At 35.6% G+C, this 288,358-nt stretch overlaps 1 protein-coding gene across 1 annotated transcript; it reads left to right on the top strand.

Annotated features, from left to right (window-relative positions):
- The first annotated feature begins 85,458 nt into the window (after positions 1 to 85,458).
- Positions 85,459 to 224,511, top strand: LOC149568812 (zinc finger CCCH domain protein). Its single transcript, XM_089821695.1, has 12 exons — positions 85,459 to 85,617; positions 87,582 to 89,086; positions 139,628 to 139,635; positions 139,889 to 140,067; positions 140,365 to 140,425; positions 140,749 to 140,847; positions 153,900 to 153,994; positions 154,159 to 154,272; positions 172,342 to 172,409; positions 187,702 to 187,812; positions 223,722 to 224,046; positions 224,307 to 224,511. The coding sequence occupies exons 2-12, from the start codon at positions 87,690 to 87,692 to the stop codon at positions 224,415 to 224,417; spliced, it is 2,568 nt and encodes an 855-aa protein (XP_089677821.1). The 5' UTR covers positions 85,459 to 85,617; positions 87,582 to 87,689; the 3' UTR covers positions 224,418 to 224,511.
- The last annotated feature ends 63,847 nt before the right edge of the window (positions 224,512 to 288,358 follow it).

The raw sequence follows: 288,358 nt of genomic DNA, 5'->3' as shown, positions 1-288,358 counted from the left end.
ACCTATGATGTCTGTCAAGTAGTCATCCAACCAAACTGAGTCTAGAAAATGAGGAATATCTTGCTATACTAAATCACTTGAATCCATGTGTGTGTAATGAAAACATCATTAGGAGCAACATTAGATGAAATATCAATAGGAGGAGGAGAAATGTATGGCTCAAGAACTTGATCACATGTGAGAATGCCCAAGTTTAAGTAACAAAAGTTTTCCTCAATGTCTGAATCGACACTGGAAATGTGGTCAAAATCAGTTGAAGAAACAATTTAATTATCATGAGAAAAATCTAAGTAGTATAGCTAAGATGTATGATCAATCACCCATATAGAAAGACCTCTATAGTCTCCAAGTCTCTGATAAAAATTGAATCAAGTGTGAATTCCATAGTCCTCCTTGTATCCGTATGAGTGAAATGATAGATGGAATAAATATTATGACTTAGGTGAGGTATGGAAAACACCATTTTTAAGTATCACTCCCCCTTATCAATATTTACTTCCCCAATCACATTCATGTAAGTGTGATTGCTCGTCAAAATAGGTGGAGTATGGCAAGGATCAAATCATGAAAATATTTACTATGAAGATGCCATATGATGAGAAGCCCCTTAATCTAGGATCCATCTACTTGATTCATGACTTAAAGTAGTGTTATTCCTTGCATACATATCCCTACTTTTTGTGAGCACAAAGTTGGGTCCCCTATTTTTGCTTTTTGATCTTGCCTTGCTTGGGGTAAGTCCCTTTAGTTTGTTTTGATTTTTCAATCTTTGGGTTTCCACATTTCTTGTCTAGGATATAGATCCCTTTGGTGAGGTAAAATGAAGTAAGGTTCTTGGCCCCAAGGAAGGATCTTGATCTTCTCCAAAGGTTACTCTCAAATCAAGTGGGAATTTTTTCTCACGTGTCTTTGATGGCAGGAGGAAATTTCTATGGTCTTAAGGTTGGACATGTGATAATTCTCATTAATGAAAGGTACACACAACTAATGCACCCTTTAAAGTACCATGATCAAGATGCTATTAAAGGTACCTAAAGGAGTTAATTGTCATATTGCTCGATAATTACAATTGTGCTCTTCAAGTCAAATTGTCATCTTTGTCATCACCCTGCCTAGAAGTGGTTTTGGTTGTGCAAGTTTTGTGAAGTTGTCTTCAATTCTAAAGTTAGTTGTAGTTCATGTGCAAGTTAGGACAAAATTTGGCACCACAATGTTCTTCATTTTAATCCCTAGGTTGGTATTCCCATTCGGCCCTTGTCACATCTCTTTCTTGTTTTGCAAGTTGTGTTCACCTGGTTGCATTTCTTTTGTACGATCTTCTTTCCAATTTCCTCATTCCCTTATGTTTTGTTGTTTTTGGTCTTTTTGGGCATGTGATCTTTACTTTTTGTCTTCTCACACTTGTGCTTTCTCTTTCTTTGATTGTTTTTTGTATGAACGGAGTCACTTTAGCTCCACCCCATGTGTGCCGTCAAACTAATTTTGTAGCCCATTAGTGCAATTAACTTAACAGTAGGAAATTTTAGTTCCCATAAAAGGAAACTAGGTTTCATGGTGGAAATTTAATCTCCCTGGGGAGAGGCATAAATAGTCTCTTGTTTAGTGTCTTTGGTATGATGGTGTGAGTTCCTTGCTCCTAGTTTTCTAAGTGCTTGCTCTACCGAAGGATGGTCTTTTTCATCTAGGTACTCTCTAGTATCCTATTTTGATCTTGGCTTTGGTGTAAGGTAGGATCACACTGGTCGAGTCTTTTCTTGTTTGGCCAAGGAAGTTATAGGTATGCCTACATGGGTGTTTGGGTGGTAGGTTTTACGGATATGAAAGATAAAATGTAGAGATAAAATATCACTATTACAAGCACACTTATGACCTCAACCATGGTAGAATGAGTAGTGATGTGCTTGGTATTGTGCCAACGACTCTACAATATTTTGGGTGGTGGTGAATAGTGGTTTTCCACTCCTTTCTCTAGCTTGGGTGCAACATTCTTCCTTGGGTCAAGTGCCTTATGTCATTTACAATGTATTTGATAGTATTTCAAAATTAAATGATTGTCACATCAAAATTACTTAACATGAAATAATCTCATATGTTGTGCGAGTGGATGTTGAATAGTGCCCTTGTCAATTGTGTAAGGATAAATCAATGTCATGAGCCACGTCACCAAAATTTTGGTCCAGGTAATGTGCTTCTTAGGTTTCTAGTGTAAGATAAAAATAAGATAACTTTGGGGCCCTCAAAATTGTCCATGTATTTGACATTCATGAAATTGCAAGTTCTTAAGATTTGGGGATTCTCTGCCTCATTACTATTGAGATATAATTTTTTATGTTCCCAAGATATGGCTTCTAGTTACCTTTGTTTTTCTCTTTTTATCAATTGAAATACTTGTTCAAGATTTTGGGTTTCACTTCTCCTCCCTAGGTAGCATGTTTGTCTTTTTCAAGGATGGGAAGGAAGAGAACCCCAAAAATTCCAAAAATCTTAAAGCTTGATAAATGATAGCTTGTTTAAAAAGAAGGATCATAATACTAATAAATGTCTAGTCTCCATAGGTAATAATGGGTAGTGGCTTTAGAGGATCGACAAAATTGTTCAAGTATCATGGCTAGAAAAAGATTGGTGCATATTTTAGAAAAAGGAGACCATCAAATAAAAAGGGTATCTTCAGACGAAGAAGGGAAGGAGATTTCCCAATGGATCTAGGTTAGTTGTATCTCAAGATCTAAACCATGGAAGAATCATTTGTCAATACAAGAGGCAAATTTTCCCAATGGATCTAGGTTAGTTGTATCTCAAGATCTGAACCATGGAAGAATCATTTGTCAATACAAGAGGCAAATTTTCCCAACAATGAAAGCTCTGGAAGCAAAGAGGTAGCAAAGGAAGATGCACTTGCATGATTGACAATCTATGAAGGCAGGCCTGAGATGCCTATCTTCCTAGCTCGATGAGGCCTCCCCTTCTATTTTTGACTCCTTTGGTGTCATGAGATGGGAGAGTGTGCAATGAGGACTCTCCCAAAAGCAAGATTTTCATCCTACAAAATTCCTTTTGGCCATCTTCAATACCTGCTTAGTGGAAGTTTCACTTGCTTTCCAAGGCACCATAACTCTACAAAATGAAAGATCAAGTATGAGGATTTCTTTTCCCCATGACTTGGTCAAGAGATCTTACATTATGTTGTGGTTAGTATTTAGTGTTCCATGCTCAATGGTTTTGGAACTTCAATTCTTCTAAGGCATGAATGAATGTGCAAAAATTGCTCCCAGATCTAGCCTTCTATTGCCAACATCTCTGACATACCTCTTAATGATGTGGCAGGCATTTAATGATGGTAGATATAGAATACCCTTTTGAATAGGGATAAATATGTGTGGGTATGATATATGATGTAAGAGGGGGAATATAGGACCTATCTTTAACCCACATTCACAAAAGGAAAGATTCAAATTGATTAATCACAAAGAAGTTATCAATGCACAATAGAATCAAATGATTAAAAATATGAAGAAAGGAGGAAATCCTATAATCTACTATAGAAAGTATGTACTTGAAATCTTGAATGAATAGAAAACAAATACTAACCTCAACATAGGGTAAATCTAGAAAATACTAATTTCTAGTGTCAATGTACAATTTTGGAGAATTTTGTAACCTGCTTTGGACTAGAAATGTCAAGACCGAGAAAACCCAAAAAACTTGTCTTTCTGAGGTCAAGTTGGCTTTGATCGAGATAGTGAGGCACAATATTATCCCTTTATTTTTGAACTTGACCTACATTACTTTGACAAAAATTTTGTTCGTGGATCTTGGAATTTCACATAAAGGGTATCCAAATCTGAACTCCAATTCGTTGTCTTGTACCTGTACCTGCAAGAAAAATGGTTTTTTTTGGATGGGGAAATCTTCAACAAGAAGGCTCCATAGAGATTGAATTCTTCAATCACTAATAATGGATCTCCTTGATGAATTGGATCTTGAATGCTTGAATGCTTTCTTTCTCCTTCTTGCTGCACAAGCTTGATTATAGAAATAATGGAATGTCCAATATCTTCTTGATCGTGAGATAATGGATTGTCTGATATCTTATTAATTGAGAAAATGAGAGGAGGAGGCTTCCTTTTATAGTGATCTAGGGTACAAACTTCTAGAGAGGCTGACATTAGAGAATTAAATTCCAAATAACCTTAACCCCTAGAAATGGACCTAGATTAAATGTAATTATAGAATTTACCATTCTAAAATTTGTAACGACCAACTTGAAAGCAGGAAAATGAAATTTTTTGAAGCCTGATATCTTGAAACCTCTGAAACTTGAAATTTGGACCTAGGGTCACGGTTGAGGTTGACCCTAACACATCAAGTTGTCATTGCCCTAGAAAGTCAAAGTCTTTAATTTCTCAGAGAAATGTAACGCCCTGCTCGGGAACCCAAGAGAAATAAACCTAACATGTTACAATGTTTACTGAACTATTTTTTTTTGAAGTTTAAACAACATCAAGATAACATTAATGCGGAAGCAATATGAACATACACAACAAATACACATTTGCAATTACAGATATAGTTTCAATTCCTCAAAGGTTCCTTTATGTTGAGTCACAGTTAATAATTTTAAATTAATTAGTTTAAGTTTCAAGTACAATGTCACATGATCATAAAGAAATAACAGATACATAAATCGCATAAGCAAATGCATAAGTATAAACAATACAATGAAAGTACATCCAATCAATAACATCCACTGCACATGTCGCAGGGTATGTGAAAATAGATATTGTACAACAAAATACATGATAACATATATACATCATCTGAAAAGAAGTTTGTAAGATAAGAAATAAGAATGATAAAGGTACATCTTCTGCAACGAACATCCAACAGCTAGCAATGTGGAGGGGAAACCCAAATGGTAAGAAGGCACTACCTCCCGACCGCGTGGTTACCTAGTCAAGCTTCCACTCCCACTGTGTAGGGAAGATAATGAACGATCCACATACGACTATCGAACATAAAACATTCCTAGGCAAGGTACCCCTAATAGCCAAAACTACCTCATAGGAAACACATACTACTCAAGAAGATAAAATAATCCAAAAGTAAGAACACTCAATCCAATATCGACACCATATAACCAAACATCATACATGAACCAAGTATAAACCAAATACCAAGGTCCTAAGACAAAGTCAACAAAAGATAATCACCTTAAGTCAAAAGCCACACGTCAAAAGTACAACATCATGAATCACCAATCATCATCAATGGAAGTAAATAACTATAATAAACACATCTGACAATAGATACACCACCAACAATAAGTACACCACATCCAACAATAAGTACACCACCAGAGATACACAAATCTACAGAGGAGACTCAGGCTACATACTAGGGAGTGTCATCACATGGCTGCTTGAGTTACCCTGGACTGATCTCTTAATAGACCCCGGACCCTCAAGCGTTGAGTTACCCAGGACTGGTTACTCTGAACCCCGGACCCTCAACATCACACATATGGAAACTAGAAAGCCCTCTCAAGAAGATGAGGCACTCATCTCATTCCCATCCTTAGTCTATACAAGCACTAAAGGCATGGGTAGATCAAATATCTCTAACTTATCTTTTTAGTGTGTTTTCCCCCCCCCATAAATTTTACTTACTAGATTATCACTTATTACATAACTTGCATTAGGTTACCCTGGTACTTACCACTTTGGGTCCCGGACCCCTATGCAAGCCACTCCCAAGTCACGTACCTAGACAACCTCTCCTAAGCACATAAAAACACAGTTGTGTCCCATACCACAACACCCATAAAGATCAAACTCAGTTCCTTAACAGGCAACCTAATAACAAGATGGATCAAACTAAATCCAAATACACATAAATGCTCACAAAACAAATCTCATAAGTATAAACTCCAATTTGAATCACAAGGATCATCATAACATCTAGCCACATAATAGTATCCAAGAAATCTCACAAAACCTCTGGTGTACATCCTAGACTGGTCGACATCTAATCAACACCAAAATCCACAAGTAAAGACAATACATAGAAAACAGTACAATTTCACAGTTTGGGTTTGATTCGAAAACATATAGTTGAGTTGAAGTAAGGTTTTATTTTCCAGTGTTTGTGTTCAAGTATTAAGTTTTCGCAATTAACCCTTGCAATTGACCCATTTTATATTCGAACAAAAAGTACAACTACCCTACTTTGATTTTAAGCCAAATAAATCAATATAACCGTAAAGGGTAATTATTTATTTAATTTTCAAAATAATACCTAATGATCTTTAAATAAAATAATTCCCTCTTTATTTAAACCCATAATAATACAATAACTGATAAACTTTATTATTACACTTAATTGAACTAATTTTAATTACAAACAATTAAAATTATAAAATTATCTATGAAGTATTCATCCCAATTCTAAATTCATTACTTTATTAATAATTTAATTAAGACTTAAATTAAACATTATCATAATTTAAATCAATTAATTATATTAATAATAATAATTTATTACAACATAATTTAAATGATTGATAATAAAAAAAATCATTAACATTTTTATAAATGAAAAACTAATTAATAGTTATCACAAAATAAATAACATTTAAAATTTAATAAAAACGTATACTAATACTAATTAACAAAAATATATATTATAAAACTACAATTAAAACTTTATTTAAAACTTTATAAACGCCCATCACCCTGCAAGCGATTTTAAATCGCAGTAGGGCTTATTAAAGCCATCGGCCAAGATGTCGTGCGGCCCCTTTTACTGCCCCCCCCCCCACCCCCCCCCCCTTTGATCGTAGTACCATGCGACTTCACAGTGCAGGTAACGTGAATGCCACCGGCCAAATAGGTAAGTGGGGGTACGTTTGTTTAATTTACTTTTTTTTTTAAAAAAAAAATTATATTTTATTTCATTTAAAATTTAATACGAATTTTATTAAAACAAATTTAAAATTATTAAATATAAAGATAACAATTGTTTTATAATATTATAATTTTTTTTATTAGTTAAAATTCATTATATTCATTTCAACAAATTCCACAATTTATATATATATAATCCTTACATTATTAACCTGATATGGAAACTAAGTTTAATCATGCAAATTTTCTAATTCCAAAACCTTCTTTTTAAATCTCAAATCCTCCCCAGATTAAATTTCTAGCTTCCAATTTTAATTCAAACCCAAATCTCGATTTAATACTAATTTCTTTCAATCGAAGAAACAAAGTTTTATAAATAGTTGTTTCAATCCGCAATTCACAGATGAAATCGAAAAGCAAAAGATGTAGAACGAAGGGTGGCAAGATTCATACAACGAAAGTTGAGAAATCAATTTTCAACAAGCACGAAGAAGACAGAGATCCAAAAGTATTTCTACAATGGTTCACAAACCCTACCTTGATCTGATGCTAACAATCTGGTGATCCCTTGCTAAACCAAACCCTTCAAAACTTCCAAAGATTTCTTTGTTCCTCTTCCAAAAGTGTGTTCCCTGAAACCTGTGTCTGAAAACTTGTCTCCAAAAATCCCCCTTGAAAAATGAACCCTCCAATTTTTATAAGGAGTTCTCTTCCTACAATTGGGGTACTAATTGTGCGTTTACCCGAGAGGTCTCTTGATCCCCCTCGTTAACTCTAAAATCAACCTTTATTTATTTTATCTTTCATATTTTCATGCACGTTAAATGGATTATTAAATCTCTTTATTTAATTTCCACTCAACTTCTATTTTAATCAATTTATAACTTATAAATCTCATGCGCACTTAATGCTATTAAATATCTTTATTAATTTCACATGTTTAATCTTTTCAATTAATTTCTTTTATTTTCAACTCATGCATAAATCATGCGAACTATAATCTTTATGATAATTAAATATCTTTTCACTTTTAATTTCATTTTTAGAAACTTAATTGATAAAATATTTATTAACTTAAATAACAATAATATTTAGCATTTATTTAAAAATGCACTCTAAATATATTATTATTAAATTAAATAAATATAATCACTTTCTAAATTTAAACTTTAACTTTTATCTCCAATATTTAATTCTCTCTTATTTAATTAATTCATTCATGCACAATTAATTTCCTTTTTAAATTAAAATATTCTTTTATTATTCCTTCACGAACTTTAAGTGAATTATTAAATTACTTTATTTAACTTTCCACTTTACTTTACTTTAAATTAATTTAATAACCTTTTAAAATCTCATGCACACTTTCTTAGAATATCTTTATTAAGTTCACATGTTTTTTATCTTTTAAATTAATCTCTTATATTTAAAACTCATTCATGCGAACTTAAATCTTTTCCATAAATTAATATCTTTTCCTTTTGAATATATTTTGAACGTTTAATTTGATAAATATTTATTAACTTAAATAACAATAATATTTAGCATTTATTTAAAAATGAACTCTAAATATATATTATTATTAAATTAAATTAATATTATCATGTTCTAAATTTAATCTTAAAACTTTTATCTTCCAATTCAATTCTTTATATTTAATTAATTTCTCAATTAATTAAATATAATTAAATATTCATAATATCATAATAATTCTCTATTAAATTAAACTATTAATTTAATCTATTAATTATACTTAATTAATAGAAAATACATCAAAGACTCACAAAACAACATACGCATAAAATACTCACGGGTTTAAAAAGGGTAGACAGTTTGTTACGAGTCCTCCTTGCAGAACAAGTATTATAGGCTTATGGCTAGGATTGGACCTGATCATTATCTTCCCATTCTCACCATTTGAGTATTTGTAATAGGGCACGCTCATCCTGGCAATTCAGGGAAGTCGATGCCCGGTACCTGCATCCTGCATAAAAGACGAGCATGTACATGTATATAATATATCTAAACTAAACAGACAATGGCGGGGAGTGGTTCATCGTGTAGATCCCGACTAGCAGGTGACTACGACTCCCTCCCTTAACCACATCAAACACGTCAAACAGAAAGATAAAATAAATACGCGCATCATACACATGCAAGTATGGGGTAAGTATCATCAAATGCGTACATATAATAATGCATCTCTATCAATACAACATAATCATCATTAAAGACATCATGTTAACATTTTTATAAAAGAAACCACATTTACTAACTAGGATCATCAAAATATCATTAACAACACATGAATGAAATCAACTAAGCAACAATTATAACTGATATATTTGTAATTCAAGACATGAAATAATATCATAATATTGTAAATCCAGTATCTCTAAAACTAATCAATGCATAAAATCAGCCTAAGGAATTTGACAATGATAATAGAAATGCGAACTAGGGGCAGGCACTACAAGAAAGTTGTCAAAAAGAGGCTGGAAATAGGAGGAGAAAAGTAGAACAAGGGGGAAACAACTAGATCCATAAGACCTATTCAAGGTGCTTGAAATGACCCCATACCACTTACTTAGAGTTTTAAACATTCTTATCATGGAAGTGCTTCTATTTTAAGATGATACATTAAGCCCTTGCTTTGGCAAGAGTATGGACTCGATGCAAACTCTTGGTAAAGGAAATCATAATGAAAAGATAATCTTATTAAAATCAAAGGGACAAAGGAATCCTCAAGCCCCCAGAGACTCAAGTCTTCATCAACTTTAAGATCATAATAAGAGAGGCATCTCTAAAAAAAGAGAAAGAGAGAAAGAGTGTGATTATCTCGCCCAATGAGAACTTATGTCCCATTGTGAACTACACAAGGAAACAATGCAACTAGAAAGAAGGAATTGAACCACATAGTGAATGTGGCTACTCACTAGTCAACCCATCAAGGATTCACCCTTAAGAATATTTTATTCCACAAGAGTAAAACCAAAAACAAAAGAGATCTAATCTTAAGGACACCTTCGACCTTAAGGGATCAAAACATTTGAAATTGGACGGATCAAGAGATCCTAAAATATAAATCCATGCTTTAAGGATTAGTCATTAATCCAAAAGGGAGATAAGGTATTTTAAAAAATAATATATGTGTAAAACGTGTGTGTGTGTGTGTGTGTGTGTGTGTGTGTGTGTACACGCGCAATAGGTGAGTAGAGTGTATGCACCCACTTTAAATTCATTGCTAACACTTTCACAGGATCAATTGCTTTAATAGAAACATAAACAACTTTGTTGATTACGTTTTCACTATGAGATGCCCTCAAAAAAAGACAAGTCAAGGGAAATACCACATAAACGTACAAAGAACACATAAGGGATTTTCCTGTCGTGGGGTCAGTATGATCATAAGATTATATATATATATATATATATATATATATATATATATATATGAATGATATTATTGCAAATGAATTGACATCATTCCCCAAAGAAAGTAGAACTGCAATCACAAAGGAGGAAAGATCACATAAGAGATACAAAGAAGAATCTTTTTGGACCATGCCCTGGAGTCCAAAAAGAATCAGTGCTACCAAGTTGCAAATCCAAGAAAATTACACAAGGAAGCATTTACAAACAATAGCACAAGTACAACATAACTTGAAACAATATATGGAAGAATAGAGATACATATAGAGGAATGGTACAAAAGGTTTAATTCCTTTATCACCTTGCACTAATAGAGCCAGAAGGGTCATATAAAATAATCTAACAACATTTAGCAAACACATCACAGGAGAAGCATAGTACAATAGGCAAACACACAACAAACCTACCATAAAGGACAAGCCAATCAAGCATGTTGCCTACTCTCCCCATCTCATTCTATATCATTTAGGGAAGATGGGTAACTCGCAAGAGGGACTATATCCAATATAGTAGGAATAATAGCCAATTCGAAACAAGGATCCTCTTGAGAATCATAATGTTCAATATTAGGTGCAAGTGTCAATTGTGATGAAAACATATTAGGTGAATCAATATCAATGTCAATAGTCTCATATTCATCATTAACATCATCAAGAGTATCTTTTTTCATCCAGATTAATCAAAATAGGATTAAAGATACAAATGGAATCATTATAATCATGCATCTTAACATCATTATTAGGAACAACTTCTTCTAACACATCGTGTATAGGTTTATCCGAAGAAGGTAGAGATTTTTGAAGAACAAAATTATGAGCTTTAGCTTGAGCATGACACTTCTTATGACGTTCATTAGTGGATTGATTATGTTTTGTCTTGTTTGAAATGTGTCAAAAACTAAAAGAGAAATTGTTGGGTCCTCCACAGGTTCCATAGGAGGATTAATAGGATTATTAAAAGATAGAAAAGCAATAGTAGGAGCTTGATTAATAGATGTAGAAGCCATAGATAAAGGAGATCTGGAAGGTGTATGCAAAAGACGACGATTAAGATCCATAGTAGGTAAGATTAACTCAAGAATATTATGATGCTTATAGGCTTGATATAGGCAAAAAATATTATCAGGTTGAGAACGACATGAATTAGGTAATGAAGGCCAAAAGAAGTCAAGGGTAGCACAATCTTTGGGCCTAGAAGGTTGATATAAACTATGATTAACCATATTCACTTCTTCATCATGAAAAAATTTAAGACATTTATGCCTATGGCTAGGTGAAGCAACAATATACATAGTGTTTAACCATGAAAAACCATGTTTAACATGAAATTGATCAGAAGTAGGAACAACAACAAAGTTAGTGTTTACAATTTTACCACAAAGTTCAACCGGTAAATTAATAGATTTAAATGATGGATAAAGAAAACCATTACAAGTTTGAATCCACACATCATATGTATCATAAGAATTGTGTTGCAAGTTTTTCATAAAAATATTTTCTTTAGTAATAACATTGAATAAGGATGTAGGATCAACAAGACAACCACAAGTAGGTATGTGAGAAATCCTAGCATAAATATAAAGGGGACCATCAGGAGCATTAATAGTCTCAAAGTCATCAAAGGTAATCAAAAGTTCCTAAGGTCTTTTATTCTTAGGTCGTTGCCGATGTTTAGGTTGAGTCTTCAATTCATGCTTAGGTTTTGGTTGAGGTTGAGATGGAACTAGAGATTGAAGTTGAGGTTGAGGCTGAGGTGGAGATACAGATTGAACAACATGTTCCACTTGATTAACAATGTGATTAAGATCATCCATCTTTGAATCATACACAATATCCATAGAATATGGCTAAGAAATGGTATTAGTATCATGTGGAGGTAAAGGATTCATATAGATTTGAAGATTTTGATTAGGAGGAGAAACAAATTTGTTCCCACTACCATCAAGATTATCAACAAATAAGGCATTAGAGTCGATTAAGTTTTGAACCATATGTTTTAAAGAAAAACATTTCTCAGTATCATGACCATTCTGACGATGATATTTACAAAAAGCTTTAGGATCAAAGGATTTAGATGCAATCATAAAAGGTAAAAGAGGTTGAATAGGAGGTAAAGTAATCATATTAGCAATTAACAACCTATTCATAATGGAATGTAGAGATTCAAAAAGAGGAGTAAATGTACGATTTAATCAAAAAGTAGCGGATGCAAAAGTGGCATTGTGAGATGCAACAACAACTTGATCAACAACTACATACGCTTGTTTATTTATCTTGACATAGTTGTTGAATTTTATTTATTTTTGATTAGGAACAACATCACTTTTATCAATGAGAACAAGAGCCATTGGAGTGTTTCTATAAAATTGACTCACTTGTAATTGATAACGATGAAGTGTTATACAAAGTTATTGAAAAGAGGTAAATTCAATAAGCAGAATCTTATCCCTAATATCCTTTTGCAAATTTGAAATAAACATACGTTGAATATTAATATTAGGAACATGATAGGAAATCTAAGCATGTAAATGCTTAAATCTACCAATAAATTCAATTAATTTTTCCTTAGCAATTTGTTTATAATGCATCAAATCAGTCAAAGACACTTGCGGGCCACTGTTGTTTTGAAATTATTGAATAAAAGCATTGACAAGTTGTGGAAATGAATCAATAGAATAAGGAGGCAAGGAACAAAATCATTGTGAGGCCTTTTTGTGAAAGGTTCTAGCAAATAACTTGGCAAAAATCCTATGGTCATGAGCATAATCACTACAAAGTATTTGAAATGTTTTAACATGATGAGCAAGGTCTCCCTTACCATTATAATTCTCAAGATGAGGCATATCATCTTGTTGAGGAACAAGAGTATGATAAATATTGTGGGACAAAGGACTTCTCATGTTACATGTAGGAATACTAAACTTGTTTTGAGTCAAGGATGTAGGTTGTTGTAAAGATGACATGGTTTGAGCCAAACTTATAATTGTTGAATCATTAGAGGAAATAGAAGAAATAGTAACATTAGAAACAGTAGGTAAAGTGTATATAGTTGTGGGAATGGAAGACACAAGTGGAGGAACACTTGGAACTATAGTTGGCAGAGGATTAGAATAAATAAAAGGAACATTATGATAAGGTTGTGATGTAGGAAGGGACACAAGAGGAACACTCATAGGAATAGAGGGAACCATCACAGTCACCAAAGAAGTATAGGTAGGAATACTAGGTAAAGGAATAGAAGAAGGTTCTACACTAGTGACAGGAGGAATCAACCCTAAATCTCGAGCTTCTTGAGCTAAAGGTTTGACATTTGAATGCACAAGGTGAGTAATACCACGCAAGAGATCAACACCTTGATCACTATCATGAAGAAATTTCTTAAGAGCCTCTATAGGTTTAATAGAATCTTGATTATGGTTTTTCTTGAATGAGCCAATTACCCATTTTCTCAAGTTCAGTTGAAAGTTTTTGGACTTGTTCAGGAGGAACTCTTAAAGCATCATCCTCATCATGAGATGAGTGAGAAGAATTTTTCTCCATAATAGGATTTGAATGATAATAATCAAACTGTCATCTGGGACCCTAAGGAAAGGAGAGGAAGACTCAGGATCAAAGGCACCCATAATTCTACAACTTCGTCTAACAGAAAAACTAGAAGTAGTAAAGCTCATAAACCAATGCAATACAAATAAACTAAACTAAGAAAACATAAAGCATAAATATTTTGTATTTTTAGAATATAGATGCAAGAAATCTAATTAGCATGCAAGATTTAACATAAAAGACAAATCTAACAAGAACAAGATAATATAAAAGGAAATCTAACACCACAAAACACAATAGGGCATCTAATTCCATAAAAGAAAAGAGGGTAAGGGTGTCAAGTTCACAAAAATGAATGGGGATAAATGTGTGTGGGTATGATATATGATGTAATAGGGGGAATATAGGATCTATCCTTAACCCAAATTCCCAAAAGGAAAAATCCAAATTGATCAATCACAAAGAAGTGATCAATGCACAAATGAATCAAATGATAGAGAATATCAAGAAAGGAGGAAATCCTATAATCTACTATAGAAAGTATGTACTTGAAATCTTGAATGAATAGAAAAAAAATACTAACCTCAAAGTAGGGTAAATATGGAAAATATTGATTTCTAATGTCTTTATACAGTTTCAAGGAATTTTACAACCTACTCTGTAGTAGAAATGCTGAGACCAAGAAAACCCAGAAAACTTTTGTCTTTCTGAGGTTTGGTTGACTTTGATCTAGATAATGGGGCACAATCTTACCCCTTTATTTCCAACTTTGACCTGCATTGCTAAGACAAAAATTCTATTCGTAGATCTCAAAAATTTGTCAAAAAGGGTATCCAAATCTAAACTTCAATTTATTGTCTTGTACCTATACTTGCAAGAAAAATGGTTTTCTATTTGGATGGGGAAATCTTCAACAAGAGGGCTCCATATAGATTGAATCCTTCAATGGCTAACAATGGATCTCCTTGATGAATTAGATATTGAATCCTTGAATGCTTTCTTTCTCCTTCTTGCCTGCGCTAGCTTGATTATGGAAATAATGGATTGTCCAATATCTTGTTGATCATGAGATAATGGATCATCTAATATCTTATTAATTTAGAAAATGAGAGGAGGAGGCTTCCTTATATAGTGATCTAGGGCACAAACTTCTAAAGAGGTTGACATTGGAGAATTAAATCCAAAATAACCTTAACCCCTCGAAATGGACCTAGATTAAATGCAATTTAAGATTTTACCATTCTAAAATTTGAAATGACTGACCCAAAAGAGGGAAATGAAACTTTCTGAAGCCCGATATCTCGAAACCTCCAAAACTTGAAATTTAGACCTAGGGTTAGGGTCGAGGTTGACTCTCCCCTAGGTCAAAGTCAAAGTTGACCTTGACCCATTAGGTCATCATTGACCTAAAAATTCAAAGTCTTTAGTTTCTTAGAGAAAGTTGTCAGAAAGAGGCTGGAAACAAGGGGAGAAAAGAAGAACAGGGGGAAACAGTCAGATCCATGTAAAGACCTATTCAAGGCACTTGACATGACCCTAGACCCCATACTCAAAGGGCTAAACACTCTTATCATGTAAGTGCTTCCATTTTAAGATGATAGAACTTTTTATCAACTACACATTTCCCCACACACTTGAAGCATTTAAAGTTGTTAGAGAAGTGCTCTTATCAATCTGCAAACACCCCAAGGAGATTATTGACAGAGATGTGATAGAAAGAGTATGTAAAGATCGATGCTCATGGACCATATTTTCTGTGGGAAATTCCTTTCCTTATTCCTTGCTACTTTATGTCCTCCTTTCATGGATTTTTAAATGTAAATTGCCTCTTCCACAAGTTTTCATTGCATGAAGATGGTAGGATATTTAGTAAATCTCAAAAATAAAGGTAGTACGTAAATTAGTTAGGGAATAAAGTTTGTTTCCCACCAAAGGTTGTAGGAAGTAATTTATAAATAAGATGATTATCAACTAGTCTAGAGTTGATAAAATTGATGATTTTATCTTCCATTTCATTTTAACACCATTATTATTAATGAAGTATTATCACCCTTTTCTTTTACAGTTTGGCTTCCTTTGAGCTTTGTTCAGCCTAGTGCTTGCTAGTATTTTAAGTTGTTATTAGAGTAGGTGGATCTTGGAGTGATTTCTATGGGATCTTTGAAAGTAGTAATATTTTTCTATTTTTTCACTATTATCTTCCTTGGCTTGGATAAAACTAAATGATCATGTTTACTTCAATACTATTTCAATTGTAGCACTTGATAATGTTAAATTGATTGATCGAACATGTATTTAAGTTATCCTACCATCCAAGCATGTATTATTGATCATAATGGTGCAAAAATAGACTATAGGTAGACTAAATCTCTAACTTTGTAGGCTCTTTTCTTTCTATTACCCCCTTCCCCCCTTGATTTCATCCTTTGATACCTACCCAACTTATTTCACAAGACTCTATGTTGAAATCCTATGCACACAAAGATTGATCGGATATCATGCCTATGATATTTATATATAGTCACCACCCTCATCCAACCTTGTTTGTTCCTTGTATAGTCAAGAGTTGACTTACATGAGCTTGGGAGCAAGGTGTCTCTCTCTCTATTCTTCCAGGCAATATTGGTCAAACACACCAATCCTGTGACAATTGTTACTCTGTTGCCAGTGCATGAAATAAAGTTCTATCAACAAGTAGGAATGAATTCTAGACCTTTTTTCCTTATACTTTTTTTTATCATGTTTTTTTATTGACTATGAATATTAGGATGAATTAGTTATTCTTGAAGGTGGACTAATTTGATTCTCCTTAAGAAGATGCTTTAGTTTACCCATTTGCTTCTTGTGGCAATGGTGTTCTTCATGTCCACTCTTCTTGCAATATACACAAGTGAGGAAATCCCTCTTGGATGATTTCCCCTCATTATTTTCTTGGGATGAGGAGGTGGATTTATCTTTCTCATGTTGTGTCTTGTGTTTCCACTTATTTTTCCTCTTTTTACTTTGATTCCCTTGATTAACTACCAATGCCTTAGAATTTGGAGACTCGAGGATTCCCATAATCATCAATTTTGATTGTTCCAACATCAAAATCTCCCCAAATGACTCAAATGAAGGTGTAGTGAATGTACTTCGCATGGTCAACTTGTGAGTGTTATGTTAGAATAAAACCACGAACAAAAATAACAATTACATACAAATATAAACAATAAAAGAAAATACTAGATCGCACAAAAGAGAACACAAGACACCAAGATTTTGTAATGTCCCCATCTTTTTAGCATCTCAGTGGAGTTCTTAGCCTTTACATTCTCTGAAGGCTAAGTGGAAAAATAAGGAGAAATTGATTAAATTGATTTCTTATAAAGTCATTAAATAAATTAAAATTAAAAGATGACTTTATATTTAATTAATTTAATTTTCTAGAAGCACACTTAATTATTGTATTGCAAGGGAGAAGCTTCTAGAGAGTGCATTTTCTAGAAATATAACTAATTATTGTATTGGAAAGGGGAAAGCTTCTAGAGAATGCAATTGTTGGTGTAAACAAGTATTTACTTATTACACTTACTTAAGTTTACTTAGGTTAATGCATTATTTAATTATTTTGCATTATTTTATTATTTATTTAGGTGAGACACTTACGAGTTTGTGTACTCTCATAAGTTACACAACTCTAATTATGCACATGGTGTCTACAACATTGGAGTTTGCATCATTCACTGAGTTGTCATGTTGACAACACAATTATTCACACTCCTAATTTAACACATGTTGTCTACACCACTGATTTGCGTGCTACATCATTGTAGGCTTATCTTCACATCATCACACTTAATTCCATGCTTAATGGAGGATAACCCATATCTAGTGGACATGTACCTGGTTGTATGACTTATTATGTGCTGACTTCTATGCATTCTAGACGCTCTCCTTAGGCCTTTATATATAAGCACTCCTAGTGTACTCTCAATGTGGCATATTGAATGAATATCATCATTCTAATCATACTCTCTCTATTTTGGTCTACTGTGTGCTAGAGTTTGAGTTCCTTGGTCTTGGGTGAATTTTGGCCTAAGCCAAATTCTTACATGGTATCAGAGTTGAGGGAAAATCTCTACACATAGTCGTTCGAGACTATTCATGCTTCAACACCTGAACCCGAATCTAGACGATCCGCACAAATTAGGAGCATCTAGAGCCAGATATGACCTCATCATTGTGTCTAGAGCATCGATTTGATGAAGATTGACTATAAATTTGCCTATGCTAGTTGAAAGTTGATTGTAAGGCAAAAAAAAATTGCAAATTAGAACTCGAAGGCACCGATTTGCAATTCAGTTATCATCATTTAATTGATCTAATTATTTAATTTTTAGATCTGATTAATTTTCTTCTTTGCATTTTATTCCCAAATTGCTATTTTCAAATTTATTAGTTGCACAAACAAAGAATTTTTTTTAGCCAAATCGAGTAGTGACACCCCGACTCAGCTCTATAATTTTGGTGGAATATTCAGATTTATTTTTTCGCAGGGTTTTATTATAATCTATAGGTTATCATTTTAAATTTAGGCACATACCCCCTACACATTTATTGATGATCATCAACAAAGCCTGGTGGCCAAGCCTCACCCACCAACAACAAGTTACACACAACCGGGGCTATTTACGTTAACATTGTGGAGGCTTCTTTTTAAAATAGTGCAAAGCACTTTCACTTGGTGAATGTGGGATATATAACATATCCCAACCACTGCATTATTCGAAACCTAGTGACCCTTTCACATTTTTCAGCATGAAGACATAACTCTTGGCATCCACTTTTTAGCTTTCAAGGCTGATAACAGAATTCGACGACAGTATACGATGATTTTTATACTTTCTAGTGACCTCCAGTAAATTAAGAAAAGGTTTTTCCCACCCACTGTTTCCACACATCTGTCACGTGGGGTGACTTAACTTTGCCACACAAAAGGTTGTAGACCCGTCCGAAGCAATACCCTCCTAACAAATGGCAGATAATCACTACTTGCACTCCCACGACAATTGCATCATCAACACCCTGCATGTCCCTGTTAGCATTGACTGTACATGCCAACTGTCGCCCATGTCATCATTTTGTATAGCACAGTCAACGATTATGTAGCCATCCACATCATTTTTTTGCCTCCACTATCTGTAAATTCCATACAGTATAGATGTACATATCTGTATAGCTGATGCAACAATTTGTACATGCTGACATCATCAGAGGGTAGAAGGTTGTTGATGTCATCTAGTTCACGAGCCTAAATTTGAAAGCCATTTGACTGTCATTCTAGGCCAAAATTGAACTATTGTGATGGTTGTATGACCATCAAATTTAACCCCGTCATTTGCTGATGCAACCCCTCTCTAGATTGATTTTGGTTTTTGTAGTCTGACTTTGGGAGGGCATAACTTGGACATCCAAACTGCAAATTAGGTGTGATTTTTTAAAAAATTGGGTAGGATTTTCTAAACTTTTTAGTAGAGCGACTCTTTTCTAGTTTTGGTGCATGGATTTGTCAAAATTTTCATTTTTTGGCAATTGTACCTACATAATCCTACATTTTGCAACTTCAAACGCTCCGTACAGGCACATCTAAAGTTAAAAAAGGTTCCATTCTTTTTGAAAGTGCATTATTTTTTTTCTACTTTCTAGATCCTTAGTCAGATTGCAGGGTTGTATGGACAAAAGGGTCACTCTCAGCAATAGGGCCTTTCTTTGCTTTGCAATGCTTCAGAATTGTAGCACATTGTAAAGTTCCAGATTTGTAATCAATTAAGAGGTTGTAACAAGCAAAATTAGAAGTCTAAAAAGGCCAAAATTACCAAGTGGCCCATTGTAATTGCACAACTGGTAAAGTACCCAAAGCATTTCTTTTGGGGGGGTTTCTTGATTTAGTGAAAAAGAGGGGTCTTCGTGGTGTTGTGTTCTCTCTTTTCTGCGCTTTTCTTTCATATTTTGCATTATGGGAAACTTTAAGTTTCCTAAATTAACTCCTCATAACTATGCTACATGGTCCATCAAAATGTGGTATCACTTAATGCATAATGGAGTTTCACAATATGTAGATGGTACTCTTCCTAAACCAGCAGGTGATAAAGTTTCAGAAAGTGATATTTCAACTTGGGTAGCAATGGATAGGAAAGCCCTAGTTGATATATGTTTGGGGGTTGATGATAAGATCATGTATCAAATCAAGAAGTGTTCTACATCCAAGGAAGCTTGGGATAACCTCGAAAACCTTTATGGTAAAGTCTATGAAGAGGATGTGTTCAAAATTGAAGATAAGTTTGTCTCCTTAGATGCTAAATCATATGATTCAATATAGGATTTCATCATCAAGGTGAATGAATTAAGGACAAAGTTTATTGATTGTGGGAGTTCTATCAAAGATGACAGACTGATTTGTCTCATCCCTAACAAGTTGTCATCAGAGTATTCCACTTTTGTATCTTCTTTTAACACCTCAAAGACTACCTTAGGGTTTGCCTACAATAAAGTCACTTTTGATGAATGTGCTAAACTATTGGATGATGAAGAAAAGAAGTTGAAATTAATGGGGATTCTCAAATCACCTCAGTCTAAAGCATTGGTGGCCAACAATGAGGGTTCTCAAAATTCAGCTGGACAGTCTTCAAATAAAGGAAAGGGTAAGAAGAAATGGAAGAGCAAATCTAAGGATGCAGAAAAGACAACAACACAATCCAATTGACAAGGCAAGTCCTCAAATTCCAACAAGAAGGGGGACAACAATAAGGAGAAGTAGAAGTGCGCTTATTGCAAGAAATTAGGTCATGAAGAGCATAAGTGTTATCTTAAGAAGATTGATTAGTTAACCAACATCATGAGGAAACATAATGTTCCATTGCCTAATGCTTACAAGGATAAATGGTCTTCTTCAGATTCAAAGGGCAAAGGGCAAGAACTCATGGCTAATTCAAATTCTTCAAAGGAATGGATATTTGACTTAGTTTCCTCTTATTAGATGGGTTCTTCGAAGGAGGATTTTTCTTCAATGAAGCATTCAAAGGTACCACACATCGCCATGGGAGATGATAGCAAAATGGAAGTTGAAGGGAAAGGAAACAAGGGGATGGAAAATGGAGAGTTTCAAAATTTTCTCTATGTTCCAAACCTAAGCTCAAATCTCCTATCAATCTACCAAATCACTCACCTCGGAGATGGACATAGAGTTGAGTTCCTTCAAGACTCAGTAAAGGTGCATAGTCTTAAAGATGATTCCTTGGTTGCAGTGGGGAAAGTGAAACATAAAAAAAGGTTATACTCTTTCTCCCATTTTGTGCCCAAGTCTCCTTCAAAGGCCTTGTTATCTCAATCAAATTCAAACATGCAATTATGGCATCAGTGGTATGGTCATCTTGACTTCTACTATCTTCAGCAACTTGCCATAGATAGAATGGTCAAAGGTCTACCTCAAATCAATTTTTATAAGGGTGAATGTTCAATAGATTTAGTGGATATGCATCCAAAGGGGAAGTCTTCAAGAGCACTAGGTGTTCTACAGATGGTTCACATGGTATTAGCAGGACCTTTTGCATTTAGACAGGGTCACTACATACTTACCTTCATTGATGACTTTTCAAGGTTCACTTGGGTCTAGTGTCTTCATAATAAGAATGAAGTGTTGGACAAGTTTCTAGACTTCAAGACCCATGTCGAACAAAAATCCAGAAAGGTCATCAAAGTACTCTGAATATGTGAACAGAAGACTAAAAGACTTTTGTAGACTCAAGGGCATTGATCTTCAGACTCTGCCAACACTCAATCCACATAAGATAGATGTTGTAGCATTGAGGATCCAAACTCTTAAGTCTATGGCGAGTTGCATGATACAAGCCAAGTCTCTAGATCCATCATTAGAAATTGAAGCAATCTCTAGTACCACTCACATTCTTAATCGATCTCCTCATCTAGCCTTAGATGGCAAAACTCCTTTTGAGGCATGGTGCAGCAGAAAACCTATTGTGACACACTTTAGAGTCTTTGGTTGTCCTGCATGGGCAAAGATATCTTCCAGGGGATGCAAGGCACAATCATCTTGGCCTTGGACCTTCATTGGTTATGAAGATGATGTGAAGGCATACAGACTTCTAGATCCTGAGACACATCATTTTTTTATGGAGAAGGATGTATACTTTGAGGAAAGTTCACCCAGCTTGTCCTCTTATCCTCAACACACATCATATAGTGTGGAAACTGATAGTGACACCAGCGATAGCAATTCAATAGATTCAGACACATGGGGTTCTATTGACCATTGCAGTGAGAAGTCACTCCATCAGTTTAGTCCACATGCATACATAGTCATAGTGATAGGTCCAGAACAGAAGGGTACATCCATTCTTCCAAATACAAGTTCAGTGAAAGATTTGGGGGACAATATTGATGATTTGCCTCTTCTTCTTGATGCAAAACCAACTTCTTCAGTTGTCACGAGGACTCCATCTGACTCTCTTGTTCATTCTCTACATGATCAATCGTCATAGGTTGAAGTGATTGTGGATACTTATGATCAGCAGTTGCAGTAGAATTCTTTATCAGTTGTAGAGATAGATAATTCTTTGAGATAGGTTCTTCAGCCAGTTGAGTAGGTTTCAAAGACGTCACTTACCTATGGGATTCTTTCCATGCACAATGGAAGTGTCTCATTTGTACCTTTGGCATTGTTTCTTCCTAAGGGGAGGAACACCATTCTGCAATCTTGGATCAGCTTCTTTATCAAAGCAATCATTGTTTGGCATTCTTCTCTAATAGGGGGGGAGCCTATCCTGTCTCTCTTCCTCTTCTCATCATTCTCTTATTTATATACTGGATGTATGTCATAATGGGGGTGTCTTGATTACTCCATCTATCCATGCATCCTTATTCATCTCTCTTTTTGGGGGAGGGTTTTTCCCATGAGGTTTTCCCTCTTTCTCCACTTTATGAGAGATTGCATATCATTATGTACATGGGTACCTAGCATGGCCTGGTAGCTGGGACACATTTTGCATTACATCCTAGATTTCGTAAGCTTAAGGGCATTCCCCTAAGTTTCACTTAAGGGGGGGTGTTGGTGTAAATAAGTATTTACTTATTACACTTACTTGAGTTTACTTAGGTTAATGCATTATTTAATTATTTTGCATTATTTTATTATTTATTTAGGTGAGACACTTAGGAGTTTGTGTACTCTCATGAGTTACACAACTCTAATTATGCACATGGTGTCTACAACACTAGAGTTGGCATCATTCACTAAGTTTCCATGTTGACAACATAGTTATTCGCACTCCTAATTTAGTAAATTTTGTCTACACCATTGATTTGTGTGCTACACCATTGTAGGCTTATCCTCACATCATCACACTTAATTATGTGCTTAGTGGAGGATAACCCATATCTGGTAGATATGTGCTTGATTGTACGACTTATCATGTTACTGACTTTTATGCATTCTAGAAGCTCTCCTAAGGCCTTTGTATACAAGCACTCCTAGTGTACTCTCAATGTGGCATATTGAATGAACATCGTCATTCTGATCATACTCCCTCTATTTTGGTCTACTGTGTGCTTGTGTTTGAGTTCCTTGGCCTTGGGTGAGTTCTAGACTAAGCCAAATTCTTACAGCAACTAAATAATATTTTATTTCCTTGCTTTATTGTTAATCATTCGACTATTGTGAATTGCATTCGATAAGAACTTGGGAGAAGAAACTAAGGTTTATGATTTTAGTCAACAACCATTGGAGAACGTCAAATCTTTAGTGTTGCAACCATTTGAGGTGGTGAAATATCCACTGAATTTGGTATTCAAGAGAGCTTCAATTTAGGAGTTCTATTTGTGCTTAAATTGGAGAAAACATTTTTGGCTGCTACAGTACACATGCACGATACCGCACTACAGTATTTATGTTTGATTCATCTCCATTCTTGGGCATTGCTATTATCAAGTTCCTCTTGCAACTATTAGTAGTTAGCATTGTAATTTTTAGGCATATGATTTTGCTGTGATAATTTAGAATTAGATTATGGCATTACTATAGTGATTATTGTAAGCCCATTTGTCTTGGAAAATTCATAACAACATTGTACATGATAAATGAATTCAATAAAGGAGATACATGTTCCATACCATTTTTTCGACAAAATGTCCATCTAATAGCATATATGATTGGCATGATAGTTGTATGTCAATTGTTTGTCAAAATGTCAGTTGGCTATAGGTATGCATTCCATATCTAGTTTCCATGTATGTGCATTGAAAGTACCAAAAGAACTACACTTGCATATTAGTTCATTGTAAGAGGCATTGTAATATCATTTGTGAACATTCTAAATTTCTTAGCATTGAAAGGCAGCATAAAAGTGTTTGACAATATTCCTTGAGCTAAAATCAGTCAGTTTGGGCAAGGGATATTACATCAATATTAGAGCTAAATCCCATCGTCGTGAGGGTTTAGAAATCACAAGCCACCTGGGGTTGGGTCTCATATTTTTTTCACTATCAGGCGAGCTTTGTTTGACAGGGAACAAGATTTTATTAGGCGACCAAACACCATGGGTGACAAGCAAGAGCATAACCCACCAAGAGACAATAGGAACAAGAACCAATAAACAAAAGAATTTTTTAGAGCAATGGTCATAGGACAAGAGCGATTGGCTCAGGCTTTGTAGGTACTCACCACCATGGTTGAGTGCATGAACCCACAGGATAGATAGAATTTGGAACAAGGGGTAATAGGAGTGCAGTGGGATCACCTAGAACTCATAGAACTCTTTCTAGAATAGTAGACAAGCTCACACATCCTACTTTTGTTAAAGACAACCTAGTACAGGAACCAACAGAGGAAGTTGAGGATGAGACATTTATAGATATCCTTATGGCTGAAAATGATGAATGGGAATTATTGGCATCACTGGTTCGAAAAAGGATGACCTTTGAACACTTTGTAAATTAGAGGAGAGAACATTACAGGTTACTCAAACAAGATAGGAGACCTAGGGGTCAAAATAGTGAGCTGAAGAGGGGTACGAAAAAGCTTACTATGCCTACATTTGATGGGAGTGGTAAGATGATAGCTCAAGCTTGGATTCATAAGCTTAACACATTCTTGTCACTAAAGCCAATTAAAAAGAGATTGAAGCTATCAAATATGCCACTTTTCATTTAGAGGGAGTAGCACATGATTAGTGGTACCATGGTATGGTAACACTTCAGCATAATTAGGTGACAAAGTACCAGGACTTCATGGATAGGTTGGTTGAAAGATTTGACAAGAAAGATCTCGAGGTTTACTTATGCGAATTAGCACAGCTAAAACAAGTAGGCAACTAAGAGTATTTTATTGGTGAATTTCAACAGTTGGCAATCATGGTGCCAAACATTTGATAACATAGATTGATAGCTCTTTTCATTGAGGGCATATCAAAACCACTAAGAGGTTGGATAAAGGAATTTGATCCCATTTCTTTATAGGAAGCTATGAAAAAGGCAAGAAGTATGGAACATGCAATCCCAACAAACAAATTTCAGTCCAAAGGAGCATCTTCTAGTAAGGATAACAAACCATTTTATAAAAAACTAGAAAGAACTAATTTTTAAAATGATTCTAAAGATAAAACTCTAGAACCTTTTGATAGGGAAACATTAAATGATTTGAGGAAGAAAAAATTATCTTTCTACTTTAAGGGGCCCTATGATGCAAACCACGATTGTCCTCTTAGACCAAAGGGAAAAGCTAATAGAAGTTATGTGGGTATACTATGAGGAATCAAAATTAGATAATTCAGACCAATAGTCTAATATAGAGGAAATAAATGGTGAAAAAAAGGAAGACAAGGTTGAAAACTTGTCTAAAATGGAGTCCACAAATGGGGAAGGAGATGAGCAACTTAGGGAAGCTCGTCTCACTAGTATTAAGTAGGAAGGATCATTTCAAATGAGAGAAGTACTTGTTGGACAACAAGTTATAACTTTGGTCAATACCAATGTCACTCATAATTTCATTGATGCTAGGTTGGTGGAGAAGTGTGGCATACAAATAGAGGATTTTTGGGGAATTAGAGTGAGGGTAGTTGATGGCTATGTCCTCAATTGGGATCATAAGATCACTGGAATCCCTTTGGAAGTTAATAATTATGCCTTTAAGGTAGATTTCTATGGTGTGCCCATGGGAGATACAGATATAGTCCTTGGGATGAATTGGTTGCATGATATTGGTGAATTCACTCTTAATCTCAAGGAGATGGAGATGAGGTTTAAAGTGAATGGGAAGACACAGATTCTTAAGGAAATCAGGGACAATGATTTTAGAATGGTCTCTTTTCGAAGGATGGCTAGATTGATTCGATATGATAAGGTAGAGTGGGCAGCAAAGTGCATGTTAATGCCACCACAAGAGGGATAATAGAAGATTGAATATCCTCCTAATATTCAGAAGTTTAGAGTTAAACACTCTAAGGTGTTCAGTGACATTCCACTAGGTAGACCACTAGATAGGGGTATTGAGCACATCATTGAGTTAGAAGAGGGGGCTAAGCCCGTCATGATTACATCTTACGGGCATCCAAAGAGGTTGAAGGATGAAATTGAAAAAAACTATAAAGGAGTTACTTGCTATGGGCCACATTAAACCAAGTAAGTCTCCTTTCACTTCTTCAGTGGTTTTGGTGAAGAAGAAGGATGGGACATTGAGGATGTGCATTGATTACAAGGTGCTTAATAGGAAGACAATTAAAAATAGGTAACCCATTCCCAGGATCGATGAGTTGATAGATAAGCTTCATGGAGCTTGCTTCTTCTCAAAAATAGATTTGAGATCAGGTTATCACCAGATCAAAGTTAGAGAGTAGGACACTGAGAAAACAACCTTTAGATGTCATTGTGGTCATTTTGAGTTTGTAGTTATGCCATTTGGGCTAACTAATGCACCTGTGTCATGAGCCCAAATTTAAGGATATATGAATATTCGATTAACATATTATACAATGATAATAACTAAGAATAATAATATTATAATCCATTATAATAGTGATATATTAGACAATGTAAACAATATATAAGATTATAGCATAATTTTGATGTAAAATATTGTATTAAATAACAAATAAGTAGTTTGATTATAAATGATATCAAACACTAATAATAATTTTATAACACACCTACATTGGATAATATTATAATATAATTGAGAATTACATATTATTATAAATAATATACAAAGAAATATACTACGTAATAGTATTATGAATAATGATATTATTAATATAATATATATATGTTATATGTTATAATTACTTTATAAATCTATAACTGATAGTATATCTAAACTATTATCACATGGGTAATGAATTGATTAACTAATTTAATATAACAATGTACTATATTATGATCTAATAATATAGTTAATATAATCAGTTAATATTAATGCAAGAATGATTGTGAATCTATCACATCATTAGTAGATTATTCATCGACCTCCATTCTAGTATTGAATGAGTTGATATTTGAAATCAAAATAAATCGACATTTCATTGATTAGAATGACTCTTCAATATTATGAAATTATATTAAATGTATTAATATCATGCCATTGTATATACGTATCTTAATACGTCCATATTACCCTATTCTTATATCATACTTTAAGAGGGAATCCTATAATTGGATAAAATATAATAATAGTTCATATGCTATTATCAATTGTTCACAAAAGAAATAATATTGATACACTATATGAATAAATATTAGTTATTATTCATAATAATAGTAAATATAAATATTATTAATAATATACGTTAATGAATAAATGAATTATGCAATATATATCTAAACAATAGTAATTGTATTACATATATATAAATAAATATTATAATATATTTCATTTATGTAATGTTAATAACTAATAATGATAAATTGATTAATTAATCAATATAATAAGGATACAGGATTTGATATATATATATATATATATATATATATATATATATATATATATATATATATATATATATATATATATATATATATATATATATATATATATATATATATAATAAAGGATGGTAATATTGGTGATAACATTATTATGTTACATAGATGGCTTATATTATCCATAAGCCCAAGGATACACTACGAATATGGAAGTTTGAATAATTAATAAAAGTTATACATATATATAATATATGTTAATGTATATTATTAAATATATGTTAATAATCCTTATTAAACCCTAACCATAACAACCAGTTAATTATTGAAGGGTTGCAACCATATATGACCTTTCACTTGTAATAACATATATAAGAGAGTAAATGATAGGCTAAAGGGATATCATATTCATATCATTATTAAAAACTTATCAAATATGGAATAAGTAAGGAAATGTCCAAAATGGGACATTACAACCTACTACTTTTCAAGAAACAATGAATAGGGTTCTCCATCCTCAGTTGAGGAAATTTTTACTTGTCTTCTTCAATGATATCTCAGTGTACAATAGATCTTGGGAGGAGCACTTGGTTCACCTTGACATGGTATTGGATATATTGGGTAGAGAGTCCTTGTATGCAAAGGAGTCAATATGTGATTTGGGTATGATAGAGTTGTTGTATTTGGGTCACATCATTAGTGCAGAAGGTGTACACATGGATCTTGAAAAGATTTGTGCCATTGTGGAGTGGCCTTCACCGGTGAACCTTACACAATTAAGGGGCTTGAATCTAGGATTATGTGGTTTCTACAGGAGATTTGTGGATGGATATTCCAAGAATGTAGCACCCTTGATAGATTTGATGAAAAAGGGAGCTTTCTTGTGGAATCTTGATGAGAAAGGGAGCTTTCTTGTGGACTCTTGAGGCACAAGAGTGTTTTGAGAAATTTAAGGAGTTGATGACTTGCTATCCAATGTTAGCGTTATCAAATTTTAGCAAACCTCTTGAACTACATTGTGATGCTTTCGGAGAGGGCATTGGAGCAGTGCTTATGTAGGAGAAGCACCCTGTTGCTTATGAGAGCAGAAAATTAAGAGGGCCAGAGTAAAGCTTTAGCATATATGATAAGGAGATGTTAGCCATTATGCATGCTTTGGCTAAATTCAGGCAATATATGGTAGGTAGCAAATCTTGTATCAAAACCAACCATAATAGTCTAAAACACTTTTTGAAGCAGCAAGATCTCAATGATAGGTAGCAGAAGTGGGTGAGCAAGTTGCAGTCCTATGACTTTGATATTACATATTTTAAGGGGACACAAAATGTAGTTTTTGATGCTTTATCACGTAGGCCCCATTTGAGCTTATTGACAGATATATCATCGGATTGGAGACACTTGATCCTGGCAGAGTATGCAAAGGATGCATGGAAAACCAAATTCATAGATGAAACTATTCATGACAAATATATACCCTTATGAATGAGCTCATCATTTAAAAAGGGAAAATATTTTTTGTTCCAGGCTCAATAGTGAGGAGGATGGTTCTGAAATCTTTTCATGATTCACCTATTGTAGGACATCCTAGTTTCTACAAGGCATACCGACAAATTAGAAAGCACTTCACATGGAAAGGGCTCAAAATAGAAGTACTTCAGTATGTTAGGGAGTGTCCCACCTGCTAGTAGAATAAACAGGAACACTCCTATCCAATCAGTTTACTTCAGCCACTTCCGATTCCTGATAGGAACTGGGAGTGTTTATCTATAGACTTCATCATAGAACTGCCTAAAGCCAAGGACAAGGACTACATATATGTGGTTTTGGATAGCCTTACGAAGTTTGCACACTTTTTTCCCATCACTACTACATACATTGATACATAGGTGGTAGAGTTGTTCTTCAAGGAGATATTCAGATTACATGGCTTACCTTGGAGTATTGTGAGTGACAGAGACAATAGGTTTATGAGTCACTTTTGGCAGGAGCTATTCAGGTTTTGTGTAACAGAGCTCACTCTGAATACTAGCTACCACCCTTAGAAAGATGGTCAGACAGAGATAGTGAATAAATGGGTGGAGAGATATCTCAAAAATTATATAGCAGGGCAACATAAGGCATGGGTAAAGTGGATTTATCTCTGTGAGTATTGCTGCAATACCACTTATCACATGTCTATTCAGATGTCACCCTTTATGGCCTTGTATGAGTATGAGGCACCCAATTTTATGGATCTACTTTTGAGTGACAATAGAGTGCCCAGTGCAGGTGATTTGTTACAGGAGAGTCAAGACATTGTTAAGACTCTCAAGGATAATATAACCAAGGCAAATAATCAACAGAAGTAGTATGCAAACTAGAAGAGGACTGAATGGACTTTTGAGGTTGGAGATATGGTGTATCTTATGTTACAACCTTATCGTCTATCCGATCTCAAGAAGAGTGGTGCCGAGAAACTTAAGCCATGATACTATGGTCCATTTAGGATTACCAGGAAAGTGGGAAAGGTGGCTTATGAGTTAGATTTTCTGGCAGAGAGCAAGGTGCACAATATTTTTCATGTGTCACACCTGAAGAAGGTGCTAGGACATCATATTGTCCCTTCTACAATTCTTCCACCCTTGGATGATGAGGGAAAATTGGAATTAGTGCTAGAGGCTATCATTGATTTCAGGGAAAGAAACTTGAGGTAGTGTACTATAAGGGAGTATTTGGTGAAATAGAAGGACCTACTAGTAGAGTATGTGACATGGGAGAATGAGGAGATTTTGCAGCATCCAGACTTGAAGTTGCTTGAGGACAAGCAATTTCAGGGAGGGTGGACTATAATGTCCCCATCTTTTTAGCATCTCAATGGAGTTCTTAGCCTTTATATTCTCTAAAGTGTAAGTGGAAAAATAAGGAGAAATTGATTAAATTAATTTTTTATAAAGTTATTAAATAAATTAAAATTAAAAGGTGACTTTATATTTAATTAATTTAATTTTCTAGAATCATAATTAATTATTGTATTGCAAGGGAGAAGCTTCTATAGAGTGCATTTTCTAGAAATACAACTAATTATTGTATTGGAAAGGGGGAAGCTTCTAGAGAATGCAATTATATAATATTTTATTTCCTTCTAGAAGGGTGAAGGAAAAGAATAAATAGAGGTGAGAGCTTCGTTGTTAATCATCTGAATATTGTGAATTGCATTTGATAAGAACTTGGGAGAAGAAACTAAGGTTTTTGATTTTAGTCAGCCATTGGAGAATGTCAACTCTATAGTGTTGCAACCATTTGAGGTGGTGAAATATCCATTGGATTTGGTATTTAGGAGAGCTTCAATTTAGGAGTTCTATTTGTGCTTAAATTGGAGAATACATTTTTGGCTACTACAATATGCATGTACGATGCTGCACTACAATATTTATGTTTGATTCATCTCCATTCTTGGGCATCACTATTATTAAGTTCCTCTTGCAACTATTAGTAGTTAGCATTGTAATTTTTAGGCATATGATTTTGCTGTGATAATTTAGAATCATATTTTGGCATTATTGTAGTCATTATTTTTAAGCCCATTTGTCTTGGCAAACTCGTAGCAACTTTGTACATGATAAATGAATTCAATAAAGGAGATACATGTTGTATACCATTTGTTTGACGAAATGTCCATCTAATAGCATATATGATCAACATAGTAGTTATATGTTGATTGTTTATCAAAATGTCAATTCACTGTAGATATGCATTCCATTTCTAGTTTCCATATATATGCATTGAAAGTGCCAAAAGAACTGCACTTGCATATTAGTTCATTGTAAGAGGCATTATAATATCATTTACGAACATTCTAAATTTTTGAACATTGAAAGGCAACATATAAGTGTATGACAATATTCCTTGAGCTAAAATCAGTCAATTTGGGCAACAAATATTATAGATTTAATGTGGTTCACCCAATCCCTAGGCTATGTCCGCCAAACAACAAGTCTAATATTATTACAATCCGTAATCTCTTACAATTTAATACTGCCACAAGAAGCAATTTTCACATCACCCACAATGAAACAATTCCTAACCCTAAGCCCTTTTATACAATTATTTTTGGCACTTTAGGGTTAAAGCTAGTTACAACATGTTAGAGGAACTATGGAGTATGTACAATACTTCCCTAATCAGTCACCACAATCTAACATGTTGTAGTTGAAACAAACATTGCATATTTTGAAGGAAGATTGTCCATCATATGATGAATTAATTGGAAATATTTAATGGTAATACCACAATCCTTAAGTCATCTCTCAACTCATTAGCTTTGTTGATGAAATTTTCTATTGTGTCAAAGTTCTTAGGGTCTAGTTTGAGAAGCTTTGCTTGAATTATGAATACCTTATCTTCATCCACTTTACCATATAAAATTTCAAGTTTTTCCCAAGCTTCCTTGGCGGTGTCCATGGATGTAATATGAAAAAAAGATCTTATGAGATCGCTTCTCTAATGATTCCAAAACCTTAGAGCCTAAATTTCTCAAATCATTTAGTTCCTTAGTACCTATATCGAGACTAGAGAGAATTGGAATTGTTCCATTCACAAAGAGAATCAAGCCCCTTTTCATTAACCTTGCCCATACATTTTCTTTATATATGGCATAGTTATGTGGAGTTAATTTTGGAAATGAAGAAGAAATCATGATGCAAAATTGAAATAATGCAAGAATAATCATAAAAGACATGCCCTCCCCCCAAATTCACTTAATCAATGAACCCCCCAAAATAGATATTTTGGCACTTTATACTTAATGCACGTACGATTTCCACTTGCCAAAATGAACCAAAGTGGACTTCCAATTTTGATGGTTAAAATAGAAAATATGAAGCAATAATAGACTAAAAATAAGACACAAGATCTCTCAAGGATCTAATCAATTACGAGCGCAAAAATGGTCAAAATTGACAAAGTGCTAAAAGTACAATGTTTACTTACAGTTTCTCTAAACTAATATCAAATCTAGAAATTAGACAAAAAATTGTGCACTTGAAAAAAAATGGCACCTAAAATGCGTCTATATGAGCCCAAACAAAGCCTCTAAAGTTGCCAAAACTATGACTAGACAGGTATAGTCACTAAAATCTGCACATTCTAAAAAATGTTTCCACCAAAACTAGAAATAATACCACCACTAAATAATTTAGGAAATGTGAGCCAAAATCAAATTAGAAATTACTCAATTTGGAGATTGAATGTCCAAGTTATTATATCACAAAGATGAACTATCAAACTGAAACTGAATATGGTGAGGGGGGTCCAATTTGTAAGCACTGGTAATGTCAGTAAACTATCTTAATGGTGTCAGATGTTATCATAAAATGTCTGCAAAAGAGCAAATTTTTAAAATGAAAATTACCAATCTAGCTTGGTAGTCCACACTACTACACTGATTTTTCCACCTTTCTAAGCTGACAACCATTTTCACAAGGAAGTCGATGTGGTGAAAGATCTCTATTAGAAAATTTGATGGGACCCAATGTCATATCAATAGTATTTGATTGTTGAAACAGATCTTCACAGGCTGGTCTTTGACTTGGCTAGTGAGTTGAATCAGAGGTGCCCTCATGGCTTGGAGGGAATCACCAATAACAAATGATAAGTTATATCGATATGAATAGATTCTCAATTTCTTACCAAAATTTCTTTGTTATTTTGAGAGGATGTCATGATAGTCAATGTATGATTTGATTGCCAAAACAATTATAGATCGAAGAGAATGTATTCAAATCACCAATTGTTGATTATGTCAGATTGTTGAGATCGGACCAACTTCAATGTAGTAGGTCACTTGTGTCTCTTGACAACTCTGTGTAGAAACTTGTCACTACAAGAGTGAGGCTAGATAAGTGGGGTTGGGGAATCATATATTCTTGGAGATTGGAGCCTTGGACTAGATCTCAATATGAACATTATTGGATAGAGTGGATGCCTAATGAATAGTGATGAATTCTTATGTAGTATTTAGACACTCTAGTTGGTTAAAAGTCTCTCAATCTAGTGATGTCTAATCTAATATGATGATAATGAATTTGACTCGCATGTAGGATGCCTTGTTGGATCTGCTAGTAGGGCAAGGTGTTTTGTGCAATGTCAAATAGATCACCAATTTACATTGATCTACTCGTAGTCAAGATGTAGCTCTAGTCTAACCAATATGTGTCACTTGCATTGATGCCCGATATGGATGTTCTCACAATGGTAGATCTAAGTTGGGAGGGCTCATGTAGTGAACTACTTTGAGTAGAGGGTGGGTCACGCTTGGGGAACGTTCTTTGTGCCTATGATTCTCAAATGACACAAACAAATGTAGGGGCCAATATGGTCAAGACACTGCTCCAAAATTTTATGAAAAAAAATAGATCCAAAAAATGACAAAAAATAAATCTAAAAACTCATACCAAATTGCAACTTGGGCTTCCAAGTCTAGTTTATGAAAAACAATTGCCTCGATTTTGAATTTCACAAAATATAAGCAAATTTATAGTCAAAATTCATGGAAATGACCTCCTCAACACAATGACAAGATTAGATCTTTATCTAGACACTCCTAATAACTGTTGATATTTTGAATCTAAATTATGGCCCTCCAAAATGTGAGACAAAGATGTTCTCCAATGACTTACCAATGAACACTCCTTTAGCTCTAATACCATGTACGAATTTGCCTAAGGAAAATAATAAAAATGTGAAGATCTAGAAGCTCAATTGATAGCACAATAGAGACAAAATGATGTGATCCTTAAATGACTTGATTCATATATGATCAATAACAAATAATTAGATAATGAGATAATGAGATATCCAAATACAATACATTTAGATGTGCCTTAATATATAGGCAATACAGTATAACTAGGAGTCATGCAAGTGATAAGCATAAAAACTAAGCATATGTCCACCAAAGATAGATTATCCTCCATTGTGCATCAAAGTATGTGCAACAATAAGAGGATAAGAACACAAAGGCATATCTCACAAAGAGAGGTAGTAGACAACATGTGCTCAAATAGAGTGCTAACTCCTAGGTGTCTACATGACAACTAATATGAAAATCCATTATCTTAAGTAAAGTTAAGTAAAGTATAATTAGTAACATTTAATTACACCAACAGAGACAACATCTTTCTTGTGCTTGTCCTTTTTATTTTGCCTTCCTTAAAGAAAATAACCTTTCCTTAAGGATTAATTCATCATTTTGATCCCTAAGGAAATAATGCATGTGTTTATATGTGTGTGTGTGTATATATGTATGTATGTATGTATGTATACACACACACACACACACACACACACACACACACACACACACACACACACACACACACACATATACATATATATGCATGTATTTATATATAAATGTACATGTATATGTGTGTGTGTGTGTGTGTGTGTGTGTGTGTGTGTGTGTGGGTGGGTGTGTGTGTGTGTGTGTGTGTGTGGGTGTGTGGGTGTGTGTGTGTGAGTGTGTGTGTGTGTGTGTGTGTGTGTGTGTGTGTGTGTGTGTGTGTGTGTGTGCGTGCGTGCGTGTGTGTGTATGTATGTGTATCATCTTAAAATGGAAGCACTTCCATGTTAAGACTATTTAGCCCTTCGAGTAAGTGGTATGGGGTCATGACAATTGCCTTGAATGAGTCATGGATATGGTTGTTTTCCCCCTATTCTACTTCTCTCTCTCTCTCTCTATTTCCAACCCATTTCTGACAACTTTTTCTGTGAAACTGAGGACTTTGACTTTTTGGGTCAAGGTAGACCTTGACCCTGACCTAGGTCAAGGATGACCTTGACCCTAACCTAGGGTAGGGTCGACATATCCCTAACCCCAGGTCCATTTTTCAATTTCTAGGAGTTTCAGGACATCAAGCTTCAAAAAGTTTATTTTTCCCACTTTCGGGTCGGTTGTTTCAGGTTTCAAAATGGTAGACTATTAAATTACATTTAATCTAGGTCCATTTATAGGGGCTAAGGTTAATTGGGATTTAATGCTCCCATGCCAGCCTTTTCTAGGAGTTTGTGCCCTAGATCTCTATATAAGGAAGCCTTCTTTCCTCATTTTGACATCTACTTTTTCATAAGACACATTATAACATCAGAAAAGTTATTACCTTTCTACATCCATTATTCTATGAAGTGAAGATCTACTAAGAATTCAAGCATTCAACCATTCAAGATCCAATTCATCAAGGAGAACCATTGTTAGCTATTGAAGGATTCAATCTCTATGGAGCCCTCTTATTGAAGATTTCTCCATCCATATTCATCCAAGCTTTTTTCTATTCAAATATTCATTCAAGATTGGTGTTGAACATCTAATTCTATTTATTTGAGACATCCTACATACATTTCTACATTCATTTGGAGCTTTCATACTTGTGGATTCAAGGATTTGAATCCTCCACAAGGATTTCAATATAAGCAAGGTGAATAGTTCCATTTACTTTGTTTATTTATATTGCAATTTTAATTACATTTCAAGGTTGATTCCAAACTAGGGTTTGACCAAGGTAAACCCCCCATTGAAACAAACAAACCATGTTTCTTGTAGATACAAGTGTGAACAGTGAATAAAAGAATAGATTTGGATACCCTTTTCGCCAAACTTGCGAGATCCATGAATAAAAAAATTGTTAGAGCAGTGCAAGTCAAGGTCAACTTTTTGGGGTACAATTGTGCCTCAGGGTAAGATTTTTCCCCTCTATCTAGGTCAAGGTTGACCTCCCTTCAAAAGGACAAAAGTTTTATGGGTTTTCTCCATCTCGACATTTCCAATCTGGAACACGTTGCAGAGATCCCTGAAACTATACACAAACACCAAAAATTAGCATTTTCTAGATTTATCCTACTTCAAGGTAAGTATTTTTCTTTTATATATTCAAGATTTAAGCACAAACTTTTCAAATAGCAAGACCATAGGATCTCCTTTCTCCTTGTTCTCCATTGTGCGATCCATTTGTGCATTGATCACTTTCTTGTGCTTAATCAATTTGGATCATTCCTTTTGGGAATTTGGGTTGGGGATAAGTACTATTTTCTTCCTATTCATTTTGGTGAACTCGGCATGCTTACCCTCTTTTCTTTAGTGGAATTAGATGCCCTATTGTGTTTTGCGGTGTTAAATTTCATTTATATATTTGTTAGGTCTTTTCTTGCATTGAGATTAGATTTCATTTATGCTCTTGCATTTTAATTCAAAAATCCAATTTTATTTTATTTTTTGCAAAATCTCTTTCAAAATAAAAAATATATTTATGCTTTATGTTTTATTAGTTTAGTTCAATTGCATTGTATTGGTTTATGAGTTTTATTACTTCTAGTCCTACTTCTAATCTTAAGGTTAGACGCAGTCATAGACTTATGGGTATCTTTGAGCCTGAGTCTTCTTCTCCCCTCCTTAGGATTCCAAATGAGAATTTGATTCATCCTGATTCTTATCCTCTTATGGAGAAAAACTCTTCTCACTCATCTCATGATGAGGATGATGCTTTAAGGTTTCCTCCTGCACAAGTCCATAAACTTTCATTTGAATTTGATAAAATGGGTAATTGGTTTATTCAAGAAAACCATAATCAAGATTCTATTCAAGCTATAGAGGCTCTTAAGAAAGTTCTTCATGATAGTGACCAAGGTGTTAATCTCTTGTGTGGTATTACTCACCTTGTGAATTGTAATGAAACCTTTAGCTCAAGAAGCTCAAGATTTAGGGTTGTTTCCTCTTGTCACTAGTGTAGAACCTTCTTATATTCCTTTCCCTAGTGTTCCTACTTATACTCCTTCTTTGGTGACTGTGATGGTTCCCTCTATCCCTACGAGTGTTCCTCCTGTGTCCCTTTCTATATCACAACCTTCTTATCATAATGTTCCTTTTACCTATTCTACTCCTCTGACAATTGTAGTTCCTAGTGTTCCTCCAATTGTGTCTTCCATTTCTACAAGTTCTTACACTTTACCTAGTGTTTCTAATGTTACTATTCCTCCTATTTCCTCTCATGATTTCGCACTTATCGGTTTGGCTTAAACTGTTTCATCTTTACAACAACAACTTGTATCCTTGACTCGAAATAAGTTTAGTCTTTCTTCTTGTGACATGGGAAGTCCTTTGTCTCAAGATATCATTCATACTCCCATTCCTTAGCAAGTCGATATGCCTCATCTTGAGAATTATAATGGTAAGGAAGACCCTATTCATCATATTAAAACATTTCAAATCCTTTGTAGTGATTATGCTCATAATCATAAGATTTTAGCTAAGTTGTTTGCTCGAACTTTTCATGACAAGGCTTTACAATGGTTTTTTTCCTTGACTCCTTATTCTATTACTTCATTTCCTCAACTTGCTAATTCTTTCATTCAACAATTTCAAGACAACATTGGCCCACAAGTGTCTCTGACTGATTTGATGCATTGTAAACAAAATTCTAAGGAAAATTTGACTGAATTTATTGGTAGATTTGAGCATTTGCATGCTCAAATTTCCTTTCATGTTCATGATATTGATATTTAATGTATGTTTATTTTAAATTTGTAAAAGGATTTTAGAGATAAGATTCTGCTTACAGAATTTACTTCTTTTCAACAACTTTGTGCAATGCTTCATCATTATCAATTACAAGTGAGTCAATTTGAGAGCACCACTCCAATGGCTCATGTTCCTATTGATAAAAGTTATGTTGCTCCTAATCTAAATAAAGTTCAAAAATTCAACAACTATGTGAAGACTTTAAAAAAAACTAGAAAATGCAATTGTTGATCAAGATGTTGATGCATCTCACATGCCACATCTGCATTCATTGATTTTCAATTGAATCATACGTTTACTCCTCTTTCTAAATCTTTACATTCTATTATGAATAGGTTGTTAACTACTAATATTATTATTTTACCTCCTATTTGACCTCTTTTACCTGCTCTAATGGCATCTAAATCTTTTGATCCAAAAGCTTTCTATCAATATCATCATTAGAACGGTCATGATACTAAAAAATGTTATTTTTAAAACATAAGCTTTAGGACTTAATTGATTCTAATTCTTTATCTGTTGATAATTTTGACGGTAGTGGGAATAAATCTATTTCTCCTCCTAATCAAAATCTACAAATCTATATGAATCCTTTACCTACACATGATACTAATACTATTGCTCAATGGTCTTCTATGGATATTGTTTATGATTCAAAGATGGATGATCTTAATCATGTTGTTAATCAAGTGGAGCATTTGGTTCAATCTATATCGCCACCTTAGTCTCAACCTCCACTTCAATCTGAAGTTTCAACTTTACCTCAACTAAAACCTAAGCCTAAATTGAAGCCTCAACCTAAACCTTGATAATAACCTAAGAAAAAATGACCTCGAGAACTTTTGATTACCTTTGATGATTATGAGACTATTAAAGCTCTTGATGGTCCCCTTTATATTTATGCTAATATTGTTGATCCTACCTCCTTAGTTAATGTGATTAAAGAAGAAAATCTTTTTATGAAAGGTTTGCAATGTGATTTTTATGATACATCAGATTTGTGCATTCAAACTTGTAATGGTTTTCTTTATCCATCATTTGGTTCTATTGATTTACTAGTTGAACTTTGTGGAAAATTTGTAAATGCTGCCTTTGTTGTTGTTCTTGCTTCTGATCAGTTTCAAGTTAAGCTTAGTTTACCATGGTTAAATGTCATGCATTTTGTTTCTTCCCCTATTCATAAATGTCTTAAATTTTTTTATGATAAAGAATTGAAGATGGTTAATCATAGTTTATATCCTACTTCTAGGCCAAGGGATTATGCTACCATTGGCTTCTTTTGGCCTTCATTACCTAATTCATGTCCTTTTCAACCTGATCATCTTTTTCGCTCATATCAAGCCTATAAGCATTGTAAAATTCTTGAGTTAAGTTTACCTCCTATGGATCTTGACTTTGGTCTTTTTCCTTCACCTTCCATACCTCCTTTATTTGTGGCTTCTAGATCTATTAATCAAGCTCCTTCTATTGCTTGTCAGTCTCCTGATAATCCTATTAATTCTCCTATAGAACTTGCGAAGGATCTAGTAATTATTCCTCCTAGTTCTCAATAAATTTCAAGCAAGACAAAATGTAATCGATCTACTAATGAACACCATAAAAAGCATCATGCTCAAGCTAAAGCTCATAAATTTTTACCTTCTTTGGATACAACTATGCATGATGTGTTAGAAGAAGTTGTTGCTAATAATGATGTTAAGATGCATGATTCTGGTGATTCCATTCGTATCTTAGATCCTATTTTGATTAATCTAGATGAAGAAGATACTCTTAATGATGTTTATTATGTTAATGATGAATATGAAACTATTGAAATTGACATTGATTTACCTAATATGATTTCCTCACAATTGACACTTACACCTAGTATTGAACATTGTGATTCTCAAGAGGATCCTTGTTTGGAACTGGCTATCATTCCTACTATGTTGGATATAGTCCCTCTTGTGAGTTACCCACCTTCCCTAAATGATATACAATGAGATGGGTAGAGTAGGTGGCACACTTGATTGGCTAGTCTTTCATGGTTGCCTTTTGTGTGTTTGTCTGTTGTATTGTGTTTCTCCCATGATGTATTTGCTAAATGTTGTTAGATTCTTTTATATGATTTGTGTTGCTTTATTAGTACAAGTTGATAAAAGAATCAAACTTCTTGTATTATTCCTCTATATGTATCTCTATTATTATATATGTTGTTTCATGTTATGTTGTACTTGTGTTGTTGTTTGTATATGTTTGCTTATGTAAATTTGCCTGGATTCACAACTTGGTAGCACTAATTATTTTTGGTCTCTAGGTCATGGTTTGAAAAGATTCTTCTTTGTATTTCTTATGTTATCTTTCCTCCTTTGTGATTGTAGTTCTACTTTATTTGGGGAATGATGTAGATCCATTTTGTGTTCCCTATATGTTTATGTACCATTTCCCTTGATTTTTCTTTTTCTGGGGGCATCGTGTAGTGGAAACATAACCAGTGGAGTTGCTTGTGTTTCCATTAAAGCCATTGCTCTTGTCAAAGTGTTAGCAATGACTTTAACGTGGGGGCATACACTCTGCTCACTTATATCACACACACACTTTTTAAAACATATATTATTTTCCAAGATACCTTTTCTCCCTTTTTGGATTAATTACTAATTAAAGCATGCATTTATATTTTAGGATCTCTTGATCCCTCTAGTTTCAAATATATTTTGATCCCTTAAGGTCAAAGGTGTCCTTAAGATTGGATCTCTTTTGGTTTTTGATTTACTCTTATAGAATAGAATACTCTTGAGGGTAAATCCTTGATGGGTTGACTAATGAGTAACCATATTCACTAAGCGGTTCAATTCCATCTTTCCAATTGTACAGTTTTCTTGTGTGGTTCACAATGAGACATAAGTTTTCATTAGGCAAGATAATCACACTTTTTTTCTTTTCTCTTTTTTTCTAGAGATATCTATCTTATTGTGATATTAAAATTAACGAAGACTTGAATCTCTGGGGGCTTGAGGATCTCTTTGTCCCTTTGATTTTAATAAAATTATATTTTCATTACGATCTACTTTACCAAGAGTTTGCATCGAGTCCATACTCTTTCTAAAGTGGGGGCTAAATGTATCATCTTAAAATGGAAGCACTTCCATGTTAAGAGTGTTTAGCCCTCTGAGTAAGTGGTCTAGGGTCATGCTAAGTGCCCTGAATGGGTCTTTTTATGGATATGGTTGTTTTCCCCATTTTATGCTTCTCTTTCTCTATTTCTAGCTTATTTTCGATAACTTTATAAAACTAAGGACTTTGACTTTCTGGGTCAAGCATGACCTTCTAGGTCAAGGTCAACTTTGACCCTAACCCAAGTTAAGGTTTACCTCGGCCCTAACCTAGGTCAAGGATGACCTCGAACCTTACCTGGAGTGGAGTCAACCTTGTCCCTGCCCCAAGTCCATTTTTTGATTTCCAGGAGTTTTGGGACATTAGGCTTCAAAATGTTTCTTTTTCTTAGTTTCGGGTCAATTGTTTTGGGTTTCAAAATGTTAGACTTTGAAATTACATTTAATCTAGGTCCTTTTCTAGGGGTTAAGGTTAATTGGGATTTAATGCTCCCATGTGAGCTTTTTCTAAGAGTTTGTGCCCTAGATCTCTATATAAGGAAGCCTTCTTCCCTCATTTTGACATCTACTTTTTCATAAGATGCACTATGGCATCGGATGAGCTATTGCCTTTCTACATCCATTATTCTATGAAGTGAAGATCTACTAAGCATTCAAGTATTCAAGCATTCAAGATCCAATTCATCAAGTAGGACCATTGTTAGCTATTGAAGGATTCAATCTCTATGTAGCCCTCTTGTTGAAGATTTATCCATCCATATTCATCCAAGCCTTTTTCTATGCAAAGATCCATTCAAGATTGTTTTTGAAGATCTAATGTCATTGATTTGAGACATCCTACATGCATTTCTACATTCATTTGGAGCTTTCATACATGTGGATTCAAGGATTCAAATCCTCCATAAGGATTTCAATATAAGCAAGGTGAATAGTTCTGTTTACTTTTTTTTTTATATTGCAATTTCAAATACATTTCAAGGTTGATTCCAAATTGGGATTTGACCAAGGCAAACCCCCCATCCAAACAAACAAGTCATTTTTCTTGCAGATACAGGTTTGGAAGAATGAATTAAAGAGTACATTTGGATACCTTTTTTGTCAAACTTGTAGGATCCATGAACATAAATTTCATCAGAGAAATGCAGGTCAAGGTTGACTTTTTGGGGTTCAATTGTGCCCCAGGGTAAGATTGTGCCCTCTATTTGGGTCAAGGTCGAACTCCCTTCAAAAAGATAAAAATTTTCTAGGTTTTCTTCATCTCAACATTTCCTATCTGGAACAGGTTGCAAAGATCCCCAAAACTACACACACACACACACACACACCAAAAATTAACATTTTCTAGATTTATCCTACTTCAAGGTAAGTATTTTTCTTTTATCTATTCAAAATTTAAGCACATACTTTTCAAATAGCAAGACCGTAGGATCTCCTTTCTCCCTATTCTCCATTATATGATCTATTTGTACATTGATCACTTTCTTGTGCTTAATCAATTTGGATCATTCTTTTTGGGAATTCGAATTGAGGATAAGTCATATTTTCTTTCTATTAATTATGTATATGTACATACATACATACATGCATACATATACATACATACATACATACATATATACATATATATATATATATATGTATATATGTATGTATGCATGTATGTATGTATGTATGTACATACATGAATATAATATGTACATGTATATATATGAATAAAAATATACACATACATACATACACGCGCGCGCGTGCGCGCGCGCGCACGCACGCATGCACGCAAGCACACACACACATATATGTGTATACATGTATGCATATTCATTCCCCTATCCTCTCTCCATACAACTCACTCTCTCTCTCTCTCTCTCTCTCTCTCTCACACACACACACACACACACACACACACAGATGTGTTTTATTATATCGCATACCTCTACTAAAGGAACTCAAAATCCTAAATTGTCTAGATCTCACATTGGCACATATTATTTTCTAGTTGTGCTAGTTGGATTCATTTTTCAGTGGTTTTTCATTCCAATGTATGTGGGATTGGTAGTTAGTAGCTTCTATGTTGCAAAATTATGTTCCCTATTATACAATGCAACATTGATAAGGTAGATGAACTTTCTTTTGTAATAGAGGTTTAAAAGAATAGTACTATTTATGACTTTTATGATCTCTCTAATCTCATTAAACATACTACATACTTATAATCACTTTAGCATTCTCTGACTTTGACCAAATCACTGATAGGATTCCTCTCATCCATCCCTAACTTATAGATTGAGACTAATAAGGGTCACCTAACTTAGACACTTTCCAAAATGATGAAGCCATCTTTTATTATCTTGGGATAAGAATAACTATTAACTATTTTTCTATTCTTAGAGATGGTGTGAATCTTTTTAATCACAAAAAATAATCTTACACCTTATGAACTTGGTTTGATGGAAATATTTGATGGTAAAACCTTCTCAAGGTACCTAAGAATGGAATTCTTGACACTCTTCCCCACTCAATATATCACGAGAGATCATTGGAACTTGTGGAAAAATTGATTGAATTAAATCTAGAATTATTCACTTGGCAATGTAGTTAACATTATAAGAGAACGTGAATTTCCTAAGTTCTTTACCAAGTAAGAATCTATTTTTCCTTGGTTATACACCTTAATCATATCTTGAACTTTTTGTGCAACACATGGCTAAACACCAAGCTTAAACTAATCAAATATAACTACAAAAGATGTATCCACATATTATAGCGTTGAGTTGAACCTCAAAAGAAGATAGGATGTTGGATTCATTAGACCTAGTTAATATGAAAGGGGAGTTTTCAACCTTATATTTATTACCAAACCTATCAAGAAATTCAAATATGTACATATATTCTAGAATAAATTTTTTCCTAAGGATGACTTTACTAAAAATGATATTAATTTTGACCTTGTAGATTGTCGTGAAATGTTATATCTTATTAGTAAATTTTATAACTATGATCGAATACAAATCACACCTAACAAAAAATATAAGACAACTTTCACATGTCCTTGGGGTACTTACTTTTGGGATACCATGTCATTTTTCCTTAAAAATGTAAGAGGTATATATCATAGATCTATTACCAATATATTTCATGACACAATACATACAATAATTGAGGACTGTATCACTAAGATTTTATGAAAATCAATCTAAGAGAATATCCCTCATATGTTCTAAACATGATATTCACAAAACCTAGAAAATATAAAGTGAGACTAAATTAAAAGAAACGGTTTCTTTGGAGTGAGTTCATATGAACTCCTAAGATACATTGTCTCTCATAATAGTAAAGAGGTAGATCCAATATAAGTTAAATATATAGTTAAGATGCCCCCACTTAGGAATACTAATTAGCTACAATATCTACAAGGGAAACAACAATCCACACAATACTTATAGCATAGCTAGCTAACAAGTGTCATCTATTGAATTGTATGTTACGTAAAAATGTTTCTTTTAGATGGATGAAAAATACCAACAAGCCTTTTAGAAACTCAAGGACTACCTAATATCCCATCCTATTATAATGTCACCCATTAATTAAAATAATGTTTTTCCTAATGGAAACGGGCCATTGGACATTAGGAGATTCAATTATAAACTAGACAAGTTGAGTATAAATTTATTTAACGTCATGAATTAATTCAATGGAGAATGGTAGGGATCGCCAGTGTACCACTTACACACATTTTACAACTTTGTGAACTAGACTAGGTAAATGAGGAATGTAGTTTGATGATACCTTTTGCTAAGACCTTAAAGAGAGATGCAAGAAGAAGATATGGAGCTTTACCCTCATGAAGTATTTCATCATGGATATAGTTTGAAAGATTGTTTCCACGCGTCTTTCAAAAAAATGGGAAGGAAGAAGGGTATGGTAAGAAAAGGTATGACTGCACAACTTTATGAGGTAAGAAACACATACATATCCTCAAGAAAAACACCACAAATATGAAGAGAAGAAGAAAATAATATATTTCCCATGAACCCATGAAAATTGCACAAGTTTGGCTAGAGAAATTCTTGAATATAAAAACCATAGCCAAAGGATATCAAAAAAAAATTCATGATCCATAAATTGGTAATGATTTTTCACTTAAGTTGGTTGAAAAGATAAGTAACATTAAAGGAAGATGCAAGCATGAACACCAAAAGGAAGCATGAACTCAACCAAAGTAGGATGGGATCAAATGAACTAAGGAATGAGGAGAACTACTCTCTTAGTAAAGATTAAATTTTAGAATTATTAGAAATTGAGTATCAAAAAAGTATTTAAAATAAAGTTAAATTTTTTTTTTCCAAATTCATATATTAAGAATGCACCAATATATGGAAGAATGATATTTGATGAAGATAGAAAATGGGCTCTAAACCCTGAGATACTTGTTGAGCAGTCATTTTACATTGCGACAATAATAGAAATCCTTATGAATTTCTCTATTGAAAAGATTATTAGATTAAAAAACTCCAAGGTTCCATATGGTTGTTTTTCAACCTAGGAGGTAGCTCAATTGAAGATAAATGTGAATATTCACAAGAAGGACTTTGTTTCTATCTATAAATCCTACAAAACTTTGAAGAAATGCTACCACAAACCAATGTATTTTTTGTGATTTCTATTTTTTTTTATGATGAATTCAAGTTCTAAAAATGCAACCATAAAAAATCCTATTCTAACCACATGTTCAAAACCAAATAACAGAGTTAGGGTAACAAGAAATTAATGGAAATTGTTGAAAATGAAATTCCTAATAGACATAAGTCAAAGCAACAATGCATTTGCAAACTAAATTTTCAAAAGAGATCCAGAATAAACCAATGAAATTAGGAGCAATGCATCTTTAACTCCACTAATGCAATGGTCAAATGAAACAATGAAAATCATAAGATGTTTCACAATTCATCAAATTGTATAGCCACGAAGAGTGCATACACACGAGACAAATTGCTATGCAAGAACTTGGAGGTGATCCTTTCTCCAATTTGTCACAACAAAGGAATTTTTTAGCAAATGAAAAATGCTAAAACTAAAAGCTCACACAAGAATCAAAACATAATAATTTTTTTAGCTCCATCACTATTCATGAACATAAATTTATAAAGGAAACACACACTCCAGCAAGAAACACTACACACAGAATGAGAGCACAAATAGCATACTTATTGCATCAAAATGTCAACCTTGAATACATATTACATATTTTTATTAATAGGAAACCCCGTCCTTAATGCATTTTTTGTTCCTTACAAAAAACATGCTAAAATCACCAATTTTAAGCAAATTATGTACAGAGAGACTCCTAACAAGGTGCTAAGTAGGTAGGCATGCACTCTTTATTTTATTAATTACATAGTGCATGGATCTTTACATGACTCAAAAAAACCAAAACAAAAAGAATATAAGAAGAGAGGAGACTTGGGATGATCCGGGAGTCTATAGCACTTTTGTATATGTGAGTTTGACCTTCATTGTAAGTCTCTACCAGTTAGACTACCACCAAAATGCATTTTTGGTGCATGAAGCGCTTAAAAAATGGAATTGGTAGTTAATTATTGATGCTAGCACAACTTATCCAAAATGGTTGGTGCACTTGCACACCTTTGCAATGAGCACACCTATGCACCTTCAGAGGTGACAAGACCAAAATTGACAAAAAATTCTAAGTCCCAAAATTTTAGTTTTCAGCATCTGGGTATTTGCCCCTTCTACCAAAATGATGTTTGGATATGTCGCTTTGAATTTTTGAATAATGTCAATAATATCTTGAGTATCTAGTAAGTCTAGAGACTCATATTTAGTCCTTACTTCCCAGCTGTACTCACTAACCTCTTGTCTAATTCCACTAAATTATTCTAGCTTGAAGTCCAACTCTCTTAGTGCCTCCTTAGTCTTGAAGATGCCCTTAACATCATCTTCAAAATGAAAATGCTTCAAATTATGCTTGAAACTATTGTACAATTGTTTCAACTAAACATAATTATGACCTAGAGTTGTCTCCAAAAATCTCCAAGCTAACAACACTATAATATTTGTTTGCCTTCAAAATTTGATCTAGAGTCCTCTTCTTCATATCCTCAATATCTTCGTATACCCCAATCATGACCCTATTACCAAATGTTATCTTCTTAATCGAGTCATCTATTTTATCAAATTCCTTCATTGAACATATGTCTAACAACATCCAATATCTTTGACCCTTAATGGTCTGCAATGCTTCCAAGTTATTGGTCCAGGTGGCCACTTCGTCCATCAATCAAAAATCTTGGTCAACCACTGTAACCAACCTATCAACATTCATCTGAATATTGTGTAGCAAGTTCATGTTTGCCTCAATTATTTGCACACCCCTACCCTTAAAATTGTGATACCATCTCTTACATGCATCAAAAAACTAATTATTTTGTAGTGGGGCCAGAGCTCATTTGTCAAGGGAAGCTACTAAGGTGATCTCAAAATAATTGAGGTCTAGAGGACCTACTATCTCGTTTACATATTCCCACAACAAATTATTTTGTTTTCTCAATTCCAAAATCTTTGCCTCATCCTTGTCTAAGTGTCAAAACACTTTATTGAGGTCCATGATAGTCAAAACTTTAGTCATGTTTGCAGTGGCCTTCCCTAATGCTACTTCCTTCACTTAATAGTCCTTTGGAGTGATATCTTCTATATTTGTATAGGGAGGAGGAATGGTGATACGTGCAATCAAGTCATCATTCTAGTTCTTCATGACGAAGGCCAGTCACTTAGAATCTCCTTGGATGGGCAATGGTTCTCTTACTACCTTTGTTAGTGCTTTTAATCCCTCTTCCTTGGTATACTCCACATACCTACTTTGATAATTCAAACTTCTTGCTTCAACCATGCCAGAGTAGTACTCATATGAAACATATATTTCCTAGATGATGATTTTGTCTCAAAAGATGGTCATTTTCTCTTATTGCTCCTCTTTGGGGTCTTTTCTACTCATAGAGGTTCTACTACTGGGGTGGTCACTGCGGTTCTTAAAGGTAAGGGCCCTAATTCTATCGTCGATGGTCTCTATTCTCTTGTCTTGGTAATATGCCCCTCTTCTAAAACCTCATTTGCATGCACTTGCATAAAATCATCCACTTCTGATGTTTGGCTCTTAGGCTCAGTGATTAGGGGAGGAAACCAAGTGCAATCATGTTCTTATGGAGGAGGAGGTGCCAATGGTGGAGTCGCTGGAGGTGGGGGAGGTATGCCCAATGACCCTTCTGGGAGTGGAGGTAATTGATTCCAATAATTTACTAGTGATTCCCTATGTGGTGTGTCCTTTATTACACCTCCCTCCAAATGATTCCATGTGGGCATGAAGTCAAATTATGAAAGATCAAACATGTTCGACCAATCCCCCTCTATGTATTTAGTCCATCCTTCCTTCTCTTGATCAATGGATTCATGTTCTTTGATCTAAATAGGTTATTCTTGGATGGTTGGGGGCATACATTTTGAACTCCTTTCTTCTTAAGTGACCCTTGTCGATTGGGTCCTCTTGTTTAATGAGAGATATTCAATCTCTTCTTCTTGATCTTCATCCTTCGGGTATATTTTCTAGAATCTAAGGAGAAGGAGTGCCTTTCTTATTTTATTTCTTCTTCTTCACTCTGACCACCACCATTTTGGTTCTTGGCTTCTTTGACACCCACGGGGATGCCTCTTTTTGTGTTGTAGCCTCTTTGGACTATGTGTCCTCTAATTTAGTAGACTTTCTTTTCTTCTTCCCCTATTACTGCAAAAGTATGCCACTTCACATTCATGCTTATATATGGTCTCTAGCCTGACCAAGGACTTCTCCTGATATGTGAGTATGGTGACCTTGGTCCTTTTCCTTTCTTGGGCCTTGTAGGTACTTGTAGGGTTGGTGCATTAGGTACTAGCTCCAAAGAGAAAGGCTTCCTAACATAGTCCTTGGTGAGTTGGATGATATGCCTTGCGTGATGTTGGATGTCATCATTCTCCTCTCTACTAATCTTCACATTCATTATTGGGCGCTCAAATATTTTGTTCCTATTGTAAAGAGGTTCCAGTACATCAAAGTTATCATTGTTCCATACCTTTAAGGTATACTCAAGCTGAGTGCCCTTTTTGCTAGAGTCAGACTCATCCTATAATAGTTATTGATTTGAATATCATATTCATCTATGTAGTTCTCTTTGATGACTACATTAATTATGAACTCCTTTTCCACTAGATGTTGGATCATCCCAATTTTTTCAAATTAGGGGCAGGGCACCCGATAATCATCTAAGGGGTATTGGTCTTATTCAACTTCGTAGGTGGATATATCTTGCTTTTGCTTCACCTCGAAAGCCCCAATTGTGATCGACTATATTTGTGTCTTCTTATGCATCTTCCATACTTTGTCATAGGCTGAAGCCAATTTTCTGGCAATCTCCAACAATATCAACCTATCTAATGGATAACATGGAAGCATCTTAGGGTACAAGAGGGTCAAAAACTACCTGGATGTACGTGAATGTATTGAATTGGATGAAGTATGCACCCATACAGATTATTCTAGAGGCTACCTTTGTAATCATCCAAAAATGGTCATCTAGACTATTAACCCCCTTTCTATCAATTTTGCATAATTTATCTATTCCTTATTTTTTATCAAATCATCAAAAAACTATTTATTTGATTATAACCTATTGTTTGACCACCTTATCTTAAGTCTTTTATTTAATTGAAAGAACATTCTCTCTTTTAATAAATAAAATCCCTACTTCCCACTTATCCCAAGTGTGCACACATAAAGCATTATTCCTATTTTAAAATTTTTTAAAAAGACATATTTGTCTACACATGAATGTACGACTTTCTATGTGAGAGGAATCTTCTATTTTTTAAATAACTTTAATTCTCCTCCACACATTTCTTTCCCTCTCAAAAGTCAATGTTGATTGTGAATGGTGGAGATGCTTGTACACATGGATCACTCAAGATGCATTATCCTCCCTTGATTATGCCTTTTCTTACTCTTAATCCCTACCATCCATTTATCTTTAAAAGGAGGGATCTCTCCTCATTCTCTATTCATAAACTCTCATGCTAACATTATGTTACAAGTTTTCTTCGTGACTTTTGGATATTTGAAGAACTTGGAGTACTCTTGCATCTGCATCTCATATTTTCTTTCTTGTTCTTGTACCATGGCATCCTTATTTTAGCTTTTCTTTTATGCTTTAGATTAGCTCACCTAGTCTAAATAGTGGTTTTGTAACTCTTCATTTTGTTATCTTGCATCTTGAATTTCATCTCAATTTACTTTGCACTTGCATTGCATGCCCATTTGAGGATTCTTAAATATTGGCACTCATTGCCTCTACTCTTCGAATCTCTCATTTTATGGTGCACCTTGCAAGGATTGCATAGCTTCATTCATTTGAGAGCCACAATTTCACTACTTGCACCTTTGCACATCAGATAGAGATTTATAAGCCACCTCTTTAGATGCTCTCTTTCATGGGTATTCTTGAGTATAATGGTTTATAGAGTGTGACACATATTATGCACGCATTTTTGGCGCCCACCTTGGGGCAAAACAACCTTGTTTTACCTTCATTCTTGATTTTTCATCATTTTTTTGGTTTTCTATTTCTATTTTTATTTTTTGTAGACAAAAATATCGTGTGATACTTTTCTTATGCATCTTCCTTCCTCATCCATAGATCAAAGCCAATTTTCTGGCAATCTCAAGTAGTGTCAACCTATCTAATGCATAATGTGGAAGCTTCTTAGGGCATAAGAGGGTCACAACTACCTGGATGTATGTGAACATATTGAATTGGATGAAGTATGCATCCATATGCATTATTTTGGAGGCTACCTCCAGATATATCCTCTTCGCATAATCTCCTTCTAGGAATTAGATTATGGCAAAAATAAAAGCATTATTTTACTATTCTATATTCTGGACTTCTATTTGGGAACTTCTTTTGTACCAGCCTGGGGTACACTACATAAGGTCATGCATTTGGATCCTGCATACTTCTCCTCTTCACCAATCTAGAATAGTTGGTTGGTCAGGCTACCAACAAGTAGACCACATAGGAAATCATATAAAATCATGGATCCTACTTTACCGAGATGAGTTTCTCATCTAGAGAGTTGCTTATAATGGTGCCCTATACAATCTTTAGGCCTCTCTTCTTGATGGTTTCTATAAAGTGAACCATCCTTGTCATCAAATGACCTACCATGGGGAGCCCCATGAATCTTCTTAGAAGGACTATGTAGTAGCCAGTGTCATCTATCATATATCCCTGGGTCATGTCCACTTTCCAAGCTCTTTTGTTAGGAGGGGGTTCATCGAGAAGGTATTTCATCAAGTCTTTGGCCTCTCGTTCATTCTCCCTATATCATCGGTCTTCTATATCATAAATTATTTTCTAATATTGGTCTATGGTTGGGAGGTGGAAAAACTTTTCAATGTTATCTAGGCAAATGTCTAGGATGATTTCTCCAATAATGTTTTTTACTACCTTCTCCTAGGGCACATAGTGGTGAGCTAACACCATAATCAATTTGGAGGATTGTTAAAACACAAGGTGTGAGGTTGTATTTACCAACCCACTGTTAATCAATGATGAGATCATCTTCAACCTCTTCCTCAACTTGTTTCATAGGAGCAACAATGCATTCCAGACTATGTGTCCCAATTATAAGTCACAAAACTTTGAGTACTTGTCAATGAATCAAGACTTCTTTGGTTTACCTTGAAACTTGAATGTCATTGGCTTGGGTGTGATCTTTGCTACCATGGATGATGAAAAAGATGTCAATTCAACCTACACAAAAGACAAATGTTAGTGTACCTTTGTCGAAAGATCAAAAAGACACTTGATGACTAGACTAGACTAGTGGAAAAACTGTCGAGACAAGGAGAAACTTGACAGAAATTAGTAGAAACTTAATTTGGTACACTAACGCACCTAGCACAGGTGTGCTCAATGCATTTCCCAGCACCATAATGATGTTTTACACAGTTACGCACCTATGCACACGTGTCAGGTGTGCAACATGCATAGGTTTTCTTGCAGAAGAGAGTGGACTTTGTGCATATGCGCAAGAGGCACACATGCTACACAATGTGCACCGCTGAGTGTGCACAAGGTGCACTAAAAACTGACCTTAGTGTTTGGATTTGGAGTTAGCATAGTTTTTCAAGTTGCAAGGGTGAGACATTTAGAAGATGAGGAATGAAAATGAGTGCAATAGGGGGGGAATCATATTTATAGGTGTGCAAGACTAGAAGGGTGCACCTGGCATACCCTGTGGGGGTGCATATGTATTCCTAGTGTGCCTATATGCCCATGTGCTAGAAGGGGAGATAGTTATGTCCATGCACTTATTGCACCTTTCAAGGATGCACATGTGCCCACTTTTGGCCTTTTGTATAAACTTTGACTTCCTAGCTTCTTGATCTCAAACAATGTTGATCGACTAGACTCCTAACCTAGAACTACATGAGATTTGTTCTTCTAGGTGTCTACAAAGATGCCCAATTCTAGAGTGTGGGATCCCTTTTCCTAATTGCACAACGAGTTTCACATATGGTCCCAATTATTATGCAATCCATAATCATGAACAAATAAGCAAAAAACATCCCACAAGGAATTATGCAGAAAGTAGTCTTGAGAAAGAAAAAAACTTTCAACATGCATTATCATATGAGGAAGAGTGTCCAAATTGTGACAATCCAAAGATAAAAGTCCTCACAGAGTATGTGGTACAAAATCTAATAGATATGGTAGAGCCTAGTGTAAATGATCAACAAAGGAGCATGAATGACACTATAAGCCAAAGTGATATAGTTGTCAAAAGAAATAAACCATGAATAAGTCAACTAAGAATACATTTTACAATAGATATGTGAAAGGAAGTATGGGAATCTGTCTCCTATTACATATGAAAAAAAATGAGGACTACAATATCAGAAGTTATCCACGACATCTAGAATACATAGCCTATTTAAAACATCTTTGTGACAAGCAGAATGTTGTTACGAGTGCTTTGTTGGATACTAATAAAAAGAAAGAAAAGGGAAGGATTAACTTGTGTTGGAATCCCAAACATCATTATCTAATTCTAAACCTATTAGTGTTTGTAAAAGATAACTATGAAGAACATTTCCTGAATATAGGAGGCAAAGATGATATTTCTAGAATGGGGATGTTTTTGCATGAACAACACAAAGTTTTTGATAGAGGGCATATATATTGATGCATTTCGTGTTGGTATACTCCTCTAGAGATAATTGAGATCTCATTATGCTTAAAATAAGCATATGTCCCCAGAAAGAGCCACTGGTAGACCCTAAAATTTGTTTGCTTAAATTTACAACTAATTTCAAATTTCTCAACCAAAATTGGAAAAATTGTGTTGTTCTCCATATTAAAGAAGTGGTGGAAAGGTACTTGTGAAATATTGAAACTTTTTTATTTTAGGGAGAGCGAAATTAGTACCATGTGAAAAAGTTATTCTTCGCTATTTCAAAGGTGATGAAGTATAGATTATGCAAAGTAGTGATTTTTTGTTAAAGCATAGACAATATTTCCCAACAGTTATGAGGTTGTGAAAGTTTAGAGTTTCAGAAGGAGCATCAGAGAAAGCTCGAAAAAATGTGAGAGTGATTTTTTAGCATTCTAAAAGAGCTAAATCAATAAAGGACATCAATTTAGATCACTCAAAGTATGATATATTAATTCAGAGGAATGTTTGAGTTGATAGTTTAAGGGAAATTGTGAAGTAGACACATGTGTGAAAAGTGTGAGCTCATGAATGTGAAATTAATGAGAAACAAGCATGACTAACTATTAAAGAAGATCAATTATTTCATGCAAAGTAATGTCTAAAGCTGAAAATTTTTAGAGAGAAAGAAAGCTAGTGTGAAGAGATTTCTACAACCTAGGAAAGCAATAAGTTTAATTCTCTACCCTAATTCAAATTTCCTTTTTCTGAAAATCAAAATGCTAGTTAAAAGGGAAGTTAGTGCTAGAAAGAAAATGTGGAGAAAGTTATTCAGAAAATGCTTTTATATATATTTCCTATTTCTTCTTCCACTGACACTATAGGGGTTTTCATTGATTAATTGAGAGGATGTAGACCTGCTAGTCTCCCAATTTATAGTAGGTCTCTATTTTGGTAGTTCTATGTTAACAAGGATGATAATGAGCCTAGAAATAATCCATGGAGGTTAGACTTAGGTTAAATCATTGTGTCAAATGTATTTATAGACATTGAGCTTATGAACATCCTAGTACAACAATATGAACCAATAACTAGAATAATAAGAAAAGAAGATAGGATGCCCTTGCTAGTTATTACCAAGTAATGAATCAATGAATGTTTTGACTTAAGCACCCAAGATCTCACTAAGATTAATAAAGAGTAATTCAAGATAGATTATTAGAGGATAATTAAATTCGTTAGATATAGGAAAATTGCACACTTCATGTCTAGAGGCCAAAATAATAGGCCAATGTCAGTTGAACACATGGGCCCTCATCATGTCAAATCCTTCATGGGTTTATTAAAAAACACGTACTATTCTTGGTCCCAATTGAGTCAAAGAAATGAGTTGATAGTGCTACTACAAAAAACCATGACCAAGTTTAATGGAGAAAATGGTTTTCAATTGGATGCATTTCATTAATTATTGTCCACAAGATGATTACCATGGAAAATAAATTCATCTACTATAAAATGGATGTGAGAGTTGCCTGAGGGAAGAAATGGTTGGACTTGTAGACATTCATCCTAGAAGTATCCCAATTCACATGGCCAACACATGTTCAAATTGAAAAATGGGTGAATTATTACATGGCTATCCTTGAGGTGGCACCAACAGACACAACAACTAATGAAGAAAAGGATGTGGATTAGGTTGAATAATCATCAAATATTTAAGATGTTTTTAGTTTATAATTTTTATGAAGATATGATTACTAATGTAATTAGTTAAGATAGTTATCTTTTGAGAGGTTTGTATCTTTGTTGCACCCCTTCACTTTTATGAGAAGGGGTACCGAGACCATTCTCTCTCTCTCTCTCTCTCTCTCTCTCTCTCTCTCTCTCTCTCTCTCTCTCTCTCTCTCTCTCTCTCTCTCTCTCTCTCTCTCTCTCTCTGTATGTATGTATATATATATATACATATATATATATATATATACATATATATATATATATACATATATATATATACATATATATATATATATACATATATATATATACATATATATATATATATACATGTATATATATATATACATATATGTATATATATATATACATATATGTATATATATATATACATATATGTATATATATATATGTATATATATATATGTATATATATATATACATATATGTATATATATATATGTATATATATATATGTATATATATATATATATATATGTATATATATATATAGGTTGATAGATATAGAAGAAACATATTATTATAAAGAAAGAAACTAAAAATTTCATGCAAAGTAATGTCTAAAGCTGAAAATTTTTAGAGAGAAAGAAAGCTAGTGTGAGGAGATTTCTACAACCTGGGAAAGCAATAAGTTTAATTCTCTACCCTAATTCAAGTTTCCTTTTTCTAAAAATCAAAATGCTACTTAAAAGGGAAGTTAGTGCTAGAAAGACAATGTGGAGAAAGTCATTCAGAAAATGCTTTTATATATATTTCCTATTTCTTCTTCCACTGACGCTATAGGGGTTTTCACTGATTAATTGAGAGGATTTAGACCTGCTAGTCTCCCAATTTATAGTAGGTCCCTATTTTGGTAGTTTTATGTTAACAAGGATGACAATGAGTCTATAAATGATCCATGGAGGTTAGACTTAAGTTAAATCATTGTGTCAAATGTATTTATAGACATTGAGCTCACGAACATCCTAGTACAACAATATGAACCAACAACCAGAATAATAAGAAAAGAAGATAGGATGCCCTTGCTAGTTATTACCAAGTAATGAATCAGAGAATGTTTTGACTTAAGCACCCAAGATCTCACTAAGATTAATAAAGAGTAGTTCAAGATAGATTATTAGAGGATAATTAAATTTTCTAGATATAGGGAAATTGCACACTTCATGCCTAGTGGCCAAAATAATAGGCCAATGTCAGTTGAGCACATGGGCCCTCATCATGTCAAATTCTTCATGGGATTATTAAAAAATGCATACTATTCTTGGTCCCAATCGAGTCAGAGAAATGAGTTGATAGTGCTGGTACAAAAAACCATGACCAAGTTTAAAGGAGAAAATGGTTTTCAACTGGATGCATTTCATTAATTATTGTCCACAAGATGATTACTGTGGAAAATAAATTCACCAAGTTCTAAATGGATGTGAGAGTTTCCCAAGGGAAGAAATGGTTGGACTTGTAGACATTCATCCCAGAATTATTCCAATTCACATGGCCAACACATGTTCAAATTGAAAAATGGGTGAATGATTACATGACTATCCCTAAGGTGGCACCAATAGACACAACAACTAATGAAGAAGAGGACGTGGATCAGGTTGAATAACCATCAAATATTTAAGATGTTTTTAGTTTATAATTTTTATGAAGATATGATTACTAATGTAATTAGTTAAGATAGTTATCTTTTGAGAGGTATGTATCTTTGTTGCACCCCTTCACTTTTATGAGAGGGGTACCGAGACCATTCTCTCTCTCTCTCTCTCTCTCTCTCTCTCTCTCTCTCTCTCTCTCTCTCTCTCTCTCTCTCTCTCTCTCTCTCTCTCTCTCTCTCTATATATATATATATATATATATATATATATATATATATATATATATATATATATATATATATATATATATATATATATATATATATATATATATATATATATATATATATATATATATATATATATATATAGATTTATTTTTTTTTAAATTATTAGACTGCAGGAATCGGGTGCAACACGACCCCCCCTATAAACTGCAGTGCGCTTAGTAAACTTTTTAACGTGACTAGTAGCGCTGGCGTGACACGCCCACCAGTACCACGGGGACGGGGGAGACTAGAACCCGTGACCAACCCCCTACAATAGGGAAGATTTAGTCAACCAAGCTAGGGCCCCTGCCTTATATATATATATAGGTTGATAGATATAGAAGAAACATATTATTATAGATGAAATAGACTATATTGAATCTTATGAAATTTCCTTGCTAGTATATGCAACTAATATTGTTCTATTGTATTTCCTTATATTGAAATCAATACAAAGATACTTTCTTTATTCTCAATCTAGGTATTTGGTTTTCCAAATTACTTGAATTCTTCATTGTCCTCTTGGATTCAAACTACTATTTGATGGAATGAAATTAGTACATGATCTTGATTATCAGATATTTCATGTAATGCAATATCTGTCTAAATGGTCTCCTTTAGTTGGGGTTAAAGTCATTTAGACTAGGATTTTTATTTCAAGTTCTTTGTCTAGTAGTTGATGGTGTGCATGTTGTCTCTACAGGGTTTGATAATAAGACTATGTGAGGATTGACTCCATTTTCCCAATGTTGTATTAAGGACTGGTCTTGCATATTTCTCTTAAGTTGATCTATAGTTATAGTTGGTGAAGTTCTTTGCCCAATTTTTGTGCATGGACATACCCATTTATATTCTTCAAATCACATAAAAGTACTCCATAAACATTTATTTCATAATGGTGATTTATCCTTGAAAGATTTCTTTCCATTTTCAAAAGTATCATTTGAAAGCATTCATTCAAAAGCATTGAATCATTTTGAAAGATCATATTGAAGGTACACCCAGTTAGCTTTTGTAGGGCCTAAAGAGAAGGGGTATTTGATTCTCAAAGAATCAAACCCATTCATTGGCCAAATTATGTTGAATATCCTAGAATTGAGTAACAACCTCATACGATTGCAACCAACAATTTGAGGAACCAACACACTAGTTTCAAGATTTCTAGATGATATAGGCCTCTCAATACCACCCATACAACCATAAAAACTATATTTTGATGGGTTTTTTTCAACATATGGATAAGTGCGGTATCCTCTCTATTACACCACAAAGATATTGCAATCCTATGAAACTCCAATTAAGATAACTTTGTACCGACAATATTAAAAAATATGAGACACTCATTAATGCTCTTAGCATGTTAGTACAATGGAGGATCCCAGAGATACATTTTTATGTTGATTCTCAGTTCTCCATCAAATAAGTGGATCATGTAATCTTATTCTCTATAAATGAATGGTTACTTATTTCAAATCACACTTTTCCATAATCTTTTTGAGAAAATCCCCAAGTGAAAATAACAAGACTTTTCAATGCCGTGACAATAATTGCATATGTCTTGATATGCTACAAAACTCAATAAACTCTGACCTCTTGGTGGAACATTGTTTGATCCCCTTCTATAATGTCCCTCAATCCTAACTCATTTATCACATAGCTAGTAGTTATTCCCATTAGTATTATTACATTTACACCTACCTTTACAACAACACATTTCCTTCGATCTCCTCTAATAATAATAACATAACCTTCATTTCCCAAGCCCCCTATACAACAATATTACTAATACCTCATATTATTGAGGTCATGATGGTACTCTCCCTAGATTTTTAAGCTTGATGAAGCCCAAACAACCTTGAAAAAGGTACATGAAGGTATATGTAGGCTTACTCTAGTGGTATACTTGTCGCTAAGAATAATTATATCTAGTTACTATTGGTCGATTATGAAGAATGATGCATACTAGTTTTTGAATAAATGAAAATAATATCATATGTATAAAGACTTAATATATGTAGCCATATAATAGTTATGACATATTTGTACAACTCAACCCTTTTACAAACATGGACTCAACCTTGTGGGTATGATCCACCCCTTCCTCTAATGACCACAAATTCCTTATTTCTACCACTTAGTACTTCATAAAGTTGAACAGAGTAATCCCCTAAGCACAAGTTAAAAATAAGTAAATAGCTATATTTATCCTTAAATATACAATTTGTGGGTATGTTGTTCTCCTTTCCATTGTCATAGATAATGTGTGTGCTTTAAAAAAAAAGGATATTAATGAATATTTTGATAAATTCCATACCCAATTTCACTTTTCCACAACTTCTCTACCATTAGGTCAATAATCAAGTTGAGTCCTCTAGTAAAACTATTCTCCAAGTCCTTAAGAATTTTTCTAGTGAAGTTTCTTTTGATTGGTATATTTGTCTAAATATTGCTTTGTGGTCTTATTAGACTAGCATTCACAATATTACAAGCACCAGACCATATTCCCTTGTCTATGAATATGATTCCATTTTACCCATTGAGGTTAAGCTATCTTCTCTATAAGTTCCCTTATGCAATCTCATTGATGAAAAATAATATAGAGTATCCTACCTTCAAAACCTAGAGTTGCTGGATAAATATGTGTTAAATTGTTCTTAGTCATCTCCAAGATTACTAGCAAAATATATGTTATAATTATAATCACAAATACAAATCACATATATTTGAAAAAGGCAAGCTTGTAATGTGGACAATAAGATCAAGAGAAAAGGGCAATTTTTATCTTGACTGACTAGATCCTTACATCATCATTACAACTAATGAATTTAGAACATATCAGTTGGCCACTTCAAAAGGTAAACCATGTAAAGATCCTATCAATAGCACACACATTCACAAGTTTTGTATCTATCCCTTAAGACTATCCCACTTCATCTTTAAAAAATGTCAAAAATATGAAATAAATAGGATAAAGGAGAAAATAAGTAACAAAAAAAAAAACAAACATCCTTTGGTGAAAACCACTTCGATGGTGCCTTAAGTAAGTAACATGGGGAAATAATATGAAATAACACCATGTGAACCAACTCTTTCTCTTCTCAATCCTCTTGATTATAGTTGAACGCCTTTTTATTTTCTCCATAGTAAACCTCTTTCATCCTATTTCATAATAAGTCTTCTACCCTATCATAGCTTGTAATTTCTTTACTACTTTACCTAGTTTCACCATTATTTATCACTTTCTTTCGGGTCTCATCCTTTATTAAGGGCTTTTCTCGTCAATCTAGTGTTGGAATTGGATTTTTGGTACCACATGTTAAAAGAACCTTGATTTTTTTACATGATCTTCAAGAAACAAACACAACATCACTTTAGGAAAAAATTAACCTTCAACCAAATCTATTAGACCACAAAATCTATGAGAGGGCACAAACATTTATTTTTTATATTTTATACTCATGAATTATTCTTCTAGTAATTTAATGACTCATCTAAAGCTATGTGTAATACCCCTCCTTTGCTATCATTGTATACTTCATTGTTAAAGTTCTATATGACTTTTCTATAGATGTGTTAGCCCTTAATTGATATTTGAAATGCAGTACTTTGATATGTTGAGTAATTGAATATGTCAAGTTGTAACAATTTCCTACGTGCAATGGTGATGCTTTAATTGCTCTTAGTTAGTTAATGAAATTACTTTCATGATGATTTCATATGGCGTGTCTTAGAAAAATGTTTATTATGTCCTCAGGATGATGAGATGTTCATGTTAGAATGTGATGTTATTTATATTTAGGATTTACTATTATACTTACCTCATACTTGTGTGTATGGTGTGTGTGTTTGTTTTATATTTATGTTTGACATGTTTGATATGGTTAAGGGAGGGAGTCATAGTCACCTGCTAGTCGAGATCTACACAATATACCACTCCCCGTCATTGTCTGATTAGCTTAGATATATATGCACATGTACATGCTCATCTTTTATATAGTTTTGCAGGTATCAGGCATTGACTTCCCTGAATTGCTAGGATAAGCATGCCCTACCGCAATAACTCAACAGTAAGAATGGGAAGATAATGTTCAAGTCCAATCCCAACCATAGTTTTAATTACTTGTCCTAAGAAGGAGGACATGTATGTGACTTTCCAACCTTTTTAAACTTATGAGTTTATATTTGCCTGTGTTGTTTAATTTTGAGTTTGACTAGTTTTGGTAATGTTGATTTTATGTGGATTTAGCTATGTGATTTATTTGGTAAATGATTTAATTATAATATTTGGGTTAATCATATAATATTCAAAATTATTAAATATTATTTGATTAAGAGAAAATATTAAAATATAAGAATATCTAATTAATTGAAAACTATTTAAATATGTGCTTTAATTTAAAAGACTTGATTCAGAAGTCTAATTCAGAAATTTGTTTAAAAAGAAATTAAAATATGATAATATTTAATTAATTAAATGTGTTCTTCAGTTTAAAAAAATTAATTTAATAGAATTTAAGAAGTTGGATAAAAAGATAATTAAAATATTAAAAGATTAAAGATTTAATATTATTTTATTGTAAGTAGTTAATTAATAATAATTAAATTAAAGTTGCAATTAAATAATAAATTTTAATTATTATTAATAATTTAAATAGTAAACTCTGCTTTAAATAGTGCTTTCACTAATTAATAAAGTGGAGGAAAATAAAATAGAAATGTGTGTGTGTGTGTGTGTGTGTGTGTAGAAGTTAAGTGTGCATGAAAGGATTAAACAATTAAAATATTAATAATTTTAATAAATTTAGTGTCTTTGAATATTGGAGAACAGAAACCTTAGTTAGGGTTATGGTTCTTTATTAGAGGGTTTGTAGTTCATTTGAGAGACACATAGGTTTTGGGGAGCAAAATTTAGAATCGAAGCAAAAAAAATGTTGAAAGTTTTAGAGGGGTTGAATTTGGATATATTCATAGACTATCTCAAATTTTAGTTGTTGTTTTGAAGTAGGATTTGAAAACCCATTGTAGAATCTTATTAAAAGATTTATCTACTTCATGTCTTCTTGGGTGCTTGCATAATGTTTATTAATTTATTGTATTATTTTTGGATAAAAAATTATGTTGTAGATTTTGAAAAGGAGAACTTATTGATCAAGAAAACTTGATTGAGGAAAATTTTAGAAATATCTAGAAAATTATTATGATTGTACTCTTTTAAAACCCTTTCTAATATAAGAAAAATTTGATTATAGAAAATTGGAAGAAAATGACAAATTGAACAACCAGGGTTTCAAATTTAAATTTGTCATTATATGATGAATTTTCTAAATAAAGATAAATATTATTCTTATATCTATTAAAATAATTTAGATGAGAAATTTATTGGAAAAATAAAGGATTAATTGAGAAGAAAGCATGTTGTAACTAAACTTATACATGCAAGAAACGATGAAGGAATTGTGGAAAAAGCTAGATGTGGTGGGAAACAAAGTGGAGAGTACTGAGAATGCAATAAAGAAACTTGTTGACTAGTGTTACTCCATTCCAAAGGCTGTTGCTTAGAATATCAAGAATCTATTGGATAAGTTGGATCAGGGGAGAACTTAGGGCTCCAAGGATATGAAAGAGGATTAGGGTCCAAGCAGACGCACAAGGGCCAACTCTAAAATGACTGAGGTTATGGATGGCAAAGAAATTGATGAGCTGAGAGCCTCTGTCGTGAACATGAATATCCGTGCTAATCATGCTATAGATTTATTAAAGACCTTATAACTGTCCTAGTGTTGTCTTTTTGTTGTCCTTTTTTCCTACTTTGTTGCACAGTTTCATGAAGGCTTTCTTTTCCTTGTTGTTGGGTACTTTGTAAAAGATTTTGAGTCCTTTAAAACCTATTTTTACTTAATCAAAACTAAACTTATACATGCATGTAAAAATGAATATATTAAAGATAGAAAACTAAGAATATTATGGATGCATGATCTGAGAGATCAAAGGTATGCAAAAATATTAATTGCATGTTTATTTTTATTTTATAAAAATATAATATAATTCTTTAATTGATTATATTAAAAAAATTTGTTTTTATGATTAATTATTAATTTCAAAGATTTATTGTCCTCTACAATTATCAATTTAGGGATCACTTCAAACAAGTTATCTTGAGCTTCTCTGTTTGACCCTTCATAATTATTTAAAGTTTTTTGAAAATGATTCACAAAAATAATAGGTCTTACCAACTTTTATGAATCATTCGATCATTGTATTCATTTGTATATCAATCCTCTCCTTGTAATTATAGAAATTGAGGTAATTTAACTAGAGTATGCCCATTTTAAGATGTAATAATATAGGATTGAGGTCCCAGGCTAGACTGGAGGTTTTCTTCTTCGTTCTTTCCTACTAGTGCTCATTTGAACAGAGATACTCTATTGTAATTTATTTATTTTATTCAATATAATCAAGGCCTTGGCTGTTTATCGATATTAAAAAAATTGAAGATTAATTTATTTTTAAAAAATTATTCATTTATTTTAAAAATTAAATAAATAAATACTACTTATTTTCTTATAAGTATATTTTTTTATATTAACTCTTTTAAAACTTTTAGTGGGTTATAACTTGTTATATATTTATTAATACAGGTGGAGTTATAAATTAATAAATATATAATTGTGATTTAGTTCACGATATAATAATCTAATTATAAATATTTAATATTATGAGAGAAATTGTAGATAACTTTATTAAAATTATAATTTCAAGTTTGAGTTATCTAGTTGCATTATGAATTAAAAGAAAAGTAAATATTAATATTGGACTTAAATAGAAGTCAAATTAATATTTTAGAAATGAAATTGATATTAATATTTAATCTAATAATATACACTTATGTTATTAATTAAATCATTTAAGATTTAAGATTATTTATATTAATAACATGATATTTTATATGTACAAAGAGATTTGACATTTAAATACTTATTGATTTAAATAAGTATACTAGCACAACAATTTGATATTCTATTTATAGTCTTGTGATATTTATTTTCGTGATGGTTTTCTTTGTGGTTTGTTACATGCCCAAGTTAGGATGTGCACCACAGGCATTTTTGAGATTTCTTTTATGATTATTTAACTTGATGGCATGATGTACTTTATGCTTTGAATTGAGATTTATGTTTTATGAGCTTTATGTTATTGAGCATTTATGAGAACTTGGGTTTTGAGAACTAATGTTATTTTTGGGTTGTCTATTAAGAAACCAAATTTGATCAGTATTATTTTTGTGGTACGGGACACAATTGTGGTTTGTGAGTTTTGGGAAGGTAGTCTAGTGCATGTTTATGTGAGTGACTTGCAATGGGGGTGGGGCCCAAAGTGGTTGCTAGGGTAACTCATTGTAAGTTGTGTAATAAGTTATAACATAGTAATTAAAATATTTATAAAATATTAAAAAGATAAGTTAAAGATTTTTCCTTGTCCATGCCTTGAGCGCTTGTATAGGCTAAGGATGAGAATGCGATGATACCTAGTGAGAGGTATGATTGGTATGCTTCATTTTCATGAGAGAGTATTTTGATTCTGCATGTGTCATGTCAATGGTCTAGGGTCCAAAGTGACTAGTCCAAGGTAACTCAATGCTTGAGGGTTCGGGGTCTAATGAGAGACTAGTCTAGGGTAACTCGAGAAGTTTGACCATGTGATGACACTCTCTAGTATGTAGCCTAAGTCTCCTCTATAGATTTTGTATTTATTTTTTGTTGTGTTTTATGGTTAGATGTATTTATTGTTGGTGATTTACTTTCATTGATGACAAATGGTGATATGTTGGTTGTTGTACTTTTGACATGCAGCTTTTGACTTGAAATGGGCATCTTTCATTGATGTTATCTCTTGATTTATACTTGGTATTTGCATTTTGACTTGGTATGTGGTGATGGTATTAGATTGAGTGTCTTTTCAATTTGGATTATCTTTACTTCTTTGGTAATTAATTACCCTTGAGATAGATTCAACTTCTAGGATTTCTTGCCTAGGATTATTTTATGGTTTGATATCCATTTGTGGATCATTAATTATCTTCCCTACACAATGAGAATGGGAGCCTGACAAGGTGACCACGCAGTCGGGAGTTAGTGTCTTCTTACCATTTAGGCCACCCTTAGATTTGTGGATGTTGGATGCTTGTTGGTGCAGTTGTACCCTTATCATTATTATTCATATCTTGGAGACTTTTATTTAGTTGATGTATATATGTTAACATGTATATTGTATTTGGATGTACTTGTATCTATTCTTGCATACCTTGTAACATGTGCAGTGGATGTTATTCATTAGATGTATTGTGTCAAATGTATTTATGATTTTGCTTATGAGATGATGTATCTATTTTTTCCTTGTGATCATGACATTGTACTTGAGACTTAAACTAATTATTATAAACTTCTCAAATGTGACTCAACATGAAGGAACCCTTGAGGAATGGAAAACTATATATATAATTGCTTATGTGTACTTGATGTGTATGTGCATATTGCTTCCACATTGTTATCCATGTTGTTTAAACTTAAAAAAAGAAGTTCAGCAAACATTGAATCATGTTAGGTTATTTCTCTTGGGTTCCCAAGCGGGATGTTACACTATGAATATCAATGATCACCAAGGACCTATAATTGTAGCATGGATGAGAATATTGCTTCTTGATTGAATGTGTCTTTATCCTTGTAAATGACAATGTGAGTCATCTCAATTTTCTTCATATCTTGATACTTGCATTCACTTCTCATGATAAGCTACATTATTTCATAAAAATGTTAAAAATATCAAGTATTCATCATATTTATCCTCTATATGTGTCCATATCTCTCATATTTCTTAGTTCTCTCCATGACCACTTTTATTGGTGTTGATTCTCCATCACCCTCTCTAACCTTTCATCCTCTTTAAGTAGCCCTGTGCTAAGTGATTGGGTGTCACAATGCAAAATTAAATAAATAATACATCCATTGCATTTCACCAATGTACAACACTACATATTAACCCATAATATCATAGATATCACCATCTAAAATCTCATATTTTATACATACAAGCTAGTTCATCATTATATATATATATATATATATATATATATATATATATATATATATATATATATATATATATATATATATATATATATATATATATATATATATATATCCTCATATGATATAGAGTCAAGCACGACACATCACACACCCCATATAAATAAGAACATTACCAAATCTTTTACTAATTCAAAAACATGCATCTTCATAGATAATCACATTATAATACAACCAATCATGCAAGAAAACCATATATGCATATACCTAGCATCATAGATCATGTAGAATCCATCACATGGATAACTATGGCATATACATCCATACATAGCATAATATAAACATGTACATCATATATAACACCCAAAAATGTTATAATACACACATGTTAAAATCAATTAGTTTTATAATACAATGACATTCAAATACATAAGATGACTACTACAAGCCTCCAAAACAATCATGTCTATACACTCCTATATTTTGAGTCTATGTAAAAATGGTACATAAGGACCTAAAGGGGCTATGATGAAGTACCTTCCTTTGACCCATCTTATGTCACAGACCATTGATCCTATTATTATTTTTCTCCCCTTAATATTGATGGTGGCAAATGTAGTCTCATCGTTCCTTTACTCCCAACATGAACCCTTTTAGACCTACCCTATGACCGACCTTGTGCAAAGCTCAAATATATAATTAGGAGCCACATCCAACTCATAAAAAATAAAATAGAAAACTCTCTCATCCATCCATATCACCTTCTACATAGTGTCTATTGAAGGTTATTGTGTTGCTTATGTTGGGATAATGATGGCAAGTGATGATAAGTAAATGAGTTTTTGGTTGTCATTGATGGAAATGTGGTCACAACACATGGTTGGATCAACCGATAAGGACATTACTTGATCGATAAGCATAAAACAACCAAGTATAATAACCAATGTACAAGAAGAATTACTAGAAATGGATATTTTGGTAGTAGTTATGATCAAGTTAGAATTAAGGGGAGCGGTCTTAAACACAATATTTATCTGATCATAACACTCTATTATTATAATCACAATTCATGATGATGACCCATGTGCAAACATTACACTTACGAGAGGAGTTGCATGTCACAAAGCTTGTGTTCTTGAGTTACCAGTAGTAGATCTTGGATCATTGGTCGAGATGGATAATGTGGTGATTTCAATTATTGTAGTGACACATCTTAGTCAATAAAGGTGCGTTGAATGTCAATTATATAGTAGAGGTCAACATGAAGAGAATATTTCATAAGAGATTTGAGGTGGTCAAACACATTTTAATTGTTTGGGAGAATCATACGTAAATACTATTGTGGGTCAAGGTGGTGAAAGAAAATATATTACAACATCGAGATATGTATATTAACATGTGGTATTTGAGTGTAAAGATTGAAAGTTGGATTTGGGTGAAGGTAAAAGTGGCATAAGTTATGTATTTATATGGGACTACTCTTAATGAGAAGGTTGTTGGTGTTAGATGATTTTGTGAAGTGTGATTCGTGTTTGTTAGTGTCACAATCAAGGTTTTGAGTAGAGGTAGATCAAGAGCAATGTCAAAGAGAAAATAACATATTCGATTTGATAGATAAGGAGTGCTACTTCAAAATAAATCATCTTATTGTCCCTCAACAATTACAGAAAGGAAAATCCCATAACTGGGTGGACTTAAAAAAAATATTTAGTTGTAAATCCTTTAACATGATGTCCCACAAAAAGATTTGTAAATCCCTTCAGCAAGGTAGATTTTACCAAATCTCTCTGTACTCCAAACAATGCACTAATCACTCCTACCAAGGAAAACTCTCAAAAAGGCTATTTGTAGCTCCTAATGGGGCAAACCTTTTTAATATATTGAAGGGCTTGTGAGTGTCATCCCCATTGTGGTTTTCTCCCTCTAACTAAGGGTTGTGTTATGTGTGATGCATGTATGAATGTCCGATGTTGTTTACTTGTTTTTTATTTTTTTAGATATATATTATGTGTTTTGGAAGTTGATTTTAAAGTCAATCAAATGAGCGGTTGAATTAGTGGGTAACTTGTTTGCACTGATTCACCCCCCGCACCGCCCCCCCCCCCCCCCCACCCCCCCCTTAGTGCTTCTAAGTACTAACAACTTCCTATACCCATTTTAGTGTTGACTCAACCCACCCATACCTAGCTACTACTATGCGCGTCCCTCTCTAGTGACAAAGTGGCAATCTATTATTGTAATGGCTATGAAAGCCACTCCGTTGCTCTTATATCCCTACCACCTACACCTATAGTGTTATTGTATCTATAATTTATGTCTGACACAAGGTCATACTTGTGGTATAACCTATAGTTAAATAAATAATACCTATACCTATTAGATTATTGTATCTTACGAGGCTCGTCATCCATGCTTCTCATCTTGTCTATCATCCCCTCATCCCTCTACTCCTTGTGTACCATTATTTGTTCTCCTACTAATCCATCTTTAGGGTGACTCCTTGTCACTGTCTAACTTCAATATCAACTCCCTTGGACCTGTTAAACATCATACCTTGTGTGTTGTGAATTATGCATCAATATCAAGTGTTATGCTTGTATCTCCCAGATATTGTCTCAAATCCCATAGCTATGGTGACAAGGCCTTGACATTTACAATACAAATAAAGTCCAAGCTCACTACATATTATTCTTCCTCCTTTTTAATTTGTGTAAGCATTGCCATCCCTTGAATCCAACTAAACCATCTTAGGACCCAACCTAGCAGGTGTCTCTTAATAATATATGGGCTTTGACAATTAAATGTTGTCTGAAAACACATAAAGACATTCATCTTTGTCATCCTCATAATCCTTGTAATAGAGGTATGACCTCCAAATAATTGTATCTAGATTATACAACACTCAATGCCAATTCTCTAACTTTCATAGCTTGACCCAAGACATGATACTTGGATACATTTGGAGAAAAGGTTGTTATGCACCTTTAAACCTCATAAACACTAATTGTGTGATCATGTTGTGCTTCCACACATAGATATACAGTAGAGTTGCTCCCATTGGTAGATTCATATGACCAAAAAAGATATATTTATGTATATTAATGTACAATGCTCTAGTAACGTGGACCTTAGTTGAGTTGTATCCCATTCATGATGAATAACTCAATTGTTCTCTCCCAACCCACTAATGGTTCCCTAAATGCCCTTTCCAAATGGTAGTTATTTATAGAGAGATACCATTACAACTCAACTAACCTTCCTATTTTAAGCATCAGTGTCCTCATCCCAAATGTGTATCTTAGAGCCTTATCGTATTTGTGGGTGTCATACATGATCAATTATCCATAGATGGGGATAAATAAGATCTTCCACACATCCTTTAGAGTTACAATAATTTCGCATGTGATTGAGTAAAAGGAGTTATGTTTGTTGTGCCATCTCTTTGATAAAGTAGTCGTTATGCCAATTGTTGAAGTTGATGAAAGATCAACCCCTGAACTCCCAAGAATCACCTACATGCAAACACCTGTTACAGAAAGAGAGAAGCAAAATCCATCGAGGTTGGAATTCCTAGATCCATAGATGAGACATTCTTGATGAGCAAAAAGAGAAATTTCTATAATAAAAAATGAATGAATGAATATAAAGTGAGATCGTCTTTATAAAAGGAGATCAAAACCCGAACAGGTAGCTAGCCTAGGTTGCATGATAATAATTAATAAAAGAATTAATTACTATATGCCCAGAGTTTAGCTTAAGTAAACTAGAGATAATAAGTGACTTAATAATTAAATCAACATGATTTAATTAATAAGAAAATATTTTATTACTCTAACACCCCCCTTAAGATAAACTTGGGGAGTAGCTAAAAACCTAGAAACTACTATTGAAATTAAATTTGGGTCTCGACAACAAAGCTTGATGAGGTACCCAAGCATGGCCAAATTTTTGAAAAGAGGAGAAATAGAGTAAACTAGATGGGAAAAACCTTGCTCCAAAAAGAGATGGGAAGAATGTTGAAAGAACTAGTGAAGGACTGAAGAAACCTCCAAACTAGGGAATGTCGCAGAAGATAGGAACAAAAGACGATCACAAAGAACACCATTAAAGGATGAAGCTGCAAACATTGCCAAATTGCCAATTTGCCAATTTGAAGAACCTCCACTATATAGAACATGAATAGGTAGGCAAGAATAAGTTTGAAGAGTTGATCAATCACCAATGGAAGGTATCTTCATGGCCTCCAAAAACAAGAAGGAAAGAATGTCCATATGGTAAATAATCCATCTCATTGAAATGCATAAGTATCCAACCACTACAATTGCCTAATACATAGGATCAAATATTGAATACATAGCTCACTCAATTGAACCAAGAAAGCAATAGAACCAACATAACTCCCCTATAATGCTGAGAGGTAAGACATTAACACTAAAGCTGAATGCAATATCTCTTGCAAAAAGAAGAATTAGAAACATTGAGAGTGCAAAAGAAGTACAAACACCTATAATGACACATGTTTTCGACACATCATGAGGCTCATGTCATGGAAGGAATGCTCACTTGACAAAGGAAGATGGTGAAAATGGCCAACATGAAACCCTTCCAAGGCACTTTATAATGTAGTGCAAGCACAAGAAAGCACAAAGATGTGCAAGATCTTGAAATACAATAGACTGACACTTTATCTCAATGCATTTGCAAAAATACTACAAAAGGATGTCAACAAAGATACAAAGAGGCATAAGGCTGATACAAGAGATAGAAAAACCCATGAAAAATCATCTAAATCAACAAAATCAATATGTGGACCTGAAACAACCAAGATATCCATCATAATGCAAAAAACCAAAAAATCGAATGGGATGTGCTTGGAGCGGAATCTGGAAAATAGAATGTCTCAAGATATGTCTCCCATAGTGCAAAATGGAACCTCTAACTTTGATTGCATAAAATGGAAACCAAATAGAATAAAAATTCCAAATAAACTACACCATCACAATGGGCTCAAAATCAACTTTTCGACGATATATCGTTTGCGACAAATGGAGTCTGGATGAGCAAGTTACAACAAAGAAACCATAGGTAGGTCAAAAAAGAGTCAGAAGGGAATTTTATTTTTTTTTGCCTCAGGATCCATGCCAAAATACCTTGGGAAGCATGTCTACTAGTATTAGGAGTTATCTAGGGAAGTGTGCTAGTTTGTACCAAAAACTGTCTCAGGAAGTGTACATTTTCCACAGCAAAACTCCTCGGGAAGTGTGTTAGTCTATACCAAAGTTTCCTCAAGAAGCATGTTAGTTATGTACTAGAAATTGTCTCTATTTTTGTTCCTAAAAATCTTAAGTTTTGTAATAGAAATCCTTAATTTATGTACCAAAAACCTTGATTTTTGTGACAAAAACCATAAAATAATTTTCTCGAGAAACATGTCTAATCTGGGAGCAATTTCTTTGCCTTAGATTCTAACTGTGTCCAAATTGGACAAATTTCATAATATAATAGGGGTTTTTGGGTGCTCTAAGCTCAATGTTGATGTCCATTTGGGCTTAAAGTGACCCAAAAAATTAGTGATCCCTAGATCCAAAAAAATGTTTTGAAGAATAAAAACCCTCTGAAAAAAAAAACATACACACATCTGAAAGTTAAGCCAAACTTCTCATAAACATAATAAAGGCATGAAGATATGGAGCTTTGATACCATGCTAAAGTTGATGAAAGATCAAACCCATAGCTCCCAAGAATCATTTGCATGCAAACACTTGTGACAGAAAGAGAGAAGCAAAAGCTATGGAAGCTGGATTTCCTAGATCCATAGATGAGACATTCTTGATGAGCAAAAAGAGAAATTACTATAATCAAAAGTGAATGAATGAATATAAAGAGAGATTGTCCTTATAAAAGGAGATCAAAACCCTAACAATAACTAACTTAGGTTGCTTGACAATAATTAATAAATGAATTAATTATTATATGCCCAAAGTTTTTCTTAAGTAAACTAGAAATAATAAGTGACTTGATAATTAAATCAATATGATTTAATTAATAAAAAATAATTTATTCCTCTAACATCAATATTAGCTCAAACCTCATATATAAATGTAGCATGCTAAAATATTATAGATAAATGTACCTCCTATATCATCTTTATTAAGTGGCTACATTATTTGTGTTGGATTTGTCTCTCTTGAAACACATAATATTTAGGTCCTCCTATAATCAAGTCAATCAATTTATCTATAGACAAATACCCTACAACCTTTGTCAAATTAAGCTATTGGATACCTAAGCTGGTCAAATTTCTCATTTTATCATTTGTGTGAATTCTCTTACCATATGTCTAGTTTAATCAATTTCTCTAGCATATCCTACTAGTTGCACAATTTTTATGAATCAAATGATTTGATTTCATTAGTTGTAAATAATCTTGCTCCATTTTCACAACTTTATCAATTATGCAATGACTTTTATCTAATGCACAAAGATTGATTAAATGTGCCATTTCCAGTAGTATAGTATCGATTAACTTGCAAAAATATAGAGAAAAAACACATTAATATGCTTCAATTACATAGAATTAGAGCAAATACATCAATTCTTATGTCAATTATTTAGAAACTATACCAATGTGTACTTTGTTTTACCTACTTTTCTAGGCTATTCATAACTCATCAATGACCTATGGAACTAAGGGTTCGATACATATGATCTCACCATACTTCTCTAGTTACTAGTATTGATAATCCCTCTCAAATTTATGATATGTTATTGAAAGAATTGACATATTCACTCATGGATCTCCTTTGGCTCCATGACTATGTCTTCTCTAAAATGAAGGATGCAAATTAACCTAAAATTACCCTAACCTTCCTACATATAGGCCCTCTAGCCCTAATCCCTTTATGATGAGTTGAGATGATCTCCTTTGCCTTTGCTTTGCATGTTTTGGCCCTCTTTTATTCCCATTTAAATTTGTTTCTTCATCGAACTTACTAACATTTCTCCTTCAGAGCGAGAGATTGCCCATTCTTTTTTTTTTTTTTTGTAATTTCGCATCCAATCTCTCAAGGTTACGTAATGCCTTCCTAATATGTTTACACATGTATCATCTTGGCTTTCTTCTTTAAATTAATGAAAATAGCTACTTTATCTTAAAGAAGGAAAAAATGTACACAATAAAAAAGACCCTTAATAATTGAATATTTTTTTATTTTTTTTAATGTTTTGCAACTTTTTTTTTTTGATGGAAACATCTTTGCACAAATATCAACATCCTAACCTTTATATAACATATTACAACATAATAAGGTATCATACATATGAACTAGAAGCTTCCTTCATCTAAACAACCATGTGTAGGGGGATACCATTTGTCAAATTCACCCAGGTATCGAACCTAGCCCAAATACGTGTTCGACAATTTGAACCTTGGTGGATAAGATTTTTTCCTCTTACCATCATCCTCATGAATTGTGCTTAATCGATTTAGCTACAACCCTTTGGCTATTTTGCAACTTATTTTGTTGCTTTAAGTAAATAGATATTTTAATTTATTTAATCAATTCTCTACAAATTTCTTTATTGATTCAAAAAAATGATTTATTTGTTTAATTAACTTATTACCCTTTTTTATTGTATAACAAATAAATAATAATAATATATTTAATTATTTTAACCTCGCCATTTTATGTTACTAAATCTATAAATGCATTTATTTATTCACTTAGTTTATTATCCCGTCAAATCTCACCCCCCCACCTTGTCCAAACATAGATCATAATCCAAAAATTGTACTTATGTGTCTTATTCCTCTTTATTCACCTTTTCTCTCTCCATTTCACACAATTAAGTTCACTGAACTTTATGATGTGTTACCAACAAATTCATCTCTTCATTGAACCTCTTAATTATATCCACACTACTTTCACCTCTTAATCTTAGCCATTAATCTTATAACCTCTTAATCTAGATCCTTCACTAGTTTAGAGACATATAAAAAGATAAATTTCCTCTTATTTGATCTAATAACCGAACAACCATTTAAGTAGTTTTTTCTACATACTATCATAGTGCTCTTATTTTACCATCATTTTGCTACTTTGATTACATCATCAATATCTTATAACTACCCAACGTGCTATTATTTGGGAGAAACCTCCCAATCATATGTAATGTCTCATTTTCAATTTTTTTTGGTGGTTACCAAAAGGAAGAACGGGCAAAGGATATTAATTTTGGTCCAAGTATTTCACACTAACAACCACATCAACTTTCAAAACTCTTTTACCGTTCTGCAAGATTTTTTATATCGCATTTCCTTGGCCTCCTCTTACAGTAAAATTTCTCATGCAATTGCCATAGTAATTTAACTTAATCATTTTCCACCACTTATTTCATATTTTAGATTAGAGAAAGTGATTGGTTTTATTCTTTTCCTTTAGTGATATCATCCTATTTATTTCATTGTGAATTGTATAATACACTTGATGTCATTTAGTTGAAAATTATTTATCATCTACCAAAACTGAGGAGAGCCCGTTGATTTAGGTTTATTAATTTTATTAAGTAGAGATTTTATGATTTGGGCTAGTTCATATGGTTGCTAAATGAAATATTTTGATTTTACCAATGTGGTAAATCCTCGGTGGTGAATATATTGTTGAAAATAGTAGTTTTTAATGTTTGAAGAACATAATTTTTTAATTAATGTCATGAGTTTTATCTATATTGCATGCTCCATAATTTGGGCCGAAGCTATAGAAAAGATTAGTTATTTGATATTTTGTAGTCATTGATTAATCATATTTGTGACTATTAGTTAATACATACTCTTGAATTATTATTGAGAGGGCATAAATGAAGAAAGCAATAGAAATTAATAGATTAAACTAGCACATTTTATTATTATTAAGAGGATAAGAAAGAATAAAGCAATTGATTCTATGTGTCAGGTAGTCTTATTGGTACTGAGCGTCACCCATTGTAAGAAACACACAACTCAAATATTATCAAATAAGACAACTTTAAAATTAAAGTTCACAATTTGAAAATAGCTTGGTGTGTCAAGTGAGTCCTTCCTTTGTTAACTCAAAAGCTTTTGCCAACAAAAATTCTCATTTAAGTCTGAATCATGTGCTAGAATATAGATTATAATTTATATAGAAAGGCAACTTCAGATGATATGAGTTGTGATACTCACACATGATGAGGCCCATTTTTTATATTTCTAAAACTTTGATTTGTTTACAGATATGGTCTCAACAAAATTTGAATTAACATAGTTGTTAATCCTATAAGAGTTACTGGTCTTCATGCTACCAATGCCTATCCATTACTAGATAATTTATGCACAACTAAAATTAGACTTTTTGTCATCTTGATTTATGTGGACTATGAATCAATCTCCAAGCCTCGATAATTCAAAATCATATGCCTTACTAGATAAAGGTGTATTATATGATTTACCGTGTGGCTTTTATACTTAAAGAACAATATAATGAGAATGCTTGATGACTCTTGTTAGATATGTCTACAAAGTGTGGAAGCACAAATAAGGCCATTGAAGTATTTGACAAAATGCACAGAATACTCACAAAATGGATTTGTTGAAAATGCTTCATAAACCATCAAACAAATTCAATTGGCATTTATAAAATATAACTTGACAATATTTTAGCACGTCCTTTCTTCCTCCACCCAAATGGGAGATTAGGAACAATGTATTAGCATCCAAAGCAGAATGGAAAGGGTTTATAAAATAAAGATATTGTAGTTGGAAGTGCTTTGATAGACATTTTCCAAAACATGGAAGCAAATTAAAGGACGTAAGATACATTTTAATCAACAAAATCAGCTTGACGAGGTAAAAGTTTCTGTTAAAAATAGATAGATGATTAAGGCAGGTGTTTCCTCATTGTCAGTACATGTACTTTGGAGGAGCCTCGATAAACCTTGTTGGTGAGCTTGCACAATTACCACCTACGATGGATAAGCCCATGCACACACCAAAGTCAACTGGTAGAACTGTAATATCCTCCCCTGATTTGAACTTTGACTTGTAGAAATTTAACTTAAGGAATATTGTCAAAAACTTTGTATGCAAACTCATAAAGCTGATTTCCTCAATAAATTGCTTTCTAATGAGTAGATTTACGAACAACTATGAAGTGACATTAAAATGCATAATACACATCATAACATTTTCACAAACACTTGGCACACATTCAACAGTATATGAAAAATCTGGAAACTCTTTCAATCTGCTGATAAAGGGTGATTTTTAAATGTAGATGTGCACTTACAGCTGCCTTAAAGGCTGCAACAACTATTCAGACTTGTATTCAACAATTATTATGCGAAGTATCAAAATTTGACAGAAGAAACGAGGAATTAGTTGCCGTAGTATTTTGCAGATGTAGTCGACAGCCCTCCAAACTTCTAATCAGCCAAAAAAACAAGTAAACTTGATACCAACACTATTCACGCCGTACTGTAGCAAAATATTGTTCATGCCGACTGTAGCAAAATATTGTTCATGCGGCACTATAGCAATAACTAACTTCAGATCTGCATCTCAAACCCTTGTAAATTTCTTTATGCGAACGCCCCAAATGAATCCCAGTGTATTTCCTGAAGTGAAAACACCCTTGATCCTCCTGACTATGTCTTCCAACAGCGAAGAGAATGCTAGCAAAGAGGGATTCCATCCTCCAAGCCCGATAATCAGATATCCAGCAACATAACATTAATCTTCATCCAAGCATACAAAAAAAAAGCTCTTCCATTTCTTTTATAGTGTTCTCACAAGAGCTCAACCCTTCGTTTTCTCAATGTGGGATAAAACATAACTCCCTTTATGTACCTTATGTCTCCAATGTGTTATAAAAATAAAGGGAACTCTTTTAATTTAAATATTTCCCACAAACTATAGTCTATGCATTAATAAAGTTAAATATTTAAATTTAACTTTATAAAATGGCTTTATCAATGCATAACAAATCTTATCAATGATAAATAAGTTTTCCTGTCGATTTTAAACAATTACCATCGACATACCACTGTGACTGAATGTCCGGCCATGTCCAAGATGACTTACTATAAATAGTAAGTATGCCCAAAGTTGCCCCAGAACCCCTCAGAAAGACCTGCAACTGAAACTGTCTAGGCCAAATGGCCTCTAAGCCCCTTTAATGTCCTAGTTAGCCTATAGGATGGTGGGGAAATAGGCTAATGACAACATCATGCTATGAATGCTAGAAAGGGGACATTACAGTCCGCCCTTCCCAAAATTGCTTGTCCTCAAGCAATTTCAGCTCTGGATGCTACAATATCTGCTCATTTTCCCAAGTAGCATCCTCGACAGGTAGGTTCCTCCACTTCACTAGATACTCCCTGATAGTCCTCCTGCAAAGCACCCTCTCCCTGGAGTCAAGTATGGCCTCGGGAACCAAGATAAGCTTTCCCTCATCATCAAGAGGTGGCAATACTACTGAAGGCACCACATTGTGACCCAATGCCTTCTTAAGGCGTGACACATGGAACACATTATGCACTTTACTGTCTGCAGGCAACTCCAACTCATAAGCTACTTCGCCCACTCTCCTGATTACTTTGAACGACCCATAGTAGCGTGGTTTCAATTTCTCTGCTCCACTCTTCTTGGGAGAGGACTGTCTATACGGCTGTAATATGAGGTACACCATATCTCCCACCTTAAAAGACCTCTCAACCCTGTGCTGATCAACATATTGCTTCTGCTGATTTTGTGCTTTTTGCAAATTTTCCTTCAAGGATCGCATAATGTCCTGGCACTCCTGCAAAGTATCCTTGGCCTTAGGCACCCTGCTGTCCCCAAATAACAAATCCAAAAAATTAGGAGCATCATACCTGTACAGTGCCATAAAAGGGGATATTTGAATAGACATATGGAAAGAGGTATTATAGTAGTACTCCCCTAGATGTAGCCACTTCACCCAAGCCTTCTGCTCTCCTGCAATGTAGTTTCGAAGGTACCCCTCAACCCATTTGTTCACTATCTCTGTCTGCCCATCAGTTTGGGGGTGGTAGCTGGTACTCGGAGTGAGCTCTGTTCCACATAACCTGAACAACTCCTGCCAAAAGTGGCTCATAAATCTGCTGTCTCTGTCACTGACTATGCTCCGTGGTATCCCATGTAGTCTGAATACCTCTCAAAAAAATAGTTCTGCTGTTTGTGCTGCTGAATATTTAGACGAAATTGCAAAGAAATGTGCAAATTTCGTCAATCTGTCTACCACGACAAAGATACAATCTCGACCCTGTGCCTTGGGGAGGCCTGTGATAAAATCCATGGAAATGCTATCCCACTTCTTCTCTGGTATGGGTAGGGGCTATAGTAAACCACCTAGAAAAGAATGTTTCTATTTGTTCTGCTGACACACAGGGCATTCCCTCACAAACTGAAGCACCTCTGATTTGAGTCCTTTCCAAGTGAAGCGCTCTCTCACCTCTCGATATGTCTTAAAGAATTTGGGATGTCCAACCATTGGTGAATCATGAAATGCCCTCAAAATCTTCTGCTTCATAGCAGACCTAGGTACTAAATAAATCCTTTCCTTGTAGATGATCAGATCATTTACGACAGTGTATCGACTATCTTGAATAGCTCCCTCAATAATGCTAGATGCCCAACTATCCTTAGCATATTCTGCCAAGATCATCTCTCTCCAATCATCCATGACTATCCTAATAGCAAGCAAATGAGGCCTTCTAGATAAAGCATCTGCAACAATATTTTTCTTCCCTTTGACATAGGCTATGTCGAAATCATAGGCCTGTAATTTACTCACCCATTTCTGTTGCCTGTCATTAAGGTCCTTCTGTCCAAGGAAATGTTTCAAGCTATTATGATCTGTTTTTACTGTGAACCAGCTTCCCACTAAGTACTTGCCTGAACTTAGCTAGCGCGTGCATGATTGCTAGCATCTCTTTGTCATAGATGTTGTAGGTTCTCTCCACACCTCCTAATTTTCTACTCTCATATGCAATGGGATGTTTGTCTTGCATGAGAACAGCTCCTATGCCCTCTCCCGAGGCATCACACTGCAGCTCAAAGGGCCTGGTGAAATCTGGAATGGCTAAAACAGGACATGTACTCATCAGCTCCTTAAACCTGTCAAAACAATCCTGAGCCCTCTCTGACCACTTGAAACTATCTTTCTGTGTCAAATCTGTAAGTGGTGCTGCTATCTGTGAAAATCCCTTCACAAATCTACAGTAGAACCCACAAAGCTCGAGAAATCCCTTGAGTTGTGAAGTGTTCCTCGGTGGTGGCCAATCCATAATGGCCCTGATCTTGTCTGGGTCAACCCGAACACTTCCTACACTAATAATATGCCCTAGATAGAGCAACTCTGTCATCCCAAACTCACATTTACTCATCTTGGCATATAATGACTCCCTCTCTAGAATACTGAGCACTGTATCAATATGCTTCAAATGTTCCTCCCAAGTACGGCTGTATATCAGTATATCATCAAAAAATATCAACACAAACTTCCTCAACTGATCTCTGAACACTCTATTCATACAGGACTGGAAAGTGGCAGAGGCATTTGTCAACCCAAAGGGCATGACTAAGAACTCAAAATGTCCATAGTGGCATCTAAAAGTTGTCTTCTCCACATCCACCTCTCTAACTCGTATCTGATGGTAGCCGAATCTCAAATCAATCTTGGAGAAGTAGCATGCACCATGCAATTCATCAATAAGCTCATCGATGCGTGGGATAGGGTATCGGTTCTTGATTGTCTTCTTGTTTAGCTCCCTATAATCAATGCACATCCTCATTGTACCATCCTTCTTCTTCACCAATACTACTGAAGAAGCAAAAGGACTTTTGCTTGGCCATATGTGCCCCATGTCAATCAACTCCTTAATTTCCTTTTCTATTTCATCCTTACATCTCTTTGGATGGCGGTAAGGTGTGATGATAACTGGCTTAGCCCCTTCCTCTAATTCAATAACATGCTCGATTCCCCTATTCGGGGGTCTCCCTGGAGGTATCTCACCAAACACCTTAGTATGTTTGGTTATTATTTTTTGTACATCAGGTGGATACTCTTGTTTATGCTGCTTTGTCATCTCAGGCATTACTCTAAACTCTGCTGCCCACTGCACCTGATCATGTCTAAAGAAACTCTGCATCCGCTTGAGTGACACCACTTGAAGTCTCCCATCTGACAAACCTCTGAGCACTATCTTCTTACCATTTGCCTCAAACCTCATTTCCATTTTCTCAAGGTTAAATGTAAACTCTGCCAAAGACTTCATCCAGTTCATCCCAAGCACCATATCTTGATCACCAATGTTGACCACAAAGAAATCTCCTGTCATGTCATAATCTCCCAAACGAAGCTGCAAGTTGGAGATTTTATTGGTACATTCAATTTTGAAGCCATCGGCAACCATCACCTTAAATCCCCTATGCTCCTCTGTATGTAGCCCTCTGCGTGTCACAAACTTCTCATCAATGAAGTTATGTGTCGCCCCTGTATCAATGAGTGCCACAACTCTCTGTCCATCCAAGGTTCCCCTAACCCTGAAAGTGACGGCCTCCTGTATACTTGACAACTGAGCTATCGTGCTATCACCGCGTACTTCCTCCTGTGAAGAACTATCATCATCTCCATCTGATTCGGATGACTGCTCTGAATCTCCATCTACTGACTCTTTGGCTGAAAAGTACTCCATCTGCTTAGATTTTGCTTTCAATGAACACTTATGTGACAAATCCCAAGGCTCCCTGCAATGAAAACAAAGCTTCTTCTTCCTGAGATCATTAAGTGTCTCATTGTCCAACCTCTTACTTTCCTCCTTAGCTGGCTGAACCTCTTTATGAAAAGGATTCCTGTCCTTATCTTTCCTTGAAGGGAAACTCTATGCCTGGAATTTATTTTTTGAAGATGAAGAGGAATCCATGTCACGAGCTTTCTTAATGGCTTCTTGGCAAAGTGGGAGGGTTGAGAGCTTTAATCCACCCTCTCAACGGATCAGCAAACCCATCCATAAATAGAACTAGTATCCTCCGTTCAGATACATCTGTTACTAACACTGCAAGTTTCTGAAACTCTGAAATGTATGTTTCCAATGATCCCCACTGTTTAAGCTAAGCTAACTCCTTGAAATGGAGTTTTGGATCCTTCCTATCAAAACGTTCAATCAGCCTCTCTGTAAACTCCACATATGAGGTAATGTGTGCATGTCCCATAGTGACCATACCATGATGCCACCACTCGTGTGCTAACCCATCCAGATGAATTGCTGCGTACTTAATAGCTTCTTCCTCGGGCATAGGGTTCAATTGAAAGTATGTGTCAAGCTTTTGAACCCAAGCTCTTGCTGTAGACTTTCCTGAGCCATCATAATATGGTAACTCAAGTTTCCCTACTTTCTTCCGTAGCTCATAGCTCTGGTTCCTGTCATGTCCACGTGGCATATGTTTCATTCGCACATCCATATACTCCCTAAAGGTAATTGCAGCAGTAAAATTTGGCCCTCCGGCTTCCCAATCTCTCCTCAACTGGTCCTGTATATCAGTAATCTGGGGCTTTGGTACGAGCTGCTCTGGAGCTCTAGGAGGAAATGTAGGAATCATGGGCCTTGAACTCACTGTCCTAGCTCGCTGGGGTGCATGACCGAAATTGTTCCCAACTTGTTCATCTCCATTATGTGTCCCATCCTGATCATTTCCATTCTGATTGTTACCATTCTGATTATTTCCTCCACCCATGTTAGCATTCAACCCCATTTGACGAGCCATCATCTGCATCATAAGATCCAATCTTTGATTCTGTTCCTGTGCCCTTTGTTCTGCTACTTGCTGACCCTTTACCAAGGTCTCTAATAATTGTAAGAATCTTTCCTCTCCAGGCTCTGGACCAACATTCCCGCCTCCACCTAATCTTGTATTCCTGTCATCTCGGTCACCCATATTGCTGTCTTGATCAAAGAATACCTCTGCTGTGTTTGTATGATTGGATTCTATACCCCCCTGTACGGATGAACTAGACTGTTTGCTTTGTAGGTCTGAACTCCTACTTTGTCTTGCTCTGGTATTGCAAAAATTATAAGGCCCCTGTCGCATGCTCAAACATAAATGCTCTGATTTTAGTGTTTTGACATTTCATCAAACACTTTTCCCCTCTATCCGCCAGTTCCAAATCTCCTATAAGACCTCCATAGGATGACAGGACTTATAGCTCTGATACCACTGTAATATCCTCCCCTGATTTGAACTTTGACTTGTAGAAATTTAACTTAAGGAATATTGTCAAACACTTTGTATGCAAACTCATAAAGCTGATTTCCTCAATAAATTGCTTTCCAATGAGTAGATTTACGAACAACTATGAAGTGACATTAAAATGCATAATACACATCATAACATTTTCACAAACACTTGGCACACATTCAACAGTATATGAAAAATCTAGAAACTCTTTCAATCTGCTGATAAAGGGTGATTTTTAAATGTAGATGTGCACTTACAGCTGCCTTAAAGGCTGCAACAACTATTCAGACTTGTATTCAACAATTATTATGCAAAGTATCAAAATTTGACAGAAGAAACCTGAAATTAGTTGCCGTAGTATTTTGCAAATGTAGTCGGCAGCCTTCCAAACTTCTAATCAGCCGAAAAAACAAGTAAACTTGATACCAACACTGTCCACGCCGTACAGTAGCAAAATACTATTCATGCCGACTGTAGCAAAATACTGTTCATGCGGCACTATAGCAATAACTAACTTCATATCTGCACCTTAAACCCTTGTAAATTTCTTTATGCGAATGCCCCAAATGAAACCCAGCGTGTTTCCTGAAGTGAAAACACCCTTGATCCTCCTGACTACGTCTTCCAACAGCGAAGAGAATGCTAGCAAAGAGGGATTCCGTCCTCCAAGCCCGATAATTAGATATCCAGCAACATAACATTAATCTTCATCCAAGCATACAAAAAAAAAGCTCTTCCATTTCTTTTATAGTGTTCTCACAAGAGCTCAATCCTTCGTTTTCTCAATGTGGGATAAAACATAACTCCCTTTATGTACCTTATGTCTCCAATGTGTTATAAAAATAAAGGGAACTCTTTTAATTTAAATATTTCCCACAAACTATAGTCTATGCATTAATAAAGTTAAATATTTAAATTTAACTTTATAAAATGGCTTTATCAATGCATACCAAATCTTATCAATGATAAATAAGTTTTCCTGTCGATTTTAAACAATTACCATCGACATACCACTGTGACTGAATGTCCGGCCATGTCCAAGATGACTTACTATAAATAATAAGTATGCCCAAAGTTGCCCCAGAACCCCTCAGAAAGACCTGCAACTGAAACTGTCTAGGCCAAATGGCCTCTAAGCCCCTTTAATGTCCTAGTTAGCCTACGGGACGGTGGGGAAATAGGCTAACGAAAACATCATGCTATGAATGCTAGAAAGGGGACATTACAAGAACATTGTGGGAACAATTCACAACAATGGTCACCCTAAAGATAGTGTTTCAACAAGAAGGCAAAATTACAATACATATACAATTGGATCATATATTAGAGAACAAATGGGAAGCAAAGCCAAAACAAGATGACTGAAAAATCTTGATGACACACACAAATAAATAAATGATATTAATGAAAAATGAAGAATGACAACTCAATGCACCTATTTTCTACTAATGATGCAACAAAGCTACACAATGGAATGATGTTAAAACTACTAAATTGTCTAGTAGCAATAAGCACTGTGACAAGTACAAGGAGCACACCATGGAATGAAACGAGTGAAGAAAAACTTGAGAAGTAGATCTTCCTTTGTAAAGATTAACACACAATGCTAACAACAAACTATAGGAGAGATGCATGCCTCATAAATGAGGCTCTTGGTTAGATAACTCAAATATATATAGTGATAGTTATATACATCTTGATGTTCCAATGTATCTTTAGCGAGAATTGAAAATTATTGTAGGTCCCCATGGGACAAAAATGGTCCCCTAATTATACTAATAGTTCCTGTGTCATTAGGCAACTGCTGACAAACACCAATCACAATAGTGTGGGCTATAACAATACACAAACCCCAAGGCCTGATACTACAGAAGACAATAATCAACTTTGGTAAGGTCGAGTTGCAAGGTCTAGCATTTATAACCATGCCAAGAGTCAAGTGACTAAGCAACCTTGACACTCAACCAATGTTTTCCTTTGAGAAGTGCACAAGGATGCAAAGTAACATGTATATAATGCTAATAAAAGAAGAAGAAGCTCGTTTTCATAAACTTTCAGTGTGAATGAAGTGAAGACTACGAAATCAGAGCAGTCTTTCCTTCCATGTACTTCTTAATATGAATTCAACATTTGTTGTCTATACTTAATAATGTTTCATGAATTTATAAGTTAATGTCATTTATATATATGTCCATTGGTGTAACTATTGCACCTCCTTTTGGTGCAAATGCTAGAAATATTGTTATCTTCAAGCATTTGAATGATGCACTCAATCTTATCATATGCATGCACTTGACTTAGATTTTTATTAGTGTAGTTGATTTGTTGGTATATTCTAGATTTGTAGGTAAGTTGTTTTTAAAAAATACATTAGAATTACAAATAGATATTCATAGTTAATTATTGTAATCAATTAGAATTCTGATAAATATAACAATATTACTTAACAATATAATAATAATAACAAAATATTTACCAAAGACTCTAAAATTACTTAAAAATAATAAAATAAAAAATAATGAAATAGTGGTTAAACTTAATTATAATCCTTAGTTTGCTACACCATTTTATAATATAATTATTATTTTAGTTATTATGACTGTTTAATTAATGTGCTTCACTACTTCAATTTGTGTTATTGGGACTCTACGAGAAGGCTTGCTAGAAAGCGAAAACGAGAATACCTAAACAGTTTTTGGAAACTGGGGGCCCGATGCAACAGCATAAAAAGATTCCCTACGACATTTTAATTAATTTTCTGTGTCTTGAAAACTTAAGATCTCTGCTAGACATTTCTAAACTCAGTGAAGCAAAATTTACGTTGAATTTCATTGTTTACCATAGTTTGCGGTCGCCTGCTCCGAAAAAGTTGGTTTTACCTGCAACATCTTCACCGAATTTTTGTTTTCAGGTCTGTACAATTTTTTTCGGCAAATTAATTTACGGTGTTGTTATGACTCAAAATTGAAAATACAGCGGGGCTTCTATTTACGGCATGTTTCAGATTTGGCTACTCTATTCAGTCTTCGCTCGCATTTTTCTGTGTAGGATGTTGAATTTATAACTGTGTCTTGTCCCCTTTGTTCATTGCAAAATGCTAAGTTATTATTGGTTTAGGTTTTTTTTTTTTGTACAAATTACTGCTTAATGATATGGCCATGATTTAACGTAAAATGGCACAAACCTCACTTGTGATATAGACCGGAGGCAACTAAATAAGCTTAACTTAATGGGCAAGTGGATTTTCTTTTTCTTTTCTTGTTTTTGTTTAGTATGAACACGGTTAATGGTTCAGTCTTTGTCTGGGGTGAGGGAAAGGGGGATGCTATTGCTATTTTGCTGGAATATTTTGAACGAATTTCGGAGCTCTTAATTTTTTTTGCTTCACTCGGGGGCAGCTTTGATATATTCTCAGAATTCAAAGATGTGATGTTTCTGTTGCATTACTACTTTTAATTTTTGTAAAATTCTTATGGATAAAATTGTGTATCGTTTGCAATGGCATACCACTTTGTATTTTGCAACAGGTGGCCCTAAGTCCTAGCGCTTTGTCAGATATTTTTGGGGTTTAAATTGCAGTGCTGAGAGCTGATTTATTTATTGTTCTACACTTTAATCTCATTTCCTATTTTTTGGGGTTTTTTCAAATAATAAGTAGCTGCTTTAAATTTTGAGGTAAAGAAGACATAGAATTGGGGCTATCTGGAGAGAGGCACAGGATGGCCCTCAAGATGACAAAAGCATTCTCCATTCATGGGGTCATCATGCTAGCATCATATTTAGGGTTATCCCATGTTGCCGATCTACTTCATCCTCTAGGTGAGTGTCATTCTTACACATAGTTTTATGGGTAGATCCAGATCAGTTGCCAGTGTGGACTAATTTGGAGGAGGGGTAAGTGACACTTTTCAAGTGGTGAGCTTACGGAGCTGCAATAGAAAATTGGCTATTTGAGTGCATTTGCATACTATATGGGTTGAGGTAGATTTTTTTGTACGTGTTTAATTTGGAGTACAACTCTAATGTTTATTATCCTTGAAATCACCAGGGCAACAATATTCAGTGATGTTAATCTGTCCCAATATCCGTGTCTCCTTGTAGATCCCTTCTGTGTCTCCTTGTAGATCCCTGATATCACGTTTCAAGCTGACTTCCTTATTCTCACCAACCATGTGTCATGCTGTCTAGGGCTGTACAGGACACATTTAGAGTTTCTGTCCGGTAGGATTCTATGGTTGGGAAGCATAATTAAATCCATTGCCAGGTTTTAATATTTGGTAGGTAAACAGTAGTCTTCATTAGGTGTTTTAGTGATGAAGTTCAGAAACCAGTGAAATAAAAAATATATAAGATTTTACATCTTCTAGAACAATTAATAATGAAGTGATGCAAAGGAGGATGTTAACAAAGAGCATTGTAAGCAGACAACTTTTCATTGATTATAACCTGTGTTGCTAGTTTTGATTTCAATGTCTTGGAAAATTTACAGCTCCTGCAGTTTAAAATTTTGCAAAATAAAAACTACCATTTTGTTTGAGCTGAGCAATCATCGTTGGCATAAAAATCCTCAAAGCCCTAAAGTTTAAACTATGCTGCATTGTTCTCTCTTTTTTCAGTTTCCCAGGAAATATTGATTCTCTACTAGGTTGACTAATTTGGAGTTCTGGATTTGAGCTCAAATAAGAACTTAGTCGATATCTTTACCAATTTTTGTGAATATGGTGGCTTAAGTATACAATGAATAATTATTATGGACTGTCATCCCCTATTTTTTCTGTTTAATTAATGCTTGCTCTTGCCTTTTAATCAATGAGCTTTATTATTGATATCTAGAACATGAGTTTGCCAACTAAATGTAAACATCATTGAATGCAGGAGTGGATCAGTAAAATTGTGTGCAAATGACAGCTTGTTTGTGGTGGAATAGAAATTTTGGGCAAAAGTTAATTGTGCTCAAGCAGTCTTAACCAGAGAGTGAAAGATATGAGTGGCCTTTCTAAAAGATGGCATGAGGAGGGTACCCATCAATCAGGCGCTTCAATGTCAAAACGACAGCATGAGGAGACTTTGGGCTTCTCAAGTTCTCTAGGGAAGGCCAATCCGTCTGGTTCTGATTATTACAACAGTTTAGGTGAAGCTGGGCAGGATGGAAGGCTGTCAAAAATTCAACGTACAGAGCCTCGTGATAATGACAGAAGAGCAAGTAGTTTGAACCCTGCATATCGGTATCTACCTGTTGATGATCCTTATTCAGAAATTTCAGTTGCTACTGAAAACCGTGGAGAAGCAAGGGACAACAGGGAAACCAGAGATGTAAAAATTGAACCCAGAGATATCAAAATTGAACCCAGGGAGTACAAAGGAGATGTTCGTGATGCGAGAAATGATACTAGTGTGGATTCTCGAGATATAAAAGGGGAGAGAGAAATGCAACCAGATGCTAGAGGTGATTTTAGAGATTTAAAAATTGAACGGGACTATCATCTAGATGCAAAAGGTGACAGTAAGACTGAAAGAGATCGTCGTGAAAGAGGAGAACCACGGGAAAGCTGGAAAGATCTCAAAGATCACTATTATGGAGGAGGAGATCATGAAGGCTCCTTTCAGCACGCATGGTACCCTGGCGATCTTGGTTGGTGTAGTTATAGTGGAAAAGAAGCAGGAAAGGAAATTTCAATGGAAGAAGATGGGGAATTTTGTGAACCTAAAGAAGCTGTTGGGGAAAATAAGGTTGAATGGAAACGTGAAGAGAAAGAAAAGGAAAGGGAGAAGAAAAGAAAAGAAGACAAACAAAGGGATTGGGGTGACAGAGAAAGAGAGAGGGAGGATTGGCGAATCAGTTTTCAGCTGAACAATAATTTGCACGAGCGCAAAGAAAATGTTAGAGATGACAAAGAAGCAGATAGATGGGACAGAGATAGAGAGAGAAAAGATAGAGGAAAAGACAAGGAAAGACAGAGAGATAAGGAAAGGGATCATGCAAAGAAGGAAAGATCTGAAAGAGATGATAAGGAGAACACGCTACTTACTGAAAAAGAAGAATTGGAAGCATCTCGAAAGATTCCGGAGCAGGAAAACCAAGAACAGGAACAAAAGGCAATCAAAGAGCCTGATGGCTGGAAGAACCTAGACAGAGATGATAAGGATAGAAAGAAAGAACGGGACAAAGACATGGAAGTTGATAAACATGAGAAGAGAATTCGATACCATGAGAAGGATGCAGATGAAGCAAGTATCGAGGGCGAAGGAGTTATTGAGAGGGAAAGGGAGGTGTTTAGCTATAGTGTTCAACAACGGAAAAGGATGCTACGACCTAGAGGTCATTCACAGGTCACCACACGAGAACCTCGGTCACGGTTTCGTCCAAAGGATATTGACGGGTATGTATGCTTTCATCATTGAAGATGATATTTTCAAAAAAATTCTTGGAATTTGAAATGAATAATGAAAAGCAATCCTGCTATACTTTTTATGTTGGTCATAAATGATAGTATTAAGTGCTTTGCTGCTTGTGATTTTCTGTTCAAGTTACATCCCTGTCCATAGAAATCTGAACTAGTTACACCATTTATTTTATTTTAATTTTTCATTTGTCAGCTATTAGCTGATTACATTATGTCTTAAAAACCTTCCGTTATATTGAAAAAGTAGTTTTTAGTTCAAGTGCATATTGTCATACACTTCATTATAGTTGAGCATTTTATTAATGAGAATCGTCCAATCAATATATAGAAGATTATGTGCAAAACCATAATTTTCTGCCTATTAAAATTATAATGGATCATACATCAGATTTATCGAAGGCATCCTTCAAATGAAATTTTTCTGCCACCTGGGAGCATGTAGCACTAACAATTCAGAAAAGAATGGTACCTCTCAACTGCAGAGTGGTACCAATAAAAACTTGATAAAAAAATCATCTTTGTATTAGTGAATTTTTTTGCCTTCTTTATCAATGTAAAATATCCATTCAGCTGGAGTGAACAGTTATTTCCTGTCCAAACAACTTTATTATTTTATTGTAACTGAAGTCTTGAATACAGTAATCTTTAGTTAATAAAGGAATTATGATAAGTTGGCTGATGTCTCATAGATATTATTGTTGATCAAATCTTTAGATGAGATAAAAAATGGTTCTGTTAATTTAGACCTGCTTGGTTAAGGAGGAGAGTATATGAGTCAGCTTAATGAACAAGTGAAAAATTATTTTTTACAATAATGTCAGGAATTAAGCTGCATCCGGTGGAATGTGCTGGAATGGAGCTAATTTCGCAAAACAAAATATCATCACTGCAAAGGAAGATCCCTAACGAGGACTTTATTAAACATATTTAGACATCTGTTTGATGTTGCTGGTCTGTCTGTTGTCCCGCTGTTAGCTGTGGTTGATCCAAGTAGTTTAGACATTTTCGATTTTGGTGCATTGTACTCTGATGGCCATTACTCTTTTCTTTTGTAATGTCACCATTATCCACCTGATTTCTTGTGCTATAATGATGATACGTGTCTCAGCGATGGATGTCGCTATTGCTATCATTTTCACCTGTGGTCTTTAATATTTTTGCTGAATTGCTTAAGCAAATGGATGTGAACTTTGATTTTATAGAGGGTGGAGGCTATTTTTTATCAGGAATTTGTGCTTTCCATTTTGCTCGAAGAGAAACATAAAAGAAAGGTGCTCCCAATTTTAAACTTGACGAATTGCCACATTGAATATATCTTTGATTTATGTCATAAGTTGTGTGTTTGTGTTCAATATGAATAGAGAACAAAATTGAAACAATTTTATAAACAGATGGAATTGTGAAAATTATTGTGATTAAATCCAAAAAATCTAACTATGCATATTGAAAATAATCCAAATATTTAATGACTAATTAAAAAATTAGAACCTTTTTCTAAAATACAAAAGCCAAGTTAAAAAAACTAAAATTGATGCCTTATAATTAATTAAAATATGATAAATTTTTTCTACATAAGGAACATCTAAGTTTGTGGTAATTATATCGATGAAAAGAAAATTACATTACAGAGTAGGTAAAAAGGCCATCCCAAGAACCAAGACCATTGTCAATTCTGTAGATGGCAACTAAAGACTAGTCATAGTTAGACATGAGCCAAAACAATCCCCCTAGATCACAACTCCGGAAAAGAAGTTGGTAGAAGATAGACATGTAGGCCCGAGATAGAACAAAATGGCTAGATTAAGCTAACTAGACTCCTCAACTGTCCTCAACAACATCCTTGAATTGACCTTGTCCTTGACCCAAAAGAAACCGATGTGAGCTGACTTAGAGGGCAACAAAAGGCCCAAAATGACAAAGGGCCTTACCTTAAGCATATCAATTCCTATCATATATGTCTGTCACATGAACTTCGCAAACTATTCCATCTAGGCAAAATCCGCTAGACAGACCAACAACATCAAACATATGTCAAAATAAGATTCCTATCATATTTGTTGTCCATCATTAATTACTACAATCTCCAGTTAGCTATCATAATAATTTAGGATAAGATCAACCTCTTCCTAATCTTAGATCTCAAGTAAGACTTAGTCACTTTCATCTGTGCTAACCCACATAGTTACTTTCATTTGTGTTAACCCACATAGTCCTTATAAGAGTTAGGGTAAGAGACCAAACATTTAGATAATCTCTCCTATTCAATCTGTATATGGATTCCAAGTGATAAACTCAACTTTAACTTATCACTTTCAACCATATCCAACTTAGAAAATAACATACAAGACTTAGTAAATCAAATGGATTCACTACCCTACTTAACTTGTATTGATCTTATTCTATTCGTACATTATTTTGATTTAAGCCCTTTTATTTTCACATGCTTTCTAACCACAGTCCATTAATTAATTACTTCTATTCTACCATTCATTTGATAAGATCTTATTAGCCTTTAGTAAAGGACAAGGCTTTTTTACACATCATTTCATGTTATTATAACTATCATTTAATCATAAACGTAAAAAAGTATACATGCCATAGCATATCATCATTACTTCATTGAACTTTTGAAACAATACATGTTCACTTTTCCTTTTTTCTCCTAGAGATACTCTCTCCCCTTTACACATCTTATAATTTCTTGGTACATAAATATATGATCTTGCAACTTTTTTAAGAGTTCACGGTACAACATTACATAGATTTCTTCCAAAGGAAATGCAACATGAAGACTCCAAGACTCAAGAAATAGTCTTTGACAATTACTTAACAAGGATCCATATAGAGCTATCCATCAAACATAAGCAATTCCTTGAAAACATTTTACCACCCAACCACATGGAACCTTAGATGGCCCACTCCCCTGAGTTAAGAGATAAGACTATGATCCACATAGGTTCTAAGGTAATCTAAGGCTAGGGGTCACCCTTCCCAAACATCATAATAAACATAATAAACATGAGAAAACCACATAGCAGACATGAGTACACATCTCAACAAACATGGGAAGACATGAAAACACAACTTAAGGACAACTGGAGGTGAAGAAAGAGTAAGGGCTTAGACTACGACTACATGAGTGTCAACCATCTTGGTGCACTCATGCCTTCTACAAAATGTCCTTACTTGAGTACTCCAACAGGACAGGTACAACCTTAATATCCAATTATTTTGATTAACGTGAAAACCAAAACTCCATCACCTATTTATTTTATTAATGTTTCCACTTGATTACCAAACTCATATGTAGAGCTAGCCTATGCAAGGCCCTAATTTCTAACACATAGGATCCTCTAGTGATCGCTTCTGAGTCCCAACACTTATGGTGAGCCACTCACTCAGGGGTATCTAAGCCTACTCACAAAATCACAAGTACATACATAAATTCAGGGAATTTTACTAGGGTCTTATACCCTTAGGCTAACCCTAAAACCCTAACTTATCCTAAGAGCATCACAATGCACAAAAACACATAAGCCATCATTAAGCACAAAGGTTATAAGCATATCTCTTTACAAGCATTTTGGATGTTAAATACACATGTTATATATCACATAACAATTTGACATGCCTTTGGCGCCATAAAACAACAATTTGGAACATGAAAACCTAAGTAGGAGGCCAAATTGGTAAAAAACTCCTAAATCAAGCATATATAATTCCAAAGCATGTAATTAAAACATGCAACATGTACATGACAGCATGGAAAAAAAATACTTGGAAGATATCATAATACAATATTACATGCCTTTGGTTACCTACAACCCTCTAACAAAAAATAACATACCTCCAAAAACTGGTGGCTAAATACCTTAGGAAAATGCATTGCAATTTCACAAAAAGGAACTCAAAACTTTTGGATTTGAAATTAAATATATAATACATTACGAGAACATATAAATAGATCTATATTTTATCTGATAAATAATGCAATCAACAAATTCAATCCATACCTCGAGTCCAATGAAGATCAATGAAAGCAAGAGGAAGGAGACAAAAAGAGGAAAATAAATCCAACTTGAGATGCATCATTCAAACCCTCTCCACTTTTAGAATTATCCATTGAAAAAGAAGAGATTATTCTACAACAACAAATCCATCTCTCAACCCTTGAAACTCTCATACATGATTCTCTCCCCAAAAGAAAAGAAACTTACAAATTCTTAGAGAATTACACTCATAAACCCTCCCTCAGATATCATAAGTTTTTCTCTAAAAAAATATTCATGAAAAGTACAACCAATCTTTCCTCTACATTTCAACCACCCCCCCCTTCATATTTACATTTTACACCACATATACATGTAGTTTTCATACCCCTTTAGGTGAAAAGACACCACCCTTTTAAATAAAAAATAATTCGAAATTTCAAAATTGCCTTAGTTTATGTAATTAACTACCCTTTTAAATAAAAAATAATTTGAAATTTCGAAATTGCCTTAGGTTATGTAGTTAACTACTATTTTACAAATTGTTTAGGCATATTAGAGGTATGTTAGGCAATTTTAGGGTTATATAATGGATAAATGGTCCATGAATGATGTAAATACCCTCTATGGTGCTTCATAGTCCGTGTTTTTATGCTTGTCATTTAATATTTGCTAAGTTACCAAGGTTCGCCCCTTGATTCCCTCAGAGCAGCCCAAGTTCGAACTAGTCCATGTTTTAGGATCGGTTCGCAGGGTGGTTTGGGTAGGGTTCAGTTTCTTGGAACCCAGTTTGAACTTGGAGGACCATGATGAAAACAACAGACCAAGGTCGAACCCAGTTGATTGGTAGGCCCCACGAACAACAAAAATATGTTTTCTTTGCAAAGTACAATAAGTTTTTAGCGTCCACAGCCCTAAAAGATTGTTATGAAATGCATTTGGTGGCCTCTCATTGTCATTTTTTGTTTCCAAGCAAGTTATTTTGTCTTAAGCAAGAGCATATAATTGGTTGAGCAAGAGTTCCGTTGTGCAAGGAGTTTGAAGATTGATTTGTGGGTGTTCTTCAAGTGTTTGTGCTTCATTCCTGCACATTTGCAAGCTTACAATGGCTAGAAAAGGTAAGTTCTTGTTCCATTTGCTTTTTTTTTTGTTCTAGTTTTTTCAGTTTTTCTATTTCTCTTTTATTTTTCATATGATCTTTTCATTTTTTTCAGAAATTTTCATTTTCTTGCACACAAATTATAAAATGAACATGTATACAATTTGTTGCCATAGGAAAAGGAACCACAATGGCATCTACCTCTTCATTAGTAGGCAATAGCGAGCAAAGATTATAACCCCACTCTGATTCTCCTCTATGGAAGTAAATAGATATTATAAAACTCGTTCCAAGAGGTGGTGCATTTCGTTGGAGGGGTAGGGGTTGTGGTGTAGAAAGAAATAGTTCTTATTATTGTGTGGTAGGTCATTTGTGTGGATACACTGGAAGAGGAGTCAATTAATGCCCTGGTAAAAAAGGTGCCCCTATACCAAATGAAACTGTGTTAAAATATATTGAAGAGCATGAGGCAACAGAAGAGAGCAAAGGACGTAGGGCAACCAAATTTAGTAGCAATAAAAGTAAGAAAAGAGTAAAGGGAATGTAACCCCCCCATATGTTATGGTACAAGACCACCCCTTTTTTAGTATCGCAGCAGACGTTGAGACTGAAACTGTACTCCTTACACACAAAAGAAAGGGACCACTAGAAACTGCTTTTCAAAATAAGAATTGGGTTCTTGCTGATATTAAGGTGGGAAGATGCCTGTATGCAAATAGGCTGTCCTTTAATGTTGTTTGTTCTCCATTTTGGAAGGACATGTTCAGGGTTGCTAATGAAACTCCAAGAGGGTATTGTGGCAGCGCGTTTGAGAAAGTACGCACCACCTTGTTGGATCAAGAGGTCTAGCTAATTGAAGATCAATTGAAGTCCATTAAGGACTCATGGGTTGAGATAGGGGTGACAATTGTTTCAGATGGGTGGAAAGATTCTAGGAAGCATCCCTTGATTAATGTCCTTGTGGTGTCCCCTAAAGGGGCAATGTTTCTGAAAGTAGTGGATTGTGAGGGGCAAGTAAAATATGGGCCATTTATTGCTAATATCCTAATTGGGGCCATTGATCAAGTGGGTGCTAGAAACATGTCCAAGTCATAACGGACAACGCAAAGAATTGCAGATCTGCTGGTTTGGTTGTTGAAGTGCGACATCATCATATCTTTTGGACACCTTGTGCTGTCCATTCACTCAATCTTTGGCTACAAAAGTTTGGGAACCAAATTGAGTGGATAAAAGCAGTGTATAAAGAGGCTAAGGACATCTAGATGTTTGTCACAAACCACCACACGACTCAATTCCTTTTTAGAACCTGCTAAAAAATGGAGCTACCGAAGGTAAATGAACTTGAACTCAAGTTAGTATTTTAATTTTTAACATTTGACAATTTCTGACTTTTCACATTTTGCTTGTACAATGTTTATGCTCTTCTAAAATATGTACCTAATAGTTGTTTTTTCGCACTAATTTATGTCACAAGTTGCTAAGACCCGTTTTGTATTAAATATAATTGCCTTGAGACAACTTGTGCAAGTGAAAGAGACACTGCAAGGTATGGTAATCAGCCACAATTGGGGTGTCTAGAAGCAAAGGAACACTGATAGGGCAAACAAAATAAAGCAAAGGGTATTAGATGACTCATTGTGGGAACGTTTGGAAATCTTCAAGTTCACCGAGCCCATTATGAGCATGCTTAGGTACACTGGCATGGATAGGCCTTGCCTTGGAGAGATTTATGATGGCATAGACTCAATGCTTGAGAAGACCAAGCAAATAAAAAATGACAAGGAGGAAGATCCGCAAGAGACCATCTTCAAACAATTGCAAGCAATTTTTGTTGAAAGATGATACAAAATGACCACTCCTAAGTTTGCTTCCATATGCCTTGATGCCCAAATACTATATCTCTTAATATTGTGATCTACCAGGAAGGTTGCCGCCCTAGAGAGATATAGAAGTGTTTGGTAGGTACCAGGCAACATTTAGAACACTCTTTCCTGATGATGATACGAGAGATGCAATCATGGATGAGTTCATAGAGTTTGTGAATGTTAGAGGTCTAAGTAACGATGCTCTTCACCATCGATTTAGGAAGGATGCTCATAGTTGGTGGTACCTCCATGGCCAAAGATTCCAAACATTGCAACCCCTTGTAATCAAAGTTATATCTCAAGTAAGTTTTAGTTTAAAAAGTTCAGCTCACTTTATCTTCAAAAGAATCATGATAGAAAGTAATTTCAAATTTTTTATAAGATTGAATAAATTATTTTTTAATTGTTTACTGTGTGTTGTCTTCATAGGTTGGAAGTTCTTTTGCATGAGAAAGAATTTGGAGCACCTATTCTTTCATCCACTCGGTGAACCGCAATAGGTTGCAATAAAAAAATGTAGAGAACCTGGTATTTGTGCATTACAACTTGCACCTTCTTTCACACAAGAGTAAGGAATACAAAGAAGAGGAGACAAAGAAGTGGGATGTAGGTGCAGAGGTTGTGGACTTGGGTGCTTTTACTGTTCGACTTACATGAGATGATTTTGAAGAATTTGATGCCAATACCATTCTTGCTGATCACATTGGCCTTAGCTCAATTACCAAGTCAACTAATGCTGCCAGAGAAGAAGATGAATATTGAAGAACTTAGATTATTAATAGATTTTTATTCCATTACTTGAAAAATGAATGTGAACAATGATACTTTAACTTAATGCTATGATTTATTTTTAATGCTTTGAATCTTTGATGTTGAACTTGTTACTTGAACTATATGATGGTATGATCACCATGATTACAAGCTTATGGTGTTTTTGTTGTTTAAATGCGTTTATGCTACTATGCTACATTCTAATTTTAACCCATGCTTCATGTACTATGCTATATTCTAATTGTAAGAATATGAAGATACTAACTGATCGTTTGTCTCACTAATATTTATTTCCCTAGTCCTTAATCAAACACTTTCAAAAGATTGCTAATTAGAGAAGTATCAATCTTTGTGTTAAAAATGTTTGAAGGTCCTAAACTACGACATATAATAAATCTTATGGTGTCACATTCTCTTTCCTTTTTTTTAATACAAATTACTAACAAGCTAAATCAAGGAACATAGCAATTAGAAATAATAGTTAGAGGAAAACCTAGTAAGTGTCCTAATTACGACTCAAGCATCACTAATAATTTGTTATGGTCAAAGGGGCATTACAAGTGAACTAGTGACTTTGATTCCTTCAATCCAACCACTTTCTTGAAAATTTTTGAAAGTAATTTTTAATGCCTTAATGAAGGTACGCTCTGATACCACTGACAAAGGGCCACACCCCACCCTTACCAACTCACAACCAAGAATGCAACAATAAGGAAACAAAGAGATGACAAAATACTTCCCAAGCAATTTTATTATACTTGACAATCCAATGGCAATTACAATAACATTTCTACAAGATCTCTCAAGATCCAATCCAAACCCAAGCTAGTCCAGATCCACACTCTGGTAGAAACCTCCGAGATCTCAACTTGTGCTCGCAAGCCACCAAGCAACCTCCTTGTTTCTAAACCACAGCCACTAGCTCTTCTCCAACTTTATCCAAGATCCAAGCGTAAACTGCCTCACATTCGGCGCTCTGTCCACAGACTTAGGAAAACTCACTCTTCACTTCCTCCTTCTCTTTCACACCTTGAAGCCTTCCAAGCTTTCCAGGCTTCATCTTCCACAACTTTCACCTTTCCAAGCTTTCCTTCCAAAGCTTCTACTTCTCGAGCTTCTCCTTCTCGAGCTTCCACTTCTCAAGCTTCTACTCCTCGAGCTTCTCCTTCTCAAGCTTCCACTTCTCAAGCTTGATTAGAAATGCTCATATGCCTTGCTTAAATAGGCACTTACCACCCAATACATGACTTATCCACAACCTTCTAGAATTCCTCCACAACCTTCTACAACTTCCATAACCTTCTACAATATCCACAACTTTCTACAATATTCATAACTTTGTAGAATTCTACCCACACACCTCGATAAATGGAATGACAACCATTTATTTTTTTATTTTTTCTATTATGCCACTTATGCACTTTGAAAATAAAAATCCCCTTTTCCTTTCTTTTCTCCTTTTTATTTTTTTATTATTTCTCCTCTAATTTTCGTCACTTTCTCTCTCCTCTAGATTTTTTTTTTTTCAATTTTTTTTTTCAATAATTTTCCCATGCAAGATGCTCCTGCATCAGACTCCCCTGGTAGATAGAAAAGTGTGTCCCACACTTTGACACCAAAAAAGAAAGATCTACCACCATCTTCATCTTCACCAAAGGTTTCCACCTCAACGGGGACAAGAAAACCACCATGCAAATCTTCCAAATCTGCATTACTCTATCAAACACCAGAATCTCAACCATCCAATTAGCATGCTCACTCCCAGGAACAAACTGAACATAATTCTTCATCAACAAACCCTCATTCACATCAGCAAGTAGTGAATCCACACTAGTAGCAACAAACCCCGCATCAGCAACAACAAACTCTATATCAGCACCAACATGTAGATCTCCATCAATACATGCCAAACTAGCAATATCATTGCTCACAACAAGATGCTCTGCAATACATAACTCACCTCCAACAACAACTGGATCATCCACGACCAAGTGCTTTGCAACATACAAGTCACCACCAACATCAACTAGATCATCCATGACCAAATGCTCTGTAGTCTCCATGTCAGACTCAACCAACTGATCATGAAAACCAATCTCCATCCCAACATTAGCAAGGTTAGGAATATCCTTGGCAACAACCTTTATTTGCTCTACAGGTTCTGCATCAGGCTCCACAAACTGATCAGCAAAACCATCCTCTTCCACCTTGACCTTCTTAGCTTGATTAGCCAATCTAGCATCCAACCGAGAAATCATCTTAGAAAAATTCCTCTCCACTATATCATGGATTTTCGCAATCATCTTAGGGTCCAATCCTCTTGGAGCTATCTCCCAAGATCTTCGTAAACCCTCTGCAACAAATCCTTCTCACGCTCCTTGTGACAACCTCGAATTGTTTGCAAGTCAGATCGCAACTTGCCACCTTGTATGAACAATCAGGAACCACATCACAAGTCTAGGACAACAGATTTGCAATCCATCAGCTCTCCACAATCATGCCTCAACAAGTTCAGTCTTCCATCTCTGCATCAATCGATCAATTTGCATGTCCTCCTGAGGTCCTAGGGCAAACTGCCTCAGCTTCGGCGATCTGTTTACACGCTCAAGAACCCCCACTCTGATAAACTTCACCCAACCAAGGTCCTGGTACAAACTGCCTCACACTTCGGCGATCTGCTTGTACACTTAGGAACTCCTGCTCTGATACCACTAATGAAGGTACGCTCTGATACCACTAACGAAGGGCCACACCACCCTTACCAACTCACAACCAAGAATGCAACAATAAGGAAACAAAGAGATGACAAAATACTTCCCAAGCAATTTTATTATACTTGACAATCCAATGGCAATTACAATAACTTTTCTACAAGATCTCTCAAGATCCAATCCAAACCCAAGCTAGTCCAGATCCACACTCTGGTAGAAACCTCCGAGATCTCAACTTGTGCTCGCAAGCCACCAAGCAACCTCCTTGTTTTTAAACCACAGCCACTAGCTCTTCTCCAACTTTATCCAAGATCCAAGCGTAAACTGCCTCACATTTGGCGCTCTGTCTACACTCACAACTCCACCATAATCTTGCTGTAAACTGCCTCACATTCGGCGCTCTGTCCACAGACTCAAGAAAACTCACTCTTCACTTCCTCCTTCTCTTTCACACCTTGAAGCCTTCCAAGCTTTCCAAGCTTCACCTTTCACAACTTTCACCTTTCCAAGCTTTCCTTCCAGAGCTTCTACTTCTCGAGCTTTTCCTTCTCGAGCTTCTCCTTCTCGAGCTTCCACTTCTCAAGCTTCTACTCCTCAAGCCTGATTAGAAATGCTGCTTAAATAGGCACTTACCACCCAATACATGACTTATCCACAACCTTTTAGAATTCCTCCACAACCTTCTACAACTTCCATAACGTTCTACAATATCCACAACTTTTTACAATATTCATAACTTTCTAAAATTCTACCCACACACCTCGATAAATGGAATGACAACCATTTATTTTTTAATTTTTTCTATTATGCCCATTGCCACTTATGCACCTCGAAAATAAAAATCCCCTTTTCCTTTCTTTTCTCTTTTTTATTTTTTTATTATTTCTCTTCTAATTTTCGTCACTTTCTCTCTCTAGATTTTTTTTTTTTTTTCCAATTTTTTTTTTTTCAAATTTTTTTTAAAAATAATTTTCCCATGCAAGATTCCTTCGTCATGCCTCCACCATAATGACAAATAGAAATGGAGACAAAGGATCCTCTCACCTCAATCCCCTCAAGTATCCGAAGAAACCTTCATGAGAGATACTGACTAACAACAAGAATTTAGGGCTAGATATGTAGTAAAAGATACAACCTACTCATTGTTTGCCATATTTGAAGGACTTGAGGATTTTGTAGAGAAAATGCCAATCCACCTTGTCATAAGATTTTTTGATGTCTAGTTTGATAAGCATACTTGAAGCTCCATTGTTTTGAATTGAATGAATAACCTCTTGAACGGTGATAACACCTTCTAGGATTTGAAACCAATTTGCTCTTGTGAAGAGATATCTAGTAAGATCCTTTTGAGTGTGTTTGCCATGACTTTTGCCAACTATTTTTAGATTGTGTTGCAAATAGAGATTAGATGGAAATCATTCAAAGATGAGGCCACCTTCTTGTTGCTATGGTTAGTCTTTTTTAAGCCGACATTGATAACATAAAGGTTGTGATAATATAATAGGCAATTATTATATTATATATTATATTAAATTAACAATATAATAATTATAATTATGTTATATTATATTAATTACTGATAATATATATATATATATATATATATATATATATATATATATATATATATATATATATACCTTAATATGATTATTTTGAATTGTGGTGCCCCTTGGTGACGTGGCACCACCCACATACATGAAAGAAGAATGTCTTCCTCGATGACAACAATAAGAAGGGAAAGATAATCAAAAAATCTGAAAATCTAACATGGCATACACACACACACACATATATAATATAATCATACCTTAATGTGATTATTTTGAATTGTGGTGTCCATTGGTGATGGGCCACCACCCACATACATGAAAGAAGAATGTCTTCCTCTAACGGCAACAATAAGAAGGGAAAGATAGTCAAAAAATCTGAAAATCTAACATGGCATCAGAGCAGGTTCCGTACCAACCTGTGAGGTTTCAATGATGAAAAAAATTGAAGAACCCAAGATTATTTTGTGCTCCCTTGATCTTTCCCACTGCCTATGCAATTAGGCTTCATTGGTCAGCGTTGACCATCTTCTTGGGTGAATCCGCTAACGCAATCAAAGTATATAATCGATGTGCATATAAAATGTCATAGCGCAAACGAGGCATTTTAAATGTTTGCAAAATACCTCAGAGCAATGTGATTTCATGGGAATTTGAATTTCAAAATCTGCATACAATGAATTGGAATCAGTTGTTGCAAAGTCTGATTCCACCTCTTTGCCAACATTTTATGACTGCGTTAGATTGGAAGATTTGTAATAGTTGATTGATATCCCTTACTGCATTCAAGGAGGATTTTCATCAGATATTGCATTCAAGGAGGAATTTCATTAGATCTTGCATTCGTAATTACTCTGGTTAATATGCTTGTAGAGTATTTTCAAAATGGATATGATGATGAGGTTTTAGAAACATTCAAGCTAACACAATTATGCAGGTGTAAAGACAATTTCACTGCCAATGTCAATGTGCTCCCTCACTGTGCCAAAGTAAGAGCTTTAAAACGCGTATGACTTTCTGAATAACAAAACTGCAAAATTGCCACAAATACTTGGTAGAAATGGACAAAATGTGAAAGCAAGACATGGTAAGAGATTTGTTTGAACATGCCCGCAAACTGTGGAAGGCTGTTAAAACTATAACTTCGATTCTCGTACTGGTCTGACTGTGCAGATCGCACAGACCTCATCTTTGATATAATACCGTTTTAAAGGCTATTTATACATTGCTCCTCAGTTAGGCATGATCGGCGATCCTTGATGGTGACTATATGATTAGCATTAATATCAACTAAGTTAGTTATGTTTATTGTTAAACTACATCTCCTTGAGGTGCCGATTATGAGAAGCTATTGTGGGCCGACCTAGGTAGGGTCATGTCCCTTTAAGGGGCATGCCCTTTGGTTATGGTATATAAGGATGGTGTGATTGTAGTTAAAAGACACACAGCAATATATCAAGTCTGCTCCTTTAAGCAACTCTGCCACAAATCAAATACTTGGTGAGATAAATAATTATTTCAGATTAACAATTAATATTGTCATCTCATTTCAAAGGTCAAGAATTAATGAAGATCAGAACAGCAAGTCATAAAGGTATTATCTCAGATCTGATTAGTATGGAATTTGCAGTAACTTTAGATGCTATTAGAGCTCTGGTAGTCGAACCTAGGCTCTGCAAATTAAATAATCAGACTTGATATATATCTAGCATCATTCTCCTATCTTCAATGGCATACACAATCAGAGCCGAAGACAAGTTTGATGGGAAAAAACACTTTGATGCTTGGAATTCAGAATCATGATGATTCTTGAAGAAAATGATGTAAAACAATTTGTTGATTCAGCATCCAGACAACTTGCTGCTGAACCTCAAAAAACTATTTGGAGTAAAGGAAACAAGAAAGCCATATGGATCATATTAGATGGAGTGAAAAATGAAATAGTACCCATGCTAACGAAACATCAAACAACATTTGATATTGTGAATGCATTATTAAATGCACATGAGGTTAACAATGTAATTAGAGTTCTCGCACTAAAAAAGAATCGATGAATTCTTACTTCTTGAGGGTTGCTAGTCTAAGAGATGAACTTGCAAGTATAGGAACCATCATTAATGACATGAAACTAAGACTGATATGAGGTTAACAATGTAACTAGAGTTCTCACAATAAAAAAGAATCAATGAATTCTTACTTCCTGAGGGTTGCTAGTCTAAGAGATGAACTTGCAAGTATAGGAACCATCATTAATGACACGAAACTAAGATGGATGGCTATAGATGGATTACCAGATTCATGGGAAACATTCGCACAAGGAGTAAGTGTTAGAGACAATCTTCCTGACTTCAATAGACTTAAGGGAGATTGTCTTCAAGAAGAATCCATAAAACTTAAAAAAGGGGGAAAGTTCAAAACTGAAGATGATTAACACAAATTCCTATAAAGGCAAGAAGAAGCACTTCAAGAAGAAAAAGGGTAATCAAAAGAATGACAAACTTAAGAAAGATCTATCCAAAATAAAATGCTTCAGATGCGAAAAGTTTGGACACTACAAATCTAATTGCCCTGAGAATTCTAAACAACAAGTGAACTGTACAAACATTACAAGGGAAGAAGATAACTATGATATTCGGCAATATCAAATGAAGTCTCAAGTAAGGCATGGGTGATTGATAGTGGATCATCTTGACATATTATAGGATATAGGAAAGCACTAGACTCTATATCAGAAAAAATTAATGGCAAAGTCACCATTGGTGATTATTCAGCACATTCCGTCAAAGGAATTGGAAATTGCACCTTGAAACTAAAGTCGGGTAGTTCTCTTCTTCTCAAAAGAGTACTCTATGTACTAGGAATAAAAAAAATCTAATCTCAGTTACAGCACTTGAAGATGATGGACATAATGTTGCATTCAGGGACGGTAAAGTAATAACCTGGGCTAAGAATTCCTCATTTAAGAAAGCAAAATTGATTGGTCAAAGAAAGGGGTACTTGTATGAATTAAATTCAGAACCGAGTCGATCCATTCAAGTCTTAATTCATGAAGTTGCTGATATAAATGAAATATGACACAGATGATTAGGACATCTAAATTTCAAAACTTTATCTACTATGGAGAAGATGGTTATTGGTTTACCTAAGTTACATAAAATATCATTCAAACATATGCAAAGAATGCGTTCTGGGTAAGAACACCAAAAGTCCATTTCATGATAGCACTATAAAAACTAACAATGTTTTGGAATTAATCCACTCACATTTATGTGGACCTATGTCTTTTCCTTCTCTTGGAGGATTCTAGTACTATATGCTTTTTATAGATGAATTCTCTAGGAAAACTTGGATTTAATTCTTAATATGTAAAGAATCAAAAGAAATCCTTAAGAGATTTAAAGAATTTAATCCTTAACTGAAAACTTATCAGGACATAAAATTAAAACTCTTAGGATTGATAATGGCAGGGAATATACCTCAAATTTGTTTAAAGAGTTTTGTATAGAAATAGGAATTAAGAGGGAGTATACTGTTCCTTATAACCCACAACAAAATAGGGTGGTAGAAAGGAAGAATAGGACAATTATAGAAGTTGCAAGCGCTATGATATTTGATCAAACTCTAGAATATTATCTTTGGGTAGAAGTCTCTTGTACTGCTGTCTATATACAAAATAGAAGTCCTCACTCCTACCTTAGAGATAAAACTCCTGAAGAAGTCTTTATTAAGGTTAAACCTAATATAAGTCATCTTAGGAGTTTTGGGTGTCCAATATATATACATGTTCCAAAAGAAAAAAGAACTAAGTTAGAACTCTCGAGGAGGAAGGTATTTTTGTTGGGTATAGTGTGTTGGGACTCAAAGTCGCCTTCTTGATTTGAGTACCATTCCAAGCGTTTGAGCCTTATGAGCACATTTAATGAATGTGTACCCAGTTGTTTGTTTGAGGCCTAAGAGGCGTTTAATGTTTCTAACACCTTGCATTCAACATATCCATGCGTTCCATGAAGATAAATTGCTATTCCGAGTCATTCTGTGAAGTTATGTTTTGAGCAATGTTCAAATCTGCATTTTTGCCTAAATGTCAAACAGTGATAGGAAGCCTAGTTTGCATTTGAATATCTCCCACCAAATAATGTTTTATGACCCGCCGCTTTGGGAGTGTTTAGTATGCATATCAGAGAACCTATGTTTCAGATTTCAAGTCGTTTGAACATGTTTTGACTAGGTTTTGAATCCCTCAAAGTTGGTTGTTTACTGTTGTCATGCTGATGTAAATTGTTCAAAATTCTAGGAGGCCTTGTTTGACTAGTCATAACTTTGACCCAATTGACCGAAATGAGAAATTTCCTTTTGCATCACATTCTAGAGGTCAAATACTTATTATGTTTCAGATTTGAGCTTATGACGAATCCGTCTGATCAATTTTCAAACGCAATTCCAAATGCAATTTATGATATTTTATTGGTGTAAAGAAATGCAGATTGATTTGTACCCCTGTTTGGGATGTCATAACTCTGAATTCGTGATAGGTGAGACCAAATGGATTGTACCGTTGTGTTCTACTCTGAAAACTCTTTGAGTGTGCCAATTTGCAATTCTTGACGAATCCGTTTGCACACTTTCCCAGGTCTATTCCATTTGAGAAAATTGCTTTTTTGCCAGTGTTCCCAGTTCTGCAAATCCAAGTAGTCCACTTTGACCGCTCGCCAAATTCGCCTAGTTATTCATCATGAGCCCAAATCACAGATTTGTATTCTCCTCGTGATAGTGAACAAGTGCCCCAGTTTTCATGCCCCCAAGTGTCAATTAGATCTGTTTCCAAAGCCAAAACTAAATGTGATTTATGGTTTTTTGACATGTTTGCTTGTAGGTAGTTCTGAAAAGGCAACCTTGATGTTCTATATCTTTTGATTGAGTGACCATCATGACACGAGATTTGATAGGATAAGAGAACGTGGAATAGAGAATCAGTATGTTAGATCTCAAGGCTCAACTAGGTGATTTAGTTTGTTTTTAAGGCCAATCAGATGACCCTCGGCACAAAATTGACTGTTTGCAGATAAGTGGCAAAATGAGTTTCAAATAAGCAAATAGTGAACGATTCTGATCTAGGTCAAATCCAATCAGTTCAATAGGGCGAATCAGTGGATTCCAGAAGTCGGGCATTTTAGTTCGAATTTTTTTTTTCGGACCTGCCTGAGGGCCTCGACTTACTCTAGGAAATGTTTTAATTATGGGGATTCAAGATGTTATAGAATCTACATTGGGAAAATTGTTGCATTTTGACCATTGAAGTATGAGGAGGGTGTTTCAAAAGAGGGATTATAATGGTACCAATCACTCTAGTGTTATAGTACGCATATATCATCCTTTTTCTTTTTCAGATAGATGAAGAGGGTTGGATGACAAAATGTACACTTGCTGAAGACAGTGAAGAAAATAATCAATGTAGGAGAACAAGGAAACTTCCTTAAGTCTTAGTTCTAACACCCATAAGAGTATTGGCAAAACACGTAGAGAAAGAATTCAAGGATTCCACACTTTTCGTCTCGATCATTTGAATATGGTGGTATTTCATTGTATTGCTTAATAAAATGCATGTTCCTGTGGCGTCGATTAACTTGGTAGAAGACAGTGATTAGTAATTGGCTTTCTCTATGAAGCTTTGGTTGTGCATAACTAAATTTGTCGAAATAACTACACATGCCATTTTGACATAAGAGGAGTAGAGTAGCTCGTGGCGGCAAGAACTTTCAAAGCCGGGGTCAGTGTAAATGCAGAGTGTCCTCATGGCATTGATGTCGATTTCGAAAGCCATAGCTCATTTTGGTGAAATCTGTGAGGCTTGCCATCAAGCAGGGAGATACCGGTGTTAGTTTTGTTGATGAAGTGTATCCGTAGAACTCTTGTCAATTATACAGTTCACCGCTGATTGGAAAAATTAATATCCTATGTTCTGATACTGTTTGATATGTCGATGGGTCACTACTCAATTATGACATCAGTAAGGTCTTGTAGATATGATCTCACAAGATACAAATCAAATTGCGAAAACATAATAAGTTAGTAGCAACGACCTCGACCAAAGCAAGCATGATTTGGTTGTGTTGTGAAGCAAGAGTATGAACTCTTTCTTCTATTTAGAAGCCGTAGGATACAAGGAATGAGCCTAGGATTGGCTAAGGAAAGAGGGAATGAATGACACTGTTGGCATTGATCATTTTACCTTTTTTTTATAGATTGGATTACTGGATTAACAGAGCCTTCATTCGTAACAATGGGTGTAGATTTTGATATGGAGGACCATAGGTTATGCTTTCCGATCTCTTCCATGTGTAGGTCTGTCCATAGATCTATGTGCATTTTTAAATTAATACCTAACTAAATGCTTTGTTGCCCCACCCCTCGCTTGATCAACTGAGGATTAATCCAAGGATTTACTAAAAAAGCCCCTACGGTAACACTGCTCCATGTTGGAAAGGTATGAGGTAGTCAAGATAGTTTTGATACGCCTCCATAGCCTAAAGAAAAGTAAGGTAGCACGGACAGAGAGGAAGATGGTTGCAGAAATGGTCAAGCAATTATCCCACATTGGGGACAAATATGTCCTTTTAGTGTTTTAAATCCTAAACTACTCCTATTTTATAATGTCTTGAAGATGTGGGCCTTTCAAAAGGCAATGCAAAGCTCATGCTTGGTGGGGCCTGGTAGTGGGCGGGTAAAGTGAAATTTTGAACGCCCACACACAGTGACGTGGGATGATGACTTGGATCCACTGGACGAATCGCAAATGGACATGTGGCAGCTAGAAGGACAAGTTGTAGAGTGACACGTGGTAGAGGTTTCTAAGCTTGGCACACTTCTCGAGGTGCTGAAATGGGAAGTAGGAAAGCGCCTAATTGACACATGGCGGTCGGTGGTGACATGGCAGGCCCAAAATTGTTGTTCTTCAGATTGTGCCGCGTGTCCAATCTGACAGTAGGGGCTTCCCTGCATTATGAAGATGTGCGGGAAGCGCCTAGCTAACACGTGGCAGTGGGCCTCGGTTGATGATGACGTGGTAGGGGCAGAGATCAAGCCAATAGCAGGATGGCACGTGGCAATGACATGGCAAGGGGCCAACAGGCGATGACATGGCACAACTGACCATGTAAGGAGACCAGGAAGTAGACTGCCACGTGGTTGACCAATGGACCAATCAGAGGGTGCCACGTGGCCCCCGATGACAGGTGACAGAGTAGATGGTGAACCAATGGCATGCTGCCACGTGTCGAATGGTCAAACTTGGGTTGACTTGAATTCAAAAATAAGGGGAAAATTCAAAAGGTGCAAAAAAATGTTTTAAAAGTTTTTTTTAAAAATGCACGTGCATAGGGATTTTAAATCAAACAAGGGTTATATTATATAGTTTTAACTTTAGGTTTGATTAAATTTTGCATAAAGTTTTAAAAGCAAGTGCAGACCTGTAAACTAGTCCAGGAGCCTAGTTTTCAAATTGATCCCCTAGGCATTCCTGATAAGCAAATATAGCACTATTATATATCGTTGGAACCGAGAAGCAAATTTTCCGTTTTTGTGGTTTGTTTCTACACAAGAAGCTGTTGGTTCGAGTTATACATGGTTTTGTCTTAGGTATTCAATTTTCAACCGCATTTAGGTATAGCAGTTCAGATTTGATTTTTGATGAAATGGGGAATTGGGTGAATGCTAGAGGTGGTAAGAATGCAGTTGGGAATGGGTTTGCTCACCTCCAAGTCCGTTAAATGAAGATATTATCAGCATTTCAGATGCCTATCTGATATTTTGGTAGAACAAGGGTTTCTCATCAGTTAGAGGAGATATTTTCAGTTTGTTATAGAACAATGATGAGAATCATATCAGATTTCGGTTATAGAAAGTTGAGAGATGCTTTGCAATAGCAAGGAATGGAAATTCAAGTGGACACATGTCACTTCCAGATCAGATCTGGGATTTCATTCCTTTTTTATATCTTTCTCTTTCTCATTCATTGTAAGGGTTCTAGTTTTTATTGTGAGACCAGTTGGTTCTAGTTTTTGGAGAAAGTTTTTCATTACTGTGATATCATGTTGTTTGCAGTTAGTCTGTGATGCCACAAGGTTGGATCCAGGACTGTATTTCCACCATTTCCTTTAGCATTTCTCTCATGTAGTGAACAACAAGCTAATACAGATAGCTCTGATCTATTTAGTGGTTTTATGAGTTGTTTACATGCATTTTGAATGTATAGTTTCAAAGAAATGAATACAATGAGCAAGAATCTCCTTAGTTTCATTTTGATTCTCGTCTCCTATCTCTGTAATCTGCAATGTTGTGTGGTTTAAGGACATAGAACTTAGACCCGTTTGCATCCCCTTAAGGTTGTATGTTTGGTATGTTTTCCTGGTGGAACAAAGAGCCAAGTAAATGCTTATGTATTTGATAGGGTTGCTAGTTATTTGAGAAGGATATTTTATGAGAAAGAGGTCTTTATGAACATCAATGTATGATACAATAGATCTGATATCTTGATGTATGGAATATGTCATTGGTATCATAGATGTATGTGTGTGATTTGTGGAACTGCCCAATAGATAAGGCATAGGATCAACTTGTTCTTACCATTGCATGTTTGAGGATTTACTGAAATCAAAATTATAATCATCTATTTCCCTTTCCGTTTAAGAGTTGAAAGGATGCCCTCACTTAGCTTATCAATTTCTTAGGTCATGCTATTAGCTATTTCATGTTTATGATCTTTGCATAAGTACAAAAGATATAAGGGTTCTATCTGCTTTGTTTTAGATTCAGTGCATGCTTTGAATACTGGTACCATATGAAGAATCTATAGGTATACCCGCCTAGGTTTTGTAGAGCCTGAAGTACCAGAAGGTTCTAGCCTTATAGTTGGCCTGGGGTCTGAAAGGATATGTTGCAGATGGGAAGTAGCTGCCCCTAGATGTATTATGTTTTCATTGGGGTAATTTGAAACCGTGACATTTCAAAACACCAACATAGTGAAACATCTAAAGCATATAGGATTTTCATACATAGTGAGAAAAATATTGCACTTAGTAGGGATGTAATTTTTGAAGAAGATTTACCATTCAAAAGAGCTCTAAGTTTTGAAGAAGCCTCTCCATTACCTAGTTTTGAAGGAAATACTGAATCTGAGTCTTAGAGGGAGAACATTGAAGAAATTGAACATGAAATTCAAAACCTCAATCTTGAAGAAACCAAAAATTCTAAGAAAAGACCACTTTGGGCCATTAAGGCAGTAGAGGAAGCACAAGACTTCGCTGCACCATCTGGAACATTTAGAGAAAGCAAAAAACCCAAAAGATTTTTTAGTTATGCAACAAACATGAATGATTTATCTAAATTAGAACCAACCAATGTTTCAGATGCTATTAAACATATAGCGTGGAATGATGCCATGACAAAAGAATACCAATGTTTGGGAAATTGTTCCAAGACCTGAAGGAAAATCTGTTGTTTCTTCCAAGTGGATATTTAAAATCAAGCATGCTACTGACGATAGCATTGAAAAATATAAAGCCAGATTCGTAGCCAGGGGATTCTTTCAGAAAGAGGGGATTGATTATGAAGAAACCTTTGCTTCTATTGCCAGATACACCTCTGCAAGAGCAGTCCTAGCTATTGTAGCATCGAAGGGATGGAAAGTACATTAGATGGATGTAAAAACAACATTTTTGAATGGAAAGATTATAGAAGAGGTATATTTGGAGCAACCTGAAGGATTTGAAACTCATAATAACTCTAAAATTTTTGTTTGCAGGCTCAAAAAAGCTCTCTATGGGCTTAAACAGGCTCCAAGGGCATGGTATGAACGAATTGATAAGTATCTCATCGGCTTAGGATTCTCTAAGAATGAAGCTGATCCAAATCTATATTATAAAAGGGATAAAGATGATATGGTAATTTTGATACTGTATGCTGATGATTTACTAATAATAGGTGATGATCATCTCATAGATCAATGCAAGAAAGATCTAATTAGAGAAATTGAGGTGAAAGATTTAAGACTCTTTCATTACTTCCTAGGACTAGAAGTATAGCTGAATTCTGATAGAATCATATTGAATCAAGGAAAGTATACATTAGACATCTTGAAGAGATTTGTAATGTAGAACTGTAGGCCTATGTCTTCTCCCATGGAGACTAATTTATATAAACTTAAGGAAGCCGTAGCAGAATCACCTTCTATAGATTCTACTCTCTACAGACAGATGATTGGGTCCCTTATGTACTTGTTAAATACAAGACCTGACATTTTCTATGCTGTTAATGCATTAAGTCAATTTATGTGTGAGCCAAAGGAGATTCACCTTGTTGCAGTCAAACACATCATGAGATACTTACAAGGCACTCTTAACCTTGGGCTAAAGTATGAGAAAGTTGAATTAGACCTATATGGATACACAAACTCAGAGTGGGTTGGAAGTATTATTGACAGGAAAAACACTTTAGGATGTTTTAGTTTAGGCTCAACAATGATATCATGGATATGTAGAAAGCAGTTTTCAGTACCACAAAGTTCCACAAAAGCCGAATACATTGTAGCAGTGATGGCCTCTCGGGAAGCAATTTGGCGTAGAATGATACTTGTGGGATTATTTGGTTAGGCCATGAATCCTACGATTATTCATTGTGATAATCAAAGTTCAAGCAAGCTTGCTGTGAGTCTAGATTTCCATGACATGTCCAAACATATTGAAATTCTTTACCATTATGTAAGAGACATGGTAGATAAGAATACTGTAAAATTATAATACATTTGCATTGCAAATCAGACAACATATATTCTCACCAAACCTCTTTCTCGAGTGAAGACAGACCACTTCAGAAAAAAACTTGGTATGGTTGAATTGTAATTCATTTTGTATTCTATAAATTATTAATAAAACAATTTTATTGTCAGGCTATTGACTGTTATGGGCTCTACCATTTGTATTCATTATTTTAGAGCTGACGATCTCTGAGATAATGAACACTTGTATGAAAGACATTATGAGAGATGATGATCTCTTAGATAACGAGCTAAACAAAAGAGATCTATTGTTAGATTTAGATGAGTTCAATATCACATTGTGATGTAGATATTGTTATGTCTATGAGTCACAATTTGGATAAAGGAAGAATTTTGTTATTCTTTGGAGTTTATCCTATGTTATGGTAGATCTTAACTCAAGATCATGTTGTGATAGGGGAATGCCAGTACCTATGAGTCATAACTTAGAGAAATGAAGAATTTAATTATTTTCTGGATGTTATCTTATATATTGTATTCATTGCAATACTGTTATCACTAGTATACGTGATATGCCATCTCACAGATTTAGTAATATGAAATAGTATCATGTGTTCAATAATACCACATGCTAAGAGGAAGATTCAGATAGATATAGAGTATCATTCGTTGCTTATTCATCGTAATTGATGATGCTAGATATGTTATCTCTCAGTATGATTATCAAGTTAAGAGGTAGTGTTAAAACTATAACTTCGACCCTCATATTGGTTTGATTGTGCAGATTGCACAAACCTCATCTTTGATATAATACTGTTTTAAAGGCTATTTATACATTACTCCTCAGTTAGGCATGATCGATGATCCTTGATGATGACTATATGATTAGCATTAATAGCAACTAAGCTAGTTATGCTCATTGTTAAACTACATCTCCGTGAGGTGCCGATTATGAGAAGGTATTGTGGGCTGACCTAGGTAGGGTCATGTCCCTTTAAGGGACATGCCTTTTGGTTATGGTATATAAGGATGGTGTGAATGTAGTTAAAGAACACAACAATATATCATATCTACTCCTTTAAGCAACTCTAACACAAATCGAATACTTGCCGAGATAAATAATTATTTCAAAATAACAATTAATATTGTCATCTCATTTCAAAGGTCAGGAATTAAGGAAGATCAGAACAACAAGTTATAAAGGTATTATCTTAGATCTAATTAGTATAGAATTTGTAGAAACTTTACAAAGGCGGATAAAAGGATACTCCCAAAACAAATACATTAACAATGTTAATCCTCCAACAAATATTGTAGTAGATCTAGAAGCTAAATCCACAGCCCTTCATAGTGTCCTACTTGTGTATACCAAATTGAGAGCAATAGAACAAGACATGGCCAACAATCGAAGATTGTGTTGGCTATTTTGAATTTGTATTAAATGATGATAATAATTAGTTGCATATGTCAAATGGTTCACACATGGGAATTGGTGATTCATAATTAAAGCTAACAATATACCTAATTGGAAATTGGTGTAATTAGTCTTCCACCGATAGGTATCTGGGTTGTGAGTCACATATACTGTGATATGTAATGAGCCTCCAATGGAAATGCTATGATTTCAATTTGTGCTCCTGCTAGTGCTTCGAGTTTAATGGGTATATTTTTTTCATGGAGTATATGGATTGTTTTGACTCTTGAGTATTGCTGAAGCAAGAAGACTTTGCTTCAATCATAGAATTTGATTCATGATTGGAGATTGTTGTGGAGATATTTACTATAGGGTTGAGTGAACCGTTCTTCACAATATTGATAAGCAACCTCAATCATTTTACTTAATAGGAGCTCTTGGTGCCTTGTGTTCAAATCACACATGCACCATAAGAAGGGTCGTGCGTGACTTCAGAGTTTGGATTATGGCAATGTAAGGAATCCAACTAGGTAGAATAGGGATGAATAATAATAACCTCATATACCCTAGTGGAAGAGAAGAATGACAACTTGTAATATATATCGGGTGGAAGACTATGCTCGATGAATAATATTTTTTTGAATAATTCATAATGTTGGCATATAATAAGAAAATGTTTATAGAGAATGCCATTAGTAATTAGAGATTGCAAGCGATATTGTCCATATTCTTCGTTACTGACTTCATTGCAAGAAGTGGATAGACCGTTGCAGAAAAGACAATGGAGACTAAGGTGAGTGGAAGAAATTGTCAGAGGGCTACAACATAATCAATAAAGAGATAAAGAGATAAGTATTTCGTAACATTCATTAATTTCATATGTAGTCATTAATTCATGCAATCACATTAATTAGTGAGTTATGTATGCTTCTAGCATTGGTATTTTGCTTTTGGATAGGTTGATTCTACGAATTATGAGTAATATTTCTAAAATGCTTTCAAGATGAACCAAGAAGCATAAGAGATTGCATCCAAGGGAGAATAACTTGATGTTTTTAGTCATGGGATTGAGTTGAAGGCTGAAAATGTTTCTTTGAAGAGGAGGAAATAACATTCAAAGGTGTCTGACTATCCATCACAAGAAACCTTAGATGAGGAGGTCAAAAGGATGAAATTGGGAGTCTGAAATTTCATCAAAGACAACCTTGGGTGAGGAGGTCAGAAGGTTGGTATCAAATTTAGACATAGTTTGATAATTCATTAGAGAAAAAGGAGGTCAAAAGTTTGATATCTTGTTAATGAGTCCTGCTCTATGAAGGAGAAGTTTGAGGTACAATCCGTTGTAATGCATTCTTTTTAATGAGAGAATTTTTAGGGGTAAGTCCTTATTACTGTCCTTTGTTATGGTTCATGGTGGATATCATAACAACACCACGTTAGAGAGTCCATGGTGATTTTCTTGTACTTGTGCAGTAAATGTCTTTGTGAGGTGACAATCTCACAATGATAAGAAACTTGTAGAATGCTACTTTCATTGTAAGACCATCTCACAATGATGGTTGGTATCTCATGAAGTAATGAATATTCATTACATAATGATAGATATCTTGAAATCCATTATGGTGGGTAACTCATGTAGTGGTACTGGAGAACATGCCATAATGGTAGGTATCTTAAATTCTTTATGGTGGATAAGAGATAACGCATGAGGTGGTATCCAATGACATGCCATAAAACTAATCTTTTAAATCCATTATGGTGGATAACACTTGTGGTGATACATGATGACATGTGTTGATGTCAGTTTTGTACCACTACATAACATATAGCAATTGAATACTTGATATGGAATATCAAACACTTAACCCTCTCTTGAAAAGTAAATACTCATGAAGAACATGAGGAAATCCAAGGTTCCTTACACTTGTGGATACTAACTCAGTTATATTAATGTGATTTGTTGGTTAATTGCGTAGGTAGGCTTACATTATTCATTCGAAGATAACTTGGTGGTACTTCGCTTTGCTTGACTTGTTCTTTTCTCCTTGATCACTTTCACTTTCAACCACTCCTACCACTAATTGCTTACTACTCTATACTATTCCTTTGAATGAAGAAATTAGCGAATGGATGGGGATCCAACCAAATGAAAGCTTGCCAGCGACACTACCTCCATTGGTGCAATGATTCTAAGGGATACTCTTAGGATTTTCACACTAACACCTATTTTCCAACCCGACTTGAAGTATAAGTGGAAAGATGAAATACAAGTAGAACTTGAGAGTGATCGGACTAGATTACCGCATAAGGCTTCCTAACAAGACGTTAGGATGCTAGTGGCCTATTATATAGATCCCTATCAAACATTCACTAATATCATCATACAACTAGCTATCTACTTCCCACTCCAACAACATGAAATTAAATCCTACTTTAATTTGAGAGATGAGAAGAAACAAGCAAATACACCAAAATGATCATGTATATCCACCATGCAAGCTACTATAATGAATAAAGAACAATTTTGATAGTATTTTGGCAACAATTCTCCAACATAACTCTCCTTTACGAATGCGAACAAAATGGCCTTATATAGAGTTTCAAAATTACGAGTGGCCAAGATTAAGAGGCAAAATCAAGGGCCAAGATTAAACCTTACAAACCCTAATTAGGGTTACCATCATTCAACCAATTACATGAGGGCACCAACTTCGTGGGCCAATGAGAAAATTACAATAATTTGTTAGCCAATGAGAACATAGGATACCATGATTTGATTACATGCACAAGAAATAGTGACCTCATCAACCTTATCTTATAAATTTATTTAATCTTTGAGATGAGGTGAAGCCTTGGATGCTTGAGCTCATCCTTAGAAACTTTCCGATCATCACTTGAACTTGCTTGTACCTGATGTCCTGACCTTGAAAGGGTGAGGTCTCCATGCACTTGGGGTAATCTTACCTTGGCTTCAGTGGCTTGCCCAGACGTGAACTTCCTTGCAATTTGAGAGTCTTGCTTTCCTCTTTCATTGTGCTTGCCTTCTTGGTCTTTTCTAACCTTCCTATTCGAATTTGGTTTGCATGAATAGCCAAGCCTTGCCCAGCCTTAAATATTTTTAAAGCACTTCCTCCAAATTTGCTCTTCCTTGAAATTCACTCTTCCATGAGATTCATTTTTCAATTTTCACCACCTCTAAATCAAATAAAAGAGGTAGGACCCCATATAGAATTGCTTTTGATTTTTGCACTGTCCTAAGTTGCAACTCTAAATTTTCACTTATAATTCTAGCCCAATCAAATTTTCTCTTTCCATTTTCAATTCATCAATAAAATAGTACATCTCGTTCTCGAATTGCATACCTTGAGCCATGCCCATGATCCGGCTAAGAAGCACAATAAGGTCGCCATACTTCGACTTGAAATCTGACCGGGTGAACTTTGATGGCCTGGTAACTCCCTTCTTGCCTTTGTGTAACCGTTTTTTTTCTCTTTTTCTATTTTCTATTTTTTATAATTTTCTTTCTATTTTCGTCACTTTCTCTCTCTGTCACAATTTTATTTTTAAAAATTTTCTCATGCAAGATTTTGGTGTTTGACATATGGATGCAGATGTGGAAGATTTGCATGTTGGTTTTCTTGTCCCTATTGAGGTGGAAACCTTTGGTGAAGATGAAGATGGTTGTAGATCTTTCTATTGGCGTCAAAGTGTGGGACACACTTCTCTAGCTACTGGGGGAGTCTGATTCAGGAGCATTTTGCATGGGAAAATTTTTAAAAAAAAAAGTAATAAAAAAAAATTGTGGAGGAGAGAGAAAGTGACGAAAATAAAAAGAAAATAATAAAAAATAGAAAATAGAAAAAGAGAAAAAAAGGAATTTCTATTTTCGAGGTCCATAGGTGGCATAAATAAAAATAAAATAAAATGGTTGTCATTCCAATTATCGAGGTGTGTAGGTGGAATTCTAGAAGGTTGTGGATAAATCATGCATTTAACATTTGTTGGGCAGTAAGTGCCTATTTGAGCAAGGCATATGAGCATTTCTAATCAAGCTTTGGAAGGTCAAGCTTCAAGGTGGAAAGCTAGAAGGTGTGAAAGATTCAATGTGTGAAAGCTTCAAGGTGTGATCTCTTCTTAGTAGAAGCTTGGAGAGAAGGAGGAAGTGAGGAGTGAGTTTTCCTGAGTCTATGGATAGAGTGCCGAATGTGAGGCAGTTTATAGCAGGATTGTGGTGGAGTTGTGAGTGTGTGGACAGAGCGTCGAATGTGAGGCAGTTTACACTTGGATCTTGGATAAAGTTGGAGAAGAGCTAGTGGGTTGCGGTTTAGAAACAAGGAGGTTGCTTGGTGGTAGTTGGGAAATTCTTCTTGGTGAAGCTTTTGGTGTGAAGACTCTTCTTGTGGAAATTCTTATTTGTGAGTTCTCTTATGTTGAAGAATTTGTAAACTTCTTTTTGAAGAAGTCATATCTATGATATCATCTTGTGGATGTTGTAAGGATTTTCAAGTATAATAAAATTGCTTGTGAAGCATTTTCATTTCTCTTGGTTTGCATATTGTTGCATTCTTGGTTATGAGTTGGTAGGGTGGTGTGGCCCTTCATCACTACCTTAGATGAATGATGTAAGCATCCTGATTATCCTGAAAGAACTTGGCCGCTTGATTCATCATTACCACTATCATGCCTTTCAATTGTACATGTTCACTGTGCCCATTGTTGGTGTCACTTACTCGCCTCACTTTCGAGAAGAAGGTGGTCTTTGGCATCATGTTTTCCTTGTCTTTTTTTGGTATTCGTTCCTTTTGGGTTCTTGCTTGCACTAACATCCACCATCCTAAACACTTATTTCTGCCGCTTCACTCTAAATGATATGGACTACACTTATCATTCTCCAAACTTCTTTCTACAGATGGATTCTAGCTTATTTCTGCCTTTCCAAATCCTATCTTTACACTTATCAATATCCAAACTTCAATCGTAGGGGTGGGACTACCACTTATTTCTACCTCTTTGTTACCTTAGGATGGATTACACTTATATCTCCCAATTTCAATCCTAGGGTGGTCAAGCTTATTTTTGCCTCTCCAAGTGTCTCATCATGAAATCTACCCTTATATCTCCCATTTTCAGCCTATCAATGGAGATGATGAAGTGGTGGATGAATAGTGCAAGAAGAAGATAAGGGAAACGAACCAAGTAAGAATAAGGAATAAAATCAGCTTTTAAAACCAATCTTCACCTCTAAAAATGAATGAGAATCTTACCTTAAATCTACCTTCTACCAACAATCGGGCTTCTTCAATTTTAGATTTGATCTCAGAAAATTAGGTCCTCCTTGCAAATAATGAATCTTTAGCAAAAATCAGAATTCGCCAACCTTGTCTCTCTTGGAAATTCTCCAATATGCAAAATCAAATCTTATGCAAATTTTGTCCCCCTGTGAAATTCACCTAGCTCTACAAAAATTAGACTTTCCAAGACAACCTTACTCCCCCTCCAAACAAATTCGTTGCTCTACAGAATGGAAGAAGTTGGAATGCGAAATGAAGAGGAGGAGCCTCTTCTTATACCAAACTTTTGCCTCCTTGAATAGGGCCTACCTGCATTGGAGGGAAATAAAATTAAATAAGGGGTTTAAATTAGCCAAATCCAAAATCACCATAAGCCCTAAAATTGAAATTTAAGAAAAGTCATGTAGGCCTCTAATATAGCTTTAAACCTTCCCCATTGTAGACCCAATAATATACCTTGAATTTCACACCTCTTAGGCATTAAAATACATTGAATTTAACATACAAAATGGGCCAAATTAAATTTCCAAATTACAAACACTCAGCGCAAAAATATGATTTTAATTTCAATTTCACTTCCTTATAAAATCTCGAAATCCCCCTCTAGATTATTTAATATCAACTTGATCAAATTTTGCATTTCAATCCAATTTCAATTTTTTGCCATGCGATTGCAATTAAAATAAATCCTTATTTGGCAATTCAATTTCATTCAAAATTCAATTCCACCATAAATTTTTTTTTTTTCACTATCAAAATTTTCTTAGATTTTGAAAACAACGAAGTCCACAAATTCATTTTGAAAATGCTCAAGCTTATACCATTATATCAAATTTTCAAAAATCTATCTAAGTCCAAAATTTGTAAATTTGTCTTGCCAGATATTATTTTAACCATCGAAATAATGTTTTTGTTGAATTCAATTTGGCCTAAGGACAAAATTACATGTTTCAGAAAATCAAGTTTAACACTAGGTGAAAATAAACCGAATCCCTCCTAGAGACCAAGACGTCCAAGGTGTAAAATTACCAATTCGAGACCTTTGGACAACTCCAAAAATTCACTAAGGCAAACAAAGACTTGCAACACCCGTGAAAATTGCCAAGGCCTACCCAAAAAAGGAGGGTCCCTAAAGTTTTGGGGCGATGGTGTGAAAACCTCAGAACAACATGCCATAATAGTAGAAATCCTAAATCCATTATGGTGGGTAATGCATGTAGTGGAACCGAATGACATGGTATAATGGTAGGTATATTAAATCCTTTATGGTGGATAGAACATATGGTGATGTCCAAGGACAAACCATACATGTAATTTTTAAATCCACGATATTGCATAAGTTGATATCTAATAACATGTCTCCATCTAATATGAATGCCTCTCTAGCTAAAGAGAGAGTCTTGAAGTTAGTTTGAAGAGGCACAATGATATCTCAAGTAATACGAAGTATAATCTAAGACATTAATTAATTAATTAGTTAGTTTGAATTAATTATTCAGTATGTCTCATCCATATATTTCTCTCTCATACTATATATCTCTCATAAATGGATCACAATGTTAAGATAGTTAGACAAACTAGAGTTATCAAGAAGGATTCCTCCCTAGCTAAGAGGGATTGAGGATGCTAATGTAGCTATGGTCGGTCTCCCTTCAAGCCGACATTGATAACTTAAAGGTTGTGCTAACATAATTGATAAAATGATTATTGTATATATATATGTATGTATGTATGTATGTATGTATATATATAAAAGCTTAAATTGAAAATATATTTAACTATATTAATAATAATTATATTATATTATATTAATTATCGATATTATAATATTAATAATAATTATATTATATTAAATTATATAATCATACCTTTATATGATTATTTTGAATAGTGGTGTCCCTATTAGAATATTATAAAGTTTTTTTAATAGTCATCTTAGTTAGTCTTTAGTTTATTAGGTAGTTTCTATTTTTGTCTTTAGTTCACGATTGTTTCTTCTAGAAACATCGTCTTTGTAAATCAATATAAGAGCTTTTGTCTCCTTTGTTTAATATAACAACAACATTGATTTACCATAACATGGTATTAGAGCTATTTTTTTAAAAAAATAATAATTTCATTATTGAAATTTTCTGAGTTATTTTTTGAAATAGGTTTTGAAAATCTTTAATATCTTCATGAAATTTTAGACTCAAAGTTTTCAATAATGTTTCTTTAATGGTCATCTTTGTTAGTCATTAGTTTATTAGGTAGTTTTTATTTTCGTCTTTATTTGTTTAATACCACTACAACAACATTGATTTACCATAACAGTCCCTTGGTGATGGGCACCACCCACATATATGAGGGAAGAATGTCTTCCTATGATGGTAACAATAAGGAGGGGAAGATAAACAACAAATCTAACACTTTGTGTATGAGAGCAAAGAATGCGTTGTTGATCTCTCTTAAAAATCTTCTGGAGTTCCTGGCAGTCTCCAAGACTTAAGTGAACTTCAAGCCACATATATCCCAACATCTTTGAAAGAAGTAAGCTGGGAAACCATTTGGCCCAGGTTTTTGTAATGTCCCCACTTGGAATTGACTTTTAATTAGTCCCAAAATAAAGATTTCAACTTCAGGTGAGAACTGTAATATTTATATAAAATATAAACTAACCAATCTGAAGATATTTCATTATATAATTAAATTTAAAATCTCAAAAATAATTTGAAAGTAACAACTTATCTTGATTTACTACAACACTTCTCTTCTCCTGTTTTACGCATTTCCTTGTTCCATGATGAGCCTCAATGAATAAACCTAATCCTTAGGGAGAGTTTGTAATCAAGTTCTAAGCTTTTTGGGGAGGACCTCTTGGGATTCTAGTTGCCTTATGACCATTCTAGAATGTTCCTCAAGCTATGTAACCATATCATTTACAACTTTCTCCTCCTAAGGCCTTACGGATATCTGTGACTTGGTATATCCATGCTTATAATCCTTGGGAAAGACTTTATCTCTTCTGAGGCCTTATGGATACTCACACTAGGCATATGCATCCTCACACATGCATATATACTTATCAGTATACACTGACCTTCAAAGATGTATATTCTCTGCCTTAATTACGTACTAGGAATCACCACATCCAAATTATAATGTCCTTGATCTAATCCTTATTTGCTAGCTGATGTAAACACTTAATATCAATGAGGATTCCTATCATTAGTTGGTATGAAAAAAGTTCTGATATTGCTATTAGATTCTGAGAATGACTGCTGCTCTTTTTGCTGTTGGATCGATTCTAATTATCTCAATTGATGATTTATTCTGGCCATTTGGATTAGAGAACTATTTACTTCCTCCTTGATGTTCAAGTCTTGTTTTGCCGATTTCATTTCCATAATCATAAATATATAAAAACTTAAGTATAACTTTGGTTTTTTTTATATGTATGTGTCACTGTGTGTGCATATATAACTATAATTCTGATTTCACTGCTATTATCATATATACATGTATGTATGTATGGTCTGTGTGCACAAACATATAACTCTAATTCTGATATCACTTATGCTATCATATATGTTATTAATGCCGATAGGCATTCTACAATGGCAGAAAGGGTGGATTATGATGGTGTGAGCGTGTTAACGCTAACAATTACTTTTGAGCTAAAATTTGACAACCATTTGCACGTCAAAATTTCAATATTTGTTGTAGACATAATATATTTTACAAAATAATTTAATAAATGCCACATAAAAAATAAAAAATAAAAAAATGATTTGCTAAAATTATAAGAGCAAATATTAAGTATTTTATAATTGATATCTATCAGCATTTTTTAGAGAGATTTATTCAAGATATCTATACTGGTATATATATAACCATAATTCTGATTTCACTTATATTATCATAGAAGTATATATGTATAATCCGTGTTTATCATAGAAGTATATATGTATAATCTGTGTTTGTGTGTGTGTGTAAAACTAATTTCTGATTTCACTTATTATCATAGAAGTATATAGGTAACTATAATTCTTATTTCACTTCTTTATGCTGCGAGTTCCTTTTGTAGACCTTGTTTAGTTATAGAGATGTCCTTGAAATGAATCTTGTTTCAAGCAATAGTTTTTACTTAATCCATTTTAGCTTCAATACAAAATAGAAAAAGTTGGAGCCAAAAATTTGTTTCTTAGATCACTGTAGTTTGATTATCTCTAAAAAGGATGCATCTTTTATTCACAGGTTCTTGAATTTGAAATATAAGCATGAGCTTAATTGGATCTGATCTAGACCAGGGGGAAATGGAATACTCCAACCCAAAAGGGAGGGTGGCCAGATTCCCAGAGAGGAAGACTATCTAGTTTCTTAGCGATATTGCTAAAACCTAGTCTCCAGTTGTTCCTAGTAAATGATCTATTCCCCAGCTGTACTGCAAGAAAATTGTTCTTGACCTCCCAAACACAGTGTTCTGCAGGGACATGTCCCCCGCAAAAAAACCCTCACCTCCTCACTTCCTCCGCCTGTGCCATTTCTGGCAGGGTTGCCACTGGGTTGCTTGCTTAATGACACATGCCATTACATGCTGATTGCAACCTTTAATTGCATGCAAACTTGTTGGCCTCTCACGGGTCATTCATAGAGATGTTATATTGCATATTTTGCCTTGAAGTTAGTAATTCACCTCTATTTATTATACTGGCACCACGCTCCTACCACTGCTCTATTGCCGTCCTCTTACTCTTACCAAATTCAGGTCCTTGGTCCCCCGGTCCTCAAATCTCATTCCCTCGTCCCTTGGTTCCCCTGTCAGGAAATTCTGTGTAACAATCCCCAAACCCCAAATTCCTTTTGGGATTGGTTGGATTTTTGGACACCTCCTCTCTTGTCCTTTAATGTGTAAATGCACATTAATATCCTCACCGATAATGTCACGGGGGAAGGATTTAGTTAATAGAAAATCATCTAGTTCCATCCGTAGTTCCTCTTTCTTTAAATGCCCTGGGCCCACATATATTGATCAAAAGGAATTTCATATTCGAAGAAAAGTATTGCACAAATCTGACAGACCAGTTCTTTCGATCTGCAACTTTCTCAATAGATCCTATAAAAGGATTCCATAAGACTGCTAAGCCACCAGAGGCATCCTTTTTCAATTTCTAACTTTTTTTCATAATAACTCAACTTCTAACTTGGTCAATTTAGTTTCTTGGATTAGTAGGAGGTTTGTCTTTGCTAACTTTAACTTGTGCCTCACCATGGACTTCTTGTTAGGGGTGTTTAAGCTCCTAAGATTCCAAGGTAGGTGGTTTATGGCCTATGGGGAAGGGGGACTTCCTTCCCTAACATGACTAGCATAGAGATTTTGACCTGATCTTTTGTTTCGCCATTTTTTATGAGCTCTTGCAATGTTTTCCTTTCTTTTCCTTTACCCATTGGTTTCCCACAATCTGGCCTTGTTTTTGAAGTTGTGGTTTGCAAAATGGCTAGTGTGTCCTGATCAATTGGCAGCCATTCCGTCTGCTCTGCCCTGCAAAACAAATTGTACTGTACCACTTTCTCCATTGCTCCTCCTCTAATAGCTCTTGGAGAAGATCCTGTTTCATGGAATAGTGCCTATTGTTTGAAGCTAGATCCACTTCAACCACCATCGCTTGCTTGCTAGAAATCTCAAGAAAGTTGCATCAACTTACTTGGAAGCATATCATATTCTTGTGCCATATTCTCCTACTATGGGCCCTCACCCCCCTTTTTATCCAACCTCCGATGTAACATCTCGCTCTTCAGGGTCTAAAATAACATCTAACATACTCAAGAATACAGTTATTACTTCGTTTCATAGAAAGACATTTATATCATTTCATGTTCATGTGAATAAGATTTACTGTTAAAAACAGTAGACGAAATTTCTTAACTTAAAAACTTGAAGTACCATCAAATGAAATCACTATGGAAGTTGAAAACCACATACCTTGGAAAACTGAGACTGAAATCAAACTAGTGATGCTTCTGCAACTACTCGAGTTAGTCCACAAATACACTATAACAATTTCATATGATGACTAACATCTAAAAGCTGCTATCTCAAAATCAAATGATAATTTCAACTAAATACCACTATATTTAAATTAGGGCATCACTTACCACTGTATTAATTAGGGCATTATTTACCATTGGTTTATTTAGGGCCTCTAATACCGCTATATCACTTAGGGCTCTTGCTACCACGGATTCAATTTAGGGCATCCGCGACCACGGATTCAGTTTAGGGCTTCCGCGACCACAGAGTCAATTTAGGGCTTCCACGACGAAAGAATTCAATTTAGGGCTTCCACGACCATGGATTCAATTTAGGGCTTCCACGACGACAAAATTCAATTTAGGGCTTCAGATTCCTTTCCTTCCGATTGCTTAACCGTGGTAGTAATTCAAGGTTAGAAATATACTTATATTTGATATGAAAAACAATCCATGATTCTATAACGGTAACAATAAATTAACTCAATTTAATCTTACCTCCACATAACTAAAAGTGATAATACTTGTTTTCGCAAATCTGACATCTTGAGAGAGGTGAAACATTGTCAGGGGCTTAACCACCCAACCTCGGACCACAACATATCCCCACACGATCTCTAATGAGAAAGGCCCTTCCTACTCGGAATAGACAGGGGTCATCTTGCCATCCATTGGCTTCCTGATAATTATCTCACCACATGGCTTGGCAGCAAGAGATCACATTAATAGGGAAGTGCATGAGCTATTAATTAATTCATATTAAATGATAAATATTGAAATATCATAATTGATACTGGTTCATAATATTGATGATTCCTTTCTCACACCTCGTCACCTATCTTCTTGGCTACACAGCCGACTGTGTCCCAGGTATTCATAATTCTTAGAGCAGACGACTCAATCAATAATTCAAGAAGATTGCATACAATGATCATTTCACATTCTATGGTTATGTTCTTTAAAGATCTCAAAATAGACAACATTCTTCCCGAGTGAAACTTGCATAAGCTATAGAAATGTTTTATGTATTAATTTTATGAATATTGATGTCAACCTTATTTTGCCGGTTCTCTTCACCTCCTCACCCTATTCAGGCCTCCAAGTTGGTGATTCCTAGGTGTTTCCAAATTAAAGATCACAATGATATTTTGCAACTTCTTCACCACATACTGGTATCTTCGCTTGGTGAATTCCTTGGTGTTCTGGTTTCAATACCTCATTGTCAGTTAAATATATTTCAGGATGTATCTAATTCTAAACTAGGTTGATATACTTTCTTATCATGAATCCAAAGATAATTTCAAAGTAGCTCTACATATTTAGACATATATATAAGAAAGAATAAGAACAGACTTTATAATATCAATGTCATATCAAATTTGGAAGTATTTGGGTTTAAACACCTTTATCTGAGTATACAGCATGGTTCTTGTTTCATCCCAATTCCAAGTTATCAGAGTTGACAGATTTTCAAGAAAAATTGAGAAAGTTGCATATTCGGATATCATATAAAAGAAAATATCAGACTTGATCAGGAAATATTGCTATGGCAGCCGACTGATCTTAAGGAGGTCATATTGAATATGAAAAGATTTTAGTCAACTACAATCATTGTCTTGCATTACGATTAATTTAGAGGCAGGTTAAAAAGTAATATGAGGGGCTTCAATCTCAGATCGTAGTCACTACATACAATAATGACACCCTTGTATTGTAAGTTGAAGAACATGTACGTCTGCTACAGGAACGATTACTTATGTATTAACAATTATGATGGAATGGAAATCATTTTTAATGCAATATAAATCCTTAGGTGACACAGCTTGGTTACTAAGTTGCGTGGGTGTTTGGGAAAACCTCCAATCCACGGCAAGTTTATTCAGCCATATGCAAGATTATACCCGCTGTTGCCTCTGCAAATAAATTGATTGCTAGCAGGGGGAATTCAGATGAAATGGCTTGAAAACCTAGAGCAATAATGGATGCCAAAGCTAGGAATAAGAGTGCCGAGTTACGCTTGAAGGTTTCATATTAAAGATATGAGCTAGGCTACCATCAGTTACAAGAAAACCATCCAAATTTCACTCAAATCGATTTTAAAAATAAAGTTGAAAATAATTATATAGTTCAATTTGTCAAAAATTAAATCGATCTCCTTGCCAAATGTTATTGTTAAAAAGCAAGGAATATTAAATTGGAAAGAATAAAGTTGGAAAGTTATAATTCGAGAATTATAATAATTGAAATGTTATTATAATTCGAACGTTGTTAAAATCTTATATGAACAAGCAACATTACTTTATTAATTATTAAATTATAATGGTGCCAAATCATTTTGTATAATATGCATGTTTATAAATATTAATTAAAATAATATGATGAAAGATATATTAAAATCCTTTGAGATATGTTTTATATTTTAACTCAATTATTTTAATTAAATTAATTATTAACAACTCATGTGGTTCCAGAGCTGTGTCTTGTTTCAAATCGCTAGGTCCTCTACCTGTTTGCCCAGTGATGGTGATGCATTGCCTAGTTCTTTTCTGACAATGCTTCCACCTCTTCGACATGCTCCCTGCAAGGAATTTCTTTGTAATTATAAAATCATAAATAATCATAACAGTTAACCTTTCATCTTAATTCCATGAATTTGTGATTAATAATCAACTAACATGTCATCTGCACTTGAAATCATAACGATCGATTATCTTACCATTTCGCTAGATTATATCAAATTTAACTGCCAATTGACTTCATGCGAACCTCAACGGCTATATTTCAAGCTAGGTCAAAAATTGGGATGTAACATCCGATCCTCAGTCTCCTTTGTTTTCCCCTAGTTTTCTTCCACATTCAAGACTCCAATGGATTAGCGACCAGTGCTGGAGCTGCTTTTGTGAGGGTTAAAAGTATGCTTTTCTCTGCAACAGGGTTTTTGTTTTCTAAGACCCATGAACACAAGAGTTTGCTCTTTGTAAAGATTCCTTTCTGTAGAGCTACCATCAGAGCTTTCCCTTTCTCTTGTCCTTGATCTCCCCACCTTTCTCCTGTTGTTTGTGGTGGCTCAACTATTAGATCTGTAATACTTAGCCATAGACAAGGGGCCTTTGGGCTACTTTTTCTTTCTAGGGCACGCTTGGCCTTGATTCTTAGAGAAGAGCTTCTTGCTTCCATATGGTTTTCCATATAAGACGACGACTAGGAATCTGATCCTCCACCTTAACCAACGTTTGGATTGATTTTCCAAACTTAGAAATGATCTGCAGTTCCTCATAAAGTCTACAGTGTACATCAGTTTTCATATATTTTATAGCTTTAACCCCTAGTTTCCCATAGAGGAAGTCTTCATCGACTCCGAAAAAGATGCCTAAAGCACCCGCAATCTTGATTAGGGCATCAGTGTTCCAGAATTCCTTGGGAAGCCCCCTAAGGGCAATCCAAATGGGGAATTTCTTGGTTTCGTATTTTATTAGATCAAAGTTCGGGGACCAATCTGTATGGTGAAAGCGTGGACCCTCATAAAACAATGTTTTCCCTTGGAGGTTTTCTTTCTTCATGGAGGAATTTATGCATTCTACGAGAAGAAGGAACTTAGAAGCAGCTAAGTGCTAACCTTAACAGGAAGGAGCTTTTCCACCATTCCATGATGTTGTTGCACGGGCATCCCTCCTTGCACCATTTCGTTAATAGGGCTCAATCTTAAACTGATTAGCTGTCAGGCTGATGATTTATAAAGGCATTGCTATTGATTTATTGTTATGAAGCCTTTTTTTTAGAACCATCATCCCCTTCTTTCTGACCACCTACTGGTCTATAGCTTTGCCTCCCATTTCGGCAGATGTCCCTTCTTACATCCTTTTGTGGGAAAACATGTGGAGGTATTTTGCGCTTCACTTCCTGTCCCTTCCTATAACTGCCAAGTGGGATTGCGTTAGCCCCCATCCCAAGAAAACGGAATATCTGAGGGCACATTTCCCTGCGTATCTGCATTCTTCCATCTCCTTGACAGGGATCTCTGAATTGGGTCTCCATTTGCTCCTTTGGGATCCTTTCGCCACCATCCACTACCTTGAAGTTTGAAATCTTGTTTGGAAATATTGTAACCTTTATTATTGATAATACAATTTTTAAAAGTAAATGCAACGTTAGTGATTTTTTTTAACATGGATATAAACATCACTACTAGTTTTATCAACATTATTAGTCTCTATTGATGGGTTGTAATAATGTTTGCTGAGATTTATTGTAGTGCAAATTGTTGATCTTAGTAAAATATGATATTGTAATATTACAGTTTTAATTTTTTAAGTAAATGCACTATATAGATAAATTCTAAAAAGCTAAAATTCATATTGTAGCTTGTTTACGAATATCCTGCTCTTAGTGCAACCACACTAAACCAATATACGCTCTTGCGAGCACAAATTAGAGACTAATACAATCTCCTTACAAGCACACACAGTAGAAATCACTTTTGGAAGACCAAGAATCACTGTTCAGGAGTTCACTTATCTACAAACCACAGCCTGTAATATGCCCTTCTTGATTATTACTAAACTTGAGAACTTCTCATGCTAAGATTTTCTCAAGTGGTTGGCATATGCTGTAAGTTGCCACAGGTTGATGTATTTCAGATTTCATTATTGTGCATAGCATACATAAGCTTCATTCAACTGAAGCTAAATTCATGTTTCAGATTTTCATTTGTAAGACAACAGAAGGAGTTCTTGTTAGATACTTTCAGGTCTGTAATACTTTCATAAATGTGAAACTTCTCATCATAAATTTTAGAAATAGTGAAACTAGCTATATGTATATGAGCAGTCATCATCCTACTTTTCTAGAATTTCAATATAATCAAATAAAAGTTTGCTACCCTACATAATCAGATCATTGTGACCTTAAAAATGGTTTTGCATAGGCATTGTTTAATGTCCCCATTTATAGTAGGTTCCTATAGTTGGCTTGGTTAGTTCAGCATAGTGACTCTCATGAGTTAACAATGGGATTTGAGAGTCTTTGTAACATTCAGATTGTCTTTGTCTAAATTAACATCTAACATATGCATAGAATACGGTTATAACTTAGATTTCATAAGAAGGCAGTTACATCATTCATGTTCATGTGAAGAAGATTTACCGTTAAAGTCAGTTAACAAAAATTTCTTAACTAAATACTTGAAATACCTTTAAATGAAATTACTTCAGAAATTGAAATCACATACCTCGGAACACTAAGACTGAAAATCAACTAAGGATGCTTCTGCAACCACTCGGATTAGTCCACAATACACTAAACAATTTCATATGACAACTACCATCTAAAAACCGCTATCTTAGAATCAAATTAAATACTTCTATTATTTTAAAATTAGGGCTTCTGATACCGATATCTCACTTAGGGCTTTCAATACCACGGATTCACTTTAGGGCTTCCGCGACCACAGATTCAATTTAAGGCTTCCGCGACCACAGATTCAGCTAGGACTTCCAATACCATTGTATCATTTAAGGTTCAAGCTGTCACCCAAATCAATTAGGGCTTCGGATTTCTTTTACTTCAGATTACTTATCTGTGACAGTTTCTCAAGGTTAGATAAATACTTATATTCAATATTCATATAAATGAAAAACAATTTCACAAATCAATCCAGGTGTAAAATAATGATAACAATGAATTTAAATCAATTCAATCTTACCTCCTTATAAATAAAAATGATAATACCTGTTTTTGATAAACAATTGAATGCATAGCTTATCTCTGTCTGACGCATATCCGACATCTTGAGAGAGGTGAAGCATTGTCAGGGGCTTTACCACCCAACCGTGGACCACAACTTATCCCCACACGATCTCTAACAAGAAAGGCCCTTCCTACCCGAAATTGGTAGGGATCTTCTTGCCATCTACTGGGCTTCCTGATATATAACTTCACCATATGGCTTGGCAACAGGAGATCACAATAACAGGAATATGCATGAGCTATTAATTAACTCATATTAAAAATGATAAACGTCGTTCTGTCATTTCGATACTGATTCATATATTATTGATGATTCCTTTCTCTCACCTCATCACTCATCTTCTTGGCTACACAGCCGGGTGAGTCCTAGGTATTCGGAATTCTCAAAGCAGACGGTTCTGTTAAGAAGATTTACGTACATCCAACATTTCACACTTTGTGATTACTTAATTATGTTCTTTAACGATTTTCAAAATTGAATGCTCAATTAATTAAATTAATCATAATTGATTTCTCTGTAACTCCACCTCCTCACCATTTCATGGCATATTCGTCGATGAGTCCTAGGTGTTACAAAAAATCTACAGAGTTCTGATCTTGTTCGGAAAATTCAGACAAACATGAGCATTGATGTGCATTTACGTATTCAATCAAGTATAATACAACTGATATCTTTTCAAGGATTCTCGGTGAATGATCTCATAAACATTTAAAAAAAAAATGCAAATGGTTAACATTATAAATTGTTCTCTAATATCCAGCTATGGTTGGATACTCAATCAGAGACAAAATGATTTGAAAAAAAAATAAAAATTTAAATCTATCCTCAGCTCTATCAATATGTAGCCGATAGCAAAAAGAAAGAACTATGAAATACAACTGCAAATAATGCATTCAGATAGATTTATTAAATCATGGTTATCATTGTATTTCTATCCTATATCTACATGGGTGATACACGATTATAATTTAAGAACATCAGTGATAAAATAAAGAGAGACTTTGTGAACTAAAAATTTATTTTAAGTCTACCTGATTCGGTCTGTATTAGAGTGGCATCAGTATTGATTCTCATGCAATCAAGACTTCTTAAATCTTAACAACAGTGTGTAATGGCATTAGTAGTGTTGGAGTGCGTTCTTCTAAAGGCCATGGTTGGCAAGTGAAGACTACATGATGCATGAATTCCACATTTAAATAGTCTCCCGCATTACCTCCTGGAATGACTTTAGATGACAATGAGCCCCCAAGCACTAACTTGCAAAAGGGCGGTGGGCAATGTTCCACAATGAACCTACGTTCTCTGCATATCCTGGTATTTGAACCGAGCTCAGCATACGTTTCTCCCCAAAATGATTGTTTTAGATGACGTTAAATTGTCTCTCCTAATTCTTCGTAACCAACCTCTCTCTCCTCACAACTTCTGCCGGTTTAACCATGTACAACAAACTAATTATCGGATATTGATTAGGTATGAATCCGCCAAAATGCAAGGAATGTTTCTAAAGAAAATCGAATATGAGAGTTCTTGTTTTTCCCTAACCCGACTCACAGGGTAATTAAAAGATGAAAAATTGGAAAGAAAGAGAAAAACGTAGTCAAGAAAATAATAATCGGGTGAATGAAAATATATCCCATGACTTCCATATAAGGGATCAATCGTGGCTATCCGGCTCCCCATCAGTTACAAGAATCTTTTCGACTGCCCAAACAAATATAAGGAAAAAAAGAAGAAGTTGAAAAGAATAATTGGAACATTACAATTTGAAAATAATAATTCAATTATTATAATTCCAACATTACTATTATAATGTACAACTAAACATCATTCTATTAAATTATTTAGGTATAATGATGCCAAATCATTATAATATTTAAATGCACAAATTTAAATATTTACAATAATAATTATGATGAAAGATAAATTAAAATCCTTTAAAATAATTTAATTATTTTAATTTAATTATTTATTAAATAACTCAATTATTTTAATTAAACCATTTATTAAAATAACTCATGTGATTCCATAGATGTATTCTGTTCCAAGTCGCTAGGTCCTCTATCTGTCTGCTCAGTGATGGTGATGCCCTGCCTAATTCTTTCAGTGATGGTGACGCCCTGCCTAATTCTTTTTTGATAATGCTTCCACCCCTTCGACATGCTTCCTGCAAGGAATTTCTCAGTAATTAAATTATTTATTCATAAATAACTATAACAGTTAACCTTTCATCTTAATTCCATGAATTTGCGATTAACGATCAACTAACATGTCATCTTCACTTGAAAATCATAACGACCAACTATGTTACCAATTCACCAGATTATATCAAATTGAACTACCAACTGACTTCATGTGAACCTCAACGGCTATATTTCAAGCTAGGTCAAAAATTGGGATGTAACAGCCTTAGTTGTGGAGTTATTAGACTTTCCAATGGCCTATAGTGAGTCTTGGCTCCATTTTGAGGGACTTACTATTTTTGGTAAGTCAATAGTTGGTTTTTGAGAAGTTGAGTTAGAGGAGTTGAGTGAAGCTCTCAGTTTTTGTTTCTGTCTTTTGGTTTGGGCTCCTAGAGTCTTGGATGGAGCATTTATTTTTAGTAAGTCACCCTGCCAGGTTCATTCATCATTTTTCTTCATTGGGATCACTCCTATGGTGTCAGATTTCGATTATGATGTTTTTTCAATCATTTTCGCAAGACAGGTGAATTATTATTATTATTCAATTAAATATGCCGAGGTTGCTATTTTTGTTCGTATACCACTTCAGTGTCATAGCTCGTTGGAACCGAGTTGAAAAGTTTTAAATCTTGGGAACAAGAAACAATTGTTAATGTTTTGACTCAGAAATATAGATAAACAACAATAACAGAGTATAATCAATACACAAAGGACACAAAATATTTATCTTAGGAAAACCCTTCCACTTGAAGGGAATAACAAAGTATAAACAATACACAAAGGACACAAAGTATTTATCCTAGGAAAACCCTTCCGCTTGAAGGGAAAAACCAAGCCACACTAGCAAAATATCTCTTTTATTGATCAAGAAATGTTCAATAGTACAAGGCTTTTACTTTTTCTATTGATTTACAATTTACCAAGCAATCATATAAATAGATTGCGTGAGACTTTATTTTTCACATGAAGGTCTCTTTGAGTCCCAAAAAATAAGACCCTTCAAATTTCCACATATTCAACACTTCACATTTCCGTACGCATGGCTCTTCACACGACATATGAACCATGTCCTTTTGCATAATATTAACAGAAACATTTCTTTCAGCTGAAAATGACCATAACAGTCATAACAAATGCTTGCATAGGGTAGAACAAAAACTTTTATCTCAAAATGTCTCCTAGAGGAGGATAGATTTCCACCATGCCTACTCGTAGAGGGTGGTTCACCGTACCTACTCGTAGAGGGTGGAACGAGGGATTTCACCCTAGACTTCTCCAAAAGAAGAATGCATTTCCACCATGCCTATTTACAGAGGGTGCTCCACCGTACCAACTTGCAGAGGTCAGAACGAGATTTTTCACCTCAGACTTCTCCTAGAGAGTAATGCATTAATAATTGAGATTTTCTTTTAACAGAGACTCCCTTTGAGATTTTTCTCTCAACAGAAACTCTCTCTCAGTAGGGACAACTTTTATAACAGAGTCTCCCTCTCAGCAAGGACAACTTTAATGACAAAGTCTCCCTCTCAACAAGGACAACTTTAATAACGGAGTCATCCTCTCCACAGGGACAACTGTAATAACAGAGTCTTCCTTTCTGTAGGGACACTTTAATAACAAAGTTTCCCTCTCAGCAAGGACAACTTTAAGGACCATAGTAAGATGGCTGACTATTGCGTAAACTTGCAAAGGGTTAGACATCTCTCTCTATCATATAACCTCCCTTTGAAGCTGAATAATTTCTCTCTAAATATGATCTTCCCCTTCTAATAATGTGCCATCAATTTAGTATAAAGACTGCAAATAATGTTGCATAATCTCTCACCATCCCATTGCATCTTACAACCACGAGAATATTTAGTACTCATGGTTATTAAATAGTACTCTACACTACTTTTAGTATTCAAAATACTTATCTCTCAGCTCAGTAGAAAACAACCATAAGAGAATAGAGAACACATAGGAAATGTGCAACATATCATAGATTGAACTACTTATGTTCTTCACCATATAAAACTTCTAGAAATCTCCGTGCCTTGACACAAATGGCTCCATCCCATAGATTTGTACAGAATCTGCTTTCAATAAAGATTCATGAATGAAGTAATAGGCAAACATTGAGAGTCAACATTGCGACTCTTCAAGAAGATAGAAAACACTAATAAAAAGAACACAACCAACGAATAAGGACAGCTCCGCCAAGAATAGTGGCTAGTGCAATTCCCATCACAACTGTAATCACAATGTTTGCGGAGTTAGCACTCTTGTTATACATGATATTCTTGATGCCAGAGTCCTGTTATATGATTAAAGTGAATCCTTGACACCTTGAATTCATTCTCGCTGAAGCTGTAAATTCGTTAGATGGAGCATCACAACAATTATGAATGGAAATTCAAGAGAGGTACAAATGCATTAGCCATAATAAAGATGACACTTACACAAAAGTTTAGGGCATTCGTCCTCTTGACTAATCTTGACATTCGAAGATGCATTGAAAAGAAGCTTCACCCCGACCTCTGTGCGAATGCAAAGATCAGTGCCCTCTTCGTCCAAGAAGCACTTGGAGTCCATCATGACATATCCCATTGACGACAAGAGTAGTAAGGAGGAACCCAGAACTCACGATACACAATTACCAAAGTAGAAGACTAAAGTAGCATAAATTGTAGATGAAGCCCCAAACATAAACATATACTAACGTTAATATCCGCAGCAATTGCGATACTTAGAAGTTCACTGAGGATATTAAAAAAATGCTGAATATAAGAAGACTCTTCCAAACCAACCAAGCGACACTCAATCACTAGATGACTTCTGTTGGATGAAGTGGCATAGAGAAAAGGGAGAGGGGGAAGCAAACATCTTGTTTAGGAGATGGGCATGACAACAAGTGATATTTTGTGTAGGCGATTTCGCTCCTCGATGCTCAAATCCCAATCATTCTCCCCTTCCTCGAATTTACAAGACGATTGAGCTCAATAGAGTCATGTATCACGGTTCATACTTGGTCTCTTCACACTCTAAAAATTAACAATACCATATCCAAGGAATTTGAAGGAGTCCGTCATGCATCCTGTTGATAGACATACAACCTGAATAACACTTTTCAACAAGATTTTGTTGCTTTATATATACTTTCAATGCAGATCTCCACAATACAACTTAAGAGAAAAGACACCAAAAAATTGAAAATCATTTCCGACAATAGTCATGCTGACAATCTTGTTTCTTGAAAGATAAACGACCCTCTTTAAGATAATGATCGGATGACACTTGATGATATTACACCTAGTCTTTAATGAGATCATGACTCATCATAATAGAGGACCGACTTCTTCTGGGCGATGCATTGTCATTAGTGAATATAATAGTTGTCATATAAAACAATAGGAAATCCATCGCAAGAGAGCACAAAGGCAACGTAGTTTTTCATATGTCAACTCATGAAAATTTAAGGAGCTTCGTTTCCTTGCAATTCAAAATTCACAAGTCAAAGATTGCATTAAAGAAAAGCCTTTGGATCGAACAAAGAAAAAAAAGAAAATCTCAACCCTTGCATAAATAGTGAAAGAAGAGGTAAAACTTATCTGAGAATCACATCTAGTCACCTGTATTTGATTCTCGAAGAAAAGGAGCCAAAAATTGTCAAACAACAAGTATAAAATATTTGCTGATACTGGCAACAGAGGAACATGTGAAAGACAAGCCTCAATCTCGATTCGTTTCATTATTGTGCATGATACTTCATCTTTCTCTTAGTGAAGACAATGCAAGAGTCACTCGAGTATATGTTGAACTTCAGTCCGAGCAAAATCTTGAGGGAGGTCGGGTCATCATTAAAGAAAATTTCTGGCCCCTTCATTTTAATGTCATATCTCTAATACTTTCCACTGCAACACATTGACAGTTACCAAGAACTCTTGACATCATGACTGTGAAGGTGGTGACATCCATAATGAGCTTGGAAATGTCTGAAAGCACCCCTCCATAATTTGCTGTTATTTGAACCTGGCTCTGATACCATGTTAATACACAAAGGACAAAAAACATTTATCCTAGGAAAACCCTTCCACTTGAAGGGAAAAACCCAGCCACACCAGCAAAATATCTCTTTTATTGATCAAGAAATGTTCATAATACAAGGCTTTCACTTTTTTATTGATTTACAATGTACCAAGCAATCATATAAATAGATTGCATAAGACTTTTAATCTTTCACACAAAGGTCTCTTTGTGTCCCAACAAAAAAACCCTTCAAATTTCCACATATTCAACACTTCACATTTCCATACACATGCCTCTTCACATGACATATGACACGCCTTTTTGCATAATATTAACACAAATATCCTTTCAGCTGAAGATGACCATAACTGTCATAGTAGACATATCTCTATCTCATAAAATCAGAGATAAAGATCTCTATTGCAGCTACTAACTTCAACAACAAGGACCTCGTATGTCAGAATATGATGATATGGTTGAAAAGGTTGTTATTGGAAGCCAAAAGAAAATTAATAAATTATATTAGGTGCCCCAGTATAAAGCAAAAAGGCTTTTAAGTGAAAGGTGTGTAGTTGAAGCTAAGTTGCACAATGGAGATTATAAATATGGCTCCCATTAGGAGAATTGATCATCCAGTTGTCTATTTACTTTTTATTGTGTCTTGTGAGGGTTTGAGTTTGGCGAAATCAATGCCATTTCGGAGGTATAAATGGTTTTAATCTGAGGGTTTGAAGATTGAAGTTGTGCAATCAATCTACTGCTGAAGTATAGTGAGATTGATCTTGTTTGTTTATCTGTACTAAGGAGTTTTCTTCTACTGTATTGACTGTGCCTGAGAGGACAAATCTATCTCAGAGAGTTTGGTAATTCATATCTTTGATTACTGGTAGTCTGTAATTCTGCTTTTGAATTCACAAATCTGGACTTTGGATTATGCTGGAGATATATATTTCACATGCAAGTGCAAATTGGGGTTTCCTTACCATTAAATTTCTATCCTCAATATTGGCACTGCTGTTGTTGTTGAGTGTTAGCTGGGAGTATTCAGTTCCTTGAGGTGTATGAATCTGTGCGTTTAAGAGTCTCAATTACATGCAAATTGTGTGTTTTCCCTCTGCATATAAGGCTGTTTAAGGAGAGAAGTTTCCAAGTTCACACGTCTGTAAATTGGTATCTCATTTTGAAGGGATTTCTTGTGGCATTTAGGTCTGTTTCAATGCCACTTCTTAGGCTTTCTCCTTGCTGCTATCAAACCACAATTCTGGTGTTAACACTGGCTGCTGCGGCTGCAATCATTGGGCTGCCATTTCCTTGAAGGGAGCTGGGCATTCATCTGTGCAACGAACTTAACCATTTCAGGTTCTCACACCAAAATGCTTATCTTATATGCTGTTGTAATTTTGGCTGTTACAAGTAATTTATATTGCAGCCCTCCATGTCCTACATCTGGTTGTTATTCATTACATTTCAGTCTCTCAGTATTTCAGCTTTATATATATATATAGTTAAAAAAAACAAAAGGAAACTAGAAAACACAATTTTAAAAAAAAAATGTGTTCTTATCAACCGGCATTGTCAGCTAGAGCCAACTTGGGCTCAGTACACATCGACATTCTTAATGATCATGAAGATTGCCTCTCCAGTTATAAAAATTGCTCCAAAACTTCTACAAACACGTTCAGGTCCTTTAAAGATATTCTGTGACTTTTTGTTGTTCACAGCTACAAAGGTTTTGTAGATTGCAGCAGTAAGATACGTTCGCTGAGATAAAGAAAGCTGTCCAAATAAAGAGACCATGATAATGTTAGCAACCAAATCCAATGATCATCTATAGGAATGGAGTGTGGCCTTCACTAGATGTTCCAGTATGATAACAAACGGTAGATAGGCTGGAACCATAAATCATGATGCCTCAGACCCAGTATTTATCATGATGCCTAACTCAGTGTTCTGCAGAAATGGAAGTGGATCTGCAGCAGCTGAGGCTCTGCAGCAGTTGTGAATGGCTCCATAGCAACTATGAATGGTTTCACAAGTATTTTGATTGCAAATGATATATATACAAGCAGTTGTTTATGGAAACATGTAGCAAGCAACTGTGAATTAATTTTTACCAACAATCCCCCAAAATCAAACTAGTGTTGCATAATATTTATGAGGTAAAAATGGATTAATGTGGTGTAAGGAGACAAAACAGAGCAGGAAAATGCACTAATAAATGCTATAAATAATGTATCCATTTGAGGACTCGTCATCACTAAGTAAATTTTTTAATTATGATTCCGAGGACTTAATTATTTGATGACAATGCTCCTGTACTTGTCAAAATGAGTGATCATTTTAATAATCTCAAATAATTGATGTCACCGGTGGCTTGTTTGCAGGACCTATCTTGATTTGAGGCTTTGAGCTATGTGGATATGTACTAGAAGAAAGTTCATATGATCTAATAGGACAACAGTTTAACAGGAATTTCTTAGAATATCCTTACTTTGAAATGTTATATGGTTAGGAAAACTGAAATGGAGATCCTAGTCTTGCCAACAACTTTCAAAGGGGATTGCTGATCACTTGGACCTTGTTTTATGTAGCCCAGAACAACTGTGCTCCTAATTTATAGTGGTATTTAGATTGTTTTTATTTTGAAGACTCAGTTTGGTTTTTTAATAGAATAAAGTAGTATTTTTTGAATGGCGTAGTTCCTCTAAGGCTTAAGTAGGGCATTCGGCAAGAGCGTACAACACAATGGTAAGTTGTGAGCCTCTCATCTAGGAGGTCTTGGGTTCAAGTCTGCTCTAACTTAACACATAATAATAATTAATCTCAACAAATAATAATTAATCTAGGCTTCGGCACATTACCTATAAAAAAGAAGAAGCTTAAGTAGGGCATTTTTTTTCCCGTTGGTTTTTTAAGGTTAAAGCTTTATGTTAGATCAAGATGCAGATGTAGTATAAGATTTGTATCCCTTTTTCAATAATGGCATGTTGTATTTCTTTCATTGTACCCAATATATTGTATATGTTATGATGGTTGCAAGAGGGATTTTATTATGCAGTTAAATATATATTTTTATTCTACATATGTTCACTTTTTGCTTGTTCCCTTTGCAGATCTCAAGGTCAGCTCAGATTCTTCCTTATGCTGCATAAGAGCTAATTATATTTGTCGAGAGAGAAGATGCAGCTTTTGAGTATAAGTTGGGATGTGTAGTGTCATAAAAATTAGGCATTCAATAAAAAAAGTAGACTTTTAATTATTGACAATCAAAACTGCTGGGCATCTTATAATTTGTATAGAAGCAAAATTATAGAGTTTACACAAGTCTCAGGTGACATAACAGTGTAATCCTTTGGTGTATTCTATTTATGCAGGGCGGTCTGAGGCATCAGCAGTTGTTTATAGAGTTGGTGAATGCATGCAGGAGATAATAAAGTTATGGAAGGAATTTGAAGCATCTAAGGGTACCAATACTGGAGAGAGCTCCTCGGTAGCTGGTCCAACGTTAGAGATAAGGATACCAGCTGAACATGTTACGACCACCAATCGTCAGGTATTACCATATTTCAAAATTGCAGTGTCAAAAGATGTGCTTATTTTCAATTTGACATCATTTGGGGTTGTATGTACAAACAAGCATTAATATTTATATCCATGGATTTTACATAAACTATTCAACGAACCTGTTAGGTCTGTGTGTGATCTAATTTCAAGCGTTCTTATAGTTTTGGCTTTAATGTAGACTATTTGTTATTGCTTCCTGATATTTGTTGTGATTTTTATTCTGTACTGTTTGGAGTCTAAGTCCTTCCAAGTCGCATGGCCTCTAAAATTTGAGATTACTTTACAGGTCAAAGGAAGCCAATTGTGGGGGACAGATATTTACACCGATGACTCAGATCTCGTTGCAGGTAATCATTGCTTCTTATTCTTTCAACTTGATTTCTTAGCAAATATGAAGTTAAGTATTTGTTTGTGGTGTGTGCTTTTGGATGTTATTTTATATGTTGATGTAGCCATAAAGTTGGAACTAAGTTCTGACGCAGCAAGGAGCTCACATGATATTCTTGCATATGGTTGTAGCAGTAATGAAATTTTCAGAACTCTTACAATAGCTAGTATTACTTCTACTCAAACTTTAAGCATATCATTTTCTTTTTTGCTTCTAGCAGGCTGAAGATTAGTCGCAATATTTTTATTTTTTAATTTTTTGACTTTTCTTTGAACTGTGAAGTCCTCATGCATACGGGATACTACCGACCAACTGGCACACCACCTCCTCCAGCCATCAATGAGCTTCGTGCAACAATTCGTGTCCTTCCCCCTCAGGATAGTAAGTTGAATTTTATTATTTTGCTTGCTTGAAGGATTTTGTCTGCAATTTTCATTTCATCTAGGAAAATTTAATGTCTCTAGATACTAGATAGATTATATATTGGCTAAAATTGTAGATCAAATAGGTTAATAATATATTAATTTAAAGATTAGGTAATATTACAAATACATTTCAGGCAAATTTTTAATCCATTGTGTGTTAGAATAAATACATCATTACTGTCACATTATTGTTATTATGTAATAATTATTAACAGTAACATAGACAGTTTTGTAGTTGGTTGGGTATGTCTAGCCTGTTTAATTAATGGTTTAATTGGCTTCTTCTTATATATGTTGACATCTTCCTTCAATAATAAACTGCTTATTGCTTTCCCAATTCTAGTATTGTATCGGAGCAAGTTTATTTCCTGTCCCTTTGAAGCTATTCTAAGCAGTTATTTCTGTGGCTGTAAGTAAACAGTAGACAATGTATGGTGGAGCAGGAGCATTGGGAAGAAGCATTGTTCATGAGAGGAAAGAATGCACTAATAAATTGAGAAGATTTCTGGGGTTCTGTAGCTGGACAAATCAATAGACTAGCATAAATTAGAAACGAGCAGAAAGTCAAATTGATCATTCCGTTTGGTATTTTAGATGAGGTTCAACCTCACATCAGATCAATGTTTGCTAAAGAGGCTTGGATCAACTCAAAACAGGCTATGAATGAAAACATCAGAATTAGATCCTCAATTCGTGTGAGAAATTTTGCTTTAGAATGGTAAATAATGAAAAGTTGGAGTGTTTTGAAAGATTTGTTGCTTCTATTAATTTGATGCATTAAATGATAGGGGACCCAAAGGACAGCCTTCTCTTTTTAGAACACACATAAAACAACTAATAATGTATCACGCATCTTGTCATTTTGATAGACACTCCAGCAACAGGGGACTTAAAATCTCTGACAATTCCCTCCCTCAACCAATTAGGATGAACACCTCTTCAATATTTAGCCAAGGAGGCAAATATCACTGTGCTTTTGCTATCATTCCTCACTTTCTACATGAGTTTTTGTAACCCATATAATAACAAAGGATAACTCCACATTCTGAAAACCTCCAATCAAATGCCTCCCATTCATTTCCAAATGGAGCCACCTAAGAATAATTATCTATTGCATGAGCCTATCTCTAAGTTTGCAGGTTTCAAGACTTTAAACTTTGATTAGCTATCACAGCTCAATTCAGGTTTCATACGAAAATCTCATGCCATGGAGGATAATAATTAGACAAATGAAGTTAACTTTGTGGGCCCGACTAGGAATATCCAATAGTAATTGATCAGCAAAGATATTGTAGCAGCCATGGAAAATATGTGGCTTTCCAGTTTTGTTTGTTCTTACACCTACCACGCTAAAGAATCATTCTCAACTTTTTCTTGCAGGTCCCTCCCAAGGAACAGTCAATAGATGTGTCTACCTCCACGCGATTCCCAGTGATAGATGTGGCTAGTAGAGATTTAGCATCACCAAGATAATGGCAAAATAGATAAAGATAAGGTTTGTAGATCTCATCAATTTTAGTGCTTTCAAGAATAAAAATTGCAATACATCTTAAGGGCAGCCCCCAGGAATTATATGGCAGATCAAATCCAATTGAGTTAAATAGGGGCCGCCACAGAATTGTTTTTGGGGGGGGGGGGCAGTGCATGTTACGTATAAAATTTGGGCAGTCCCCTTAACCCCTTATAAATACTAGGGTTGAAACTGGCACATTCCACACTGTTAACTACCAGGCAAATAATAGCATATGGTTCCTAGAATTGCCAATGTATGGGTAGGAATGCCACATGGTGCAAGGATCAAACACCTGTTTTATAAGAAGCAAAATAATTGATTAAATTGCTTAGGAAATAATGATTGCAAAGTGAGTTAGACATCACCAAATTTGAGTTACTTCTAATTTCTTGAAGCCATATTCTTGAAAAGACACAGTGACGAGGAATAACTTGAAAACACAAGAAAATTAGAGAGAAAACTAGAATTGACGTGTCATTGTTTTTGGGTGGCATAGGATCACTTGTGGACCTTGACGCTTTTATATTAGAAGATACCCATAAAAAACGCTATAATTTTCTTTAACAAGAAGAGGGCATTCATGTGAGGATTGTGTTGGTTCCCAAAACTGAAGATTGGAAATCCAAGAGCTTGCCACCTCTCCGACAAGATTCCACTATCAGTTATGGCCAACAAATGAGAATCACTTTGATTCCCGTGCACTTTAGGCTTCATTACACCTAGGCGGGTAGACCTTGACCTCAAACGCTGACTACTTGGTTCAAAGCTTTTATATAATGAATTTAAGCTTTGCGAGTTCTCCGGTTAGCAAGGTCCTTGAACTCAATTAATATTGAGTAATGTGATAGTTTGAAATGAATGTTTTGTATAAGGTTTTAACAATGGATTTGAGGTTTGTAGGAAGGAAGTTATAGAATTTCTGACTTTAAATTTAAGTCCAATACTTCAATGATAAAAAGACCAGTGCTTTAGCTTATTCGGGCAACATAGTCAACTAAATGAAGATTATAACATACAACTTTATAATGTTCTATGCACATAAACTATAAACAGTTTAATAATCAAGACATGACGGATCAAATATACATACCATATGCAAGTCTAAACTAGTCCACATTGCATTTTACCTCCTAAGGTTGGGGAGACATACTAGACATAGATTCAAAAACAATTAAATATTTCACAATATCTATGATGATCAGGTTTAAAATGCCATAAATGAACTTGTCCACTTATCTGAGATAAATTGCTTACAGAATTTTAAAAAATGATTATAAAGGACCAATCAACTGCAATTTAAATCTCCATGAGCAACGAAGGCTTTTATTAATCATTAAAAGATAATTTTAGAATATATTACAGAGTCATATTCTGCTCCGTATTTCTCGAGACAAATAAATGAATGTGGAATGTAAAATATCAAATATTTCTTGTTATTGTTTCTTCACTTATTACTTATATCTTCTTATTTCAAAGTTACGACTTTTCAGTTGAATGTTACGTCTCTTACTAACAAATAGCCTTCCGGATTTTAATCGCACTTCTCTTAGGATTATCAGGCTTCTCATATTTAACAACTGCTTATGGTGTGATTTGAATAACATAACTCCCAATTAATTTTTGTAATGTTAAAGTTTGCTTAAAGCATATAATGATTTTCTGGGCAATGATTGAAACTCATCTCACAAACGAAATCCCTTATGTTGCGTTTGCATTTAATATGAATTGTGCCACACCAGTATTCATCTTGCAAGGACGTCTTCAGTTTCTACAAACTCCTATGCTTGCTCCTGGCATCGTTTCTGGTTTTTGCACCTGTTCTTCACTATTGTGGATGTATGACCCTACACCTCTTTGAGATAATACCTACATCGCTTTTCTACATTTATCTCTGATTATTGTGGAACAATATTGTATCATTAGCCTTTCAAAACCATGTCTTGAATATGCTTATGTTGCCGCACGATATATGTATTATATCAATCCTGTCTTAAAATATAACTGCATCTTTTCAATCTATTATTCTAGTCGAAATATGAAGTTATTGCCATCTATATCATTGACTGTGGATACACTTCGTCTTTAAATGGCATGCAGAAGATTTTTCGCAGTTCCACCTGTTCTTAGCACAAATGCCACTACGTATCATGTGTCACTGCAGACGACTGGTCGTCATTTGCGATGAATGTAGTCCATTACTGATGTGGAGTTTGTTGGGCTCTATATACATAAAAAATATCTCCTGTTGGCATGCCTTTCAAATTCGAATATATGTCACTGCAATGTATTTATACATTTGCATCTGTCTTGACTTTCTCATGCCATAAATTTCCATGTTGGAGATCTTTTAACCAACATGTCACAGCATATTGTTGAATATCTTTTACTGTGCTTTTTATCATTGTAAAAATATTTGGAGTTTAAGGAAAGCGATCTAGCTGTAGCCACCATCAGAAGCAACATGCTGACACCTGGAATTAAATCGCAATACTCAAAATAGAACTCCTGATGATGTATTCCACAAAATCTATAGATCACACATCAAGTTAAACACTTCTTCATTCATTAAGCATATCAAAAACCTGCCATGTTTACTGTCATTGTAATATTTTATGCCTCTTGTTGACTAAGGATTGGAATCACTCAATACAATCTGTCTGGGTTCATCCAGATAAGAGTACAAGTCATAAGCATCAATAGTTCCAAATCCCAATGCAATTGCTATCCCTTATCAAACATATAGTGTTTAGTCCGTCAGCACACACATACTTCAGATTTATCATGTCACTTCTAATATATTGACACAACCATGTCTTTATAAATATGCTAGTATCTCTGGTTATCATCTTTCACTGTGTAATCAAATTATACCAAATGGTTGATGATAGATTTAGCGTTTTGTAATGAATGGAGTATTTCTTAATGTTTCTTCGTGTTAATTATTTCCCTCAGCGTAATACTCCTTCAATTTATCTGTCCATAATGTTTTGATGCTCATGTGATGTACGGAACTATTGCTTGAGTGAATTTATGACTTTGTATGTATCTGCTGGTGAAATGAATGATGGAGGCCCAGATTTTGCAAAAAGTTTAGAATCCATCAAGGTGTACATTGCCACTCTCATCTTTAGCAGTAATGCCAGGACATATTTCAAGTTTTTAGTTCATTTTGAAAACACTCCTCTGCATATCTCTACCAGCAACACCACTTTTATTTCATCAACTTCAGCACCAGGTTTATTTACATCAAATGATCTGATTATAATCATGTCATGTGGGCCAACAAAATTACGTTCAGGAATAAGAATCTTCTCTCTTATGTATTCACATACAACGTCAATGTTGTACTTCAGTTGTGCAGATATTGATAATAGATATAACTGGAGCTCCATCAGCAAAGGTATCATGAATAAATTTTTGATTCGCTTCGTGCTGGTTGTTCGCTGCACTTTCCTGAATCAGATCAAATTTTGTTTTGTTGAATAATATGCTGAAGACACTTGATTTGTACAGCAGCACAACTCTCACTATTTGCAATCAAAAGTAATGTACTGTTTATAATAGCAGAGCCATCTAACTCAGTAGCCATAGATTAGATAAGTTAATGATATTAATGTCCAATAACAGACCAACAAAGGGTCCAAGGGACAGGAAGATTACAACAGTGGGGAAAAAACCCAGCAGGAGCACCAAATGATGTCCGGGAAAGAGGGAACAAGAAAGCAAAGAAGGAAAACAATAGACAAGAGAAGGACAACTATCCTTTCTTAGTAAGAAGTGATCTAGCACCGAAGGATACGCCCCCAGACGACCAAGAGTTTGGGACCGTCTCTAAGTAATGCTAGAGGTAGGTGCCGCTGTTTGGGGAATCCTCGACGAGGTCTAACAAATCTAGTGTGCTTGGAGACAGGTGTAGTGAGTGGCCGTTCGTGTCCTTGGAGGGAGATGCGGGCGAGAAAAAGGTAGTGATGAGCTGATCCAAGGCCTGGCTATGGGGAAACATGAGCTGCAGGGTGTGGTCACTGAGCTGAGAAGCCTCCCGGAGGTAGAGCGCTAAGCACCGCTGGTCTGAATAGGTGAACAAGGCCAAAAGAAAATCATGACCCAATAATCAATAAACGAACCATGTCTTAAAAGCTTCATGCGTGCATCTTCAAATCCAGGGACATCATACAAAGGATTGGTTTCCTTTCCACTACCATATGTCTATGGTGAATATATTTTTATAACAAGAAATACCACCAGCATTGGTACCATATGAGTGTTTAACAACAAGATGTGCTAGTTTCATGATGTGTCATTTTGTACGATTCCATAGTTTTGCTTGAGACAAATAATCTTTAAGATGATCAGAAGTTAAGAGATGAATTTTAAACATTACCTCACAATTGGAGGCCCTAAATTTTGCAAAAAATAGGGCTTCATCAGACTGCAAGCTCCCAAGATAATCAAACATTCACACCTCAAAAAAGAGGGAGGAGACCTAAAGATTATAGTGGGTATTGTAGGTGCATTAGAACCCAAACTAGATGATGAGATTGTAAGTTCCCAAGATAACTAGGTCCTCACATCTCAATAGAGACGAAAGAAACCTAAATATTATTACAATTCATTCAGTTCATCTTAATCCAAATTAGACAACTCCTTTGGACAAAATAATAAGTGCTTTGTGGGAAGAAGAGGCGAAGTTTTTAGGAATCTTTGTATAATTCATTTGCCTCTGGGGGATCAAGCTAACAAAAGATGCTTGTGATTGATCAAGGGCACAAGATAAATCCACGTTGATGAAGCAACAAAGGAATGTTGCTTTCTTAGGTGATTTGATGAACATTTTCTAATCAATACTTGCAATAATATACTACTAGCTAACATATCTAGCAAACAATTACAAGGATCATATCCTCAACACACATTACATGGCACTCACTATGTGTGTGTGTATGCTATAGTTGGGCTTCCCCAACATATTCACCGTATTTTATCAAATCGAGATCTATTTATAACATATACCCTATCAAAACTTTTCTTTGCTCCTCAGATGCTCTTTCACAACTTTGTTTGTCTAATGAAAACTACCTCTTCCACAAATGCTCATAAATTCAAGAGCCTTCAATTATATGTTCATTTTGTTAATATGCAAAGTAATTGGTAAAAAAATTGATGTATTAGCAAATGATCGGTGAGAGCATTATAAGGAGTTTACAAATGTACAAAATAGAAAGTTTTGAATAAGAAACTTAAGAAGATTGTTAAGATGATCTTATCTACAAATAATTAAATATAATACATAATTGACCATTGAAGTAATAAAATAATAATATTCTAATACCCTCCTTTAATTGCCAACCGGTACACCCCTAAATTGAACAAACTCATCTGGACCAAGACGTTTGGTGAAAATGTTTGTAGTCTGATTCGCTGTTGGAATGTACTGCAAGAGAATAGTCTTGTCTTCAACCAATTGCCAAATGTGATGACAATGAAAGCCCACATGTTTGGCTCTTTCATGGAGGACCGGGGTTTTGGCAAGTTTGAGCACTCCTTGATTATTAGAGAGCAAGGGAGTCAGGCCTACTTGAGATAAATGCATATCTGCAAGTATTCGACGAAACCAAACTACCTCACAAGCTGCCTTCATAACTACTCAATATTTGCTTTTGTGGAGGAGAGTGAGATTGTATGTTGCTTCTTACTAGTTTTGGTGACTGCACAAGTTCCCAAGCTAAACACCTACCTAGAAGTTGATGTCTTATCATCTCCCAAACTTGCCCAATTTGAATTTGTGAATCCACTAAGTCTGGAATCATGACTCCTAGTGTAAAGAAGTCCATAGTTGGAGGTTCCCTTCACATAATGCTACACACGTTTTGTTGCTACCCAATGATTAGCCTTGGGGGCTGTCATGAAGCATGAAATGTAACTCACATCAAATTTGAGATTATGTGTACTGGTAGCGAGGTAGATGAGACTACCTACTAGTTGCTTGTAAGTGGTTTCATCAATAGGAGGAGAATCAGACTTGGCTGACAACTTCAGTCCTTTCACCTTAGGTGTGGAAGAAGGTTTACAATCCTGCATACGAAACATGCAAACAAATTCCTGACATACTAAGATTGAGAGATAAAGATGCTATAACCAGTTGTACCAAACCTCAACAACTAAACAATAATGGAGAAGCCCCAAATATGTCATATCGAAATCCTTACATAGATCTTGTTCGATTTCTGCAATTAAATGTGTTCAATTGCCAATTATGATTAAGTCATCCACATAGATAATAAGAAAGAGAATATCATCACCATAGTGTTTGATATACAAATTACTATCACAAGGGCAATGCTGAAAAAGATGAGCAACCAAGTACTAATCAATTTTGATGTACCACACTCGAGGGGCTTGTTTGAATTTGCATACTTGGTGCTCTTTGCTGGCAACCTTGAAACCAGTAGTTGCGACATCTAGACTTCTTGCAACTCACCACTGAGGAAGGGACTCTTAACATCTATCTGATGGACTTTTCATCCAAATTAAGGTACAATGGCGAGAAGAAGATGAATTATACTCATCTTGGTAGTAGGAGCAAAAGTCTCCCCAATGCCTACGATTGTATGAATCCTCGAGCAACTAATTTGGCCTTGTATTTATATAAGCTACCATCTGTATGATACTTGAGCTTATAAACCCATTTGTAGCTATTTCTTCCTTGGAGGAAGATCAGGGAGAATTTGGGTGCTATTCTTCAGAACACTGTGGTATTCTACATCCATACTTTGTTCTTACTCTAGAATCCCTGTTGCCTCTTTGAATGTTTGAGGCTCATAAATACTATTAAGGGTGCCCATGAGAGAAAAGTTAACTGCATCTAGTTGCTTGCCCTTATTTTTGAAAGATCTACCCTTAATGAGCTCATTAGGATGAAGATCATTGATAGTCGTAGCCCATCATTTAGGTCAGAGAGTAGATGTGCCAACATCTGGAGGAGGAAAAATTGGAGTTGGAACATCTGCAACAAGTCGAAGATTAGCATCATTCGAATGAAAGTCAAAGTACATCATCAAATTTTGATTTTGCATCATCTCTCCATCAGGTGGACCTAATGGAAGATGGACACCCAAATTAGAGGCCCTCAAAGGTTAATCCTTTGAATTTTGTTCAAATGAGGAAGAGAGAAATGGTCCTCGTTCTTCGTCAAAGGCAATATCGTGATTGAAGATAAGATGATCAATGCCTACATCAATCAATCGAGATGTGTTATGGTTGTCACTATATCATGTAAACATAAGTTGCTAACTCATGGAATCCAACTTGGAGTGCTGGGCATTTGGAATTCCAACATATGCTAAAAACCCAAGAACATTCAAATGACTGATCCTAGGTTTGTGACTAGTCCATGCTTCCTTAGTAGTCTTCTCCTCAACATGTGTAGGAGACCTATTAAAGATATAGACCATAGTAAACACTACCTCTTCCCAATATTTCTTAGGAACATTTATGTGTTCCATCATAGATCTAGCCATTTTGTAATGGTTCGATTGCAATGCTCTATGGCGTTTTACGCCATGCGTATCACAAAAAGTGGAGAAATTAGTAGAAGAAAACTCCTCTCCCCATTAGCAGACCTAAGAGATATACCAGACTCTTTTTCTACTAAGGGCTTAAATTTTTGAAAAACAATAAACACCTTTGGTATTTGTTTAAGGAAGTACACCCACATTTTTCTACTAAAATCATCAACAAGAAGTAAGAATTGCCTGCACCGAGTAACATAATGACTATTCGTTGGACCATATACATCAACATGGACCAAATGTAGTACCTTAGAGGCTTGCAGCGAGTCACCATCCTTGAACAACATTGTGTGCTGCTTTCCAGCTTGACAAGCTCCACAAACTTGCTGATTCTAGGTTTGAATTCATGTAGACCAAGTACTATATCATCCTAAACAAGCTGAGCAAGGTTGTGAATTCTCAAGTGACCATATTATTGATGCTAGAGATTGCTTTATAGAATATGATTTTGCTGCAAAGGTATGCTCAAGAGTATCACTACTATCCACAAGTTTGTATAGACCATGATCCTCAATACTAACAACAATAGTGCGTGTCACATGATCAACAATCAAGCACCTGTGTGAACTAAATATCACATCAAGCTGAGGATGCTGCTGCATAATTTGACTCATTGCTTGTAGGTATAGTTCCATGCCAGGAACATGGTATACACTGAGGAAAATGAGATTTTGTATCTGTATGTTCCCCTTGCCAACAACAATATACTCTTCATCTCCAAATATAACTGAATCAATAAAGGGAGAAAAATTTGTAAACCAATCATGCCTGTGAGTGAAATGATGAGAAGCACCAGAATCTCTATACAAAGAAAAAGATTTAACATGGTCTACAGGTCTTCTAGCCATGAAGGCTTAAAGGCAAACTCTCTCTGCTTTGTGTTTGCAACAACATTGGCTTTATCTGGAGATCCTTCTTGCTTTCGTTGTTCAGAAGCAATCCGATTTCTACAATCCTTAATCAAATAGCTGTATTTAAGACAATAGTTACACTGCACATTTTTCTCCTTTGAAGCATCCTGAGACTGATTAGAGTCCTTTTGTTGAGATGGATGAGAGTGTTGAGGTTTATCTTTATCCTTATGGAAGGATTTGGCTGAAAAGTTTTGTTTTGAGGAGGATGAGGTGGTACTACTACCATACTATTGTTTTCAATGATCTTGCTGCAGAAGTTTTGTGCATCGCTGTGATGTCCCTTGAATCTTTCAAATCTCCTAGCTTATGAACCTGCAACCATGTTATATATATATATAGAAGACCAATTTACTAAGACTAATGTGAAAGAACAATTTCTTGGCTAGTTCCTTCCTTAAAAAGAGGTTGTGATCAGGTGTTTAGCTCCTGGGGAAGTGCTTCTTGGGATCCATCATGCATGACTTAGAACAACATGTCCACTAAACACCATCTTCTCACATTTTTTCCTCCCGTTAAGGCCTTATGGATAATCACATTGATATATCAATCCTTCTTAAGATATATTCTACTCGTCCCTAATCCTTATGAATAAGTGCATAGGTATTCATCCTTACATATGCATATGTTACAGCCTTTCATTATACTTGCCTTCGGAGATTACTAACCTCTACCTTGCTTCGATTCATGCACTCTATATAGAGATGCTGTTATTGAAGCCCTTTAGAGACCCAAGGACCTCTGCCTTAATTCTCAAGGAATAAAAGAAGTTCTTTCTTATTATTTTCTAATGAGTCTTTTCCAATCTTTGAGAAATATCTAGTCTATCCTTGTTATGCTTGGAGTTGATATTTCTTCTTATATTGAATACTTTCTGTACTTACTTAATGTTTTCTAAATGCTAGTCCCCATTGAGTTTGATGATGTATCTCGGATCTGTAAATTACTATATGCTCAATGTTATCGGAATTACTTCAATTAGAGTTTACAACTATGATTGGCTATAGTACAATAGAACTTGTTTGTAGTATAAAATGGAAGAGAGAGACGTCTGATGTAACTTCCCCTCTTGAACTTGATCATATGACATTTCCTTGCTCTGAATTTGGTTCTATGTTGGAAGATGTTTGTGTGTTCAAAGAAGTTGGTATTCAATTGGTCGGTATGACCCAAGGGTCCCGTTTGTTCATCAAGTGGAAAAACAATATGTTGGGTTCCCTTCTGCTGCATTTGATGTGTATGTGGGTGATCAGTATGCAACTACAAAGACTTCCGCAGATATATACCCTTCCTACAAGACACGTCCGATATGAGAGAGACTTGATTGATTTGCAGAAGTACGATAGCAAGGATCGATAGTTTGTTATAGATATTCAATCTTGTCTACAACAAGCACTATTTGGCTTCCTTCAATGATGGATGATTCTTTTCCGACTCACTCTCTTCCCATTATCGCTCAAATCTCGTTCTGTTGCTCGGATGACTTTAGACTCAACTTCCTTCCCAATTCAATTCGGTCTTCATTCCGCTTCAATCTGATGATCCCTATTGAGTTTTTGTCATGGTATATGTATTTGCGGCTCTAGAATGGAGGGTTGCGACCATAATTGGTTGTGCCTTTCTCGCATTTGATTATTGATTGAATATAGTGATTACAAGTGTTTGGAATGATTAAATCGTTTGAGATTAGTAATTAATTTATTAATTATTTAACTATTATTATTTGTAAGTATTAAGTGATTAATTATGACTATTCAGTTGTTTAATCAATTAACTATTTATTATTTTTGATGGAGGTAATGGTTAGTAAAGAGTCAGCATGAATAATAATAAAGATTCATAGACTGCTTAATAATTTATTATATTTGATTGATAAATAAATAATAATCATTATATGATTGTCAAGACAAGTGTTTACTTTGATTCACAAGGGTTATTACAACAACTCTGAAAATTTCAGACCAACATTAGTAGAACTGTAGAAGTAATGTTAAGAGTCTCTATAAAGTGCTCATAAGATTTTGGTAGACTCTTCAAGGTGATGACCACCATATCTTCTTCCTTCATTTTCCAACCAATGGCTTTGAGCTGATCCGGAATGTCCTTCATCTTCTTGAGATGCTTTTGTAAGGACATCTGTTCATCCATCATAATGGAGAACAATTAGTTATTCAGAAAGGATGTGCTCGGCTTTTGTCTGATGTCTCATGCAACTCCTTTAGATGCTTCCAAACGTCGGCTGCAGACTGGCCAGAAGGAATTTTAGGCAATTGATCATCTGTGACAGAGAGCTTAGAAGCATGATAACTTATTGATTCTGATCATCGGACTTTTCTATATGGTGCTTGTACTGTGGTAGGAAGAGTCTTTGTGCCCAAAAACAACAGTCTCAAGGTGATGATATTCGAAGATTTTCAACATGCGCTGCTTCTCGGTGTTATAATTCTTGTTGTTGAGTCTCTGATTGCCCTTAAACATTAAGTTAGTCAATGTTTCCACCTTGCATGTTTCCCAATGCATGGAAAACAAGAAACTATAGAAGAGGCGATAACATAATTAAATAACATGAATTCCAATGCAGAAAACAGAGGCAAATTCAAGCACAGACTTCAGAAAAATGATGAAGTACTGCTGGCATGGATTTCAAAAAGAAATTCCAGCTGACCTAGAAAAATTTGACGAAGACCCAGATGAGATCTCAAAAGAATCTGAGATCAAAATAAAATTTCGATGACATGGAATTTGTGGCGCAAGAAACGAAGCATCCATGTCTATCCTACTATATTCTGCACCAACATTTTTATGGATCATGTTTTATTCACATGAAAGCTGATAGAAAGGAAATTGATTGATATGCAGTTTTGAGCAATGGGTCTGTGGTATAAATGGCCAAAACAAATCATACAGCAAATGCTTCTTTTGATGCAGGTGTCTGATAGCAGTTTTAAAATGTGCTCTGTAATATATTAAGATTGGGTTTTTGTCCTAAGCAGAAGCACTTTTGCTGCTTATGTAGGTTATACATCAACTTTGAGAAACAGTGTTCGATCTCGTGCTTGGGGAGCTGCAAGTGGTTGCAGCTATCAGGTCGAGCGATGCCGCATTATGAAGGTAAGTTTTAATTCAGTATATTATACCTATTTTTAACATCCTTCAGTATTTGCTGCTGAAGATGCAATGGGATTGAGAAATAAACATTTCATATATTATTTCATTCTAGATAGCACGATGTTTATTCTAGTGCAAAGGATTATGTTCTTTACTCCTGTTTGCAGAAAGGAGGAGGAAGTATTGAGCTTGAACCTTGCTTGATGCGGTTCTCTGCCGTTGCACCCACTCTTGCACCAGCTGCAATGGAGCGGTCAATGACAACAAGAGCTGCAGCTTCGGTATTTTCTTAAATACCATAGTTTATGAAAGTTCACAGTGCAGTACTTATTGACAAAACCTGTTTTTTGTTGCATCTTCTAGAGTTAAGGGTGTTGCTTGCCTTAACTAATATTCATTTATTTCCCAGTCGTTTCTTTTTGAGTATAAAATTGGAAATCCATGTAAGCTCTATCGGATATCGTATATGTTTCTCTTTCTTTGTTTTTGATGTGTTATATGTTTTCTTCTTTGGCTTTACCTATTCTTCTTTGTTAGCAGCCATGGATTATTTGGAAGAAATTGCCATAATGGAATGCTGTTTGCGTATTTTGTTTTCATAGTTTGATTTTATGTTTCCTGACTTATTTCAACAATTTGTCTCTTCGGTTCTCAATATTATTTCACATTTCCTTTGTTCTATTTATTTTCTCCTAATCTATCTATCTATCTATCTTGAGATTCAGAATGTTGAATGCCAATTGATAAACTAGTAGGCACACCAGTTGTAACAAGACCAAAATTGAGAAAAGTAGATAATATGCCAATGTAGATCTGACATTGTACAAATGACTAGTTGGAAGTATATTTATACAGCTACAACAGTTGATATAGCATATAATTTATACAGTGAGTTTAATCTCCAGGATCATGGAAAATCCAAGGATACAGATCCACAAGCACCAAAAATCATCTTAAAAAAGGCCAATGGAAACGGAAATCATGACATTTGATATAGTGCATCTAAACACTTTAATTTGATTGTTTACAGAACACTTCCAGATGTATTCTTCATTCTGGGTCTGGAGCAGTTTCTTGGGCATCAAAGAAGCAGATTATTGTGATAATGTCAACAGTGGAAGCAAAATATGTTGCAGCAATTTAGGCAGCATTCTGAGTGATCTGGATGAGAAGAGAATCATCAAACTTAAATCAAGAACAAAATGGAGTAACAGATATATTTTGTAATAATAATTCAGTCAATAGCTTTGAGCCTTGCCAATGAATTTTGTTTTTCATGGATAAGTAAACATAATGGTATCGAATTTTTATTTTATTAGAGAGATAATTGGCAACAGAGAAATCAATATGAAACTTTGCAGGTCAATCATACAACTCACTGATATATTGACAAAGGCTTTATCAAAAGTCTAAAGATCAATTTGATAGATTGAATGTAAACCTTAATGTACCCAACTTGAGTTCAAATGCATACCAATGTTTGAATCAAAATTAAGGGATGCTGCTAGAAACATGATCTTACACATCAAGTTTTGTTTTTCAGTAGCATTAATAATGGTTGATAGTCTATAGTTTGAAATAGCTTTTCTGTAGAGTCATGTCAATAGTTGAAACTTGGAGCCCAGTTCAAGTTTAGGAAAGTAAAACTTGCTGTTCAAGTCATTTATCTTGCATACATTTTGTTTACATATTTTTGCAATTCAATAGAGGAGAGAGATGATATATATGCAACAACACTGAAATGCATAAATAGATTAATAAAAATACTAGCAGTTTTCACCATTTTCCTGTGTGTATATATGCTTGAATTAAGTTTTGTTTGTATGCATTTTTTGCATTCTAAAGCAGTAGTTCTATTTGTGAAAAAAAACTAGTTTTTAATGAAAAAATAAAGTAAAAACAGGACAGATGTTTTCCATCAGTTTTCTGTTTTGCAAATTAATTTGTTTGCATAACCGTATTCTCTTTGTTGTCTAATTGTTTGCTAATAGAAATGTTCTATGGTGAAAACTGAAAAGTGAAACTGCTTGATAGCTTGTACTCTTCTCAGAACTATCTATAGAAAATTATTATTTTCATCTTAATTTGATGCGTATAATTCCTATATGTTTTATCCTTGACAAAGCTCCCTCATAAGCAGTTATAATCATCTAGGCATACCTTTTTTGAAACTTCGATTTGAGATGTAACTTTCAAGGTGAACATAAAATCCTCCCATTTCTGTGGGATATGTACTCAGTAGATGATGTTACAAGATAAATGTTTCCTTATAACTAGTGATAGAGTTTGCATATAAATGCATGGTCAGCACTCTGCAAGTTGCAATTCTTGAAGGACCATGGCGGCATTGAGTATGATGACCTGTTGCTAAATAAGATTTAGTAATAAATATTATTGATAACATTTGATGTTACTAGTAAATAATCAAATAGTATTAGTAATGAATAATAATATTAAATAATCAAGAACAGTAAACATTATTTATTGTCAATCAAATGACAATATGTCATTATTATAAAGAAATAATAATAACAAAAATGAAATGTAAAATAAATGAATAATATAATACAATGGTCCATACAGAGTTAGTAATAGTAATCCAGTCAACAATATTCATGTGCAATCATCAATTAGGGCCTGTTTGTTGGCTGGCATAGGAATTGAAAATTAGAATAGGAACGGGAATAGAAAAGGGCAATTCCAATGTATTTGGTTCACTTGGAATTCGATGGGAATATGTTAATCCATTGTTTGGTTGTACAAAAATGGAATAGGAATAAGGTTAAATTTTGTATTTTTAAAAATATTTCCCTTAAATTTTTTGTTTTAATTTATTATTTTTTGGTTAATTTCTCCAATAATGGTAAAACGGTTAATTATTTTCATTTTTATTTTATTCATTGAACTTAATGAGAAATATAATTTTTAAACAAATAGATATAATAAAAAAATGTTAAAAAAAAAATAAAAATGTTAGAAAAAAATTACAAAAAAAAATTTAAAAAAGTTAAAAAAAGAATTAACAATTAAAAAAAAAAAAAATCAGATTGGGAATAGGAATGGTCCATTCCAATAACAACAATTTTTTGAAATGGACATATGCTCATTTTAGGGGCAAAATTGGAATACGTTTGCCTATTCCCTTTTTCAATTTGGGGTACCAAACAGAGAATACATTTTCTATTCCAATTTTCCTATTCCTATTCCTATTCCAGCAAACAAATGGGCCCATAGAGAACTTGCACAAATTGGTAAGTCAATATGTTATATGCTTGGGGGAGCAAGAATAGGAATTATTGATAAAATTAGAAATCCATTTTGTTATAGGCGAGTGCATTCTAAACTTAATATAGAAATGTTAAATAGTATTCCTCACTAATACCCGGGGTTGCGATATAACATAATAATGAGATTCTAGGATACACAACATACATTGACAAACACGGGAATATCAAGAAGCATTGGAATGATTGATACTAGCGCTATTTCATATATATAGAAAATATGAAAGGCAACAATGACAGAAAATAATGATGCTTGAAAGATACCGATCGTAGGCCCAATATAGATATTTAGGGAGAGTATCAGTGGTTCGAATGAAGCTGCGTGGAACTAAATAGATCATGGAGTGATAAATAAATGATGTGCACAATATGGCGGCTAACCAAATTAATAATAATAAAACACTGGCAATAACCTAAGCTGGATCGACAGCCATGATATCCCTATTGATGGAATAGAAGGTTTACAGCAGCACTTAACTATTGGATTTTATAGTCAGAGATGATTATCATTAAGGCTCTAATACTTAACACCACTACAATTAAGTCTAGCCAATATTGGTAAAAATAGATAAGTACTGAAGTGACACGTCTTTTAAACGCCAAAGGGTGCAACTGGTCTGTAATATCCCTAATGGATATTTTTGCCCAATTTATCTCTCCAATAAAATTTCAGAATGCAAGTAGATAGGTCATACATTAAACTTTAGCTCACGCATTCAACTTTCAGATTAAAACAACAAATGCTCTATAGAAGACTTCCAAAATTACGACTGCATTATGATTTTTAGCAATACAGTATCATAACCAACAATTTCATACAAATTCCTTAGAAATATGTTATTGCATTATACATCAGCAATACAATAACAAACATCAAGTCTAATCTTAAACACAAAACACAATCAGATTGGAAATGAACAATAAAATGCACATGTAGTCTGAAATGTGAATTCTGATGCAAATCCACTACGAATGATGAATCGGGGCTACGTCCAATCTGCCTAAAAAATGGCTTGAAGGTTTGCGTCCTCAAGTCTGAAATGGAAGATGGAGTCTTTTGCAATGTTTCTCCAAGAGAAACTCAACTTCTCCAAACAAACAATAATCGAAGCATGCCCAAATGAATGAAGCTTTCTTCTTTTATGCTCATAACAATGACTCTTCAATTTTTTTCTCGTCCTTCATCTTTTTCTTCTTTGTCACCTTTAACCCACTTTATAATATTAATTTGACCCATTTTATAAATTTGTATTAAGCTCACTTATGCAAAAATTAATATTTATAAATAGGACTTTAGAATTTCTAATGTCCCAAAAAGGGGGCATTACACGTCCTTCCTCCTCGAGATTTCTTGTCCTCAAGCAATCGGTACCAGGATCCCATATAAATCTGCAAGTAGCTCTGTAGCCAATCCTGAAATTATATCCTGTAACATGGTGAAACAAGGTGTGCAACTGCAACTCTTTAACCAACAAAATTCCTAGATCCCAAGTCAATCTCTGATACTCTGCCATGTCTGCAGGTTGTGCAACTCTGATCATAAACTTTAAAGTGTGTAGTATCACAACATGCTTCCCCAATGCAAAGCACACCTTGTGCTGAACACTAGATACAAAACCAACCTGTCACCACGATCCTGGGTGTATAAATAGATGATCGGTAAATCATGAACCTCCTGAATCAGCCATATGAACAAATGGATGTCAAACACACTGCCCATATGCAAGGAAACCAACTCATCCTATCTCAAGATGTTGTTGCCATAACTCGGGTCAGTATCAATAATGTCAACAAGGTCACGACTATGTTGCTGAACTAGGAAGATAAACATCTCATATGGAATATATCGCAACATGTGTGGCTCCCACTCATCTACAAGCAAGTCACCAACTCCTATAGGCCAAGCAAAATCTGAAAATCTACCGACAATCCAAGCAGGACAGCGGTTGATAGCTGATGTAAGCAGAGAGATAAAATCACCAATTATTAAGTAGGAAGCTGCCATATCACAAGAACTTGGTGGTAAATCTCTAGGTAAAGTGTAAAATGTGTTAGGACACATTAAGGACAACTCTGAATTATATGCTTCACCATAAGTGTTATCACTCAAATCAGCATCTCCATCCATGAAATGATTACCTTCACAGATAGTTTTCGAAGTAAAGTCACATGATTCATTTTCTACCTCATGATATGGTGAGATCATGTTACTGCTGTTGTAAAAATCATAAGTTATGTATTTGACTTCTTGCTGGTTCTTATGATCTTCATTTGTGAAATGTGCCTCACTAGGATGGGGAATGGAGAAAATATTGTTCTGGTATTCATGCCCACAAATGGTATTGATTCCATCAACAATTTGTGCCATCTCCATAGTTCTATTTTTTTTGTTTATCTTCCTTGTGAATTGCTGCAATAGGATTCTGATTTTTAGCCTGATATAAGGAGTAATGTGTCATACTTAGTTGGAGACATAACTCAATCTATCTGCTTCTATATTTCTATCTTTAAGCAACTTCAAGTAGTCATATTTCACTCTTTCTAATGCCCTCTTAAGAGTATGGAGGTATACACTATTGATTTCATTCGTAATTCCTTTCTCCTCGTTAACATTATTAACTTCCCATAAGATTTCTTCAATGTTTTTATGGGTGTTATCAAAATGCACTAAGGCTGCAATAACCATATCATTTGATACTATCAACCTATCCTCCAAATTATATGCCCCAAAATCATCATTCTGAAATGAAATTTCTGATTGGTCCTTCAAATCAGCCCTATAGTAACATCATCTTGCTCTAGATTTTGATACAGATAAAAGTAGTGCCTAATTGTTTCAGCTTATAGAATTCTGACAAATTGTTGTTATATAGTCGAATTTCCTGAGTTCTGTCTTGAACTTGTGCAGATGTTGGTTGCCTTGAAATATAGTTTGCAAGTTTGGTAATTCTATCACCAGTCTCACCCAATTGATGTTGTTAAAATTTATTCAAGCACTTAGTTGCATTTAAGATCAGAATTTTGTTAACAAGCCCCTGCTATAATTTTGTCAAACATTTGCGTTTTACCTGAAGGACTCTGTTTTAATTTGTAGTTTATGGTTGACTGTTTCTAGAATGAAGGTGGAAATACTAGCATATATATATCCTTTACATTCGAAGCTTGGAGCTTAACCCTCTATGCATGTTGTGGTGTGTCACACAAATGCAGCTCTAAAGTCAACCGCAACAATACTAGTTGTTTTCGGGACTCACGTGACTGACATAGAAGTTGAACGACAGATTTTTAGCCACAACACTTTGTATGCTTCCTTTTGTTTACAAGTAAATCCCTGTACTATTGTTGAATTCTTGCAGTTCACTTGACTGAGTATGTTGAATTTTTCTTTAAACAAACATTCATTAAGTCGAGATCCCCGTGCTCTTACTGGCATCTAAGCAACCCTTGAAACTGATATCTGGGAACCTTGGAATATAAACGATGAGTTCAAATGCCAAACATGAAAATTTCGGTCCCTATATTATATTCCTCCATCTTTATTTGCTCAGGCCTGAAGATAATCTGGAAAGTTTACAAAGTTTGTAGAAACCGCTTGAGACTGTTGGTGTTCAGGGTAACAATTAATTCATATTGTCATCAATAATTTTTTCCCTGCAACTATGACTGTCAATGCTGAAAGAAACTCCCAAAACCTTTATCCACAGGTCATTATTTGAATGGAATGTTTCAGTTTATTGCGACACCTTTTGAAACTAGAAAACAATAGAATGAAAGCATTGAATCCAACTTCTGTAATGTCAGCCTACAGGTAATGAATTAATAATAACACCCTTCCGTGAAAGAGATTTACATAATGCCTCTGACTACCTATATTCCCTTTCTAGGTATTGTGCGGTTTAAGAAACAAATTCTTCTACGCAGAATCGATTAAAAATGAGCAGTCGTTCGGCCAATAAGGGAGTCTGGTTTCAAATATTTCCTCTCCAATATAGTTCGGTGTCAACATTTGTGGATGTACACAGGCCGCCAAATTTATATATTCTTTGACACTTTCTACAAAGTTTGAATAATCTTCATGGTGAATATTATAGCCACAAAACTTTACATTTGCAAATCAGATTAATAGTTTTGTCTCTGCTGGCATTTCCAGTCAAGCATCACCCAACCACGACAAAAACAAAACTAATAACTGCCCAAATCAAATTCCAAAACTCTTGAAATATTCATGGCTCTCAAACATTGTGATCACCCATCTCAAGGATTGTCATCCGTTTAAGAACTTAATGCCATAATTGCTTATTAGTCTCTTTTTCCCTGATCATGAACTGAAGAATATGGTATCCCGCTGGCAACGCTAAATTTGTCATCACATGTATCGCCCAAATCAATCTGCTCTGCTCTTCAGAGTTTTCACTGTAATTCTCCTTTCAATTTCTTCGGTTAATTTTTTACCATCGCCTTAATATAGCCTCCGCAATATCTTGGTCTAATTTTTTTCCACAATGTTAATTTATTGATTCCCACACATATTAAGCTTCAACTTACGACCAAAAGATTATCTGAACTCTCAAGCATCTATTTCCCACTCCCTCTATGAGTATAGACAAATCTCCAAGCTTGCAATCGATGCAAATGTGGAACAATACGTAGTTGCACACCACATCTATCCCAAACGAGCCAATCTGCTAAGGTTTTTCTCAATGTGTCTGTGTCAAGTGTACAACTCCAGTAACTTTTCAAACCAGCTTCCACGATGTTTGCACAGTGTGGTGACTCCATTTCCTTTCACAAATGAGTCCTGACTATGCTGAACTGAGCTCCTGCATAATTCTCTCCACATTCGACAAGTAGATGACTGGAATCAACACTCTTTGTGTTGTATAGTACTCGGAACTTCCCCAGACTTGATTCAATTCTGAAGTCCCACGATAAGATTAGAACTATGCGACTCTATCAAATCCCCTGACTATAATCAGACGCCACAAGTCAGCGAATGGAGCCCACCAATCGATATTTATCAGGTGAGCGGAAAGATACGCTTACTATATATTACGTTAAAAAGAATGGTATGACTGAATAATTTAAACTATCAATCAAACTCTCAAACAGAATCTATACATCAGTCCTGGTTTGGCAAAACATTCGAAGCGTTCAAAATATTGTTCCACCAATCCTTATTTCATGAAAAAGGAAATCAACATGCACCGTCTACCGTTTGACTTGGTTCTCTAATGTTAACCCTTTGGGCCCATAAAAACACCAGAAAAATAATTCCTTTTCTCAATTTAATAATCTCTTTTCTAAACTTAATACTCCATCTTTACGACACCAAATGTTTAATTATCTCCAATTTGCTCAAAGAGATGAGAAATACTTGCATTGCCAAACCAAAATATATTGACTGTATTTCCTGAAAATTTCTCTCTAAAAAATTCCTTATGATAAAACTTCTATAAAAATTTCTCTGAATAAACTCCACAGGATGGCAAGATTTTTAGCTCTAATACCATTGTAATATCCCTAGTGGATATTTTTGCTCAATTTATCTCTCCAATAAAATTTCAGAATGCAAGCAGATAGCTCATACATTAAACTTTTGCTCATGCATTAAACTTTCAGATTAAAACAACAAACGCTCATATAGAAGGCTTCCAAAATTACTACTGGATTATGATTTTTAGCAATACAATATCCTAACCAGCAATTTCATACAAATTCCTCAGAAATATGTTATTGCATTATACATCAGCAATAGAATAACAAACATCAAGTCCAATCTTAAATACAAAAACACAGTCAGATTGGAAATGAACAATAAAATGTACCTATAGTCTCAAATGTGAATTCTGATGTGAATCCACCACGAATGAATCGGGGCTATGTCCAATCCACTTAGAAATTGGCCTGAAGGTTTGTGTTGTCAGGTCTGAAAAGGAAGAAGGAAGATGAGATCTCTCCCAATGTTTCTCCAATTAAAACTCAAGTTCTCCAAACAAACAATAATCCAAGCATGCCCAAATGAATGAAGTTTTCATCTTTTATGCCCATAATGGCGACCCTTTAATTTCCTTCCCATCCTTCTTCTTTTTCTTCTTTGTCACCTTTAACCCACTTTATAATATTGATTTGACCCATTTTATAAATTTGCTTTAAGCTCTCTATATAGGACTTCAGGATTTCTAATATCTCAAAAAGGGGACATTACACAATCAATTCCTTAGGATATATATTAGTGACCAGTCCTGATGAAAATATTGTCATTGATGTCAAAGGGCTCGATAGTCGAGGACAAGATTGTAAGCATAAACATTATCAATGTCAAAGGTATGAATATGAAATTACAAAGGATGAGCATGCAGATGTCAAATTTCCTATGTGTGAACAAGTTTCAGTTCTGAAGGGCACCCAATAGTTTATAAAGAATACTAAAGAAAGTGATATTCGCAAAGAAAAATGAGTTACTGAATTATTATCAAAGAAACATATGCAAAATTCATTGATAAGAATACAAAAGCATGATGATAAGCAGAACGGTAAAAACTATATGTTGACTCAATATATAGGACGTTGCAAGACCATTTTCATGGATGGACAATTAAACAGTGATCATAGAAAAGGTTCATACTGAAACAAAGTAATAGTTTTGAATATGGGAATTAGTGTAGCAGTCAAACAGTGGATGCATATGTACAATGGTATGTATGCATAATTGTGAAACAGAACTCATTTGAGGCAGAACGTCAAAGACAGGAAATGTAATGAATTTGCAAAGAAAAAAGAATTGATAAGTGGGAGAAGTACGTGATCACACCCACATACTGTATGTGTGCAGAAACCGTACACGAATACATCACCATCTTACAGTAAGACAAAAGATTTTGAAAAGATTTCATCACTGGCAGTCAAAGGAGTCCACAATAATGTTGTAGGAGCCCATGATAATGCTGTTTCACAATAAGGAGTCGGGTGATAAAATGGATGGGTAAAATGCTGAACTGCCAGTCTAAATCTCCTCATCATCTACGTTGAAACAGACCATGTGCTGGAATGCAACCTGTCAGAGTTTAGAAGCGGTGATAATAATGGTCAAGTCTGGGAGTGCTGCGATTATATTTATTAATTGGTGGAACTCAATGAAAGATTGACATTAAATTTTTTTTCCAAGTCAGCATATAAGAAGTCGAAGTCCAATAAATTGGAGAAGCCTGATAGAAAGATGGTAAAACACAACAGGTCAAAGTATCATCAGTTTTGAAGAGCAGTCCACCTGCATGCATGAGAAGGATGTCAGGATCCATACGATGACCTTATTATAGAAGCAGAAAAGAAAGGAGCCCAATAAAGATGGGTATAATCTATTTGGAGCATACGTAAACTAAAAACTAAATGTTTGATACTGATATAAAGAATAACTACATGCTCCGATCTAAGTCAGAATGAGCAGAAGTCAATTTATATCATAGCAGCAATTACTAAAAGAAATGTGGAAGATGATACGGAAAGAAAGTATGTGGCTTATGGTAAATGAATCCATTGAACCTAATATCGATGAAGGTTAGTTTTAGAAGGCAAGTTAGCAATCGTATTAGTCAAAATGATTGATGAAATTAATTAACAATAAAAAGCAAAGAGTGTGCACCTTCGTTCTGGAAAGATTATTCGCGAGCATTGGGTAACAACAAGGATATGTTGCAACTGACTGTGATTTAATACTGTTTTACAAAAGGATATCTGAGAATCTTAGTATTGATAAGGAACCCTTAGAGGATTATATATATATATATATATATATAAGAATAAGAGTATTATTAGAATCATAAATATCAGTTATGTTCTATACTTAAGACCCATTACTATTTGTCTTAAGTAGGGAAGGTTCTAATGTTTCCAAGAAGGGGCTTGTATAAGTTCGAGCGATGGATCTTTGTCCCAAGATAGGGTAAGGGTCATTGTTCGGGAAGCCTTGAGGGCAAGACCCAAGATGGGATACAGACTTGGATTTGTAAACTTTGAGGGAATATATATATATATATATATATATATATATATATATATATATATATATATATATATATATAAGAGTATTATTAGAATCATGAATATCAGTTATGTTCTATACTTAAGACCCATTTACTATTTGTCTTAAGTAGGGAAGGTTCTAATGTTTCCAAGAAGGGGCTTGTATAAGTTCAAGCGATGGATCTTTGTCCCAAGATAGGGTAAGGGTCATTGTTTAGGACGCCTCAAGGGCAAGACCCAAGATGGGATACAGACTTGGATCTATAAACTTTGAGGGAATCCATTGCAAGTTGGTATCTAGGCAACTTGGATAACACCTCCTTTTATCTTTGAACTGGAATAGTAATAAGGTTGGATATAACTGCTAATGAATATACACATATTGTATGCAGTTAAAATGTTTGCAGCAAATAGAAAACACCAAAACATCAAACAAAATCTCATTAGATGTTAGCTATTTCTAATATGCAGCAAAATAAGTAATTACTGCTACAACCTCCAATGAGCTAAAACAAGGTCACCGAATAACCTTGTTAGATTTACTCTTCAAGATTATTGTGGGTATGCATTCTTGACACAATGATATGTAATTTAACGTGCAAACTAAAAAAAATGCAAATGTGAGGGTTTTGAGAACAAGTATGAAGAACTTGTCCCAAATCTTACTAGATGATGAATGCAAGTGCGAGCTATGAAGAAGATAGTGCACAAGCAAGATGATGCAAGATATTTTTGGATTTCTAAATTAGAAATGCAATGTAAACTAAGTAAGAATGAAGTTGCAAGATTCAAGCCAAGCTAAGAAATGAAATCTAGCTACCATGCAAGAAAAAAAATCTAACTAAAAATGATAATGCAACAACTATGCTATGAAATTGAAATGTCAAGATGCTAATGCTTGAATGTTATTATGCTAAGTGCCCAATTGCTCAAGTGCTCTAGTATGGCAAATGCCAAATGCCAATTGCTCATTACTAATTAGCCAACAAATGAAGGAGAGGTCTCCTTTTATAGAAAATGGAAAGAAATGAGTGGTTGAGATCAGAGTAACGAGAATCGCGCTGAAATCGCGTGAATCGCCGATTCAGCGATCAGATTCATGCACCCCGATTTTTTTGGAGTCGGAAATCGTGATCGGCGATTTCATCGGGTGAATTGCCTGAATCGCATGTATCGGCGATTCACTCAAAAAATCGCTTGAATCGCCATTAGAAATCGCCAAAAATCGGCTGGCAACAGCATGCATGTTTAGTTGGAAATAATAAAAAAATCACTTATGTTTTTTGCTTTCTTTTTTACCTTTCCTCTTTGTTATAACCCTAAAGGGCCTTCTAATTGTTAAGCATGACTAGAAGAGAGGAGAAGAGAAAAGAAGAACCATAGGTTATAATTAAAAAAAAAAAAAAAAAAACGACGACAAATAAAAAATGTTTAGAATGCATAACGGATGATGCCCAAGGGAAGGGAAAGACATAATCAGGTAGTAAAACATCAGCGGTTCCCAGAAAGAGTGTGGGATCAGAAGAAAATCACAAAAACACTATGTTCCATATAGTTTTGTGTGGGTTTCAGAGTGCAAATTTGGTTTTGGCGACGGGGGCGCTGCCCCTCGACCCCGCCCTGGCGCGCCTGGGGCACTGACCTAGGACCCCGCGAGGGTGCTGCCCCTCGACCCTGCTGGGGGCGTTGCCCCCTAGACCCCCAGTCGCTGCGGTTATCAGTCGTGGGAAGTCTCACCAGTTGATGAGACCTGAAGCTGTTACAGGCATGGAGTGTCTGTGGTGGAGAGAACAATAGAGCAAGCCTTTCGAGAGGGGTGATATGCTTTGAAGCACTTGGAGTAGGTGTTGGATGTGAAGCTGTCTTATAAAAACTCTTTATCCCATGTGGTAAACACAAACTTCCATGTTTATATATGTTAAGTTTCAACTTCTATTTGATGATGTTATAGTGTGTTTAAGTTATATTCAATAAAGGGTGCATGAAATAAGTCTTAAATTGTTAAAATCTCTACATTTAAAGGGTTTTTTCAAATTTGCCGATTCATCGGCGATTCACCCCCGATTCACGATTCGATTCGGCCGTGCCGATTCCGATATGATTCCGATTCTCGTTACTTTGGTTGAGATTAAGAGACAAAAGAATGGAGCGCTAAGATGAAGAGGCGAAAAGAATGAGTGACTAGGATTAAGGGGCAAGACTATGCAAAAGTCAAAGATGCCACCTTTATGGGGGAAATAGAAGAATTTGAAATGATTGAAGGAGAAAAAAGACGGAGAGGTGGTCACCTTGGAAAAGGTGACCGTGCACATTATTAGAAGTAATCCACCTTTTAATCACAATCAAAAGAATAATTAGCAAGAAGACATGATTAGGAAAAATGGCAAAAGATTAAATCAAAATAAATTTAATTTAATCATAGTTTAGAAGAACTTTAGGCTAGTGGAGGAAATAAATAAAATAAATAAAATTTATTTAAAAGGGAAATGGAGGGATTATATATTTTATTTAATTTAATAGATTAAAGATAGTATTTAAATGGAATTAAATACAAACAGAAAATGAATTTATTTAATTAATTAATAGAAGAATATAACACTATTGTCAATTAATAAAATCAACTATAATGCTAAGGGCAAATATTAATAAAAATTAACATTAGAGTGCAAAAGGACAATTTTAGGTGTGTCCATAGATAACTTAATCTGATTAAACAAAATAATAGTTTTTTTTAACTTCAAATGTTTTATATCCCTTAGCTTGGGACATAAAGATCCAAGTTGTGCTAATTTGGTAATAACCGAGACTTACATTAAGTAACAAAGGGTGCTTGTTCTCCATGATATTGTAACCATAGATGGAACACTCGGCGAGTACTCGACGATTTTTTCCCGGTTTGACTCACAGGGAAAAAATAACTTGCCAAACATGCAAAAAATCGCCGATTAATTGGCGAGTTTTTGATTAAAACTCGGGGTTCATGAAATCTGCGTGGTGTGACGACATAATAGGGCGAAAAGACTCATTTTTTTGCAAGTGTCTGTTGCATTTGTGCATTCTAAAGCCTTGAGGTGTGGAGAGAAGAAGGTTTGGAGTCATTCTTAGCTGATTGCATGTGATTCAAGGCGGATTTGAGTGGATTTGTAGAGGATTCTAACTGGTTTTAGAGGAAAAATCTCTTTCCAGGTAGACCCCCTCGCTTTCTTGCTAGTAGTAGTGCCGCTGGAAAGAGGAAGATGTGATTGTATTGAATCTTGATGTATTTACTTCTAGTTTGACAGCTTGAAACTATTTACTGTTTTGCTTCCCACCATAAGCATTCTGCATGAGAATGCAATTTTGTACCAACTATGCATTTATATATATCTAAACTCTGCTTTTTTTTTTGTGTTCTCTTTAATTAACTTATTAGATGCATCTTCTCATTAAATTATGCAAAAAAAAAAGTATTTTTAATTAAATTTTAGCCTTTTTTTAGGTTCTCGAGTTTTCTTTTTAAAATCGCCTAGGTTTTCTCGATTAAACTTTTGGGGGGCTTGGCGTGTTTTTGCATTTGGCGAGTTTTCCAACTATGATTGTAACTACCCACATCTCTATCAATAAGGAATTAGGATAGATGCTGAATTATAGGATTTAAGTTTTAACAATCATGGCAGCAAGTGTCATATGGCTATTGTGGGAGATTACATCCTCTCTAGACAAATTGATGCAATTTATGGAGGGGAAGTGGGTGTTTTCTCAGGAGTGCCAATGGTAAAAAAATGTGGACACCTTTACAATGAATCTAGAATGTGTTATAAAGTCCATTTGAACCATAGGGGAGAGATGCCGACAAGAGGTTTCTATTCCATCTCCCTCAAAAATTACTAGAGCATTGTGGATAGAGATATAGATAAAATTGGTGCTAATGGAATCATTGGCAGGTATTATGCCCTTAACTTGGCAGAAGAATTTAATAATGAAGCAACGGAATTACGAGAAACCTAGTGGTAAAACATGGTAGCTGACATTAACTAGCAAGATGGGCCTCTTTTAACAAGAAATAAACTATGCCATTGAATTCACTACAGCTACCCAAACAATACGGCAACACATTTCTATAAGTTGTCAGTGTGGAGAACTGTCTTATTACCAAAGTAACAAGAATCGGAATTGACAAGGTTGAATCAAATTCGTGAATTGGCCATGAATCGGAATTGAATCGGCCATGAATCGACAAATTAAAAAAACCCTTGAAATTTAGTAACTTATTTCATAAACCCTTTATCGCTGATTTGATTCACTGATTCACAAAAAATCGTTTGGCTTGAATCGAATCGCCGAATTGCGTGAATTGTGTGAATCGCCGTGGTTCTTGGATCTATGGTTATTACATACAGGATATATGATTTGGGAAAGAGGACAGATTTTAATATTATGTATATTTTTTTGGGCACTTAACATATCCTCGAAAAATGAATTTCATTTCCATTTGTTTTTAGAGTGTTGGAGAATTGACATGGAATATCATTCTTCTCTTGCCCGAATCTGTAGTCTAGGTATCGTCATGTCAGAGAAATTTGAAACATATCTGTAACATACCTCCTAGCATGCGTGAATTACACTTCAAGGTAATCCTGTATGTGGAGGTCCATAATAACTAATATGTGCTTTTGAGTGGAGCTTATGCATGATAGTACAACTCAAACATCCACGACTTTGAAGTTAAATAGAGAAAGTTCCAGTTCTAGGCATATGAAAAGGAGATGATGACAATCGAATATGATTAAAAAATTTGGATGATATAATTGACAGTAATTTTAACGCTAGTACTGTTATTAGTAGCATTAAATATCCCCTAGAATTAAGGGTTTTGTATTAAGAACAAGATCTGCAAGAAGGGAAAATAAAACATTATGATACATGGAAAGGTTTATGTTGCATCTCACTAGGCTATTTGCTTCAAGAATGTAACTGTTAAGAACATTGTTATTAAAAGTTAAAATTAAACTGCTAGAATTAGATGGAGCAGCTTGGATTCAACTGTACCTAAAAGGAATTTTGTCTCCAAAACTCTATAAGCTCTTGTGGCATTTAAAATGGAGTAGGTGGCTATGGATGTGCACTGCCTTACACCATTCAAGAGTACTGATACTTTTCACGTACCTTTATTGAAGGAGGCAGCTAGGATGAAAATTGTTTACAAATAAATGCTGGACCAACTCTTGTTCAAAACATTATGAACTGTAGTATTCATCATGTGAAAGGACTTAAAACTGTGTGATCCTACTTAGACAAATTAACAACTGTTGCAGGATTATAATGGGATTTCAATGTTTTAACAGCAAAGCATGTTCTAGGAAAACGAAATTGTGCAGGGTATTTGATGTATTACGTGGGTGATGAAAGCAGTCTAAGAGATGTGGTGGTATATATCAAGGTGTGGGGTACATACAAATGGGGATGTGGATGTGAGAACTTTTGAATTGTTTGCTGCAGGCACAATTTAGTTCTGGAGTTTAAGGGTAATGCTGTATTTAATTTAGTTATGTTGTAGCACATATACTGGGATGTTGTATAATAGTTAGGTGATGTTGTATTTTGTGTAGTGAATGGCGTTGTAGAGTATATATATTGGGATGGCGCATAATAATTAGGCATAGTTACACTGCCCTGGGGAATGGGGTGACAAATTTCCGGGACAAGGGGACAAAGGGGCCTTAATTTAGGGATTGCAGGGGGATGGTGGGGGGATGGTGGAGGGGGACATTGGGGGTTGTATATACTATACATATGGTACTTAAAATGCTAGTTATGAAAATATGCTAAGTGGTCGATTTGGGTTCAGGGAGGGATTTGGGTTCTAGGTTCAGGTTCGTGGGTTGGGGCAATTTTTTTTTCCCATTTGGGTTCATGGGTGGGTTCGTGAGTATATCTATACACACACACACACACACAAGAGAAACATGCATAGTCGCAAAACAAAGTCATTTCACAATATGAACAATTGTTGCTTGATCATTGATCAATGCCAAATGTCAACGATAAACATTAAATACTTGCTCATTAATTTATCTTCATGATTGTAATGAAAATTATGCATTGAGTTACTAAATTGCAAAATGAAATTGCAAAACAAAGACTAGTTCATCAAATAATAAAGTTTGAAACATGATGATAGATGACAATTGTTTAGTAGTTTATCAATAATCATAGTATCAAATGCCCTTCAAGGGTCAAATGGATCATCATAAAATGAGGGATCAATGGCTTCATCCCCAACTACATCTAGATCCTCAGCATTGGAACCCAAACTGGTTCCACTAGTCTCATATGCTGCTATATCATCATCATCCTCCTCAACATAAGAGATTAGATAAGTGAAATGTTTTTTATTAAGTTCCTTTTAGAGTTACATAAGAAAACAATTGAAAAAACACTCTTTAAAGTTGTTTTAGCCCCAGGTTCGTTGTGGGCTCATCTAGGTTCGCTCCAGCAAGGACCCAGACGAATCCACAGTCCAAACTAAGGACCTTGCAACAGGGGCGAATTCGGACCCGGACCAGAATCTAGGCAACAGGGGACGAATCCGGCTTCTTAGAAAACATGTATTGCAATATAAGATATAAGATGCAAAAGAGTAAATACTTGAATATTGAACATAAATAGTCGAATCAGCCAATAGTCAACACCGGAAAATTCTCCCATCCTTAGTGGATGTGGCAGAATTTAGTGGCGGCATTGGGGACAGGGGACGGAGTCCCCAAGTCTGCAGTGCATCCCTGTCTCCAAGATGTGGGGCAAAAATAGTTGGGATGTGTTTCCGTGTTACTATGTAGTTAGGTAATGTGGTATTTTATATAGTAATGACATTGTTGTAGAGCATATATTGGGATGTTGTATAGTAATTATATTTTCATGTCTATCTACTGAGCTATATTTTAATTATGAAGAAAAGGTATCTTTTTTGTGTACCCATATTTGTGTGTGTATGAGGACTTGGTGTTTATGAAGAGTATTTCACTGTTTTATATATTTACACTAACAAGGTCACTCTTTTTATTGTAGAATGCATACCGCCAACAACGATATTTGCGAGAAGTCAGTATACAATACAATCTTTGCAATGAGCCATGGTATGTGATATATTAAGAATTTGATTTTCTTTGCTTTTTTGTAACCATAGTTTCATTCTTCTCAATGCAACTAGAAGATGGTGAAGATAGCCTGCATGCTTGGATTGAGAAAAAATAGAATGAAATCATTTTTTTAATCTCAGAAATTGACATTTTGATGCAATCTACAACATTTCTACACTTAGAAGTCAGTACTGTAATGTTTTTATACAGCAGAGGCATCACAGGGACTGGAAATTACAATTAATGGTTTTAGAGTGGTTTCCTAACATGGATGCCACTAATAGATACTGACCTTGCATTGTCTGCCAAGTTAACAATTCAAGAGGCCTTTGAACATGTTTGATAGCCCAAAAGTTTAGAATTCATGTTAGTTTTTTTTACAGTGAATCCTCTTGCACGTCATTTATGAATTTAATGTAGACGAGAAAGTATAGCCTTAAATACGCCAGGTTGGATAATGCATTCTGATTTGAAGTTATCTTCACATAAGGCCTTTCAAGATTAATGCTCCTCGACTATCAAAGGACAATTTGAGATTACCACTTCTTGAATATCAAAGGACAAGTAATCTTATGTTATTCTTAAAGTGTTGAAAGGTAGTTTATGAAAACTTTCCCATAAACTACATCCCCTACCCAAATCATTCATTATTAGGGCATCTTTAGGTTTTACTTTGTGTTGTCAAAGGCATCATAAAATATACAACAATCAACAGTTTTAAAGAGGTTGAGATTGATATTGCACACATATGGTGCTTTCTCCAGTACTGTAAACTATGGAGCACAACTAAGCAGTTTTCGCAGGGAGGTGTTGCCCCCACAAAAACTTCACATCCCCAATACAGGGATGGTTCTGAGACTTGGGGAGTTAGGGGAAACACCCCCCAACAGAACCACCGCCTCTGCCACCTCTGCTGGCGATGCAGCTGGGTTGCTTGTTATATGGCACATGCTATACATAGTGATTGCAACCTTTAACTTCATGAAAATTAGTTTGCTTTTCACAGGGCACTTGCGCGAATTTTACCTTTAAGATTTTATTCTCAAATTGTCTATCAGCGCCATCCCCACAGCCCCACCCACTACTCCCTCCCATTGCACCATTCCCCTGCTGTTCCCTTGCCATCCCCAAATTTTTGCTCTTGGTCCCCTGTCCCTGCATCCCCATCATTCCCCCACAAGGAAATTCCGTGCAACTATGCATCCAAGTAAACCAAGAATGTGTCGAAGCCCAAATGTCTATGGAAATTGCAGATGCTTTAGAGATGCAGAAGATTGTTCACCTGGTCACCTGACATATTGTCAAATACTATATTGGCATTTTTGTCATTTTGATTTTTTGTTTAAGGGGTGTTGAGTATGAACTTCATTTTTGGTTTATGTAGCACAGTGCTTTAGTTCATAGACTGCTATATGAGTTTTTTAACAAGGAGATATACTATCATCTGAGAACAAATGTCACCGTGCTTAATAGTGTTGATGTGAAACCCAGTTACTACTCATTGTTCATGTTGTTTGAAAATGAGATTAGGAAAACTATTATATTAGAAAAAGTGATGCACAAAATTAGCACACTGAAGCATCTGAGCCTGAAACATCATCAGATAATTTGAGGCTCAAGATTACCTGGTAATTTATTCAAGTTAGAACAATCCATAAATTTTTGTGTAAGACTACTTAAAACTGTACTAGACTTAACAAACTTGTCTAGACCATTAACTTTTCAACATGGATCTTAGATAAAGAAAAGCATTATGGGATTGCTAAGATACCATCTAATGTCTGCAATTGGTTGTCCTGTGCAACTCAATAATAAGAGTGCCTTAAAAATGTTCCATTTATTATTGTAAACAGCAGGTGCTATACTGGACTGATTGTTAGTAAGACTAGTTGCCCAAATTTCTTTTTTTTCTATAACTTGATATATATTTTTTGTTTGTTCAATTTCTCCAGGGTTCTCAGTAAGTTTGGCGAAGAATGGATTATCCATTGTATCATCTATCCGGAAAGACATTTGGGTGTATGCTTTTTTCAGATGCAGTGAACTCCAAATTGATAACTGGGCTTGGTGTTAGCATGCCCATGTGCATGCCATTCTCATTTAGCATTATAATCTTTACCCTGTGTATTAGTGAAACACCTTGCCTACGGTTCACAAAAGTTTAGATGGTAGTGATCTGAGTAGACATGTCTGCCCACTATGTTTGAGGCTTGTTAATAATAATCCCTTTTACAATTTGGATCAGTTGGTTTTGGTGGGAGTATAAGCCTTGAAATACTACGAGTGCTGTTGGAAGAGTCTGGACATTAAAGGTTGAGTTAGGAAAACAAGCCTTGTGCCAGTGAGTTAATGTAACACTGAATGCCTCTTCCATGACTGGCATTTAGACAGAGCAGTCTGGACTACAAAGGAGGAAGAAGAACATTCATAAGATAATCCATCTTGCATCTCTAGTTTTGTGGATATGTCCTGCAGTTGAAGGGTGATATAATGGAATGGATTTTACTTATGGATTTCCCAGGAATTTGTTTGGAGGTGTTGGGAGGAGGGATTTTGTTTATAGTTGTTATTGGTTCTTGGATTTTTGGATTTCTGTTCACATTTGATGAAGTTACAGAACCTGTTAGCGCTTGTTTCCATTTTTTTCCACTTCAGGAGTACAACAAGAAGGGCCATTTTAATGGACTCCCCTACACCAAAGAAGATGAGAAGATAATGGAAAAGATACAACTCAAAGTGCTCATGATAATGATTTAAAAATTAGTTTCTAATTTTGAATTATTTGTTGAAATTAAATTGGTACATTTCAAAGAACAATTGTGAATGAAAATTTGTTGAAAGTCACGGTGATGAAGTTGACAGTATAGAGAAGAATCACTCTTGGGATCTTCTATATTTGCCAGTAGTAAACGATGTAAATGGTCTGAAGTTGATTAATAGTTGTAAGTTTAAATTATTTGCTGAAATTAAATTGGTACGTTTTCGAAGAACAGTTGTGAATGAGAATCGGTTGAAAGTCATGGATGATGAAGTTGAGACGATAGTATAGAGAAGAATCATCTTTGGGATATTCTAAATTTTCCAGTAGTAAAAGATGTAAATGGTCTGAAGTGATTTCATAATAATAAGTTAAATATTGATGGATAGACAAGAAGGATAAAGCATCATTTGTTTCTGAGGGCTTTTCGTGGAATTGATTACCCAAATTCATTATTGCTAGAGTTGTTTTGGAAATAGCAGCTTTCACAAACAGAATATTTATTTTATGGACCTCAAATCAACCTTTTAGAATGATGCATTGGAGGCATTAGTATATGCTTATGACATTTTGGATCATGAGCATAAAGTTCATAGATTTGTTGGACTCAGCAAGCTCCGAGGGCTTGGTATGGATATGGACGTTCATTAGCAATTGCTTCAACAAGAACAACAATGAATCTGTAGTCTACATCAAGGCAAGCAGACAAGGTGAAAATAGTTCTATTGTACATAGATGATTTATATTCTATGAGAAATGGAAATTCATTAAATGGAAGGTTCAGATCAGAAATGAAGAAAGAGTTTGAGATGAAAAAATTCGGTGTGATGGACTTCTTTCTTGGGATTGAAGAGAATTAAAAAATATAATAAAACTTTTGTATGCTAGACCAAGTTGGTGAATGATGTTTTGAGATTCATAATGTTGAATGAAAAACAACTAGGTACACCAGTTGTAGTAATACTACAATTTAGAAAAGTATATAGTAGTGCCAACGTGGATCTTACATTGTACTATAGATTAGTTGGGACCGTGTTTTACTGCCATAAGACTTTAAATAATGTATGCAGTGAGTTTATTCTCCAGGATCACAGAAAATCCAAAGGATACAGATCTAAAATATAAAAGCACCAGATATTATACAAAACACAAGTTGGGAGTGTATTTTACTGCCATAAGACTTGGTGTAATGTATGCAGTGAGTTTACTCTTCAGGATCACAGAAAATCCGGATCTACAATCTAAAAGCACCAGAAATTATACAAAAGACTAGTAGGGAGTGATTTTACTGCCACAATACTTGGTATAATGTATGCAGTGAGTTTAATCTCTCGGATCGGGGGAAACCCAAAGGATACAGATTCTACAAGCACCAAAAGAAATCTTAAAATATACCAATGGAATAGTAAATCACGTCATTTGATATACTGCATCTAAAAACTTTGATTTGATTAAGGAGACAATGATGCCTTTTTCAACTGAGACTAAATCTTGGTATAATGCTTTTTTTCTCTGGGACGCTTTTCCATGTTTGGAAAGCTTAGAGTGTAACTGAGAGGGGAGGGGTGAATTAGTTACCACAAAAGTAATTCCCTGTCCCTAGATGTCAATTCAAACTTTCCACTGATCATGCAATACTGTCCAACTCGATTAACACTAAAATATTGTTGTCACTCGGTTAACAAAGTAATTTTGTGATTATTAAACAGTTTTAGCCTTTAGTAACTTAGTTGCAGAAACATAAAGCATAAGCAAATAACATGAACACAAATGACACCAAGATTTAATGTGGAAACCCAATTTGGGAAAACCACCATGCAACTAGTTACAATATTTTTCACTCTTCTAAAGTGAGCCTTGTTAGGAGCCAACCCTGATAAAGGTTACAAAACATACTGTTAAGTATGACTTTGTTAGAGGATTTGGATCACCTTGTTAGGAGTGGCCTTCTTAGAGGTTTTCAGACACTTCAATCTTGTAATGTCACTTTGTAAGAGGATTTACACAATGATTGTTAAATCAACCCTGTTAGAAGATTTCTTTACTGCTACAATGGTTAGAAGGTAACAACAATTTGACCTGATTTACGAAGCAACTTCTTTTGCAGATTTAGATCTCTGTTCTAGCTTGACCTCTGGAACCTTACTGATCAGAATATTCTTTGCAGCTTATCTTCCACACTTTCCTTCTCTGCCTTCACTCACATATCCATCTTTTATTTCATATTCCACTTGTACATTTTATCCTCACAACTTGACCTTTCTTATATATCATAAGCTAGGACAAGTTAGCTTGAATACCCTTCAATAAACATTTAAATGGTCGGCCTCAATCAATTAAATATTTGACAAATGTATTCTGTTGTCACTCCGTCAATACTAGGATTGAACGCTTGACCAACTCTGCGAGTTCTTTGATGCTCGACCACTTGGTCAATACTGCAAGCAAGATTCCCTTCATTAACCAATTGTTCGGTTAATACTAGAAAAGTCTTCTTTACTCGACTGCTCAGTTGAGATTGAGATTTACAATGTTAACATTGCAAACTCTACATTGCTCGATTAGTACTGATATTTGTGTAGCATTAATGACAGCATACAATTGAAGAATTGTTTCGAACATTCTATATCCCTCTAGTAGGCATGGCCCCATCTACTTCTTTGTCCCTGTACAAATGCAATTTTACTATTTCGGGGCAACTTCCACGTGTATACCTCTGTCTCCAAATTTCCTTATTCTTCGGAAACAAAGATTTATGAAACATCTAAGTTTGATAATGAACATGAACAACATAACTCTTTAGATTATTCGCATATGTAGACATTACATTATGCTTCATAAGATGAATGATAGAAGATGCTTTACAATGATCCTAAACGGGATATAAATACTAGCTGTCGAACCTTTCCAAAGGAGTTCGTTGGCCACAAACATTATGTCCGTTACAAACTATTTACCCGTCGGCTACAAAATCTTTACCGACAACGTCGGCGATAGAATTAAAAAACATCGACGACAATCACCTTGTCGGCTACACAATGTTTATTGACGACATCATTCAGAATACAGAAACACCGACGACAATCACCCCGTTGGCTACAGAAACATTGACGACAATCACCCTGTCGGCTACACAATATTTACTAACGACATCATTTAGAATACAGAAACACCAACGACAATCACCTCGTCGGCTACAGAAACACCAACGACAATCACCCCGTCGGCTACACAATGTTTATCGACGACATCATCCCCCCCAAAAAAAAAAAGTCGTCTCCGGAGGACAATTACAAAATATTTGAGACAAAATACATTAACGGGCTAATACAAGACAAATCTGCTTCTATCATATCACTTTCACATTCATTCCACTTGCACCAAACTGGTCTCCGACCCCATTGCATCTGTAACCTTTGCTAAGACAAGTTGACCTTGATAGCTACTTGTGTTGCATTCTCTGTTTCCAACTCCTTAGTACCTTGAGCCAAGTGTCGCTGCACTGCCTCCAATTGGATGATTAGCTCCTCCCGAGCTCTCTATGCATCCACCATGACAGCCTCACATCTAACACCTGCTCCAAGTGCCTCTAGTACACAGACACTCCATGTCTGCAGCAGCTCCAAGTCTTCTCAACTGGTTAGACTCCGACGACTGATATCCGCAACAACTGGGGGTCCAGGGGGCAATGCCCTCGACGGGGTCGAGGGGCAGCGCCCCTGTGGGGTCCTGGGGTTTCGCTAAGACCAAATTAGCACTCCGTAACTCACAAAATGCACAGAACACACTATTTTTGTCGTTTTCTGCTGATTCTACACTCTTTCTGGCAACCGCTGAGACTTCCCCTTCCCTTTGGCATTATCTGTTACTCATTCTGAACAATTTGAATTTGTCGTCGTTTTTTTTTTTTTTTTTTTTTTTTGGAAACACCTTTTGTCATCCTTCTATGCTGCCTGCTGCCTTCTATTCAATATGTGGCTTACGCTCAAACCCCTTTTGGAAATGCAGCTATGGAGTCTCTAATCCTGCATGTTACCTGCTTCTCATTCATACCTGCACCAATAACAATGCCCCTCCAGCAAAACAATAGAGATTACTTCTGCGCGGTGTCAAAGGAAGCAGAGAACGAAAATAATGAAGAGAACCCTCTGTTACTTCACAATCCCGATGGCATCCGCAGCGTGAGAGTGCTACACGAACGGTATATGGAAGAGATAAGCTGTCCTCGGGTTCTATGCCTACCATTGCCAATGGAGTCTTACCCGTGCATGAAAATCTGCCAGCTGCCAGGGATGTGCTTGCATCTGCAGAGGAAAAACTTGTTAAAATGATCACAGAAAACCTTTTCCGCTCATTGCCTCCTGCTTCTCATGAAAGCACTGGATCCGAGAGCTTTAATCCAGAGGAGGAGGAACCCTGCATGGAGCCTGTGAGCTCGCCAACAAAGATAGCTTGTCCATGGAGATCAAAAGAACGAGCAGAACTTAACCGCAGCTGCCATGGGATAAAAAAGTCCATGGAGGGGAGGAAGACTGTAGCAGAAAAAACTCCGATTGTCGCTATAGAGAAAGAAGGCCCACGGAAGAAGGAAAAGGAAAGCTCGCAGCGGGTCAAAAATGCATTTCCTGCGAACAGGTGCCCGCGGATAGATGCCTACGGAGCAACCTTTCGTAGACAAGTTCTTGTGGATAGCTTGCCCGCAGAGCATCTTCCGTTGACAGCTTACCTGCGGAGCATCTTCCGCACTCATTAAAAAAAAAAAAAAAAAAAAAAAAAAAAAATCAAATTTTCGATTTTCTCTTTTCGTTTTTTTTAGTTTTTTTTCCTCTTTTTTTTTTTCAAAAAAATGAACAACACCTCAATTTTGCCTCTAGGCGTTGCCATTCTGCAACGACGAGGGAGTCAGCTGGCCACTTTGCGATAGCGGCGGAGTCTTCCTGGCACTGTATATTTTCAATTTGGATCCGTCCACTGCGTGAGGTACCTCTTGCCCATCCAAAGTCCACAATTTTATTGTTCCGTTGTCGTTGACCTCTTGGATCTGATATGGTCCAACTCATTTGGCCTTAAACTTTTCCTCTTTGATTTCATTCCGATCGTCGTACTTGAGTACCAATTGCCTTGGCTGAAACCTGTTGAGTTTGTCATGCCACGCTTTATGTCTATTCTGTGTCACCTCCGTCGCCCACTGTGCCTGCGGTCGTCGCGCATCTAGCTTATTTCCTTGCTGTCGCACCCTTCAGGTAATTTTATGGTGTGATGCATTCTTTTCTTCCTGTGCGGTCCGTTCATCGTGTATCGGACGGTGGGATCTTTCTTTTTTTTGGGTTTGGACTGTATGTTCTTCTCCTCAACTTCAGCCGTAATGCCTTTCCTTCTTCCGCTTCTCTGTATTCTTTCGGACATTCATTTTTCTTTGTTTTCTCACCTTCATCGACCCTTAACATATTACAACTCGGAAACAATTCGTAGTCTTTTATCTGCCAGTGGAGAAGGCCATTCACCAAGTCTAGGTCGTCGTCGTTCGATCCTCCTCCTAGTGTCAATACTCCTTCGTTCGGTTCCATTCTCTTTCCTTTGTCGTCACTTTTGCCTTCATCTTCTGAATCTGACGATGCTACCTCCTCACCTACCATTTGTGTGTGCAGGTCAATTATGAATCTTTTGCCTCCGTGCTCCATTGATAGGGTATTACGTTTCCAATCATGTTTTACTTTTGCTTGCACCAACCAATTATGTCCCAAAATAGCATCATATCTTTTTCTTTTCAATGGAATGACCACGAAGTCCAATAAAAATGGTTGCGTTCCAATAGTTGCCGGTTGCACCCTCAAGGTTCCCAACGGTTTGATCTCGTGTTGGTCTGTCATGAGCAACTAGAATGTAGGTGGCCACAACATCGGTTTTCCCAACTTCTTCTAGGTCTCCTCCGGTAAGACGTTTACGCCAGACCCTCCGTCGAGTATTGTGTCTGTGAGAACATGTCCGAGGATCCCCATCTCGACAACTGCTGGATGCCGTCCAGATGTGAGTGCTAGCAGCATTGGGTCTGTTGTCGTCACTTCCCTACAGTCCCTTCCTGTGTCCTCCATTGCTTTCGAAAACAGTGTATTATTCAGAATGACCATCTGTAACTGGGGCATTGTGAGAAGGTCACTTATCTTGACTGGTACCTCCGTTTGTAAGATCTGTCGTACGATGTTTTGTTCCGCGTAGTTCCTTGCCAAGGTGTTGGTGATGTCTTTTAACTGAGATGTCTTCGTGGACGATGCCTTCTCAATTTCCGCCTGTGCTTCCCCTAGTTTTCTCTTTTCTTCCGTCGAGTCCGGGTACACCTTCGCTTGCCTCCGTATAATTGCCAAAACCTCTTCATCCGTGCTGACAGTGATCAAATTTACTCTAGACTTTGGGCACTTAGCATCTTCATGGTCATTGGGTCCGCACCATCTGCATAATAATTTCGGTGTGTTTGCCGTTGTACGATCCTGCGCAAAATGACCCCACAAATTACATGTTCGGCATTGAACGATCGGTTGTCCATTTGCATCATACTGGATTCGACTTCGACTGCCATTATTATTGTTATTGTTCGCATTGTTATTTTGCCCTCTGCTATTATTCTTGTACCCACTCGAAGTGGCACCATCAATGTTTGCATTTCCGTTCCCTCCTGACGTGGAAGTTGCCTGTGTAAGAAGCACCTGTGAAGATCCTCTGGTTTTCATGTTAAAGGGGCATTCCTTTGTCGAATGGCCCATGATTTGACAAATGTCACAGAATTGGTTCTTTGGACAGGATCCTTTAGTATGACTGTCGGTTTTACACTCTGTGCACCACAACTCACTGTTCTTTGTCTCCTTCTGCATATTTTTAAACTCCATCATGCGGATCATGTCCTTCTGTAGGGCATGGACCTTCTTGCTACTGCCTTCATCATCGCTGCTATCTTCTTCGGCAGGCTCTTCGTCATCAGAATTAGATGAGCTAGTGTTCTTCTTCTTTGTTTTCTTCCCACTTTCGAGGTCCAATGCTTTGTTATAAGCTTCCGTGTATGACGACGGCGACACAATTTTCATTTTCTTTCACAACTTCGAGTGTAAGCCTTCCACGAACCATCTTTTTTGAAGTCCGTCCGCTGGCTTATTTTCCATTTTATTTATCAAATCTTTTAATTTCCTGGCGTAAACGCAGACAATTTTGTTCTTTCCTTGCTTGGTATTGAAGATCTTTGCTGCAATTTCATTATCGTCACGCAACAGTTGAAATTCGTCATAAAATCCTTTTTGATGTTATTCCAACTGTCTAGCTTCTGCAGATATGTACTAGTAAACCAGTCAATTGCCACGCCTTGTAGGGTGGCTGGAAATTGTCTTCTCCAATCGTCTTCGTCAGTTATCCCATTTGCCCTCCAGATCATTTCACATGTTTTGCAGTGTCGAATGTGATCGACTATACCATCGCCATCGAACTTCGGCAATTTTTCTTTTGGTCTCGCCATCACGATTGGTTTCTATAAACAGGCGTTGCTCGGTCTTGCAATACTGGCGCTGTTCACTCCCACACCGCGGCTTTGTACTCCCACACCGGCGGTCTGCACTCCCACATTGGCGGTCTGCACTCCCACACTGGCCGACTACACTCCCACACCGTCGGACTGGTCTCCCACACCGGCAGACTGCACTCCCTCACCGGCGGAGTGCACTCCCACATTGGCGGATTGGTCTCCCACACTGGCGGAGTGCACTCCCACACTAGCGAACTGTTCTCCCACACCGACGGACTACACTCCCACACCGGCGGACTCAGTAGCTGCGAACCTTGGTGAAGAAAGGTTTTCTAAAGTTGTCCCCTGCTGAAGTATATCCCGAACGAAGAATTCACTCCACGCTCTTGCTCTGTCGGCACTCTGAGCTGTGCGAGTTGATGCTCGTTCGTCTGGATTCTCTTCCTTCGGCGAACACAAATTCAGAAACTCCTCCCGTGCTTCTTCCACCAATTCCACCCGTTGTCGAGTTTCCTTCAATAATTCTTCCGTGCTCCGGTTTTCGTTGGCAATCTTCTGGAATCTCCTTCAGCGTTCGGCTTCTTGTGCCAGAATTAAATTTTCTTGCATAGTACTGATTCCATCTTTTCCCTTGACCTTATTTTAATCCTTGTTAAGTTGATTTGGCATTAATCTTCATTCCTCCCACCTTCCAGGTTCATAAGGCAACGGCGCCAAATTGTTTACCGTATGGGTAAATTAAAGCAATGCACATAGATAATGAACATGAACAGCAGAACTCTTTAGATTATTCGCATATGCAAACATTACATTATGCTTCATAAGATGAATGATAGAAGATGCTTTACAATGATCCCAGACGGGATATAAATACTATCCGCCGAACCTTCCCAAAGGAGTCCGTTGGCCACACACATTATGTCAGCTACAAACTATTTACCCATCGGCTACAAAATCTTTACCGACGACGTCGGCGACAGAATACAAAAACACCGATGACAATCACTCCGTCGGCTACACAATGTTTTCCGATGACATCATTCAGAATATAGAAACACCGACGACAATCACCCCGTCGGCTACACAATGTTTACCGACGACAACCCCATCTACTTCTTTGTCCCTGTACAAATGCAATTTTACTATTTCGGGGCAACTTCCATGTGTATACCTCTATGTCTCCAAATTTCCTTATTCTCCGGAAACAAAGATTTATGAAACATCTAAGTTTGATAAAGTGTTACAAGTAACAATCATGCTGATGGAAGGGAGATCTAATTTGATAGATATGCACATCTTATTCATGACATATTTGCTCTTGGGAATTTTTGTCCATTTTGTATAATAAGCCATACTTGCAAAAAATGGAATTGTAATGCAGCTTTTTGAAATGAGATTATATAATAATAGAAAATAAGAAGTTCAAATATACAAATAATAATGAAATGTTTTTACAATCTTATTAAGTTTAATGAAAGGTTAAGAGGCATGTAATGAAGAGCTGCAACTCCCTCAATCACGAGATATAAAAGGGAGGAGAGTTCATTGGAAAGGGGATATGGAGGAGGGAAGGAAGAAGGGAGCATAGAAATTAAGGAAGGAATAATGGAAGAAGAAAGGAATGGGAAGAAAATAAGTGACTCTTTCAAGGGCTAAAAATAATGAGGGTTTGTGTCTCTTTGAAAGGGTGATAATTATGAAAGGTGCAACTACCTCAAAGAGAAGCAATGATGAAGGGTTGTGACTCTTTCAAACGGTGGTAATTATGAATGGTCATGACTCTCTCAAAGGACATAGATGATGAAGGGTTGTCTCTCTTTTGAGAGGTGGTAATTGTGAATGTTTGTGAGCATTGCAAAGGGCATATGTGATGAAGTGGTGTGACTACCTCAAAGAGAAGCAATGATGAAGGGTTGTGACTCTTTCAAACGGTGGTAATTATGAATGGTCATGACTCTCTCAAAGGACATAGATGATGAAGGGTTGTCTCTCTTTTGAGAGGTGGTAATTGTGAATGTTTGTGAGCATTGCAAAGGGCATATGTGATGAAGTGGTGTGAAGATATAAAGGGGAGAAGGTTTCATTTTAGGACATCAAGGGGAGATCAATTTGGAGAATAATTTATTATTCTCAAAGACAACAATGAAAAGTGGTGACTCAATTCTTATGAAAGGTGGTGATTGTTTCACTAGTAAATTATAATGGATAACTCATTTGAAGCATTGAGGGATCATTTATCAATCATAGCTCATGAATGCATCCTAAATGAATTTTTCATCCACAAACCTTGCATCCCTCAAGAAATAGGAAAACAATCAATCAGCAGGATCAAGCAAACAATCTTGAAATCCACATTAATCGTCACCTCATCTTGGAATTAAAAAAAAAAAACAATTCAACAATCAAGCATCACTTTATCAAATCAACATTCATTTATATTGTCAGTTATCAATCATCTAATCAACAATTACTTAAAGTTAATCATCAGTCACCACTACTTTAAATAATCAAATTGAAGGAATTCATTCAATCAATAAATCAATCATCAAATGATCAAGAAATAGAGATTTGATCCAGATAACAAGGCTGTAAGGAATTGGAATTATAAAACAATAATAATTTGAATTGTATGAGAGTAATATTGGGAGACAATTATATTGTTGAAGTGATTGGTATGCCACATGTTTGAATCCAATATTTATTAGTTTGTGAAAATTGGTAAAGAATAGAGTTACTAACTTGCCAATCTGTCAAGATTCTTAGAATTAGTAATCAATTTCCTGCAAGCAATCATATGTGGGATTATCAAGGAAGTGTGATAGGGAGATGTAGTATTACTGGTTCCCTCAATTAAGTGGGCCAAACCAATGGGTTGAGTAGTCTTGGATGGATGTTCTGCACCCTTAGGCATAGTTGTGGAGAATAGTCTCTTGGCATTGCGTGCCTACGTTGATTCTTTTCCCCAGGTAGCAAACATTGTATAAGTTTTATTATGAAGTCCTTTTTAATATTGGTTTTCTGTCTCATTGGGCTCTGTTTTGGCTTCTTACATCTGCATACTAATTTTGTGAAAATAAATATATTCTAAGAGAATTGAAGTTGAGCAAGGCCCATTTATCTACATTTTCGCTTGATTTGAAATCCAAATGGGCCTCAAATTGTTTAGTCCATCATACACATTCCTCGCTTGACTTACGTTGAAGGGAGTGAAACATTTAACACTACATCAAACAAAGGTCTTCTGGGCCAGATAAGCTACATTAGAAACTTTCATTAAGGCTTCCATTTTGCTTCTATTATGTATTCACTTCTCACATCTGCATACCAATTTTGTGAAAACAAATATATTCTAGGAGAATTGAAGTTGAGTGAAGCCCATTTATCTACATTGTTGCTTGATTTGAAAGCCAAATGGGACTATACTTGTTGAAACTTATATCCATCATAAACTTGCTTGACTTACATTGAAGGGAGGGAATCATTTAACAGTACATCAAACAAAGGTGTTCTGGCCTAGATAAGCTATATTTCTTCTTAGAAACATTAGAACCTTTATTAAGGCCTCCATTTTGCTTCTATTATGCCTATTTCACATTTTTTAATCAATGTTTGAAATCAGGCTTTCAGCTTTTCCAATTGTATTTCTGTTGATTCGATTCCATGCAATGTCAACAATTGGTCTTTCTTGTCAGTTAATGATGGGTACTATGGTTTGATGAACGGAATGACCTTTTATTAAATATTTGTTTACTGTTATGTTGAGAAGCACTCATATTCTGATCTTGTTGGTAATGGATCTTGTATAGTAATTTTGGGTTCCAACTTATGTTGTTGATCAGGAGGCGTCAGAGCAATTTGATGAATTCTCATTCACATACCCTTCATCAGTTTTCAAGTTTATTAAAATTTTTGTCACACCTGGAGTTGAAAATGCCTCAAATCTCTAACTGCACATTCATAGTTAACGGATTGTTATTGTCTATCCTATTGTGTATGCCATCTTCATGATAATCAATAGATTTCAAAGCAAAATGTTATCAAGCTTGTTAACTCCTTGTGAAATTGCTTCCGTAACCAGGATAGATTTGATAGATTCTTATATAAGGGTACAGCTACTTAATCCTTATGATGAAAGATACTGTAATTGTCACTGTCGAGTTAAAGTAACTAAGCATGCTGTGAACTCTTCTTATGTTGAATCCCGTGCACTTCGCTATTTTGTATGAAGTAGATAAACATTGTATGCTATTTATTTTGAATTTATAAAGGTGCACTATAACCAAAATTTTGGAATATAAAATATTTTGGAGACATATGGTAGTTCCTGTTGAGTCATATAACTTAAATTGTTTTGCCAAACAGGTTATAAGCCGTCATTGGATTCTAGAATATATAAAATACAGACAAGCTTGTTGTTTGCAGTAAATTGGATTTCCACTTGTCAGCTATGTCTTTGTGAAAGTTATGGTTACTTTTACAATAGCTGGTAAAAGAATGCATTAGACATGATTATCAAGATCTGCACATTATATGAGACAACATGAAGTATCTTGGAGGCAGTAAGTGAGTCAGTGTGGTACACAATTATGTGTTGTTATGTGGCACTGATTGCATTAGAAAGGACAAGTCAATTATTATATGTACTTGGAACATAAATGAGCAACAGAATTATTGAAAAATCAGAATCACGAAAAATAGTGATCTTTAGTGTGAAAATTATTTTAGTTTAGTAAAAATATTGATTTTCCAGAAAAATCATTTGTTGTCAAACGTTTAATTGAAAGTAGTTTCTTGATTGGCTATCTCCTTTTGTGGTGTCCTTGAGCTTAAGATGTGATGATCAAGAAGCATCTGTTCAATCAAATTCACCTTAGACATGCTCTTAGCCTTGTTTGTCAGGGTACACTGCACCTAGAATCAGATGTGGGAGTTCACCAACTCAATGTTTTGCACATTTAGGCATGTTTCACAAAAGTAGTTGCTTCTGATACGTTTATAAATTTTAATGAAACACATTTTGTTTCTAGGATGAAGTACAGCATTGGCATAGTTGCAGATAGAGGCCTGAAGAAGTCCCAGTTCACATCAGCTCGCTTAAAGAAAGGTGAAGTGCTATATGTAGAGACTCATGCTAACAGGTAGATATCATCAAATCAAGATTCCTCTTTTCACTTACCATTATTGGATTCCTTTTCTTTCATTTGTTTACGATGTGGTAACACAGGAAATTGTAACCCCTAATTGTGTTATTTGGTTATTTATAATTAGCACTGGCCTTGATTTCATTGTCCAAATGTTCTATTATGTATATTTATATACTGTCTATAATTCAAAGAAAATCCTTTTCATCTTGAGAATAGTTATACAATTTTTTTTTGGATTTTTTCCCATAGATTAGGTGCAAGCTATAGAGGGGCCTGTGCCTGAGAAGAAACAATAACAAAAACTAATGCAACAAACTATATCGATTTTTTTAAACCTACATTAGCCTAAAATTCTTCCTACATGCCATCCAAGGCTCCAGAATGATATGCCCACATAAACGCAGGATTGACACAAACTCCCATCTTTCCTAGAATTCTATCCATAAACCAGATACTATGCTCCAGCTGCACCTGTACATGGAAATGAGAAACACCTCCTGGTGATACTTCCAAGGGAGAGAACCTACTCCCAACAAGCGAAACATTATTCCACCAGCACCCAACCATCCTCAAGCTAAAGCCATGTTGTCACTGTAAAGCACCACGTTTGCTATTATGCAGATTATTTTGACATCATTCCTCCTCTTACCCTTGGTGCGGGAATCTGTTCAACATTGAAAGGACCTCAAAAAGTTATCTGGGATAGAATTCGTTAGCAACACTCTGAGAAACCCCGCACACACTATCTTGGCTCCATTTGCTTTTAGCATTGCTAAGATAAAATCTTATTCAGCTTTTGTAAATACCTTTAATTAACTTTTCCAATAATAAAATGAAAGATTCACATAGATGCATCTTCTTTTGCAAATATGTTTAAAAAAACTTGCTTCATTGCTTCTACTAAAACTGTTTTAACTCCCCCTGAACTCCAGGTCGAGATGCTCTCAATTCACAAGCTAAGAAATAATTCTTGTATTGTGCTGAATCAATTCGCAGGCCCCATATTGTTCCACTAATAATCTGCAATTGAATGATTTTATAGAGTTTAGAAAATCACAAGTAATCCAAATAACTGAAATAGAACAACTACCTAAGTGCTTTTCATGTCGTGTCGGAATTGGGTGATACAGCTAAAATAAGTGAAGCAAGACACCTGAACTCACCAGATCAAACTCTCATAAATAGCTGCTAAACGTACCTAAAAAACATCTACTATAAACTACATCTAACTTTTGAATTAAGCTATTAGATTATAAATAAGACTGTATATGTTTTTCCTAAAATTAGTTGCACCCAAATTGCTAACTTAGGCAGCATGTCTTCATTGACAGTTGCGTTATTTTTTTCGGAAACTGGGCCAACTTAGCAGCAAAATTCAACTTCGTTAGCATCAATATTACAACTGGCAGTATTTTCAACTTCATCAGTAATATAATTTCCTGACATTCCGCCTTTCGATGTCAAATCATGTATCTGCCTCTTTGTCTTCAAGTTTGTGCAATTTTTCTTTCCTAGTCTCTTACTCATGATATCCACCGATTGTTCTTTCGACCTGCAAATTATAATTTCATCTTTCTTCCCTTGTACAATTTTCTTACAAAATGGTGCTTCAATTCTTTTTGTTTTCTCCTTGCAATAAATATTGGGTATTTACATAGGCATATTGCTCCCACCAATCTCACAAAATATTTCTGTAGGATCTCTTTGTTCTTTTCCTAGGTTTACAAAAAGTCATAACCAAATTGTTTATGCACATGTTGCTGTTAATGTAATGTACAATATCTTTGTAGTGTATGTAATTGTATTCTGCTTCATTGAAACCCATGTAATCATTCAACTTTCTAATGTAAAATATTATCTTTATCTGCATTTTCCATCCTGCAATAATTCTTCCCGATATGCATATGAAAAATCAAATAACTTGGAAATTGGATGATGAAGGATTTTATTATTTTTTGTTCATTTCACATACCTTAGTATTCTTTTTGTTGCTTACAAATGTCTCTTTGTAGCTTTACTCATGTACCTAGAAACCCATGGTACTGCGAACATAATGTCTAGCTTCGTAATTGTCAGATACATTGAACTTCCAACTTTGCTTTCATATTTCCTTTCATCTACTTTTTGTGATCTATATCTTTTTCATCAATTTCTTGTCACATGCAATTGGTGCATCAACACTTTTGCAATTTAAACTTCTTCAATGCATCTTGCACGTTCCAGACAAATAAAGCTCATACACCTTGAGATTGGTGTACTCCCCATGACATGTAAAATATCGCGTTCTTCCTAAATCAGCTGTTTGACTCATTTCAAATTCTGTCAACATTCTTTGATTTCTTTCTGCATCATATTTGGGCTTCTTGTTTAGTTCAGTTCATCGACATATAGACATACATTAGTTGTTCCAGTACCTTCCTTCATGAGTACAGACAGTGTAGGTTTGTTCTTGCTTCTTGGATATTTGTTTGTTAAGAATCATGCACAATTCTTGAATGCCATGTTCTTTGTGCTCGCTTCAAATCATAGAATGCTATCTTCAAATTCATGTGGTTTGTCGACATATACTTCCCCTTCAATGTATCCCATTGAAAAGTGCACTTTTAACATCTAATTGGTCTAATTTGCATCCTTTGTGTGCCACTAATGATAATATTAACTTTATTGTGTCATGCCTTGCAACAGGGGTATCACTCTTTTCATAGTCTATAGACTCTATACCATGCCTTTGGCTTTGAGCATATTATTTTTGCAAACAATCTAGTTATGCGTCTTTCAACAGCACTGTCATTTTTGTAATTTATCATTTTGACCCATTCAACTCTTGTCTTTTGGTAGCTTTATTACAATCCAGTCATTCTTTCAAGTTTCTTCTTCAAACTGAGTATGTTTACCATCATGGGTAAACTTGTTTAGTGTATACTATGAAAGTAATGAAGAATAAAACATAAATAAGATAACACATTGTTCAGGAAACCTTACTCATTTCGTTGATATTCTTTCCAATACATCATATGACAATGCTCTGAAGAGTTGTGATGATATTTATTCCCATTCAGGAGAATGTACATATAGTATCTGAAGGGTCGCGACTCAACCGCCACTTTCTAACTTCATTTTTGTAACAGACACTACTTAACACATAATCAATTATTAACTATTCCTGAAAGACTTTACAAATATTACCGACACCAGAGTAGGTTCCACCTTAATATTTGAATAATAAAATGCGTAATTAACCTGCCTATTATCGTCATCACTTTATTTATTTTGACTTCTGTCAATTTTGTTTTAGAATTCTGATCTAATATTAGATTTGGATTATAAGTTTGCATTACCTCATTATTTTGTGTAACATTATTGCTTGGACAAAGCCTTGAACTTGAAAGTCTTGAACTTAATTCATTGCCTTCTGTTTTTCTTTCTTTCAGTGTTCTGCATAGATTCCTGTCAAATATATGTAATTTTTCATTAATGTTTGAAATTTTTATTTTATGTTAACTATTCCTGAAAGACTTTACAAATATTACCGACAACAGAGTAGGTTCCACCTTAATATTTGAATAAAATGTGTAATTAACCTGCCTATTATCATCATCACTTCATTTATTTTGACTTCTGTTAATTTTGTTTTGGAATCCTGATCTAATATTAGATTTGGATTATGAGTTTGCATTACCTTATTATTTTGTGTAACATTATTGCTTGGACTAAGCCACTTGATGCAAGTCTTGAACTTAATTCATTGCTTTCTGTTTTTCTCTCTTTCAGTGTTGTGCATAGATTCCTTTATCAAATATATCATTTCTTTAAATAATATTTTTCTAAGTCAAGTGTGATTTTTCGTTATGAATATGAATAAGAATACCAAATTAATCAATATCATCAAAATCATGTATTAAGAAGGAATAAACAACATACCAGAAGAAAAAACAAAAGTGTTGGTATACACTTTTCAACATTATGAATATGGTAGTGTGCTTGTTTTGCTAGTAGTGTGCTGGTTGACAGTTTTTTGGTTGTAAGGGCCGACCCCCTTGTTTTGGTCGTTTTTTATTTCAAAAACATTATGAATATGGATAACAATCTTATTGAGGAGCATATGAAGACAGCTTTTTCTTGACAAGTCTTGTTCTTTGTAGAAAAAGTATGTTCACCACCACTTTTTCACTGATTTGAGTGTGACTTCCCAACTCTTTATTCAAAATTGCTGTGCTTATAGTCAAGTGTGATTTTTCATTAATGTTTGAAATTTTTATTTTATATATCTTAATTCACTCTTAAACTTTTCATTAATGCTTGAAAATGCCTTTTTAAATCTTATGGTTAAAAATCAAGTAACCATACCTTATGATTTCTGTTTTCAACTTCTTAACATGAAAATGAATTGTGTAGTACATAGTTGATAAACACGGTAACTAAAAAGATTGCTTAAATTTCATTAGAAACACAATATTTTAGCAAAATTCTATGTCAAGATGTATCAGTATAAATGAGCAACAAAGTGTTTTATGTTTTTTTATGGTTTTGAACATTGATGTAAAAATCGCCTGAGGAGATTAATTGCCTAGGCCTGAAAAAGTTTAATCGAGAAAAATCGGGAAAAAATCGGGAACTAAAAAACCACTAAATTTTAATAAAAAAATGCAATTTTTTTACAAAATTCAATGTTTTTTGGCATCTAATGACTTAATTACTAACAATACATAAGAAACAATCATGTTTAGATATATATCAATGCAAAAAGAGTTATTAATCGGTAAATTACTAACAAGTAAGTAATGACAAGTTGTAAATTACTAACAACTAACAAGTTCACAACACATGAGAAGTATTCTCATAAATAAAGTGTCAAATGTAAAGAGTTCAAATAAGCACATCAACATGACTACAAATAAGTACAAATGTCAAATACAGGACTACATCTTCCTCTTCCCAGTCGCTTTACTAGGGAGTGCGGGAGAGGGTAAAGCTCTAGAACTAGAACCCCGTAGGGTTTGTGCCTGTGTCTATGTCTGTGCCAATGCAGGAGATGGTGTAGCTATAGAACTAGATGTCGGTAGCTCCACATTCGCTGCGCGCAAGATATCAAGGTCCTCTGCAGTAAGCTCAATGTCATCATCCTCATCATCGCGCTCCTCGATGTCATCCAAATCGATGTCATATCCAGTTCCACCCCCTTCCTCCTCCGCAGCCTCCTTCGCGGCCTCCCTCTCCAAATTGGAGATGTCCTCCTGTGTAAATAAGGGAGCTTGCTCCTGTGCCGTCCAATCATAATAAGTATCTATCTCATCCAAATCGATTGGCTCAGGAGGATCTTGTTGTGCCTTTTTCATGCGCAATTTAAGATTATATTGCACATAGACCATGTCATTCATCCTCTTTTGGGAAAACCTGTTTCTCTTTTTTGTGTGGATGGCCTCAAACAAACTCTAGTTGCGCTCATAATGTGATGCGTTGCAAGGCTGTGATAGGATTCTGAGAGCAAATTTTGCAAGATTTGGAGTGCTTGCACCCCAAGTGGTCCACCAAGCCACTGCATCACAAAAATTGTACAAGTTAGAAAATACTAATAGACAACAAAAAGTGAAACATAAATGTTAATTTAGCATTTGAGATTCAGAAGTTTGCAAATGTATTACCTGGGGTTTGTGTAAGCCTTGCTCTCTTGCAAAGAGAAGTGGAGAACACCTTGCCCCCTGCTGAAGTGAAGATCTCCTGCTCAACGATGATTTTATCTCTTGTTTCCTCGCTGGTTACCATCTTTTCGACGCACTCACTTAGGCCTCTGATGACCTCTCCATCAGGATTTGCATATGTACCATCAGCCTTAAAACCAAAAACCAAAAACAAATAAGTCTTGCAATTTTAGTACACACCCAACACCCTACAAAAGCAAAATGAACTCAAGTCTTCGTTAACTTAAATTTGAGTAAGAATGAGCTTACGGTATACCTAAAACGTGGGTTGAGGAAATATCCTGCTGCATGAATGGGTTGGTGGAGCTGATTATTCCACCTTCTATCAATGATCTGCCAAATGGGTTCATATTTGATGCTTTCCCCCTTGTAGTAATTTTTGACAGATTCTTTGGCCTTGTCCATGGCCTCATATAGTTCACCCATTGGCGTTTGGTCTCCATCTATCCAACGCAGAACTCTGACTAAAGGCTCAGACACCTGCAATATAAATTTGAAATTAGTTGACAAGTTACAAAATTATTATTTACTTGAGTTACAAACTTAGTATGTTATAAAGTTGTAAAGTTGTACCTTTACTATTTCGTCAGCCTTATCTTCAAAATATTTATCAAACACAATCCGCACAACATTCTCTCCTTCACTCTTCTTTGAAAATGTGGAAGCAAGCCATTTTTTGGAAACAAACATTTGCTTCAAAGAAGCCAAATTATTGAGAATGCTTTGCAATGTCGAAAAAATTGTTGCAAACCTTGTGACAGCAGGCTTGACAATTTCTTTGCCATCAGTGTGCTCTCTCATCAGGCTAAGGACTTGTTGTCACTTAGGTTTGCACTCTTGTCCAGAGCCTATGCGTGAGGACAACCTAGTGAAACATGGAAACAACCTCCAAGCTATGGGACTTGAACTGTGAGGTTGAGTCTCCGGAGAAGGCCGACTTCCTCTTACTATCAGGATGCACCTAACTACTCTTGGAGAGGAAAAGGGAGAAAGAGAGCACGAAAGCAAATCTACCTAACCTAATCTAAAGAGGTGATGCACCAAAATAGAGTGTTCAGACCATACTCTGCCCATATATGCACTATTGAACCAGAATGAAACTAAGGATATTACACATTCAGACTTGCTTCAATCAAATAATCACATGCAGATCAGAAGACCAAGATGAATAACACAACGAAAGGGATATTCACTTATATTATCATTCATAGGCTGAAGGGATACAGTCATGTAGATTACAGATTTTCACAAAGCATCAATGAGAGGCAAGGATTCTCGCACTTTCACACCAATTGCTGAAGGAGATACAACAGAATGTCATATGGTTCAGAGGCAGGGGGAATTTTACACTGGAGTTGTAGGACAACAGCAGAGAACAATAGAGAATGTTTCGATCGTAATAAAATCCACAAAATTTGCCTTTATAGTGCAGGCATAACTGAGATTTTCCCTCCAAAACTATCCTACAACTACTGCCATCAAGTCTTGCAGGGAACAATCATGGGAATCCGAAGAAAATTTGATCCAAGTATAGCTCTAAGTACCATGAAATCTGACTTTTTAACTAAAATAGGGCCTTGAGAAGACAAAAGCGATGCCATAATTGCGCTCTGATCAAGTAGATGGATCAACTGGGAGGCGGTGGAGTGTTCTCTTGCGTTTAGCATTCATTTCTTGGTGGTTGGGATTGATCATGAAGATTGGATCGTGCAACAAAACCCTAATTTCCTCTGTTCTTGGTTCGTGAATTAGCAAAATCAGCCTAGTCAACCTATCCTTGGCACCAGGATGAGCCAAGTGGACCAACAGTCTTTCATCCTTTTGCCACCCTACAAAGTCTTCCCAGGTTGACCACATCTTTCTCATTACTAACTGCGACATCCTTGCAAATTCTAACCGCAACGGCCACAACATAACCGCCAACCCTTTAACTGTTAATGCTAACTGCACTATCTTCTTGGGCTCGCGAGGACACGTCGCTGAATCGCTATCTTGCTATGCATAACCTTCGAGCTCCTTTCCATAGCGAGTTAGCGGCGGCCGTTGATTTGCTTTGATCTTGTGGATGACATAACTCGCGCGTTGAAACCTGATGAAGACCCCGCGTGACGTCATTCTGTCCACGCGTCGCCAGGTCGTTAACTCGCTATACTTAAACAGCGTGCATCTTCACATGGCGAGTTAACGAGGACCATAGATCTGCCACCATCCGACGGCCAGAGGATACCATAAAATCTGCCAAGCAGCTCGCAAGGAAACAGGGCCCACAATCCACGTGTCGTTGGGTCGTTAACTCGCTATACCTAAACAACGTGCATCTTCCCATGGTGAGTTAACGAGGATCGTTGATCTGTGCTGATCGGACGATGGTGAAAGATGTACTGGAGGGACTGGCCCACAATTTGCACTGTCATCGCCCTAACCAATGAGAAATCAACCAATTGCCAACGTGTCTGTACACTCATTCCTGATGCATCATTGGTTCGGGGTCCACCATGTGGCTTATGGAACAAACTTGGCCCCACAAGACACGCGGCAGCGAATCGCCAACTCGCTATACATATCCTTCAAGCAACTTCCCATAGCGAATTAACGAGAGCCATTGATCTGAGATCGAATCAAAGGTGGGGAAGCTGTAGGAAGCTTTTTGAAAAGTGGTGGGTCCCATACTTGCTAAGTCGCTATGAGTAAAACAACCTGCAACTTTGCATAGCGAGTCAGCAAGGATCGTTGATTCTGCATTGATTCGGCGGTCAGAATCCCTACTGAGCATCTTACCCTTCCACGTTGCATGAGGTCCCACCAAGCACTTATTTCACGACGACTCGCTAAGTCACTAACGGCAAGATGCTTGAATTTTCCGATAGCGAGGTAGCGAGCGCCGGTGACCTTATCCAAACTCGGCGCCGGATAAACAAAAAACAAACCACCTCTGCCAAACTGGGCCCGTCGATCCACGTGGCAAACAATCGCTAAGTCGCTGTGCATATCTATCGGGCAGCTTTTCTTGGTGACGCAACGAGGGTCGTAGATCCTAAGAAGATCTAACGACGAGGAACATGCAGATTTGTGGAAAACAAAACAAGAAATATCATAAGGTTTTTATCACTTATTTTCCAATGTTTCTCAGGCATTAAAATAACATTAACTCCAAGAATTAGCCGTTGGTGGGTAAGCATTTGAAATTTGAATATTGGCGGGGCGCAAAAATGAGCAACAGGACCCATGGGTGATTGTATATGTATTTTGTCACCCGCCTTGCATCCTCCACAATTGGAGTGACCCACTCAAGTTTGCCCATGTCCTCCAAAAGAAGGTCAAGGACATGTGCTGCACACGGGGTCCAAGAGAGAGTGGGGTGCCTCTGCTGTAGGAGTTTTCCTTCCAATTGTAAAAGCAAATACTAATTAGTTTCCAACTTTTCAAAAATATCATACTATTAAAAATTCTTGTTGTGAAATTCACAATGCACATGCAACATAAAATTACGGTTTACCTGCTGATACATATGCAGCAGCATTGTCTATGATGATTTGCACCACATATTCAATGCCAATCTTTAAGACCATGTTCTCCAACATCAATGCCAATGTCTGAGCATTTTTTACCTTGTTGGAGGCATCGATTGATTTCAGGAACACCACATTATCATTACAACAGGCCAAAAACTTAATTATGGTCCTGCTCTTCCCATCCGTCCACCCGTCAGAAAGAATGGTGCAACCAAATTTTGTCCATTCTTGTTTCTGTTCCTCAACAAATGCTTTGGCCCTCTCAACAACATTTCCAATAAGCCTACAAAAACAAAATTTAGTTGTCTTAGATTTTTAGTAATTTAAAATTGATTTAGACTTTAGTAATCAACATTCTAATTTCTAGATAAATTAATTAAAATTTAGAACTAAGTAAAAAGTTAAAAATTAAAAAGAAATCGAGTGTAATAAAATTATTCGCTTACCTGCCACCCGACACAAAACGAGAAGGGGACTTGTACCCCTTTCCTGCAACTGTCAACCCTGTGGCCAAAGCCTCTCAATAGGGACTGTTAACAACACTAATAGGAAGGTTGTTGAAAACCCAGAAATCTGCTAGTGCATTGTCCAACTGGTCATGGACCTCCTTATTCCATCTAGTGGCCTCTAATGAAGGTTGTGCACCAGGTGTGTGCCTCGGCACAAAATAGCTCCCTATCCCAGAAGCACCTGCTGATCCTGATGGTGCGGAAGTGCTAGGAGGTGTAGGAGTGGGAGTGGGAGCGGAACTCGTGAAAGAAAAACCACCCTGTTTGCGGACATGCGGCCCACGATAAGAGCCGGCCATGCTCTCAATAGTTGCCTCCTCCTGAACATCAACGAAATTGCCTTTGGTCTCTGCTATGGCTGCCCTGACATGCAATTTATTCTGCTCTCTTTGCAATTTTTTTGGCTCTGCAGCTGCTAGGGTTTCAAATTTTTCAAAAAAGTGCAAATTTCTAGCATAAATTCGATCTAGAATGGAAAAAAATGCAAATGAATGCATTTAATCTTGCTTACATTCATCAAATGCATTTCTAACTAATTAGGAATGTATTTTTATCCATTTACATGTGAGAAAAAAAAATACAATCTCTTGCAAAAATAAAAAACAAAGATTCAAATCACTTACCTAGTAACGAAGAAATCGAATCGAAAGGCCTCCAAATGCACTCGATTCCGCCTGTTTCTTGACAAGAACTTCTCCTCTATCCTCTCCTCTCCAAAACGCCCTAAGCAATGTAAAAACAGAATGAAAAAAATGTGTTTTTTCGTCACTTTATGTGACTGCCGGGCGCGGGCGATTTTTTTGCAACAAATCGCGATTTTTAGGCGATTTTTTAGGTGATTAATCTGCAAAAAAAAATTGCGATTTTTGGGGCGACTAAATTGCTGGCCCCAAAAAATCGGCGATACTCACATGTATGGTTTTAAATGCAAATTGAGTACAAAATTACATCCTCATGTGTAAGCCTAATATAATAGTTAGCTGACAACTATAATGAATTTATAATGATTACTTTTGGACATTATCATGATTCATAAATTGCATATTACAACTTTTACATCTTCCTCTTACATATTCTAGTTAATACTGCAGGATAGGTTCTTATTATTTAATAATCACATTTGAATCTTGGATATCGAGAATATGATATTTCATCATTGATCAATGAAATTATAAATTTAGTACCAATTTTGGTCTCCACTCCTAGATCCCCTCACTGTAATCAAATTCCTTATATGACGAGATTATTATGGTAAAATAATGAATGTGTTATTAAACAAAGATCATGAATGATTTAAATATACAAGATACAAGAGAATGTCTCTATAACAAACAAGAGAGAGGAAATAGAAACATTCTTGTAAAGTGAAAAAGAAAGTTTCCATAACGAACAAAAAGAGTTTATGGAAACATTACAAAAAGAGTGACCATTAGAAAAAGACGGAAGAGAGAGAAAATAGAAACTATCTAATATCGTATTACCCTCCCTTAATGGCCAATCTATTTTCAAAAAATAAAATTCTCATGTTCTCAAAAAGCGTAAAAGGAAGCCTCGGGTTGATCAGAGAGGTTTGCATGTTCTGCAATGTTGGTCTATGGCTGAGACCCTCCTTGTGCGAGTCTTGCAATCTTGAATCATATGACCAAATTTGTGGCAATAGTTGCACTGGATTTGCTTCTTCTTGGAGCTATTCTGAGACTGAGTAGATGACCGAGATGGGCCTTTATCCTTGTTAAAGGATTGGGCTGAAAACACTTGTTTAGAGGAGGACGAAGGTGCACTACTACCAAATTGTTGTTTCTAATGATCTTGTTGCAGGAGTTTGGTGCACAAATCTGAGGACTTCAAGTCAACATTAGTTGCAGTAATGTTGAGTGTCTCAATAAAGTGCTCATAGGACGGTGGTAGGCTTTTCAGAGTAATGACCACCATGTCCTCTTTCTCCATTGTATGACTAATGGCCTCAAGTTGATCGTTGATGTTCTTAATCTTTAGAAGATGTTTCTGTAAGGACATGTGCTCATCCATAATAACAGAGAATAGCCGATTCTTCAAAAAGAAGGCTTTGCTTTTATTTGATGTCTCTTGGAGATCCTTCAGTGTTGTCCAGATCTTTGCAGTTGTCTTGCCAGATGACACTCGAGGCAATTGATCATCAGTAACTAAAAGCTTAATAAGCATAACCGCTTCACACGCTTATCAAACTTCTCTTGAGTAGCATTAATCTATGGTAGGACAAGTCTTGGTACTTAGAACAAGCGCCTCAAGGTGACGGTTCTTGAAGATCGTAATCATTCTCTACTTCCAGGTGTTGTAGTTCTTTCCATTGAAATGCTGATTGCCTTCCAGCATGAGACTGGCGAGAGATGCCATTGCACGTTTTTCAATGAAAAAGTGTGAAAAAATCTGAGATGACACAAACCTCGAGATAGATTGATGGAAGACCCATAAAATTTGATGAGAAACTTGGATAAGAGCTCAAAAAACCTCAAAAGTGTTTACCGCATAAGTTAATTAAGAAACGCACACAGACAAAGAATACGAACATGAACAGCAACCAGCAGAACTTTTATTATTATTTGCATATGCCCACAGTACATTATACTTCGATGATAACATATGATGATAAGATATCCTCATCAGATGAATACAATGCTTCCCGAAGGGGTTATAAATACTTTCCGAAGAACTTTCTTGAAGGAGTCCATCGGCCACATACATGTCGTTACATAAAAACTTTTCCGAAGGGATCCGTCGGCTGATACACAATTTCCTTTCCGAAGGAACCCGTCGGCTGATACACAATTTCCTTCTCGAAGGGACTCGTCGGCTGATACACAATTTCCTTCCCGAAGAGACCTATCAGCTGATACACAATTTCCTTTCCGAAGGAACCCGTCGGCCGATACACAATTTCTTCCGACGACATCATCCCCCCCAAAGAGAAAAGTCATCTCCTGACGACTACAGAACAAAACTCAAACAACTAATACAATAATATTGATCTGCCATATCACTTTCACATTCATCCCGTTGCATCTATAGCCTTTGCTAACACAATACTGACTCCTCAAGCTGACCTTGATAGCCACCTGTGTTGCTTCCTCTGCTTCCAACTCCTCGGTACCTTGAGCCAAGTGTCGCTGCACTGCCTCCAACTGGATGATCAGCTCCTCCTGAGCTCTCTACGCATCCCCCAAGACAGCCTCATGGCCAACACCGACTCTCAGTGCCTTTGATACACAGACACTGCATGCCTGCAGCAGCTTCAAGTCTTCGCAACTGGTCAGACTCCCACGATTGATATCTGCAACGACTGGGGGTCCAGGGGGCAACGCCCCCGGCGGGGTTGAGGGGCAGCGCCCCCGCGGGGTCTTGGGGCAGCGCCTTGGGTGCGCTCCCTGTCGCAGTACACGGTGGGGTCGAGGGGCAGCGCCCCTCGCCGCCAAGACCAAATTAGCTTCGCAACCCACACAGAAATGCACGGAACACACCATTTCTGTCATTATCTGTCGATTCTGCACTCTTTCTGGCAACCACGGATGCGCCCCCTTCCCTTTGGCATCATCTGTCACTCATTCTGAACAACTTGATTTTGTCGTCGTTTTTTTTATTTATTTATTTATAGAAAACCTCCTTTCACCCTTCTGTGATGAAATCCGTACGGCTTCAATCTTGACATTGTCTGCTGATTGCATATGGATGCCTCCTTCCTGGAGCTGCCACGCACACGAATTTTGATGAAACAATTCTGAAGGCGTCTTCACTATTTCAATCTTCTGGAAAAGCCGTATTGCAATATCCCACCAAGTCTTGAAAATCCATACAATGGAACTTAACAAATTTTGGCTCCAAATTCCGTATGTTAACCTTCTGAGGCTATCAAAATTTGTACCAAATTCCGTAAGTTAACCTTCTGAGGCTATCAAAATCTGTACAGTGGTTTCAGTGCAACTTTTAAAAACCGTACAGTGCAAGAAAAAACCATACCACAGCAAAATTGTACACCAACTTTGAAGATGGAAACCGTACATTGTCTTTAAAAACTGTACTGCAAGCATGAAATTCGTACGTTGTCTTTAAAAACCGTATTGCAACATGAAATCCGTACGTTGGCTTTAAAAATCGTACTGCAAACATGAAATCCGTACATCGTCTTTAAAAAACGTACTGCAAACATGAAATCCGTACGTCGGTTTTAAAAACCGTACTGCAAACATGAAATCCATACGTTGGCTTTAAAAACCTTATTGCAAACATGAAATCCGTACACCCTCCTTCAGATATGGAAAATCGTACGTTACTTCTATTTCCCTTCAGATGAGAACCCGTACGGTGTTGTCCCCTGCAATTATGAAACCGTACGGTGCTTTTTTTTCGCTTTTTTTTTAAAAAAAAATATTTAAAATTTTAAAGAAAGAATAGCAAAGTCAGTTTACCCTTCGACCGTTGTCACCGTCGGTCTGCAATGACGAAGGGGTCTCCCGAAGGCTATTTTCTGACGCAGAAGTCTTCCGCTCATGATATATCTTCAACTTCGACCCATTCACCGCTTGAGGCACTTCGTGTCCATCCAAAGTCCATAATTTAATTGTTCCATTGTCCCCTACTTCCCGAATCTGATACGGCCCGACCCACTTAACCTTGAACTTGCCCGGTTTGATCTCATTCCGGCCGTCGTACTTCAATACCCACTGTCCGAGTTGAAACCTGCTACGCTTGTTCTGTGTCATCTCCATATCGCCCAGTTTGTTCTCGAAACTCGCTATCGTGGACTCCGTCAGCTGCCCCTTTTGTCCGTCAATAACACATTCACTCTGTACTGCTACAACTTTTATTGAACCCTTCCTCTTTGTTGCCTATGCAGACCGTATCGTGTGTCTTCCTTGCCACCGGTACCTTTCTGCTATATCTATGGTTCGACGTAATACTTTCTTCCTGCGCAGTCGTACAGTAGAATCTTTCCTTCTTTTGGGTTCGTACTGTATGTTTTGTCCTTCAGCTTCAGTCATATCCGCGTTTTCTTCTTCGGCTTCTCTGTGTTGCTTCGGACATTCATTTCTTCCTTCGGCTTCTCTGTGTTCCTTCGGACATTCATTTCCTCCTTCGGCTTTTCTGTGTTCCTTCAGACATTCATTTCCTCCGTCGGCTTCTCTGTGTTCCTTCAGACTCTCTGTGTTCCTTCAGACATTCATTTCCTTCTTCCTTCTTACCTTCGTCGATCTTTAGCATATTACAACTTGGAAAGAGCTCGTAATCCTCTATCTGCCAGTGGTAAAGACTATTTACTGAATTCAGATCGTCATCTCCTTCCAATTGTAGGACTCCCTCCTGATCGGGTTTCATACTCTGCCTCCTCTCATCATCTTCTCCTTCGGAATCCGACGATAGAGCTTCTTCTCCAACCATCTGAGTGTGTAGATCAATGACATACTTTCGGCCTTTGCTTTCAAGTGATAAAGTATTTTTCTTCCAATCGTGTTTTGCCTTGGCTTGTATCAGCCACCCTCGGCCCAGAATGGCATCATATCCTCTCTGCTTCAGTGGGATCACGACAAAGTCCAACAGGAATGGCTGTGTTCCAATCATCACTGTTGTGCTGTCAGGACTCCCAATGGCTTGATTCCATGTTGATCGGCTGTTAACAACTGGAATGTAGGTGGCCATAATGTTGGCTGTCCCAACTTTTTCTAGGTGTCTTCAGGCAACACATTGACACCGGACCCTCCGTCCACAATTGTTTTCGTCAATACAGTCCCGAGAATGCCCATTTCAACAACCGCCGGATAGCGTCCGGATGAAAGAGCTAACAACATCGAATCTTCTGCACTTGCGCCACTTTCCTTCTCCTTTTTGTCCGCTGCACTTGCTCCATTTTCCTGCTTCCTTCCATGTTCTCCTGGTAGTTGCGCAGCGGGAATGATGTTTGTGAGTGCCGATCGGAGCTGAGGCATAGTGAGCAACAGATCACTTATCCTAACGGGTATCTCGGCTTGCAATATTTGCTGTACAATGTTATGTTCTGCGCAGTTCCGTACGAAGGTACTCGGCGTGTCCTTCAGGTGTGTCGTTTCTGCTTGTGTTGCTTTTTGGATCTCTACCCGTGCTTCCTCCAGTCTCTTCGTTTCTTCCGTCGGGTCGGGGTACACTTTCGCTTGCTTCCGTGTGATGGCCAAAACCTCTTCTTCATCCGTCCTGACGGTGATCAAGTTTACTCCTGACTTCGGACACCTAGCATCTTCATGATCACCAGGTCCACACCATCTGCATAACAACTTCGGTGTGTTCGCCGTTGTACACTCTTCGGGCGAAGTGACCCCATAGATTGCATGCGCGACATTGAACAATCGGTCGACCATTTGCATCATACTGAATTCGACTCCTTCCGCCTGTATTGTTGTTGCTGCTATTGTTATTTTGACTGAGCCGGTTGTTTCTGTATCCGCCCGATGTGGCACCTTCCGTACTGGTGTTCCCGTTCGCTCCTGACGGGGATGCCTCTTGTGTGAGAAACACTTGCTGCGGTGTTCTTGTTTTCAAATTGAAAGGGCATTCCTTTACCGAGTGTCCCAAAATCTGGCAAATCTCACAAAATTGATCTTTCGAGCAAGATCCCTTCGTATGGCCTTCTTTCTTGCACTCCGTGCACCATAGGTCATTGCCCTTAGTCTCCTTGTTCATGTTTTTGAATTCCTTCATCATCCGAATCATGTCCTTCTGGAGAGCACGGACCTTCTTGTTGCTTCCCTCATCATGGTCGCTGCTATCTTCTCCTGAAGGGTCATCGTCATTTGAATCCGATGAGCTGGTCTTCTTCTTCTTCTTTGTCTTCTGGTCACTTTCGAGGTTCATTGCCCGATTGTATGCTTCAATGTATGTCGATGGTGGCACAATCTTCATCTTTTTCCGCAGCTTCGGGTGAAGGCCTTCAATGAACCATCTTTTCTGGAGCCCATCCGCCGGTTTATTCTCCATTTTACTGATTAAGTCCTTCAACCTCCTGGCAAAGACCTGTACTGTTTCATTCTTCTTTTGCTTGGTATTGAATATCTTCGCTACAATTTCATTATCGTCACACAAAAGTTGAAATTCTGCGATGAACTCCTTAATGTTATCCCAACTATTCAACTTCTGTGGATTAGTATCAGTAAACCAATCAATCGCAACACCTCGTAGGGTAGCGCGAAATTGTCGGATCCATTCGTTTGCATCTGTTATGCCGTTTGCCCTCCAGATCGTTTCACATGTTTTACAGTGTCGAATGGGATCAGCTGCTTCATCACCATCAAATTTAGGCAATTTTTCCTTCGGACCTGCCATTATCACTGTATGTCGAGGGTTTTGTTGTGTACCTGCGCTGTTTTGCACTCCGTGTTGTTTTGAGCACCCGCGCTGTTCTGAGCTCCCGCGCTGTTTTGAACACCCGCGCTGTTTTCTACACGCGCGCTGTTCTGTGCTTCCGCGTTGTTTTCAACACCCGTGCTGTTTTCGACTCCTACGCTAGTTGGTGAAGAAGAGGGTTCGTCAACCGAAGCTGTCCGTTTCGGAAGTATATCTCGGACGAAGAGGTCACTCCACGCTCGTGCTCCTTCGACACTTTGAGCCGTGCGAGTCGATCTCCTTCCGTCAGGATTCTCTTCCCATGGTGTATGCAGGTTCAGAAACTCCTCCCTCGCTTCTTCCACCAACTCAAGCCATTGTCAAGTCTCCTTCAACAATCCTTCGGCACTCCTGTTCCCGTCGACAATCTTCTGGAATCTCCTTAGGCGCTCTATCTGCTGAGCCAAAATTAAATTTTCCTGCGCAACGCGTATGTCATCTTTTCCCTTCAGCTTATTCTTATCTTTGTTCAATTGATTCGGCATTTAATTCATATCCGCCTGCCTGCGTACCAAGTCCATCGGGCAACGGTGCCAAATGTTTACCGCATAAGTTAATTAAGAAACACACACAGACAAAGAATACGAACATGAATAGCAACCAGCAGAACTCTTCTTATTATTTGCATATGCCCACAGTACATTATACTTCGATGATAACATATGATGATAAGATATCCTCATCAGATGAATACAATGCTTTCCGAAGGGGTTATAAATACTTTCCGAAGAACTTTCCTGAAGGAGTCCGTCGGCCACATACATGTTGTTACATAAAAATCTTTCCGAAGGGATCTGTCGGCTGATACACAATTTCCTTTCCGAAGGAACTTGTCGATTGATACACAATTTCCTTCCCGAAGGGACCCATCGGCTGATACACAATTTCCTTCCCGAAGGGACCCGTTGGTTGATACACAATTTCCTTTCCAAAGGAACCCGTCGGCCGATACACAATTTCTACCAACGACAAAAAGAATCTGAAATTAGATTTTGAATATGTTGGCTCAAAAATTGAGGCACAAAAAACAATGCACCCAAAAAAAGTGAGACTAACCTAGTTGAAATCTGCAAAAACCCACCAAAAATATGCAAAAAAATTGTTAATATGACACAGGGTTTCGAGGGTTTAAAAAAAGAAACCGTAGTCAGATTAAAAACCCTAATTTTTTTGTAGAGTTCTTGAATAGAGGGAAGATTTGTAAAGAAAGGCAGATTTTAATCCATGCAACACAAAGAAAATTGCAAAAGAAAATTGGACGCTGAATCCCTAGTCGGGTTTGGAGGAAAGAAGATATGCAAATTTTGAACACATGGTCAAATATTTCGAAATTTTTGAACTAAAAATTTCAAAAAAAATATTAAATATTTTCGAAGAGTCCTGGAATTTTCTCTAGACATCATATTATGGTAAAATAATGAATGTGTCATTAAACAAAGATCATGAATGATCTATATATACAAGATATAAAAGAATGTCTCTATAATGAACAAGAGTGAGGAAATAGAAACATTCTTGTACAGTGAAAATGATACTTTCCATAACGAATAGAAGGAGTTCATGGAAACATTACAAAAGAGTGACCATTAGAAAAGGATGGAAGAGAGAGAAAATATAAACAATCTAATATCGTAATAGAGATCCAACTAACTAGTGGAGAGGTTTGGTAGTGGATACCCTAGTGGTGTTTGAGGGTCAGCAATGATAAGTTGCACAAGGTGTTAGATGTGAAAATCCCAGCAATTAAAGGGGCATAGGGAAATGTTTGATTTCCCCACAGGCTGGAAGCTAGAGGGGCTGGGTGCAATGCCCTTGGGAACACAAAATTGGACTATTTTTTGACACATCTTTGCCTTTTTATTTATGAAACAAAATCGCTTATGTTTTTGCCAAAACCTATTGAGTGTCTGCTCTGAATTTTTAAGTGCAAAATCTTCATCTTTTCCTTTCCTTGAACCTTAATTTTTATTCTTTGTTTTTTTCTTGTACATACCTCACTTTGCTAACTTTTTTTCAACTCTTGATTCTGTATTCTCTCTCAGTAACACTATTTTTTCTCAATAGTAACATTGCATGGGCTGGCTTCCTACATCAACTCTGTGTCTAACCTTTGCTCTCAAGAATTCACAGCCTTTACGTTGTCCACTTAGTTTAGAGTTATAACCAAGTTCTTAATATAATTTTTTCCTCATAATGCCTTGAGAAAATTAAGTTCTAGATTCCAAATTGAATCATCGAACATTTTGTTTGATGTAAGTGCATGATCTAGAGTCCTATACCTACCTCTACACTTCACCTTCTTTTCACGGGCAAGTAAACTTACAATTGGCTATTCACTCTTTAAAGCGTATAATCTTCTCTCATCCAAAGCAATAACAATGTGCATCCCTTTGGGTGTAAGAGATCTTAATATTTTCACAGCCACATCATCTTTCACTAATTCTTTATATGTTCTCATCTTATTCCTTACAACTAAAGCTTTGACACAATAGTCTTCAGCTTTGCAATTTATTTGATTCTTTAAACTCTTAAAATTCATTTCTAATGTTTGAAGCTTTGCAACCTTTCCTTGATTTGTGTTAATGTTAGTGTAGTTTCAGTCGGATAAAATGCACTGAAGATATTTGTATATATAATACTTTGTATATACTTAATACCAAAGTAACAAGAATCGGAATCGGATCGGAATCGGCAAGGCCGAATCAAATCGTGAATCGGCCATGAATCGGAATCGAATCGGCCATGAATCGGAAAATTTAAAAAACCCTTGAAATTTAGTGAGTAACTTATTTCATAAACCCTTTATCGCTGATTCGATTCACCGATTCACAAAAAATCGTTTGGCTTGAATCGAATCGCCGAATCGCGTGAATCGCATGAATCGCCGTGATTCTTGGAACTATGCTTAATACACACGCATATATCTTACTCTTTATCATGACAATAAGCATGTGTTATTGATAAATAATGAGAGTTAAAGAGACCTGAATCTACAAAGACATGGCTCTTAAAATTATATGCTTTGAGAAGGTAACTTGAAATACACAAATTCTACAAGTGCTATTACAAGTTACAACAACAAAAATTACTAATTCCTTAACCTTGTTATCTTTGTTAAGAGTCAAGACTCGACATAGTTACACGTGACGCTAGAATCACATACATCATCCTTGTGAAGATTTCTTACACATATAGGAAAAATTCTAAAGTTTCTGAAAATTTTGTACTAAAATTCAGACTTCTATAATATGCTTTTTATTGCTGAAGATAATCCTTTAAATATTCTGAAGGTAGGAGGAATTAACACCTTTAACTCTGATTTGAACTTGATTTATATCTGCACTGTATACGTATAGGTATTATTGCTTGAAAGAGCAGACTTCTTATCCCTGAAAGGGACATGATCTTCTCTAGGTCGGCTCATACTCCTCTTGCAGAAATCGGTGACTAATGGAGATGTTTGACCATAAACAAAAACTAAAATAATATGTTAAGTTAGTGTTAACATTAATATATTAAAAAACATCGCCGCCCATCATAAGAGGTGCAAGATATATATATATATATATATATATATATATATATATATATATATATATATATATATATATATATATATAATGCCTTAAATGATATTAGAAGGAAGAAGACTAGGTGCGGTTATAAACTTAACACTCCCTCTTAACTCGATAATCATACTTGGAGATTAACATATCTAGCATCATCAATTATGATGAATAAGCATAGATTGATACTCTATCTATTTGAATCTTCTTGAGAAAATAGCATCATGGAACACATGACACTAAGTGATATAAACATCTTGTGATATGACTCGTCACTTATACTAGTGATGTCAGTATTGCATATAATGCAATACACATAGGATAAAATTCGAAGAATGATTAAATTCTTCACTTATCCAGGTTTTGACTCATAGGAACTGGTTATCCTATATCACAACTTGATCTTGAGTTAAGATCTACCAGAAGACCGGATAAAGTCTGAAGAATAAATTCTTCCTTTATCCAAGTTATGATTAATAGGCATAGAAATGCCAATGTCACAATGATCTTAAACTCACCTAGATCTAACAATAGTTCTTTACTGTTCAATACATTATCTGAGGGATCGTCATCTCTCATAATGTCTTTTATACAAGTATTCATTACCTCAGAGATCGTGACCTCTTAGATAATGGATATAGATGGTGGAATCCATAATAGTCAATAGCCTGACAATAAGATTATTTCATTAATAATTTAAAGAATTACAATTCAACCACACCAAGTCTTTTCCTGAAGTGATCTATTTTCACTCTAGAGAGAGGTTTGGTGAGAATATCTGTAGTGCAAATGTATTCTAATTTTACAGTATTCCTATCTACCGTATCTTTTACATTATGGTAAGGAATTTCGATATGCTTGGACCTGTCATGAAACACTGGATTCACTGAAAGCTCGATGGAACTCTGATTATCACAATGAATAATCATATTTATGGCTTGCCCAAATAATCCCACAAGTGACTTCCTTAGACAAACTGCTTCTCGAAAGGCCATCGCTGCTGTAATGTATTCGGCTTTTGTGGAGCTTTGAGCTACTGAAGATTGTTTTCTGCATATTCAAGATATCATTGCTGATCCTAAATTGAAACATCCTGAAGTACTTTTTTTGTCTTTAAAACTTCCACCCAAATCTGAGTCAGTTAATCAATTTAAATCTAAGTCAACTTTCTCATATTTGAGCCCAAGATTAAGGGTGCCTTGTATCTCATAATGTGTTTGACTGCAACTAGGTGAATCTCCTTTGGGTCACACATAAACTGACTCAAGGCATTAACAACATAACAAATATTAGGTCTTCTATTTACCAAGTACATAAGGGACCCAATCATCTATTTGTACTTTGTAGAGAGTAGAATCTATGGAAGGTGATTTTGCTACTGTTTCTTTAAGTTTATGTATCTTAGTCTCCATAGGAGAAGACATAGACTTGCAATTCCACATTCCAAATCTCTTCAAAATATTTGATGTATACTTCCCTTAATCTATAATGCTGTTTGAATTTTGTTGTACTTCTATTCCCAAGTCTTTCATCTCAAATTCTCTAATTAGATCTTTCTTGCATTGATCTATGAGATGATCATCACTTGTTATTAGTAAATCATCAACATACAGTATTAGAATTACCATATCATCTTTATCTCTTTTATAATATAAATTTGGATCGGCTTCATTTTGGAGAATCATAAGCCGGTGAGATACTTATCAATTCTTTCATACCAAGCCCTTAGAGCCTACTTAAGCCCATAGAGAGCTTTCTTGAGCTTGCAAACAAAAACGTTAGGATCATGGGTTTCAAATCTTTCAGGTTGCTCCAAATATACTTCTTCTGTAATCTTTCCATTTAGGAATGCTATTTTTACATCCATCTAATGTACTTTCCATCCCTTTGATGCAACAATGGCTAGGACTACTCTTACAATGGCTAGTCCCTTCTTTATGAGAGAATCCCCTAGCTACAAATCTGGCTTTATATTTTTCAATACTACCGTCAGCAACATGCTTTATTTTACATATCCACTTGGAAGAAACAACAGATTTTCCTTTAGGACTAGGAACAATTTATATCATTCTTCAGAATAGATTGGTATTCTTCTGTCATAGCTTCTTTTCAAGCTGTATGTTTAATAGCATTTGAAGTATTAGTTGGTTCTGATTTAGACAAATCATTCATGTATTCATGTTTGCTGTATAACTAGAAAATCTTTTAGGTCTTTTACTTTCTCTGACTGTTCCAAAAGGTGCATCAAAGTCTTGTGCTTCTTCGACTGTTTTAATAGCCCAAAGTGGTCTTTTTTTAGAATTTTGAGTTTCTCCAAGATTAAGATATTGAATTTCATCTTCAATTTCTTCTATGTACTCCTTCTGAGACCCAGACTTAGAATTTCTTTTAGAACTAGGTAAAGGAGAGGGTTCTTCAGAACTTAGGGCTCTTTTGAATGCTAGATCTTCTTCAAAAATTACATCCCTACTAAGTTCAGTACTTTTTTGTCCAGTTATGAAAATCCTATATGCTTTAGATGATTCACTATACCCTCAGAAATACCTTTCCTTCCGGAGGGTTCTAACTTAGTTCTCTTTTCTTTTGGAACATGGATATATACAAGGCACCTAAAAATCCTAAGAGGACTTATATTGGGTTTAACCTTAGTAAAGACTTCTTCAGGAGTTTTATCTCTAAGGTAGGAGTGAGGGCTTCTGTTTTGAATATAGCCAGCAGTACAGGAGGCCTCTGCTCAAAGATAATATTCTAGATTTTGATCAAATATTATAGCTCTAGCAATTTTTATAATTGTTCTATTCTTTCTTTTTGCTACCCCATTTTGTTCTGGATTATAAGGAACGATGTACTCCCTCTTAATTCCTATTTCTTTACAAAATCTTTTTAACAAATCTAAGGTGTATTCCCCTCCATTATCAGTTCTAAGAGTTTTAATTTTATCTCTTGATAAGTTTTCAATTAATGTTTTGAAAAGTCTCTTTAGGATTTCTTCTGATTCTTTGCATTTTAAGAATTAAATCGATGTTTTCCTAGAGAAGTCATCTATGAACAAAATATAGTACTAGAATCCTCCAAGAGAAGGAACAAACATATGTCCACATAAATCTGAATGAATTAATTCCAAAATATTGTTGGTTTTTCTCATGCTATCATGAAATGGACTTTTGTTGTTCTTACCTAGAGTGCACCCTTTGCATATGCGTGAGTGGTCTTTATTTAGTTTAGGTAAAGCAGTAACTATCTTCTCCATAGTTGATAAGGTTTTGAAATTTAGATGTCCTAACCTTCTGTGCCATATTTCATTTATGTCTGCAGCTTCATGAATTAAAACTTGAATGGGTTGACCAGGTTCTAAATTTAATTCATACAAATACCTTTTTCTCTGACCAATCATTTTCACTTTCTTAATTGAGGAGTTCTTAGCCCAGGTTATTACTTTATCGTCCATGAAAGCAGCATTATGTTCATCATCTTCAAGTGCTGTAACTAAGATTAGATTTCTTTTTATTCCTAGTACATAGAGTAATCCTTTAAGAAGAAGAAAATTTCTTTATTTTAGTTTCAAGGTGTAATTTTCAATTCCTTCGACAAAATGTGCTGAATTATCACCAATGGTGACTTAGTCATTAACCTTTTCTGATATAGAGTCTAGTGCTTTTTTGTATCTTATTATATGTCTAGAAGATCCACTATCAATTACCCATGTTTTACTTGAGATTTCATTTGATAGTGACAAATACAAGACACGATTCTCGGGATGATAGTTATCTTCTTCCCTAGTAACATTTGTATAGTTCACTTGTTGTTTAGAATTCTCAGTACAATTAGATCTGTAGTGTCCAAACTTTTCACGTTTGAAACACTTTATTTTGGATAGATCTTTCTTGGGTTTGCCATTCTTTTGATTTCTCTTTTCCTTCTTGAAATGCTTCTTCTTGCCCTTATAGGAGTTTGTATTAAGAACATGAAGTTCTTCATCTTTTGTTTTCAATTTCTCTCATTTCTTTAATTTTCTGGATTCTTCTTGAAGACAATCTCCCTTAAGTCTGTTGAAATCAGGAAGTTTATCTCTAGCACTTATTCCTTGTGCGAAAGTTTTCCATGAATCTAGTAATTCATCTATAGCCATCAGTGTTAGTTCCGTGTCACTAATGACGGTTCCTATACTTGAAAGTTCATCTCTTAGGCTAATAACCTTTAGGAAGTAAGAATTTATTGATTCTTCTTTTTTTATTTGTATGTGATTTAGTTTCCTTTTCAGTGCAAAAACTCTAGTTGCATCGTTGACTTCATATAAATTTAGTAATGCATTCATCATATCAAATGTTGTTTGATGTTTCGTTAGCATAGTTACAATCTCATTTTTCACTCTATTTAGTATGATCTGAATGGCTTTTCTATTTCTTTTACTCCATATGGTTATATGAGGTTCAACATTAGGTTGTTTGGATGTTGAATCAACAAATTGTTTTACATCATTTTCTTTAAGTCATCATAATTTTGAGTTTTCAGGCCTCGAAGTGTTCTTTCCCATCAAACATGTCCTTGGGTTTGATGGTATATGCCATTGAATAGGAGAATGATGCTAGATATATATGATGGTCTGATTACTTAATTTGCAGAGCCTAGGTTCCACTACCAGAGCTCTGATACCATGTAAAGTTTTTGCAAATTTTGTACTAAAATTCAAACTTCTATAATATCTTTTTTATTGCTGAAGATAATCCTTTTAATATTCTGAAGGTAGGAGGAGTTAACACCTTTAACTCTGATCTGAATTTGATTTATATCTGCAATGTATTCGTATAGGTATTATTGCTTGAGAGAGCAGACTTCTTATTATTGTGTGTTCTCAAACTACAATAACACCCACCTTTAATATCATGACCCAAGGGCATGTCCCTTAAAGGGACATGACCCTCTCTAAGTCGGCTCATACTCCTCTCCCAAAAATCGGTGACTAATGGAGATGTTTAGCCATAAACAAAAACTAACATGATAAGTTTGTGTTAACATTAATATTTTCAAAAAAATCGCCACCCATCATAAGAGGTGTAACATACATACATACATACATACATACATACATACATATACATATACATATACATATATATATATATATATATGTCTTAAATGATATTAGAAGGAAGAAGACTAGGTGTGGTCTGCACTCTTTTATATATATATATATATATATATGTCTTAAATGATATTAGAAGGAAGAAGACTAGGTGCGGTCTGCACGCTTAGACCAGTATGTTATCACTGTTATAAACTTAACAAAAATCTATTCATAGTTGCATTGAGTTTCACAATCCCTTGCATTATAAATTATTATTTAAAACCACATATCCATAATCAAAACATAAATTATTGAGATGGAGATTGGAATGCTGGTGTTGGTAGTGGAGTGGTGTGAATATCATTTAACTACAACTCCTCAGTATTGAAGCTTAACTTAGCTGAAAATGGGCTTTGCTCAAGATTAAATTCGCTAACTAATCCATCTCTTGGTTATTTTCTTAGTAGCAGTGGTTGTAGGCAATCTTCAGAAAACTTAGCTAATACATTTGATCTCATTGAGAATATTGTGGATGTTCCACCATTTAATTAAATCTGTTTTACTTCCATTGATGATGACCATCAATTCTCCTTCCACTTATACATTACAACATCCCATCGATTTGGCAAGTTGAATTTTTAGACCTTCTAAAAGTGAGATGAGCTTATGCTTTATTGTTTGATATGAAATCCAGATAGAAGGAGCTATCTTTTAAGAACTTACCCTTTGCTTCTTAAGATCTTTGCCTACCCTCATAAACCCAAGGTTCGCTCTAGCTGCACCATCAAATTTTAGCTGTAAAAGTCCTTAAGGACAATACCAGCTTCAAGATGTAGGTTGGGAAGACGTCCCTGAATTGGATGCTTGTTTTCGGAGATGCCGTAGATCGCGTTTTGTCACCATCTGCTTAGCTTGAACTCGTTGTAGCAGTCGCAAGGTTTCTATCCTATCCTTTTCTGTTGATGCAAACTTCTCTACTTGCGTTGCTTTCTCCACGTCCCATTCTTCTTTTCAACTCCTTTTCTTGTTGAAGTTCTTGGAATGCCCCCCTAAACACCTCTTGAATTTGAGCAAGCGAATGCATGAGGGGTGGTTGCTTCATCACTGTAGGTATGGTATGTCTGAACTTCCATATTTCAACTGCCTCTCTGTGCCTGAGTCCACTCTGCATTAGTAAGCTCCAATTTGTATGGAAGCCTTTCCTCATAAATGCCATGAGGGATTGTTGCTCTATGGCATTCAAATTCTGCCCCTTAGCTTGTTTTATGATATCCTTAATGGTTTGTTCCATCCCCTGCAAGTCCTTGAGGAGTCTTTTAACTTTTCCCTCCAATGAGAGTGTCTTCATTCTTGTCTCTACTGGTTCCAAGTGTTCACTTTGTGCTTTCATCTGTCTTCAATTTCCATCTCCAAGGAGGTTGGTGAAGGTGAGGGTGTCATTTCAAACTTTCCTATGATTGTATTACCAATGCAATAGGTTTAGTTACTCCTATGCCTTTCGGTGTTTCTATTCTCACACTATGTGCTGTCTTCTTGTGGCATTAATGATCTATCACCTTAGTGTGAGCCAGTTGATTTGGGGAAGGCAAGTTTGGTATTGTTCGAATGGAAATTCGTTTTGCGCCCTAGTAACGAATTTTCGAATTAGTTGTCTAGTTGTGTCTTGCATCCCCTCCTTATCCAATATAGGGCCTTCCATTGGCTGTGTCACCTCTGTACGGTCTTTCTCTCCCATGCCTTTTCTATAGACTTCTTGTTCTACCATGTCCTCCACATGGTCATCCTTATACGGTTTATCTCTATCATATTCTTTGTACGACCAAAATGTGTACGAAAGTCTCCTCCCTTGCTCTCTGTCCAATCGACCCACATACAGTCATCTCTCACTTTCGCGCCTCTTTGCATGTGAATTTCAGCACTGGGTAATGGTCCACTTCTGTTAGTAGGAATGTGACGTCTCTGAGTGTGCCCTTGATGTGACTTAGTCAAAATTCCTCCTTATCCGACTCTAAAGAAGATAGAGTTACTCATGTAGTTGCTCTTCCATCCAAACTTTCATCTTCTTGGCCTTTGCTCTGTGTTTGAATAGAAGCCTCTTGTACAACATGTGCCTTAGTTTCTTCTTCCATGGATCTCCCCCTCCAGCGCCTATTCCAAATGTATCCTTATGGAACCAATATGCCACGATTGGCTTATAGGTTTCCACCTTGTATATTGGTACGATGTCCTGTGATCCAGGGTTACTTGTGTTCGAACTACTTCAAAAAACAAGGCTATCGCATGATGAGGCATGTAAAATGCCTTATGTCTCAACTCTAGAAGCTCCCTTAATCACTGAAAGAAGCAGGGCCCAATTGTATACCCTCCCTACATTCATGCCATTCACAATCGACAACATCCAGATGGCTATATCAAACATTCGCTCCCACCAATGAGTTTTCTTTTCACCAAATCTAAGATGCATCTTCACTCATTTGCTATAAGAAATTCTTTAGTCTGTGGCTCTTGCTCTTGCTCATGCTTAGAATAGTTCCCCATTCCTCCTCTATGAGGTCACCCTTGCATATCAAGCCCAACCACGTTTTCTCTTCCTCCATTGTCATCTTCTTTGGAGTTTTTGTTGGATCCTACCTCGAGTTGGGAACCCCAAAAACCTTGCTTATCTCCTTTCCAAAATACAAAATGGTAAGGGTTTGCTGAAAATACTGTATGACTGATTTGTGCCCTTTCTTATCATATCCTGCAATCACTATTTTCAACATGTCAAACTCATTTAAATAAAAAATTGGCATGGAAATGATTTTATCCACCTCTGCCTTGCACAATGTCTCTTTTAGCACATGGTGTTTCGCTGCATTCTCCCACCACTCTATTCGTTCCCTACCACACTTTCAAATCTAATACTAGAAATTGTAATTTTTTCTGCATTCTTCCTCTTTTTCCTTTTTGGTAGACGCCATTTTCTTCACCTATAGTGCCTTGTCTTTTCTTGAATCAATAATTGTTCTTGGGCTTAGGTTACCTATGCTTGTCTTCACCATTTTGTAATTTTTAATAAATATTCTAGCAGTTTTTATTCCTCCCATGTAAATATTACTTTCTACATGTCTGTGTGGTGGATTATCTCCTTGCGTACAACTCCTCTTGTATGGCCCCCCTTAGTATGACCTCCTTATTTCCTTGTATGATTGCCTTATTTCCTAGGTATGACTGCCTTATTTCCTAGTATGCCCCCTTTATGTCCTTCCACCATCCAGTGCATACAATTTCCTTATTCTCTCATACGACAAAGGGGTTTCTTGTTTCCGTACGACATCCCCTGTGTACTTTGTCCATATTGTGACCAGTCTATACACATTGCCTTGTTGCCCGTACTGCAACCTCCTCTTTTGACTGTACGGTAACCTTGGTTCTTTCTGCTGCTTGTACAACAACTTCTTCCTCTGCTCATCTTGTTGCCCATATGACAACCTCCTTTTTTACCCATATTGTAACCTTGGCTCCTTCAATTCTTCCAACTTCTATATGTCGTATGAAACTCTTTAGGCATATGACTTATATTTTGTTCCCTATGTTGTTTCTGCAATTTAAGGATGAACTATGGAATTTTTGTAAATCCAGTTTGCATAAGAATGAAGGGGCAATGTGAATGTGAATGCTTTCTATTTTTATTATTATTTCTTTAGTCTTCTCTTTTATTATTTCCTCCCTTCTTTTTAATTTTTCTATTATTTCCTCTTTTATTTCCTTCGAGTGTTTTTCTTCCTCTTTCATTTCTTTTAAGTGGCTTTCTTCTTTTATGTCTATGGAATAAATAGAAAAGTCTCCTTCCTTTGTTTATAAGGTTTCAACTTGGATCTATTCATTGAATCTTTTAAAGGATTGTTGTCAAGGGTTGTTATTTTGTATGGCCCCAACCAACGTACCTTGAACTTTCTTGGTTTTATTTCATTCTTGTCATCGTACTTAAGTACTTACTCCCTGAGATTAAAATTCATTCGTTTGAAATGTTTATTGTGCCAAAATTTCCTTCTGTTTTGTGCTATTTCTGTAGCCCATTGTGTCATCATCCTTCTTTCATCTAGTTTGGTTAAGGTATTGAGCATTTCTTGTAGGCTTTGCATATCCCCCATTTTGTGTTCAATTGCCACTTCCAAACTTGGTACTCTATATTCTACAGGTATTATGACCTCTTACCTGTAACTACTTACTCCCCGAGATTAAAATTTATTCGTTTGAAATGTTTATCGTGCCAAAATTTCCTTCTGTTTTGTGCTATATCTGTAGCCCATTGTGCTATCATCCTTCTTTCATCTAGTTTGGTTAAGGTATTGAGCGTTTCTTGTAGGCTTTGCATATCCCCCATTTTGTGTTCAATTGCCACTTCCAAACTTGGTACTCTATATTCTACAGGCATTATGACCTCTTTCCTGTACATTAAGTGAAAAGAGGTTTTCCCAGTAGTGACCTTGTAGGTAGTCCAGAACGCCCACAAGACTGCTGGCAGCCTCTCTTCCCAATTCAACTCCACATATCTTGCAGAAAATAGTCACCAATACTTTGTTTGTAGCTTCGGCATGTCCATTTGCCCTAGGATACTATGGATTGGAAAAAGTATATCTTGAACTCACTCACCATTGTCTTGATTACTTGATTCGCAAAGTTTACTCCTTTATCACTTGTTATCTGTAGGGGTATGCCAAACCAACTCAGTATTTGTTCTTAGAGAAATCTGGCCGTACTTAACGCCATGTTGTGAGGAATTGCGTTTGCCTCCATTGTGTGAGGTATTCTGTTGCCACCACTATATATCTACATTTGCGAGTGTTGCTAGGAGGGAGAGGTCCCGCAGTATCTAACCCCCAATGTTTCAAATAGCTCCTAAGACTGTGAGGGAAAGAGTGACATGAAATCCCTTTTGAGGGGTTTGCTCGCCCTTTGGCATGTATCACAGCTCAGAACTCACTCCTGAGCATCTGCATAAAGTGTGGGTCACTAAAGTCGGGCTTATAATACCTTATGGGTTGTTCCATTCGGTACCATATAGCCTCCTGCCAGACCTTCATAAGACTCCCTCAGCACTCCCAGAATCTCCTCCATCACACATCTCCTTAGTATCTCATTTGGGCCCATTTTATACAATAGTCCATTAATAAGTTGGAATGTCTTACTTCTCAATGTGATCTTTCTTCTTTCTACAATTGGCCTCTCTTTGGGAAAAGTGTACATTTTTAGGTACTAGCCAATACCTTCATACCAATGCGGTAGTACGATGATTTGGAATAGGTGTGCATCTGGGAAATCCTTGTTCACTTTGTTTCTTGTAGATTCTCGTGGCTTTATCCTGGACAAGGATTTGCAATCACACGGCTCTACCCTAGACGGACGATGATTTTGAAAGTAAACTCTTGAAGGAGGATTAGCCACCTAATTACTATTCCTTGAATAGTAAGTTTGTTAACCAAGTTCATGAAAGCATGATGATCAACAAAAAATGTGAAAGGAGTGGCTAATAAGTAATGTCTAAATTTTTGAACTGCATAGACCATGCCTAGCGCTTCTCTCTTTGTGGTATTGTAGTTTTGTCTAGCTTTCAAAAGTAATCGACTTGCAAAGTACACTGGATGGTTCAATCCCTCCTATCCAATTTGTGCCAATATGGTGCCTATTGCATAGTTGGAAGCATCCACATGGACATGGAACTCCTTGTTCCAGTTTGGGTCTATAAGAATTGGTGCTCCCACTAATCTCCTCTTTAGTTCCCAGAAAGCCTCCTCTTGGTCCTTCTCCCAGATGAATTGTTCTCCTTTCCTGGTTAGTTTTTCCAAAGGTAGGGATTGTTTTGCAAATCCTTTTATGAACCTCTTATAATACTCGACATGCCGTAAGAATGATTTGACGTGAGTTACAGCTAAGGGAGCCTCCACGTTAACAATGACTCTGATATTATCAGGATCTGTTTTCAACCCTTCTTTGGATACTCCGTGACCTAGAAGCCTGCCTTGAGGGACCATAGATCTGCATTTCTTTGAATTTAATGCAAGCCTTGCCCTTCGACATCGTTCCATGCATTCTGCAATGATTTTTAGATGGTGCTTCTTCCTACTGTAGATTGGTCAATCATCCAAAAAGGCTTTGAAATTACCTATTGACATTCCATCAAAGATGTGGAGGATGATTCTCTAGAATGTGGCGGGTGCATTGCAGTCCAAATGGTATCTTCTTGTATGCATACACTTCGTCTTCCACTATGAATGTGGTTGTCATTTTGTCCTCGTCCACAATGCTGATTTAGTTACAGCTTGAAAGCCCGTCCATGAAGGAGTACATCTCATGACTGACCACTTCTAAAATGTTGTTAGTAAATGGAATTGGGAAGGGGTCCATTATTGTCATCTGAAGTCTACGCAGATTCGGATTTGGTTCCGATCTTTTTTCAAGGATTTAACTACAGGCGACACCAACTTGTTGGTCTAGACTTTGAATACTATGCCTGCATCAAGCATCTTAGTGATTTCCTCTTGTACTTTGGCTGCATAGTTCTTGTTCATTCGATAGGGCCTCTTGCATATTGGTGTTGCTCCAAGTACGAGAGGTATTCGATGGACGCATAGTTCTAGTGGCGCCCCCTTTAAAACATGTCCTTATATTCGAGGAAGATTCTAAAGGTGGCTGCTTCAACACCAGGTCCTAGTCATCTCCAATGAGAATCTCTTTAGGATGGTTTTCCTCCCCTAAATTCATCTTCTCCATCTTAGCCTCTTCATATTCAATTTCTCTGCTATTCTCAAACTTGTGCGTTGGGGTGTCATCTAGGGTAGCCATACCCACCTTATATTCCTCATAGCACCCTGGGTATTCCTCTTGAGATTCTGTCTCTTCCTGAATTTACAACATATTACATTTTGGTTGAAACACTTCATAGACCCCCATTTTCCAGTGAAACAGGCTATTGAGAGAACTTATTTCATCCTCTAAGCATTCTCCTAGCCGTAATATTCCTTCTTCATTTGGCTCGACTCCCTCACCATCTTCTCCCTCGGCCTCCAAATCAGATGCAAGTTCCTGACTTACAGTTTGGTTCTTCAAGTCAATAGTATGCTTCTATCCATCTCTACTTTGATGGAATGGGTATTCTTCTTCCAATTGTGATTCGCCTTTGCTGTGACGAGCCATCCGCTCCCTAACAATGCATCATATCCCTTCTTTTCCAGAGAAATCACCATGAAATCTAGAAGGAACTGTTGTGTGCCAATCACTACTTTCTGTCCCATCAGGGTCCCTACGGGCTTAATTCCATGTTGATTTACTCCTACCAACTGGAATGTGGGTGGCCAAAGAGTTGGTTTTCTGAGGGCCTTCCAAGTTTCCTCAGGGAGGACATTAACTCCTGAGCCTCCATCCACAATAGTGTTTGTGAACTTGCAGCCCATTGTCTCCATTTCTACCACAACAGGTGTCCTCTCCATCATTATGGTTAATAAGGTGTTTGTCTTTCCATATTTTTGCTTCCTCCTTTCCGTCCTCCTTAAGATTTTCTTTCTTATTGCTTCCTCCTCGTGTTTTTGCCACCCTTAGCTGAGGTAATGTTTCCAATAGTCGACAATCTTTACTGATATAGTGGCCTCTAGTACTTGTTGCATGATGTTCATTTTTGGTACAGACCTTGAGGAGGTTTTTTTAAGAAGTTTTTGATCATATTCCCTAGATATTACTGCTACAAGTTGAAGGATAAGGCGATAAGTAATGAACAAATTTTTTATCGTATTTCCCTAAGACATTACTGCTACACACTTTTCCTTAATCTCTTAGAACCTTTAGGTCAGTTGTGTAGACTATTTCGAAAAGAGACTAGGAGAGTCCACAATAAAATCAATTGAATAAAACTGATTTCCAGATTGATCTCAAATTAGAATTAGGAAGAAAAATAATGTCTACCATTTCCTTTTCCATGTAGCATAGTGCATGCTTTGATGGCTTTTGAAAGTCCCTTCCTTAAGTTATCAAAGGTTGGCATTTTATTTAGCCCAAAAAGCCATAAAAGGCATTGATTTATCCCAATGCTCACACTCAATTGATGAAGACTTTGGCAATATCTGTCTCTTTCTGTTGCCCTCTCTTTCCCTATCCTACTACTCACTCTTGCAGCCTTTATTTTTTATGTGATTGCTTAGGTTATGGGTGCTCATAAACCCTTAGTATTAGGCAATACTGTCACAAATGTAAACTGAAAATTTTAATTGTTTTTCATTAATGCATTTTTTGGGATGTATCATATGGGGATGCCTTGGTATTTCCAGTGCATTTAAGACACATGACGAAGTCCTGTAATGTCTCAGGGTTATCCCCTGACAAGTGGTGGTGGTGGGTTGGCAGGGTAATATGTACCCAAAGTCCTCGTTTATTTTTGTTTCCTGCGGTAGCCTTTTTATATCCGAATTTATCCCGTTCTTTTACTATTTTGAAGGACTGACGGAGCCTTGCACTGGGATACGTTTTTGGGGACTCCCACCCATTACGGCTTCCATAATAATCCGGAGCAGGTTTCCAAAGCAGATCTTCATCTGGGTCTAAGCTACGTTCTAAGTCTCTGACAATATCTCCTTACTCATCTGAGTCAAAGTCATAGAGGGCTTGCATGTTAAAAGCAAGCTTTGGAGAATTCTTGTTGCCCAACTTTACCTCTGAATCTTTCCTTCCAAGAACAATGATTGCATCTGAAAAAGGATTCTCAAGCATAGCAAGGGTCCTTTCACATTTGGAACATTCACCTTTATTTGATGAGGAAGCCAAAAATGATATTTTTGAATAAGAAAATCTTCAACCTTAACCATCCAGTGCTTGTTCTTTACTGCTGAGCCAATGAGCTTTTTTTTTTTTTTATAAGGATGGAGGGATACCACACCAACGCGTTGCTACGTGACTCCTTTTACAACAGGTGTATCAGTGGAATGTGATATATAAATTTTTTGTTATCTAGAGCTTGGATTTAACTTTTAAGTTACTGGTTCAGATGCGGGTACAGGAACCTGGTTTGTGGATGCATGGGATTTTTAATTTTTTAACTTATTGGGCTTTGGATGTGTTTGGTTACGTGTATAAAGTTAAAGAAATATACAGAACTGTAAATCTAATTTATTTGATTGTATGATATTTCATCATAGATAAATGCCAAATGCCAAAGATAAATATGAAATGCCAATGAATAGTTCAAAAAATGCAAATAAGCTATATCCACAGATGCATCTGCATCCAGACTGCAGGAGGTGCACCCTGCAATGTAGATTAAACTTCCAGCTGTAGAAGGTAAGGCCATATTTTTGAGAAGAGGAAGTTACATATCCCTTGAAAAATTGACACAGGCATAGATTAAATGATCTATGTCTGAAGGCCTTCCCAAAGCATTATCGGTTCCTTAGAAGCGCTGTTTTACTTCAAAATTCTACAGGAATGCTGTGTAACCACAGGGAAGATTAGTTCACCATTCAGAAAAATACCGCATTTTCATGGATTTTAAGTGGTCATGATGAGTGCTGAATCTGACAGAGCTTTTAAACAGAACTCCAGTTTTGAAAACCTTTACGGAGAAAGATTACCTTTGCCTTCTGCTTCTATAGAGTATCTGCTAATGCCAAAATCTCCTTATATTCCATTCCTCTGACCTCCTTGAAGTATTTACCCCCTTCTAGCATTTTATCTACTGCAGTGCTTTCAAATTTTCAATTGAGACCCTAAATATTTTTAAGTTCTGTGCATCTTTTTCTTCGTCTGTGGCAAACCATCCCAGAAGTATTCGATTTACTTATGAACCAGTGGAGTCTTTATTCTCAAGGTCCCACTTAGAAAAGCAAGCAGCATTCATGAAGCATAAAGATAATGGCCATGGCTGCAAGGCTGCCTTCTCCTGCCTATGGAAATTTTGGGGCTTCGCCTTAGGAGATTGTTCCTACTCATCCCTGTCTAGAGAAAAATGTCTTCTTCATGTTTGAACTTGTAGGCTTATTATTAAATCATATCGTTGCAGCAGTCTAAGTGCGTCTCGAGGAGTAACAATAATTATTTAATTTTTGGTGGCTTTCTTTTTTTTTCAATCTCTCCATATCATGTAGTCTGGAATATCTAAAATTGTGTTTTATGGTTGACCTGATATTTAGAGTTTCTCTCTTCTATAGATATGAGCTTTCATATGATGGTGACAAGGCTCTTTGCAATGGTTCCTTTGGGTCCACTACAGCTACATCAGTCCCTTTGCAGGCAGTGAATGCTTCTGATCGAGGAATAGATAAGGCAGTTATGACTGAGAGTGAGAAACATCATACTCATGGTGTTCATTCTCAGAATGGAGATAAGAGCCAAAGTCGTGGAAACCATGATGCAGAAAAAGCACAGGGTGTGGTAGAGAACTTTGATAGGTTTAAGTGGGCTCGTTGCAAGCAGCCATTGCCTCAGAAAGTCATGTGTGCTATTGGAATACCCTTGCCTCCTGAATATGTTGAGGTGATACTCCAATTTTAGGTCCCTCCTCTTTTTAGGTGTCGAGTTGTCTGTCAATGGTGTTGCAATTGTACTTCTTTCATTAGTTAGTGGGAGTTATTCAAACTATGCTATAGAATTACAAAATTCAGCTTTCCAGGTTTAAATTCTTAGTGAATTCAAATTGAAACAGGTGCTCTTTGTTGAATGTCATGACAATGGGTCAATTATCTTAAGTTATAGTGGTTGTAGAGACTATGACAAATAATTCTTGTTCAATGCAGGTCTTGGAAGAAAATTTAGATTGGGAAGAAACCCAATGGTCTCAAACAGGTGTTTGGGTTCGTGGTAAAGAATATCCTCTTGCACGGGCACATTTTGTATCTTCAATGTAACCTTGTGTAGATGGCAGGTTATATTTGTGGGTGCAATATCTGTATAAATGTTGTCTGAAGGAGCAATGTGAATTAAATCGTAATGGCTTTATCATGAGGCTTGCTAGACTGTGGTCATTCTTCCAATGGGTATATAAATCCAACTTGAAACAGCATTTATGTTCTTAATTAACAATTCTCTACCATGTAATTCTGCAGTCAAACATATTGCCTAATTCAGATTTGATCAAGGAAAGATATACATCTCTCACGAGATACTATTTAAAACTGTTCCTAAGTGTGACATGTGGGACTAAATGAGACTTCAGAGCACAATTTTCTAAGGATATTTTACAATCACACTTTTTGCATATTGAGTTCTTACAATATAACACGATAAGATTCATATGCAATGTTACATTGTGCAGGTTGGTTGTAATGCCTATCAAGTGCTTTTAACTTATTAGCATGAATTTTCTACAGACTGCAAACAAATATTGGGAAAAGTATATGTTTCAGGAAGGAGGAAAGCTGCTACTGTTTCACACATCATGAAATGTATGCTGCTTTGTTATTTGACATCTTAATCTAACTGGTTATGCTGCTTTGATAGGTATCCAGCTATTTGTGGGTCCTAACTTCTTACCTGTATATTTTTATTAATCTCAGTACAAGTGTCATAGTGATTCTAGCCTTGTCCATATGATTGTGTATCAACAGCTGAACTAGTTATGTACATGATACAATCTCCAGTCCGAGTTAAGGTTTCATCTGCCAGTTTGCATTGAGATTCACTTGACATTTGCACGTGTATTAAACCTGCCCAACTATTATCATGGAATCCATGCATTGCACCTTGAGAAAGGGGAATGATAGCCCATCTGATTAGCTATCAGTAATAATAGTACCCTGGGCCATATAGTCCAAAGGCTGTTCACAATTGCATTAATTTATCAATATTTAGAATCTTGTTTTCGTTTGAAGTAGAATTTGTGGCTTGTCCGAGCTACCTGGTCCACTTGTTATTACATATTTTTGTTAGTGCATGCCTATAACTGGGTACTAGTCTTTCATTTGAACAAATCGGCAATAGTGGTGCAGTTGGACACTGGCAGCAGAAATATTTGGACTTGCTATTGATATTAATCTTGCAGATTTAAATTTTTCTGTTTTTTCTTATTGCAAAAAGAGGGGTAAAAATTTATTAAGACAGAAAGGAATACAACAAGGAGAGCTCAACAAGGAGCTCGATCCTAAGCAACAAGATCATCAAATTCTTGCACCATCTCAAAGGACAGTTGCCCCCTATCCCTAATATTTCAACCCGGATCATGACTAGAAGCCCATTTGGCTAAACAATCAACAGTTCTATTCCATTCACGAGGAATATACATGAACCTAATGAACTGAAAAGAGGAAGAGAAGAAAATAATCTGCTTAACAACAGTGGCCAGCTGCCAACTAACATCCTCAAGCTCTTGCGAAGAAAGCATGTTCACCACCACCTGGGAATCAGACTCACAAATAATCTTACTCCACCCCCGCAAGCAACACTGTTCCACAGCATATAAAATAGCCTGAGCTTCCATGAGATTGTTAGTATAATCACTCTTATGAACTGAGAAGAAAAATTTAACATCCCCAGAACTACAACGAGCCACTCCGCCAATACCGGTTGGACCAGGATTCCCACGGGAAGAACCATCAGTGTTAATTTTCAGAACTCCACAGGGAGGAGGAGTCTAGTGTCCATCCCGGTTAACCCGACCCTTCCTCTGATGGTGAAGCTGCCTGGACATAGAAGGAAACCTATGAGCTGCAACCCCATCTTGCAGATGAAAATTGAGGCGATTATAGATAGCAAGATCAACCGGATCCATACCCCCATCAAGTTCACACTTCCGAAGAATAGTTTCCTGAAGAGAATGTGATATTTTTCACCAAAGATGCAAAACACCAAGCCGAACATCTTGGAATATGCGACGATTCCTCTCCAACCAGATATGCCAAAGCATGAAAGATGGGCCAGCAATCCAAGCAGCATGGAGAGAAGAAGACTTGGAGGGAGCACTACCCAAGCGGGCCCAGAACTCAGGCAAAGAGGAAGCATGCCGACAAGAGCAACCCCAAGCGCTCCACCAAAGGTGCCATATCTGAGTAGAATAGGAGCAATGGAAGAACAGATGGGAGACAGACTCCTCGCCATTACCACACAAAACACAATAAGAGGGGCCCTGAAATTCACGTTTGCAAAGATTATCCCAGGTAAGACAACGGTTGTGAGCCACTAGCCACATGAAAAAATTGTACTTGGACCAAGAAACTTTATTCCAAACTTGCTTCCACCAAGGGACCTCAGCATCCCCAAATAATTGTCTAGTTATCTTCTGATACCCAGCAGAGACATGATATTTACCAGACAAGGTACTGCCCCAAGCCAAAACATTTGGACCAAGCAAAGAAGAACACTCTCTAGAGGCCAGAATTTGAGAAAGCTCCTGACGATCCATGTCTGTACCTCCAGGTGGCCAATCAGAGGAATGGTTCCATCTGTAACCAACAACAGGTCCCAATTGATAAGGAGTCTTGTAATGAGCCACTTTATCCCATCCAGCGGCAAGAAAAGAGTCACAAAGAGGTTGAAGATGAGGGTATATGGATAAAATGGAAGGGAATCCATCCCAAGCATCAGACCAAAACAAAGCATGAGAACCTCCTTTGCATATCCAAAACATACCCCTCTTCACCAACATCGCACCTGTCTTCAAAGTATGCCAAACCATTGAGCCACGACCTTCAAGAGGAAGTGCAGAAACATAGCAAGGATCAACACCATGAAAATATTTATGAGTGATAATACGAGCCCAAAGTTGATGTTGTCCAGAGCACCATCGCCAATAAAGTTTAGCAGCCAAAGCTTGACTACTCAATAGAGCAGATCGAAGACCAAGACTACCCTCCTTTTTAGGCCTACAAACAGTTGCCCAATTAACCAAGCTCCATTTAGTACTACGCAAATTACCACTCCAAAGGAATTGTCGAGAAAGAGCATCAAACTCCTTGAGAAAGTAAATAGGTGCAGCATGAACCATGCTTCTATAAGTAGGAAGAGCTTGGATAACAGCTTGAAAAAGAGTAACCCAGGCAGCAGTAGAAAGCCATCTATGAGTCCAATGATTTACCTTATCCTGAAGCTTGGTAATCAAATTTTGCCAGAAGAGACGTGGCTGCTTGGAAACAACAATAGGAATGCCAAGATAAGTCAAAGAAAGTGAACCTATCTGAAACCGTAGGATACCAACAATCCTGTGCTGAATAGAATCAGGAGTGTTAAAAAAGTAAATGAAAGATTTGTGCTCATTAACTTTCTGGCCTGAAGCTGCCAAATAAACGTCCAAAGCATGTCGAAAGGCTTCAACTTCCTTGATCCTAGCAAGACCGACAAGAGCAGAATCATCAACAAATTGAAGATGGGAAAGAGAAGGTAAGCTATTACCCCACCGCCAGCCTTGAATAGAATTCTGGGACACCTAATGCTTAATGAATCTGCCCAAGCCTTCAGCCATGATGATGAATAGATATGGGGAGAGGGGGTCACCCTGGCAGAGGCCTCTAGAAGCACCAAATAGTTGTGAAGGTTGACCATTAATAAGAACAGAAAAAGAGGCAGAAGTAAGACAACTCATAATCCAACTCACCCAGTTAGAGCTAAATCCAAAAGAAAGAAGAATACTCCTTAGGAAGCTCCATTTAACTCTATCGTAGGCCTTAGCCATATCCAGCTTAACAAACATGGCTCTCTCCCTTGAAGTAGCCATAGAGTGAATAGCCTCAGTAGCAATAACCACCCCATTCAAAATTTGTCTGTCAGCAACAAAACCACCTTGTTCTTATGAGATAATAATGGGAAGCCACCTTTTCAGTCTCTCAGCAATCAGCTTAGTAATAACTTGGTAAACCACATTACATAAGGCAATTGGTCTAAAAAACTTCAATTGAGTAGCACCCTCTCTCTTAGGAATAAGAGTCAAGAATGTAGAGTTCAAAGCTTGAAGCATCTGCTTGCTAGCATAGGATTCTTTAACCACCTCCAACAAATCATGATTAATGATGTCCCAAAATTCCTGAAAGAATTCAACTGGAAAGCCATCAGGACCAGGAGCCTTCCCCTTAGGCATGCCAAAGACCACCTCCTCCAGCTCTTCCAAAGAGAGGACGCATGAGATAATCATTCATTTCCTGAGTGATAAGGGAAGGAATATAGGACAAAATAATATTTTCTTCATTATCAGGAGGAGGAGAGTCCTCAGAGAAGAGGGTAGAGAAGTACGAAATAGCCTCCTGGAACAAAGCTGGCAAGGAATTCAGTTGGATACCTTGAGAATTAACCAAAGAAGAGATAGTGCTTTGATTCCAGCGAGATTGCACTGTTTTATGGAAAAAGGCAGTGTTTCGATCACCTCCCTGGAGCCAATCAACTCGAGCCTTTTGCTTCCAAAAAATTTCCTCTCGAAGTTCCCATTCTTCTAGAGCTCTAGAAGCAAGGGATTTAGCCTGGCAAAGATCCTCTGAGAAACCTCGATCTCTAATCTCCCTTGTGATGACATCAAGATTTTCTTGAGCAAGCCTCTTCATAAAGTGAAAGTTCCCAAAGCATCCTCTATTCCATATCTTGAGCTGCCTTTTAACATATTGAAGCCTTTTAGAAAATGAGAACATTGCAGTACCATATGCAGGAGCACCATCTTTCCACCAACAAAAAACAAAATCATGAAGAGAGGAGTCACGAAGCCACATCAACTGGAACTTAAAAGGAGGATGCTTCGGAACATAAGCCCCTATAGCAGAAAATTTGATTGGCCAATGATCTGAACCCCTCCAATCAAAGATTTCTGAAGAGATAGTAAGGGTGCCACTAAGCCAGAAGCAAGAAACAAGAAATCTATCCAGACGTTCTGAGATAGCAGCAACACCAGTCTTGCGATTATTCCAGGTATAGAGGCCATTAGAAGGCTTAACATCAGAGAGATGCAAAAGAGATATGTGTTGCCGAAGAAGAGCAGAAGAAGGCCCCAATCTAGCCAAACCACCATGCTTCTCTTCCAGACTTAAAACTGAATTGAAGTCCCCTGCTAACACCCAAGGATGATAAGGATGACAATTTCTAACATATTGAATATGTTCCCAAAGTTCCTCCTTTCCCACAAGATCAACAGGTGCATACACATTAGTAACCATGATTACCTCTCCTGAGGCTAGAGCAGAAGCTACCATAGAGAGAGCTGAGCGAGAAGACATCCAGCCAAGAGGAGAAATTTTTTGAGGATCCCAAAATATAGCTAAACCACCGGCACTGCCTGTTGCCCCAACACACTGGCATTGGCCACGAGACCAAATACTAGAGGCATGTTGGACCATAGACTCCACAGAGAGCTTAGTCTCTTGGATACAAAAAACATCAGGACTATGATCAACCACCAAGTTATGAATAGCTTTTTGTCTAGGGATGCTATTCAACCCCCTTACATTCCATGAGAGAATAATCATCATTGGGTAGAATTGAGAAAATGAGAATCCAAAGGTTTCACTGAATCAGACTCAATCAATATATCTCCTGTGAGTTTAATCTTCTCTTGGTCTGTTTTGCGCCCACTCCTTAGAGGGGGAGTAGAAGAAGCCCGCTTAAAGGGTCGAGGCAGCAACCCCAAGGGGAGAGGAGATCCCTTGCCCTTACCTGATGGTAGCACATCCTTAACCAAGTCAGCCAAAACAACATCATTATCTTCCAACACTGCAGGAGTCACCAGAGCCTTTGTCACAGGAGCTACAGGAACCTCACAGTTCTGATATACTACAACTTGAGATGCCCCACAAGCATCATTAGGAACAGATCTCTCATCTGGGTAAACTGGATCAGAAGAGATAGGAGGAGGAATACCCTCCTCTAGAACCATACTATCCAGCACCTCAAAGCGGTTAAAACTTGAATCAGATAATCTTTCTTTCAAAGGCCTCTTTTGACCACGTCCCTTAGCTCGAGGGCAAACAGGGGTAAATCCATCCTTATCCTGCATTTGAGCCTTACCCTTACCTGTAGCATCTTGTGGATTCATCCCCTTGGTAGTATTAACCATTTGAGATTGTCCTTTCCCTGTAGTATCTGCCAAACCACCAGCATTGCCAGCTGTAGAACGATCCACTCCTTTGAAACTCGAGTTACGGGGGCACTGCTGCAGTAAATGACCATACTCATGACAAATCCGGCAACGGAAAGGGAGGGATTCATAATCTAACTGCTGCACCCAAGAAGAATCCCCCAGACAAATTTTCAAAGAATCTGGTAATGGGTTATTCAAATTAATTTCAACACAAATTCTAGCATAAGAAATAACCTTTTTATCGAGGGATTGATGTGCGATCGCAGCCAGCTTCCCCAACAAAGCAGCAATTTGTCGAAGGATGTCTTCACGCCAAAATTCCAAGGGAAGATGAGGCAAGCGAACCGAAACTGGCACTGTTGAAAGGAGATCCTCAACAGAATTAAAACCTGAATGCCAAGGTTTGACAAATAACCCATGGTTGTAGAAATAAGGGCCTCCTTCAAAAACACGATCATGATCAGACATGCAAGAGAATACAACAAAAAAATAACTATTCCCTGCCAACATAATCTCCATATCGCCTTCCACTTGCCAAGAGCGGCGGATCCATGCCTCAAGAGCGGATAGGGAAATCCGGATTCCAAGAAATTTGCATATCAAAGCATGCTTGGTCCAATAATCAATGTCCTCCATTACAGCTGTTGGAGGAATAACCAGAACAGGGCGATCATGGCTACGCAGAAAACAACCATCAACTTTTTTCAGCTTGGAGCTCTCCCCTGAATAAAACGATTCAGATCGCATTGCATGCATAGTTGGAGAAGAACCATCTGTTCTCACCAACGGAGAAGAAATCCCAGGCCCTGCCATGCAAACAATAAAACCCCAATCCAAAATTGACTGCCTCCTGTTTTTTCTTATTGTTTTGCGTTAGTTTTCCAAGTTTCTTTTCACTTTTCTGTTTGAAAATAGATACTGCGGCCAATAAAAATTGAAATCCTGATCTTCAGTTGGCAATTTTGATTTTACGATATTTACACGACATTTCTTTTTAGTCTGGGGTTGAGATAATCTGTTTTTGTAAGTATTCTTACTAGCCTTGCAAAGAAAGGAAGACAACTGATAAATTTTGACAAAAATGTGACCATTTGATTTCTACACAATACTTAAGATTGTCAAGATGTTAAAGTGGCGCACTCTTCTGTTATAACTCTGAATTCTACCCTATTGTCAAAACAAGTGTCTTTTAGCTTTATCTTCTGTTTATATTTTTATGATTGCGGTGACTGTCCAATATACTTGAAGGGAAATTAGGGCATCTCTAATAGCCATCTGAGATCATATGCACATTCTCTATCTTATGATTTCTTTAACTTCCAACAAATTAATATAATTACATACTACTATGCTACAAAAAGTGGAAGCAAGCATAATTGAATACCCACATTTAAAACCTTACAAGTGATCGCAAATTACAGATATAAGAAATTTTAGTTGCATATTACTGTATGCACCCAAAAATGGTCGCCTAGACTATGGGCCCCCATTATTCAATTTATCAATTTATCAATTTTTCTGAATCAATGGTTTGTAATATTTTATTAAATCAATTCAAATCAATTTCCTTGATCAAATTCGATTTATTTCATTTCTAAGATTGATCATCTTATTCCAAGTCTTATTTAATTAAAAGAAAATCTTCTCTTTTAATTAAATAAAATAAAATCCCCATTTAATTAAAAGAAAACCTCTCTTTTAATTAAACAGTTCATCCACATTTAATTAATTAAGAGAAAAACCTCTCTTTTAATTTAATTAAATATCTTCTATTTAATTAAAAAGAACTTGCTCCCTTTTAATTAAATAAAAATCCCACTTAAATATCTCTTTTGATGAAAAAAAGGAAATAAAATAAATTCTTTTTATTTAATTTCTCTACACTTAAAAATGTGATCTAAGTGAGATTTATCTTTCCACTTTCTCCTCAACCACTCCTCTTTTCTAATTGGTGGAATCTTGTCTCACATGGATCACCACTTTCTTCTCAACCACTCCTCTTTTCTCATTGGTGGAATTTTGTCTCACATGGATCAAGCTCTATTATCCCATATTGGTTGTGAGAAGCCTCTCACCTCCATAATTTCCTTTATAAGGGAGAGCCCTCTCCTCATTTTAGACACCCATGATTATGCTATCGTTATGCTGCAGGTTTGAAGACTAATTTTTGAAGGAGTTTGAATACAAAAGCTTTTGTGGAGAACTTCTATTTTCTTGTCTCTTTCTCTCTTGCACCCATCATGGGCTTTTAGCTTAGATCTTGCATTTATAGATTAAATTTTGCTTCCATAGATTAGATCTTATTTTCATGCATATTTGAAGATCATGGAGGCTAGCATTCTTGCTTTTCCTTTTTGAATCTCTCATCTCATGGTGTACTTGCATGGGCACAAAAATAGGTCAAACTAAGGGCCTCCATTGCAAACCTTTGCACTCTATGGGTAGAGAGCTATGGATCGATTTGTGAGGGCTCATTCTTGAGTTTTCTTACATGTAATGATTCATAGAAGTGTGGCAACATTTTAGCACACAATTACAAGATGCAGATTTAGTATGAGACAAACCAAAATACACAGATATACATGGGCAAAACCCTTCTAGATAAAAAAAATCCCAACCTAAAGTATTGAACTAATGTATTATTCAGCAACAAGTTGCAATGTACTTTCAGGTTCTAGGCCTTCATTTATCTTTTCACATATTGGAAATCAGAAAAGACACCAACATATATAGCTAACACAAGAGAAAGGCGATCATGGTTTCCAAAATCATCTTCAACAGAGGAGAGGTAAGTTGTACCATGATGTAAGAATTGGCCAATTCTATGACGCGATGCTCCTAGCAACTTTCAAGGTAACACTACCTGACTCTATAATGGTCATTTTCTAAATGCAATATAATCACAACATAAAATTTACCATGACAAAAAATACAGTTTCCTTAACTCACTACTTGTCAAGAGTTGACTCCACCATTAATGTCATTTGGTAAAATATAACTCCAATTTACAAGAGAAATTGGCAATCAAGACTCTTTAGTGAACACAGGAATTTGTCAAATCAATTTCCAGAAATATATGACAATATCTTCCTATACTTGAAGCATCTTCCAAATGGGTGCCAACATCCTAGAAAATAAGAAATTTGTCATCTCATCATGTAGGATGCCACCTCACCCATCTCACTAAGTGAGTGACAACTTAGAAGGTTAGTATTTTAAGAAAAATCAACTAATGAAATAATTCAAAATGTTAGGACTCCAAGTTGAGACACCTTAATCCCAAGATTCACCCACTTTTTGAGGACTTGTCATGAGTCTACAATAACCTCTAAGGGGCTAAAATGATGAAGCCATATCACAACCATCTATGAAGCTACACAAATTTCAACACATTCTATTATGCTTCATCTAGACACGTCCAAACAACTCAAGCATAAGATTGTAGTGATAACAAAGGCTACAAAATACTGCCACCACTCCACTATGCTTATGAGCTATTCAAGAGCATCAACAATATAAACTTCCGAGCCCAACAAAACTGTGAAGTAATCCTCTACAAAATACGATAAAACACCATATGAAAAATACCTTAACCAAAGGCTCCAATCCAACTGATAAAGCCACATGATTGAAAATAGCATTCCCAATATATGCTAACCCATACAATCATCCATACCTCAAAAATATCCAACATCAACAAATGCATGCCACCAACATAACCAAACCATAAATTGTAACCTCAAGCTCCATGCATAAACAAGTCAATGGAAGAATAAACACATACACAAACTCTCACTGTTTGGGCAATGTCGAATTTGCAAGATCAAAGATATATTATTTTCCAATAACAACACATAGAAAGTGTAACCATGTAGTACCAAGGACCATCCACAAAGATATGCAAATTCTACAACAAGAATGTTTCAAGAAACATCTCTCGCAACTAATCTGCACAACTATCCATGTTCTCTACATCCAACAAAGAACAAAGATAGAGGAACAACCATGTCATCACAAAAAAAGAAAAAATAAAAAAGTACAAGTGATAAAATATGACCATCAAAAGTGTGATCATTGTAGTTCGACCTAAGATCTCAAAAAAAATGTCAAGGAAATTTGAACATCCAAGAAGATAACCAATACTAAAGAGAGAACTTGCAAATCATTAGCAAGTACCATGTTCTACAAACAACTCTAAATGCTAGTTGTGCCAAGTCTAATCCCCTTCGCAACCCCAAAGAGGATAGCCATAGCAACATCTAAAATCATTCAACCTCAAGAGATCAAACATAACATAATCTCATGAATCTACATAGATGTAAGTCTCTCAAAGGACATTAAACTACTTCATTTCCATTTTAGTAAATCAACCCACTACAATCTCCTAGTATCATCATATATAAAAATACACTTCAAAGTAATAACCACCCTCTCCATATTTCACAATGAATCCTCCAAACCCATCTGACCATAGCTAAAGATCCATGAATATGAAGGAAAGCCATAAAGCACTTGAAAGAAAATGGATGATACATCTCAAGTGATAAATTGCCAAATAGACCACGAGTAGGGAGTAAGAATCCTCTTGCAAGTCATCGTGACTTATCCAAGAATGATCTCCTCATAGGTCTTTTTTGAATTCATGTCCAACCAAGGTGTAAGATCCTAAAGCTTTTTGCTAAATCTCATCTAGAGTTATCCACTTCAAGAACATCTCCTATCTCAAGAGAACTCTAGCCTCACCTAAGTCTCCACGTATCCAAGAGCACCAACAAAAGATCAATTCATGCTAACCTCCAAATGCATCTTTGAACTCTCATGAAGTTTCTTAGGTAGTAGACCAATGCACCGAATACAAAGAGAACTCGCCAAACCACTATCAAGGCTCTAATCAAGTGAATTAGGAATCCATCATGACATCATGATCTAAACACCCCCTCCTAGGATATCACAAGCTCCAAGTGAACAAACCATGGTCCCAAGACAAATGTATTATGCCAAAACTCTAATGCATAATCAAGAGGGAATTGTGATGTAAAAGTTGCCATGATAACATATTAAATGAAAGCATAATCCATACCTCAAAAAAAGACCCCTTGAATTCTGGAGATGCCGACATCTTCAATCACATGAATATACCATCTCCAACTAGTGAACCAACAAATCTAAAAGACCCTTTTGTAGCAACATGCTCTAAGACATCCTTTAACATCTATAACACTAAAGCAGATCATCCATCACAACCTGATAAATATATAGTCATTACTAAAGCCCCCACTTTAACCGTGATACTGAATTCTCCAATTATATGACACACCATCCTCTAATTTGAAAATCTTCTAGGGCCATGTAAAATACCAATATTTCCAAACTAAGGAAATATACCATAATATAGGATCCCATAATAGACTATCTAACTATTCACTTATCATCCATCCTCTCATCCCAAAGCAACTACACCAATGCACAAGTGATCATGACAAGGCCAAGTAAACAATTTGCATCAACATAGAATCAAATCTAGTGGATATAGAAAGTCCACATTTAAGCTATCCCACTATAATTGAATAGGTGATCAACCCACATAATTGTATAGCTCGTAAATCTAATCATTATAACAAATATATCCATTATCACATAAATGACATTCAAAAATTAGATCTCAAAGAGAAAAAAATATGTTGACAATATGACTGAAGCACCTGATTGAACACAAATCCAATTTTTCAATTATGTCCACATCGAGCATTATAGTCGAAGAATCCAAAAAGCATCACCACAAAAATGTTAGTGATTGATTGCATACCAACATCCCCATGTAGAGAAATAATCACACCTGCTCTCATTATGCATTAAGCATATATGCAAAATTACAACTATCTCATCTAGTAACACCTCAAGGAAGTAGGGTCTAAAAGACAACTCTTTAGTAGATCCACAAATAACAAGTTTTTTCTTGAACCTACAAAAATTGAAAAATCATCATGTTCAAGAACACCAATGTACATCCATAACTACTTTTCATTTGGAAGACTCAAAAAGATGAAAAATGAACCATAACAATAGATTGCCATAGATGAGCATCGCTATAGATTTTGAAGGAAAATCTATAAACCCCTTAGATTCAAAGAACATGAATATAAGCCATGCAAGTATGCACATTGAAGAGGAAAAAATAGTGCAAGAACTCGAGACCCGCTTGTAGACCTCCACAACCACTACTAGCACATGCATCTAAGAGAGAAAGAGAGGTTGTCTGAATCATCCAATGATCAACCCCATAGCCTCTATGCATTCAAGATAACAAATAAAATCCCTTCTAAGATCCATGCATCATGAATTATTACCTGACAATTAGGAGATCCAGATCAATGGCCAACTCCATTTTTTCTATGCACCATCCTTCAAAAAATGTCTGTTGTCTCCTAAAATATTAAATCAACTACAAGACTTTCACTCATAAAATGATTCACTATTAGCCAATTCCTTCAAGCTCTCAAAGTTAAGAAATCTTAACAATAAAAATGCTTAGAAATAGTAATATTGTGAATCCTCTCATGCAAATGTCATGGAACTTTGTTACTAATTGAAGGGAAATGAGGGAATCCTACATTTGAGATCACTATGCACATCATGTATCCAAGATTTCTTCACTTGCAAAAAACTAATACAAGTACATATTACTGTGTGATTAAGAGCGAAAATAAACATAGTTAATTTCCCACAATTAAAACCTTAGAGGAAAGTGATTGCAAATTAAAGCTCCAAGAAGTTTCAACATTGTTACAACATACAAATTTAATATTATAGAATCACAAAACTAGAAGAATGAGACAAAAGAGAAAACACATATACATGGGGAAAATCCTTCTTGGTTGAAATTCTCACACTCTAAAGTATTGAACCAATGTATTTTTCAACAAGTTACAATGTATTCTCAGTCTGTAAGCCTTCACATGGAGATTTACATCTTGTTCCATCTTATAGATTATCTGCCACCATAACTTGTTGAAATGAGCTCCTCTTTTCTCTCACATACTGTAAATAAAAAGACACCAACATATATAAATTTCAATGCAAGAGGTAGGTGTCCAAGGTTTCCAAAACCATATGTTGTGATGTGGAGCCTAATTAGAATCAAGTTTAATTTTTTCCACTATATTTGGCACAAATTCTTAGCATATTATTACTACGGGGGTTTGGGGAAAGTGCCCCCAAGATGGGGTCAACAAGTAGCGCCCCTTGCGAGGTCCTAGGGCAGAGCCCCATATGCCATTATCGTAAAAGGCAGCAGTTGCTATTTTTCTATTGGACGACTTATTCTAGCCCTAATTTTGTAAGCCGCAAAAATATTGTATAAAATTGCTTAGGGTTAGGGATTTCATAATGTATTATGAGATTGTAGCTTTTTGCAGCAGTATTACGTTGTAAGGAATTGCAGATTACAATCAGGTTCTAATCACTAGATAATAATAATATTGGACTCGTTATTTGGTGGGTGTAGCCCAGAGATTGGGTGAATCATGTAAAATTTTTGTCTTGTGCTATCTTCTATGTGATTTGTTATGTTCTGATCTTGGTTATATTTGCGTGTAATTGTTATTTTTGTCTCGTTAATCCAAACACCATCTTCAACACATAAGAGGCAAGTTGTGTCATAATATAAGAAACCTTCTAATTCCATGACACTTATCTCATCCCAAAGTAAAAACACTTATCTCATCCATAAAAATCATCTTTCCAAATGCAATGTAAGCACAACATAGAAACTACCATGACTAGGAATAGGCAACTTTCTTAGCTCACACCACTTGTAGAGTGCTATCTCACCAAGAGGTCCCACAAAGTGAAAGACACTTTAGGAAGTTAATATTTTAAGATAAGTTAATTAATGAATTAACTTAAAGCGTCATGACTATGAGATTGAGATACCTTAATCCAAACAATAATACTATTACAAATCTACACATTTTAAACTAATTAATTTAGTGCACTCGTATAACCTTGCCACAAAAAGGAAGAGGAACAACACATATAGAAGTTTAGGAAATTGAATTTTGTTATAAACTTGTTTGTGTGTTAAACATTTTGTTAAAGATCATAAGGTGAAATATAATTTAAACATTTGTTTAGAGATTTTTCTTGTGTCTTCTTTCGATACCACTTACTAAAAAAACTTATTTGCAACTTATAATTTAGAAAGCTTAGGGGGTTTTCCATGTATGTGACATGATGGCAAGAACTACTTCTAGTAGGGTTTTGCCTTCTACTAGAGCTGGTGGTGATTCTTTTGCTTCCTCTAGGGTCATACCTTTCAATGGCACCAATTTTGGTTCTAGTGCTAACACATTTGCTATGGTTTTTCCTTTTGATGGAGCTTTGTAGTTTGCCGGGACTTTGTTGGTTTCATATGGGGTTTTGTTGTCATTTAATGGAGCTTCGCCATCTATTGGATCTTTGGCTAGAGTCTTGTTGTCTACTAGAGCGTCACCACTGTTGAGAAACAACTGGCTTTGGCTAGGGTTTTTCACCCTCAAATGGGGTTTAGCCGTTTGTTGGTTCTCAGGTTAAGGTTATGCCATCTACAAATGAAGGGTTGTCATCTGTTGTCCTCTGTTGGAGCAAAGATTGCATTTTTTCCCATCTGTTGGAGTTTTTTTGTATATTGGGGTTTTGTTTTCTATTGGTTGGGGTTTGGGTTGAGGTTTTGTTTGTTGGGGCTTTTCAGTCTTTTGGGTCCTTATCGGCTGTAGGTGTCTCTTAGTCTTTGGGGTCTTTTCCATCTATTGCAAAGAATGTGGTTGGATGTTTAGTTTCTTGTGGAACTAAGAATGATGGTGGCTTAGGTTCAAAAGTGAAGGTTCATTTCCTCATTTCTAACCCTATCCAAATCACTTTGGAGGGGGGTGTGATGAAATATAATGAGGTTGCTTCCTCCATTTTTTTTAATCATGTTGTGATATGTCATTTTCAAGGTCTATTGTCAAGTCTTCCCAATTTGCACAACTAGATCTTCTCTAGTTGAGAACTTATTCTTTCACATATTGTTCATATTTTCCCTAGGCCAAGTGTTTTTTATTAATATGCATGAAAATATTGTGGATAGAAAGTTGATCCTTTGTGATAACACTTCCACTTGGTCAAGTCATTACGCCTGTTCATGGTGAAACTGTCCCACTCAAAATTTTCCCTCGATCTGAATCCTTTTCCAAGTTTTTTTATATGAGTGAGGCTACCCTACCTTCCTCTTCATCTTTGGGTTGATTCCTTGTTGGAAACTATGGGAGATGCAATTGGGGATTTCTTGATGGTGAATGATGATTCAACTTATGTGATGATTATGGTTGAGATGAACATCTCTAAGGGGTTGCCTGAAAAAATAAGTTCGAGCATCCTTAAGGATTTTGGATTCAAACTTTGAACTATGAAGGGATCCTGTTCAGATGTAGGAAGTACTTTAAAATAGGTCATATGGTGGCCCAATGTGCAGTTTAGAGGGTAAAGACAAAAAAGTCTTCTTCTTGGTGAACAAGTGTCTCTTCTTAACATTATAATGTTGGTAAGAAGAGATTCTCTCAAATTGTTGCACAAGATTCCCTTTCTATTGATATTAGGACTGTTGTTAGTCTTATGAAACTCTGTCATGTTGATTCTGCTTTAGTTGAGGATATTGATGTTGCTTTTGGTAGTGTTGATGCTAGATAGGTTGGAGGTGTTCTTGGTTCTGGAGTTGGTTCTTTTGTTATTGGGTAATGCTAGTAAACCTTTTGATTGTTCTGTTGTTTTTGCTGACTTGGAGTCTTTAGACAAAACTCCTAGTTTCTCTAGTGCTTTTGTGGGTTCCCATACTGTAGCTGGTAATTTTGGGTTTGATGTCTCCCCTTTGTTGGAGGAGGCAAGATGCACTAAGATAGTTTCTAGTGTTGGATCTGTTAAATGTGTTGTTTCCTCTATTGCTAGTTATGATATTGTTGTGTTTGTCTTAGACCCTCTTGCTAGTTCTATGGTCTCTAGCTCTTCTCATGCTTCTATTTTGGGGTCTCTTCCCTAGGATTGACAAGATAAGGCTTGTATGATTGAAGAGGGATGAATTTCCTTTATTGGAAAACACCATAAGAAGTCTTCTCCTCATTTTGACATGACTCTATGCTCCCAAAAGAAAGGAGGTAAAGGAAAATTCTAGCATTTTACTTGTTTTGTGCTGGATGAGGGTTCCTAGTTTCTTTCCCTCTAGGTCAATTTGGCTAACTGTTATTTTCTTATACTCTACTAATCTCTTTTTCTCCTCTTTAGTGTGACTCTCTTCTTTACTCTTGTTGTTTGTCTTGGGATGATATCATTTTTGGCAATGTTGTTTTTTAGTATAGCTACTACCTTTTTGGCTTCTCCAACATTGTTGTATTTTGGAGTTTAATGTTAAATCTTTTGTATCTATTGTAAGGAGTTTTCATGTCCCCTTAAAACTTATTTTTGCTCATTAATCAAAAACTTATAATTGGAGGGAACTAATTGTGAAATATTGAAATACTCAATGGTTGTGTGGCTTGTGCTATTTTATTTTTCTTGAGAAGTTATTTCTCATTTTTTAATAATTGCTATATGCTTAGAATATCCATTGTTAATCAACAATATTTTTAGATTACCCATTGTTAACCAATAATATTCATTAGTGAGGGTTTAGATTCAAATGATGGTTTTCATGTAATATGTGGAAAGTAAAATGATGTGATGATTACCACTGATGGGATAATGCATAATAGTTTTATAATTATAGACCATGAAACATTCAAATTTGTACGACTACCATATGTGAGCCAAAAATGTGGCCACTTCTATAAACCCTTTTATCTAATTAATCCGGTCAATTTGAACTCCCAAATGGTAGCTTATAGCTTCCTATTCATAGTGTGCAAGAACCTAATAGAGTGATGAGTGAGAGTGTCTTTTAAATGAATCGATTAAATCCCTGCAAGGTGCACTATGAAAGGGAGGATTTTAAAGATGTCAAGGAATGAATTTGTAAGCATCAAGAGAAATTCATAAATGCATATGACCAAAGTAAATAGTATGTTAAATGAGATTCAAGAATACAAGAAATTAAGCTAGCATGGATAATAGATTACTTCATTCTAATTAAGCTAGATTGTCCAAGCTAAATGTATGAAAGGAAACAACAAGCTAAGCTAAATGATGATGAAAGATCTCAAGGAATCAAATAAAAAAGTGATAACATAACAATAACATAAAAGTAAGCATATATAAGAGAGTGAGGAAACAACCTTCTATTAAAGAAATTTAGAAATGAGCGGATGGTAAAGTTTAAGAGGCAAAATTATGAGTGAAGGTGGAGATTAAATCTTAGTTGATACATGTTCTCATATCTTAAGATACAAAATAAAAGGCTATATTAAGAGGCAAAATAATGAGTGGTTGAGATAAAGAGACAAAAATCCTTTTGAAAAGTCAAAAGATTTCACTCATTGGAAAGTGCACCTTTAAGTGATTGAATTTGTCTTTTATTTTTATTTTTAAAATTTATTTTTCATGTGCACTTAGGATAAAGGGATTTTTTTATTTATCAAAAGGATACATGTCATTTTAATTAAATAAACTTAGGATGAAGTGGTCAAAGTTTATGCTATAATAAGGCAAGAGCCTACAATATAATGGTAAATTGTGAGCTTCTTATCTGGGAGGTCTTGGGTTCAAATATACTTGAACTTAACGTATAATAGTAATTAATCTCTATAAATAATAATAAATAATCTAGGATTTGACTAATTACCTATCCAAAAAAAAACATATGACTAGTACCATTATGTTAAGTATAACAATATCAAACTACTACATTCATCACACATGACACAATGATTTTGGTATTGTGAAACCCTTGTTAGTAGGTAAAGATTTCAGTGGGGATGGCACCCACATATCTTACTGATACAATTAATAATTTTCCTAGTTAAGAGCATACACGTATCCTTTTTGAGGATTCACCCTATTAGGAGTGACTTTGTGTCTTGATATAAGTACAAATAGATCTACTAAGATCTACATTGCTAAAGGATTTACAAAATTGTTTTGAGAGACTACCTTTTTAGAGGATTTACAACTAGAACCTATTAGGGTTCACCTATTTTAGGGATTTACCTATTGTAACTATTAGGAAATAACTAAATCACCGATCTAGTTGTGTCACTCATTGCTTGTCAGATCCATTTAGTTCTCTTGTATTCTACCATGGCACAATGATCTTCTCTAGATAATGTCATGATCGCTACTTCTCGATCACTCTTCTTCTCTACTAGCTTCACTATTGATCGCTCTCTTACCACTTCATTTCTCTCTTCTTCTTACTTGCATTGTTTGTTCTATTACATAATACATTTGTTTACTTCTATTCTTGCTTCTCTTAATCGTGACCATCCATTCAAACTTTAAGCCTCTATCTCTTTCATCTTAAGATTTTCACATATCTCAAAGTCTTATTATAACTTACTCTTCATCTTGTCATTCTTCAACTAGGTTTACCTATCTACCTCTTAGACTGGAAAAATGTATTACCTTTCCCAATGTAACCTTGCACATTTTCCTTATACTAATCCAACTCATACCAATTTAGACATCTCTTTTCCTTCACTTTGCAGTATTGCACTCTCCAATGTGATCGCATCTCAATATTGAATTCTTCATGACCAGTTATAAAATCTCTTTCACACTTGCAACCTTTTTTTATAGTCATTGATTGTCTGATGTGATCATCGATTATTAATGGTGTTCTTCCTTTACTAATCATCATTTTCCTTTACAAATTAGCATGTTGTGATGAACCAACTTATTTATCATCGATCAATGCTATGGATTTCCATTAATAACAACCATATAATTCTCCACTCCTTTAGTACTAATCTCCAATAGGTCTTTCCAACAATCTCCTCTTTAGAAAATCTTCCAATCCCAACATGTCCAACCATATATATTGAACATTCACTCTCCTTAGCACGTATCAAATCCCATTTGGGTGGAATTTTTTTGAAACATCGAGAAAAATCTACCACACTATCAAACCTTGAGTTTCTAGATGTTTGTATTCATCATTCAATATTACATCTATGCACATACTATTATACCCGTGTTGTTACTCCTATATATATTTGTTGTTGTCATTAGTGTAAAAAAGGTTAGTCGGTGAATGTAGAGATTATTGGTCGGTGAAAGTTGTTAACAAGCCATAACATATTAATCGAGCCATGGTAGAAGAGAAGTGTAAGTATGATTCAAGATGTAACCAAGCACTATATATATTGAGCAAATATATGTACACCAAGAAAAGGCTTAATGAAGCCAGACAAGCTTAACTTGGTCATGAGGACACTGAATGACAACATATCTATTGAGCATGAACAAAGTATTTACCAAGTTACAAAAGAAGAACTTAGTAGTTTCGAATGACACCAAAATCTATGTAATTTCATTCCATGGAGTAGGAAAAGATGTTTGTATAGATTAAGAAAAATATTAGGTAATATTTATTGGGAAGAAAAATTTGATTTTTAATAATCCCAATGAAGAATAAGAACCAATGGAAAAAAAAGAAGGATAACAAGATGATATGGATGATTCTAGATCTTTGATTAATGACATCTTCAAGCATATTTCTAAACCCTAATTAGGTCATGGATCAAAGAGGAGAAAAAAATTGTATTTAATGGCCTAAAGGAACAATCAAAAAAATGTTGTAGTTTTTGTTGTTGAAGTTATGTTGGAGAGGGGATATGTTAGAGGAATGAGAAGATAAATCTACAGCAAGAAACAAAAGAAAGGATTTAATACATCAATCATTGGAGGTAATAATATATTGAGAAAAAGAGTTGTATGGACAATAAAGTAAGTTGCATCTATTTAGATCAAAGTTCACTGCTATTCTCTTACCATTGTAGTAAATAAATCCTTTAATAGATAGACTTAGCAATCTTGTTGTAAATATCTTAACCAAGTGCACATATTGTGTTTGTCTCGCTAAATACTTGAGAAAGGTAGATCCTTGCATATCTTTTTGTATGACTTCTAATAGAGTAAGTCACCAGAAGTGACAAATAATCAAGGCATCCTCTTGCTACAATTGTTAAGGATTTTTGGGTGTCATCTCCACTGCAATTTTACCTCTAATTAAGGGTTTCTACATGACCAAATCTCCATGTCATGTGTTATGATGTTATGGTTAATGTTTAAATGACTATGATGAAGTAGATTGGTTATGTTTACTTTCATTTCATCTATTGAGGTAAAGAATATCCATATCTACTGAGTTGATAAATCTTAAGGGAAAGTTAGATTTGAATAACTGCAAAGAAGTTTAAGGATATTGATTTGCCCCCACCCCCTCTTAACATCCTACATTTCCTAAAAATTCTAACAATTGGTATTAGAGCTACTTCTCTTGTTAAGGGGTTTCACCACCTTAGAGAAGATATATGATACATGGAAAGGTATAGGCTTAATAAGGCTATTGAAAATCAGAAGTTGGAACTAAAAATGACCCTAAGTTAGTTTAATGAAATGAAAGGGAAGCTAAAGCAGTCATTGAATAGATGGAAGTAAATAACACATCAAATAAATGACACAACATATTAGGAGGAAGTGATTGAGAAACTATCTGATGGACTAATGAATTTGAATCTTCTATATCAGATATGATGGAGAAGAACCGAAACGTAACCAAGCAGATGAAACCATTGAAGAGAGAGAGAGAGAGAGAGAGAGAGAGAGAGAGAGAGAGAGAGAGAGAGAGAGAGAGAGAGAGAGAGAAGCACAATCTACAAGGATGTGTGAAGTTTTGGAATAGAAGAGACAAGTTGAGGATAAGAAGAAAATGATTAAAGTTGATAAGAGACAGATCATTGTAAGACTAGTTGCAAAGGACAAAGAAAAAGAGATTTGACTCAAAATCACTATGACTTGGAAAATCAACTAATTAGTGCAAATCATGAGATTGAAAAAAAGATGGAAGCAATTGAATTGATATTAGAGAAAGACAACAATGAAATATTAAAAATATCATAATAAAGTATAAGAAAATTGGATGAATAGTTAAGAGGACAGAGGTGACCAAGAGACAACTGGGCTAGGCTATGATGAGTCATCTACAACCAAGAAAGGAGATTCATCTAACCAATATAAGAAAAGAATGTCTAAATAATTCCCAAGCTAAAGAATCTTACATGTTGCCACTGTGGAAAATATTGACACCCAGCTAATGTCTATAAGAGAAAAGTAGGTAAGACTAATGTCACTCCTAAGTTTGAATGCTATTGTTACAATTGAAATAAGTATGGTCATAAAGAATATGACTGTAGATCGAAATTTAATTAGACTCCTAAGAAATATAAGTTCAAATGTTATTTGTATACTTGTAATAATTTTGGACACAAGTCACAAGGTTACATATCGCAAAAGAAGTCCAATTATGTGCCAAAAAAGAAAGGTAATACTATTAATTTAGCTACACAAGGATTATCTACACTTCATGTGGAAGGAATGGACAAATTGCAATTAACTATATGAGATTATACTTTGGAGTAAGGCTTGGTAACTAGAGGAATACTGGAATGGCATGTTATCATTTTCATAAGGTTGGTCATTTAATAAAAGATTGTAGGTATCGAGCATTAACACCTAAGAAAGAATATACCAAATGAAAGAGAAAAATTAATGTTGACAAGATTCATGATCTAATGCAGTGCAAGGTAGGAGAATCCCCATAGGAGATCTCCTAGCCCCCAAAAAATAACCATACAGTAAAAACACAATGCAAGACATGATACCAATTCACAACATTTGATTCATAAAATAATTATTTACATGCAATGTACCTAGATGTAAGGCCTTCCAAGTTTTGGCCAAATACAACAACAATTACAAAAATAATTCTACAAGATCCCTCAAGATCCAACCCAAAATTTAGCAGTCTAGATCCACACTTTGGTAGAAACCTCCAAGGAAGATCTAAACTTGTGCTCGCAAGCCCACCAAGAAATCTCCTTGTTTCTCAAGCCTCGGTTACTAGCTCTTCAAATTTTGCTCCTCTACCACATCCTCTTCTCCAAGCCAGATGACTATGACTAAAGACTCCACAAGACCCCCTACTTATACCCACTTAAGCAACAAGTCAGCCTAGTATGTTACAAATTAAATAGACCCTTATATTAAATGCACATTTAAGCAACAAATTGGCTTATAACATAAATTAAATACAACAAAACAAATTGCCAAGGTCAACTCACACTAGAAACCAAACACAGACAACTCTAGAAAAGTTGGAACCAAGACATGATCGAGCATTAGAAAACCAATTCTGAGTATCAACGATTATCAAGTTCACTTGGTTAACAATGAAAACTCGTTTAACACTGTGAACTTAGTTAACACTACAAACTTGGTTAACACTACTGGTTAACATGAACCAGTGCATGTCAAGTGCCTTCGATGACCGAGCACCTCTTCTTTGACTGAGTAAAACTCCAAGTACTCTCCAAAGCAACTACCAAACATCCTTCCATGAACTCCAAAGTAGTCACCGAGCAAACCCATGATGGTCCTGCATCAAATTCCCCAAGTAAATAGAAAAGTGTGTCCCACACTTTGATGCCCAAAGAAAGCTCTGATCCAATATTTATCTTCACCAAAGTCTTCCACTCCATCGAGGACAATAAACCAATCTATGAATCACCCACATTTGCATCATTCTATCAAACACCAAAATCTCTTGAATCCTGACAACCCAATCAATGTGCTCACTCCCAAGAATAAATGAAAGATAATGCTCCACAGGTAAATCCTCATCCATGTCAACCGTCAATAAATCAAGAACATTCAAATATGTAGTACCATGTAGATCCAAAACCAAATCCATACCAGCAACATCACCAGCAAATGCCCAACTCCCAACACCAACAATCTCATTGCTCATAATAAGATCACCCACAACAATTGGATCATCCATGACCAAGCACTCTACAATTTTCATGTTAGACTCAACCACTAGATCATGAAAACCAATCTCCATCCCAACATTAACAAGGTTAGGAACCTATTCAGCAAAAACCATAAGTTTCTCTATAGGTTTTGCATTAGACTCCATAGACTGATCAACAAAACCAACCTCTTTCACCTCAACCTTTCTATGCCATCTTCTCTGTCAAACAAGTCTTCTAACTGACCAGACAACTCTCTTCCAGATTCGTGAAATTCAACTCTAAAAATATCTACGAAACTCAACCATCCTTCCTTAACTCGATTGGTCAATCTAGCTTCAAACTAAGTAGACATCTCTAAAATTATCTTCTCCACCACATAACAAAGATTCATAATCGTTCCAAGGTCCGATCTTCTCAAAGACATCTTCCAAGATCTTCACAAAGCCTCTACAAAAAAATCCTTCCCACACACCTTGTGATAAACCCAAATTGTTTGCAAGTCAAATCACAATCTACCACCTCGCATGAACAACCAAGAACAAATCACAAGTCTAGGAACACAAATTTGTAATACACATCACACAATCTCTCTACAATCATGCTCCAACAAGATCAACCTTCCATCTTCACATCCATCGATCCATCTGCAAGTCCTCTACAATTGCAAGTCAAAACCATGATTCATAAAATAATTGTTTAAATGCAATGTGCCCAACTATAAGGCCTTCCAAGTTTTGGCTAAATACAATAGCAATTACTAAAATAGTTCTGCAAGATCCCTCAAGATCCAACCCAAAACCTAGCTAGTCCAGATCCACAACCTGGTAGAAACCTCCAAGGAAGATCTAAAATTGTACTCGCAAGCCCACCAAGCAATATTCTTGTTTCCCAAGCCTCAACTACTAGCTCTTCAAAGTTTGCTCCTCTACCACATCCTCTTCTCCAAGATGGATGATTATGACTAAAAAATCCCTAAGATCCCCTACTTATACCCAACTAATCCACAAGTCATCCTAGTATATTACAATTAAATAAACCCTTACGGTAATGCACATTTAAGCCACAAGTTGACTTACAATAAATATAATACAACAAAATAAATTGCCAAGATCGGCTCACACTAGAAATCAAACACAAACAACTCATGCAAAGCTAGAACTAAGACATGATCGAGCATAAAAAAACTACTTCTAAGTATCACCAACTATCAAGTTCACTCGACACATGAAGGAACACTTGGTTAACACTGCAAACTTGGTTGACACTGTGAACTTGGTTAACACTATGAAATTGGTTAACACTACAAACTCGGTTAACATTGCAAACTCGATTAACACGATAGGTTAATATACTATTAACACTACAACTTGGTTAACATGATAGGTTAATATTGAGTTAACACTAAAACTTGGTTAACACAAAAGGTTAATACTTGGTTAATACTAAAACCAAGTATCATCGAACTCCTAGTGCATGTCAAGTACCTTCAATGACCTAGCACCTCTAGGATCACTGAGCATCTCTTCTTTGACCGAGTAACACTCCAAGTACTCTTTAAAGTGACTACTGAGCATCCTTCCATGAACTCCAAAGTAGTCATTGAGAAAACCCATGATGCTCCTACATCATGATTAGATGGGTAAGACCTAGAGAAAGGAAACAAAAGAGAGTATAACATCAAATGTTACAGTGGGTGGCACCTCATGAAATTGATGAGGTGAATCCTTTACCACCAACTATGTCATGCCTAAAGGGAAGGAAACCACACTAGTCTGTTCCTATCCCACATCAGTTCCTTGAATTAGTGAAGTGAGGTTGTTATTAGAATAATGTAAGATGTCAGTAGAAAACACATGGAAGAATGAGAGTTAGTGCAATCATTACCACACTGAGTAGAGTAGTCAGTAGAATTAGAGAGTTAACTGAGTATGTGAAGTTATTGGAATGTTAACCGAGACAATCAAGGAATTTTTGATGATCAACCATTGTATAGAAATCAAGCAAAGCTTGGGAGGTAACTATGAAAACCAAGCTCATGGTATAAAACATCTATTATGTCCTACCTAACCCTGAGAATGACTTTATCTATAAATTGAGGGTCAAACCATTAATTTTTTACCCTAGGTTTGTAGAGCATATTGAGAAAAATGAGCTATTTGTGTGTGCAACTGAATATGGAACATTGAGTGAGCAAATTTGATCGCAAAGTTCAGTGTGGAAGCAAATTTGGTGTCAAGTAGAACAAACCAAACTAGTTTCAAAGATATTCATTGAAACCCTAGTTATCATAATGGCATCTAGTTCTGCATCTATGAAGACAACAAAGGTTAGTAGGGTTAATCTATAATGAAGACTATGAAGAACCTAAATATAAATTGCACCCCAAAATTGTTGCACAAATCGATGAGTTTAGAGCATTATCTTTAATTCCACCAAAGGTTTTTATTGGTTTGTGATCTATGTGCCTTTATGCATTGCAAAATTGGAGAAGTGGGGGATTATGAATTACAACAAACATATAACCAATTATGTGAAAATGGGGAGCTAAAGGATGAACACAAGCATTTGGAAACCAAGGGTTTAACCCAGGTTCTAGATTTTCCCAAGGTGTTTAAGACTAAATGAATTTTTATCATACTAAGAAGAGTGCACAATATGACAATGTGGCTTGATGAACCCATGAAGATCACAAAATATATAATTCACATGGTTATAGGATAACTGATTACAGAGAAGGCCAAAGAAATTAGGGCCACATTAGATAAGGAAATATAAGAAGACATTAGTGTTATATGGGATGGAAGAGGACTCAAAAGTTTCCATCATTATTGATCCTAAAATGAGATTTGGCACTTACATTGTTCCATATAAGATATTCTAATACATCCAACTAAATAGTGTACTATGTGCAACAATTGACCAAGTGTACAACATTGTGAAGTAAGGTCACGAGATGGACCTTGTCAAGATTCTATTAAAGAAAATATACGAGAACATGAAGACCATTCAAGTTGTAAAGACCAACACTTGTAATTACAAATCTCTACTGTAATGCTCATTCTTTTACTTGTAGAATTATTTCTCCACTATCAAAAGTGTCAATTGGGATGTTAAAATACCACTCATCTATCAAATAAATGAATACATTGAAAGGTTGGGTGAAAATTTTGAGGTCACGTCTATATATTTCAATAAATTTATGGAAAGAATGCATCAATGATTTAGGATACGTATCCATCTTATTGAACAATAGAAAGATTAAATTTATTTTCTTATTGATATTAATAACACATTGATCCAAGTTGTTGAACCAAAGAGTCGCATGGTTAGAGCCCATGGACTATGAAATCAATATAGATTGAGCTAGTGAGGCTATAGAAGCATTGTTGAATAAACATGTGGATAGGAAGGATAATACCTTTGACACCTATGATCAAGAAAAACAAAGAATAAAATTGATCATGTACCTCCAAGGATAGAGAGAAAAACAAGGAAGATGATAGACAATCTAGAGGGAGAATTCGATAAAGGATAGAAGAAGCAAGTGCTAATGCTTAGTGAGTGCAAAGAATAAGATGCAGGAGAAGAAGAAGGTAAAGAAAAATTATTAGAGGTGGAAATACTAGAAAGAAAGAAAGGGAAAAGAAAACAAATTTCTACTCCACCAAGTCCTAAGACTACTCAGTCTAGGACCCTAGCTTCCATATAGGCCACCCCACCTTTGAAGAGAGGGAGTTGATAAAATAATAAAACCCGTATAATCACAAGTGAAACCTATCAGAAAAGGAAGGATGTTCCTACATCCTCAAGACAAAAAAAAGAGAGGAGAATAAAACTAAACTTTCAAGAGGATATTGAAAAAACAAAATTTAATGACTTCAGCCAGTTTAGAGTGGTAACAAGTAAAAGAAGAGAACTATTGATGAAGTTGTTGATTCACTCAGAGAACCTGGTGGATTAGGAGCATTCAAATATTAAAAATTGTAAGTTGAATAATGAAGATAAACAAAGGATTGAAGATGCATTGATTCATTTGATGTATAATTTCAAATAAGCACTTACTGAGATCGAGAACATGATTCTAGAAGAATTCTATAATAAGATTATCAATAGATGGTAGTATGCACTAGATACCAAATATTGAATGAGGGAGAGTGATCTTGATGTTGTAATGCCATAATCTCATGCATCTGGAATAAGTGAGGCATTGAAAAAACATCAAAAAATATTCTTGCAAAAGTAGAGGGAACTAAAATTTTTTACAAGAAGATTGAAAAATGTCAATAAAGATCATTAAAAAGTGTGGAAACATATATTCAACATCAAGGATACTAAGGAGGAAATACAAGTAGAACACATTGATCATGCACAACAAGATGAACTTGATAATAAAGAAGATGAATTTGAAAATATTTCATTTCAAGATGTTATTGATGATGTGCAAAATATGGTAAAGGACATAACTAAAAATGTAAGTATTGAAGATCTTACTGGTGAAGATTTAGCTGATGGAGTGAAAGAGGATGAATATGTGATGGTAGAAACCAAGCTTAATATTGAAGAGTAGTTACTTATTGAATTAGCATATGTGTACATACCTAGCTATGCACTTGGAATTGAACATATCAATGCATATAAGAGGCTTGAAGCACAAAATGTGACACCAAGTATAAATATTAATCCTATTGATTCTTTAATTTATTTTATTATTATTTTTCTAGTGGATGCAAATACCACACAAATCAAGCACAAATATCAAACTATTTAAGAAGGAGATAAGGGTATCAAACAACAAATTGGAGATGGTAATTATGGTACTACACATACTAGAGAAGACACTGAGGATAGGAAATAGTTGATTCTGCTACTAGAAATAGGTCACAAGCCCAGGGGCCTTTGAGTGATGGAATGAAAGGGCAAGGTAATCAAGCTCAACCCGAGAAAAATTCACTAGGTGAACAAGAAAAGGGTAAATAGAATCAATTTGAGGTTAAGCTTCATGTGCCACAAACTCAAATAGCTATTCAACCAACACCTAGACAAGGAAATACGGAAGGAGAGAAAAAGAGAAATGGTAAATATAAATAGTCAAACTAGGAGCAAAAGGATCCATTGCCACCATAGCTTTTACTAAAGACAAGCACTTCAACTTCAAAGGATAAGAAGTAGCAAAATAAGAAGAAGAAGAAGACATCAATAAGGTCCAATAATGTTACATTGGATGAGGTTATAATCACTCCTTATTGGGACCCTTGTACTTTGGATCTTGATTACCTAGCAAAATATGGAGATCCATGCAATAGGAAGGTAGAGAAAGATCAAATAAAGGAGTCGAAGCGTAAACAAGTGTTGATTAATATCAAAGATATATTGTTGGATGTTGTTTCTTATACAAACCTAGATGAGAAAGCCCTCATCTTGGATAAATATGTGATTTTAGTTGATAAGGTCAATGGACCTGATGTGGATGCCCAAGAGAAGCTCATGGAAAGGGAAGATAAAAAGTTTGAAAAAAAAGTGATAGAGAAAGTAGCACAAAGTGTTGCAATCCTGCAAGTGCAACTTTCCACTTTGGTTGCTTAGCTAGAGGCTCTCATTCAAAATGATATTTCATTATTTCAAAATTTGTGCAACATTCCTCATCTCACCCAAGAACTTAAAGATAAATTGCCAAAAATTGGTGAGGATATTAATTCAAGTGCAGATGCATTAGTAGAAGACGTAAGTTCTTATGTTGTTCACAACTCTCGAGTGAAATTCTATATAGGGATTCAACATGAATTATTAGATGAGGAATCCAAGACAAGTGTTGAGATTAATGAAATGCAAACTTTTCTATTACCTCATCTTGAGGTTATGCAAAGACAAGTATAGAAAGCCAAGAATTTTATTAATGCACCTAGTCTATCTATTGCAAACCATATGTTGGATCTCACAGTCAAGTTGCATGTAGGGAAGGAAGTGTTAATTTTTTTGAATAATAACTGGAACTCCACTATGGCTTTTATGATGAAGGATTGCCAAAAAATTCTTGATCAATATTGAGTATATCTTATGAAGAAATTTCATATTTTTTGGTTTATCTTTTTTTGGCATATGTGTCAAAAAAGGGGGATTATGATTATGTGTATATAAGGATTATGAATAGGGAGGCATATATGATATGCCAAGAGATATAAGGATTGAAACATAAATATTGTATATAAAAAAAATTTGAAAGAGATTTTGTAAAACACATGATGTGAAGGAAGTATACATTCAAGGGGAGTTAAGTAAGTTTTCACTAAGTCAATTTTTGATCTATCATGCATAAGGTTTTTTCCACTAATGCCAAAGGGGGAGAATGTCACTCTTGTATAGATTCATTGGTCGATGAAAGTTTTTACCAAGCCATAGCATATTAACGAGGCTAAGGAAAAAAAATAGTGTAATTATGAATCTAGTTGTAATTAGGAATTGTATATACCAAGAAAATATATGTATACTGAGCAAAGACTTAACCGAGTTAGACAAGCTTAATCAATTCACGAGGACACTAAATGGTAATATATCTACCAAACATGAATAGAGTATTTACTAAATTACCTAGAAAGAACTTAATAGTTTGGAATGACATAAAAATCTATGTATTTTGATTCCATCGAGTGAAAAAAGATGTTTGTACAGATCAAGACAAATATTTGGTAACATTTATTGGGAAGAGCACTTTGATTTTTTATGATCCCAAGGAAAAATAAGAACCAATAGAATAAAAGAAGGCTATCAAGATGATATGGATGATTCTAGATCGTTGATCACTGGTGTATTCCAAAAGATTCTTAAACCCTAATTAGGTCATGGATCAAAGAGGCAAAATAATTTTTATTTAAGGATCTAAAAGTAATAGTTAAAAATTTGGTGTAGTTGTTGTCATTGAAGTTGCTACTAAAGTTATGTTGGAGAGGGGATATGCTAGAGGAATGAGAAGATAAATCTACTATAGAGAAGAGTACCAAGCAAAAAAAGAAAGAATTTGATACATCAGTCACTAGAGGTGATAATATATTAAGGAAAAGAGTGATCTGGATAGAAAATTAAGTTGTGTCTAATCATATAAAAGTTAACTTCTATTTTCTCACCATTGAAGAAGATAAATCATTTAATAGGGAAGACTTAGCGGTCTTGTTGTAAATTTTTTAACCAAGTGCACAAATTGTATTTGTGTTACTAAATACTTGAGAAAGGTAGATCCTTATAGATCTTTTTTTATTACTTCTTATAGAGTAAGTCACTAGAAGTGACAAGTAATTGTAACACTAACAAGGAAACCTCTTGATACATTAGTGAAGGATCTGTTGGTTTTATCCCCGTTGCAATTTTCCCTCTAACCAAGGGTTTATGTATGACTAAATATTTATGTCATGTGATATGACATTATGGTTAATGTTTACCTAGTTATGATGAAGTAGATTAGTTATTTTTAATTTCATTTCATGTATTGAGGTAAATAATATGCATGCCTACCAAGATGGTAAATCATAAGGGCAAGTCATATTGAATAAGTGAAAAAGTTTTTTAGGATATTGATTTCCTCCCACCCTCTCAACATCCCACCTTTCCTAAATATTCCAACACTTCCTTTATTTCTTAATCTCCCAAATCTTTAATTTTTCAATGAATATATGATCATACATCTTCTATCAACAATACTATCTAAGGAATAGTGGATAGGTAACCATACATGTCCACTTCAAGCATTTTGATATATGATGGAGTTTGAATTTTAGGTCAAGAAATATTTGCATTGCTAATTAGAGAAATTATATCAATGATCTTTTTCGTTGGATTGGTTGGAATAATACACATAAAATAATGAGTTAAATTAATGACTCATGATATACCAATTAGGGATTTCAAAAATGAGATGACAATTATCTTTGACAATCTCAATTCAATCATAGTAATCACTTGATGGTGATCAAGCTAACTCTCAAATGCTCAAATGAAGGGAAAGGTGTATTATTAAATATTTTTCTCTTATTTATCATTGAGAAATAGATGGTGTAGCTTCAATGATAAATAGTGCCTTTACCAATTGTAGGAATAGTGCCTTGTTATTGGTTAAGAAATATTCACCAGTTGATACACATCAATGGTTATGATTGATAACAAATAGATGTACACTATGAAATCTTTAGTGCAATTATCAAAAAATTGCTTCAAAATCTCAAAATCTTATAAAAAACCAAAATTGTATAATCTTACACCGTAATGTGAAATGTTGGAAATATTATGACAAGCTAAGTTATTGAGAGGGGAGGGGTGAATCAGTAACTTCTAAAACTTATATCCAAACTAGCAATTAATCCTTTACATGAATTCTGATCTAATTGCATGCATGAGAAATTGAAAAACAATGAAAGCATACATAACACTTTAACACAAGATTTGGTGACCCAAAAACCTTCCAAATATAAAGTAAAACTGGGGTGGGGATGATACCCACAAGCTTTAGTACTGCAATATAAAGTTGACCTGTTAAGGCTTGCAATTATCACTTATGATGATCTGTTGTGTTAAGAGCAACAAGGACAGCTAGGTCCACCTTACAAAAGGATTTACAAACATACAATAAAGTATGCACTTGGTAAAGAGATTTACATAAGACTGTTAGGTCTACCTTGTTAAAGGATTTGACTGATCCACCTGTTATCATGAAATAGTAGTTGGTCTCTAATTTTCAACTTGGTTTTCGGAATGAGATTCTTCTAAGTGTACAAATCACCTTGCTATGATAGATGAATCTTTGCTACTCCTTATACTATTGTAGCCTTTGTAATTCACTCTTCTACTCTTTTATGATGATTACATTACTTCTATTCGATGATTTAGATGTGATACAATACATTACATATGTATCAATCTAATTACATAATTAAAAAGTCAGCCACAATATAAGTTTACACAAATATTACAAAGTTGATGAAAGTGTAGAAACTTGGGCTCTGAAGACTAACTTGGTGAGGTTATGATACTTGACATCCACTATCAATGCTCGACATCATCATGTACTCAGTAGACATAGAAGATCAGTCCATACTGATCACTTAAGTAGTCTTAAACTTGGTCTACATTGGTGACTCAGTGAATACCATGAAACTCGGCATATAAACTGAATCACTTGATTCACACTGCATAGCTCAATAAACACTATCACCTTGAGCTCAGTATAAATTGAATCACTCGATTAACACTGAGTGACTCAGTCAACACTAGATTCACATCACATCAACTGTGAACTCGGTAAACATTGCACAACTTGGTTTACACTGGTAAACCCAACATATACTATAATGCTCGGTTTACATTGCTAATCTTTAACTCTGTAGTAACTGCTTACTCAAACTGAAATCTATCCATAGGACTCGATAGCAACTATAGGACTCAGTAGCAACTGAAATACTTGGTTAACACTGTTAACTATACAATATGCTCAGTATGAACTCACAATCTGAATAAGTGTATGTCACTAATAACAAACATGACTGGAATGTCAATAATCTCCCCCTTTAGCATTAGTGACAAAAACACTTATCAATCAAAACTAAATTATCCATCACCTTATATCTCCAACTTGGCAGAGTATATAGTTTTTGAGATTTTTCAAAAAAAAATTGTAAAGGATATATTTCTGTACATGGTAATGCTTCCTTCAAAGTATAATATACAATTGATTTATACTTTTCTTACAATCTTCTCCCCCTATCTTTTTACATCTTTTCTCCTCATGACTTCTATAGATTCTCCCCTTTATATCATCTTATATCTTCTCCCCTTTTTGACATTAATGCCAAAGATTTATACTATATGCATTTACATAGTAATTCCAAAAGGAGACAAGAAGTCTGAATGTACCTTTAGTATGAGGGTTAAAATCTTATCCTAGTTCTCTTGTAAGACCCTACTTGTGTGCAATGCCACCTACACTTTTGTTGATAGTTCAATCATGTGGTCTACATTTGATCAAGATTGAGTTTTGAAATATCCCAATTAAGAATCATAATTTCCTCATCAAGATCTATATCCTCCTCCTTTTCTTTTCCTTTACCCAATTTTTTTTTGCTCAGTTGAGGCTTGGTCTCAACTTTCCTTGCACTTATTACTTGTGAACTTGGAATGGAAACAATAGTTGAATTAGTGGGGCTTTTTGCAAAAATTGATACTACACTTATTGTTGAAATACTAATAGAAATACCTATTGAGGCCAAAATTGATGTATATAAAACTGTTGAAGAGGAAGAGTCTGCAGCTTGGTAGATGAAGTACTTGGTACTTCAATCAATGATGTGTTGAGTTGCATTGGTACAAATATTGATTGGATGGTTGTACTTATAGTACTAGACACAATTAGTCCTACTGAGACTATCTTTGTGCTTGATGTTGTCACTATTTTTCTTGGAAAGTGAGGAAGTGATGCAATAAATGCTACAACAATCTTGATTGAGTTAGTTTCCTCAACATCTTGAGTTCCTTCCTCGGTAGCCTCTTGCTCTTGTTCCTCTTCATCATCAATATTATCAAAATGTATTACTTCTTCATCATATTTTTCTTCATCCTTTTCTTGATCATCATCATCATCTTTGTCACTTATGCTAATTGGAAAATCACTCAGTTTGTGAAGAAGATAGATATTCATCCATCTATTTGTTGCATTCTTAACAACATGCTCTATTTCATTAAACAAAATAAGACAAGTGTTGAATCTTAAAGTCAAATTTTCTTCATTTTTCTTTAAAGATTCATTCACTTCCTTGTCAATTAGATTTGGAATAAGTTACCTCAAGGTCTGCTCATGAATGTCCTTAGTAGTTTACATTGCATGTTCCCATATTGGCTTGATTTTATTCATTAAAGCATTTGAAATTTCTTGAGTGAACTAGTCAGGTGAGTATTTCCATTTGCCCATTTTAGATATCAGAATATCTTCAATCTGCTTTTTCTCATCAGCTATTCTGGTCTCATATTTTAATGCTTTGAAATTTATTATCCCAAAACCTGATTCCAATTCCTTCATCCTCTCCTCGAATGTGGGTGGAGATCTCTTGAAAATTATGTCTTCCCCTTCTTTGTCTACTTTCTTTTTGGAGGATCTCCTAGTGAGTACGGCAGTGGATGTTTTGGTAGGCTTAGTAATGATTACCTTGCCCTTTTTCTTTAATGGTTCCTTTTCTTCTGATTCTTCATCCTCTACTTCTTCATCTTCACCTTTGCCCTTGGTTAATAAGAGAGTAGAGCTTGTTTTCAACTTGGCAATCCTTTTCTTGCCTTTGCTAACCACTTGAGGGAGCTTGATCTCCAATCCTATCTAGGCCTTAGCCTCATCACATGTGCCAAAATATGCATCCTTGGGGTCAACTGGTTCATTAATCAGTGTCTCAATTATATCCTTAGTTTCATCAATATTTACCTCATATCCTAGAGGTTTCGCCCATGCAATTCTAGGCCTAACTGCCTGAATGTATACCTTATCACTATCCACCATAAAATATACATCATCCTTATAATCTTCAACTAGTTTCTTGGAGATTTAGTATCTATTACTCATTTTCTCTTTGAATCCATCAAAATAGTTATCCATAATACTAGTGTAATTATCTCCCATTTCGACAATGTATTCATTAATCTGATAGAGTACTGGCACATCTTTCCTCCAAGTAACAATGCCTTTTGATGGAAAGAATATTTGAACATAAAAGAATAAGCATGTCAATAGAGATCCAAACTTACATGGATTGTTCTTTGATGTCCTGATGCTCTCCATGTTCTTGTTGAATTGATTCAACAACAGCTCGGCAAGGTCAAGAGATAGGTTATTCTTGACTACCTTGTATGCTAGGTCAATTGCTTCACATGACACACTAGTCAACCTGCTCAAACTATAGATCTTGTGTGTAATGACATGAATATCAAACTTCAACTCCATGTTAGTGACACTACTAATTTTCATTCCCCTACAATCCCAATTGGCTAGGGTTTTCTTCTCCATTTTGACCCGACCTAGGGTTTTAGTTGTTTGTGCTTTAGCCAACATAGGGAGGCCAATGATCTCGTGGATCATCTTCTCAGTGATCAAAATAGGTTGCTCCAACTACAACTGTCCATTGTGCACATGATTGAGGATATACCTAATCCATTTGACTTGGAAATCATAAGGCATGTGAAGAATATGGGTTAAACCTTTGGCTTCAAGATGTTGGTGCTCAGGTTTCAAAACGTCATCAATGCATAACTCCTTATCCATTTCAAGTGTACCAATATCTTGAAGTGCACATTTAAAATAAGAATGAATATCATTGATCAATAGTATCTTGGGATAGATTTGTGACTACACTCCACTTGGATCTAGAGTTTAAGCAATTGCAGGAGTGAGCTTGAAATCTAGTGCCTTCCATTCTACACTACGAACTTACATGTCTGATCCTCATTTTCTTTGCTACTGGTAGCCATCATCTTCATTTGGTAGGGTTTGATAGAATTCAATTTTTTTTACAATAATTCACTCAAATTGCTTGAATACTCTTGAAGATTGCTCTACACAATTTTCTCTAAAAAGTTCACAGTAAGAATGACTTCAATTTCATTCCTTTTATCAAATTTTTCCATAAATGCATGGTACAAAAGTTAGATGAATTTGATAGATTGTCATCCATTTTTCTTACATTTATTACTTGGTTAAGTCCTTCGTCATTTAGTAATCACATAAGATTTAGTTACTTCTAACCTCACTCGGTCAAGTCTATGACCCAACCTCACTAGGTAAGGAAGGTAACTCAATAGTAATCGGTACTTTTTATTCAGTGATCCCTTTGCATCTTGAATGCTGATATGGAACTTTTGTCCTATCAAATGGAACTTATTTAGATGTCTTCTTTGGTAGCCTAGTTCTAGCTCTCCTTTGAGAAATCATATTGAAATGGTGGAGTCACCCAATTTTTGAGTGACTTGATCATCGATTGCTTTCTCAGTAGCCTTTGGAACATATTGTTGTCTCATTTGTCTTCTGATGTTATCAACTTTTTCCTTCTTTTCATCTTCTGTTCTTCTAGTATTCATACAATTCTTGGCTAGGTGACCAAGTTCTATATAGATAAAACATCTTTTGGTAGCATCTCTTTTCCTCATGTGATGTTTTACACAATTCATTCCAATGTGTCCAAATTCTCCATAGTAATGACATTTGCACTAGGTGTTATAGTCCCAACCAAATATAGCTTTCATAATTTTTTCTATTGGATTCAATATCTTGGTTTTGCACTCTAATGATTTGTGCCCATGCTTCTTACATTTGTGACATTTACCTTTAAATTCTGGTTTCTTTTTGCATTCATTTTCTCTATGACCATGTTGATTACAATTGTAGAATTTTTCATTATATTTTTATTTCCCATTGCTCCAAAATTTATTTGAAGTATGACCTATCTTACCATAGTGATTGCAAGTAGGTTTTTGGTTCCTTTGAGCTCCTTGCTTGGATTATTCTCTTTCTTTTGTATATCCATTTCTTGCTTTACCCTTTTGTCTGAAGTGACTTTGTTCATTCAACTAATTGATGTCTACTTGAGATTTCAACATTCTTTCATTGGTTTGCCTTTCAATGTTTAGATCATTCTGCAATTTTTCATTCTCTAATCTCAAGTTCATGATTTCTTCATTTGCATTGGTGAGTTGATCAATGAAGTCTACTTGCTAAATGGATAGGTGCTAAACTTCATTGTTCTTTCCTTCTATCTCTTCTCTTATCTTTATTTTTCTCTTCCATGACTTCACACAATCTTACTACTTCTTGGAGAGTATTATTCTTTTCCAATAGTTCTTTGATTACTTCATCAGCTTCATCTAAATCTCTTGGAACGATGTCTTCAATTCTTTCTTCAATGTAGAATGAATCATTCATCTGGATTGCAAGATATTTTCTTCTTTTTAGGGATTGGGAGAGTTTCTCTTATCCAATGGCCAATTCCAAATCTAGCTTTGCATTATCAGTAGCTTTGTCAAGTCTGAATACCTCCACTACCTTTGATCTTCGTTCAAGCTTTAAAATTTTCACTGAGAACCACAAAGCTCTGATACCAATTGTTGGAAATATTATGACAATTTAAGTTACTAAAAGGGGAGGGGTGAATCAGTAACTTCTAAATTTTTTGTCCAAATTAGCAATTAGTCCTTTAAATAGATTTTGATTTAATTGCATGCATGAGAAATTGAAAAACAATGAAAGCATATATAAGACTTTAACACAAGATTTGGTGACCCAAAAACTTTCCAAATAGAAAGTAAATATGGGGTGGGGATAATACCCATAAGCTTTAGTACTACTGTATAAAGTTGGCCTATTAAGACTTACAATGATCACTTATAATGATCTGCCCTGTTAGGAGCAATAAGGACAACTAGGTCCACCTTGCAAAAGGATTTACAAACATACAATAAAGTATGCACTCAGTAAATAGATTTACATAAGAATGTTAGGTTGACCTTGTTAAAGGATTTGACTGATCCACGTGTTAGGATGAAACAATAGTTGATCTTTGATCTACAACTTGGTTTGCTGAATGAGATTCCTCCAAGTGTACAAATCACCTTGTTATGATAGATGAATCTGTGCTACTCCTTATACTACAAAATCCTTTGTAATTCTCGCTTATTCTCTTTTATGATGATCATATTACTTCCATTTGATGATTTAGGTGCAATATAATACATTACATATATATCAATCCAATTAGATAATTACAAAGTCGGCCACAATACAAGTTTACACAAATACTACAAAGTTAGCCAAAGTGTAGAAACTCGAGCTTTGAAGATTGACCTGGTGAGGTTCTGATACTTGGCATCCACTGCCAATGCTCAACATCATCATGCACTCGGTAGAAGTAGAAGCTCGGTCCATACTGATCACTTCCAAGTAGTCTTGAACTTGATCTACATCAGTGACTCAGTGAATATTTTGAAACTCGACATATAAATTGAATCACTTGATTCATAGTACATAGCTTGGTAAACACTATCACCTCGATCTCAGTATAGATTGAATCACTTGGTTAACACTGAGTGGCTTGGTCAACACTAGATTCACATCACATAACTACAAACTCGGTAAACACTGCACAACTCGATTTACACTGGTAAACTCAACATACACTGTAATGCTCAGTTTACACTACTGATCTTTAACTTTGTAGTAACAACTTGGTTCAATTAGACCCACCCCTTCCGTCCTCCTCCCTTTTATTGAAGGCATATCCCATAAAATTTCCAAAATTTTGAAAAAAAGAGGAATTCGGTGTGCCTTCAAACCCCTCTCCACCATCAAAAAGCACTTGCCCCCACTTAAGAACTCGAGAGGCACCTTCTCAGAGTCTGGAGTCTACAAAGTGTTGTGCTCTTGTGGTATGTCGTACATTGGTGAAATAGGTAGATGTTTCACCACAAGAATCAAGGAGCATTGTGTTGATATCAAGCATGATAGGGTGATTAAATCTTCCTTAGTTGAGCATTCTTCTTCTACCAAACATCATATTTGTTTGGAAAACACCCAAATCCTCTCTAAAGAGGACAATTATTACAAGAGAAAGATGAAGGAGGCGATTGAAATATTTAATCACCCCACCAATCTCAATCGGGATGAAGGATGGACCATTAGCCAGGCTTGGCATCCTCTTTTATCCTCCATCAAGAGAACCTGCCATCCCTCTGGTTGACCCTCCCTTCCCTCTTCTCTGCCCTGCTCTCCTCTTGTCTCCTCCCCTTTTTTCCTCGCCTTTTCCGGTTTGTTCCTCCCCCTCCCCCGTTCCCCTCTCTCCCTTGTCTCTATGCTTCTTGTGCCGCTCTCCTTCTCCTATTTGCACTTTCAACACCCCACCCCCCTTTTAGGTTTTAGCTCTTTTAGTTTTATTTTTGGTTTCTTCTTTTTTCTTTTTAATCTCTATTTTTCAATTTGGTTTCAATTTTTTTGTTTATTTGATTTGGTTTGTTTTAGTATTTTTTGTTAGGATATATATATATATATTTATTTATTTATTTATTTATTTTTTTATTTTTGGTCCCCTTTTTCCTTTATTCTGTTTTCTTTTTAATTCATTTTTCTCGTTTTTGTCCGTTGTTTCTTTTTCTTTTTCTTTCTTTTTCTTTTTTATTTTTATTTTTATTTTTGAAATTTAATTTATTCTTTTCATTTTTTTAGTTCCTTCTTTTTTTCTTTATTTAAATTCATTTATTCATTTATTTATTTATAAATTATTATTTTTTAAATTATATTTAAAATTTTGTTTTGTTTTGTTTTTTTATTTTATTTTACTTTATTTTTATTTTTTTATAATTTTATTTATTTATTTATTTAGTTTTTGCTTTTAGGTTTATAAAGGTGCCTTTTTACATTCTTGTAATTTTTTCCCTTTTGCGTCCTATTCATCTTTTTTTTTCTTAGTCTTCCTTTTTCTTGGTTTTTTATTTTTTATTTTTTAGTTTTTATTTATCATTATTATTATTTTTTATTTTTTTATTTTTCCTCCCTTTAACCTCTTTGTTCACTTCCTTTTCAAACCTTTGTTTCTTTGAGTTGTGTGTTGTCCTCCTCAGCCCCCTCCTCTTTTTATTCACTCTGGGTCTGCAACTTATCATTTTGTTTTTTCTTAGCTCTCTCATCCTGATGATGGATCATGCAGTATGATCCAAAACGTTGATGCTTATAAACGTACACACAATCTTACCAGAATCATTAATAAGAATATCATGGATTGTGAAAATCTGTTACAATTAAACTTGGTTCAAACTGAGATCTATCCATAGGACTCGATAGCAACTAAAATGCTTAGTTAACACTGTTAACTATACAATATGCTCGGTATGAACTCACAATCTAAATAAGTGTATGTCACTAATAAAAAACATGATTGTAATGTCAACAGTGAAAATATATCTTACCACTCTTGAATGTAGGGGATTGGTAAAGGATTTCCCTTTATGTGATCCTCCTAAGAAAATAGTGTTCTTATTAAGAAGATGAATTTTATAAACCCAAGGATGGTGACTTCTCTTTAGATGACTTGAAATGCTCATGCTTATTTTCTTTCTTCAATGAGTATTCTTTATCTCACTTCTAATTTCAAAAAGATTGACATGGTTCTTTACTTTTCTCTCATGTGATTAGTTAGGAGATCACTGTTAGGATTAAATTACAAATAGAACTAACAAAAACATGCAAATATAAACCATATTAGAAAATAATAGATCACACAAAAAAGAACACAAAAGACCCAGATTTAATGTGGTTCACCCAATCCCTGGGCTATGTCCACCAAGTAGCAAGTCCAATATTATTATGATCCAGTGATACAACATGATTACAATCTGTAATCCCTTATAGCTCAATACCATTGCAAGAACCAATTTTTGCATAACCTTCAATGAAACAATCCCTAACCCTAAGCCCTTTTATACAAGTATATTTACCACTTTAGAGTTAGCCCTTTTATGAAGTATGTACAGTACTTCTCTAATCAATCACTAGAAACTAACAATCTCCCACTTGGGGACTAATCAGACTCCACACTAGACAACAATCTCCCACTTGGAGATTGATCCTATAGTACTAATGCTACCACATGGAGCTCCCGTTGGATCAAACCACCCTGGACTTTGATATCCATTTATTCATGTTCAATCTAGAAGACCAAGTGAAGCTGAGGAGGAATTCAGCTTCTCCCTTATCACTACCTTTGTAAACATATCCTTTGGATTGTCAGTTGTATGTATCTTGTCTAGCTTTAACTGTCCTTTATCCAAAATGGATTGAATGAAATGGTATCACAACTATATGTGTTTTGTCTTTGAATGTGGAGCCAAATTCTGTGTAAGATAAATGACACTCTAGCTATCGATAAACAAATAATTATCCCTCTGGGGGTGTCCCAATTCTTCCAAAAAGAATTGAAGCCATATCATCTTCTTGGCTACCTCTGTAGTAGCAACATACTCTACCTTTGTAGTGGATAAAGCGTTTACCTTCTGTAACCTAGAAACTTGACTCATGGTTGCCCCACCAATAGTAAAGACGTTAGTTGTAGTACTCTACCTAGTATAAATATCCCCTACCAAATTAGAGTTAATATAGCCTTTTAAATCAATATTAGAGCCCCCAAAGTGTAAATATTTGCTAGATGTTCCTCTCAAATATCTGAGAATCCATTTGACTGCATTCCAATGCTCAATTCTTGGATGAATCAGATATCAACTAACAACTCCCACTGCATGTGCAATATCTAGCCTTGTACATACCATAGCATACATCAAGCTTCCTACAACTAAAGCATAGGGTACCTTGGACATCTTATCATCCTCTTCTTGTGTCTTTGGACACATCTCCTTAGTCAACTTCAAATGACTAGGTAAAGGTGTGCTAACAACTTTAGCATTCTCCATAGAGAAACATTGCAACACCTTCTCAACATAATCAACCTAAGACAGCATCAATTTTTTGTTCTTCCTATCTTTGAAAATCTTCATACCAAGGATTTCTTTTTCTACCCCCAAATTCTTCATAGCAAATGCATGTGCTAACTGGCATTTCAACCCCTTAATTTGATCCATGTTAGACCCAACTACAAGCATATCATCAACATATAAACATAAAATAATATAGTTATCATCATCCAACCTATTAAAATAAATATAATGATCTGAATGACACCTATTGTATCCATGTTCATGCATAAACCTGTCAAATTTCAAATATCATTGCCAAGGTGCTTGCTTCAAGCCATATAAACTTTTCTTCAATTTGCACACTAAGTTCTCCTTACCTTTGACCTCAAATCCCTATGGTTGAGCCATATATATCTCTTCATCCAAATCTCCATGAAGTCAGGCTATTTTAACATCAAGTTTCTCCAAATGCAAATCTTCAGTAGCCACAATACTTAAAACAATATAGATAGAAGTCATTTTAACATCAGGAGAAAATATCTCATCAAAATCAATGCCATTTTTTTGTGCAAATCCCTTTACAACTAACCTGGCTTTAAATCTTTTCTTAACTCCATCCTCTTCTTTTAACTTGTAAACCCACTTATTCTGTAAATCGCTTTTACCTATAGGAAACTTGCATAAATCCCTTTTCTTATTGTTCAACAAAGAGTCTATTTCATCTTTCATTGTAGACTCCCACTAAATCTTAGTATCCACCTACACAACTTCATCATAACATTTAGGTTCACTAGCATCAGTAAGTAAAATAGAACAAAGAGGGAGAAAATCTTTCTAGAGGTCTACTCATCCTTGTTGACTGTCTAACATTCATTGGTGTGTGTGGTATTTTTTGTTGCGGTTGTTGCACATCACAAGGAATTGTTGGAACATTAGCTTTGGAGTATCATCCAACACTATATAATCATCTTCTTTCTTCTCATGTTGCTGCAACAGATCTTTGTACAACACTTTCTCATTGAATATGACATCCCTACTTAAAATTTTATAATTTTCAAAATTCCAAATCCTATAACCAAATTCATTAATGCCATTTCCAAAAAATACACATTTCTTTGACTTAACTTCAAGCTTGGTTCTATTTTCAGAATCTATATGAGCAAATGCTTCACAATTGAAAGTTTTGAGAAAAGAATAACTCACCTTCTTATCATTTCATGCTTCCTCTAGAATACTACAACCTAAAGGAATAGAGGGACCTCTATTAATCAAATATATAGTAGTATTGACAACTTCCACCCACATGTGTAAGGGCAACCCAACATGTAACCTCATGCTTCTTGCACACTCCATTATAGTCCTGTTCATGCATTCAGCCACTCCGTTTTCTTGTGGAGTCCTTGGAATAGTTTTTTGTCTGTGAATACCATTAGTGGAGCAATACTCTTCAAATTCATGACTGCAACACTCACCACCATTATCAGATTTGAGACATTTTAATTTCTTACCAATCTCATTTTCAACCAGCATTTCCATTTCTTAAAAGTTTGAAATACATTAGATTTTTATGTAAGGAAATAAACCCATACTTTTCTAGTTGCATAATCAATGAATGTAACATAATAATGAGTCACCAAGGGAAGATACCTAAGCCAGTCCCCATACATCGGTATGCACAAGCTCTAATTTCTCCTTTTTACTTTCCTTCCCAATCTTCACAAAACTCACACTCTTTTATTTTCCACACACACAACTTTCACAAAAATCCATATTAACACATATTAGACCTAGTAAAACTTTATTTGAATGAAGTACTTTCATACCTTTCTCACTCATGTGCACAACATTGTTGTATCTATAGCAGCTATTTGTTCTCCCTGCTCAACTGCACATTTTTCTCTGAAACAATTAAAGTAGAAGGAACAATATGACTTGTACAAAGATATAAGGTTCCTACTTTCACACCTTTTGCTACCACAAGGGAACCTTTTGAAACCTTCCAATTTTTATGCTTAAAAGTAACTACACAACCCTCATCACCGAGTTGCCCTGCTAAAATTAAATTCCTACTCAGCCTTGGAACATGTCTTACCTCATGTAGTAGCCAATGATTCCTATTCTGCAACTTAATATTAAATTTTTCCTCACTTGTTGATGTAGATCCACATGAGGTTTTCCTACAAGTTTCTTCACTCAAAATAACACCAATCACATCATCATATTCTAGAGTACTAGATCCATAAACACAATTACTCGTAGCCATTACCATGTCATTCCAACTTTTAGGCAAAGAACACAAAATCAAGAGAGCACTAATTTCTTCATCAAAATTAATACCCACAAAAGATAACTAACGAGTAACAGTATTAAACTCATTTAAATGATCTGCAACAAATCTGCCTTCTATCATTTTCATATTGAATAAATACTTCATGAGAAATACCGTGTTTGAAACAGAGGGCTTTTCATACAATTTCTTTAAGGTTTCCATCAAATCTTTTTTCATCTTCACTTTTGTAATATTAAATGCCATTGATGGTGCCAGGCATAATCGAATGCTTCCAAGTGCCTTTCTATCTAAAAGATCCCATTTGTCATTTGACATAAATCCTCGATTCTTCATTTTTCCTTCCAATGGCTTCCATAAATCCTTCTGATAAAGATAGTCATCCATTTGTATTTTCCATAACTAAGAGTTCTACCCATTAAAATTGTCAACCCTCAGCTTAGCCTTGTCTACCATCACTCCCACTCAACTGTGAGATTCTCCTACAAAGGATAACTAAAAAATAACTAGGTTGTGATACCACTTGTTCGGATTAAACCACGGATAGAAATAACAATTACATGCAAATATAAACCATATCAAAAAATAATATATCACATAGAAAATAATACAAGAGACCAAGATTTAACGTGGTTCACCCAATCCTTGGGCTACATCCACCAAGTAGCAAGTACAATATTATTACGATCTAGTGATTACAATCTAATTACAATCTATAATCCCTTACAGCTCAATACCAATGTAAGAACCAATTTTCACATCACCTTTAGTGAAACAATACCTAAACCTTACCTTTTTATCCAAGTATTTTTACTGCTTTAGGGTTATAATTAATAATTATATGTTAGCCCAAAATCCTGATAGAATAGGACCCAAAAATGTTTTTGGGCCAATGCCTTGAGCCCCAAAGAATTTATGAAGTATGTACAGTACTTCCTTGATCAGTCACCACAAACTAACAATATCCCATTTGAGGACTGATCAAACTCCACACTAGACAATAATTTCTTCTTGAGTATTCAATCACTACAAAGGTGATTCTCCTGTTCAAATTAAAAACAAGCTATTGGAAACTAAACATGAGCATTATGTTGTGTGCTCTCCATTTGCAATTTTATACTAAATATCCAAAGTTACCCTATTGAGCATTTAACATTAATTTTTTTTCTCTCTACTATAATTGTTTTTTGGTTGAACAAGTGACCTATGAGCTTTCATCTTAGATCTACATTACTCATCTTTGTGCCCATACTTATTGCATGTGTAACAGTGTCCATTGAAACTACCATTACTAGATCTCCTATTAGGTTTAGATCTACACTCAAAAGAAGCATGACCATACTTTCAAAAATTATAACAACCTTCAAATTATAGGATTTTTTCACCAATTTACTCCTATATGCATTTGCACTATCGCCAAGCATTCCACAGTTATAAAAAAAAATTGGGTTTGTTAGACCTCTTACCTGAGATTTTTGTGACTTCCTTTTGACCATGATGTTACTTCTTGGGTTCAAATTTGGATGACTCGTCAATCATAAATGTTCCTTGTCTTGTGTAACCAAGATCAATTGTATCATTGTGTCTCCTTTGTTTCTTCAATTGTTCATCAAGATTTTGCAAGCTTTCATTGTATTGGTTCAACTTTTCATTTGCATCTTTCTCATTTTATATTTCCTTCTTTGTTTTCTCATTTTCCTCTTTTATTCTTTAATTTTTGGTCATAATTTATAGGCTCTCTAAGATCTTGTCATGGAGATACTCATGCATGATATCATTCTCTTATAATATAGTAAAAATGTGTTCATCCTTTTCCTTTAATGCATCCTCAGAAAAAAAAAAATTGCACCTTCTATAGTTTTCCTTTCTTCCTCAAATGTTCTCTTTCCTTCAAGATCTTCACACATCCTAATAGATTAACTTTCAATCTCCCTTTTTAGTTTTCCCACTTTTTCTTCAATCTTTTTATTCTCCTTCATCAACTCTGCAATAGCTTCCTTAGATTCTTTAGGCGTGACTCCTTGAGATAACTGATCAATGTAGTATTCACTTTCATTCATCTTTTCAAAAAGTTATCTTCTTATGGTTATGGATCTTCTCAACTTTTATTGTAGCCCTTAAATTATCTGGTTCTCACTTTCAATTTATTTCTCATACCTATAACTCTCCATGATTATGGATCTTTTACTCAAGTTTTTAGGCTTATTATCAAGAAGGCCAAAGCTATGATACCATTTATTAGGATTCTTAGGTACTAAGAGGGGGTGAATAAGTATAAATAGATAATGTCAAAATTCAAACATCATTCTGTTCAACTAAAATATTAAATTCCAAACCACAAGCATGTAATTGGTGCAAGTAAATAATGGAGAGTGTTAGATTGTGGTGACTGATCAGGAAAGTATTGTACGTACTTCATAAATTCTTTGGGGTACTGTAAAAAAATTTTGGGTTGTGGCCGATGTTGTAGCTGACATATGGCTGACATATGGCTAACATGTTGTAACCCTAAAGCAACATAAAATTACTTTTATATAAGGGCTTAGGGTTAGGTATTTTCATGAAGTTGTGATGCAAAATTGGTTCTTGTGGTGGTCCTGAGATGTAAGGGATTGCTGATTGTAATCAAGTTGTAATCACTGGATCATAATAATATCAGACTTTTTGTTTGGTGGATGTAGCCCAGGGATTGGGTGAACCATGTTAAATCTTGGTGCATTATGTTCTTTTCTGTGTGATCTATTATTTTTTGTTATTGGTTATATTTGCATGTAATTGTTATTTATGTCTGTGCTTTAATCCTAACAAGTGGTATTAGAGCGAGGTTGTCTTTCATTTATCCTTTGTAGGAAAGTCTCACGATTAAGTGGGAGTCTCACGTTTGAGTGGGAGTCTCACGGTTGAGTGGGAGCGATGGTAGACAAGGATAAGCTGAGGGTTGATAGGTTTAATGAGTAGAACTTCTAGTTATGGAAGATGCAAATGGAAGACTATCTTTATTAGATGGATTTATGGAAGCTGTTGGAAGGCAAAGCCAAGAATCAAGGATCTATGTCAAATGATGAATGGGATCTTTTGGATAGAAAGGCACTTGGAAGTATTCGATTATTCTTGGCACCATCAGTGGCATTTAATATTACAAAAGAAAAGAAAATAGAAGAGTTGATGAAAACCCTAGCAACACTGTATGAAAAGCCCTCCGCTTCAAACAAGGTATTTCTCATGAAGCATTTATTTAATATGAAAATGGTAGAAGGTGGGGCTATTACAGATCATTTAAATGAGTTTAATACTATTACTAGTCAGTTATCTTATGTGGGTATCAATTTTGATGAAGAAATTAGGGCTTTCTTGATTTTGTGTTCTTTTCCTGAAAGCTAGAATGGCTTGGTAATGGCTGTGAGTAATTTTGTTCCTAAATCTAGTACCCTAAAATGTGAAGATATGATTGGTGTTGTTTTGAGTGAGGAAACTCATAGGAAAACCTCAGGTGGATCTACATCAAGAAGTGCTTTGAATGCACAAAGTAGGGGCAGAATGACTGAGAGAGGAAAAAACTCTAGAAATCGTGGGAAATCAAGAGGAAAGTCAAAGGGGAGGAGGTCTCAATCGAGAGGACCAAACAACTACTGGTATTGTGGGAAACTAGGTCATAAAAATAAAGATTGCTGGAATCAAAAGAAAAATGAAGGAGATAAACCAAATGGAGACAAGGAGGCAAATGTGGTAAGTAAAAAATCCAAAGAGGATTCTTTGCTTCTGTCTTTAGAAAGTGTTGATTATTCATGGATTTTAGATTCTGGTGCTTCATTTCATGCTACACCTCCTAGAGGTTATTTCATTGATTATGTCCAAGGGGATTTTGGGCTTGTTTATTTGGGGATAATGAACCTTGTCAGATTTTTGGAAAGGGAAAAATTAAGATTAAGTTGCAGAATGGGAATCATTGGCTACTACATGAGGTAAGACATGTTCCAAGGCTGAGTAGGAATTTTAGGAATTTAATTTCAACAAGGCAACTCAGTGATGAAGGTTGTGTAGTTACTTTTAATGATAAAAATTGGAAGGTTTCAAAAGGCTCTCTTGTAGTAGCAAAAGGTGTGAAAGTAGGCACCTTATATCTTTGTACAGGTCATATTGTTCCTTCTACTTTAATTGTTTTAGAGAAAAATGAATGTTCAGGAACAGTTGCTACAGTTGAGTAGGGAGAACAAATAGCTACTATAAATTTTGATATAGCATTGTGGCACAACAGACTTGGGCACATGAGTGAGAAAGGTATGAAAGTACTTCATTCAAAGAAAGTTCTACCAGGTCTAAAATGTGTTAATATGGATTTTTATGAAAGTTGTGTGTATGGAAAACAAAAGAGAGTAAGTTTTGTGAAGACAGGGAAGAAAAACAAAAAGGAGAAAGTAGAGCTTGTACATACTGATGTATGGGGACCGGCTCAAGTATCTTCCCTTGGTGCCTCTCATTATTATGTTACATTTATTGATGATGCAACTAGAAAAGTATGGGTTTATTTCTTTAGACATAAATCTAATGTATTTCGAACTTTTAAGAAATAGAAATGCTTGGTTGAAAATGATACTAGTAAGAAATTAAAATGTCTCAGATCTGATAATGGTGGTGAGTATTGAAATCATGAATTTTTAGATTATTTCTCCACTAATGGTATTCATAGATAGAAAATTGTTCCAAGGACTCCACAAGAAAATGGAGTGGTTGAATGCATGAACATGACTATAATGGAACATACAAGGAGCATGAGGTTGCATGTTGGGTTTCCCTTACACATGTGGGAAGAGGCTTTCAATATTGTTGTATATTTGATTAACAGAGGTCCCTCTACTCCTTTGGGTTGTGGTATTTCAGAGGAAGCATGGACTGGTAAGAAGCTCAGTTATTCTTTTCTCAAATCCTTTAGCTATGAAGCATTTTCTCACATAGATTCTGAAAATAAAACCAAGCTGGAAGCTAAGTCAAAGAAATGTGTATTTGTTGGATATGGCATTAATAAATTTGGTTATAGGCTTTTGGATTTTGAAAATCATAAAAATTTAAGAAGCAGGGATGTCATATTCAATGAGAAAGTGTTGTACAAAGATCTATTGCAGCAACATGAGAAAAAGAAAATGATTATGTAGTGCTAGATGATACTCCAAAAGCTGATGTTCCAGCCATTCTTCATGATGTGCAACAACCACAATAACAAATACCACACAAATTGGTGAATGTTAGACTATCAACAAGGAAAATTAGACCTCCACAAAGATTTTCTCCCTCTTTGTATTTTATTTTACTTACTAATGCTGGTGAACCTGAATGTTATGATGAAGCTATGTAGGTGGATACTAAGATTCAGTGGGAGTCTACAATGAAAGACAAAATGCACTCTTTGTTGAAGAATAAGACATGGGATTTATGCAAGTTTCTTGCAGGTAAAAGAGTTTTATACAATAAGTGGGTTTATAGGTTAAAAGAAGAGGATGGAGGTAAGAAAAGATTTAAAGGCAGGTTAGTTGTGAAAAGATTTGCACAAAAAAAGGGCATTGATTTTGATGAGATATTTTCTCCTATTGTTAAGATGACTTCTATCCGTACTATTTTAAGTCTTGTGGCTACTGAAGATTTGCATTTAGAGCACCTTGATGTTAAAACAACCTTCCTTCATGGTGATTTGGATGAAGGAATATATATGGCTCAGCCATAGGGTTTTGAGGTGAAAGGTAAGGAGAACTTAGTGTGCAAATTGAAGAAAGGTTTATATGGCTTGAAGGAAGCATCTTAGCAATTGTATCTAAAATTTAATAGTTTTATGCATGAGCATGGTTACAATAGGTGTCATTCAGATCATTGTGTTTACTTTAAGAGGTCAGATGATGATAGCTATATTATTTTATGTTTATATGTTGATGATATGCTTGTAGCTGGGTCTAACATGGATCACATTAAGGGGCTGAAACATCAATTAGCACATGCATTTGCTATGAAAGATTTGGGGGCAACAAAAAAAATTCTTGGTATGAAGATTTGCAAAGATAGGAAGAACAGAAAATTGATGCTATCTTGGCTGATTATGTTGAGAAGGTGTTGCAACATTTCTTTATGGAGAATGCTAAAGTTTTCAGCACACCATTACTTAGTCATTTGAAGTTGACTAAGGAGATGTGTCCAAAGACACAAGAAGAGGAGGATAAGATGTCCAAGGTACCCTATGCTTCAGCTGTAGGAAGCTTGATGTATGCCACGGTATGTACTAGGCCAGATATTGCACATGCAGTGGGAGTGGTTAGCAGGTATATGAGTCATCTAGGAATTGAGCATTGGAATGCATTCAAATGGATTCTCAGATATTTGAGAGGAATATCCAATAAGCGTTTACACTTTGGGGGCTCTACTACTGATTTACAGGGCTATGTTGACTCAAATTTGCCAGGGGATATTGATACCAAGCAGAGTACTATAGGTTATGTCTTTACTATTGGTGGGGCATCCATGAACTAGGTTTCTAGGTTATAGAAGATTAATGCTCTATCCACTACAGAGGCAGAGTATGTTGTTGCTATAGAGACAACCAAGGAGATGATATGGCTTTAGTTCTTCTTGGAAGAATTGGGACACCCTCAGAGGGATAATTATTTGTTTACAGATAGTCAAAGTGTCATTCATCTTGCAAGGAATTCAGCTCTACATTCTAAGACCAAACACATACAGTTGCGATACCATTTCATCCGTTCAGTTTTGGAGGATGGACAGTTAAAGCTGGAGAAGATACATACAAATGACAATCCAATAAATATGTTGACAAAGGTAGTAACAAGGGAGAAATTGAACTCCTCTTTAGCTTTAGTTGGTCTTCTAGACTGAATATGAATAAAAGAATAGTAGAGTCCAAGGTGGTTTGATCTAGTGGGAGCCCCATGTGGTAGCGATATTACTATAGGATCAGTCTCCAAGTGGGAGATTATTGTTTAGTGTGGAGCTTGATCAGTCCCTAAGTGGAAGATTTTTAGATTGTGGTGGCTAATCAAGAAAGTATTGTACATAAGGCCAACATGTTGTAACCCTAAAGCAACATAAAATTACTTGTATAAAAGGGCTTAGGGTTAGGTATTTTCATGAAGTTGTGATGCAAAATTGGTTCTTGCGGCGGTACTAAGCTATAAGGGATTACAGATTGTAATCAGGTTGTAATCACTGGATCATAATAATATCAGACTTGCTATTTGGTGGACGTAGCCTAGGGATTGGGTGAACCACATTAAATCTTGGTGCCTTGTGTTCTTTTCTATGTGATCTATTATTTTCTATTATTGGTTATATTTGCATGTAATTGTTATTTCTATCTGTGGTTTAATCCTAACAGAGAGCAATATCTAGCAACCACAAAACCATCACACATAATAAATATATTTTAGTATTTATGGACACCCTTTTTAAATGGTGAGAACCATGGTGGGGATGATACCCACAAGCTCAGTAGTGTAGTGAATGAGTTACACGATTAGGAGCTACAATAACCCTTTCTGAGGGTTCACCCTATTAGAAGTGATTTTTATTTTTTTAGAAGTACAAATAGATTTGTAATGAGTTGCTAGAGGATTTAAATTACTCTTTTACAAGCTTATCCAGTTAAGAGATTTGCAAAAAGAACCTATTAGAGTTCACCCAATTTAGGGATTTGTCTACTACTACTATTAGAAAAAAGCAAGATCTTTGATCTAGATATAGAAATTCTTTCCTGTTATATCCAATTAAGCACTTTTGTAACTATTCTCTACTTTATTATGCTCTTTGTCTCAATCACAATCTTCACAATTTATAATCTTACCTATCTATATCATCACATATCTTCTTAAGAATAGTTTTGTTAAAGACACATATTTTTTCCTCTTAATTTGACCCATTTATTCAAACCTTAAGCATGTCATTCAGACACCTTAATCAATTCACTTATTTTTATGTCATAATACAATTTATCATGACCATGTGGGCCTTCAACAAGATATTTGATTATCCAAGGTAGTCAAACACATTTTGACTCCTCCAATGCACCACTTCAAATATGCCTTATACATTTTCCATGATTCAAATAGTGTCAACTCATCATCTCATAGCCTTAAATCCTTATCATCACATTACCCAACATGATCGTGCATATCGTACCACTCATCAATTAGGAATCTTCTACCTATCTTTAAGAAATCAAGTGTTCTTAACTGTCTTGATAAATATGATATTATAAACTCTCTTACCAATAAAACAATTAGGTTGTGATCATGATAGTGTTAAATATTGACCATAATGATTTTGTGCCTATGATACCACTACACAATTACACACGCATCATGATCACCATAAAAGTGTGGTATAAGTTGTCAACCTCTCTGTTAGATGTAACCTTTTTGTTGCATCATCGATCAAAAGCTTATTCACATCAATCATGTCTTACTTTCATCATTTCCTCACTCATAATAATGCTTTACTATTCTAACTTGGTTTCCATTAATGAAAACCAACCAAGTATCTCCTTACAATTATCACCAATATTTCCATCATAATTTCAACACTTTCTATCATCTTTGATTTATGATCTCTCTCTTTCCCTCCATGCTCTCATAGATATGATAGTGGATTAGATCATGGATTATTATCTTCAATCTTTGATGTGTGTTCTTTCTCTTTTCAAGTGACTAATTGTGCTTTGTTCAATATATTTTAATTTATTATTTAATCATTTAATACATACCTTCACTTAATCAATCATAACTTGAGATAGAAAGATCTAATTTCCATACCATTTTAGATATTGGAATCATGACTCAATCCCTTGGTGTACAACAAAAATTTGTGAGAAATGTTAGTATGTATATCACTCTTTGGATTACATTATGCATTATAATACAAACCCACCCTTAATAAAATATAATTAGCACAATCAAATAATGATAAAGGAGTGTTAAAGCAAGATCTGGAGAAAAAGGGGGATTTAGGCATTCCTTTTTTAATGAATTTTTATTATGATGTATAAAAAGCATTGATACTATGACAAAGGATATGGACAATAAAAATACATGATATAATATCTAATGCAGAAAAGTATGTGAAAGAGGAAAAGAGGAAGAATGAAATCACCTAAAATCTAGGAGAGGTTGAATAACTTTAGATCAAGTTTTGACCATTGTAGATATGTCAGAACTAGAAATGGTTCTAGATATAGCACTCTAACACTTACAAATTCTAGTGGTAAAAATTTTAGATCCAAAAGGCAATGTTGAGAGAAGCTCCTGAATAGTCGACCTTGTGTAGGATATTTTCAATCTAATAAATTTTGTAAAGGATCTATACCTAATTTTGTAACTCTTGAAAAATGTATGCAAAACTATAAAAAACCTACTCATGAATGCAAAAATAAAGGAAAAAAATTGTGGAAATGGGATTCCCTTGGTCAAATCTTGTATAGGAACTAACCTTGAAATGAAGTTGAAATTGCATAAGGAAATTCAACCTAGATCTAGAACATAAATCACCTTATACCTCAATGATACAATGTCTCTTTGGATATAATCAAAAGTACTTATGCAATAGCTTAGACTCCACAAAAATTCAATAGGAAATCATGAAACCAAAACCCTTGAATGATGAATGTTTTTTTTCCACAATGTTGGATTGAGGAAGAAGAAGACTTGAAATGATAAATGGCTTCCTTGCACTTGAATATTTTGAATTCACAAAAAATGAGTGATAAGTAGCATGTATATGTATCTTGATCATGAATTTTAGCTGTGTAATAGATGTGTATGTGAAATGAGAGGAAGTGGTTTCATTTTATTCACATTTTTTAGCCTAGATTTTGTAATGCCAACCCTAATTAATGGTCTAAAAGATAAACCTTTGCATTCATCTTGGGGCTCACCAAAATGAAAATCCCTAAGACAAGGTTGACTTTGGTGAATCTTGTCCAAGATAAGGCTAACTCAATTCTACCTTGTCCAAGCACATCTTATTTTAATTTTATGGAAGTTGTGGGTTAATACCAAGAAAGGGTGTTGAAAACCTTGTCCCTCCCAAAAATCAAGGCAATTCTCAAAATTTAAAAGTGCATGTAAAGGACCTAGATGAAAGATGAGTTATGTAATGGGATGGAAAATGAGAGATCACACATAGACATTAGAGTCATTCTCAAATTTTAAAAAAAATAATGTTGAGTAAGTGAAGAATTCAAAAGGGAAAGGAGGATACAAAATCAATATGGAAACCCATACATACTAAATTGGGGCTAAAAATGAGCACCTATCAATAACAATTGTTAATTTAGGATGGTAGACCTGGTTACACATGATTCTCTATTTCACCTTCCTAATAGTAAGTCAAAAAAGGACCAAACATATTAATAATCACAAATTTTATCATTCCTCTAGTAACACCTAGGTCATTTATGGTTTCTTATTTACATTTAATTTTTCATTTTGCAGTTCCTAACATTCTTGCAAGAATTGCACACTAGGGGCCCTGATAGATTCATTTCATTTATTGATTTTTTGTACTTTATCTTTCATAGATATGTATGTTATATGCTATTAAAGTGGGGGCTAAATGTATCATCCTAAATTATAAATACCTATATTTCTATAATTGTACAATTTTTTAACACCTATTTTAGTGTGTTTACATTATAGATTTCAAATTGGAACTTCATAATTACACTTAATCCATACCGAATTCAAATATGGGTTCTCTAATCTCTCCAGCTTCTATAGAATCAACATTGGACCTTATTAGTAATTTCTCTCTATTTCACCTCTAAATAGAAAAATAATTTCATCTCCTACAACCTATTTGACATTTTATGGCCTCAATATACAATCCCAATATTGTTATAATCTATTTATTCTTACCTCACATTTATAGATTAATCGAGACCTACAAACCAAATTTTGGCCCATCTTTGGTGTGCAAATCTCCATTGTTGACATTGTGCAAATGTCCCTCAGAAAAGTAGCCATTGGTAACCTATCCCTAGGGTTTTTGAGCCTATATTTGGGGAGAGATCTCATCCCAAGTATTTGTGGGATTTCTAGATTTACACTTATCTTACTTATTAATCTCATGATTTCACTATAAAATTAAACTTCATAACTCATTTTTGAATAATTATGAAAGAGGTTCCAATGTTGAAGCCACAATTTGAAGACATCCCATGAAACAAGTATTTTCCACCAAAGGTTACACTTTTCTCTATCAAGAAAATATATCATTTCTCAAGAAATCAAGCATTCAAAACATCATCTTCAATATCATTACGGTGTTACCAATTGATCATGGCTAGGAAATTGAATTTTAATCTTCTTATCTAGGATTTGGTATGAGCCCTTTTTATATTTTTAAATATATACATTTTTGCTTCATATTTATATGTTAGCATTTTGGATCTATGGTTATATGCATGCACTCAATTATAAAATGATTACATTTTCATGATAGGGTAGGGTTTCAAAAAATTAAATAAGAGTATATTTAAGCATTCACTTATGCATTTTAGCTCCTAGACATACTCTAGATTCACAAGCATTGCACAATATCTCTATCATAATGACTATCTATGGAGGTGGGAATCACTAAAATTAAGGGTTGACCAAGGAAAACCCCTATATAGACACTCACACACAAATTATGATATTGGAATGTGCAAACAATCTTGGGTGCAACTATGAATTTAGAAATCCTTCTAGACATATAAGAAAATCCACACACAAATTTTGAGAAAAAATTCCATGAACAAGTTAACATTCTAGGGAGATCATGTCAACTTTTTGGGGATAAGTCACAATAGAAACTTGTCCCACCCATCCTTTAATGAAATTTTAGAAGAAGGGAGTTTCAAGTCTTTCTTTGTTAAATCAAGAGTTACACCTAGTTTTGAGGTTCCAATAGTACATGAATTTGGATTCAATGTGATATTTTCTTCATCTTATTTATAGGTATAATTGTTCTTACTTATTTTTCCTTGCACTTACTTCATTATATCATTTCTTTCATATACAAATTATTGTAGCAAAGAAACAGAAACCCTTATGTAAAATATCTTATATTGGCACCTTCCTTCCCTAGGTTATTCTAATTGGATTCTCTTTGTGGAGGATTTTTATTATAATGTATTTATGAATTGGGGTGCAGTAACATATATTTTTTGTACCATTTCATATATTACAATATCATATAAGATACTAGTAAACATGCATTCCTAAAGGGTTGGATAATGTCCTTCCAAAGATGTTCAATCCCACACATACTAAATTTGTGAAAGGTGGATATATAAGGAAAAACCTCCTAACTTGTGGGGAGGCCATGAAATGGACAAAATAATCAAGTTAATATATTGAAATTTTTTTGATTAAGAAAAAAAAAGTTTTAAAGGACTCGAAACCTTTTACATAATAACTAGATTCATGAAAGAAAAGCCTAAAGCTAGCAATATAGTTTAAAGAAAAGATCAACATTAAAAAAAACCTCCTAATAGAGCAAAGAGAAACATAGAAACAAGAGGCCAACCAGAAACAGAGCTGAAAAGAACAACAAAAGATAGCAAAAGACCAACACCCGAACAACTATATAGTCTTTATCAAGTCAGTGGCCTAGTTTGTTAGAATGTGCATATTCTCTATAACAGCCTTCACCTCTTCCATCTTGTACATATCCTCATTCTTCTTAGAATGAGCCCGAGTTAATTTTCTAGGACCTTGGATGTCAACCACTGAAGGGAAATCTTGTCCTTTTTCTTGCTCCAGCTTTTTCAGGAGACTGCTCACATTATTTGCCATGGTCTTTAAGGAATTACTATTATCTGTCATTTGTTTGATCATCTTTTCAATATTATTTAGCTTGATCTCCAGCCTAGTCACCTTCTTTTGATTATCACTATTAGCCCTTTCCAACACCCTATTATTAGTTTCAATCTGTGGAATCTTTCTCATAAGGTTTTTAACCTCTTTAGCATTTCCAATTATCTCAGAATGCTGGTCAATATGTTGACCCAAAGTATGCTCCCCTCTGGCTAGTTTGCTAACTTGCTCAACTTCCTTTCCAATTAACCGCATTTGTTGTTTCAAAATTCCAATCTTCTTTAGAATGGCCTAGGGTTTCCTAACAGGCCTTTGGTAGATCCAATCTCTCCCTTGATCCTATCAAAATCTAGACTTTTCTCTTGATCCCCATAATCCTCTCTTTCCAGTGTTGCATTCTTCATAGTATTCTGAGTCTTCTCCTCCTATAATCTCATAGATTCTCACCTCCTCTCCATTCTATGGGAAAGAGTTTCACCATCCGATGGGGATGAAGCCTTATCATCAATATTACCCTTAATGCCCTTACTCTTTCCTCTACTCCTCTTCTTTTGATAATCTCTCACCATTTCCTCAACAAAATCACTTTCACAGTTAGAGTCACTCCCTTCAACAATCTTCTTCTTCTGAGAGCTACTCCCAATACCCCCTTTGAAATCTTATTACCCCCCTCTGCATCATCCTTAGTGTCTGAATCATAACCTTTCTCCGGGAGACTACCCTCTATGTCATACTCCACCACCTTCAAATTGCCCCTAGGTTTATTAGTCTTTTTGGATTTCAAAACATTCATTATGAGAACCATAAGACCCTCATGACACACATGTTCCCCATTCAGGTCATTTTGAATAGCCTGGATAGAGAAACTTAGAGACTGCCTCAAGTAAAATGGAAAATTGATTCTTACATCATTCGTAAAGTGATTAACTAACATAAAATGATAACAATAGAGCTTTTTAAATCATCCATCTAGAGTAAGGTATTCCATGATAACAAACAAAACAAATCTCCAAGGTCGAGAAACAAAGGCAAGGTTGAAATATGAGTTACCAATTTTCACCAGTCGGCTTTGCTCTTTTGCTGACTCCATGAATTTGGCAATAGCCATGTCTGAGTACTTCCTATCCTGATATAAGTTGATGCCATCCATATCCAACCTCGTGGCCTCTGTAATTGCCTCTTTAGTCACCTCTATCCTCTAGTTTCCAACCAAAATAAAGCCATCCCACCATGTTTTGATGAATTGTTGTGTTATGACAGGATTGTTTCCTTTGAGCCTTTCCATAAATCTAGTAAGATTTTCACGCCTTAAAATGTCCCAAACCTCCTTTTTCTTCATCCATTCCTTGTAGCTTGTAGGTTCCACTCTCTTCCTTCTACCTCCCATGTTCTTCCCTACAATGTCACTGGAGATCTTTCTCTGTAAAACCCTATACACACTGTCACCAAAATTAAATTTGTATTCAAAGAAAATTTTGGAAATGACAACCCATAATCTCTGTGTAATAAAGCTTAGCATTTAAAAAATCATCACCCACCATAACTTGATTGTGATCAGCACATAATTACAAATCTCTGACATAATCATTATTAAAACATTTTTGCGTACACCTCAATTTATCATAATTGATAAATTGGAAACCATCAGTAGGTAATGGATCATTATTATCCCAAATAACTTTCTGCTCACTTAGGCATGCCACATTAGCAGCCCAATTAGGAGCATGGTTAGCTCCCCTAAAGTTATGGGTGACAATACATATATCAAAAGATTTGATAATATTACTAGCCTAAAGAATAATATTGCTAATAGTCCATGAAGGTTTAGTAATATTATTAAGATAGTTAATGATATTGAGGGAGTCTCCTTCCACCCAAACCTTCCTCAAATTCAAACTCTTAGCATAAATAAGACCATGAAGTACAGTACAAGCTTTAGCCACATGATTAGTTTGACAACCAATATGAATATCCATACATCCCGCTCTCTCACTATAAGAGTTCCTAATAATAACTCCATATCCAGCAATGCCCAGATTTCCTTTAGAGGCCTCATCAAAATTTATCTTGAACCAATTCACCTATGGCCTATCCCATCTAGCATTATCCCTCAGATTAGGGTCTTGCTTGTCCCTACACAAACTCCCAAGGTTCAAATTTTGGACCACTCTATCTTCCCAATCATTGTGAGGTTGTTGTCCAAAACCAATGGCTTTGATATTCTCTATGATTGGAGCTTTATTTTACAAAAAAACTTGATCTCACTGGATTCCACACCTCAAAAGACCCTATCATTGTGATCCTTCCAAATACCTCAATAAAGATGGTGAAGAATAAAATCCCACAGTCATAAAATCAAAACATTCTTGAAAGGGGATTTCCAACTAGTAAAGAACATTTGAATAGTGACTGGAAAGACCCAAACCATATTCAGCAGGTTACACACCTTATCCCATAGCATTTTGGAAAAAGGGAAATGCAAATTAATATGGTTGACTAATTTACAATCATTTTTGTAGAGAACACGCCTATTGATAATAATTAATCCTTTCTTCTCTAAATTTTCTAAATTCAAGATCTTATCTTGCAAAAGAATCCAAAAGAAAATATTAATTTTAGATGTTAAACCTTTCACCCAAGCCTTAGCCTAACAAGGTACTTGATGCATATCAAAATAGTTAGCATAGGCTGAGGAAATAGAGAAAATTCCACTGGGATTAGACTTCCATATTAGATCATCCTCCTTTTGACTTAAAAAGATGACATTCAAACTCTTGTTAAGGTCAACCAAGTTTTCATTCACCCTTTTGAGGTCCACCCACATCTCATTTTTCCAATAATCCACCACATAAATACCAAAAAGATTCTTGCATTGCTCCATATAATTATTCCACCTTGGATCCTCACAAAGTAGATGATCCAAAATCCAAGTCCCACCTTCCATCTGACCCCTTTACTTATTATGTGTTTTCATTTCTAATCATTTTTCCAAAGCACAGATCCCCCTTGCCCCAAATCATTATGAAGGAATTGATTGAAATCAATGTTATCCTTGTTTTATTTTCCAGCCCAAATATTCTTCCATTCCCCTTCCTCTTTGTGCCATCTCCATAATAATTTGGCCAATAAAAATTCATTCATAGTTGTAACTCTTCTCAGACCAAGCCCACCCTTATTACTTGGGGCATACAAACTTTCTCTAAAGCAATCAAAGGTAACCTTTTTTTAATCGTTGTACCTGTCCATAAGAAGATCTTCTGAATTTTTTCAATAACTAGAGAAAAATTCTTTGGAATTTTGAAAACACTCAAAGCATAAAGTGGGACACTCTGGAGGATAGATTTCAGAACAATAACCTTTCCAACCAGCAAGTTTCATGTGAATTTTGTTAATCAACAAGCTCCAAAAGCTATCAGGAGGGTCCAGATATAGAGGTAACCCCAAATAGGAGCTAGGGAGAGAGCCAATCTCATAGCCAATAATCTTTTTAATTTTATTTTTCCTAGGCTCATTAACATTAATAAAGTATATCACACTTTTGCTCCAGTTAATAGTTTGTACATAAGCTTTCCCATAATCCTCCAAGGCTTTTTAAAGATTCCTTGCATTTCTAACCAAGGCCTCTCCCATAACAATAGAGTCATCAAAAAAAATTTGATGAGTACATATAAAAGCTAAGGAGAAAGGATTTAGGCCCACAAAGTCCCCCTTCATCACCATTTTTTTGACAAATCTCCTCGGGCATTCAACCAAGATTATAAAAAGAATAGGAGAAATCATGTCCCCCTGTCTAAGACCTCTTGAAGCTTTAAAGAAAGGGGTAGGAGAGCCATTAACAAGCACCAAAAAAGTAGTAGAAGAGACCAACATGAAGATCAAATCCCTAAATCTTGTATTAAAGCCAAATGCTTCAAGACCACGAAGAAGGAAATTATAATCCACTCTATTATGAGCTTTGGAAAGCTCCAGTTTAAAAAGAAACCCTTCTTTCATAGAAACTAAAAGAGAGTGAATATTTTCATGCACAGTAATAATAGAGTCCAGAATTTGTCTGCTAGGAACAAACCCATTTTGTTTTCTAGAAATGACAAAAGGAAGGAGAGGTAGAATTCTAAGGTCAACACTTTAGAGATAATTGTTACCATTTTTTGCACCCCGCCAATATTCAAAATTCAAATGCTCACCTGCCAACAGACACTTCCTAGCTTTATACTATTTTAATGCCCTCAAAATATTTTTTTTAAAAATGATAAAAAACCTTATGATATTTCTTGCTTTTGTTTTCCACCGGCCTGCAAGTACCTCACCATTGGATCAGTCTGGATCTATGACCCTCACTGCATCGCCAAGAAAAGCTACTTGAAAGATATGCATAGTGACTTAGCAAGAATGGGGCCCACCACTTTTTAGAAAGCTTTGTGTAGCTTCCCCACCTTTGATCCGATCTCAGATCAATGGCCATCGTCTTCTTGCCATGGAGAGTTGCAGGTTGCTTACTCATAGCGACTTAGCGAGTATGGGACCCACCAATCTTCAGGACGTCAGATGCAGTTTCTTCACCCTTGGATCAACCTCAAATCAATGGCTCTCATTAACTCATCATGGAAAGATGCTCAGAGGATATGTATAGTGAGTTGGCAATTTGCTGCCACATGTCTTGTGGGGCCAGGTCTGTTCCATAAGCCACATGGTGGAACTCGAACCAATGATGCGTCAGGAAGGAGTGTACAGGTTAATGACACGTTGGCAGTTGGTTGACTTCTCATTGGCTAGGGTGATGACAATGCAAATAGTGGGCCAGTCCCTTCAGCGCATCTTTCACCATCATCCGATCAGCATAAATCTATGGTCCTCATTAACTCGCCATGTGAAGATGCATGTTGTTTAGGTATAGCGAGTTAACGACCTAGTGACATGTGTCCCTATGGGTCTTGTTTCCCTCAGCAGGTCGCAAAAGAAAGAACTTACTATGCCAAGCTAGAAAAGGACCAAGTTTCTATTGGTCAATACATTGATAGATTGTGTGTACCTTCAGGGTCTTCAGATGGTGGCAAATCTATGGTCCTTGTTAACTCACCATGTGAAGATGCACACTATTTAGGTATAGCAAGTTAACAACTTGATGACACGTGGACAAAATGACATCACACAGGGTCTTTGTCAGGTTTTAATGCGCGAGTTATGTCATCCACAGGATCAAGGCAGATCAACGACCCTCATTACGTCACTATAGAAAGATACTCAGGAGATATACATGGTGAGGTAGAAATTTGAGGACATGTGTCCTCGTGGGCCTAGGAAGGTAACACTAAGGGTTGACAGTTAAGGGCTGGCGGTTGTGTTATAAGCTGTCGCGATTAAGTTTTAACAGGTTGGCGCGGTTAGTAAAGAAAGAGAGTGGTCAACATGGGAGGACCTTGCAAGGTGGCAGAAAGATAAAAGGTTGTTGGTCCACGTGGCTCATCCTGGTGCCAAGGTTATGTTGACCTGCTGATCATGCTTACTCATGAACCAAAAATAGGAGGAGATTAGGGTTTTGCCACATGATCCGATCTTCATGATCAATCCCAACCACCATAAGTGAATGCTAAATGTGAGAGAGCACTCCACCACCTCCAGTGATCCATCTACTTGGTCAGAATGGTTTAATGGCACCGTTTATATCTTTTTGAGGCATTATTTGATACAAAAAATCAGATTTCATGGTACCTAAAGCTAAACAAAGATCAAATTTTCTTCAGATCCCCATGATTGTTCCCTACAGGACTTGATGGCGGTAGTTGTAGGATAGTTTTGGAGGGAAAATCTCAATTATGCCTGCACTATAAAGGCATTTTTTGTAGATTTTTTTATGGTTGGAACATTCTCTATTGTTCTTTGTTGTTGCTCTGCAACTCTAGTGTAACATTCCTCTTGCCTCTGAACCATATGACATTCTACCTTATCTCCTTCAGCCATTGGTGTGAAAGTGCAAGAATCCTTGCCTCTCATTGATGTTTTATGGAAATCTGTAATCTGCATGACTATATCTCTTTCAGCCTGTGAATGATATATAAGTGAATCTTCTCCTTCCTTGTGTCATTCATTCAGCTTTTTTGGTCTGAATGTGATTATTTGATTAAAGCAAGTCTGAATGTGTATATCCTTAGTTTCATTCTGGTTCAATAGTGCATATATGGGCAGAGTTTGGTCTGAACACGCTATTTTGGTGCATCGCCTCTTTAGATTAGATTAGGTAGATTTTCTTTCATGTTCTCCTTCTCCCTTTTCCTCTCCAAGAGTAGTTAGGTGCATCTTGATAGTAAGAGGAAGCCAGCCTTCTTCGAAGACTCAAACTCACAGTTCAAGTCCCATAGCTTGGAGGTTCTTTCCATGTTTCACTAGGTTGTCCTCATGCATAGGCTCTGGACAAGGGTGCAAACCTAAGTGACAACAATAATCTTGTAAAAAGAATCACAAAGGCTAATAGGCCAAAATTGATCCATACTATTTGCTCCCAACTTCTTCAAAATAAGAGAAATGAAGGTACCATTCACTTCTTTAAGAATATCCTTGGATCCAAAGAATTCCTTAACCTCATTACAAACATCAATGCCAATGATATGCCAAAACTTATGAAAGAACAAAAAAGGAAACCCATCAGGTCTTGAGGCTTTATATCCATCAAAAGAGAAAACAACCTTAGAAATCTCATTAGAAGAAGGGATGGAGGTAAGAGAATTATTCTGACCATCAGAAATGCAATTTGGAATACAATCAAGAAAAAAATCCTACTTAGCCATATCCAAATTGGGTTCACCTTGAAGAAAATTACTAAAAAAAATCCATCACTTCCCTTTCAATAGTCTCCTCATTCTTAGTTACTCCCTCTTCCATATTAAGCTTAGAAATTCTATTAGTCATTCTATGCTTCAAAGTAGTCATATGAAAATACTTAGTATTTCTATCTCCTTCAAAAAAATATTTCTAGATCGCTGCCTCCAAAACATCTCCTCCTTGGAAATGATATCATGAATCTCAACCAATTTTACACTTTATTCCTCCCTAGAGACAGACTCATATCTATCCTTCTAAATCTTATCCTATATTTCTTTTAGTTCCTCCAAAATCTTATTTTTATTCTCAAAAATGTCGCCAAAGGTTTCTTTGTTCCATTTTTAAATGTTTTTCTTGACACTGTTCAGTTTAGCTACAAATTTAAACATAGTTGTACCTTCCACAATAATAC

This window comes from Cupressus sempervirens, chromosome 3, assembly GCF_028749045.1.
Source record: "Cupressus sempervirens isolate cs-2001-9-10 chromosome 3, ASM2874904v1, whole genome shotgun sequence".
In the NCBI taxonomy this organism is placed as follows: domain Eukaryota; kingdom Viridiplantae; phylum Streptophyta; class Pinopsida; order Cupressales; family Cupressaceae; genus Cupressus; species Cupressus sempervirens.
Note: the sequence above shows the minus strand (reverse complement) of the source record. Positions and strands in the feature narration are given on the sequence as shown.

What these genes read in the sequence shown, in the direction of transcription:
- LOC149568812 (XM_089821695.1), top strand. Translation starts at nt 87,690, where the DNA reads ATGAGTGGCCTTTCTAAAAGATGGCATGAGGAGGGTACCCATCAATCA. An exon ending in TGTCCTTCCCCCTCAGGATA is followed by an intron (nt 140,848 to 153,899) that starts GTAAGTTGAATT and finishes CTGCTTATGTAG; the next exon opens with GTTATACATCAACTTTGAGA. An exon ending in TGCCTCCTGAATATGTTGAG is followed by an intron (nt 224,047 to 224,306) that starts GTGATACTCCAA and finishes TGTTCAATGCAG; the next exon opens with GTCTTGGAAGAAAATTTAGA.